The 288,358-nt window shown below is 40.9% G+C and overlaps 2 protein-coding genes across 6 annotated transcripts; both read left to right on the top strand.

Annotated features, from left to right (window-relative positions):
• Positions 1 to 146,516: 146,516 nt before the first annotated feature.
• On the top strand, positions 146,517 to 203,333 carry washc5.S (WASH complex subunit 5 S homeolog). Of its 4 annotated transcripts, none has more exons than XM_041568015.1 (29): positions 146,517 to 146,721; positions 148,499 to 148,735; positions 150,205 to 150,350; positions 152,259 to 152,343; positions 155,133 to 155,233; positions 158,092 to 158,284; positions 159,647 to 159,799; positions 162,637 to 162,750; positions 162,874 to 163,045; positions 164,235 to 164,362; positions 164,590 to 164,719; positions 165,305 to 165,417; positions 165,538 to 165,704; positions 174,946 to 175,021; positions 175,981 to 176,091; positions 177,443 to 177,583; positions 177,835 to 177,915; positions 178,557 to 178,658; positions 179,345 to 179,524; positions 180,770 to 180,894; positions 180,991 to 181,153; positions 186,247 to 186,349; positions 187,506 to 187,585; positions 188,714 to 188,817; positions 189,605 to 189,734; positions 189,874 to 189,970; positions 190,645 to 190,798; positions 191,325 to 191,412; positions 203,051 to 203,333. In XM_041568015.1, exons 2-29 carry the CDS (start codon positions 148,550 to 148,552, stop codon positions 203,060 to 203,062), a joined length of 3,435 nt encoding a protein of 1,144 aa, XP_041423949.1. In that variant the 5' UTR covers positions 146,517 to 146,721; positions 148,499 to 148,549; the 3' UTR covers positions 203,063 to 203,333. The 4 variants fall into 4 exon arrangements, with proteins under 4 accessions (XP_041423949.1, XP_018079446.1, XP_018079445.1 ...); XM_018223957.2 differs by lacking the exon at positions 203,051 to 203,333 and adding an exon at positions 192,988 to 193,360 and having other exon boundaries at positions 146,517 to 146,714; positions 148,495 to 148,735; XM_018223956.2 differs by lacking the exon at positions 203,051 to 203,333 and adding an exon at positions 192,988 to 193,360.
• Positions 203,334 to 206,506: 3,173 nt separating this feature from the next.
• Positions 206,507 to 263,390, top strand: cat2.S (calcium transporter 2 S homeolog). Of its 2 annotated transcripts, none has more exons than XM_018223953.2 (22): positions 206,507 to 206,665; positions 217,849 to 217,951; positions 219,195 to 219,349; positions 220,116 to 220,202; positions 220,387 to 220,540; positions 221,961 to 222,119; positions 223,433 to 223,542; positions 225,341 to 225,431; positions 229,358 to 229,386; positions 231,385 to 231,476; positions 231,572 to 231,686; positions 233,770 to 233,940; positions 234,119 to 234,189; positions 241,479 to 241,649; positions 245,404 to 245,522; positions 247,698 to 247,896; positions 250,111 to 250,312; positions 253,267 to 253,403; positions 255,279 to 255,421; positions 259,370 to 259,433; positions 260,185 to 260,279; positions 263,246 to 263,390. In XM_018223953.2, exons 2-22 carry the CDS (start codon positions 217,864 to 217,866, stop codon positions 263,248 to 263,250), a joined length of 2,457 nt encoding a protein of 818 aa, XP_018079442.1. In that variant the 5' UTR covers positions 206,507 to 206,665; positions 217,849 to 217,863; the 3' UTR covers positions 263,251 to 263,390. The 2 variants fall into 2 exon arrangements, with proteins under 2 accessions (XP_018079442.1, XP_018079443.1); XM_018223954.2 differs by lacking the exon at positions 206,507 to 206,665 and adding an exon at positions 218,554 to 218,730 and having other exon boundaries at positions 217,868 to 217,951.
• Positions 263,391 to 288,358: the final 24,968 nt, after the last annotated feature.

The following is a 288,358-nucleotide window of genomic DNA, read 5'->3' as shown; positions in this document are numbered from 1 at the left end:
TTATGGCCCTGCCATTAAAGCTGCAGTTCCTAAACCAAATTCTTGTTCCCATCTGACAGTACAGGATATCCTGATGGCAGCAAAGTTGGATGTTTCAAAATGATTCATTGACTTACTGAGTCACCTGTGTGATTAACCTTGAAATGAGTAATGATTTGGGGGGTGATGATTCACAAACAATGTATCATGTTCCTCTAGGACACGGGTTCTCAAACCTGTCCTCAGGCCTTACCAAAAGAGCAAGTTTTGTGGATAACCGCAGAGAGCAGGCCAATTAGCAGGTGGATGGGAAATGCTGACAGATTTACCTGTGCTGGTTGTTTGAGCACTGACTCTCTATGAAAAAGGCAAGATGACTGCATACACTTATTAAAGATAAAATCCATGTGGTCTTTTACAATGGAAAACTTTCAGGCTGGTATAAGGCAAATATTATTCAGGCTGGTATAATAGTTACATAGTTACATAGTTAAATTGGGTTGAAAAAAGACAAAGTCCATCAAGTTCAACCCCTCCAAATGAAAACTCAGCATCCATACACACACCCCTCCCTACTTTTAATTAAATTCTATATACCTATATCTATACTAACTATAGAGTTTAGTATCACAATAGCCTTTGATATTATGTCTGTCCAAAAAATCATCCAAGTCCCTCTTATAGTCATTAACTGAATCAGCATCACAACATCACCCGGCAGTGCATTCCCCAACCTCACTGTCCTGACTGTGATGAACCCCCTACGTTGCTTCAAATGAAAGTTCTTTTCTTCTAGTCTAAAGGGGAGGCCTCTGGTACGGTGATCCACTTTATGGGTAAAAAGGTCCCCTGCTATTTGTCTATAATGTCCTCTAATGTACTTGTAAAGTGTAATCATGTCCTCTCTTGAGTGTCTTTATTCCGGAGAAAACAACCCCAACCTTGTCAGTCTCCCCTCATAATTTAAGTCTTCCCTCCCTCTAACCAGTTTAGTTGCACTTAGTCTCTGCACTCTCTCCAGCTCATTTATATCCCTCTTAAGGACTGGAGTCCAAAACTGCCCCCATACTCCAGATGAGGCCTCACCAGGGACCTATAAAGAGACATAATTATGTTTTTACCCCTTGAGTTAATTCCTTTTTTTATGCAAGACAGAACTTTATTTAGTAGCCACAGAATGACACTGCCCAGAATTAGACAACGTGTTATCTACAAAGACCCCTAGATCCTTCTCATTTAAGGAAACTCCCAACACACTGCCATTTAGTGTATAACTTGCATTTATATTATTTTTGCCAAAGTGCATAACCTGCATTTATCAACATTGAACCTCATTTTCCAGTTTGCTGCCCAGTTTTCCAGTTTAGACAGATCACTCTGCAAAGTGGCAGCATCCTGCATGGAACCTATAGTTCTGCACAATTTAGTATCATCTGCAAAAATAGAAACAGTACTTTCAATGGCCACCTCCAGGTCATTAATAAACAAGTTGAAAAGCAAGGGACCTAGTACAGAGCCCTGCGGTACTCCACTAACAACACTGGTCCAATTACAAAGACCGATTCATTTGGTAGATCTTCAAATGTATGGCCAGCTTAACAGATGAAACAGACAAACATCTTAATATCCTCTGTAAATCATTAATACTTCCATTACTTATATGTTGTTTTCACTCCCCAGAACCCGGCCAAACACTTTCCGAAAAACATTTTCATCTAGGGGTTACACACAAGGCACGGGTGCAGTCGTTTCTGTGCAACCATGAAGAACAAGTCTAAATAAAATTTAAATGTTATTTTTTTTTAATACTCCACAGTATAAAAGACTCTCAGAAACTCTTGAGCCAGTGGTGTAACTAGATGTTACTGGGCCCCACAGCTAATTATTTTTAAAGGAGAAGGAAAGCTACTGAAGCAGTTTATAGCCACAATAATACAAGCTAAAATACTATATTTATTCTGCAGAATGCTTTACCATACCTGAGTAACAGCTCTAGAAGCTCTCTGTTTGTGTAGGATAGCAGTTGCCATATATAGCAGGTATAAATGAATAGGATACTAGTAGTGTCTGAGCTGTGGTTATCCAGGCTTTCAGCACACAAGCTCACAACTACATACCTGTCTCACACCACTTCCCCTGACTTAATAGAGTTTACACAAAATATCAGTTTCAGGTTCCCATTCATGAACGCAGCCAGTGCACCAGCATATCTAAACTATTGATTTAGCCACTAACTCATTGCAAACGGATGTCAATCAGCTCGTCTTTGCTGTTCTTGACGAATACTCAGAAATGAACGGGGAAACGGCCCTGGAACAAATCCACAACGATAGGCAGCTGAGTCACAAGAAATAATTTTTTTGCACCAACAATAAAACATCGCCATAGAGAATATTGAAAATAAAGTTTATTTCAGAAGAACAACAACAACAAAAAAAACACATTTTAAGTATATGGGTACAGTTAAGCTCTGTAGTATACAATGGGATTCTCAAGAACTTATCTGTTATCTACTGTGTATCCTGTGCTTGAATGGCTGCCCCCATGGCTACACAACAGCTTGTTTATATAAACTATAGTAGTACTTATCTGTTATCTACTGTGTATCCTGTGCTTGAATGGCTGCCCCCATGGCTACACAGCAGCTTGTCTATATAAACTATAGTATTACTTATCTGTTATCTACTGTGTATCCTGTGCTTGAATGGCTTCCCCCATGACTACACAGCAGCTTGTTTATATAAATTATAGTAGTGTTTCTGAAGCAAATACATCAGTTGTACTAGTACATGGCAACACTACATTGTATTGTCATTCATTTAAAACACTTTTTTGGTCTTACTGTTCCTTTAAAGCCCCCCACTGTGGTGCAAAGTCTGACCAGGCACCGTACTTTTTGGGAAACTCATAGTGAGCTATTAACCATTTACTTACCCTAAATATAACTTTCACTGGCCAAAAAAGACCCTACTCACCTGCCTGTCCCACTGCCCCACACCAGGGGACCAAACCCCTAGTTTAGGAACATGTGCTTTTATGCTTTGCCTCCTAAATCCTCCTGTATTAGGTGCAGTTGTAATCAGTAGTGATGGGCGAATTTATTTGCCAGGCACGAATTTGCAGGGAATATGGCTGCTTCGCTGCCGGCAAAAAAATTTGTGAATTTGTGGTGAAAATTCGCTAGCACCAATTTTGATGCCGGCGCCCTTTTGAAAGTTTCCAATTCGCAAAATTCATGGCGAAGCTAAACGGGACAATTCGCCCATCACTAGTAATCAGTGCTGGGCCAAGCCGATAGGGCGCCCTAGGCAACACTGGTCGGCTAACCCCACCCCCGTGTGCATGCGTGCGCACCATAACGTAGGTGCAAGGAGGGCCAGTTTGGGGTAGGGGAGGGAGGGAGGGACAGGGGAGGGAGGGAGGGACGGATGGACAGGGGAGGGACAAACAGGGGAAGGAGGGACAGGGGATGGACGGACAGGGGAGGGATGACGGAGGAATGGAGGGGCAGAGGAGCGAGTGACAGATGGGGTAGACGAGACCTGCAGATGGGAGCGAATTTGGGGTCGGCAGAAGAATCTTCAACAGGCAACTGCCCAGTGCCCTCACAGTGTTGCGCCTTAGGCAGGAACCTCTTCTGCCTCCCCCTAGTGCCGGCCCTGGTTGTAGGGCAGTGAGCAGCAGCCAACTAGTACTGACTAGCCAATCGGAACAGGCTGCTTGCTGGTGATAAACAACCCATTCCGATTGGTTGGTTGGTCCTTGTGGACCAGTGAGCAAAGAGCAGATATGTACAGCCTATAATGACTGGAGATATGATTCTAATAAATGTAATTTCCAGTAGAGAAATCCTCTATAGCAGGAATAGGCAACCTGTAGAGATTAAAGCAAAGCACCCAATAATCAGTCAAAGGTTCTTAGTGGATACTAATACACCATCAGTCCAGTCCTGCACCAGGGAGAGATGACTTCATAAGCCTTTTTGTTGCATAAGAAGTAATAAAGCCTTGGGTAGTACTGGTTATACCTTAAGGCATGTATAGCATTTTCTTCTATACACACAGTCTGGCAGGCTTCAGTTCCGCAGCCAAAGAGAGTCCTTCATAAAACAAAGAGTTACACAACGTGTTTGCAATCTGCACTTTGTGTCATGAGACACTTAACCAGATTTTCTCTTCGGGAAGGAACGCAGCCAGCTGACTTCTTCTGCTCAATGACGGCCTTTCTGTTTGCTCTGAATATCAATGGTCCTTTTAAGCGCAGTGTCTGGCTCCGATAGCGATATTTGCAAGTCAGAGTGATCGTAGGCAATTTTGGGACACCTATTCGATATCAACCCAAAAGTGGATAGTTATGTGCATGCCCTGTGTGTTTCAATGACACATTACAGATATCTTGTGTGGTCATTTCATGTTTTTGTAAAATCTACATTTTCTCTTTAAAGGAGAAGGAAAGGCTAAAATGATGTATGTTTTATCAGAAAGGTCTATAAAAATACACCAGTAAACACTGTCAAAATAAACACAGCATTTCTTTCCTTCTATTGTGTACTCATGGGCTTCTGTATCAGACTTCCTGTTTTCAGCTTAAACCTCCAGGGCTAGGGCTTGAGCATGCTCAGTTTGATCCTCTCTCCCCTCCTCCCCCCTCCCTGCTGTAACCTGAGCCCAGAGTTATGAGAGACTCAGGCAGGAAGTGATGTCACACTAAGCTAATATGACAGTGGGCCTAGGGGCACCAATATGTATATCCAGCCCTGGTGGCAGGTGGGGAGAGCAGGAAGAAGAGTAAATGGAGTTGAGCAGTCGGCTGAACCCTCCCCGACCCGCGGGTATCGGGCATACCCGTGCATCACTGTAGAACTAAATAGCCGGCTTTTTCATTAAAGTTTCAGATTTTCACTCTATTTCACATGCAGACTCGCGAGAAGAAAGAAGAAGCCGGAAGAGGAGCGCTCCGTGGTGCTCGCTGGAAGAATTCCAGGCCGGTGCAGTTTTCTCCTGATAGGAGCATCAGCCCGGGGTGTCAGGTAAGTCAAAAAAATTTTGGAAAAAAACTGACGCCGGCGTCAAAAAGGAGACGCCGGCACCGTTTCGCGAATTTTTTGCCGTTTCCAGTGAAGTGAAGCGGCGCAAATTCGCCCATCACTAGTTTGCAGTTATTTGCACAGCAACACAATGCCAACACGATGCATCGTGTTGCTGTGCAAATAACTGCAAACTATTAAAGGCGGTTTTAAAGAATTTCGAAGTGCTGTCAATGGATATTTACTCACCCTCTACTCCATAACTGTTCCTATTCTTTTGCTCCGAGTTCCAGTTTCCAGGCCTGAAATGAGTTCTGACGAGTAAAGTGTGTGATCCAATATGATCAGAGCAGCTGTGCTGGATAACACCATTGGGACCTGCATCCCAGAAGCTCATGGTGCGGATCATCCACATCTGATATTCAGGAGCGACAGATGCTCCGGCTGCAATTAGACCCATGTCCACGGGATGAAGGAGTCGTACAGTACATCAATTATCTGTGCATCACCAAGGTAACACAAATCTGAAGTTCTGAAGTGTCTCTTTTTGACGTAACAAATGCAGAAGGTTCCCAGCCTGTAAACAAACCCTCGGCTACAGTCAGAACATGTCTGTGTTAAGCTAAACTTAACGGGGTTGTTCACCTTTGAGTTAACATTTAGTGTGATGTAGAGAGCGATATTCTGAGACAATTTGCAATTGGTTTTTATTTTTTATTATTTGTGGTTTTTGAGTTATTTCGTTTTTTATTCAGCAGCTCTCCAGTTTGCAGTTCAGCAGTCTGGTTGCTAGGGTCCAAATTACCATAGCAACCATGCACTGATTTGAATAAGAGACTGGAATATGAATAGGAGAGGCCTGAATAGAAAGATGAGTAATATAAAGTAGCAATAGCAATACATTTGTAGCCTTGCAGAGCGTTTGTTTTTTTTTTAGACGGATTCGGTGACCCCCATTTGAAAGCTGGAAAGAGTCAGAAGAGGCAAATAATTAAAAAAATATATAAACAATAAATAATGAAGACCAAATGAAAAGTTGCTTAGAATCAGACATCTGCTTAAAGGGTAACTCTGGCTTCCAAACCAAAATTTGATAAAGAGGCCACATAACACAGAAACCCCTAATATCCCATCACAGTTACCTGTTTTCTATGCTGAAATCCAGCTGTTTAACAGTTCTTCTCTTTCTGCATCACTTGAAATCCTGGCAGGGAAGGAGGGACTAAACACTGATGTTACAAATTGTAACAACTTCTCCACAGCTTACAGACAGCAGGAACTACATAACCCACAATGCATTGCACTGGGATGTTCCTTTCCTTATTGAAATCACATGTGCAGGGAATTGTGGGGTTTGGAGGATGCAGGCTGAGGACAGATGCTGTTGATACAAAGTAACAGTAGTCAGTCAGCTCAGCAAAGTAGTCAGACAGATCAGCAGGAGAGCAGGGGGCTAGGCTTAGGGAACTGTTCCACATCATTAAAAATCATTAAAAGTCTGCATATTTTTTAATTGATGTATATCAATTATATGATGTATATGTATAAGTTGCTTGAAATTGTGTTTACTTTTCAAAAAGCTTAAGTTGTGTTTTTGTGGAGTTCCCTTTTAAGAGCAAATAAAAGGAAACAGCACCTGAAATTCATGTATCTACTGAGAAACAAAACTTGAATGTCACCTCAGTACCAATAAAGAACCAAAACCAGTTTTAGGAACTTACCTAGTCCTCCTCTTCTTCTGGTGCCTGTTTTCATCATCCTTCCTACGGTCTTCTTCTCATAGGTGTGACCGCATACTTTATTTCTCACCGGGTTTATCATGTCCATCTAAAGAAGAGTGAAGAATCTCAGAGTTTCACAGTCACGAGTTTGTCCCAATTTCCCTGGGAAATGGGTCGCTACAAGAGAAGTGGGATCTGTTATCCAGAATGCTCGGGACCTGGGGTTGTCCGGATAATGGATCTTTCTGTAATTTGGATCTTCTTACCTTAGGGCTATTACACACGGCCGTTTCTTTTCTGCGCTTTCTTCCATTCAGCCGCAGGGGAGCGCATTAGGGGGCTGTACTCACACAGACGCATGTATGCGAAGAACGCAGGTGAAATGCAACATGCTGCGTCCCAACTTGCGTTTGCCGCTTACATGCGTCTGTACAGCCCCCTAATGCGCTCCCCTGAGGCAGAAAGGAAGAAAGCGCAACTCAAGGGAGCGCAGAAAGAAACGGCCGTGTGTAATAGCTAGGGATGCACTGAATCCACTTTTTTGGATTCGGACGAACCCTTTGCAAAAGATTCGGCCGGATACCGAACTCAATCTGAACCCTAATTTGCATATGCAAATTAGAAGTGGGAAAGGGAAAACATTTTTTACTTCCTTGTTTTGTGACAAAAAGTCACGTGATTTCCCTCCCCACCCCTAATTTACATATGCAAATTAGGATTCGGATTTGGTTCGGCCAGGCAGAAGGATTTGGCCGAATCCGAATCCTGCTGAAAAAGGCCGAATCCTGGCCGAATCCCGAACCGAATCCTGGATTCGGGGCATCCCTAGTAATAGCCCTTAAATCGACTAGAAGATCAAGTAAACATGAAATAAACCCAATAGGCTGATTTTGCTTCCAATAAGGATTAATTATATCTTAGTTTGGATCAAGTACAAGCTACTGTTTTATTATTACAGAGAAAAAATAAATCTTTTTTAAAATAATGTGGATTATTTGAATAAATCAGAGTCTATGGGGTATATTTATCAAAAAAAAATCTATTGTATTTTAAAAGGCATATTTATCAAAGGGTAAATTTTCACTTTCACCCATTGATAAAAACTCTTTTATGAATCCCATAAAAATGAATGGAGAGCGGCAGAATTTCACTTTAACAGACTGCAGCCATCTCTAACTTCACTCTTTGATAAATATACCCCTATGGGAGAAGGCCTTTCCATAATGTAAAGCTTTCTGGATAACAGGGTTTCCGGATAACGGATCCCATACCTGTTCTGGGAAACTCTGGTTGCAGGAGGACAAGGTTGAGAATTATATATCATTTGTACAGATTCAAAGGCTGTTCTGTTTCTCTTGTGATCCTGATTGAATCAAGCTGTAAATTTTCTCAGGAATAAACCGGATCCCTGCGATTTATGTATCTTTACATTGCAACTGTTGCATAAGTATTATATTAAAGGAGGATGCTACTGCATCAGCCAATAAAACAGAATACAGACATGTCATACACTGAATCATTATTGGATTCCACTGAATACCAAATACTTAAAGGGATACTGTCATGGTAAAACATGTTTTTTTTCAAAACACATCAGTTAATAGTGCTGCTCAAGCAGAATTCTGCACTGAAATCTGTTTTTCAAAAGAGAAAATTGATTTTTTTTCAATTTAATTTTGAAATCTGACATGGGGCTTGACATATTGTCAGTTTCCCAGCTGCCCCCAGTCATGTGACTTCTGCTCTGATAAACGTCAGTAACACTTTACTGCTGTACCGCAAGTTGGAGTGATATCAGCCCCAGCAGCCTAACAACAGTACAATGGGAAGGTAACTAGATAGCAGCTCCCTAAAACAAGATAGAGTCATGCAGCCGGTCAGGTACCCGCTGGTTACCCGCAAAAAAGCGGGTAACCTGCGGGCTGCTGGTAGAAGTTTCGGTATAGACGCCGATCGGCGGTTCTACGTGTTCAATTGGCCTCCATTGTTTTTTTAAGTATTTGTCTTCTTCTTTTTACTCTTTCCAACTTTCAAATGGGGGTCACTGACCCAGTCTAAAAAAACAAATGCTCTGTAAGTCTACAAACTTATTGTTACTGCTTTTTATTACTCGTCTTTCTATTCAGGTCTCTCTCTCCCATTCACATTCCAGTCTCTTGCATGCATGGTGGCTAGAGTAAGTTTCACCCTAGCAAACAAAATGCTGAAATTGCAGACAGGAGAGCTAAAAAATAACTAAAAACCACAAATAATAAAAAAATGTCAGAATATCACTCTCTACTTTATACTAAAAGTTAATTTAAAGAGTCTAGTGGCCAACCACTTGGAGCATTGGCAATACCAATTAGTAGAATTTATAAGAATTTATCCTGATTTGGGGGCCTAGAGATTTTAATGGGTCCAGTGGATAACAGATAGTTTTAGGGGCCGATTCACTAACTTCGAGTGAAGGATTCGAAGTAAAAAACTTAGAATTTTTTTTTGGGCTACTTCGACCATCGAATGGGCTACTTCGACCTTCGACTACGACTTCGAATCGAAGGATTCGAACTAAAAATCGTTCGACTATTTGACCATTCGATAGTCGAAGTACTGTCTCTTTAAAAAAAACTTCGACCCCCTAGTTCGCCATCTAAAAGCTACTGAAGTCAATGTTAGCCTATCGGGAAGGTCCCCATAGGCTTGGCTAACTTTTTTTGATCGAAGGATATTCCTTCGATCGTTGGATTAAAATCCTTCGAATCGTTCGATTTGAAGGATTTTATCGTTCGATCGAAGGAATTATCCTTCGATCGTTCGATCGCACTATCTGCGCTAAATCCTTCGACTTCGATATTCGAAGTCGAAGGATTTTAATTCCTAGTCGAATATCGAGGGTTAATTAACCCTTGATATTCGACCCTAAGTGAATCGGCCCCTTAGTGTCAATATATTTTGGAGAAATGCCTCATTCCTAATGTTAATGGGACCCTAAAATGATTTCACATTATGGCAGTTTGAAGATGTTTGCAACTGTCATTGCTACTCTAGTCATGTAGGAAATCTGACAAACAGAAGAATAGTGATGAGCTTTATAAATCAAGGACATATGGAACGTCAGATCTTGTTATGCAGAGGGACGGGTTCAGCCTCTGAGCAGCACAGAAAATAGCTGTAAAGACAACATTCTATTCCCAAAATAATCAGCAGCATGAAACAAGGATCAGTAAGGTTCTGCTGGTTGGGCAGCACTGCGATGTCTCCATCAACATTCTCAAAGGCTGCGTCTCCCTCATCTTTTTCTCCCACTGTGAAACAGAGAAAAAGCATCGGGTCAACAACGCAACCACGAAACAATGAAAGAAAATGGCACCCGAAGACAAATATGACTTGATTTTGGAAAATAAGGTTTGGAATGATTCATATATCAAGCCTGTCCATTCATATAACTCAAGTCTTGATATCACTCCTGTCTAACTACAGAATTCAAGTCATGAGTTCAATAATATAAATATAAAAATAAAAAATAGTATAAATATACTCGGACTATAATATCTATATATCGAAACTTCGAAAAAATTCACGAAACTCATTGAAATCAATGGGCGTTTTATCGTGCAACAATTTTTCTAGCTCCAAATGCACTAAAGTCAACAAGCATTTTTTTCTTATAGCAACTTTTTTTGTCCTAATGCATTAAAGTCACTAAGGGTCATTTATCAACACTGGGCAAATTTGCCCATGTGCAGTAACCCATGGCAACCAATCAGATTGCTGCGTTAATTGTTCTATTTGCAGCTGGCTTCAAAAAGCTAATCACTGATTGGTTGCTATAGGTAACTGCCCATGGGCAAATCTGCCCAGTGTTGATAAATGAGCCCCAATGAGCGTTTTTTCTTATGGAGATTTTTTTTGTCCTAATGCATTAAAGTCAATGCGCGTTTTTTCTTATGGTGACTTTTTTGTCCTAATGCATTTAAGTCAATGAGCGTTTTTTCTTAAAACAATTTATTTTCTCCAAATGCATTAAAGTCAATGGGCATTTTATCCCTGCAAATTATCCAGCAGCCAATTTTTTTTGGCGAAATTTGGAATTCACTTCTCGAATCCATGGCTGGAAAATAAATTTGTCCGTCACTAATTAAAAGGACGTCTGTGTAATGATCGCTGCAGAAGGACTTTGTTCTTTATAGGGATTTTATATCTATTAATATCATTCCTGTCTATCCAATCAACACAAGTCATGACAACTAGTCGTTTAATTCATTAAATGATCACATCCATGAGGGTGTATGGGGGTCATCAGCTGTGAAAAGAACAAAATTGATTTTCAGGGCTGAATGACCTAATAATGTGCAGTTCGGACATTTTTTCGTGTCTATAATCAACTACAGGCATGGGACCTGTTATCCGGAATGCTCGGGACCTGGGGTCTTCTGGATAAAGGATCTTTATGTAATTTAGATCTTCATGCTTTAAGTCTGCTAGAAAATCAAGTAAACATTAAATAAATCCCATATTTTGGTTTTGCTTCCAATAAGGATTAATTATACCTTAGTTGGGATCAAGTACAAGCTACTGTTTTATTATGACAGAGTAAAAGAAAATCATTTTTAAAAATGTGGATTAAAATGGAGTCTATGGGAGACGTCCTTTCCGTAATTCAGAGCTTTCTGGGCAACAGGTTTCCGGATAATTGATCCCATACCTGTATAGTATGGCCAGAGTTACTCATAAAACTGTATTAGAAACCCAGATTCTTCCATGTTATTGGACACATTTTCTTCATATTTGGGGGAGTATGTTGCTAAAACTATGGTTTCATACACAACGGTCTATTGAGGTCTTGGTGGGACTGGGAGCCACACAAGCCACCACTTGGGAATCCCTGTATTTTAGGAAACCTATTGCTGTGTGGCCTCAGGATTCAGGCAAGCTGTGTTTTCCTTTACTTCCCCATTAATACTAAGTTCCTCAGGATGCAACGATGCTGTGAAGCAATACAACGCCTATGTGAAAGGAGTTTATTTTGATTCAGCAGTACAAGGCTTCAGTGAAGCAGAGCTGCCATAAAGACATATTCTACAAGCAGAATCCATTCTTCGTAGTTAGAAAGAGGGGCCTCAGGGAGAAATGCAAGGAGAATGCTCCATCATCTCAAGTCATAAATATAAATGGCATCAGGAGTAATCCTCAACAGTCCAAAGGCCCCAGCTACTGACTTTGATTCTTAGACTGGCTTCTTAGATGATTTTGGTTTAATAACCTTATACAGGAATATAATACAAATACTCCTAGGGAAAACACACATCAAGAGGTTTATTTATCAAAGTCCGATATTTTCAAGTAAAAAAAGTCCAACCAAACTAGAGTCCACGATTTGACCTTATTTATCATTGGAAAAAATCATTTTTTTGCGAAAAAGCTCAAACTTATTGTGAAATCGCTTCAAACCCCACTGATTTTTCAGGATTTTTGCCCCAAAACTCAGTGCAGACCTTTATGATATCTGAAAATTTGAAATGGGACCTTTGCCATTGACTTCTACAGGACCCAAACAGCTTGGAGATTGAGTATCTTCTTATTCGGACTTTTTAAAAATTCAGATTTTTTTAGTTTTTGGCATTTGGACTTTAATAAATAACTCCCCTAGTGTTGTGATAACTCTGCTGTACCAAGCATTAGGACAAAATCAGGACTCTGGGATGGACATCAACATAGAATTCTTCCCAAAAAGGAAAAAACTATTTAGGGTAATCTCCTAATGACCCATTTTCTTATCACCTTTCAAAATTCTTCTCTTTGGGAGTTAAACATGTTGGTTAGCTGTCACGTGACACCACAACAGTTTCTCAAAAACACACCTTCTGCTTTCAACCTGATCCACTTGGCCACTATTGTTGCCAAAACCCCAGTAATAACCCCACAGATCTACCTGTGTCTGCAAAGGAATCTCCTACAAGTCAGAGGTCCTCCCAATTCTGGGAATATCCCTTTCCACCCTAAAGTGTTAGCACAGTGGGTAATACTGCTGCCCTGAATGCTGGGCTCCAATTCTGATTGTGACTTGGGCACTATTTGCAAGGAGTTTGTAGGTTCTACTTGTGTCTGTGAGGGTTTCCTTTGAGTTCTCCAGTTTGCTCTCACACTCCAAAAACATACAGATAGTTTAGTTGGCTCCCAGACATTTCCCCTAGCCTCACCAATTAGAGTCCTGCGCTGGTCCATTTTTTAGAATCCGTACCCGACCCATACCCGCAACCTGCAATCTGCAACCCGGACCCGCAACCCGCATTCTTACTCTCTACCCGACCCCTAAGTACCTTATCCGCAACCCAGAGCTGCGACCTGCTGAACATCAAGAATCAGGAAGTGCTGTCATTGTAAACCAGAAGTGACATCATCAGAAGTAGGCAAGATCAGAAAAAAGGAGCAGAAATCACTATTGAGAAGACCCGCGGCCCGACCCGCAGAACCGCCGACCGGCGTCTATACCCGCATCAGGAACTTCTACCCGCAATGCGCAGGGTACCACAGGACTCTATCACCAATATCTGCAGGACTCTATCACCAATATCCGAGTGTTATAATTGTATAGGCAAATACCATGTCACAAATAATCTGACCATTATGCCTGGCATCCAGTGATGTGTATGGATAATAGCTGGTCCTTTCTGACAGGTTCTAAAAGAGGCTGAGAAAGCAGAATGGCATGGCCACATCCTAAAAAGGAATTTTTCAGTATAAAAAGAAAACCTGGGTAAATAGATAGGCTGTGCAAAATAAAAAAATGTTTCCAATATAGTTATTATTAGCCAAAAATGTAATGTATAAAGGCTGGAGTGACTGGGTGTCTAACATAATAGCCAGAACACTCAGCTCTCTTGCTTTCCAATGATTGGTTACCAGGCAGTAACCAATCAGTGAGTTGTGGGGGGGCACATGGGTCGAAACTATTGCTTTTGAATCTGAGCTGAATGCTGAGTATTAATTGCAAACTCACTGAACAGTTATGTCCCATGTGGCCCCCCTTATAGTCACTGACTAACTCAGAGTTAGAGAGCTGAAAAGCAGGAAGTAGTGTTCTGGCTATTATGTTACACATCCAGTCACTCCAGCCTTTATACATTACATTTTTGGCTAACTAACTATATAAGAAACATTTTTTATTTTGCACAGCCTATCTATTTACCCAGTTTTTATTTTTACACTGAACTGTTCCTTTAAGGCAGGCGTCTTTTACTTTTACTCAATCTATAGATACAGAAATGATAGATTACATGCAAAATATCATGGGAAAAAATTGCCCTTGGAAAAGCAGAACGCTTTGCTGTTGATAAACCAGGACTGTTCCAGTTTTGCCAGGGCAGCAGAATTCCACTCATTGTTCCTATCGCTGCACCCGGACTCTGTGAAACATGACGAGGTTAAGTGAAGTATTTGTGAAATAGAAGGGCCGAGATTAAGCGAGCTATATTTGTATGGGAACTGACGGCAGAGATTGTGCTTGTGACCTAGGCTCTTGCACTCTGGTGTCACTTCCTCAAGATCATCCTGTTTATCTCCTAACCCTGAGTACAGGCAGTTGCACATTCTCCAAATGCCAGCGGAAAATGCAGCCAGGTTCCCATAGGGTACGGGGCTGTCAGATCACTTTACTGCCTTTCTTGTTCTATGACATTTCTCTGAATTCTTGTAAAGTCGAATTACAGTTACAACCAGTCTCCAGTCTTATTTTCAATTTTTAGGACCACATCCTTTAAAGGAGAACTAAAGCCTAACTAAAGAAGTAGGTAGAAATGTTGTACATTATGTTTTGGGCTTCTGTAACAGCCCAAGGCAACCACAGCCTTTTAGCAGTAAAGATCTGTGTCTCCAAAGATGCCCCAGTAGCTCCCCATCTTCTTTTCTGCTGATTCACTGCACATGCTCTGTGCTGCTGTCACTTACTGAGCTTAGGGAGCCACTCACAATATACAGTACACATAGAATAGAAATGTCACAATATAAGGCTGATTAGTAATTAATACACATAATTACTACATGGCAGCACAGAAACCAGTGCAATTAGCATCAGAATTTAATAATCAGCAAACCTGTAGCATCAGCTAATATTACAGGGGAAGCTCATTTTCTGCTGGATAATTAGTGACGAGCCCTAAGCTTAGCTTCTCAACAGCCAATCAGAGCCCACTGAGCATGTGAGTGTCACAGACACTTTCCAAGATGGTGACCCCCTGTGACAAGTTTGAAGTCCTGGATCATTGCTGCTATTGACACGTTGAAACTTTAGTCTGGTGCAATAATTTCAGTATATAAAATATGGCATTTTTAGCCACATTCACTTTTAGGGTTTAGTTCTCCTTTAAACTTAGGGCAACACATCTGCTTCACATAGATATACTGCAATGAAGCATCAATGGAGCCCAAGTTGGCACCCGGCAGCCACTGGGCCTTCTGTCTCCATTACTGCAGCCGTGTTCCAGAAAAACACGGAGAGAAAAAAATTGGAATATCCGATAAATTGCAAAATGTGCAGTGTCAGGGAGATTTCTCATGCATTCGTGAAGGAAGTAGCCCATTTCCTTTCGTTTTGCTAGAATCTTGGCACTTACAGAAACTTCCTATTCTCTAGCAAGCGATTGTGATATTTTACATTATGGATTTCTGCTGAATACAAAGCAGAGCTATTGTGATATTCAGGATGATTCCACCTACGGAGCAGCTCCAACCACACCTAGCAGCAGGGAGATCATTTAATGATATACATATATATATATATATATATATATATATATATATATATATATATATATATATATATATATATATAGATATATATATATATATATAGATATATATATATATATATATTTATCCTGCTTTGGTGAGGGCAAATATATGTGTAGATTAACCCAGAAACCAGTGTGATTTTTAAAAGAAAAAAGAGGGGGTTCCCATCAGCTTCTATAGTGGATAGTGGGAGGAAATCCAAGTTCCTCAAGTCTGGAGGTTTGGGCAGCTGTGCCAATGAAAAAACACCCATTGCAAATTCCTTGGCATTAGATATTTTTGATTTATTAATAGACAAATTCAGCCTGCTCCTTGTGATGTAATATTACCATCAGTGCTTTCCCTCAGATATCTCAGAAAGTCAGGGTTTGCAATGAACCAGAAACATCTAATGGGACGTGCCAATGGAAGAGTCTTAAAGGACATCATCTTACAAGAAATGTTTAACTCCAACAGAAAGTCTGAACACAACGCTCCTGTAGCAGCTTAACACCTGTGCTTGGGTTACCAAATAAGTGTTCATTTGCTTAGCCTGATCCAATTGTCTGGCCTCTGGGCTTGAACAAACAAAATTAGGACCATACGAAGACCCATCATGCGAAGACCACATCCATGGCCCAGTATGGGCCAACCTTCATATTTAATATCGACTAGTGATGGGCGAATTTCTCCCGAAACAGCAAAAAATTCACGAAAAAATCTTAAAAATTTAAAGTTTCCCGAAAAATCTTGAAAATTGGAAAGTTTTTCACAAGCAAATCGCAAAAATCGGAAATTTTGACGCTGGTGTTAAAGTCAACGGGCGTCCGAATAGTGTCGACGCATGGCGATTTTGACGCAAGCGACTTTTCGTACGCGCATCCATAATTTTTTTGTCGCTGGAGAAATGAATAAAATTTATTCTCTGGCAGCGAAACGCAGAAATTCGACACTAATCTGATATGGGGCTAGACATATAGTCAGTTTCCCAGCTGCCCCCAGTCATGTGACTTGTGCTCTGATGAACTTCAGTCACTCTTTACTGCTGTACTGCAAGTTGGAGTGATATCAAACCCCTCCTCTCCCCCCCAGCAGCCAAACAACAGAACAATCGGAAGGTAACCAGATAGCAGCTCCCTAACACAAGATAACAGCTGCCTGGTAGATCTAGGAACAATACTCAATAGTAAAATCCAGGTCCCACTGAGACACATTCAGTTACATTGAGTAGGAGAAACAACAACCTGCCAGAAAGCAGTTCCATCCTAAAGTGCTGGCTCTTTCTGAAATCACATGACCAGGGAAAATGACCTGAGATGCACCTACACACCAATATTACAACTAAATACACTTGTTGGTTCAGGAATGAAATTTTATATTGTAGAGTGAATTATTTACAGTGTAATTTAGAAATAAAAAATACATCATAAAAATCATGACAGAATCCCTTTAACACAAGACAAAAACACTAAGACAGTGTATACAGGGCTAGTAGCAGAGTACACTATGCGATTATATGAGACAGGGCTGTGGCTACACAAAACAAAGGGCACATACCCGCCTGTAAGTTCACACACTGGAACAATAATAGCTGCCTGGACGAACATTTCTGTTGGTTACAGGTAACTGGCCGTGTAGTTCAGAGGGCTATAGCTGAATGATAATATTTGTATGTGTTTGAGTGATTCAACTGGCGGGATATTTGCCCAGCTATAGATGACTGAATGCGAATATACACTACTCATCTGTATTGTCATTGGAAGCCCATGTGAATGGAACATGAAATGCGTAAGGCCACCTCTTTTGTACATTCCAAATTTAGACACAGTTTGGAGAAGTGCCTGCTCTCCTGAGCCCCCCTTGATCTCATTGAGTTTTTGCTTCAGGACTACCATTATTATGATTTCAGAGAAGAGCAAACGTTTGCTTTTTAAAAGTTTGATGTTACTCTACTGAGGATATGCATTGCCCAGGGCAGCTTTAAAAGATCACCCAGGGTCTAAGGTTAGTAGGGATGCACCGAATCCAGGATTCAGCCTTTTTCAGCAGGATTTGGATTCGGACGAATCCTTCTGCCCGGCTGAACCAAATCTGAATTTGCATCTGTAAATTAGGGACTTTTTGTCACAAAACAAGGAAGTAAATTTTTTTTACCCATCCCACCTCGAATTTGCATATGCAAATTAGGAGTTGGATTTGGTTAGAAGAGTTCGGCCCGGACCCGCCCGTGACCCAAAGATTTTGTGCAGGTTTCGGGCCAGCCTGCACATCACTACTAGGGTTGTTAAATAACACTTTTACTGAGCCTAACCTTTATTAATATAACACTACTGACATTTAAAGAGGAAGTAAAGACTTAAATAGAATAAGGCTAGAAATGCTGTATTTTGTATACTAAATATAAACATGAACTTACTGCACCACAAGCCTAATAAAACAAATAATTTGTGCTTTCAAAGTTGGCCACAGGGGGTCACCATCTTGTAACTTTCTGATACATCTTTGCAAGACCAAGACTGTGCACATGCTCAGTGTGGTCTGGGCTTCAGTTTGGAGGCTAAGCATAGGGAGCGTCATAAATTAAATAAAATCCAAAACAAATGTCTACACAGTTGCCGACTGCCCGGAGGGAAACAAACAAAGCTGCTTGAGTTCTGCATGGCTGGGAAGTAAGGCGGGGGCTCCCCCTGCTGTTCATAAGTATGATTGTTTCCCTGCTCAGCAGTTAGGGACTGTCTGACAATTCCTATCCACAGCAGTAAATGAAGGGAGAATAGTCAGGTTTCTTATAAAAATTGTACACATTTTTCAATTAAAGTATGTTGAAGATAGGTTTCTTTTTCATTAAAGAAATTAAAAATGGGATTTTATTTTTTTGAAGCCCTTTAAGAATCAGGCTCTTCAGTGGTGAAAATTGAGGATAAACGATTAGAAAAAAAAAACTTTATAGAGGACAATCTGGTGGCAAATAATAAGGAAAAATGTCTTGTACTGATTTGATTTACTCTATGTGAAAGGACTATGAGTGAGTGTGCCACGATACGTGAATTATTGCTGGAGTCTCAAACTTACACATAGGGGCAAATTCACTAAGTGCCGAAGCACCTAACGCTAGCGTTAATTCGCTAGCATTGGGCATTTTCGTTACTTCGCAAATTCACTAACGAACGCTGGCGTACATTCGCTAGTGTTACTTCGCACCCTTACGCCTGGCGAATTTGCGCAATGGACGTAACTACGCAAATTCACTAACGCGCGCAGTGTTCTGAACGCTACCTTTTACGCCAGACTTCGTTCACCACCTCAGACCAGGCGAAGTGCAATAGAGTAGATAGGGATTTCTTCAAAAAAAGTTAAAGTTTTTTCTAAGTCCCAAAAAACGCTGGCGTGTTTTCTACATTATGGGTGATTGGCTGAAAAAGATCGAAAAAATGTTTGGGGCTCCCCTCCTTCCCCCCTACATTTCCTAGCTCATGGCACCTTAACTATACAGTGGGCACATGTGTAGGGCAAAATAAAATTTTTATTTGATGTTTTGAAGGTTTCCCAGACATTTGTAGTACTGCTACATATTCCTCCATTGAAATTTGAATTAGGCGCCGTATGCAAATTAACCATCGCTAACGTAACTTCGCTTCGCTTAGCGAATCAACGCTAGCGCAACTTCGCAACCTTACGCTACCCCTGAGCACAACTTCGGATTTTAGTGAATTTGCGGAGCGCTGGCGAAAGTGCGGCGAAGTTACGCCTGGCGCAACTACGAATCTTAGTGAATTTGCCACATAGTTTCCACATACACAAAAAGTCATATTTCAAGGTCATCTATTGCGATTACCATGTGATCGTTGGATGGTGTATTCAGAGCAATGCTTCTTATATGGAAGAAAATAGGACTTGACTTAAAGCATGAAGAGGAAGGAAGGCAGAAAGGAAGGAAGCTTATAATGGAACATTCTTATATAAAAGGAATAATACACTGGTCACTTGGCCTTTTGGCACACAGTAGGCATACCTCCCAACATTTTGGAAGTAAAAAGAGGGACAAAAAATTTTTTCCCGCACGTAGCGCAGCAATTTTTTTAACCGCACCCCTTTCTGTGGCCACACCCCCTAATTACCATGTATGTTTTACAAAATTTGGCGGGTTATGAAAGTTTGAAAATATTTCTCCTTATCTAAACTGTTTTTTTTGTGTCTCAAAATTGTTACAAAGTATCTAATTTGCACCTGTTAGCTGTTCTGTGTTCTCTGCTAAAAGCCAATTAAGTGAGAGACTTTGTTTCTTTTTCTGGCTGTTCAGTGCAGAGAAAAGAGGGACTTTCCAGTACAAATGAGGGACTGCGGGTTGAGCTGTCAAAAGAGGGACTGTCCCTCCGAAAAAGGGACAGTTGGGAGGTATGCAGTAGGTCTGTTTGTGCAAATTTTTAACTGATTTTATTTTGGGTGCAGAGACAAAAATAAAGAACTTTGTCCCATTTAGTGAACAGATGCCGCGTATCATTGACCCCCAGCCACAAACATGGTATGACCTTATTAACCGGTGGCATCTTGTGGTTAAATGTCATTTCTGCTGGGAGTCCATACTTGATCGGCTTGTATTCAAGCACGGGTTAGGTTTCCTTTACAGTTGACTACATCATGGAAGGGTTTCATTAAAGTAATCCTGTGAGATATTGTTCATACAGCAAACATGGTTGCATGATTTCAAGTTATACAATTATTATTTTAAATCCAATCTAGACGATATTCAGCATCCTAGTTATTGATGTCAGCGCCTTACAACTTGGCGCCCTGCACTGATTCTACCTTTAGTTTGCCTTTAAAGGGGTTCTTCATCTTTAATTTAAATTTTAGTATGATGTAGAGAGTGATTTCATTTTTTATTATCTGTGGTTTTTTTTTAGTTATTTAGCTTTTTATTCAGCAGCTCTCCAGTTTGCAATTTCAGCAATCTGGTTGCTATCGCCCAAATTCCCCTAGCAACCATGCATTGATTTGAATAAGAGACTGGCATATGAATAGGAGAGGCCTGAATTGAAAGATGAGGAATAAAAAGCAGCAATAGCAATAAAATTGTAGCCGTAGAGAGCATTTGTCTCTTAGATGGGGCTCCAATTTGAAAGCTGGAGGAAGTCAGAGGCAAATAATTCAAAAACTGCCAATTCAAAAGTAGCTTAGAACTGTCCATTCTATAACATACTAAAAGTTAATAAAAAAAATGAAACACCCCTTTAAAATAATCTGGTAATATTGTACAAACATGGCATCTATTATCCAGAATGCTTGGGACCCGAGATGATTCTGTTATTTGGATCTCCGTACTTTAAATCTGTTACAAAACATTTAAGCAGCTAATAGGAATGTTTTGCCACCAATATGGATTCATACAGCTTAGGTGTTATCAAGTACAAGGTATTGTTGTACCTTTTTAAAAAAAAATATCATTATTTTGTATATGTATATACAGGTATGGGACCTGTTACCCAGAATGTTCGGGACCTGGGGTGGTCCGGATAAGGGATATTTCTGTAATTTGGATCTTTATACCTTAAGTCTACTAGAAAATCATGTAAAAATTAAGGGACAAATTTACTTAAGGTCGAATATCGAGGGTTAATTAACCCTTGATATTCGACTGTCGAAGTTAAATCCTTCGACTTCGAATATCGAAGTCAAAGGATTTAGCGCTATTCGAACGATCGAATGAAAAATCATTGAAAAAATCAATGAAAATTCTTCGAAACGTTCGATTCGAAGGATTTTAATCCATCGATTGAACGATTTTTGTTCGACCAAAAAATACTTAGGAAGCCTATGGGGACGTTCCCCATAGGCTAACATTGACTTCGGTAGCTTTTAGGTGGCGAACTAGGGGGGTCAAAGTTTTTTCTTAAAGAGACAGTACTTCAACTATCGAATGGTCGAATAGTCGAACGATTTTTAGATAGTTTAGTTTAGATCCTTCGATTCGAAGTCGTAGTCGAAGTAGCCCATTCGATTGTTGAAGTAGCCAAAAAAACATTAGAATTTTGAAGATTTTTTTCTTCTATTCCTTCACTCAAGCTAAGTAAAAGGGCCCCCAAATAAACCCAATAGGCTGGTTTTGCTCTTAATCTGTATTTTAACTGTACTTTGTATTTGTTTGTACAGGTACGGGACCTGTTATACAGAATGCTCGGGACCTGGTTTTTTTTTGAATAACAGATCTTTCCATAATTCATAGCTTCAGTCTACTAAAAAATCATGTAAACATGAAATAAACCCAATAGGCTGGTTTTGCTTCCAATAAGGATTAATTATATCTTAGTTGGGATGAAGTACAAGTTAGTGTTTATTATTACAGAGAAAAAGAAAATCTGAATTATTTAAGTATAATGAAGTCTTTGGGAGACGGCCTTTCCGTAATTCGGAACTTTCTGGATAATGGGTTTCCGGATAACGGATCCCATGCCTATAAGTATGTCTTTTTTTATTTTTACAGCTCTATTTGAGAGTGAAGCGCTGTACAGCAGAACAGAAAATGAAGGATGAAGTCGCAGGCGTCAAAATATAATGGAGATACAATTATAGATCAGCGCCACATGCTATGCAAAAAACAAAACAATAACAGAACCTAGTGCAATACTGTTAATATTCAGTGCAGTCACCGAAGTGTTACAGCACTAATCTGTGTGTGTCTTGAACCATAGAAAGTCTATGCACAGATTTTTCTTGTGTGTTCTAAAGTGCTATAGTGATTTCTACAAAGTGCTATCTCCAAAATAAAACGATAATGAAGTCAAACAAGGTGCTTCAAAAGGTAAAATGAATTAAAATAAGGTGCAATGGTGTTTTCTTCAATCAGTAAAACTCAGCATGTGGCTTCTTCACTCTCTGGTGGGATTGGCCACTTATAAGATTCCTGATTTCAAAACAGCATATCAACAGGCTCGGACTGGAGCCTTGGGGGCCCATGGGGCTGCAAAATGAAGGGCCCTCTTGGCAGTCCCCGGGGGCCCCCTCCTGACCTCCAAACTCTCACCCTGGCGAATTTGCGAAAGATGCGCAGTGAAGGAGGAGCCGGTGTTTCTGGGGCAGGTGGTCTGGGCGGCCGGGCCCACCGAGTTTTTTTCCGGTGTCCCGTCGGGCCAGTCCGACCCTGCATAAGTCACACTTCTGATCATATATATCAAACAATCCAGCCTTATAGTGCAGATTATGGAGAGATGGATTCTGCAGGTTCATGGTTCAAGACACACACAGATTAGTGCTGTAACACTTTGGTGACTGCACTGAACATTAACAACATTGTACTAGGTTCTGTTATCTGGGTTTTTTTTTTCATAGTCTGTGGCGCTGATCTATAATTTTATCTTGATTTGGTGATCCAGTGGAGGAACTGTGAAAAAGATTGGCAAAGGAAAGAGGGTTTATTTTTCCTTTAAATCTTGCAAATGTTGTTTGTTTTTGCAATTTTAAATCTGTCAAAATATAATGGGACTGAATGAAAAGTCGCAGGTAAAAACGACATTCCATCCGACACGACTGATGTGAACGCAGAAAGCTGCGTCTTCATCCGACAGTCTTATCGTGACGTTTTCACCTGCGACTTTACGTTCTTGTCCCATTATATTTTGACGCCTGTGACTACATCCGACTGGTTGTCGGCGTTTTGTCGCCACAAGACGATCCGATGAAAATCTCCCGCGGAGTTCAGCTCTAAGACCTGGCGGCATCTGAGTAACGGAAGTAGGGCAACTCCCGAAGCCAAAGGCGGCTGCTATAGGCGAAAGCTTGAGACAAGACCGGGAATTTGGGGTTTGTTCTGGGTTTGGGATACCATATGTTACACATGTTATAAAATAGACTCAGCTCTGTATTTATAGAGCTATCAAAACACAATGCTCTCACTGTGTGAAACAAACAGGTTTATTAGTGGCAGGTAATGCAGTAGAAAAAGGTTTAGGAGGTGATTAACATGAGGACTAATTAAAAACAAAAATATTAAAAAAAAAAGAGTTCCTTGGAAAGAATTCAGCAAGAGTTGCTGATGAGCGTTATTGGCCATGGCTAATGCATTATAAAACATTAACAGTGCAAGGAAGCGGTAAACCACTTGTGCTTAGTGACCTGGCCACTATCATTAACGTAAGTGCACTTAATGACCTCGGCAATGGACCAAATGCACTTGTTTGTTTATGAGACCAACCACATTGCACTCCATATGTTAATGGTGGACTTTGTTTTTTCTTAATGTATCAGTGTTTGGCTCAAGGGCTCAGAGAATGGCAACCAAACTAACTGCAGAAATTTGATAAATTCACGTAAAAACCAAGCCCTGGCAAATAAGGTTTATTCTTATGGATGCACTGAATCCAGGATTCAGTTCGGGATTCAGCCAGGATTCGGCCTTTTTCAGCAGGATTCGGATGAATCCTTCTGCCAAACCGAATCCTAATTTGCATATGCAAATTAGGGGCAGGAAGGGAAATCTCGTGACTTTTTGTTTTCCCCTTCCCACCCCTAACTTACATATGCAAATTAGAATTCAGATTTGGTTCTTGGCTGAATCTTTCGCGAAGGATTCGGGGGGTTAGTGGATTCGATGCATCCCTAGCTATTCATCCTAGAAAGTATTTTTTAAGGAGATGTGGTTAATACGTAGAAATATATACAGGTATAGGACCTGTTATCTAGAATGCCTGGGACCTGAAGTTTTCTGGATATGGCTCTTTCCATAATTTGGATCTTCCTATTTAAAGGAGAGGGAAAGTAAGCTTTATCAGAAAGGTCTATATAAATACACCAGTAAACCCTCAAAGTAATGCTGCTCTGAGTCCCCTGTCAGAAGAAACATCACATTTCTTTCCTTCTATTGTGTACTCATGGGCTTCTGTATCAGACTTCCTGTTTTCAGCTTAAACCTCCAGGGCTAGGGCTTGAGCATGCTCAGTTTGCTCCTTTCTCCCCCTCCCCTCCCTGCTGTAATCTGAGCCCAGAGCTATGAGTGAGGCAGGAAGTGATGTCACACCAAGCTAATATTGCAGCTGCTAGAGAGCTTCTAGAGCTGTTTACTCAGGTATGATAAAGCATTCTGCAGTGCTTGCACTATAGTGGCTACTCTATTGGCAATAAACTGCTTCTGTAGCTTTCCTTCTCCTTTAAGTCTACTAGAAAATCAAGTAAACATTAAGGGGCAGATTTATCAAGGGTCGAAGTGAATTCAAGGGAATTTTTGAAGTAAAAAAATTCGAAATTCGAAGTAATTTTTTGGATACTTCGACCATCGAATAGGATACTACGACTTTGAATTTACTTCGACTTAGATTCGAAGTAAAATAGTTCGAATATTCGATAATCGAAGTACTGTCTCGTTGAAAAAACTTCGACTTCAATACTTCGTCAAATTAAACCTGCCGAAGTGCTATGTTAGCCTATGGAGACCTTCTACAGCATTTTTGGAAGTCAAAGTAAAATCGTTTGATCGCACGATAAAATCGATCGAATCGTTCGATTTTACTTCGACCGCAGGATACCCAAATTCGATGAAAAAAGTTCGAATTCAATATTCGAATTTGAAGTATTTAAATTTGATGGTCAAATTTCGAAGTATTTTTTACTTCGAAATTCGACCCTTGATAAAATTGGGGCAGATTTATCAAAGGTCGAGTGATAGAGTTTTTTTTATCTTGAATGAACTCAAACGACCTCGAAACTCGAACAGTATCTTATTTAAGTAAAAACTTGTACGTCTAAAACTTGAACTAATATTACCGACCAAATTCAAATGGAACTCGATTCGAGTCTTTTCTTGGAAAAAAAACTCGAATGTCAGGAAGGCTGTTAACATCTCCAAATGGCTCAACTGATTGACTTCTACATGAACTCGCCAGATTTTAGGTGGCGTACTATCAAATTCGAATTGTTCCGAGGGTGGATGTATGATTTTGGTATGAATTTGGATTTTTCCAAATTAGAATTTGTGAATTTTCACCAAAAATCCAAATTTGAATTCTAATTTATCGTTCGAACTTTAATAAATCTGCCCCTAAAAGACCCCCCAAGTTACACTGCCCTAAAGGGTAGGGACATTTCAAATGGTAGGACTGATACAGCAGACTTTATGGTGAATCTAATTTCTTCCCTACAAAAAAAAAAAAAAAGTGTTAGCGAGCGAACGAGTCAAACTGAAAGCAGCATTTCAAAACAAGGACAGGGATTTTTTTTTAGTTCATTTCCAGTGCGAGCCAGTGAGTAAGCCTCGCGTGACATCACTATTCAAACAAAAGGTATTTCTGTGCAATGGGCGAGTGCAGAGCTACAGTATTTCACAAGAGTTGTGCAACCAAATTCTTCCCTGATTATTGCAAGATCAAATAACTGTTGCCATGGTTACTGCTTGGTGTTTTCCATAATAATATTTATCTCTTTCATAAATCTGCGTGACACAAAGGAATACAAAGATTACAACTCTATAGTCAAACAGAAGTGTTGGACAATAAGGGCTTAGGGTGGCAGGAATATTTAGCAATGATCTCTGAAGCCCCGGGTAACGTTTCCTATAAGTAACATGCTATTTGCTGGAATTGTATATATATACTAACTCCAAAATGAAACTGCACAACACAGGACTTTATCCAAATACAGAAAAAGCGGTTTATTCAACGTTTCAGACCATTGACTCGGGCCGTCTGAGTCAATGGGCTGAAACGTTCAATAAAACCACTTTTTCTTTTTTCTTTAAATTTAATTTTGGAATTAGTATATTAAATTGTACAACCAGTACCCAGGCATTTGCTTCAATGTCATTCGCTGTGCACCAGATGAGAATGCATATATATATATATATATATATATATATATATATATATATATATATATATATATATATATATATATATATATATATATATATATATATATATATATATATAATACACAAAAAGCCATGAATATCTTGTAAATGACATCCTTAGAAACGGTGAGTACTGAGAAACGGAGAGTAGTGATGTCACATGACTCACTAAAACCTGTGTATTATAATAAATAAAGTACCCCCTTTTGTAAATTATAAGGATATTGGAAGTCACCTCAGAGTTCCATGACCTGTATAAAAACACTCGGCCTTTGGAATCATGCTTTTATTTGGTCGTGAAACTCCTCGGTAACCTAAATAATATCCTTATAATTTACAAAAGGGAGTACTTTATTCAATATCTATCTATCTATCTATCTATCTATATATAAAATACACAAAAGCTATGAATATCTTGTAAATGATATCCATATAAACAGTGAGTTCTGATGTCATCAGTTACAAACGGTGAGTTCTGATGTCATTTCTGTCACATGACTCACTGAAACTTGTGTATTATAATAAATAAAGTACCCCCAGTTGCAAAATATGAGGATATTAGAAGTTACCTCGGAGTTCCATGACTCAGCCTTCGGCCTCGTGTTTTTATATGGTCACGAAACTCCTCGGTAACTTATAATATCCTTATATTTTACAAGAGGGGGTACTTTATTCACTATATATTTTCCCAAATACAAGGTGCACACCGTTGACTAGGTCATTGCCCGGTTGCCAGCATATATAGAACATAAAGCAGAATGTGGCACTCACAAGGACTTGATGTAAAAACAAAAAATCTTTATTGGACTCAACGTTTTGATCCCCCACAGGGATCTTCTTCAGGAGAAATATATTTATGCACAGGCATGGATTTATGGAAAGACTCAGTTAAATGATTTAAAGGGGAATGTCTACCAAAAAACTGTTTTGCCTACTGATAGAAATTGTAATTCTAAGAAACTTTCTAAAAAAGGGTTTGGGGTGGGGCAATGATGCATAGGCTTGGTCCTTTCCTGGTGGCGGGCATTGGCACCTATTATATGGAGATCATTGTGGCCAGAAAACGTATTTACTTAGGGGGGGACACAAGTTAGGCACCCCCAAGAGATCACATTTGCTTTCCTGAAGCCCTTGGGCTGGTGCAACTATCGAGAACCATGAGTGATCGTCTTCCGGCTTCTTCTTTCTTCCCGCACGTGCACATGCGCAGTAGATTGAAAAGCTGGAAAAGTCCACTATTTGTGCTACTAACCTTGCGCCTACCCCGGGAAATATCAAGAAAGAAGAAGCAGAAAGAGTATTGCTCCATGGTTCTCACTGGGAGAATTCCGGGCCGGTGCAGTTTTCTCTTAATAGGTGCACCGGCTAAGTGCAATCACTTGGGGGGTGCCTAACTTTTGGCACTCCCAAGTAATGTATGCACTCCCAAGTAAAAATACCTTTCCTTCTCCTTTAAGCTTAAAGGAGAAGGAAAGGCTTTGTGCACTTGGGGGTGCCAAAAGTTAGGCACCCCAAGTGATTGTATTGACTTACCTGAAACTCCATGAAATACCAGGGAGCATCACGGAGCGCTTCTCTTCTGGCTTCTTCTTTCTTCAAATTTCCCAGGGCAAAACGCATGTGCAGTAGAACGAAATAGCGACTTTTTTGTCAAAGTTCGTTTTTCTCATTCTACTATGCATGTGCAGCCGCGCAAAGAAACAGGAAGACGGAAGTGGATGACTCCGTGGTGCTCACTGGTATAACCCCAGGCCGGTACAGTTTTCTGCTGATAGGAGTAACAGCCCTGGGTTTCAGGTAAGTCAATACAATCAATTGGGGGGGACTAACATTGCACCTCCAAGGCTGTGCCTTGGCTTTGGACTTTATGCTGAAACACGTAGGGGATTTTAAAAAGAAAAAGGCAAAAGCGTTAATACATTTGGGCAATCTTATGACATATATTGATGGTAAGTGTCAATGGTGGAGGGGTTAGTTCTCCTTTAAAGGGGTGGTTCATCTTTAAATTGACTTTAAATTAGCTTTCAAATGGGGGTCACTGACCTCATCGTAAAAACAAATGCACAGTAAGGCTACACATTTAGGTTATTGCTACTTTTAATTACTTATCTTTCTATCCAGGTCCTCTCCTAATTATATTGCAGTCTCTCATTCATATCATTGCATTGTTGCTACAGTCATTTGGACCCTAGCAACCAGAAATTGCAAACGGGAGAGCTGCTGAATAAAAAGCTAAATAAACTACAAATAATAAAAAATGAAAAACCAATTGTAAACTGTCTCAGTATATCACTCTCTACATCATAACTCAAAGGTGAACAACCCCTTTAAATTGGATTATTTCCAGATTGCACTGTAAACCTTGGTTATAGGAAACAAACAGCTTTTAAAAGGATATTGACACATTCCAGGCTCTTATTGGAACATGTCAGTATTGATTTTAAAACTGGCCTCATGATACCCCCCTCCCTTACTTGTGTTGGATTACTATGTTGGACTTGGGTGTGGGACAAAGACCCCATAGGTTAGAGATGCTGTATGCGCCTTCCAGCTGGGTCTTTGCCTTGACCCCCAAGCTCAAAAGCTATAGAAAGTAGATAAATACTGGGAAGACACGGAACACGACACTATCACTAAAGAACTGGAAATCTAAGAAAACAGACTATGATGGCTGATTACAAGTTAGATACAAACACGTTTAGGCACATGGTATCCAAAAATACTAAATGCCATGCATAGGCCTCCATTGTGGTCTGATCAGTGGGGCCTAATGATTGGATCAGTCCAAATTAGCACAGCGAGTGGGTGTCAAGATCAGTCAATGCTCCATTTGTTTATTGAGGTCTTTTGTATACACAGTGTCTCTTCCCTTGTCCCACCTCAGCATGAACCTATGATACATAGTAATAATAATATACAGGTATATGATCTATTATAAAGAATGCTTGGGACCTGGGGCTTTCTGGATAAAGGATCTTTCCATAATTTGGATCGTCATACCTTAAAGGAGAACTAAAGCCTAACTAAAGAAGTAGCTAGAAATGTTATACATTATGTTTTAGGCTTCTGTACCAGCCCAAGGAAACCACAGCCCTTTAGCAGTAAAGATCTGTGTCTCCAAAGATGCCCCAGTAGCTCCCCATCTTCTTTTCTGCTGATTCACTGCACATGCTCTGTGCTGCTGTCACTTACTGAGCTTAGGGACCCACTCACAATATACAGTACACATAGAATAGAAATGTAACAATATAAGGCTGATTAGTAATTAATACAGATAATTACTAACCAGTGCAATTAGCATCAGAATTGAATAATCAGCAAACCTGTAGCATCAGCTTGTATTACAGCCAGGGAAGCTCATTTTCTGCTGGATAATTAGTGACGAGCCCTAAGCTTAGCTTCTCAACAGCCAATCAGAGCCCACTGAGCATGTGAGTGTCACAGACACTTTCCAAGATGGTGACCCCCTGTGACAAGTTTGAAGTCCTGGATCATTGCTGCTATTGACAAGCTGAAACTTTAGCCTCGTGCAATAAGTTCACTATATCAAATATGGCTTTTTTAACCATATTCATTTTTAGGGTTTAGTTCTCTTTTAAGTCTACTAGAAAACCATGTAAACATTAAGGGGCAGATTTATTAAGGGTCGAAATGAAAATTTGAATTTTTTTTTGGGTTAAAACTCTCAAATTCAAGTTGTGAATTATCCAAACTCGATTTAAGTTTTATTTCGAATTCCGAGATTTATCCTACTCTGGCCCATTAAGAACTCAAATTCGACTATTTGCCACCTTAAAACTGCTGTATTGCTGTATATGTCAACGGGATAGGTCCAGGGATCAATTTGGTGATGTGTTTTTTTTCAATTCGATTCGAGTTTTTTTAATTCAATTCAAGTTTTTTTAAATCGATTCAAGCTTTTTAATTTGATTAGAGTATTTTTAATTTGGTTCAAGTTTTTTTTAATTCAATTCGAGTTTTTCTCATTCGAATCGATTTTATTAATACATTTTGTTGAATTTCGAGTTTATGGGAGTTTTAAAAAAACTTGCATGAATTCGAAAATTAGACCCTGGATAAATGTGCCTCTAAGTAAACCCAATAGGCTGGTTTTGCTTCCAATAAGGATTAATTATATCTTAGTTGGGATCAAGTACAAGCTACAGTTTTATTATTACACAGAAAAGGGAAATCATTTTTAAATATTTGGATTATTTTGATAAAATTGAGTCTATGGGAAACGGCCTTTCCGTAATTCAGAGCTTTCTGGATAATGGGTTTCCAGATAATGGATACTATTTTCTGATTGTGTCCAGCTAGGGATCCCTGGCAGAAAGAAAGATGGCAGCAAGGTTTTCTGATAGAAAGGGTTTATTTGCAATTTACCATTCCTTATTCACAGGGATTAACATCTTACTAAGTAGATTCTCATCCAACACATATATCTGTATCTTGTCCAATTGTATAGAAAACCCTTTATGATAATCATTTCCATCTAACATTGAGACATGTAGGCTGGGAAGTTGCTGACTATAAAATTAACTACAATATGTAGGTCAGAGACAGGCAATATATATATATATATATATATATATATATAATATGAGTTGCAATTCCACATGGAAACGAAAGGCAGAATAGAACCAGTTGATCCATCTCGTTTGCACAATAAATAATGATGTGCGTGTCCTTAATTGCATCCAGTCTTTCCCGTGTGCTTGAATTCCTTCACAACTGTCAGACCCAAGTGCAATATACGCCAGTGGGCACAAAATACTCATGCAATACACTTTGTGCTTGTGCAATAGTAAGGGAGGATTGTCCTACTTATTCAATTACAGGGTTTTAGGAATACTACGTGTGCCTTGGTGCCCCACTTTCTGAATGCCTGTCTTTGGGATTACTGGGAGTACTGCAAAGAGACACTGCAACTGTCTGTAGCCTTAATCATAGCCCCTTATACTTCTGGAACCCTAATCTGCTGTGTGTATTGTTACATTTACGGGTATTATGTGAGCAGGTCCGTGTCTCCATTTAACCGCAGGAATCAGAGAAAAAGATACATTTGAATTATTTGATTGAAATGGAGTCTATGGAAGATGGCCTTCCTGTACTTCTGAAATTTCTGGATAACGGGTTACCAGATAATGGATCTCAAACCAGGATTTAAAGGAGAAGGAAATTCTAAAATTAAGTAAACTTTATCAGAAAGGTCTATATAAATACACCAGTAAACCAGTAATGCTGCTCTGAGTCCTTTTCCTTCTATTGTGTACACATGGGCTTCTGTATCAGACTTCCTGTTTTCATCTTAAACTTCCAGGGCTAGGGCTTGAGCATGCTCAGTTTGCTCCTCTCTCCCCTGCTGTAATCTAAACCCAGAGCTATGAGTGAGCAGGTTGCCGAAGAGAAAGAAAATATAGCGGCAGATTTAAACTGGGGTTTAAAATGATGGTTGCCGAGTTGTCTGCACAGGGCAAGGAGTGGCGTATCATACAATGCAAACTGCTGAGTGCCACCGGCTCAGTCTGGGAAAGAAGCCAATAGAGGTTATATTAGCAGTGCATACAAAAAAGCTTGAAAGTCAATTTTCTTAGAATTTTCTTACATATATATATATATACCTGTATATATATTCCAATTTAAGAAAGCACTCACAGCTACAAACATTGTATACCAACGTGTAAAAGATTTATTATTCCATGTTCATTTCTACGCATTTCGATCCACAGGGGATCATCAGGATAGTGTTTGAAAGTCAGACACAACTATTTAAAACCCAAAACACATCAATCAGTGCCGTGCAATTGGTATTCATTTTGAGTACCTGCTCCATTGTATTTTCCAGTTATCTATTTGCCTGACAAACATCTCACTGGCTGGGTCACATCTCGCACAAGAGAAACGGCCAAACATTTCCTATCATCACAAAACTTTAAAGCTAAATTCATATACGTAAAAAAGGGGGGCATAACTCAGTTGTTAGCTGTACCCTCTAGTGATGGGCGAATTTATTCGCCAGGCACAAATTTGCGGCAAATTTGTGCGATTCGCTGCTAGCGAATAAATTCGCGAAACGCCAACGAAAATTCGTGGCAAAAAATTCACCGACGTCAAACCGAAAAACGGACGCCGGCGTCAAAAACGGGCACCGGCATAAAAAACGGGTGCCGGCGTAAAAAAAAACGGGCGCCGGCGTCAAAAACGAGCCGTTTCGCAAATTTTTCGGCATTTCGCAAAAATTCGCAAATTCGCCCATCACTAGTACCCTCATCATATCAACAACCAGTTGATAGAAAACAACTGGACTTGCTGAGTAATTATTGAAGACGTTTCACTACTCATCCGAGCAGCTTCTTCAGTTCAACTGACTGGTGTGGGAAGTTCTCGGCATATAAACTCTTCCACTAATCCAATCACAGTGGCACATTGTAACTCTTCAAAGAGGTGACATTAGTGGAAGAGTTTATATGACAAGAACTCCCCACACCAGTCAGTTAAACTGAAGAAGCTGCTCGGATGAGTAGTGAAACGTCTTCATTGATTACTCAGCAAGTCCAGTTGGTTTAGATTTACCTATACTAGATATGACAATGTTGACATGATGACCATTGGTGAAATGAAAGGAGAAAAATATCTATAAAAAAGAATAAAATAAATAAATAACTGAAAATTGGCATGTGCAAATGTATTCACCCCCTTTGCCACGAAGCCCCTAAAAATCCTGGTGCAACCAATTACCTTCAAAAGTCAAATAATTAGTGAAATGAAGTCCACCTGTGTACAATCTAAGTGTCACACGATCTGTCAGTATAAACACACCTTTTCTAAAATGGTACAAACCCGCCAAGAGACCGCCGCCCACCAAAACTCACAGACCGGGCAAGGAGGCCATTAATCAGAGAGGCAGCACAGAGACCAAAGGTAACCCTGAAGGAGTTGCAGAGTTCCACAGCAGAGACTGGAGCATCTGTTCATAGGACCAAAATAAGCCTTACATTAGGGATGAGCGAATTTGCAAAACGGCACCAGCATATCGTTTTTGACGCCGGCGTCCGTTTTTGAGGCCGTCGTCCGTTTTTTTTTATACCGCCGGCGTCCAGTTTTTTGGATGCCAGTGACATTTTTTTGACGCCAACTAATTTTCACGGCCGTTTCGCAAAGGAGATAGACTCTAGCGCTACCTCGCACTCTTACGCCAGGTGAAGTTTCACTATGGCGAAATTCACTAAAAAGCGCATTTTAGTCAACGTTATCTGTTCCGCCAGACTTGCCTTCACAGCTCAGGCCAGACGAGGTGCAACGGAATGTATAGGGCTTCTTCAATTTCTAATTCAAAAAAGTCCCAAAAAACGCTGGCGTCTTTTAGTTTTTTCAGGGTGATAGGCTGCAAAAGTCCGTAAGTCTGTTTTTTTGGGTACTCGGGCTCCCCCCTACATTTCCTTACATATGGCACATAAACTATACACTGGGCTCATGTGTAGGACATAATAACAACTCTTTATTTTATTAAGGTTTCCCAGGCTTGTGTAGTGTAATGTATCTTTCTGCCGTATGCAAATTAGCCAACGCTAGCGCAACTTCGCTTCGCTTGGCGCAGTAATGATAGCGCAACTTCGCCAGAGTTCGGTGCCCTGGACGTAGCTTTGGATTTTAGTGAATTAGCCCCTAAAGGCGAATTTACGGAGGTTAGTGAATTTGACCCTAAAATTTAACTTTTCGGCCACCAAGGAAAATGCTATGTCTGGCGCAAACCCAACACATCCCATCACCCCAAGAACACCATGGCCACAGTGAAACATGGAGGTGGCAGCATCAGGCTGTGGGGATGTTTTTCAGCAGCAGGGACTGGGAAACTGGTCAGAGTTGAGGGAAAGTTGGTGCTAAATACAGGGATATTCTTGAGCAAAACCTGTTTGTAAGAAACACGCCGGTTGTTCTACAGTCTATAAATCATTGGGGCATGTAAGAAATTCTGGAGAGAAAAAAAAGTGCACGCAGACAGTTGAGAACCGGAAGGTTGACATTCCTGGCTTCCCAGAGACAGACTCAGTATTTCGTGGAAGGAAAGTTGCATAATAGAATGATACAAACGCCCATAAAGACAATTATAGCATGGCAAAGCTCCAGATATTATAGACAGTTCGGCAAGATCCGGCACATGAAAATCCCTGTTCTGTAACCGCACGGCTTTGCACTGTGTTCCTTCCATGAAAACATTGATACGTCTACAGTATCCTCTCTGCAGTGCCGGCAGCTTCTAACCTCAAACAACTTTTATATATAATAGCTGAGAAACTCCGGGAGTCACCACAAACAATGCACTAACCTAAACCTGAAGGTTATTTAATAAAATACAAACAGTGCAGGTATGGGACCTGTTATCCAGAATGCTCGAGACCTGGGGCTTTCCAGATAACTGATCTTTCTGTAATTTGGATCTTCATACTGTTAGGGGCCGATTCACTAACTTCGAGTGAAGGATTCGAAGTAAAAAAACTTCGAATTTTGAAGTGCTTTTTGGGCTACTTCGATCATCGAATGGGCTACTTCGACCTTCGACTACGACTTCGAATCGAAGGATTCGAACTAAAAATCGTTCGACCATTCGATAGTCGAAGTACTGTCTCTTTAAGAAAAAACTTTAACCCCCTAGTTCGCCACCTAAAAGATACCGAACTCAATGTTAGCCTATGGGGAAGGTCCCCATAGGCTTTCCTAAGTTTTTTTGATCAAAGGATATTCCTTCGATCGTTGGATTAAAATCCTTCGAATCATTAGATTCGAAGGATTTTATCGTTCGATCAAAGGAATAATCCTCCAATCCTTTGATCGCACTATTTGCGCTAAAATCCTTCGACTTCGACATTCGAAGTCGAAGGATTTTAATTCCCAGTCGAATATCGAGGGTTAATTAACCCTCGATATTCGACCCTTTGTGAATCGGCCCCTAAGTCTACTAGAAAATCATATAAACATTAAATTAAACCCAATAGGCTGGTTTTGCTTCCAATAAGGATTAATTATATCTTAGTTGGGATCAAGTACAAGCTACTGTTTTATTATTACACAGAAAAAAGGAAATCAATTTTTAAAATTTGGATTATTTGGATAAAATTAAGTCTATAGGAGACAGCCATTCCTTAATTTCGGGATTTTCTGGATAACGGGTTTCCGGATAACGGATCCCACGCCTGTACAATAAATGTCTAAATATGGTAACACATGCGGAGACCAGACCATCATCCTATTTGGTTATTTGTGCATAGGGAGCCACAAAAAAAGTGTTTAGTATTCTGCCATTGCAACAGAACTACAGGTATAACCTCCGTTATCCCGAAACTTGTTATCTAGAAAGCTCTGAATCCTGAATAGGGATGTAGCGAACGTCGGAAAAAATGTTCGCGAACATGTTTGCGAACTTCCGGACAAAAATGCGAACGGTTCGCGAACGTCGCGAACCCCATAGATTTCAATGGGAAGGCGAATTTTAAAAGCTAGAAAAGACATTTCTGGCCAGAAAAATGATTTTAAAGTTGTTTAAAGGGTGCAACGACCTGGACAGTGGCATGCCAGAGGGGGATCAAGGGCAAAAATGTTTCTGAAAAATACATTGTTGACACAGCGCTGCGTTTTGTGCTGTAAAGGGCAGAAATCACACTACGTCACTCAGGTGATGTTTCTGGACACGGAATGTGAAAAAGCTCACACAGCTAGGTGGCACTTGGTTAAAGACTGGGCAAACAATGCCTGCAAAGGCAACGTATACAGTAGTGGATACGGAATATATTATTGCTGCTGTAAAAACATCACTCAGGTGATGTTTACGGACACGGAATTATTATTGTTATTTAGACAGAATGTGAAAAAGCTCACACAGCTAGGTGGCACTTGCATACCTCCCAACTGTCCCTCTTTTGACCACTCAACCCCCTGTCCCTCTTTTGTACTGGAAAGTCCCTCTTTTCTCTGCACTGAACAGCCAGAAAAAAAACAGTTTCTAACTTAATTGGCTTTTGGCAGAGAGCTCAGAACAGCTAACAGGTGCAAATAAGATACTTTGTAACAATTTTGACTCTGGTTGGTGCTGGTGGTGGTGAACTACTAGGAGGAGTAGCACACCAGTCCCTCTTTTCTCTGCACTGAACAGCCAGAAAAAAACCAGTTTCTAACTTAATTAGCTTTTGGCAGAGAGCTCAGAACAGCTAACAGGTGCAAATAAGATACTTTGTAACAATTTTGACTCTGGTTGGTGCTGGTAGTGGTGAACTACTAGGAGGAGTAGCACACCAGTCCCACTCCCCAACACAGCTAGACTAATAGCACTGGGCTCTTATAGTAGCAAAGTAAAAAAACAAAAAAGAAAATAAAAGCAGTCCTTACAAGGACTATTGGGTTACAGGCAGCAGTCAGCAGATGAGATCAGAAGCAGTGCCCACAGCAGCTACATACAGAGCACTGCAGTAGAAGGTAGATTACTAGCCAGCAAAGCTACCTAACCTAAAATGTCCCTCAAATCCCTGCAGACTTCTGTCCCTCCAATACAGAGCAGTATCAAGTAGATTACTAGCCAGCAAACTTACTATCAACTGTCCCTCAAATCAGTGAAATCACTAACAGCTCTCTCCCTACACTAGCTCTTCCAAGCACACACAGGCAGAATGAAAAAACGCTGCAGGGCTTCAGTTTATATATGGAAGGGGAGTGGTCCAGGGGGTGTGGGGGTGGTCCAGGAGGAAGAGCTTCCTGATTGGCTGCCATGTATCTGCTGGTCTGGGGTGAGAGGGCAAAAATAAGCGCCAGCTAAGGCGAACCCAAATTGGCGAACGTTGTGCGACGTTCGCGAACATTCGGCGGACGCGAACGGCCGATGTTCGTGCGAATTAGTTCGCGGGCGAACAGTCCGCGACATCCCTAATCGTGAAAGACTCAATTTTAAACTAATAATCACTAATAATTAACAGTTTTTAAAAATGATTTCCTTTCACCCTCTAATCAGTGTCAGACTAGCCTATTGGGATACCATTACTTCGAACCATTTGGCCTATTTCATGGTCATTCCCTATTCATTTATGGTTAAAAATATGCTTAATAATGGAAGAATAGGGTATAGTAAGTAGATATAAAAGACTAGGAGAATAAAGGGGTTGACCAAGAAGAGGAAGAATAATAGTGGTCCCAGAGGTTAAAGTTTTCTGGTGGGCCCCTGGCATCCCAGTCCGACACTGTCTGTAATAGTTAAACAGTAGATTGTACTTGATCCCAACTAAGATATGATTAATCCTTATTGGAAGCAAACAATCCTACTGGGTTTATGTAATGATTAAATGATTTTTCTAGTAGACTTAAAGTATGGAGATCCAAATTACACAAAGATCCCTTATCTGGAAAAACCCCAAGGGCTTGAGCATTCTGGATACCAGGTTCTATGCCTGTACAATAATCTAGTATACAGGCATTCCACTTCTTTACTATACTTCTACATGACTTTGGCAGGTTTTAGAATATTTAGAATATTAGCCATGGGGGCAGCCATTCAAGCACAGGATACACAGTAGATAACAGATAAGTACTACTATAGTTTATATAAACAAGCTGCTGTGTATATAAACTATAGTAGTACTTCTCTGTTATCTACTGTGTATCCTGTGCTTGAATGGCTGCCCCCATGGCTACACAGCAGCTTGTTTATATAAACTATAGTAGTACTTTTCTGTTATCTACTGTGTATCCTGTGCTTGAATGGCTGCCCCCATGGCTACACAGCCACTTGTTTATATAAACTATAGTAGTACTTATCTGTTATCTACTGTGTATCCTGTGCTTGAATGGTTGTCCCCATGGCTACACAACAGCTTATTTATATAAACTATAGTAGTACTTATCTGTTATCTACTGTGTATCCTGTGCTTGAATGGCTGCCCCCATGGCTACACAGCAGCTTGTTTATATAAACTATAGTAGTACTTATCTGTTATCTACTGTGTATCCTGTGCTTGAATGGCTGCCCCCATGGCTACACAGCAGCTTGTTTATATGAACTATAGTAGTACTTATCTGTTATCTACTGTGTATCCTGTGCTTGAATGGCTGCCCCCATGGCTACACAGCAGCTTGTTTATATAAACTATAGTAGTACTTATCTGTTATCTACTGTGTATCCTGTGCTTGAATGGCTGCCCCCATGGCTACACAGCAGCTTGTTTATATAAACTATAGTAGTACTTATCTGTTATCTACTGTGTATCCTGTGCTTGAATGGCTGCCTCCATGGCTACACAGCAGCTTGTTTATATAAACTATAGTAGTACTTATCTGTTATCTACTGTGTATCCTGTGCTTGAATGGCTGCCCCCATGGCTACACAGCAGCTTGTTTATATAAACTATAGTAGAGTTTCTGAAGCAAACATGCTAGTTTTACCAGTGCAGTGTGCTATTATATTCTATTTCCATTACTTTAAAACACTGTTCTTTTAAACGTTCTCTCTCCTTAAAAAATTCGCTGGGCTCCCAACTGCAATTCTCATTTTTCCCCTTCTTGAAGGCAGCCCTGCAGTTCTGGTTACACCCCACTCCCTGCTGCTCTATAGATAATGCACCAAGACATATTCATATTCTCACACAGATTTGGGTTAGATTGTTGTTTTGATCTCTTGGGTGTCCCAATTTCACTGCAAAACAAGTGTTATGGAGGTATAACAACAAATTCACTCAAATGTGGAGCGGCCCAGATATCAGCAATGCTATAGAGCCATTGACTCGCCCTTGGCTTTGTACATTATATAAATAGGGAAGTCTGACCTACAAAATGTGACCTTGTTCTACTTGGTGAAAGTTCCTCTAATTATGTTGCTGGTATCTGACTTGATCTCATATAAGACATGATTGTGATACAAGATTAAATGCAATTGCAGGGGACACTGGCTATTTTGTTTATTTGGAGCGGCATGTCTAGAAGGTACTGAGATCTGACTACGAGATTTATACTGAAGGTTAACATTCCCCATTCAAGTGCAGATCATTAGCAGGTCCCTAAATATTCCTGATCTGGTCCCCTTAGCAGCTGCTTGGCCAGTCCCTAGTGTTCTGTTATACAGGTATGGGATCCGTAGTCCAAAAACCTGTTGATCCAGAAAGCAATACATTATGGAAAGGCCATCTCCCATAGACTCCATTTTACCAAAATAATCCAAATATTTAAAATTAATTTCCTGTTCTCTGTAATAATAAAACAGTAGCTTGTACTTGATCCCAACCAGGCCCAGACTGGTTGGGAAATTCCAGAAGGGCTGCTATAAGGTGCCATAGAAAGTCAGTATTTAGTGGGCTGGTGAGGGCTGATTGGGCCTCTGTGTGGGCTGATTGGGCCTCTGTGTACCTGAAATGCCAGGGCCTATTTTCATTCTCAGTCCGGACCTGATCTCAACTAAGATATAATTAATCCTTCTTGGAAGCAAAACCAGCCTGTTGGGTTTATTTAATATTTGCATGGTTTTCTAGTAGTAGACTTATGGTATGGACTTGTTATCAAGAATGCCCTGGACCTGGGGTTTTCAGAATAAGGTATGTTTCCATAATTTGGATCTTCATACCTTAAGTCTACTAGAAAATCATGTAAACATTAAATAAATCCAATAGGCTGGTTCTGCCTCCAATAAGGATTAATTATATCTTAGTTGGCTAAGCTACTGTTTTATTATTACAGAGAAAAAGGAAATACTTTTTAAAAATTTGGATTATTTTATTATAATGGAGTCTACGGGAGACGGGCCATTCTGTAATTCTGAGCTTCTTGTATAACAGGTTTCTGGAAAAGGGATCCCATACCTGTACAAACAAAGATCCTGAAGTTCGTCTTAGGCCAGAATATCCTTCAATTTGCTCAGATCTGATAAGATCGTGTTCCGTCCCAGTCAATTCTTCTTAGGGCAGGGCGAAAAGTGCAAAATAAGGGGCAGATTTGTTAAGGGCTGAAGTGAAAATTCAAATTCAAATTTTTTTTTTTTTTTGGTCAAAACTCACAAGTTCAAATTGTGAATTATCCAAACGTGCTTTGAGTTTTAATTTCGAGATTTATAATATTCTATAGTCTATGGTAGATGGCCTTCCCATAATAGGGAGCTTTGTGGATAACAGGTTTCCAGATAATGGATCCCATACCTGTAATTCACTTTTTTTTAAAATAAGTATTGAGATCCATATCCAGAAATCTCCAGGTCCCAAGCATTCTAAATAACAGGTCCCATACCTGTACAACTATATTGCTTAACTGTTTTTGGAAAGCCATGCAAACACATGGAGAACATCCAGACTCAGCCCCGGACCCAAGACCAAGCACTAAGAGGCCGCAATAGAAGCCACCTTTGTGCCGTACTGATAATGAATGGTATAATGGATTTTCTGGATGCATTTTTACCTGCTATTGCATTTCCACCAGCCCCCGGAATCACAATCACAAAGTCCTAAAAGTTTCCCTTTTAAAATAACAATAAGCCCCTGCACATATCTGTGGGATAGATGATGGAGAAAAGTGGAAATTGAGGTTTGGCAGGAGTTGGAACGACATAGATTGTTAATAGGAAGGTACCTGTAGCAAGGTTACTATTGCATGTGCTCAATGAAAGATATCATCGCAAGTACAAGATCTCTTCTTAGAATTTTTTGTTCTCATTCCTTCCCAGGGTAGCGAGCAGACAGTGAAAAGTCCATGGGATAAAGGATCTGATAGAGGAAGGGAAGAATAAGGACAGGAAGCGGCCAATGGAAGGAAAGAATCCCAGAGAGGATACAGGTACACGCAGAGCAGGATCTTGGCAGGCGCACAAAGAAAGCCGGAGTCAATGGAAACATTAGACAGGAACAGCTCGTAAGTGACGGCTGAATGAACAGTGAAGGGCAAAAGTATTTTCCATTCAACAAAAAAAAAACACTGGCAGTGAAGTCAAAGGTACGGATCACTTGAGAAGAGGTAAGAACTAAATACATTCAGTGAATACAGGGATTGCATAGTCTCATAGACATTGAGGAAAAGACCCGTACCTGATCCATACGCACAACCCAGACCCGCAACTATTCCCCCACTGATCTGCTACCCAACCTGCAATAGTGCAACTTACCTTCCGACCCAGGGGACATGTGAAACCAGAAGTGACGTCACTTTGGACCAGAAATGATGTCACTCCTGCGCCGAATCTGTACGAAAATGTCAACAAACTGCTGGAACCACCGGGGAGAGTGAGAAGGCTCAAGCCCTCATCTTTGCCAGGTACCCAGCTGGGTTACCTTTGAACTGCCGCACAGACAGGGAATCGGGGACTTTTTGCCTGAAGCCCATCCACTTTGCAGGTATTGCGCAGCTCGTTGAATTAGGTTGAAAAAAGACACACGTCCATCAAGTTCAACCTCTTAACTCTATTTTAACCTGCCTAACTGCCAGTTGATCCAGAGGAAGGCAAAAAACCCATCTGAAGCCTCTCCAATTTGCCTCAGAGGGGGAAAATTCCTTCCTGACTCCAAAATGGCAATGGGACCAGTCCCTGGATCAACTTGTACTATGAGCTCTCTCCCATATCCCTGTATTCCCTCACTTGCTAAACACCATCCAACCCCTTCTTATACCTATCTAATGTATCAGCCTGTACCACTGATTCAGGGAGACAATTCCACATCTTCACAGCTCTCACTGTAACAAACCCCTTCCCAATATTTAGCTGGAACCTCTTTTCTTCTAATCGGAATGGGTGACCTTGTGTCAGCTGGAAAGACCTACTTGTAAATAAAGCATTAGAGAGATTATTATATGATCCCCTTATATATTTATACATAGTCATCATATCACCCCTTAAGCGCCTCGTCTCCAGCGTGAACATCCCCAATTTGGTCTGTCTTTCCTCATAGCTAGGGATGGGCGAATTTGGGGCGTTTCGATTCACTGAAAAATTCTAGAATTTACAGCGACATTCGCGAAATGGTGAAAAATTAGCGAACTGGCATCTTGTTTTTGACCCCGGTGTCCGTTTGACGCCGGAGTCTGTTTTTCGCTGGTGAAAATGCGCCGGCTTCCAAAAAACGGACGACAGTGTCCATTTTTCAGAGCGCGCATGGTGAATAAATTCGCCCATCACTACTCATAGCTAAGATTTTCCATAACTTTTACCAGCTTAGTTGCCCTTCTCTGTACCCTCTCTAATACAATAATGTCCTGTTTGAGTGATGGAGACCAAAACTGTACAGCATATTCTAGATGGGGCCTTACCAGTGCTCTATACAGTGGAAGAATGACCCCCTCCTCCCGTGATTCTCTGCCCCATTTAATACAACTCAAGACCTTATTTGCCCTTGATGCTGCTGACTGGCATTGCTTGCTACAGCCAAGTTTATTACCCAACCCCGTGCAGGACTCTACCTGGAGGAAACCTATGCAGGGCCCCATACAATTATACATCAGCAGAAAAGTGCAAGAACAAAGTGTAAAGAGAGTGTAAAGCCACCCTACCACGTCAATACCAAAATATTAAGCTATTGAGGCCACTGGCAGGTTACTCTAAGGCTTACATTGAAATTTATTTCATCATACAATTCCTTTTAAAAGATGAATGGCCTAACAATGCAATCATACCAGCTAATTATACAAGTAAAACAAGTAGTTCAATGCTGTCAATAAAAGGGAATAAGAGTTCAACCTTGTGGCAGTTAAATTATGGGAATAAAATAACCGAAAGATGATTTGCATTGTCATTGAAGAAAGATCTAGAGCTCATTGCATTCAATAAACATCATTTTGAAATATCATCGTCACCACTGCTCTGGTCGTTATCTATAAGCAGAGACAAGAGCTGCCTCCTGGAGATAACGCCAGGGCCATAAACAGAAAGTGTCCCAAAATAACTACCATGACATTAACTTTCCCCTGCCCCAGACAAAATACAGACACAAGACCTAAAAAAAGCTAACATTTATAGACTGACATTTAGGGGGTTATTGATTAAAGTCCGAATGCCAAAAGCACGAATAATTAGTGTTTTTTTTTACTATAAAATCCAAATTTTTAGCAATTTGTCAATAGGAGAAGTCCTAAAGATATCTTGATCTGTGCTGGGTTTCGTGCAATAATCCAAAGATTTTGTGGTTTTCGTGCAGAAAATCCGAAAAATTCGTACAAATTTTTTGTGTTTTTGTGAAATTTTCGGGAAAATGAATTGATAAATAAGGGGAAAAAAACTGTTCAGATTTGGTCGGAATAGTTTTCAGAAAATAATGAGATAAATTCAACCTTTGATAAATGGGCCACTCCATATACTGCTGGATGACATTATTAAAAATGTTTAAAAATTTTTCCCACCGCGGGGAACCCGCAGCCCTAGTCTTCTCTCCTCAAGTGCCGGTTCCTCTATGGCGCGCCCACTCACTTCCGGGTTCTGGCGTGTGATGTCATCACGCATGGTGCGAAATTCAAATGTATTTAAAGGGGCTTTTGTCTAGAATTCGTTGCCCATTGTTAGGTCTACTTGCTAGTATCCTGGGTGTTTTTTCTTGTGTTTGATTCCTGGTTTTGATCCCTGCCTGTCTGATTATTCTGAACTCTTCCAATCCTGACTCCTACCTGCCTGACGATTCTACCGTTATTGACCCTTGCCTGTCTGACTATTCTTGAACTGTCCCTGCACCGACCCTGGCCTGCCTGACTGCGCTTTTGTTTATTCCTAGAACTGTGCTTTCCGTCCAAAACCTTGATAACGAACGTGCCCCTTTGCCAGTCCAGAACTCTTGCTTGGCTCCTCTCTCTTTAAGATCTGGCGGCATCGATTAACGGAGGGCTCCTCCCGAAGTGAAAGGCAGCTGCTACAGGCGGAAGCAAAGCCGAGACCATGGAGCCTAGCACCTGTTCTGGATTAAGGGAGCCGATCAAGGCACCCAGCCACGTAGATGATTTGCACCAGGAAACAGCTGGAGAAGAATCTGCTTTCATTTCCTATTGAGGAGCACCATCCTAGAGGCTATATTTTATTGTTGTTAATATAGTGCCTCATTTCTCTGTATAAACAGGTCCTCTGGGACCCCAGAAACCAGATTCCAAAGTGAAGAGCTGAAAAGTCATAATTAAAGTAATTCAAAAATCACAAACCTAGTAGGAAGCTTATTGGCAAGTGTATGCTGCCAGCTGATGGGCCTACCTGACCGATATATATATATGCCTTAAAATTGGGCAGATATCCATCGGGCAAGTTTGATTTTGCTGTTGGATTCCAACTTCCTGCCTAGCGGCAATTATGGTTCAGTCCACTCCTTAGCCCAAAGACATCATCTCTGAGTGACTGGATCTTCACGTGTATGGCCAGCTTAAGCCTGTTTCATCTGTAGGTTAGACTGGCTTCTACAGAAAAAATGGGGCACCTGCAAAGTCAGTTTTGGCCCAAGCCAGTGTTCGCATACTCTTCCAGTTAAATTCCCCCCCCCCACAGCTTCCTTTAGATTACAGAAACACATACATCACATACAGTATATTTTACCCCTTTTCTTGATAGGATGACCTTCATGATTGCCCTTTAGGTGTATCTAGGACAAGGCTTTCAACTCAAATGTTACACTAACTGGCCTTCATGCTGGAACCCCTACAACTGTTGCAAGCCCCTAGGTGTGCCGGCAACCAGCATCCTAGGTCCTGCCACCACTAAAGATGGTTCTTCCAGATCTCATCCCATAATAGTACCAAAAATAAAACAGATCAAGACAGACTAAAACAGATTAAGATTGCAAACTCCATAAATAAGACGCCAGAATGCTAGGAACCTGGGTCTTTCCAGATAATGGATCTTTCCGTAATTTAGATCTTCATAAAAGAAAATTCGTTAGTATACATGAAAAAAAACACCAAGACAAATTAAACTTTAAAAATACAAAGTCTTTAAGAAGACTTTAAGATAATATTAAGAAGTAACTTACCAAAACTCCACTTCTGCTTCTCTTCAGAAAAGGTGACAAGGCGACCATCCATCGTGGGGTGCTCGATTTCTCCTCCCTGGCTATCTCCTACAAGGAAGGCAGGGAGGAGAAATCGAGTGCCCAGGACCGGATTTGTGGCGAGGCCCGGGGCTAGGGTGGAACATTTTTGAGGGCGGCATGCCGGCAAGCCACTCTATGGGGAGCACTGGGGACGCGCTGCTCCCCAGTGCTCTGGCGCTTGCACACTGGCGCTCTTGCATCGCCTGACCACAAGCAGAGTTTCTGTAACTTATTTCTTAATAAAGACTTTGCGATTTTAAAGTTTCATTTGGCTTGGTGTTTGTTTTTTGATGTATACTTTTAAAGTTTTTTTGATGTTACTGGTCTGTTAAGGAGCTGCTATCTGGTTACTTTTCATTGTTCTGCTGTTAGGCTGCTGGGGGGGAGGGTGTGATATCACTCCAACTTGCAGTACAGCAGTACTGAAGTTTATTAGAACACAGGTCACATGACTGGGGGCAGCTGGGAAACTGGCAATACGTCTAGCCCCATGTTAGATTTCTAAATGAAATTTCAAAAAATCTGTTTGGTCTTTTGAAAAAAAATTCAGTGCAGAATTCTGCTGGAGCAGCACTATTAACTGGTGCATTTTGGAAAAAAAAATAATTCCCAAGACAGTATCCCTTTAAAAATTCAGTTCTAATAAAATGTCACCCTTCCAAAGTTCAAGAGACAGGCATGACAGCAAATAAGGATTTATTTTATATTGTACTTCCCTTAGGGGGTATCCCTTGCCCAGTGGAGCTTACAATCTAATTCCCTTTCAAGAGATAAAAGAGTAGCAATTTAGAAGAAGAGATGCTTTGCTTGTGCATAACGAGCTGGGGCTTAGGAATATTCTCTTCTCTAATTGCGTGTATGCCTGAGAATAATGTGATTTGTACCTAGATAGCAGCTCGTCTCGGTGTGACCCTGCTCTACCAGATTAAATAACTCCGGCAATGACGCAGGAGGCAGATAAACTTCACACCACGTGGCATGACTCGCTTTAAGATAAAGGCAATAAAATTCTATTTGCAATGTGCCCTACAGTTATTCAGCATTACTCTGCAACCTTTAACCCACGAGGCGCTAACAGCCCAAAAATGGCCAATCTGAGGACTAAATAAAGCACAATCCTAAATAGATCAGTAACAAGTGTAACACACCCACGCATGTTTACTATTAGAAGCCTACAGGCAACCAGCTGTCTGTCTACAGGAATAATTTTGAGGATCAAACAAAAGCAACAGAACTAATAAAAGGGAATTGGCACAAAGTTATACTTTATTATTGCTTATTACTAATAAGCCAGGCTCTATCTGTATATGAGATAACAGAATAAGTGAAAGTAGTGCACGTAGGTATGAGAAATAGGGATGCACCAAACCCAGGAATCGGCCAGGATTCAGCCTTTTTCAGCAGGATTCGGATTCGGCCGAATCTTTCTGCCCAGCCGAACCGAATCCAAATTTGCATTGCATATTTGGTATTCAGCGGAATCTTTCACGAAGGATTCAGGGGTTCGGCTGAATCCAAAATAGTGGATTAGTGCATTAGGAGAAACATCTTATATAAAGCCTCACATAATAAATATGGCACAACATTAAGTATTCAATTATTTTATCCGGTTTGAGATGTGTCCTGTGGTGTTTTAAAATATGGTTAAAAATGTCATAGTTTAAATAGTGTAATGATTTCAAAGTTATTTGGAAATGTAATTACAATATGTCTGTCCCTTGGAAACAATGTAGCAGTTACACTGAGTCACATCCACCAGGGCAAACAGAGACAACATTCAGTAATAGTTACATTTACACATATCTTTAAAGGAGAACTAAACTCTAAAAATTATTGTGGCTAAAAATGCCATATTTTATATAGTGAACTTATTGCACGAGGCTAAAGTTTCAGCTTGTCAATAGCAGCAATGATCCAGGACTTCAAACTTGTCACAGGGGGTCACCATCTTGGAAAGTGTCTGTGACACTCACATGCTCAGTGGGCTCTGATTGGCTGTTGAGAAGCTAAGCTTAGGGCTCGTCACTAATTATCCAGCAGAAAATGAGCTTCCCTGGCTGTAATATAAGCTGATGCTACAGGTTTGCTGATTATTAAATTCTGATGCTAATTGCACTGGTTTCTGTGCTGCCATGTAGTAATTATCTGTATTAATTACTAATCAGCCTTATATTGTGACATTTCTATTCTATGTGTACTGTATATTGTGAGTGGGTCCCTAAGCTCAGTAAGTGACAGCAGCACAGAGCATGTGCAGTGAATCAGCAGAAAAGAAGATGGGGAGCTACTGGGGCATCTTTGGAGACACAGATCTTTACTGCTAAAGGGCTGTGGTTGCCTTGGGCTGGTACAGAAGCCCAAAACATAATGTACAACATTTCTAGCTATTTCTTGTGTTAAGCTTTAGTTTTCCTTTAATGCTGAAGAGGGCCTGTAAAGATGATGGGATAAAGATGGGCAAAATGCATTAGACTCAACTTGACACATTAGTTGTAGCCTTGTCCAGTGGAATCTTCTGCTAGTCTTTCCTATGATCTATAAGGCACCTGGCTGGGTAAGAAAAGGTGGCACACTATAGATGTTGGGTATAATATACTTCAGAGTCCGGCACAAGAGAGCAGACCTATGTTATTGGAGAAGAAGGTGCCTATAAAGCATAGGCATAAAGGCTGTGAGAAGCAGGAGGTGTGCAAGAGGAGGGTACCGCTGAATGAAAAGGGAAAAACTCAAATTAGGCCTCCTGGTCAGCGTTCTACCACTTATTGAGGTTAATCAGAGGTTGATAGTGTGTAATGTTCTGTTACAGGTCAGGCTCCGTGAGTAGCTTTGCTGCCTTGTAGCGCTACAGTTCTAAGTTTGATCCTAGACAGTGTTGGACTGGCCAGGTGGGACAACGGGAAAAAACCCGGCAGGCCCGACCCTTAATGGGCCCCTGCCGGTCCAGTCCCCTCTCCCGATCTGCAAAAAAAAAGGTTTTTTTTTAGGCATTGCGCAGCGCTGTCTGTGCATGCATGCGGCACCGATTCAAACAGGCGTGCTCGGTGCATCTTAGTAGGGGGGCAGGGGGTCGGAGGGGACCTTGGACAATAGTCCTGGTGGGCCCCGGGCCCCCCAGTCCGACCCTGATCCCAGCTACAGGCACCATCTACAACGTTTTTCCCAATTATGCAGGGTTTCCTCAGGGTATTCCATTTTTACTCAAAACATACAGGCAGGTCCATGGGCTCCTGATAAAACTGATCGTAGTGTCTGTGACTGTGAAAGGGACCTTATATTGTAAGCTCCACCGGGGCAGGGACTGATGAAAATGACGATTAATCTCTGCATAGCGACGTTGAATAAATATAGGATAATAACAATAGATTAGTGGTTAAGACTGAAAAGTTATGGTTAATAATTAATGGTTTTGCAAGGTGAGGTGACCTAAGCAGCACACGTAGTAGTGCAGGAATTCTGTGTACACTAGTGATATGCGGCCTGGTCTGATACCCACAGGCGCCTACAAATGCCGGCTTCTGACTTCCGTCTTTATAGCCGCGCGCCTGCTCGTCCTGCCGCTTTTATGACATCAGCGGCGGGGTGGGTCAGCACGGGTCTATAATAGGAACCCAGGAGTCAAATGCTGGCAGGCCTGGGCTGTGGGAGGGCGGGTCCGGGTTTTACCGACCCGCACATCACTAGTGTACAGTATAATGACCCCATGTGAGTGCCGGAAGTGAGTTTGTCGTATTTTGGGGCACACATTCGCTAATGTGCACGGCACAGATACTTCATGCACACTGGGGCACGAGGGTACTAGGAGGGCTTGTGCTAAAATTAGGGATGCACTCTATTTTGGATTCGGCCGAACCTCCGAATCCTTTGCAAAAGATTCGGCTGAATACCGAATCCTAATTTGCATAAGCAAATTAGGGGTGGGAAGGGGAAAACATTTTTTACTTACTTGTTTAGTGCCAAAAAGCCATGCTATTTCCCTCCCTCCACTAATTTGCATGTGCAAATAGATTCCTTTCAGCCAGGCAGAAGGATTTGGCCGAATCTGAATCCTGCTGAAAAAGGCCAAATCCCGAACCAAATTCTGGATTCGGTGCATCCCTAGCTAAAATATTCTATGAGGAGACCGTGGTATAATTAGACATAATGTAGACGACCCTATATAAACACACAAGCATTAAGCAGTGCACATAGCTCGCTTATTAGAATGTCTGTTACAGGTCCCTGGCACAATGCCCCAAACTAAGTGCGACTATTCCAGCAGATCTTTCGCAATGCAGCGATTCCCACGGAAATAAAGGCATTCTGAGCTAAATGGACCTTCAAAGCTTGGACTGATCCAAAAGATTTATTGGAGACAATGGACTGTGCCGGCTCATTAACTTCCCAGCAATCAGAGCCAGTACTGCATGACACCAATAGAAGCTCAAGCTGAAATACATAGATAGCGTGCCACGACTAACTCCGAACAATGCTTAGTCTGTGTCATTCACTAACACCCGCCTGCCCACTTAACCCAACTATTTCAATATCTGACATGTTTTAGGGACTATCTGGAAAGTGAGACGTTTGCTGGCAGAGCCACCAGCTTTAAGAAGGAATTTTATCTCTGGATGGGGTGTAAAGACATAGGTGCAGATTTACTAAATGGCGAAGTGCCCATTGCTAGCGAAAATTCTCCAGAAATCTGCAGGAACATCGTCAATTTACTAACAGGCGTAGAGGATAATTCTCTAGTGAAAGAGACCGTGGTTCAGTTTCACGCCCCATTTCCTCTTGAGGCAAATTTTGGCAACTTCGGAAAATGAATCGCTCCGATTTCCACCCCGCCTGCGATTTACATTCTAGCCAGTGGGAGGCAGTTTGGGGGATTAGTCGCCCCGAAGAAGAGATTTATCGATGAGTGACTAATCTCCCCAAGTCTCAGCATATGTCTCTGCCCTTAAGGTGGCCATAGATGCAAAGATCCGCTTGTTTGGCAACATCACCAAACGAGCGGATCTTTCCCCAATATGCCATTAACAGGCATGGCTATATCGTGGGTAATCTGATTGTTCGGCCATATGTGCCATGGGCTCCGGCGGGATCGGTCGGGTCAAAATCAAACCTGACCGATCGACCAAACGACCGATCTCCGCTGGACGAAAGATGTCGGCACACGCCACACACGATCCGAAAATCGTACGAATCGTACGATAGGATCTGTGTGTCTATGGCCACCTTTAGACCTGGTGAACTGATACATCTTCCTCACTCTTATGTCAGTGACATCATATCCTGTATGCCGGAAACTCATAAAACTTTTTTTTTCATTTTTTAAGAAGAAGGAATTGTATCTCTGGATGAGGTGTAAGACATAGGGCAGATTCACTAAAGGGAGAAGTTGGTGAAAAATTCGAGTGATATCATGTTCTGTATGCCGAAGAGTCATATAAGTACATAGAAGTGTTTTTTAATTTTTTTAAAGCGGGATCGCCTTCAAAAACTATTAAAGATTTCTGTGTCAACTTTTTTTTCCAACCATTTGAGGGTCGTGCCACATTTGTTTTAGGGTGGGCTCATGTCTAGGGCATTAGAGGATCTCTTTTGTCTTTGTTTTCCTTGGACATGTGTAATAATAAGTGGCCACTTCAATCATTTGCACCAGCATCTCTAATAAAAACATATATATGACCTATATGTACCTGCTCTATTGACCTAAGCGTAAGAGCACTTACAAGTTTCGCTTGGCAGAAATGAACGCCACAGAAATATTGTTATGATCTTTCAATGACAAATTAGCGCTATTGAATCGTCGCCCTCCTTTAGTGCATTTGCCCCATAGTAATCTTGTTCCTGCAGAACCTATAAGCCCTGTTGTACATTGAATTTGCACTGCATGTACTTTATGTAGGCATTGTCTCATGTTATCCCCATGGATCTATAGCTATAGAGGGGGAGACTAAGGCTGAACACAGAAAGAAATATTAGTCTCTATCCCTAATGCTGGGTGACAGCACTAAAGGCTTGCTGGCAGGGCCGCCATCAGGGGGTCTGGGCATGAAGGGGGGCCCGGCAGTGCTGCACTTTTGAAACAGCCCCTTACAAACCCGCCAAAGCTTTGCGGCCATTTTTGAAGTCCTGAACAGCCGAAATTATTTTAATATTGTATAGGCCCCTGCCACCAATGGTTTTTTTTTTAAAAAAAAAATTTTGGGTCCCTTATTTTTTTTAACTTGTAAGGAGGGCCCTGGCACCAATGTTTTTTTAAAAAAAACTATTCTTTGGGGCTCCAATTTTTACTTGTAAGGGGGGCCCTGGCACCCATGCTTTTTTAAAAAAACTTTTATGGGGGGTCCTGGCGCCAATGTTTTTTTTTTTAACTTATAAGGGGGCCCTGACCATCAATAGCTTTTTATAACTTGTGTGTGGGGGGGTTACTTTTTTAGCGCTGATGTCTGTGTGGTCTTTTAACTGTGATGTGGAGTGGGCGGGATCTGGGGTGGGGCTTGGGCAACAGGGTGGGCGGGGCCTCAAAAATTTTGTTGTATGGGGCCCGTGATTTCTAATGGCGCCCTGCTTGCTGGTGAACTGATGGGGTCCTGACTGACAGGTCATTTCAATATATGCTGCAAAACAGGCTAGATCCTTAGGGCAGAGACACACGCTCAGATTTGGGGAGATTTAGTAGCTCTGCGACTAATCTTCTCTTCTTTGGGGCGACTAATCTCCCTGAACTGCCTCCGGCCAGCTAGAATGTAAATCGTCCACGGACGGCACTCGAAGCACTTCGAGTCGCCTAAAGTTTTCTCATGAGGCGACTTCGGAAAACGAAGCGTTCAGATTGCCATCCCACGATTTACATTCTAGCCGGCGGGAGACAGTTCGGGGAGATGAGTCACCCCAAAGAAGAGGAGATTTATTGCTGTGCGACTTATCTCCCCGAATTTGAGCGCGTGTCTCTGCCCTTAAATGGTTGGTGCACCTTCAAGTTAACTTTTAGTATATTATAGAATGAATAATTCGAAGCAACTTTTCAATTCATCTTCCTTATTTATTTTTAATTGTTTTAGTTATTTGCCTTCTTCTTCTGACTCTTTCCAGCTTTCAAATGGGGGTCACTGACCCCATCTATTAACAAATTGCTCTTTAAGTCTACACATTTATTGTTATTTTTACTTTTTATTCCTCATCTTTCTATTCAGACCTCTCCTATTCCTATTCCAATCTCTTATTCAAATTAATGCATGGTTGCTAGGGTAATCTGGACCCTAGCAACCAGATGGCTGAAACTGCAAACTGGAGAGCAGCTGAATAAAAAGCTAAATAACTTAAAAACCACAAATAATAAAAAATAAAAATCAATTGAAAATTGTCTCAGAATATCACTCTACATCATACTAAAATCTAACTCAAAGGTGAACAATCCCTTTAAAATGGTTGGCTCAGTAATTTCTACTTTTTACTTGGCTGAGGCAAGCAGTAAGACAACTCCCACATATATATATAAATGTACAAGTATGCAGAGGAGGAATGTGCAGCACATACAGACTCTATTGGCACATACTTAACTGTTAATATAAGCTGAACCCATTAACATGCAGTAAATGACTTTAAACGGAGGGTGTTACATTCCTCCAGCACCTTGGTATATAAGTGCAAGTGTGTTAAAAGATTGGCACATTCAAGGGGAAGTAAGCTGCAAAATACACTTTTACCTACAGAACGAAATTGCAGTTCTAAGTCACTGTCCAATCTACAATCAGAACAATACATCTCACTCATTGTTTTTAATGTATTTGCCTGTTTCCCTGACCCCAGCAACCAGATGGCTGGAATTGCAAACTGGGGCACTGCTGAATAAAAAGCTAAATAACTCAAAAACCACAAATTATAAAAAATTGAAAGCCAATTGCAAATTGTCTCAGAATATCACTCTCTATGCAGACTAAAAGATCATTTAACGGTGAACAGCCCCTTTAAAAGAGAACTAAAACTTAACTAAAGAAGTAGCTATAAATGTTGTACATTATGTTTTGTGCTTCTGTACCAGCCCAAGGCAACCACAGCCCTTTAGCAGTAAAGATCTGTGTCTCCAAAGATGCCCCAGTAGCTCCCCATCTTCTTTTCTGCTGATTCACTGCACATGCTCTGTGCTGCTGTCACTTACTGAGCTTAGGGACCCACTCACAATATACAGTACATATAGAATAGAAATGTCACAATATAAGGCTGATTAGTAATTAATACACATAATTACTACATGGCAGCACAGAAACCAGTGCAATTAGCATCAGAATTTAATAATCAGCAAACCTGTAGCATCAGCTTATATTACAGGGGAAGCTCATTTTCTGCTGGATAATTAGTGACGAGCCCTAAGCTTAGCTTCTCAACAGCCAATCAGAGCCCACTGAGCATGTGAGTGTCACAGACACTTTCCAAGATGGTGACCCCCTGTGACAAGTTTGAAGTCCTGGATCATTGCTGCTATTGACAAGCTGAAACTTTAGCCTCGTGCAATAAGTTCACTATATAAAATATGGCATTTTTAGCCACATTCATTTTTAGAGTTTAGTTCTCCTTTAAAGATAAATGTAACTATTACTGAATGTTGTCTCTGTTTGCGCTGGTGGATGTGACTCAGTGTAACTGCTACATTGTTTCCAAGGGACAGACACATTGTAATTACATTTCCAAATAACTTTGAAACCATTACACATTTATAATGAATGTATATTGGGAAACTGCTTAGAATTGCATTTTCTTTCATGGGGCAACTTTTTTTGGGGGGGAGGGGTTTCTGCTGCCTTGAGACTTTGAATGCCTTGAAAATAAAGGGTCGTGCAAAGCGGGATGATTGAAGCCCCGTGGCTATGAGTGCAATCTGGTTGCCAGGGGCTACAGCCAAGCTTGCTGTTGGTGTTTGGGACTAATGGGGAACGGCAGGGAAGGGGTTTATGCAGTTGCACAAGAGTCTCTGTAAAGAATGAAATATGTCGAGAGAGAGTTTTCCTAGAGAAAAAAATGCAGCAGGACAGGCTGCCAAATGGTTCAATGTCAGGCAGTAGCGCAGGGCTCGCAGGCAATGAGTCATGGTGAGTCACACAGCAGATATTTTCGCTTTTTCTGTACTGCCAGTCGCTGCGTTAATATTCAACTGCAGAGTAAATTTAGAAAAGTAGGAAAACAACTGTTCCCATAGCAGCCTCCACACAATATTTATGCTATAGGCAGATATTGGGGCGAGTGATCCATTCCAAATGGTGAGAATAATGGGCAGAGCACAGTCATAACGCAGAATCTACGGGAAACATCCTGATGTGGGAAATCTATAGTGCGATCTGAATTGTGCAGAACTATAGGTCCCATGCAGGATGCTGCCACTTTGCACAGTCTAACTGGGCAGCAAACTGGAAAATGAAGTTCAATGTTGATAAATGCAGGTTATGCACTTTGGCATAAATAATATAAATGCAAGTTATACACTAAATGGCAGTGTGTTGGGAGTTTCCTTAAATGAGAAGGATCTAGGGGTTTTTATAGATAACAAGTTGTCTAATTCTGGGCAGTGTCATTCTGTGGCTACTAAAGCAAATAAAGTTCTGTCTTGTATAAATAAAGGGCATTAACTCAAGGGATGAAAACATAATTCTGTCTCTTTATAGGTCCCTGGTGAGGCCTCATCTGGAGTATGGGGGCAGTTTTGGACTCCAGTCCTTAAGAGGGATATAAATGAGCTGGAGAGAGTGCAGAGACTAAGTGCAACTAAACTGGTTAGAGGGAGGGAAGAGTTAAATTATGAGGGGAGACTGTCAAGGTTGGGGTTGTTTTCTCTGAAAAAAAGGCGCTTGTGAGGGGACATGATTAGACTTTACAAGTACATTAGAGGACATTATAGACAAATAGCAGGGGACCTTTTTACCCATAAAGTGGATCACCGTACCAGAGGCCCCCCCTTTAGACTAGAAGAAAAGAACTTTCATTTGAAGCAACGTAGGGGGTTCTTCACAGTCAGGACAGTGAGGTTGGGGAATGCACTGCCGGGTGATGTTGTGATGCTGATTCAGTTAATGACTATAAGAGGGACTTGGATGATTTCTTGGACAGACATAATATCAAAGGCTATTGTGATACTAAACTCTATAGTTAGTATAGATATGGGTATATAGAATTTATGTGAAAGTAGGGAGGGGTGTGTGTATGGGGCTGCGTTTTCACTTTGAGGGGTTGAACTTGATGGACTTTGTCTTTTTTCAACCCGATTTAACTATGTAACTATGTAAGGGAACCCAGCATAGAATGGCACCAAAACCCAATCGTTACGCACTACTACAGTTACCCAAAGGGGAAAACTCTGCATTACCTGAGCAGTTGATGGACTTTTTGGGTTCCTTCACTGAGGGAAAGGGGCTCATATATAAATACACCAGTAAACCCTCAAAGTAATGCTGCTCTGAGTCCTCATCACATTTCTTTCCTTCTATTGTGTACTCATGGGCTTCTGTATCCGACTTCCTGTTTTCATCTTAAACCTCCAGGGCTTGGGCTTGAGCATGCTCAGTTTGCTCCTCTCTCCCTCCCTCCTCCCCTCCCTGCTGTAATCTGAGCTCAGAGCTGTAAGTGAGCAGGGACAGACTCAGACAGGAAGTGATATCACGCCATGCTAATATGGCAGCTGCTATCCTAAAGAAACAGATAGAGCTTCTACAGCTGTTTACTCAGGTATGGTAAAGCATTTTGCAGAATAAATATCGTGTTATAGCTTGCACTATTGTGGCTAATCTATTGGCAATAAACTGCTTCGGTAGCTTTCCTTCTCCTTTAAGCACCAGCCCACACCCCCTGAACTAGTATTAGTCAGCACAGTTAATATGGTATAGCAATAATCATCAGTGTACAAAAAAAATGTTGAAAAATATAGGCTAAAAGACCAAATTCCACAGACTTTTTAGTAAATAAGTCCCCCAGTGTACAGTAACACCAGGCTGCCCCTCCTATCACCTTACTCCAATAAGAATTTCCCTATTGCAGGTGTCTCCTGGAGCCTTGCCAGTTTCTATTAAATGGATCACGAGGCTCTCCAGTTCACACTGGTTTTACAAATATGTTGCTCAATTGCATGTGCTGTATCTGGAACTTTAAAATAAAACTAAAGATAAAGAACACGCTGCCCCAAAAGAAAGGTATTTCAGAACGCTCATAAATAATGAATTTGTCACGTTTCACTTCGCGAAACGGGCGCCAAAATTTGCGAAACCTTTGATGCCGGCAAATTGTCGCTGATGAATTTTCGCTGCAATTTCACGAATTTATTCGCCGGCGCCAAAACACAAAAATTTGCTGGGAATTCGCGCCTGCCGAATAAATATGCCCGTCACTACTCATGAATATTTACTGGGAATATATCAGAATCTCTGCAGGGCTGACACTTGGTCACATATTAATAACATATAGGGCCCCTATGTAAAATGGAGTATACATTACTGTACAGTAGAGTAAGACCAGGGGCGTAACTATAGAGGAAGCAGACCCTGGGGCTGCAGGGGGGCCCAGGAGGTATAGGGGCCCCATGAGGCTCTAGTTCATATACAATTTCAATAAATATTGATAAAACAGGACAACCTCTGGATATGTTGGGGGCCCTAAAATTAATTTGCTGTGGGGCCCAGTAACATATAGTTATGCCACTGAGTAAGACTGTACTGTAACTTTCTATATATCATATGGGACACTATAGGTAACAAATATCATCATAAGAACATCTTATCTAAATGAAAATGTGGTCCTTCTTGCAGTTCCTCTAGTGTCCCTGCTTGGGACTGAGTCAATGTTGCTGCTCCCAGAAGTTACAGTAGTAGGAGAAGGTCTATCCCAAAGTTACAGAAGTAGAAGAAGGTTCAGCCCCAAGTTACAGTAGTAGGAGAGGGTTCAGCCGGTCCTAGGGTCGGCAGAACCCTCAATATAGATAAGAAGAGACCCATTAATAATAATAATGTAGTAGCAAAAATAATTATAAAAGTAAAAAAAAACTTTATTAGGACATGTATAGCCTGATGCGTTTTGTACCAAATGGACACTTACTCATAGGCTATGACTTACTCACAGGACTTACTCCTGTGCCTAACAAGTGTTTCTGAAATCTGGGCCTGCTTACTCACAGACTATGACTAAGTGCCCATTTGGCACGAAACGCATCAGGCTAGGCATGTTCTAATAAAGATTGTTTTTACTATTTAATTATTTTTGCTACTGCTTTATTATAAGTGGGTCTTCTAATCTATAATGTAAGTTTTGAATTCTGTTTACCCTTGGACTGTTTTTTTTTTTTTTTTTTGATGACACCATACTATTATTATTCTTTAAGTTTATATTCTTGTTTATTTGATTTTAGGAACAGAGCGACACACCACTATCTTCTTTATTCAATTTTGGCAGAACCCTCTCCTACTACTGCACGTTTGGGAAGCAGCAAGTATATCCTTACATTTATATATATATATATATATAACCCAACACAGGGACCCAATTCATCTTCTTTTTGTTTATGAAATGTGGTCCTTCTTGTGGATCCCAACCATCGGTGGGGGGAGAAGTGCAGTAATGGAACTAGGTGGGGGCGGGCCCTGGTGCGGGCCATGCATCCTGGCTATCCCCCCTCGTCCGTACGTGGTTTCTTTGCGGCTGCAGACGACTCCAGCCGGCTGCAGCACACGCAATCTACCAGGGGGCCCTGCATGGGTGCAGGGCCCTGGGCCAGTTGCACCCCCTGCTCCCCCGGTAGTTACGCCACTGGAGAAGTGTATATGATAATAAAGAAGCTCAACCAAGATGTGGCTAGATCCTAAATGGGGGTGCCAGGGGCTTATCTACAGAGGAAGCAGACCCTGTGGTCCCAGGAATGTAGGGGGCCCAGTAAGGCCCTAATTAATAAACAATTTCAAGATATCTTGGCAAGAATAGGTCAGCTTACTAATGTTTTGGGGCCCAAAACTGAATTTGCTATGGGGCCCAATAACAACTAGTTACACCACTGGGAGATGCTCTAGTTCAAGGATCCCAAACCTTTTGAACCCGTGATCAACATTCAGAAGTAAAAGGAGTTGGGGAGCAACACTAGCATGAAAAATATTCTTGTGCTGCCAAATAAGGGCTGTTATTGGCTATTTGGTAGATCCTATGTGGATTATCAACCTACATTGAGGCTCTGTTTGGCAGTAGATCTGTTTTTTTATGCAACCAAAACTTGCCTCCAAGCCTGGTATTCAAAAATAATCACCTGCTTTGAGGCCACTGAGAGCACATCCAAGGGGTTGGAGAGCAACATCTTGCTCACGAGCTACTAGTTGGGGATCACTGATCTAGTTGAATTAGCTAGAAGGAGTAGGCAGCTTGAGAGAGAGTGTACTGAAGGTCCTTAAAAGGCTGTACGGCGCCCTGTTCATGGCATAAAGCAGGAAAAGAGGGCAATATGTTGTATGGATATATATTTAAAACTCGGGCAGCCGAGTGCACTGAGTTCTGCTGTGTTAGCAGTTTCTATTACTAAAGATAAATAAGTAACCATCATTCAGTCACGTACACAAACAGCATTTAATGAAAGATAAATAAAGAATTGAGAAATACCTGGGCAGAGCCGAGAAGCTCAGCAGCAGGGAATTTATCACCTTGGCAGTTTCCTTTACTCTACCAGCCCTTACAATTCCCTTCCCTTTTTATCTCATGGACATCTGACCTCCTGTAGCTCAGATCTGGAATTGGATCAAGCCTGTGGTTAAACTTAAGGCTAAGAACCTTATATGGGAGGTAACTACATAATCAAACACAGCCATGTGAGTGGTCACATGGGATCTTGCACCTGGATTACAGCCCCCTGGTCCATGGAGCTAAATGGACATACACTAGAAGATCAGATCTCAATGTGGCCACCATCATGCTAGGACCAAATTGGGATCATCCCACTGTTTTGTCCACAGGCCAATAACTGGGTAATTATGGGGCCTCTGGAGACTCATCAGAATGCAGGCTTCATCCAAGGGGATTTTAAAATCTGTCCTACAGATATATAGTCAATTTTGAGACAAATATTGGTGAGGCAGGCCATTTAGAAGACCTCATATACAGGCAAATATGATAACTCCATCTGGAGGAGCTGAGTTGGCAGGTTTTATTGGCCTATGTATATAGGTCAGTTGACATATCTGAACTAGGGATGCACCGGGATTCGGCCAGGATTCGGCCTTTTTCAGCAGAATTCAGATTAGACGGAATCCTTCTACCCGGCCGAACAGAATCCTAATTTGCATATGCATATGCAAATTAGGGTTGGGGAGGGAAAACCGTGTGACTTTTTGTCATAATGCATGGAAGTAAAAAAAAATTCCCATTCCCACCCCTTATTTGCATATGCAAATTAGGATTCGGATTCGGCAAATCTTTTGCGAAGGATTCGGATGTTCGGCCGAATCCAAAATAGTGGATTCGGTGCATACCTAATCTGAACAGCGTGGCAAATAGTTTATATATTTTAAAATAAATTGTAAACTACAGAAAAGATGTCCTATATATTTTATACATACATTATGTTATATTCTGGTAGAACGTAGTTCCAAAATCTATAGGATTTCAAGAGACAGTCTTGCAATGTGAAACTGAAAAGGGCAGGGTTTGGGGTACATCATGAGTGCAGCTAAGCATTGTTTAATAATTGTAAACATAATTGTTTTTGAAAGGTATGGGATCTGTAATTCAGAATGCTCTGGACCTAGGGGGTTTCCGGATAAGGGGTCTTTCCGTAATTTGGATCTTCATTCCTTAAATCTACAAAAAATATATGTAAACATTAAATAAGCCCAATATGCGTGTTTTTCTTCCAATAAGGATAAATTATATCTTAGTTGGGATCAAGTAAAAGCTACTGTTTTATTATTACAGAGAAAAAGGAAATAATGTTTTAAATTTTTGATTATTTGGATAAAATGGAGCCTATGGGCGATGGCCTTTCCGCATTTCGGAGCTTTAGGGATAATGGATCCCATACCTGTAAATAGAAAAGTTGCTTATTATGCAAAAAAAAAAAGGTGTTCTCCTTTAAAGAAAACACCAATTCAAAATGTTATGGAAAAAATATACTATGTGATTATAAGCGGAATATTTTATGTCTGGAAATATTCAGTAAAACACACAGGAATCGCTTGTACTGTTCCTGCTGTGTGATTTCTACATATTTATATATTTTACCATGAGTAGGAGCTGCCGAGTGGGTGGAATGTTGAATATAAATAAAAACCCTGTATAATCAAGAGTTTCAAAATGTTGGTGATAATTATTGTACATTTTGCTCGCTATAAAATAATTACAATCAGAAACACGCAGATCAAATGTACCTTTTTTTTACTGCTGCCAATGACAAATGCCTCCCAACATTTTGGAAATAGAAAGAGGAACAAAAAGATTTTTTGACCACACCGGTTTTTTGGCCCCTTATTATCGTGTTTATATTACAACATTTGGCAGGTTATGAAAGTTTGAACACATTTCTGTGTTTTTAATGTGTATTACAGTTTTGCTAATGAAGGTGAATTGCCCTTTAAGCTGCAAGTCAGTTTTCCCAAGGGATCTGCTTATCTTAAATTGTTACAATTGTTTCTGTGCTTATCTTAAATTGTTACAAAAGTATTCACCTGCCACATATTCTGGGCTCTCTGCCAAAGGTCAATTAATTTTTAGAAACTTTGTATCTTTTTTTGGTTGTTCAGTGCAGGAGATCAAAGAGAAAGTCGGGACATTTCAGTAACAATCCGGGACTGCGGGTTGAGATGTCAAAATTGTGACTGTCCCGTGAAAAATGGGACAGTTGGGAGGTATGGACATTTGCCTCCTGTAAACATATCAGCTCCACCGCCTACAGGTAAACTACAGACTTCTGGCGGAACAGCTACATGATTTAACTCTTTTCATGCCAGTCACACTGGGATATTTTTCTTGCAATAGAGATTCCCATAGAATGCAGCTGAGACATAAAATGCATGGCTCGGGCAGTCCGGTAACATTTGCAGCAGGGAAGTGAGTAAATGGTGCATCTCCTCTTTATACCTATTATATAAATTAGTAGTGAGGGCTCTATAACAGTAATCACACCTTTACACTATTTAGGGTTCCCAGCTCAACTCTCCCAGAGCAACAGCAGCAAATCTTTTTAAAGGGGTTGTTCCCCTTTAAATTAACTTTTAGTATCATGTAGAGTGTGATATTCTGAGACAATTTGCAATTGGTTTTCATTTTTAGAATTTGTGGTTTTTGAATCATTTAGCTTTTTACTCAGCTGCTCTCCAGTTTGCAATTTCAGCCAACTGGTTGCTAGAGTCCACATTACCCTAGCAACCATGCACTGAATCAAACAAGAGAATATAATAAATAAGAAGAATATAAACAGGAGAGGGCCTGAGTAGAAAGATGAGCAATAAAAAGTAGCAATAACAATACATTTGCAGCTTTACAGAGAATGTCTTTTTTAGATGGGTCAGTGACCCCCATTTGAAATCTGGAAAGAAGAGTCAGAAGAAGACAACAATAGATCAATTGAAAAACTATAAAAAAAAATAATATTAAGACCAGTTCAAAAGTTGCTTAGAATTAGCCATTCTATAACATACTTGAAATTAAAGGAGAATTAGACTATAAATATAAAACAGCTCATATGTAAAACCCTGCTTCATGTAAATAAACCATTTTTATAATAATATACTTTTTAGTAGTATGTGCCATTGGGTAATCATAAATAGAAAATTGCCATTTTAAAAAATAAGGGCCGCCCCCTGGGATTGTAGGATTTACAGTGCACACAAACAAACCATACATGTTGGGTCACATGAGCCAATTAACAGACAGAGTTCTGTCTTTTGCTTCCACACTTCTTCCTGTTAAAGTTAGTGTTGTAGTGTAGCGTACTCGTCTGTTAAGTAACCTTAGAAGGCAGGAGCAGTGGCGTAACTACCAGGGGAGCAGGGGGTGCAACTGGGCCAGGGCCCGCACCCCAGCAGGGCCCCCCGGCAGAACGCTCGCGCTGCAGCCGTCTGGAGTCGGCTGTAGCCGCAAAGTAAATTTGCACGGACGAGGGTGGGGGGGCCCGGCTGCACGGCCCGCACCAGGGCCAGGCCCCACCTAGTTCCGTTACTGGGCAGGAGTCAAGAAACCAAGATAACCCAAAAAGTAGAAACGCTTCGGCAGGATCTGTAAACAGAAGCCCTCTTGGGCACTGTCAAAATGGAGAATTGGCTTTTTAAAGGGAATTTGGAGCCAAAATTCTAATTCCACGACAAAAGTGCAAAAGTGTACATCATGACACGAGCATCACGAATCGTCACCGGTGTCACTTCGAAGAATGTGACATCATCGCTGGATGCGCCTGCGCACTCTGAACCTGGAAGAGACGCACCAGGAGGTAAGGATACCAGGAGATCTTCTGGGTGTCTTACATGTAGTATTTCTGGTCAGGTGATCTCAGAGGCCGCACAGAGACCATCACAAAATTATATTTGAATAAATTATAATTTGATATAAACTATGTGTTGCTGAAATATTTATTTTGTGGTATAGTTTATAACCTATTCCTTTAATGCTTTATTTTTGTCTGGAGCGCTCCATGTCTAGGATGCCTTGTAGCCAGACTGTGAGCGATGGAACAGCTACCAGGTCCCTTGCCAGTGGCATTAAGTCTTAAATATTTGCTGCCAGGCAGTGGGAGGTGCCTGTTAACTTGTGCCCCGCCTTCACAGGGGTTGGACAATACTTTGGCTTCTGTGGCACAAGCAAGGGGCAAGCTGTCTGACTGATATTGCCCTCTGATGGTGGCTCTAGAGTGTAGAGCGTAATTATTGGCTTTCATAGCCAAATATAGTCATTGATAATGAAGGATGATTACTAGTGCTGAATCATCAAGGTTAATGCAATCGTCCATAATATAGTCTGGCTGCAGTTGGGCATATCTGACGCACCATTACCAGCCCAAGGGAGATTTGACTAAGTATTAAAAATAAGGTAATGCACTGAGGTGCTCCATTCCTGAGTCTGAATCACGCACAGCAACCTACTGAAATCCTATACATGTCCTGTCAACTTAAATCTCATTCAGTCATACAATATACACAATAGCACGCAGTCAGATTCACACGCAGAACCAGTCATGCTCCAACGTGCTCCTTCCTGACTCTCATTCACACCTGGATTTTCAGCTTCATTTACAAAACAAGCCACATGAATGGCTGCTTTCATTTCATATGGAGAGATGCGTTTCGCAAGTAAGGTCACGTGTCCACCTCAACAACCAATCAATCTTGTAGCTTTCCCCCATGGTGTTTTGAGGAAGGCGTCAGTCAACACTCTGCCTGGCAGTTAGTACAACTCAGTAATTCTTCTTCTTTTCGTGTTTGGTCATTCTTGGATATTTATCAATTGCTGTTGAACTGTCTATGGCGTTTAAACATCAAAGGAAATCAAAATGGGCTGATGTGCCCACTGGTTGGAATGGGCCAGGTTTGGGCATCCCAATTCTTTTTGTAAGAAGACACAAGAACACAATGAATATCTAAAAAATGTAAGCCTTGTGCAATAATACTCTTTTAATGTCAAGTCATGTACCAAACCCACAATATGGTCCAGGGAGCAGTTGGATTCCAGCACTTTTTAAGCACAGTTTTGATTTGTCTGACCTCTTAAAGGAGAACTAAACCCTAAAAATGAATGTGGCTAAAAATGCCATATTTTATATACTGAACTTATTGCACCAGACTAAAGTGTCAGCTTGTCAATAGCAGCAATGATCCAGGACTTCAAACTTGTCACAGGGGGTCACCATCTTGGAAAGTGTCTGTGACACTCACATGCTCAGTGGGCTCTGATTGGCTGTTGAGAAGCTAAGCTTAGGGCTCGTCACTAATTATCTAGCAGAAAATGAGCTTCCCTGGCTGTAATATAAGCTGATGCTACAGGTTTGCTGATTATTCAATTCTCATGCTAATTGCACTGGTTTCTGTGCTGCCATGTAGTAATTATGTGTATTAATTAGTAATCAGCCTTATATTGTGACATTTCTATTCTATGTGTACTGTATATTGTGAGTGGGTCCCTAAGCTCAGTAAGTGACAGCAGCACAGAGCATGTGCAGTGAATTAGCAGAAAAGAAGATGGGGAGCTACTGGGGCATCTTTGGAGACACAGATCGTTACTGCTAAAGCGCTTTGGTTGCCTTGGGCTGGTACAGAAGCACAGAAAATCATGTACAACAATTCTACCTACTTCTTTAGTTAAGCTTTAGCTCTCCTTTAACAACCAAATGTACCAATCACATTCTTTTGTGTGACATAAACAAGACAGACTGTGTCCTATTACACTACTCCAACAATTCAGATCATAAGACTTGGCAACAAAGCTATAATAATATGCCATTAACAAAGGGTTACCAGCATGAACTGGTTACTGGGGCAGGGGCACAGCTGGGAAATCTAGGGAATTTCAGATTAGTACTTGGAATGACTACTTTTTGGGATTTTTCTTTGATAGAGAGTCTACATATTTTACATAATGCGGCCCCAGGAGAACATTTGTTATACGAATAAACAGAGAACTGCTACAAACTGTCCTTGGAAAGTGGGGTGAAGTCAGTTCACTGGGCAGTCAAATTTCTACCTACAATATCCTGAAATAGCTTATTCTGTATTCTAGTCGGTGTCTAGACTTTGACCCATCAACCTATTGGGTTTATTTAATGTTTACATGATTTTCTAGTAGACTTAAGGTATGAAGATCCAAATTATGGAAAGATCTGTCATCCAGGAAAACCCCAGGTCCTGAGCATTCTGGATAACAGGTCCAATGCCTGTATTTCAAACTAATTCAAGCACTTAAGTGGTTTACTTTCGACCCATACTTTGCAAGGGGTTTGGGGTTCTTTCCCTTTCTTCCTTTAATGCCACCAAAGTGAAGTACTGGTAATCATGGCTCTACCAAGGAAACATTATCAGCACCCCCCAGTTTTAAACCTGTACCCTGATATGACTTTAAGACAATTTGACAAAGAAGTGAGGATCAAAGTGGAATTGATCGGTTTCCCATATAATGTATTGCAGTAGAATGTCCACTCTACAATGTCCACTCTACAGCAGCCTGGCAAGTTCCATAAATGCAACTGCCACATAAAACTGGCAGGTTTGGCTTTACCAAGCCAGATATATGGTTTGCCCCTTGCCAATATGCATGTGCCACAGAAATAAAGTAGGGTATTAGGAGAGCAATAGAGGCACAAGCTACTATACATACTATACATCACAGCAAGCATGAAATGCGTTGCATCAGCATTGCAGGGTGGATAATGTTTGTTGCACTAAGGTTCCTGGAAACGCAGATTAAATGTCTTTATTATTGTATTCTGACATGCATGACCTGCAGAAAGAATGGCACACACAATAATCCCGACTGCAATGTAAAAATAGTGGGTAATAGACTCTTAAGCACAGTTTCCTCTCCCAACTGATAATGGAGATTAGTGGAATTAGCCTGGATCAAGTGTCTTTTCCTTTTATGACTTTGAACTAAGAACACTGCAAAGTACAATACAGGTGAATCCTGGAACATGATAAAAGGATATACACTGCTTTTATAGGGTATTTATAAGCCAAGCTCCAAGCTCACCTCCTTGTAGAATAGTCTTTATTATCCTTCTCCTCATGTGCCCGAGACATGGGGATGGGCCGAACACACAGGGTTAGTGGAGGCACAATGTTTGGAAGTTGTATGAGGACTCACCTTGAAATAGTGAAGGTCAGAATACCTAATATTGTGTATTAAGATCAATAAGGTCGATATTTTGGCAAAAACACATTTTCTGCCCTATATACTAGTTCATAAATCATTAAAAGGGGAGACCTGATTAAAGGTTGGACCTTTATAGGGGCTTAAGTAAAAAAAAAACTTTTGTAGAGGATTGCACACACAGTGTGTCTACCTAGCTGAGAGGCAGTTATTTTCAATTTATTACTAAATGACACTGTTTACACTGCAAATAATTCACTCTACCATATACATTTTCATCACTAACCCAACAAGTGCATTTTGTAGTTGTAATATTGGTGTGTAGGTGCATCTCAGGTTATTTTGCCTGGTCATGTGCTTTCAGAAAGAGCCAGCACTTTAGGATGGAACTACTTTCTGGCAGGCTGACTGTGTGTCTCAGTGGGACCTGGATTTTACTATTGAGCGCTATTCTTAGATCTACCAGGCAGCTGTTATCTTGTGTTAGGGAGCTGCTATCTGGTTACCTTCCCATTGTTCTGCTGGGAGGGGGTTGATATCACTCCAACTTGCAGTACAGCAGTAAAGAGTGACTGAAGTTTATCAGAGCACAAGTCACATGACTGGGGGCACCTGGGAAACTGACAATATGTCTAGCCCCATGTCAGATTTCAAAATTAAATATAAAAAAATCTGTTTGCTCTTTTAAAAAATGGATTTCAGTGCAGAATTCTGCTGGAGCAGCACTATTAACTGATATATTAATAAGTTGGCCTATTCTACCAAAATTGCTCACTGGAACCCCTATACTCCTGGGCTCCCGTGCAACAACAGGGTCTGCTTCCTCTGTAGTTACGCCCCTGTTGAGAAACATTTTTAGCATGTAACCAACCTACAACCCAGGTTATTGCTTAAATCAATTAAAACCACAATATTATAATAAAAAAAATATTGCCTTAAGAAAGGCTGTATCTGTTAGACCCAACTTGCATGCGCCCTTAGATCAAGTGATCCAGTCTCTTGACTGGGAGTGGTACCTAAGGACTAGAGAGCAGTCTAATTGATATTATACTGCATGTATATTTTTAAAGATATATAATAATTAATATCACTGTGGCACAGCTTAGAGGCCAAAGAAATACAGTACAATGGGATTAATATAAACTAAGAAGGAGAATACAACCAGGCAAGTTAGAAGTTCTTATCTTCAGCACAACATTCTGAAGTTGAACCGTTGTGGTTTCGTCAATGTATAGCATCTCTGATTATCTAGTAGTGAACTTTGGAAAAGCCAGATTGCAGCGCTCCTGAAAAGCATGACCTGGCTTTATAAACACTTATGTAACCCCTAGACACGTATTAACAACGTGATGCTACTGAAGCAGATTGGGAATGCAAACAATATCTATAGAAAGCTCCCAGATTCTGTGGATAGACAGCAGACTCATGTAAAAAGACACAAAACCTAAAGAAATGAGCTGCTTTTCTTAAAGGAACAGTGACATAAAAAAATGTTTTAAAGGGCAAGTCAACCCCAAAATAAAAATCTGCTTGATAAAAGAAAACATACTTCTCAGCAACTGTCCAATATACATTCATTATAAATTGTCAGTGCTTTTAAAGTTATTTGTAAAACCAATTGCTATTGAAAGCAGTATTTGCTTAAAGGGCATGTAAAGGCAAAAAAATAAAATCTCATTTTTACTTTCTTTAATGAAAAAGAAACCTATCTCCAATATACTTTAATTAAAAAATGTGTACCGTTTTTATAAGAAACCTGACTGTATGCAGTGAAATTCTCCCTTCATTTACTGCTGTGGATAGGAATTGTCAGATGGTCCCTAACTGCTGAGCAGGGAAACAATCATACTTATGAACAGCAGGGGGAGCCCCCACCTTACTTCGCAGCCATGCAGAACTCAAGCAGCTTTGTTTATGACGATCCCTAAGCAGCCCAGACCACACTGAGCATGTGCACAGTCTTAGTCTTGCAAAGATGTATAACAAAGTTACAAGATGGTGACCCCCTGTAGCCAACTTTGAAAACATAAATTATTTGTTTGATTAGGCTTGTGGTGCAGTAAGTTCCTGTTTATATTTAGTATACAAAATACAGCATTTCTAGCCTTATCCTATTTTAGAGTTTACATGCCCTTTAACTCCCAGTTTTAAACAATGTTGCAACAGTTGGTTCCTCAGTAAAGACAGGTCTGTTAATCAGCTGCTTTGTCTTACAGTCTTACATCATGGAAGAGAATAGAAAGGGACAGACAACACAGCTTTCAATAGCAATACATATACAAATAACTTTAAAACCATAGAAAATGCAAAGTTGCTTAGAATAATGTTTTCTTTATTAGGCAAATTTTCATTTTGGGGTTGACTTACCCTTTAAAGTAATAACGATATGATGATGTGTTGCTCTGTACTGGTACAACGGGTGTATTTGCTTCAGAAACACTACTAAGCTGCTGTATAGCCTTGGGGGCAGCCATTCAAACACAGGATACACAGTAGATAACAGATAAGTACTACTATAGTTTAAATAAACAAGCTGCTGTGTAGCCATGGGGACAGCCATTCAAGCACAGGATACACAGTAGATAACAGATAAGTACTACTATAGTTTATATAAACAAGCTGCTGTGTAACCATGGGGACAGCCATTCAAGCACAGGATACACAGTAGATAACAGATAAGTACTACTATAGTTTATATAAACAAGCTGCTGTGTAGCCATGGGGGCGTTTTTTCTGCACAAATCCACCAAAGTACTATTCATCTGGACAAAGCACGGACCTCTCAGACATAAGCTTTACTTTCTGGAATCCCTGGAAGAAAATAGTTGCTGCCTCCCGAGGGGGAAAATAGAGAAAAAACAAGAAGATCCAAAAGCTGGTCCAGTAATGGACAGTCATTCCTTTGTTAGAGGACCAGATGTGTGACATCAATGACTACGCACATTCTCACCTTTCACAGACCACCTACCAGTATTTATCTGTGACTCTTTGTAGAACTACTCCAGAACCTTGGCCTGTAAATTACTAAGAAAAGAAAGAAGACATATGTATTCCATTTCCCAGGTTGTGTCATAATTATCACATTCAATTAGTCATCGGCAACAACATATGAAAGCAGTAAAAATAGCATATGTTCAAGCTGGGCCTCCTGGTGTGAGGAGCATCTTTATTGTTGTTATTTTTCCGTTATATAAGTTTGATACTTTTACTTGAACAGGCAATACTGGGTATACTGTAATTAGTAGTACTGATTATTATTACATTAATAATACTTCAGAAGTTACAATTATAGGTGTGTGCAGATTTTTTTATATAGAATAGAATCTGCCAACATCACCCGGCAAGGCATTCTCCAAACTAACTGTCTTCACTGTAAAGAACTCCTTACCATACTGAATGAGGTGACATTGTCCACAGAGAACATTAACAAAATCCCAGTAGAATAAATGCAGTCGGTGCAGAGCAAGAGGATAGGATCACATTTGGAGCAAGAGGATAGGATGATGTTTGAAGCAAGAGGATAGGATCATGTTTGGTGCAAGAGGATAGGATCACGTTTGGAGTAAGAGCATAGGATTGTGTTTGGAGCAAGAGGGTAGGATCCCGTTTGGAGCAAGAGGATAGGATCCCTTTTGGAGCAAGAGGATAGGATCATGTTTGGAGCAAGAGGATAGCATCAAGTTTGGAGCAAGAGGGTAGGATCCCGTTTGGAGCAAGAGGGTAGGATCCCGTTTGGAGCAAGAGGATAGGATCCCTTTTGGAGCAAGAAGATAGGATCATTTTTGGAGCAAGAGGATAGGATCAAGTTTGGAGCAAGAGGATAGGATTGTGTTTGGAGCAAGAGGATTGGATCACATTTGGAGCAAAAGGATAAGATCACGTTTAGGGTAAGAGGATAGGATCACGTTTGGAGCAAGAGTATAGGATCCCATTTGGAGAAAGAGGATTGGATCACGTTTGGAGCAAGAGGATAGGATCACGTTTAGGGTAAGACGATAGGATCGTGTTTAGAGCAAGAGGATAGGATCACGTTTGGCGCAAGAGTATAAGATCACGTTTGGAGTAAGAGCATAGGATTGTGTTTGGAGCAAGAGGATAGGATCCCGTTTGGAGCAAGAGGATTGGATCACGTTTGGAGCAAGAGGATAGGATCACGTCGGGAATCATTTATTTCCACTGGTTTCCGGACAAAGCTGCAAGTTACAAGTGAACAACAGCCAAAGAGCCAGTCAAAACTAAACAAACAAAACACAATAAAGACAAGAAGCAACCGCATGTGAGATCACTGCTAAAGAGCCACATTTTCCATTGATTTATTCAATGTGTGGCCAAAAAGGAAAATAAATGGGGACTCCTGGGGACAGTTTTCACTACTGTATATTGTTTCTAATAATGAATATAAATCTATAACCTGAGCATTACCATTAGTGTGCCATAGGAGCAGAAAGACAGAATGCTGGAGGTATTCCTACAAAAGAAGCAACTCATAGATTATTTAGTAAATAAAGCTGACTTTTGCATGTTCTGTATTATTTGTCATACATACTTAACAAGGAATCGCTGGGGCTCAAAAAAATAGATCTAGGTTCTAGGCATGTTGTCATAAGGAACATTGAGGATATATATATATACACCCTCCCTGCAATGTTCCCTTTCAAACCTGCCACCAACTCTGAAAGTGTCCTTGGCTTTCAGCTGGCCAAACTCTCCAAACAAACAGGTCTTTCTCATATTGTGTTTTTTGGTTCTAGGTGAGGAATGTTGGGGATATATAAACCCTTGTGACAATGTCCCCATTGAAACCCGGGCGCCCACCACGAACTTTTCAGCTGGCCAAACTCTCCACATGAACAGATCTTTCTCTGATATATCCGACTTGAGGTAAGTGATATCGGGCTGATCTGTTATGTCGGAGCAAGGACTGTTTGAACAAACCAATGCCGTCCTCACTCCAGCAGGATTTTTAAAAATGATCGATATCTGGCTGATTTTTGGCCCCATTCATGGGCCAATAAGCTGCTGACATTGTCTATGGCAGGGTTCCCCAACCTTTTTCACCCGTGAGCCACATTCAAATGTAAGAAGGGTTGGGGAGCAACATAAGCATGGAAATAGTTCCTGAGGATGGCAACCACGGTCTGTGATTGGCTATTTGGTAGCCCCTATGTGGACTGGCAGCCTACAGAAAGCTCTATTTGGCAAGAAACCTCGTTTTTATGCAACCAAAACTTGCCTCCAAGCCTGGAATTAAAAAATAATCACCTGCATAGAAGCCACTGGGAGCAACATCCAAGGGGTTGGGGAGCAACATGTTACTCACGAGCTACTGGCTGGGGATCACTGGTCTATGGGCTGCTTTTATAGGCCTGTGTGTGGCACCTCTAGACTCCTTCCCTCAAAGTGTCCCAGTTCAAGTGAAAAATAAAAACTAATTGTACTCATTGTGTGAACCGATTCAAGGTCATTAATCAATGTCTGCGCTTCACATGTCTCTGGTCCCGCTGCCAGCTTTCCACTAGAAATAAAAAAGTTTGGCAAATTGGCATCAACTCATAAATTCACTGCACAACGAACCACTTATTTAAAATGTCATTTTATTTTCTATCAAAAAGTGATTTCTTATCTTCATCTGTTATGCAAGTAGGGCACTTTGTTTGCTCTGCCTCAGCCAAGGTTTTTCTCTCTTTCACATCTGCAGCTAATTCAGCCAGACACTTCTCCTTGCTGCAGTGTACTACAGGTGTGGGATCTTTTATCCGGAAACCCATTATCCAGTAAGCTCCAAGTTATGGGAAGGCTATCTCCCATTGACTCAGTTTTAATTAAATAATTATAATATTTTAAAATGATTTCCTTTTTCTCTCTAGTAATACGACAATACCTTGTACTTGTTCCCAGCTAAGATATCATTAATTCTTATTGGAGGCAAAACCAGCCTATTGGGTTTAATATTTATTGATTTTTTAAAGAATGGAGATTCAAATTACAGAAAGACCCCTTATCCAGAAAACCCCACGTCTCGTGCATTCTGTATAACAGGTCCAATACCTGCAAATGTTAATGTGTTTCAGATCAAGTGCTATTAATTCACATGCACCAATGAAGACAGGGCTGATACTTAGAAGTCATAGGGGTATATAGTGACACAATCTCTGAATGCAATATTTCTTTATGTATGTGACTGATTAAATAATAATAATGATAATACAGGTATAGGACCTGTTATACAGAATGCTTCGGACCTGGGGTAACGGATCTTTCCATAATTTAGATCTTCATACCTTAAGTCTACTAGAAAGTCATGTAAACATTAAATAATCCCAATAGGCTGGTTTTGCCTCCAATAAGGACTAATTATATTTTAATTGGGATCAAGTACAAGCTACTGTTTTATTATTACAGAGAAAAAGGAAATCATTTAAAAAAAAAAAAAATTATAATAATTTTGATAAAATGGAGTCTATGGGAGACTGCCTTCCTGCAATTCAGAGTTTTCTGGATAACAGGTTTCCAGATAATGGATCCCATACCTGTAACAATAATGATGAATATAGAGGCAGGATACATTCTGTAGCCCCAAGCAACAAACAGCTGGGATCATGGAAAAGAGGAATAAATGGTTTCCCAAAAGCAAAAGGCGTGGATCAGAAAGCACTCCATTGCACCTTGTTTTTATTCGATTCTAGAGATAGTTATGAGCCGCTCTCATAATGACAAAAGCAAATTGTTTTGCCCAGCAAGAATCTGCTATGGACTTCTGGAACCAGGTTACATAAGAGGCTATTGCACAAGGTAAAGGCTTAGGAAAGTGTATTTTAGTCAAGAGTTGGATATTGCCATGAAGTCAGTGGTTGCCAGCGTGGAACAAGACAGCTGGTCTCATTATAGAAACATCATACACACAGTCTTCCCACACACATCACCCATGATACATACACAATATATATATGCAATAGGACGGCAAAAGAATAAGAGTTGCACTGCTTGTGAAAGGAGGATGAAATGTAATGAAAGGCAAACTAAATTCTCATAAAGGATCTGGCTAGAAATGATGTAACATATAGTACAGAGGTAAAAGATGTAGAACAAGGACTTTATCTATATATCAGGAGCCAAAATATGGCCTCCTTGTTTAGGGTGATCACTTTTATTAATGTATATTTTCTTCCTATAGCAGAAAATAGTAATTTAAATAAGACATTTTTGGGTCACAAACCTCACACCTGCATATGTACGACGGCGGCAACCGCCGGGCCTAGGGTCATCCAGAGCGAAATGAGTATTATTAGTACAGGTATGGGACCTATTATGCAGAATTCTTGGGACCTGGGGATTTCCTTAATTTGGATCTGCATACCTTAATGGAGAACTAAAGCCTAAAAATGAATATGGCTAAAAATGCCATATTTTATTTACTGAACTTATTGCACAAGGCTAAAGTGTCAGCTTGTCAATAGCAGCAATGATCCAGGACTTCAAACTTGTCACAGGGGGTCACCATCTTGGAAAGTGTCTGTGGGCTCTGAGCAGCTGAGCAGAAAATGAGCTTCCCTGGCTGTAATATAAGCTGATGCTACAGGTTTGCTGATTATTAAATTCTGATGCTAATTGCACTGGTTTATGTGCTGCCATGTAGTAATTATCTATATTAATTACTAATCAGCCTTATATTGTGACATTTCTATTCTATGTGTACTGTATATTGTGAGTGGGTCCCTAAGCTCAGTAAGTGACAGCAGCACAGAGCATGTGCAGTGAATCAGCAGAAAAGAAGATGGGGAGCTACTGGGGCATCTTTGGAGACACAGATCTTTACTGCTAAAGGACTGTGGTTGCCTTGGGCTGGTACAGAAGCACAAAACATAATGTACAACATTTCTAGCTACTTCTTTAGTTAAGCTTTACTTTTCGTTTGAGTCCTGCATCGGGTCGAGAAGGGAAAGGGCTCAGGTTTCGGGCAAAAAGTCCCTGATTCACTGGCTGTGTGGGCAATCTGTGGGTAACCCAGCTGGGTACCCGACAAAGGTGCAACCTCCCTTGTGGTTCTGGCAGTTATTTTTTTTTCTGTGAAGATTGTGACATCACTTCTGGTCCAATGTGATGTCGGTTCCGGTTTCGCGTGTCCTACGGACCAGAAGGTTAGTTGGCGTATTCCGGGTCGGGTAGCGGATCAGCAGGGGAAATTGTGATTTGCGGGTCACGGGTAGTGGGTATGGGTTGGGTACAGGTATCAGAAAATAGTCCCGCACAAGACTCTACCTTAAGTTTACTAGAAAATCATGTGATTAAATATTAAATAAACCCAATAGGCTGGTTTTCTTTTCAATAAGGGATCAAGTACAAACTACTGTTTTATTATTACAGAGAAAAGTTAATCATTATTAAAAATGTGGATTATTTGGATAAAATGGAGTCTATGGGAGATGGCCTTTCTGTTATTCGGAGCTTTCTGGATAACGGATCCCATATCTGTATTAGAATAAATTGAGACTCAGTGGGGTTACCTTGTTTTGACAACTGGTGGTACAGGTGTAGTTAGGCCAATTAAACATTCATTTTGGTCACCTTAAAGTAAACTTGAGAAGCCTAGAGGCACAGCATAATGATCTCAAAACTGTCACCTGATATGTTTGGGATGTTTGCCGTCTCTCTCCCTGGTGTCTGTGGCACGGCACATGCTCAGTGTCCTCTGGCCAGTGTTTGATCCGCACACACAGTCCAAGTCTGGATCAAGACTAAGGGGCAGATCAAAACTAACGACTGGTGGGAAACCTGGGTATTGTAGTTTAATAGCTTGTTGACTGTAGGCTGATCTTTTATGGGCTAGTACAAATAATGCAATTTTATAAAACTACTCTGGAGGTGGCTTTAAAAAAGTGTACAATAATAAGAAGAAGAATCAGTTTCTAGTGCACCCAAAGTTCATAATGATTCCCCCACAAATATGTTTGTCGTGATGAGGATCTTTTCAAAAATGTGTTTCCCGTAACTACAATTATGGAGGCAAACAGTCCCTTGTTCCACTGTGACAGCCAAGCCCCAGAGACAATCCAGATCCTGATGACAAGTGTATGAAATATTTATTTGTTAAGGAGAACAGGATTAGAAAGGCTTCAGTTATAGCACAAACATGGAAAGTATTATACACAAAATATCTAAAGTACAAGTGACAAATGTTTCCGTATTCCGAAACGGATTAAAACTGCTAAAAAGTGGCTGAACCCTAAAAGCCAGGCAGTGGTTTGGATAATAGGCTAGTAGCCAAACAGGACTGGGCCCGTAAAACACTCACACCAAATGTGCCTTCTGATGAACCAATCGCTAAATGTCTGAATCTGCAAAAACATGTTTCTTAAAAATGGCAGCCAGGACTCATCCTAGAAATGTTGACCAAAGAAAAGCTGGCCAGACAAACTGAATTCTGGATATCTGTACCAACGGTCGCCCGTATTTAGCACTAAATCACAGGTAAGTCATTGACATCATGACTGATAGTACAGGTCCACTTAGTCCTTGGCTTAGAGTCCTGCGCTGAACCAATTTCTAAGACCCGGACCCAACCCAAACCGCAACCCGCATATTTACGCACTTTTATCGGCTACCCGACCAAGACCCGCAACTGTCTTATCCGCAACCAAACCCGCCGACCACCATCAAACAGGAAGTGGTGGTGCTGCAGACCGGAAGTGACGTCATCAAAAGTGGGCGGGGCAGAACAAAAAGGAGTAAAATATAGACAATATTACATAAGATAAGAAATTTAGATGAGACCCGTGACCCGCATCTATACTTGCACCTGAAAATCCTCCCCTCATTCCACAGGGTGCTGCTTTTTTTGCACGTAACCCGCGAGTACCCAACCCACTGCAGGACTCTACCTTGCCTGGCTTGACAAATAAAATCACTGTCCAATCAGTGTTCTCCTTTTGGATAGTTAACTATAGCGTAATTGCATCCTAGATCCAAATTGTTATAGCAGAAAATTACTAAACTGTACAAATGAACTCATGCAGTGGCTTCCAAAAATCATTTTGAAACCCTTAGGGGGAAATCTTCTAGAGGCGAATTTTCGCCTCAGAAGGCTCCGCCATACTTTGCGCCACTTAGTCAGACGTTAATTCGCAGTGCATACGCTAATTCATCAAAATGAGAAGTTACGTCTTGCCAGACAAACGCTGTCGATGTTTGTCTATCGAAAAATCATCAGCACAAGCATTTCATAGCGAACTTTCACTAGAGTTAGTCAATTTGAATAGGGCGGGTACATATAGGTCATATATACGTCTTTATTAGAGCGTTGGTGCAAATGCTTGAAGTGGCCACTTATTATTACACATGTCCAAGGAAACAAAATAAAGACAAAAGAGATCCTCTAATGTCCTAGACATGAGCCCACCCTAAAACAAATGTGGCATGCCCCTCAAATGGTTAAAAAAAGTGTATTAAAAAATATATACTTAACAGTTACATCTTTTAAACACAATCCCGCTTTAAAATATGGAAAAAACGCCAGCATTTGTCTTATTTAAAAGACTTTTCAGTGTACAGGATATGATGTCACTGACATAAGATTGAGGAGGACGTAGCTTCATCTTATCAGTTTGCCAGGTCTAAGCTGGCGAAGGAAACTCTGGCGAAATGGGTAACGTAATGGAAAATTCGCACTTTAGTGAATTTGTGGAGCTTTATGCGTATTCACAAGCAAATTTTACTCTACTCCTGTTAGTAAATTGGTGATGCCCCTGCGTATTTTTTTTTTGCCGAATTTTCACTAGCGATGGCCTGTTCACCCTTTACTAAATTTTCCCCTATATGTTGCCTTTTCCATGGCCAGTAGGTAGGATGCTTTGCCAGTATTAAATCTATTGATATAGATAGATGTTTCTGATCCCCCACATGGTCTTGGTTGTTTTACCACCATTATAACACAAGCACTTTAGTAGAAGGCTTTTAACATATGAAAATGAAGACTAAGGGCAGAGACACGCGCTCAGATTCAGGGAGATTAAGTCGCCCCGAGATAAATCGGCTCTTTTTCGGGGCGACTAATCTCCCCAAACTGCTTCCCTCTGGCTATAATCGAAATCGTCGGCGGGATGGCACTCGGAGCGCTTAGTTTTCCAAAGTCACCCAAGTTTCCTTGCGTGGCAAATTCGGATGGCTTCACAAAACGAAGTGTACCCATTGCCATCCCACCGTGATTTAGATTCTAGCCAGCAGGAGGCAGTTAGGGGAGATTAGTTGCCCCGAAGAAGAGGAGATGTGTCGCTGGGCGCCTAATCTCCCCGAATCTGAGCGTGTGTCTCTGCCCTAAGGCTACATCTATAGCTACGAGGGCATAACTGAATCAGCTCCCGGCAATGATGCAATGACATGGGGAGTTTGTGTTATGATATTGCAGTTCTTTTTCTCCTTGATCTTTTGTTTTGGAAGTGTAGACATGAGGTTCTATTTGTGAATGGCTTGAGAGCAGTGTGCGTGACAGACCCTCCTGACAGGAGATTACTGTGTACACTTCTTTATCGGAGCTTAAACAACGTCAGGAAGTAACTCGTGGCTAGTTTAAACATTGTACAATCGGAAAAAAACACCAAACATTTCAGGAATTGATTCTGCTTTCTTTGTTTCCTCTCCTGGCTAATTGCCTGCTGAAGTGCCGCATTTTTCTGTTACTGCCATAAGGTTGGTTACAGCATGTTTGCCACTGACATAAGTGCATAAAACATCTACCCAAAGGATCTTAGTAGAGCATTAGTACAGCTCACAAAATGTTCTCAGTGCAGCACTTGAAGTCCCAGGCTAATGGAGAACCTTTAGGAACATGCAAAGTCTAAGATTAACTGGAGTCACCTTCCTATGACCAATCTACTGGAAATGACTATGCACAACTGAGCTCAGGCCTCCTTCACCTAAATTGTTAGATCAGTGACCTGAGCAAGACCTCTCCATTTGTCACGTCGCATACATGCAGCTAAAACCACAATGTACCATTTACTCTTTGCAATGTTTTTGCCAGTGTTGGACCTAGCGTTGTGCTCCATCTCCAGTGTAGAGCACTGAAGAGGTTTATGTATGCCCACAGGCCTTAAATGAAGAACAGTCCATTTAAAAATAAAAAAAAGTACTCCTGATAATAAGACTGTCTAAAGGTGTCTCTTCATCAGTCCTCTCCAATAAGTCTACCCATTATACTTACCCAATGGCAATATAAAGAGCTGAATGTATAATTAAACCTCTAGCTTCCCAGCTTGCCAAAGCCTTTATTATACTCAGCATGATGGTCCACAATTTTCTCACATCCCTCTTATTTTTTATAATCCTGAGAGGGCAGCAAATATATGGCAACAACCATGAAAGAGGTTGTTACCAGTAGCGTAATTACAGAGGAAGCAGGAAGCCCAGGAGGTAAAGGGGCCCCGTGAAGCCCTAATTAATGAGCATTTTAAATATATATTGGTAATACAAAACAACCTCTAGATATGTTGGTGCCCTATAATCAATTAGCTGTGGGGCCCAGTAACACCTATGGTAGTTACGCCACTGGCTGTTACTTTTCGTAGAGTATATGAAAAACACTCTAGGAAAGGTTCCTACATTTTACTCGTGGAGCTGCACGTAATCAACATAATTTACTATTTTACAGCTCAGAATGCACTGTGCCCTCATTGCCACTATCATATAAAACAATAAATGTCGGTGTATGTACATATTATAGTAATGAGCCAAGTTCCTCTTCCTCCATCAGAACCAAACAGAATAGAACTTAAAGTAACTGAACACAACAAGAAATGACCAAGTGCATTAATTCTTAAACCTATCATAGGTTTTATCATATAGACTAACTCTGTTTTTTAATTTTCACTGTGTCCTTTCCTACTATTATTTCTAGGGACTAATGGCTGACTAACTCTACTGTGGCATTGTCTGATGGCGTTTTTAAGAAGTATCATCAGTTGTAGCACTTTATACAGGCAGCTGGTGGTAGGCACCATGCATTTTCATAGATTGCCATCCTTAGGACTCTACCAGCCATACTGGTGGAGTCGCTATGCAATTGGTGACTAATATCTTTTTGGGAAAATGCAGGTCACAGAGATAGGCTCTGCCTAAATACAGTGGTTAATTGTAAGATCTATAAAGCTCTATGTACCTGTTAACTAGCAAATGATTCTGAAAAAATGCAGCTCACGTAGACAGGCTTTACTTTGCAGTGTATGATCCAGGTCGCCCTATGCAACTGGTCACTAGCAAGTGTTTCTGGGGAAATTCAGATCACAGAGATAGGGCCCACCACAATATAACAATGCAGTGTAGGAACTAGATAGCTCTATGCATTCATTGACTTGCAAATGTTCCTGGGCAAATACAGGTCACATTTATAGACCCCACAGCAGTATCACGTAATGTAAACTTTACCAGGCCTGGATTTGTGGAAAGGCCACCTAGGCCCGGGCCTAGGGCAGCAGGATTTTAGAGGGGTGGCATGCTGCCCAACCACACCATTCAAAAACACTTGGGATGCGCTGGAGATACAATCATTTTTAAATTTTCAATGCCCCAATCCCCATTGCTCCGGTCCAGATGATGAAAATTTGCATGAATAAAAGGGAGGGGACAGGGGTGATGAAAGGCAGTGGGCCTAGGGGCGCCCACTATGTAAATCCGGCCCTGAACTTTACTGTAATGAGTCATGTAAAATCTAGATTGGCTTGACCATAGTATTCCTGTATAGTGCAGGACACAGGCAGCCCTATGCAATGGGTCAATGCCAAGTGTTTCTCAAGAAATGAAGGTCATCTAGATAGGTTTGACCAGAGTATCACTGTGTAGTGTAGGACCTAAGCAGCCCTGTGCAATGGGTCAATGCCAAGTGTTCCTAAAGAAATGGTCACATAGATAGGTTTGACCAGAGTATCACTGTGTAGTGTAGGACTTAGGAAGCCCTATGCGATGGGTCCGTGCCAAGTGTTCCTAAAGAAATGAAGGTCACATAGATAGGCTTGACCAGAGTATCACTGTGTAAGGTAGGACCTAGGCAGTACTATGCAATGAGTCACTTTCAAGTATTCCTGAAGAAAATCAGGTCATAAAGATAGGCTTTAGGATCTAGTTAGTAGTGATGTGGGGGTTCACCCTGTGGGTTGACACCAGCCGGATGGGGTTGGGTTGAAATTTGGCCAAACATTGTGTGTTAGGGTTGGAAGCGGGTAAGACTGGGGAAGTATACTCCCCCACTGCTTCCAAAGATTCCCTGTCTTGTAACCAGAGGGGAGCACAGAAGCAGCATATAGGTATGGGTTGGGCTCAAGTTCTACAATGGCAACATTGTAGGTTATGGTTCAGTGCTGGTTAAGGTTTTGCGGGTTAGGGTCGGGAGCTGGTTGAGTTCTTCCTGACTCGCACATCACTACTGATTAGACCTTTACAACTGATGACTATCAAGTGTAGCTGGTGGGGTGGCAGGCTTTTTATCAATAATCATATTTTTTTTTTTTTACAATTGTTTTTTATTGAATTTTCCCAGGCACATATACAACCATGTTCATGCTCCATAAACTTTGTTACAATCAAATAACGGCATGCAATAAGCATCGACATACGTTTCACAAAGAACAGACACTGTAATAGACATGCATGAAAGATAAGAACTCCGTTATTCAGTAACATCACAACAACCAATGTCATTTGGAAACATGAACCCACATTCAGTACTGTATGTACAAGTATATGCACCCAATACATTCCCCCTAACTAGCGGCCAACCATACCTAAACCTAGAGGTGTAATACCTTAGTTTCCAATCAATCTCTTAGATTTATCAACATAAAAGAAGAGCTCCAAGCTCTGGGCTATCTCCACATGAATTACTCATCTACCTATTTTGAGGGAGGTGTGCATCCATCCAGTCGGTCCAAATAGCATCAAACTTAGCCGGACAGCCTCTCTTGAAGTACGTTAATTTATACATGGGAACATTGTTATTTACCATAACTATCCATTGCTCTTTTGTGGGCGCTACTGAAGCCTTCCAGTTAATAGCTACCAATTTTTTAGCATAAACAAATAATGCCGACAGCAGGCTTCTAGTTTTACGTATAGGGAATAATCATATTTTATAATAATTATTTTATAATAAATATTTACATGGCTCTGGTCTGGTACATATATAAAACATGCGCTTGCACACTCATGCTATGTTTATTTACACAACTCACTTGTGCTCTGATAAACTTCAATCACTCTTTACTGCTGTACAGCAAGTTGGAGTGATATCACCCCCTCCCTCCCCCCCCCCAGCAGCCTAACAACAAAACAATGGGAAGGTAACCAGATAGCAGCTCCCTAACACAAGATAACAGCTCCCTGGTAGATCTAAGAACAACACTCAATAGTAAAAACCCATGTCCCACTGAGACACATTCAGTTACATTGAGAAGGAAAAACAGCAGCCTGCCAGAAAGCATTTCTCTCCTAAAGTGCAGGCACAAGTCACATGACATGGGGCAGCTGGGAAATTGACAAGATGTCTAGCCCCATGTCAGATTTCAAAATTGAATATAAAAAAATCTGTTTGCTCTTTTGAGAAATGGATTTCACGGCAGATTTCTGCTGGAGTAGCACTATTAACTGATGCGTTTTGAAAAATACATGTTTTCCGATGACAAGATCCCTTTAACGTTAGCTTTGGCCAGAATTAATGGCACATATAAGCTGACCATAAGTAACCTTAAAAAATGAAATGAAAAACTAAATACAAAACCTGAATACACATTCAGTGCAAATAATGATATTTTTCTTTGTGAACAGATAAGCGGAACATATATCCACGTGGAATCTGGAAATGAGCGCATGCTGTTCGGTTACATAAGGGAGCTCAGGACAGAGTTTTGTTCCCAATCTTAATATTAACTGACTGTTCAGTCTGATTTTGAAGAGCTGTAGAAAATAAGGTTTGTGGCTGTAACAGGCAACAAATTAATATTGTGGTCTAGGTTTTAATTCCAGAGCTCCTCATCTACAAACTCTGCATATGAGATCAGGTTCTAAAATTATGCCCTAAATGCCAAGGAAAAAATGCACATTAACTACAAATATTTATATTGCTCTTGCCCAAGATGCACAATTATATCTCTAATGAAACACCAAAGCCGAAACAGAATTTAAAGTATAAACATGGAAAGTTAAATAAAGCAAAACGCTTTCCAGATGCTGCATGCCATTAACTTGGAGATTAAATATGAACCTTTATGCGGTTTATTCAACCCATTGAATCCATGAATAGACAGTAGAAACCTACATTTTACATTTCTGAGGGGCCCTGAAAAAATTGTGTCCCCCTCGCTGCTTCCCCCATATAATTAGTTACCCCTGAAATTGCCCCTAAGAGTTTGTTCACATATCGGTGCAGAGTTACCGCAGCAGAGCTCATGGGCACCACCTTCCGGATCTCCGGACTTCTTCTGGTCCTCTTCTTTCCCTTCGGCAATTTCTGGAACTATTGGTGCATGCGCAGTTGCTACTAACCGGAAGATTGCTCCAACTGCACATTGCTCCAACTGCACATGCGCCAATATAGAGCTCACTTACAGAAGAAGACTGGAGATCTGGAAGATGGAGCCCATGAGCTAGAGTCCTGCAGCGGGACGGGTACCCGCGGGTTACCCGCAAAAAAAGTGGGTACCCTGCGGAGTGAGGGGAGGATTTTCAGGTGCGGGTATACCCGGGTCTGAGGGTATACCCAGGTCTGCGGGTCGTGGGTCTGCGGGTTGGGTTGTGGGTCTCATCTAAATGTCTTATCTTATGTAATAATGTGTATATTTTAAAGTTTTACGAAACTTGTTTCTGTCCGTGCCCACGTTTGATGATGTCACTTCCGGTTTATAGCACCGTCACTTCCTGTTTGATGGTGGTCGGCGGGTTGCGGATAAGGCAGTTGCGGGTCCGGGTCGGGTAGAGGATCAAAGTGGCTAAATATGCAGGTTGCGGTTCTGGTCACAGGCTGCGGGTCTTAGAAATTGGTTCTGCACCAGACTCTACCATAAGCTCTGCTGCTCTCGCTCTGCACCAATACTTTAGCAAACTCTTAGGGGAAATTTCAGGGGGCAACTAACTATGCAGGGGGAAGCAGGGAGGGGGGACTACCTAGGGTAGTAGGTTAGGGGATTTTCTTGTTGGGGGTTTAGTTATCCTTTAAGCCCCCAACTGATCTACAGTCTTTCTTGTTACACCCTTGTTATTGTCAGTTATTGTCTTAATTCAAACATTTTGGTTATTACGGGGCATGATGAGCTGCTGTGCTATAGATGATTTCCCTTCCATACTCACTGTCTATATTTACCTGCAGATCACGGTACAATTAATGTCTCAGCACCATTAGTTGAATAATAACTCTTATGGCTGTTACGTGCTTATAGCTACAGAGCTGCTCTCCCACACATCTCCCCTCCAGTCCTATTATACATGATTATGACAGCAGGTACATACTGTTCCACGTCATATATTAAGGTGATTTTTTGAGCACCCAGCAATCTGTGCGGTTTCTATTTTTAATTCCTTTTTCTTCCTGCTGAACATCATACGCTTCCCATTTTATACTGAGAGAGACAACAGCTTAGGGTGCTCTTGCCTCTTGCACTTCATACGTTCCCTACACATATACGTGTCATATTCTATTGCCATTCTTCATTCAGTGCTGATCTTATTTTTGGGGGCAACAGGAACATATTTAAGGCATGTGAGCAAGTATTCCGAGTTGTGGGAAACGATTTGCTGCCTTTAAAGGAGAAGGAAAGCTACTGAAGCAGTTTATTGCCAATAGATTAGCCACAAAAGTGAAAGTTATAACACTGTATTTATTCTGCAGAATGCTTTACCATACCTGATAAACAGATCTAGAAGCTCTTTTTTTTAGGATAGCAGCTGCCATATTAGCTTGGCGTGACATCACTTCCTGCCTAAGTCTTTCCCTGTTCCCTCATAGCTCTGGGCTCAGATTACAGCAGGGAGGGGAGGAGGGAGAGAGGAGCAAACTGAGCATGCTCAAGCCCTAGCCCTGGAGGTTTAAGCTGAAAACAGGAAGTCTGATACAGAAGCCCATGAGTACACAATAGAAGGAAAGAAATGTGGTGTTTCCTTTGGCAGAGGACTCAGAGCAGCATTACTTTGAGGGTTTACTGGTGTATTTATATAGACCTTTCTGATAAAGCTTACTTAGTTTTAACCTTTCCTTCTCCTTTGAAGGAGAACTAAACCCTAAAAATGAATGTGGCTAAAAATGGCATATTTGATATAGTGAACTTATTGCACGAGGCTAAAGTTTCAGCTTGTCAATAGCAGCAATGATCCAGGACTTCAAACTTGTCACAGGGGGTCACCATCTTGGAAAGTGTCTGTGACACTCACATGCTCAGTGGGCTCTGATTGGCTGTTGAGAAGCTAAGCTTAGGGCTCGTCACTAATTATCCAGCAGAAAATGAGTTTCCCCTTTAATATAAGCTGATGCTACAGGTTTGCTGATTATTAAATTCTGATGCTAATTGCACTGGTTTCTGTGCTGCCATGTAGTAATTATGTGTATTAATTACTAATCAGCCTTATATTGTGACATTTCTATTCTATGTGTACTGTATATTGTGAGTGGCTCCCTAAGCTCAGTAAGTGACAGCAGCACAGAGCATGTGCAGTGAATCAGCAGAAAAGAAGATGGGGAGCTACTGGGGCATCTTTGGAGACACAGATCTTTACTGCTAAAGGGCTGTGGTTGCCTTGGGCTGGTACAGAAGCACAAAACATCATGTACAACATTTCTACCTACTTCTTTAGTTAGGCTTTAGTTTTCCTTTAAGGGTGATGGAAAGGCCAGAAATAGGTGTGCATAAGAACTAATATAGAATCAATGCAAGACTCTTAAGTAATGTACCTCTCAGAGCCAGAATGCCTTTGTGCTGCTGTGGAAATATACAAAAAAACACAATTCCCTAAAGCCAAAAACTAAGGGAGGAATGGAGGCCGCGTAGATACAGTTTTCAGCCGATCACTGTACCCAGTCCCTTGAAATATCTTCATTTTCTGGAGCTCTTGCGGGCAGACGAACAGAGGAAATTACCTGCTTAAGTAGGTCGAGATGATTAGAGAAGCGTGATTAGCGTTTCCTGAAGTGGGAGATGTAACAGTAGTGTCTGATCTTTAATTGTGTGTCACTCGGTAATGCAGGTATTTATTCATATGTAGGTGAGTGATCGCTGCACAATGTGCCTCATGTCACAACACAGAAGCTTCAGCAGCATCTTATGTTAATTAGTGGTGGAGAGAACAGACACATTTACAGCCATTAAATCAAGATCTTTTTAATAAGAAATGTATCTAGACGTGTGCATGGGAGTTGCCATACAGTTTACATATAGTAGATACAAATACAGAGTGTGTGTACAGTATATGGGGTACTTGACAGTCTGTATATAGTAGGTTTGTTGCTTGAATGCGAGTGCCAGTGGTATATACCCATCTGAGGCATTTGGAAGCAAGCCACAGCTGTATTTGAATGGTTGAGGCGCTGTTATTATATTAACTATAGTTATTATTACGTGTTTCACAAAGAACTGCTTCCGTATAAAGCAATTTTTTGGTGGTGATAAATGAGCTCCAACTCTATACGGACAGTGGGGTGCTTGAGTACCACCACTGGGGATTCACAAAATCCAGTATTCGGTTTGGGATTTTCAACAGGATTCGGATTCTGCCGAATCCTTCTGCCAGGCCGAACTGACTCTGAATTTGCATATGCAAATTAGGGGGGAAGGGAAATCACAAAACAAGGAAATAAAAAATGTTTTCTCCCCTGGATTCGTTTCGATATTCGACCGAATCTTTCGTGAAGGATTCGGGGGTTCGGCTGAATCCAAAATAGTGGTTTCAGTGCATTCCTAACCACAACTATAAAGCCATTAGATATTTGACTGCTTCCAGTGCTTGTCAGTGAGCTCCATCTGCACGCAACCATTTGGAATGCTTGACAGTGAACTCCATCTGTATATAGCAATGATCCTTATCGGTGTGCTCCATGTGTATAATGGTATGGGATTTGTTATCTGGAAACCCATTATCCAGGCATTAAGGAAAGGCCGGCTCCCATAGACTCCAATTCCAAAAAGTCCTTTCCTTTTTCTCTGTAATAATAAAACAGTAACTTGTACTTGATCCCAACTAAGATATAATTAATCCTTATTGGAAGCAGAACCAGCCTATTGGGTTTATTTAATGTTTACATGATTTTCTAGTAGCCTTAAAGCCCCCATACACCGGCCGATAAAAGCTGCCGACAGACCGAGTTGGCAGCTTATTGGCCTGTGTGTGGGGCCACCCGACGGGCTTCCCCGATCGATATCTGGCCGAAAGTTGACCAGATCGTGATGGGGCAGGGTTAAAAAATCCAGTCGGATCGCGGTCGCATCTGTTCGTTGATGCGATTCCACAATCCGACTGCCTTATGGCCTCCATTCTGATCCGATCGTGGGCAATAGGGCCAACGATCAGATAGATTCGCTCGTTAAGCGACAAACAAACGGATCTCCCTGTGTATGGCCACCTTTAAGGTATGAAGATTCAAATTATGGAAAGATCTGTTATCCAGAAAGTCCCAGGTTCAGGCAGTCTGGATAACAGGTCCTGACAACAAGATATATATATATATATACGTGTATATTACCATTATTGATGTCCGACAGTTAGATACATCTTTTATGGCCATACAAGGGGCTGCATAATGCAGCAATAGGGCTGACCCTGCACATATGTATAACATACAGGATATTCTGAGCACAAAATGATCTATCCTTCCATTATTATTATGATTGGTTTTAAACACTTTCAGTCTGATGGTGCATTATTAGGCGTGGTTTACTATTTATTGAGCAACCCTGAAAGTGCAAGAAACGGGTGCAAAGCACTTAATGCTCCTGCACTGATGCCAAGGGTAAATAATCCCACCAGGCTTTTGTTTTATTTTTTTAGTGATGCAAACTGCAGAAAATTCAAAGGTCCCTGCCATGTCGTAAGCGCTCAGAAACTCTGCTTTGGGAACAAGTAATAAAGACTTCAAATGAACAGCAGATAACTTGTGCATCAATAGAGGGCATGGAGAGCAAAAGTCACGGCTTAAGCCTTCCAAGAAAAAGTTCAATACATACATATTAAACATTGCAAAATATCCACGTAACAGCAGCCAGTGATAGCCTATAGATTAAAGGCCACAACTGTTTGTACTTCCAGTACACGTGCAACATCAGTTTTAGTTCTGTGAACTCCCATACACTGTACAACTACTATTTGCACACCAGCCTTCTCTATCGCTCCGGCCATAAAAACATTCTAAGGATAAGCCATTCATATTCCCTAACAAAAGATAAGGGCAGCAGACTTTTTGATCACAATATGAACTAAATGAACAGTCTGTTTAATTCAACGTGGAGCATGAAGTTCCCTATGGAAAACAAGTTATGAAGGGTTAATAATAAAAGCAGGTTTTCCCTTTTTATGTAGGCTGCATTCCAGTATCGTTATTTAGTGGTTAATGTAGACTAATATGAACTGTTTCAAACTGCAGAAGTCAGTTATATAAATATATCAACTAGGGATGCACCGAATCCAGAATTTGGCTCGTTATTCGGCCAGGATTCTGCCTTTTTCAGCAGGATTCACATTCGGCCAAATCATTCTGCCAGGCAGAACCGAATCCAAATCCTAATTTGCATATGCAAATTAGGGGGGAGGGAAATCAAATTTTTTCGCACTTTTTGTCACAAAACAAGGAAGTAAAAAATGTTTTCCTCTTCCCATCCCTAATTTGCATATGCAAATTAGGATTCGGGTTCTGGTTTGGTATTCGGTCTAATCTTTTGTGAAGGATTCGGCCGAATTCAAAATAGTGGATTCGTTGCAGCCCTAATATCAACTATGGGGCAGATTTATCAAGGGTCGAATTGAAAATTCTAAGTCAAAATTCACATTTTCGAATTCTACGGTCAACACTCTCAAAGTCGACTAGGGAGTTATTGAAATTCGATTTGAGATTTTTAAAAAATTCAAGATTTTCGAGATTTATCATACTCAGGCCCATTAAGAACTAAAATTCGACTATTCGCCACCTAAAACCTGCCGAATTGCTGTTAAAGTCAACGGGAGTGGTCCAGGGATCAATTTGGAGTTGTTTACAGCCTTCTTGACATTTGAGCTTTTTTCGGAGAAAAAACTTGACTCGAGTTTTTAAAATTCAAATCAAATTCAATTCGAGTTTTCGGGTCAATTTATTTTTATCCGAGTTTAAACATTTAGATTTTATTAATACATTTCAAATTCGAATGAATTCGGATTCATGGGATATATATTTATATTATATATATTAAATGTGCGATAATCTATGAGGGGTGGTACCCCCAAGTGCAGGTTGATAAATAATATACTATGAATAGGAGAGGGTCTGAATGTCAAGTTGAATAATAAAAAGTAGCAATAATGCATATAATATATAATAATGCTTGTTGTAGCTTTACAGAGCTTTTTCTTAGATGGGGGGGGGTCAGTGGCCCCCATTTGAAAGCTGGAAAGAGGCAGAAGAAGAAGGCAAATAATTTAAAAACTACAAAACTAAAAAATAAAGGGCAGTGGAAAAATTACTTCGAATGAGCCATTCTATAACTTACTAAAAGTTAGCTTAAAGGTGAACCACTCCTTTAAATAAACCCAATAGGCTGGTTTTGCTTCCAATAAGGATTAATTATATCTTAGTTGGGATCAATTACAAGCTACTGTTTTATTATTACACAGAAAAAGGAACTCATTTCTCACATTTTTGATTATTTGGATAAAATGGGGTCTATGGGAGATGGCCTTTCCGTAATTCTTTTTGGATAATGGGTTTCCGGATAACAGATCCCATACCCACACTGACTTTACTTTGTGAAAGGGGAGCCACGAAGCGTTAGAGAGGACATAACACCCCTTCTGCTTACAGATGAGTACATACCAATGATATAAAGTCGCAACTAGGGATGCACAGAATACACTATTTTGGATTCGGTGAACTCCCGAATCCTTCGCGAAACATTCGGCCGAATACCGAACCAAATCCTAATTTGCAAATGCCCACCACTAATTGGGCATATGCAAATTAGGATTCAGATTTGGTTTAGTCGTGCAGAAGTATTTGGCCAAATCCGAATCCTGCTGAAAAAGTCAGAATCCTGGCCGAATCCCGAATCTAGTTGCAACCAAATAAAAATATAAATCTAGAGTTGTTTTTAATTAAATAATATCACAGTTTAATCAGCTGTCGCTCAACTACAATGGAGACATGCCAAAAGGATGGTGGGACTTGCAGTACAACAAGAGCTGAAAAGCTTCAGCTTTCACACCCTGATATTGATATAAAACCCTGAACAATTTGCTTTCCAACAGCTGATCAGAAAATGCTGCCTGTTTGTTGCTATGGGTAATTAGACCAGTAGCAACCTTTGCACCTTTTATTTCCCTATCCCCTGAGTGTGAGCTCCTTGTTCGGCTGAATCAAGTCAAAACCAAAGTGGGCCGTGGACGAAGATTTAGACTTCATTTTGTACATTGTAATTATGTTGTAACCATAGGGAAGAAAAACAACTCTTTTTTAAAGGAATTGTTCATTATAAAAATAAAATCTGGGTAAATAGATAGACTGTGCAAAATAAAAAATGTATCTAATATAGTTAGTTAGCCAAAAATGTAATGTATAAAGGCTGGAGTGACTGGATGTGTAACATAATAGCCAGAACACTACTTCCTGCTTTTCAGCTCTCTTGCTTTCCACTGATTGGTTACCAGGCAGTAACCAATGAGAGACTTGAAGGCGTTACATGGGTCATAACTAGGGTTGCCACCTAGCCAGTATTTTACAGGCCTAGCCGATAAAACACCTGCCAAGGCCAGGGCCAGTATTACAAATTTACCGGTAATGTAGCCGGTAAATTTGTAATACTCCTAACAAAAGCCCTCGGCCCGCCCCCAACCCGCTCCAAATTTACCGTTTTTGTTGTGTTCTGGTCAATTGCAGGTTCAGGCCCCACCACTTTATGTCAGGCCCCTTTCTACATCATGATCCACCCCCTTTTACATCATGGCCCGTCCATTTTCTCCCGCCCCCACTACCAGCCGGTGAGCATTTTATCAAAAAGTCGCAACCCTAGTCATAACTGTTGCTTTTGAATCTGAGCTGAATGCTGAGGATCAATTGCAAACTCACTGAACAGTTATGTCCCACGTGGCCCCCCTTATAGTCACTGACTAACTCAGAGTTAGAGAGCTGAAAAACAGGAAGTAGTGTTCTGGCTATTATGTTACACATCCAGTCACTCCAGCCTTTATACATTACATTTTTGGCTTGGGAAAGGCCAGGGAAAGTTGTCGCATTGCCAAATCTGGGACGGACTCACAAAGGAAATGATTTGTCAGTTAAAATGAATTTGCCCTCGTGTATCAGTCAGAATGTCACCCTTGATTTCATGGGAAGCAGGCATGGCTTGCTCGGGAGTCTTGCCTCATCACCAGGAACACAAACTGAGTGTGCCAATATTTGTCATGTATAATGATTCTGCAACAAACAATAAAGTTGCGCCAATATTTCCATGGTATTTAATGATTCATTTACAGCAGGGCTGAACAACCCACAGTCCTAAATCGCCAGCTGTTTGTGGCAGTTGTGGTGACTGATCAGTGAATGCAGTCTGGATTTAGACTGTAAGCTCACCTGCTGCAGGAATCACCTCTTGTGAGGAACAGACTTGTCTCCACTACAGAAGCAGTTTTGTAGTTCCTTTATAGGAGAACTAAAGCCTAACTAAAGAAGTAGCTAGAAATGTTGTACATGATGTTTTGTGCTTCTGTACCAGCCCAAGGCAACCACAGCCCTTTAGCAGTAAAGATATGTGTCTCCAAAGATGCCCCAGTAGCTCCCCATCTTCTTTTCTGCACATGCTCTGTGCTGCTGTCACTTACTGATCTTAGGGACCTACTCACAATATACAGTACACATAGAATAGAAATGTCACAATATAAGGCTGATTAGTAATTAATACACATAATTACTACATGGCAGCACAGAAACCAGTGCAATTAGCATCAGAATTGAATAATCAGCAAACCTGTAGCATCAGCTTATATTACAGGGGAAGCTCATTTTCTGCTGGATAATTAGTGACGAGCCCTAAGCTTAGCTTCTCAACAGCCAATCAGAGCCCACTGAGCATGTGAGTGTCACAGACACTTTCCAAGATGGTGACCCCCTGTGACAAGTTTGAAGTCCTGGATCATTGCTGATATTGACAAGCTGAAACTTTAGCCTCGTGCAATAAGTACAGAATATAAAACATGGCATTTTCCGCCATATTTATTTTTAGGGTTTAGTTCTCCTTTAATCATATTGGATCATTTAAGTTTACACAGGAGCGCATAATTATTTACGAAGGGAAAACTCCTACGTGCTTGTGCAACTTGTACTCACACAGCTACACAACTCCTACACTAGAAACAAAGGTTCGAATGGAGAAAAAAACATATAAGGACTCAGAAGTCGGATGTTGAAGCTTTTTCAAACCTGTGAATGCTAATGAGTCACAGGCACAGAGCGAGCAAGATGAAATAAAAAATATGTAGTCTGGTTCAGAAGTGGTCACATGTGCAAGACAAAGCCCTGGAAGGGAGCAGTTCCGTAACACGTCATGTACTCAATTGTGTAAAGCCTGTAGGATGAACCAGGTAAACCTTTACCTTTAAATATTAGAAGTTAACAGCATTTGCTCAGCCCTGTCTAAAAATATACCCACTTGTGAAATCTTTCCTATAAATATATATATATATATATATATATATATATATATATATATATATATATACAGGTATGGCATCCGTTATCCAGAACCCCGTTATCCAGAAAGTTCTGAATTACAGAAAAGCCGTCTCCCATAGACTATATTATAATAAATGAATATAAATTATTTCCTTCAAGCACAGGATACACAGTAGATAACAGATAAGTACTACTATAGTTTATATAAACAAGCTGCTGTGTAGCCATGGGGGCAGCCATTCAAGCACAGGATACACAGTAGATAACAGATAAGTACTACTATAGTTTATATAAACAAGCTGCTGTGTAGCCATGGGGGCAGCCATTCAAGCACAGGATACACAGTAGATAACAGATAAGTACTACTATAGTTCATATCAAACATGGCTACACAGCAGCTTGTTTATATAAACTATAGTAGTACTTATATGTTATCTACTGTGTATCCTGTGCTTGAATGACTGCCCCCATGGCTACACAGCAGCTTGTTTATATAAACTATAGTAGTACTTATCTGTTATCTACTGTGTATCCTGTGCTTGAATGGCTGCCCCCATGGCTACACAGCACCTTGTTTATATAAACTATAGTAGTACTTATCTGTAATCTACTGTGTATCCTGTGCTTGAATGGCTGCCCCCATGGCTACACAGCAGCTTGTTTATATAAACTATAGTAGTACTTATCTGTTATCTACTGTGTATCCTGTGCTTGAATGGCTGCCCCCATGGCTACACAGCAGCTTGTTTATATAAACAATAGTAGTACTTATCTGTTATCTACTGTGTATCCTGTGCTTGAATGGCTGCGCCCATGGCTACACCGCAGCTTGTTTATATAAACTATAGTAGTACTTATCTGTTATCTACTGTGTATCCTGTGCTTGAATGGCTGTCCCTATGGCTACACAGCAGCTTGTTTATATAAACTATAGTAGTACTTATCTGTTATCTACTGTGTATCCTATGCTTGAATGGCTGCCCCCATGGCTACACAGCAGCTTGTTTATATAAACTATAGCCCCCCTCTGTAGTTCCGCCCCTGGCCCTGACATTTTTAGGCACAAGTACTGAATAAATAAGAGTCAGTAGGAGTAACAATGGCATCCATTTTTGTTTGGTAAATGATCGCTAGCATCCAGCTTGTAGGCTGAGGTCTGCCCATGCAATGACTTCCATGCTGTCTCTGAGTTTGCCCCTACACTCGGCACATAACAGTCACCCGGAATGCTGCTATAAATGCATTAGGTTCTGAGTCAGCCGTATTTCCACAAATAATGAGACTGCCTGCAGCTAAATACTGATGTTCAGCAAGAGGAACAGTGAGAGAGAGACTTGGCTACCATCCAGGCACAAGGGAGCAATGTACCATTTGTCCCATCAAAGGCACACACTTTTTGTTGAATAAAACGCTATGCAGCCTTATTAAATGGGTCTGTGATAACTTATCTGCATCGGAATCTCATCTTCTAGGCTTTAGCCACAGAGACAGCCAATAACGAATGTCTTCCTATTCTCAATGGTTAAATAAAAAAATACTATTTTCAGAGGACTATACAGTATAAAATTACTGTGTTGTTTTCTGTACTGAGTTTAATTTTAATAGTTTCATGTCCCTATCTATGCTTAGTTCTGTTAAGATGCCATTGGTCTAGTTCTAAAATTGGGAGACTGCCGCACCTTGTGGTAGTGGTCCAATTCGAGGTCTAAAGCAGTGGTCCCCAACCAGTGGCTCATGAGTAACATGTTGATCACTAACCCCTTGGATGTTGCTCCCAGTGGCCTCAAAGCAGGAGTTTATTTTTTCATTTCTGGCTTGGAGACAAGTTTTGGTTGCATAAAAACCAGAAGTACTGCCAAACAGAACCTCTTGTAGGCTGCCAGTCCACATAGGGGCTACCAATAGCCAATCACCGCCTATATTTGGCCCGTAGGAATTTTTTGCATGCTTGTGTTGCTCCCCAACTCTTTCTACATTTGAATGTGGCTCACAGGGGGACCACTGGTCCAAAGGTTCAATAGGCTGAGGTTTGGGGAAACTTCTATGATTGATACAGAAATACTTTCCTAGATCTGTAACTTTGCAATGAAGCCCTGAAAATTTTTTAGATGTACATAGGGAAAGGCTAAAACCAAAACAATTCATAGACCAATGGATCACTGCACTAGTCTAGCAGCAAGGGATGTCTCCATTACAGCTGTGATACTAACGTTTCCCCCTTTCCCAACATAGATATCAGCAGGGAACTCAGTCTTCTCCTTCTGCAGCAGTTCTTTGGTATACATGCCTTCTTTTATGCTCTAGCAGGGATCCCCAACCTTTTTTACCCGAGAGCCACATTCAAATTTAAAATAAGCTGGAGAGCAACACAAGCATGTAAAAAACTCCTGAAAGTTGCAGTTATGGGCTGTGATTGGCTATTGGTAGCCCCTATGTGGACTGGCAGCCTACAGGAGGCTCTGTTTCACAGTACACCTGGTTTTTATGCAACTAAAACTTGCCTCCAAACCCAAAAGTCAAAAATAAACACTTGCTTTGGGGCCACTGGGAGCAACATCCAAAGGGTTGGTGAGCAACATGTTGCTCGCGAGCTACTGGTTGGGGATCACTGCTTCTAGCTTGTTAAAACATAGAGAAAGACTCTCAGAGATACATTTTCTCTTGAAATTACAAAGTAAGTTAGGTTGAAAAAAGATATGTCCATCAAGTTCAACTTTTTAAGTCTATAAATAACCTGCCTAACTGCTAGTTGATCCAGAGGAAGGCAAAAACACTATTTGAAGCCTCTCCAATTTGCCTCAAATTCCTTGCTGTCTCCAATATGTCAATGGGACCAGTCCCTGGATCAACTTGTACTATGAGCTATCTCCCATATCCCTGTATTCCCTCACTTGCTAAACACCATCCAACCCCTTCTTATACCTATCTAATGTATCAGCCTGTACCACTGATTCAGGGAGACAATTCCACATCTTCACAGCTCTCACTGTAACAAACCCCTTCCCAATATTTAGCTGGAACCTCTTTTCTTCTAATCGGAATGGGTGACCTTGTGTCAGCTGGAAAGACCTACTGGTAAATAAAGTATTAGAGAGATTATTATATGATCCCCTTATATATTTATACATAGTACATCTCCAGCGTGAAGAACTCCAATTCGGCCAGTCATTCCTCATAGCTGAGGGGATAACCAGTCTATAGAATGGGGACAAAGAATAATAATAAGGAGCAGTGAGATAGTAGAGGACTTGGAATTGTAATAATCTTAAATACGTCACATAACTCCTGTGTTTAAAATAGATATATTTATAAAAGTACCCACTCAAAGTAAATGAATAGGAAAACAGAACAGCCCACACTTTGTGGACAAAAGTTCAATTTATTTGCAGGGTGGCAAAAACAAAGAACGATGATTCATGAATTTAACGAGAATTGAGAACATTTCTGACCTACGGCATCTCAGCCAGAGCTCAGGTACTCTTAAATGGGAAAAAAAATGACTTCTTTCGGAGCCTATAATTGCTTTTCTAACTGCGAGGGCACATGGTACTTTATTTGTGGAAATACGTGCCTGTACAGCTTGTACTTGCTAAGCTACACAACTCCTACTTTTGAAACAAAGGTTCACATGGAGAGAGAAATATAGGAACTGAAATGTCGGATGTTGTAGCTCTTTACACTTGTGAAACTCAAGTGTTTAAAATGAGTCAGACGCATTGGGCCCAGCCAAGATGAAATGGATCAGTGCAGCCAAACTGCAGTCATGCAGAAGGATTGTTTGTACAGATTTGGTTCCCGAATTAACATTGCATCACTTGTTAGGCAATGCTATCCTAGTTGCTTACAAAGCTAACTGAAATCCAGAGAATAACAAAGAGGAAAGGGGGCTCATTGGCCAGAGGAACCCAAGTCAGATCCATGTGATTTGCTAAAAGAGCAGGACATCCTTACGGGGAAATGTCACAAAACCGGTGGGTTGGTTAAATGACTAATTGCTGAGTTTATTCATCAATTCTCATGTTTGGAAAATCTATTCTTTGGAGTTACTGTATTGAGTGCAGAGGCGAGTATCCGTTTTCTGAATGGCCACAACTTTCTTTGTGGTGGTGCAAATATAGATGAGCATATTTGGCTCTATAAAGCAGAAGCTGTAAGGTAGAATGGGCAGAATTCTCCGACCTGGGACTTTCCGGATAATGGATCTTTCCATAATCTGGCTCTTCATGCCTTAAATCTACTAGAAAATCATGTAAACATTAAATAAACCCAATAGGCTGGTTTCGCTTCCAATAAGGATTAATTATATCTTAGTTGGGATCAAGCGCAAGCGGCTGTTTTATTATTACACAGAAAAAGGAAATCATTTTTACAACATTTAGATTATTTGGCAAAAATGGAGTCTATGGGAGATGGCCTTTCCCTAATTCAGAGCTTTCTGGAAAACAGGTTTCTGGATAACAGGTCCCATAGCCATATCTATACTGCTATGCTGCACAACAATATATATTTTCCTTTTAAAGAAACGTCATCCCATTTAACTGCATTAAATAGAGATCCAATAAGATTATTTGATGATCCTTGGAAACTGTCAGTCTAATGCGGCATTACGTGTCCAGATGGTCAGGATATATGATAGAAATTGAACGAGTTGAATGCACAAATCTACGGATGCATGGCCAGCTAAAAGGGAAAATATCCCCCCATGCAACTCCCCCTTACTTTGTTCCATTCTGAAGCAAAGGATTCTGGGCTTTCCACAAAACCACTGCACCAACTGATACCGAAAGCCGAAGAACTTCAAGTCCCAGAATCCATCACTTTTCAATAGAACAAGCTTGGGGGGAAGGGGCTTGCATTACATTATGAGCCTAAGGGGTAAATTCACTAAGATTCGTAGTTGCACCAGGCGTAACTTCGCCGCACTTCGCCAGGCGTAGTTTTGCCAGCGCTCCGCAAATTCACTAAAATCCGAAGTTGCACTCAGTGGTAGCGTAAGGTTGCGAAGTTGCGCTAGCGTTGATTTGCTAAGCGAAGCGAAGTTACGCTAGCGATGGTTAATTTGCATACGGCGCCAAATTCAAATTTCAATGGAGGAATATGTAGCAGCACTACAAATGCCTGGGAAACCTTCAAAACATCAAATAAAATTTTTATTTTGCCCTACACATGTGCCCACTGTATAGTTAAGTTGCCATGAGTTAGGAAATGTAGGGGGGAAGGAGGGGAGCCCCAAAAAAAATTCGATCTTTTTCAGCCTATCACCCACAATATAGAAAAAACGCCAGCTCAGAAAAAATCTGAACTTTTTTTGAAGCAATCCCTATCTACTCTATTGCGCTTCGCCTGGTCTGAGGTGGCGAAGGAAGTCTAGCGTAAAAGGTAGCGTTCAGTACAATGCGCGTGTTAGTGAATTTGCGTAGTTACGTCCGTTGCGCAAATTCGCCAGGTATAAGGGTGCGAAGTAACACTAGCGAAGTTACGCCAGCGTTCGTTAGTGAATTTGAGAAATAATAAAAATGCCCAACGATAGCGAATTGACGCTAGCGTTAGGCACTTCGGTGCTTAGTGAATTTGCCCCTAAGAGTCAGTCAGAGCCAATCTAAGATATTAGATTTTTTTTTAAAATAGAAATGACTGTATATTTATTTTAAGAGGTTCAGATCGTGTTCAAGTAACTTCTTTACATATGCCTAAATGAGATGTCAAAGAAGTGGGATATATATTTCCTTTTTGAGGTAGCAGGGTGCAGAAATACTAATTACTGTTGGTTTGGGGATACACTTGATCCAAAACCTAAAGCTGTTGCTCCCCATCATCTTAAGAAGCTGCCATATAACGCTAAAACTGCCTCTGCCACATTCCATTGGCTGCAATGCAAACTATCTAAAGCACCAGTATGTCTGTTGCAAATTTGCAGGCCTAAAACTATCAAATATGGTACTTCTAGATAGAGTCCTGCATTGGGTCAGGTACCAGTAGGATACCCGCAAGGTTGTTGGGTTTTGGCAGGAAAGTCCTGGGTACTCTGCCTGGGTACTCGGGCCAACTGAAGACTACGTTCCCCCACCTCCTGAGCAGCACTATTAACTGATGCATTTTGAAAAAAAATTAATTTCCCATGACAGCCAGCCTTTAAGGGATTCTGTTATGATGTAGTTTTTATTTTTAAATTACACTAATTACACTGCAAATAATTCACTTTACAATATAAAATTTCATTTCTGAACCAGCAAGTGTATTTTTTAGTTGTAATATTGATGTGTAGGTGCATCTCAGGTCATTTTGCCTGGTTATGTGCTTTCAGAAAGAGCCAGCACTTAAGGATGGAACTGCTTTCTGGCAGGTTGTTGTTTCTCCTACTCAATGTAACTGAATGTGTCTCAGTGGGACCTGGATTTTACTATTGAGTGCTGTTCTACCAGGCAGCTGTTATCTTGTGTTAGGGAGCTGCTATCTGGTTACTTTCCCATTGTTCTGTTGTTTGGCTGCTGGGGGGAAAGGGAGGGGCTGATATCACTCCAACTTGCAGTACAGCAGTAAAAAGTGACTGAAGTTTATCAGAGCACAAGTCACATGACTGGGGGCAGCTGGGAAACTGACAATATGTCTAGCCCCATGTCAGATTTCAAAATTAAGTATAAGAAAATCTGTTTGCTCTTTTGAAAAACGGATTTCAGTGCAGAATTCTGCTGGAGCAGCACTATTAACTGATGTGTTTTGACATAAACTTGTTTTCCCATGACAGTATCCCTTTAAGAAGGAATGTGCTATTAAATCATTACAGTAATGAGCCGTTCAGTTTCCCTAACTGGTGTGTACAATGGGCTGAAAAGGATATCGTGTCCATCAAGTTGAATCAACTTCCCCTTATCAGACAGCGGAAGAAAAGAAAGCCAACTTAATAAACAGATCAGAAGTCACAGGGCTGACACGCAGTTCTGAAGCAGCAGTGGCGCCAGCCGAGCAGAACTCGTGGACCGCCGACTGTATCGGGGAATCGATCGGCTGACTAATAGGAATGTACAACAGATATTATGTGAAGCATGGCTAATTTGCTTCAGTTATTGATTTGCAGTTTTAAACAAAACAATGATAGGAAACTAAACTGTTTATAGGCGCCTTCTTAAATACAAGCACGTCTCACAAACTTCATTGTGGATCCAGCCATAGTGTTTGTTTGCATATATTTGGTCAGTTTCAACTGTCCTTGGGATTTTGTTATATATATATATATATATATATATATATATATATATATATATATATATATATATATATATATATATATATATTGGTAGTTCTCATGTTGTGTGCCAGCTGATACTGTCACCATGTACTGCACAAAGGATGTCAATCTAGAATATGCGGTACAGCACTCACATTTTATTGAATTGGGGAGGGGACAGAGATGGGCAACTAAGCTGGTAAAAGGTATGTGAATTCTTAGCTATGAGGAAAGACTGGCCAAATTGGGGATGTTCACGCAGAGGCGGGCCTGTCCGGCTGGGCGTCCTAGTTCGCCCCCCATCTCTGTCTCACGCACATCAGTGGCGCTCGCGTGCGCATGCGCAGTAACAACTTTCGCGCACACGGAAGCAGCATTCTCTGGCTGCACTTCAGCATCTGCGGCTTTCTGGTTCCCGGTTCTGCCGCACATTCCCTCCATGGCTCTGAATACGTAACACAACGAGTGCAAGGAGCGCCACTGTCCTACGACTCCCTGGCGCTGCTATTTATGAGTCTGACAGTGGGACGTACCATCCACAAGGGGTGTGGCGGGGCAGAGTCTGAGGTTAGAGAACGCCCCAAAGAATATTTAAAAAAAAAAAAACATTGTTGGCAGGGGCCTATAGATTATTCAAATAATACATTGGTGGCCAGAGGATTAAAAAAAAAACACACCCACATTGGTGTTCAGAGGAATTGAACTTGTGGCTTCAGGACTTCAACTTCTCCTCCTTTCCTGACTTTGGGTCTTTTCGCTGATTCAGGACTTCAATTTTCAATTCGGGTGTTTTCTGTGCTTCGGGACTTCGGCTGTTTTCGTGACCTGCTCTTTTCGGGACTTCAGCTTCGGATATTTTCATGGCTTCGGGTCTTTTCGCCGCTTCGGGACTTCGGCTTTCAGGACTTTGGAAGGAGGCGGCACGGCTTCGGGCTTCGGCGCTGTCAAGGGGGGGCCGGCTCTTTCAAAAGTTCAGCACTGCCGGGTCCCCCTTCAGGTCCGGGCTCGGTACACTTGTACCCCCTGTGCCTCCCTGATGGCGGCCCTGGGTGATATAACTATGTATAAATATATAAGGGGATCATATAATAATCTCTCTAATGCTTTATTTACCAGTAGGTCTTTCCAGCTGACACAAGGTCACCCATTCCGATTAGAAGCAAAGAGTTTCTGGCTAAATATTGGGAAGGGGTTTGTTACAGTGAGAGCTGTGAAGATGTGGAATTGTCTCCCTGAATCAGTGGTACAGGCTGATACATTAGATAGGTATAAGAAGGGGTTGGATGGTGTTTAGCAAGTGAGGGAATACAGGGATATGGGAGATAGCTCATAGTACAAGTTGATCCAGGGACTGGTCCCATTGCCATTTTGGAGTCAGGAAGGATTTTTTTCCCCCCTCTGAAGCAAATTGGAGAGGTGACCCACAAACAATAGGTAAATATTGAAGGGTGTTCATGTAAGTTGTTGGTAAAGGTGTAGCTCCTACAGCTGCCAACCAGGAACTTGCAGAGTTTCTCTTATGGTAGAACTTTCTCTGAAGTACAGAGAAGTACACACAATCAGCACATAATGGATGGGGCTAATGCTTCCTGCCTTGCCCGAGGCTTCTATAAATGGCCAATACAAAAGATGGTGAAGGACTGACAATAAGGCCATTACTTTCTGCACAGTGATTTTTTTTTTTTGTCTCAGATTTATTAGCTTTACATGACTAACGATGGCAGGGAAGCAGGAAACATTTGCTTCCTCTTGTGCAGTGATCATCTGAAGAGATCTTTCATGTGTTATCGTCATGGCCCAGTGGCTGAACAGTTGCGTCACTTTTTTTTGTTTTTTATATAAATCTCTGGATTTGCATTTAAAAGGGGTTTTCAGAAGCACTATTTTTCTGATTACAATGAAAGCTTCCTTTCCCCCATTTTTATTTAAGACAATGACACTAACAGGAAAGACAGAATTTAGCCACAATGTCCTGTGTGTAGCAGCAATGTGTTTAACCCCCTCCCTTCAGTTCCTTAATAGAACATTTATAAAGCAAAAAAAAAAAAAATTAAGGTCTTTGTAAATTAGAACCACAAAAAATAAATACACTGTTCATCCACATTATCTCTATCTCTTATAAGGGGAGGATTTTCAAGTGCGGGTATAGATGAGGGTCTGCGGGTTGGGTTGTGGGTCTCATCTAAATGTAATATTGTCTATATTTTACTCCTTTTTTTTTTTTTTACAACACTTGTTTCTGTCCCCGCCCACTTTTGATGATGTCACTTCTGGTTTGCAGCAACATCACTTCCTGTTTGATGGTGGTCGGCGGGTTGCAGGTCGGGTTGCGGATAAGGCAGTTGCGTGTCCGGGTCCAGCGCCGGATTTCAATGTCGGGCGCCCCTAGGCGCCCACCTCACCTCCCCTTCCCAGCGTCTGGGCGGCATGCCGCCCCTATTTTTTTGCCGCCCTAGGCCCGGGCCTATGCGGCCTTGCCGCAAATCCGGGCCTGTCCGGGTCGCGGGTCTCATCTAAATTTCTTATCTTATGTAATATTGTCTATATTTTACTCCTTTTAAAGATTTACAAAACGTGTTCTGTCCCTGCCCACTTTTGATGATGTCACTTCTGGTTTGCAGCAACATCACATCCTGTGGTCGGTGGGTTGCTGGGCGGGTTGCGGATAAGGCAGTTGCAGGTCCGGGTCAGTTGCGGATCAAAGTGGGTAAATATGCGGGTTGCGGTTCGGATTGTGGGCTGCCATTTAGAAGTATGTGCCATTGAGTAATCATAAATAGAAAATTGCCATTTTAAAAAATAAGGGCCACCCCTGGGATCGTAGGATTCATTGTGCACACATACAAACCAGACATGTTAGGTCACATGAGCCAATCAGAGTTGTGTCTTTTGCTTCCACACTTCTTCCTGTTACAGAAAGAGCTGCAGTATTTCTGGTCAGGTGATCTCTTCCTGTTAGAGTAAGAGCTGCAGTATTTCTGGTCAGGTGATCTCTTCCTGTTACAGTTAGAGCTGCAGTATTTCTGGTCAGCTGATCTCTGAGGCAGCACACAGACCATCACAAAATGTTGGTTCAAGGTAAAAGATGTATTAGGACAATATTTATATATTCCAGTTGGGTAAGATTCTTTAATATGATATAAACTATCTGTTGCTTAAATATTCATTTTGGGGGTAAAGTTTTCCTTTATGGTGGCGATACACGTACAGATTCGGGTCCTTTGGACTGATTCTCAGATGCTTCTGAGGAAGTGGCGAGATGCCACGAAACGCCTCAAGTGTGGGGGAGGTCATGTCCACATATGTACTGTGCTGATGATTTTATAACTATTTTTTCAATAAAGAAGGCTTGATTTTTCTGAAACCACCGTGTGCTCCATATCCTAATTGCTGAATCTTTGGACTGATTCAGCAGCTTATCTGTCCATTAAGGGGTCCTCTGCCTCCCTGATTGATATCTAGCCAAAAATAGTCCATATCTTGATAGCTTGATTTTTCTGTTTAACGGAGAACCACATCGGTTCAGGTCCTCGCTCCGACTTTTTATATCCCCTTCATTGTAATGCCATCACATTAGCACGATATTGCCCACCCAAGGTGGGACTGTTGGGGGAAAGATTCTTACAGTGTATGGTCACCTTAAGCCAGTCTCGATCTGCCATGGTCTTGCCCATATGATACATTGTACCACAGGATTCAGCCAATTCCCATTCAAAGAAATAGAAGCCATAAAAGGCACTTCAAGGCACTTTTGAGCTAGCTGAAATGTAGCAGACTGAGAAAGTTGAAGGGGTTGCCCACCTTTGAGATACATTTTAGTATGATGTAGAGAGTGATATTCTGAGACAATTTGCAATTGGTTTTCATTTTTTATAATTTGTGTTTTTTGAGTTATTTAGCTTTTTATTCAACAGCTCTTCAATTTGCATCTTAAGCAATCTGGTAACTAGGGTCCATATTACCCTAGCAACCATGCATTGATTTGAATATGAGACTTGAATATGAATAGGAGAGGCCTGAATAGAAGGACAAGTAATAAAAAGTAACAATAACAATACATTTGTAGCCTTACAGAGCATTTGTTTTTTAGAAGGGAGTCAGCGATACCCATTTGAAAGCTGCAATTTGAGTCAGAAGAAAAAGGCAAATAACTATAGAATTGGCCATTCTATAACATAATAAAAGTTACCTTAAAGGAGAAATAAACCCTAAAAATTAATGTGGCTGAAAATTACATATTTTATATAGTGAACTTATTGCACAAGGCTAAAGTTTCAGCTTGTCAATAGCAGCAATGATCCAGGACTTCAAACTTGTCACAGGGGGTCACCATCTTGGAAAGTGTCTGTGACACTCACATGCTCAGTGGGCTCTGATTGGCTGTTGAGAAGCTAAGCTTAGGGCTCGTCACTAATTATCCAGCAGAAAATGAGCTTCCCTGGCTGTAATATAAGCTGATGCTACAGGTTTGCTGATTATTAAATTCTGATGCTAATTGCACTGGTTAGTAATTATCTGTATTAATTACTAATCAGCCTTATATTGTGACATTTCTATTCTATGTGTACTGTATATTGTGAGTGGGTCCCTAAGCTCAGTAAGTGACAGCAGCACAGAGCATGTGCAGTGAATCAGCAGAAAAGAAGATGGGGAGCTACTGGGGCATCTTTGGAGACACAGATCTTTACTGCTAAAGGGCTGTGGTTGCCTTGGGCTGGTACAGAAGCAAAAAACATCATGTACAACATTTCTACTTCTTCTTTAGTTAAGCGTTATTTCTCCTTTAAAGGTGAACCACCCCTTTAATTCCTTAACTGAATCATGAGCCTGTTATATCACCTCCCTTATGAGAATAGTAAAAATGAAAATATTAAATGAAACTGAGAACCCTACAATTGGTGCATCTCATAACGAGTGGTTATTCTAGGGGAATTTTCCAAATCAATGAATGAAACTGGTGATGCAACATAATGAAAGAGCAATAGGAGACTTCCTCTAAGGCTCAGAGCCACAGGGACACAAAAGGTAACCAGTGAGTATTACTACTCTGCTAAACATTTCCATGTATCGTCTCATCTCTTGGTATAGCACCACCCACAACCAACAGCACCCATGTGATGCCACTGTCTATTAGTCAAAGGAAATGAAATTTAAAAAAAAAAACCTCAAGACATTGGCCGTTATTAATAAATAAAGAAGCAAAAAAAACAGAAGCACTACAGCGAGCAAGAAAAAGTGTTATACAATGAGGGGATGCCAAAAGAAAACCCCCAGAGATCACAAATACTATACTTCCCCTAAATCTGTGAGCCGTTTCACAAAAAAAAACAAACCCATGGTCCATAGCACTAGTCAGCGACCCCAATTTCAAAGAAGGCAAATAAGTCAAGAGCTATACTGCCTTGTATACTTAAAGTTAATTTAAAGATAAACTACCCCTATAAGGTGGTCTTACATTGGCTTTTACTCATTGGTATCCAAACAATCATCTTAGAAACCAAATGAACGTATAGAGATGGTATAGTTGTCTGGGTTCATCCCCTCCATGTAACAATAACAACTCCCCTAGAACCTCCCAATTACAACTATAGAAGGGTAAGAAGGGGCATTTGTTATTCCTATTTTCAATCTAACAAATCCTTGAACCCATGTAGGAGTGTAAAAATATATTGACATATTAAAACATTAGCAATATAAGCACAAACATACTGATACAGTGAAACCACAGACGATGGATCATTTAGATAGTTGGTTTTGGTCTGTCTACATCTGTTTCTTGGATAAATAAAATAATCCTAGGCATGCAATAAAGCAACCCCCAAAGGATCACACATCTAGACTCCCGGCGCAATGATTTTATTAATGATAACTCCAGGCATTCTTGCTTCACCTAAATTCCATAGTATGGGTGTGTTGTGCTTAAGGAGTTGGCTTGGAGCACGTCTGGAACCTTCATGTTGGACTACAGCATAACTGGCCACAAAACTCAAATATATAATATCATGCAGCTACCTAACTGTAAGGGAGTCTAACATATATGCAAATACGGCAGAATGATACTATAGTTCACCTTGAACTAATTTGTATACAATATTCAAGTTTAACATGCGTGTGCTTCACTGTGTAGGCAAAGCTTGATGTAGCAGTGGGGATAATAGTCTCTGGGAAGGGAGTGTGACTGTGGGATAGCAGGTATAGTAGGGAGAGATGGTGTCTATAGTAACAGTGGATAATAGTCTCTGGGAAGGGAGTGTGACTGTGGGATAGCAGGTATAGTAGGGAAAGATGGTGCCTATAGTAACAGTGGGATAATAGTCTCTGGGAAGGGAGTGTGACTGTGGGATAGCAGGTATAGTAGGGAGAGATGGTGCCTATAGTAACAGTGGATAATAGTCTCTGGGAAGGGAGTGTGACTGTGGGATAGCAGGTATAGTAGGGAGAGATGGTGTCTATAGTAACAGTGGATAATAGTCTCTGGGAAGGGAGTGTGACTGTGGGATAGCAGGTATAGTAGGGAGAGATGGTGCCTATAGTAACAGTGGATAATAGTCTCTGGGAAGGGAGTGTGACTGTGGGATAGCAGGTATAGTAGGGAGAGATGGTGTCTATAGTAACAGTGGATAATAGTCTCTGGGAAGGGAGTGTGACTGTGGGATAGCAGGTATAGTAGGGAGAGATGGTGTCTATAGTAACAGTGGATAATAGTCTCTGGGAAGGGAGTGTGACTGTGGGATAGCAGGTATAGTAGGGAGAGATGGTGCCTATAGTAACAGTGGATAATAGTCTCTGGGAAGGGAGTGTGACTGTGGGATAGCAGGTATAGTAGGGAGAGATGGTGTCTATAGTAACAGTGGATAATAGTCTCTGGGAAGGGAGTATGACTGTGGGATAGCAGGTATAGTAGGGAGAGATGGTGTCTATAGTAACAGTGGATAATAGTCTCTGGGAAGGGAGTGTGACTGTGGGATAGCAGGTATAGTAGGGAGAGATGGTGCCTATAGTAAAAGTGGTATAATAGTAAAGTCAAATCAACTGGTATATTTTCCATTCTTGTATAATTCTGGTCTCCAAAACCCTTGTTTCCATCCAAAACAAAATAGTCATTCAATCCAGGTAAATGGGTAATGAAACCAAACAGCCCAGGTGTACTGCTGCAAGGTGCTTTTATTGAGAACACAACATATTTCGAGCTTAAAAGCTCTTTATCAAGTGCACTAGTGTAATAAGGTTGTTAGAGCCTTAACTGATTTATGGACATTCTAACTGTTTTAGGGCAGAGACACACGTGGAGATTTGGGGAGATTTAGTCGCCCGGCAACAAATCTCCTTTTCTTCAGGATGGCAGTCAGATCTCCGAGTGCTCCGAGTGCCATTCTGCTGGCAATTTAAATTCTAGCTGGTGGGAAGGCAGTTCGGGGAGATTAGTCGCCCGAAGAAAAGGTGATTTGTCGCCGAGCGACTTATCTCCTCGAATCTCCATGTGTGTCTCTGCCCTTAGAGATAGAAAGATTACTTAATATTTGTTTGCAGGGAAACACCAGCTGTACATGGCCTGGTACAAGGATCTACTATACAGGCATTCCAAAAACTGCATTACAATTGTATTCACCTGAATTCAATAACTGAAGGGGGGGCAAAATGCAAAGAAGGTTATAGTTGGGGGAGCATTATAAAATAGGGATTTTTAAATTATTATAAAACATGAATTTTTTGTCACAAAACAAGGAAGTAAAAAAAATTTTTTCCACTTTTTCCTTTCCTGACCCTAATTTGCATAAACAAATTAGGGTTTGGATTCAGTTCGTTATTGGGCCGAATGTTTTGTAAAGGATTTGGTGCATCCCTATTATAAAACGAAATGCCGCTAACCATGGGTCTGAAGAGTAGTTGCAGTTTGTTAATTAGGCAATCGCCTGCTAAGATGGCGCAAGAGCTGGCAGAGGCGAGGAAAACAAAACTTTGCATGGGTCAGCTGCACCTCATATACTGAGACATGGAAAGTCCCTTTGTTTGCACCGAGCTGGTATTTAGCCCTTTCATCAGCCAGAGGACGTCTCCACACACACAAGAGATCTGCGGGGGTCTCGTGGCTGCACCCTAACTTCAGACAGCAATTTCACGATTTGTGCGATTTTACAAAAAAACCTAAAGCGGCAAATTCTCTAAAGGATGAAGTGGTGGCGCTAGCGAAAATTTGCCAGAAATGCCATCCACAGGGACACCACCAATTTACTAACAGGCGCAGATTCGCTATTCTATTACGTTAAATCATATGCCAGAGTTTCCTTCGCAACCTTAGACCTGGCGAACTGGTAAGATGAAGTTACATCCTCCTCAATCTTATGTCAGTGTCCCGCCTGCCAAAAAGTCACAAAAGTTCAAGGATACACCGAATCCAGGATTCGGATCGGGATTCGGCCTTTTTCAGCAGGATTCAGCCGAAGTGAATCCAAATTTGCATATAAAAATTAAGGGCGGGAGGGAAATCACGTGACTTTTTGTCACAAAACAAAAAGGTTTTCCCCTTTCCACCACTAATTTGCATACGCAAATTAGGATTCGGATTTGGTTTGGTATTCGGCCGAATCTTTCGCAAAGGATTCAGGGGTTCGGCCGAATCTGAAATAGTGGATTCGGTGCATCCCTGTAAAAGTTCTAAAAAATGCAGGTGTTTTTTTCTTATTTTAAAGCGTTTTGTGTTTCAAAGTTGTAAATGTTAAATATATATTTTTCCTTTAATTTTTTTTAACCATTTGAGGATCATGCCACATTTGTTTTAGGGTGGGCTCATGTCTAGGACATTAGAGAATCTCTTTTGTCTTTATTTTGCTTCCTTGGACATGTGTAATAATAAGTGGCCACTTCAAGCATTTGCACCAACATCTCTAATAAAGACATATATATGACCTCTATGTACCTGCTCTATTCAAATTGACCTAAGTATAAGTGTACTAATGAAGTTTCACTAAGCAGAAACGAACTTAGTGAAATGCTCGCGCTGACGATATTACGCTAGTGAAACTTCGCCAGCCGAGAGCCAATTTGGCATTTTGATGAATCAGCGTATGGCCGACTTTTTTTTCCCACCAAATTACACTGACTGTTGGATGTAAATACATGAACAAATGACACCATCCAACTATATGATCCGGTTTTACAGTCTAGTTATAGGAGATAGCCAGGGAGGCGAAATCGAGCGCCACACGATGGATCGTCGCCCTGTCGCCGTTTCTGAAGAGGAGTGCAAGCGGAGAATCGGTAAGTAATTTCTTAATAAAGACTTTGCGAATTTAAAGCTAGAAGTGTCTTGGTGTTTTTTTTTCATTAAGTACAAACAAATTTTTTTGTTATGTTACTAGTCCTTTAAGGCAATTAGTCATGGCCCCCAGAGCTGAGGGTCTGGCGCTGGTGCACCTGGACCACCATTTCTATTGGGTGAGTGCATAGTGTAACTGTCCCGTTTTTCGCAAGACAGTCCTGATTTTCAACAATTTAAGATAAGCAAAGAAACAATTGTAACTATTTAAGATAAGCAGGTCTCTTGGGGAAACTGTGACTTGTATCTTAAAGGACAATTCACCTTCATTAGCAAAACTGTAATAACACAAAAAAAAACACAGAAATGTGTTCAAACTTTCATAACCTGCCAAATTTTGTAAAATGAACATGGTAATGAGGGGGTGTGGCCACAAAAAGGGGCGCGGTCAAAAAATGTTCACCGCTCTCCCTCTTTCTGTTTCCAAAATGTTGGGAGGTGTGTGAGTGTATCTATTGGTCATTTGTGTCACCCCTTCAGTTTGTGATTTCGATCAGATAAAATCTGACCCACAAAATCTGATAACATTTTTTATGTTTTACCCAAAATGAAAATATGTAAAGGAAAATGTTTAGCTCTAGTGATGGGCGAATTAATGTAGTTTCCCTTCGCCTAAAAATTCACGAATTTCCTGCGAAATTCGGGAAACGGCAGAAAATTCACGAAACTGCCCCGGCGTCTAGTTTTTGACGCCGGCGTCCATATTTTTTTTGACGCTGGCAAATTTTCGCGGCGGTTTCGCAAATTTTTTCCCTGGCAGAGAATAGCGGGAATTCGCCATGAATTCGTGCCTGGTGAATAAATTCGCCCCTCACTATTTAGCTCACAAGCAGAGACACAAAGTTGTCCAAAAACCTAAAAATGGATAATACTGTAACATTATATTTATTGGACAATGAAACCTTGCATTCTGGCACAGATCACTGTATCACCTACTATATCATACAGGTATGGGACCTGTTATCCAGAATGCTCGGGACCTGGGGTTTTCCAGATAATAGATCTTTCTGTAATTTGGATCTTCATACCTTAAGTCTACTAGAAAATCATGTAAACATTAAATAAACCCAATAGGCTGGTTTTGCCTCCAATAAGGATTTATTAAATCTTAGTTGGGATCAAGTACAAGCTACTGTTTTATTATTACAGAGAAAACGAAAGCATTTAAAAAAAAAATATTATTTGGATAAAATGGAGTCTATGGGAGACATCCTTTCCATAATTCAGAACTTTCTGGATAACGAGTTTCCAGATAATGGATCCCATACCTGTAATTTTTTTCAGACTGGGGCATAACCCAATGGACTGCAGGTATTGCCTAAATTGCATTGATTTTTAATATTAATAGATTTATCAAGTAAAAAATAGGGATGTAGCGAACGTCGGAAAAAAAGTTCGCGAACATATTCGCGAACTTGCGCAAAAATGCGAGCGGTTCGCGAACGGTTCGCGAACCCCATAGACTTCAATGGGAAGGCGAACTTTAACATCTAGAAAAGACATTTCTGGCCAGAAAAATGATTTTAAAGTTGTTTAAAGGGTGCAACGACCTGGACAGTGGCATGCCAGAGGGGGATCAAGGGCAAAAATGTATCTGAAAAATCTGCCTGTGTGTGCTTGGAAGAGATAGTGTAGGGGGAGAGCTGTTAGTGATTTCAGGGACAGATGATAGTAAGTTTGCTGGCTAGTAATCTGCTTGATACTGCTCTGTATTGGAGGGACAGAAGTCTGCAGGGATTTGAGGGACATTTTAGCTTAGGTAGCTTTGCTGGCTAGTAATCTACTGTTCTCTTTAAACAACTGCCATACGTTGACCTTGTAGGCATTGTTTGCCCAGTTTTTTTGGACGCAGCCACTGAAGCACAGTTGCCAGAAAAAATATGCCATATAAATGCTGAAAATAGTAATTTTTCGCCATACGTTGACCTTGTAGACATTGTTTGCCCAGTTTTTTTGGACGCAGCCACTGAAGCACAGTTGCCAGAAAAATTATGCCATATAAATGCTGAAAATATAAATTTTTTTGGTTGCAGCCACTGAAGCACAGAGGCCAGAAAAATTATGCCATATAAATGCAGAAAATATGCATTTTTTTGGTCGCAGCCACTGAAGCACAGTTGCCAGAAAAATTATGCCATATAAATGCTGAAAATATAAATTTTTTTGGTTGCAGCCACTGAAGCACAGAGGCCAGAAAAATTATGCCATATAAATGCAGAAAATATGCATTTTTTTGGTCGCAGCCACTGAAGCACAGTTGCCAGAAAAAATATGCCATATAAATGCTGAAAATAGTCATTTTTTGCCATATACGTTGAGTCAACGTATGGCAAAAAATTACTATTTTCAGCATTTATATGGCATATTTTTTCTGGCCTCTGTGCTTCAGTGGCTGCGGCCAAAAAAACTGGGCAAACAATGCCTACAAGGTCAACGTCGTTGACCTTGTAGGCATTGTTTGCCCAGTTTTTTTGGCCGCAGCCACTGAAGCACAGAGGCCAGAAAAAATATGCCATATAAATGCTGAAAATAGTAATTTTTTTGGTCGCAGCCACTGAAGCACAGTTGCCAGAAAAATTATGCCATATAAATGCTGAAAATATAAATTTTTTTGGTTGCAGCCACTGAAGCACAGAGGCCAGAAAAATTATGCCATATAAATGCTGAAAATATAAATTTTTTTGGTTGCAGCCACTGAAGCACAGAGGCCAGAAAAATTATGCCATATAAATGCAGAAAATATGCATTTTTTTGGTCGCAGCCACTGAAGCACAGTTGCCAGAAAAATTATGCCATATAAATGCAGAAAATATGCATTTTTTTGGACGCAGCCACTGAAGCACAGTTGCCAGAAAAAATATGCCATATAAATGCTGAAAATAGTCATTTTTTGCCATACGTTGACCTTGTAGACATTGTTTGCCCAGTTTTTTTGGTTGCAGCCACTGAAGCACAGAGGCCAGAAAAAATTAAACCAGTAGGGTTTGCACCCTAGTTTGTAACGGTGGCGGAGGGAGGAGGAGGACGCTAAAGGACAGCTGTGTGTGGAGTCATGAGGCTTGAAGAGAAGGACAGCTGCATAGAAGTCAGAACAAGTCTTCCGGCGTGCAGTAACCCTCCGAGATCCACCCCTCATTCATTTTAATAAAGGTCAGGTAATCGACACTTTTGTGACCTAGGCGAGTTCTCTTCTCAGTTACAATCCCTCCTGCTGCACTGAAGGTCCTTTCTGAGAGCACACTTGAGGCTGGGCAAGACAAGAGGTTCATGGCAAATTGTGACAGCTCTGGCCACAGATCAAGCCTGCGCACCCAGTAGTCCAGGGGTTCATCGCTCCTCAGAGTGTCGATATCTGCAGTTAATGCCAGGTAGTCCGCTACCTGCCGGTCGAGGCGTTCTTTGAGGGTGGATCCAGAAGGGTTGTGGCGCTGCCTTGGACAGAAAAACATTTGCATGTCTGACGTTACAGACTGGCCAAAGGGCTTTGTCCTTGCAGGTGTGCTCGTGGCAGGATTACTGGCACCTCTGCCCCTGGAATGTTGATGAGTTCCTGAAGTGACATCACCCTTAAAAGCATTGTACAACATGTTTTGCAGGCTGGTTTGTAAATGCCGCATCTTTTCGGACTTGTGGTATGTTGGTAACATTTCTGACACTTTATGCTTGTACCGAGGGTCTAGTAGCGTTGCGACCCAGTACAGGTCCTTCTCCTTAAGCCTCTTGATACGGGGGTCCTTCAACAGGCATGACAGCATGAAAGACCCCATTCTCACAAGGTTGGATGCAGAGCTATCCATCTCCGCTTCCTCATTATCAAGGACTGCATCATCCACGGTCTCCTCCCCCCAGCCACGTACAAGACCAGGGGTCCCCAAAAGGTCACCACTAGCCCCCTGGGAAGCCTGCTCCTGTTGGTCCTCCTCCTCCTCCTCCACAAAGCCACCTTCCTCCTCTGACTCCACTTCTGGCACCTCTCCCTGCGTTGCAGCAGGTGCCTGGGTTCGTTCTGGTGATTCCGACCAGAAATCGTGCGCTTCCAGCTCCTCGTCACGCTGGTCTACAGCCTCATCTGTCACTCGTCGCACGGCACGCTCCAGGAAGAAAGCGAAGGGTATTAGGTCGCTGATGGTGCCTTCGGTGCGACTGACCATATTTGTCACCTCTTCAAAAGGTCGCATGAGCCTGCAGGCATCGCGCATAAGCACCCAGTAACGGGGGAAAAAAATCCCCAGCTGTGCAGATCCAGTCCTACCACCCAGTTCAAAAAAGGTACTCGTTGACGGCCCTTTGTTGTTGCAGCAGACGTTCCAACATAAGGAGCGTTGAATTCCAGCGAGTCTGGCTGTCAGAAATCAAACGCCTGACTGGCATGTTGTAGCGCTGCTGAATGTCAGCAAGGCGTGCCATGGCTGTGTAGGAACGTCTGAAATGGGCCGACACCTTTCTGGACTGGGTGAGAACGTCCTGGAATCCTGGGTACTTGGAGACAAAACGTTGGACTATTAAATTTAACACATGTGCCATGCAGGGCACATGTGTTAAATTGCCTAGTCTCAACGCTGCCAACAGATTGCTTCCATTGTCACACACCACTTTTCCGATCTGCAGTTGGTGTGGGGTCAGCCACCGATCGGCCTGTGACTGCAGAGATGACAGGAGTACAGATCCGGTATGGTTTTTGCTTTCCAGGCACGTCATCCCCAAGACAGCGTGACAACGGCGTACCTGGCACGTCGAATAGCCTAGGGGGAGCTGGGGGTGCACAGGTGTGGAGGAGGAGAAGGAGGACCCAGCAGCAGAGTAAGAAGAAGAAGAAGACGAGGTAGAGAGCGATGGAGGAGTAGAGGTGGTGGCAGAACCGCGTGCAATCCGTGGCGGTGACACCAACTCCACTGTTGTTGTTGAGCTACCCATTCCCTGCTTCCCAGCCATTACCAAGTTCACCCAGTGGGCAGTGTAGGTGACATACCTGCCCTGACCATGCTTGGAGGACCATGCGTCAGTAGTCATATGGACCTTTGGCCCAACACTAAGTGACAGAGATGCGGTAACTTGGCTCTGCACATGGTGGTACAGGTGTGGTATTCCCTTTTTAGAAAAAAAATTGCGGCTGGGTACCTTCCACTGCGGTGTCCCAATTGCTACAAATTTGCGGAAGGCCTCAGAGTCCACCAGCTGGTATGGTAAAGCTGGCGGGCTAAGAGTGCAGACAAGCCAGCTGTCAGACGCCGGGCAAGGGGGTGACAGTCAGACATTGGCTTCTTACGCTCAAACATGGCCTTCACAGAAACTTGGCTGGTGGCAGATGACTGGGAATGGGAACAGGTGGTCAAGGTGGAAGGCGGAGTGGAGGGTGGTTCAGACGGGTCAAGGAGAGCAGAGGTAGAGCAGTAAGATGCTGGACCAGAAGGAGTGTGGCTTTTAGTTTGCCTGTTGCCTTTGAGGTGTTGCTCCCAAAGTGCTTTGTGCTTGCCGCTCATGTGCCTTCGCATAGAAGTTGTACCTATGTGGCTGTTGGGCTTACCAAGGCTCAGTTTCTGACTGCACTCATTGCAAATTACAATGCTTTTGTCAGAGGCACACACATTAAAAAAATCCCACACTGCTGACTTTTTGGAAGTGTGCGATCTGGCGGTAACAGTAGAAGTTGGCGGAGTTGGCGGTATTGGCGGCAATGGCGGGTGCGTTGGCCGGCTGAACACAGGTGCCGATACATGTTGTTGCCCTGCTGATCCCTGCGGGCTGTCCTCCCTGCTTCTTCTAAGTCTTATTCTCCTACTGCCTCTCTGACTCTCCGTCTCTCCATCTGAACTACCCTCCTCTTGCTCTCTTCTACTAGGCACCCACAAAACATCAATCTCCTCATCATCATTCTCCTCAGATGCATCAATTTCTTCTGACACATCACAGAAGGAAGCAGCAGCGGGGACCTCCTCCTCATCACTCATTATGTCCATCTCTATCGTGTTCTCTGCCAGAATTAAATCTGGTGTAAGGTCCTCATCTCCTTCATCTTCTTCTGGCAATAATGGTTGCGCATTACTCAGTTCAAGAAACTCATTGGAAAATAACTCCTCTGACCCCAGTGAAGAAGGGGCACCGGTGGTGGAGGAAGTGTTACGTGGGGTGGCCATAGCAGTGGAGGATGAGGAGGATGTTGTGGTAAAGTTAGAAACGGTAGAGGATGGGGTGTGCTGTGTAAGCCAGTCAACTACCTCTTCAGCATTTTGGGAGTTCAGGGTCATTGGCTTTTTAAAACTGGGAAATTTGCTAGGGCCACAGGATTGCATAGCAGCACGGCCCCTAGCACGGCCTCTGCGTGGCGGCCTGCCTTTGCCTGGCATTATTTTTAAAAAAACAACAACAACAACAAAAACTCAGTTGGTTTTTCTGGAAACGATAATACACACAGCTAGATGGCGGGTTGAAGAAAACACTGTGCAAATAATGCCTACAAAGTCAACGTATACACTACTACAGCGGTGGATACGGATTACGTAAAATATATGAATGCTGCTTGAAAAAAAGTAACTCAAGTGGTTTTTCTAGAGACGATAATATTATCAATATTTAGACAAAATGTGAACAAGCTCACACAGCTCGATGGCGGGTTGAAGAAAACAGTGTGCAAATAATGCCTACAAGGTCAACGTATACACTACTACAGCGGTGGATACGGATTACGTAAAATATATGAATGCTGCTTGAAAAAAAGTAACTCAAGTGGTTTTTCTAGAGACGATAATATTATCAATATTTAGACAAAATGTGAACAAGCTCACACAGCTCGATGGCGGGTTGAAGAAAACAGTGTGCAAATAATGCCTACAAGGTCAACGTATACACTACTACAGCGGTGGATACGGATTACGTAAAATATATGAATGCTGCTTGAAAAAAAGTAACTCAAGTGGTTTTTCTAGAGACGATAATATTATCAATATTTAGACAAAATGTGAACAAGCTCACACAGCTCGATGGCGGGTTGAAGAAAACAGTGTGCAAATAATGCCTACAAGGTCAACGTATACACTACTACAGCGGTGGATACGGATTACGTAAAATATATGAATGCTGCTTGAAAAAAAGTAACTCAAGTGGTTTTTCTAGAGACGATAATATTATCAATATTTAGACAAAATGTGAACAAGCTCACACAGCTCGATGGCGGGTTGAAGAAAACACTGTGCAAATAATGCCTACAAGGCCAACGTATACACTACTACAGCGGTGGATACGGATTACGTAAAATATATGAATGCTGCTTGAAAAAAGTGACTCCGGTGTTTTTTCTGGAGACGGTAATATTATGGATATTTAGACAGAATGGGAACAAGGTCACACAGCTCGATGGCGGGTTGAAGAAAACAGTGTGCAAATAATGCCTACAAGGCCAACGTATACACTACTACAGCGGTGGATACGGATTACGTAAAATATATGAATGCTGCTTGAAAAAGTGACTCCGGTGTTTTTTCTGGAGACGGTAATATTATGGATATTTAGACAGAATGGGAACAAGGTCACACAGCTCGATGGCGGGTTGAAGAAAACAGTGTGCAAATAATGCCTACAAGGCCAACGTATACACTACTACAGCGGTGGATACGGATTACGTAAAATATATGAATGCTGCTTGAAAAAAGTGACTCCGGTGTTTTTTCTGGAGACGGTAATATTATGGATATTTAGACAGAATGGGAACAAGGTCACACAGCTCGATGGCGGGTTGAAGAAAACAGTGTGCAAATAATGCCTACAAGGCCAACGTATACACTACTACAGCGGTGGATACGGATTACGTAAAATATATTATGGCTGCTTGAAAAAAGTGACTCCGGTGTTTTTTCTGGAGACGGTAATATTATGGATATTTAGACAGAATGTGAACAAGGTCACACAGCTCGATGGCGGGTTGAAGAAAACAGTGTGCAAATAATGCCTACAGGGCAAATAATGCCTAAAAGGTCAACTTATACACTACTACAGCGGTAGTAAAATAAAAAAAAGTAAAATAAAAAAAAAATGAATATTAAAAAAAAAAATTAAAGTTGGTGCTGCTGAACTACTAGGAGCAGCAGATTAGCACACCAGTCCCACTCCCCAACACTGCTAGACTAATAGCACTGGGCTCTTATAGTAGTAGTAGTAGTAGTAGTAGTAAAACAACAAAAAAATAAATAAAAGCAGTCCTTACAAGGACTACTGTTATTGCAGCAGTCAGCAGATGAGATCAGAAGCAGGACAGCTGCCCACTGCAGCTACATACAGAGCACTGCAGTAGAAGGTAGATTACTAGCCAGCAAAGCTACCTAAGCTTAAATGTCCCTCAAACCCCTGCAGACTTCTGTCCCTCCAATAACAGAGCAGTATCAAAACGATTACTAGCCAGCAAACTTTCAACTGTCCCTGAAATCACTAACAGGCAGCAGCTCTCTCCCTACACTATCTCTTCAGCACACACAGGCAGAGTGAAAAAACGCTGCAGGGCTTCGGTTTTTATAGGGAAGGGGAGTGGTCCAGGGGAGAGCTTCCTGATTGGCTGCCATGTACCTGCTGGTCTGGGGTGAGAGGGCAAAAAAAAGCGCCAACAATGGCGAACCCAAAATGGCGAACGTCGCGCGACGTTCGCGAACTTCCGGCGAGCGCGAACACCCGATGTTCGCGCGAACAAGTTCGCCGGCGAACAGTTCGCGACATCTCTAGTAAAAAACATAGAATTTAAAACTATTTTTGTGTACTTTGACTAGGGAATAGTCCAAATTCGATTTGAATTTGAAAACAATTCGAAATTCTAAATTTATCATGTACTGCCTCTTTAAAATTTCAACTTTGACCATTCGCCGTCTAAAACCTGCTAAATTGCTGTTTTAGCCTATGGGGGACCTCCTAGAACCTATTTGGAGTTTTTTTTTTTAAATGCTTTGAATCTAATTCAATCAAATACGATCTTACTTCGATTCAAACGATCGAATACAGCCTATTCACCTGCAGAAAAAAACTTACATAAAATAAATAAATACATTTCGGTTGGTCTTTTTTTATTCGAATTTCGAAGTTATGGGAGTTCAAAAATGACAGGGTTCATTCACAATGCAGATGGGAGACTACATGCAAGCAGCACAGTTCCAGTTGGTCGTCTTGGTTCTATACTGGACTGGAACGAGGACATGCTAACAATGCACAAAACACATAAGTTTTTTACTTGGTTTTAAAACTGTTCACAATTTCAAGAGCTTGAAAGCCACAAGACTTTAAGGAGAAGGAAAGATACCAAATCAGTTTATTGTCAATAGATTAGCCACAATAGTGCAAGTTATAACACTATATTTATTCTGCAGAATGCTTTAACATACCTGAGTAAACAGCTCTAGAAGCTCTCTGTTTGTTTAGGATAGCAGCTGCCATATTAGCTTGTTGTGACATCACTTCCTGTCTGAGTCTCTCCCTGCTTGCTCATAGCTCTGGGCTCAGATTACAGCAGGCAGGGGAGGAGGGAGGGAGAGAGGAGCAAACTGAGCATGCTCAAGCCCTAGCCCTGGAGGTTTAAGCTGAAAACAGGAAGTCTGATACAGAAGCCCATGAGTACACAATAGAAGGAAAGAAATGTGGTGTTTCTTTTGATAGAGGACTCAGATCAGTGTTACTTTGAGGGTTTACTGGTGTATTTATATAGACCTTTCTAATAAGCTTACTTAGTTTAAACCGTTCCTTCTCCTTTAAAGGGCATGTAAAGGCAAAAAAATAAAATCCAATTTTTTCTTTCTTTAATGAAAAAGAAACCTATCTCCAATATACTTTAATTAAAAAATGTATACCGTTTTTATAAGAAACCTGACTGTATGCAGTGAAATTTTCCCTTCGTTTACTGCTGTGGATAGGAATTGTCAGATGGTCCCTAACTGCTGAGCAGGGAAACAATCATACTTATGTACAGCAGGGGGAGCCCCCGCCTTACTTCCCAGCCATGCAGAACTCAAGCAGCTTTGTTTATGACCTAAGCAGCCCAGACCACACTGAGCATGTGCACAGTCTTAGTCTTGAAAATATGTATAACAAAGTTACAAGATGGTGACCCCCTGTAGCCAACTTTGAAAGCATAAATTATTTTTTTGATTAGGCTTGTGGTGCAGTAAAATCATGTTTATATTTAGTATACAAAAAACAGCATTTCTAGCCTTATTCTATTTTAGACTTTACATGCCCTTTAAGGAAAAACAAACATCTGTGATGCCTTTGAAACATATTCACTGTTTAAATATAAATCAAATGAGAAATGCTATGGAAATCTCCAATAATCGAAACAGTGAGATGTAAGCCTGGCAGCTGAGCTCGCAATCCAGTATTATTCGATACAATGGGCATTGCCGAGTCGGCCGCGGGTGGTTGCCATTCATTTGATAAAGGAGTGTCTGAATGCCAGAGGGCAAAGGATTTCCCAGAATTGTCTCCGTGCGATGGCATTGTAACCTGCATTCTCTCTTACGCAACGTGTTGATGTTCCGCCCGGGAGATGTTATTGATCTTGATCTGCTTGTTTCAAGGGCAACTGAAATTTTACAGGTTGTTTTTGCAACAAGACTGGCCCATCATACTGGAATATTTCTCAATGTTAATAAGAAGTTTCAACATTCGCTGTCACGTCACGTAACATATAATAGGCATGTCTCTCATGAAAATAATGTGATAATGTACCCCTTACTGTACAATATGAGTATAATAGCCCTGCCCTGAGGAGTACTGTGACTAAAAAGAGAAGCGTATAACTCTGACATATACACATGTAGATATATTGGTTGTTGGAGTTGAATAGAACTTGTACAATTCAATGAATACCTTAATGAACTTTCACCCAGCATTAGAAACAGGTCCTCTTGCAATATTTCCCTGAACTTTGAATCATCCTTTTATTATTTTATAAAGTTCCTGCTAATGACAGAAACCATGTCACATGACTGTGGCCGGATTACCCGCCTAGGGCCCGTCTAGCTCAAGGGGCCCGGTCGCCCGGCCCAGGATGGAGAAAAAAAATCACATGCCCCCTGCCTGCCGCATCTTCCAGGTTCCGGGCCCGGGCCTGAAGGGGGGCCTGGCAGTGCTGCATTTTTGAAAGAGCCGGGCCCCCCTTACGAGCGCCCGAGCCGTGCGGCCATTTCTCAGGATTCCGAATGTGGAAGTGCCGAAAAGCCGAACAGCCGAAGTCCCAAAGAGGCGAAAAGACCCGAAGTCACGAAAACAGCCGAAATCGAAGTCCTGAAGCCTTGAGTTCTACTGAACTGCACAGTCTCCTCCACTGCGTGTATGTACTGCTGTAAATCTCTGTCTTCCTGTCCGATATAATGAAAAGTCGCCTGCGCTAAAGCAAACACAGCGATCCGTTTTCCGAAGTCGTCCGAAGTTCTCCGTCAAATTTTCGCTCTGGCAAAGGGACGTAACTGCGCAAATTCACTAAGATGCAAATTTTACTGAACGTTACCTCTTGCGCCACACTTGCCTTCGCCACCTCAGACCAGGCGAAGTGCAATGGACTGGATAGGACTTCCTCAATTTTTTGTTGAAAATGTTTCTAAGTTCCAAAAAACACTGCAGTCTTTATACTTTTTTCAGGGCAATTTTAATTTTCTTGTGTAATGTAATGTATTTGCTGCAACATATACATCCATTCAACTTTCACTTCCCGCAAATTAGCCAACGCTAGCGCAACTTCGCTTTGCTTGTCGAATTAATGCTATCGCAACTTCTCCAACTTCAGCGCCCTGGACGCAAATTCGCATTTTAGGGAATTAGCGTTGTCCTGGCGAATTTACGCCTGGTGAAGTTTTGCAATGGCTGCGAACCCGTCGCTGGCGAATTTTCGCCGCTTGGGGAATTTGCCCCATTGTTGTAGCATCACATCAAGGTCCTGAATTATCATAATGATGAATAAGCCCGTTCTGAGTTACTTCCATCTCAGCACTGCCTATGAGTAATGATCAGAATCTGTTTGCCAATCCTGTATGACTAAAGGTTTTCCAAATAAAAATCAGATTACGAGAACTTTTGTTTACAGTAACAAGGTTGGTTATAGTGAGCTGGAGAATTCTGAGATGCTTGGCCACAATACTTTGCCTGGGGGACTGATTTCTATCTTAGATTCTCAACAAATGCTTTACAAAATAGTGTCTTTGTCTATTACAGGTATGGGATCTGTTATCCGGAAACCCAAAATACAGAAAGCTCAGAATTACAAAAAGGCCATCTCCCATAGAATCCATTATAATCAAATAATTCCAAGTTTTAAAAAACGGTTTCCTTTTTCGCTGTATTTAGAAAACAGATAACAAAATAAGATATAATTGATCCTTATTGGAAGCAAAACCAGCCTATTGGGTTTATTTAATGTTTACATGATTTTCTAGTAGACTTAAGGTATGAAGATCCAAATTACGGAATGATCCGTTAACCGGAAAACCCCAGGTCCTGATCATTCTGGATGACAGGTCCCATACCTGTATTACTTTTCATTATCACAGGGTGAAGCAGGCAGCATCCTTTTATTGTCATTGGTGCAGGGTTGATTTAAATGTGCCGTGCCTTGATGCAGACCTGACCTTGTGATGTCATCATTGAATTATGAATTTTGAGTAGCAGGGGGACTATTATAAGGTGCACAGCCTTAAAGCAGGATGCAGCTTGTGACATCACTTTAAAGGAAAGTTCAGTGTACAAATAAAAACTGGGTAAATAGATAGGCTGTGCAAAATAAAAAATGTATCTAATATAGTTAGCCAAAAATGTAATGTATAAAGGCTGGAGTGACTGGATGTGTAACATAATAGCCAGAACACTACTTCCTGCTTTTCAGCTCTCTAACTCTGAGTTAGTCAGTGACTATAAGGGGGGCCACATGGGACATAATTGTTCAGTGAGTTTGTAATTGATCCTCAGCATTCAGCTCAGATTCAAACGCAAAAGTTATGATCCATGTGACCCCTCCTCAATTCACTGATTGGTTACTGCCTGGTAACCAATCAGTGGAAAGCAAGAGAGCTGAAAAGCAGGAAGTAGTGTTCTGGCTATTATGTTACACATCCAGTCACTTCAGCCTTTATACATTACATTTTTGGCTAACTAACTATATTAGATACATTTTTTATTTTGCAAAGCCTGTCTATTTACCCAGTTTTTATTTTTACCCTGAACAATTCCTTTAATACCATTGTAGTTTGAGGTGGCAGGTGGTCTATTATAAGTGCAAAGCTTCACTGCAGGATGCAACTTGTGACGTCACTGTAAAATCTCTGTATTTTCACAAAGGGTCTGTTACAGAGTGCATAGCCTCGCTTCTGGACAGACCTTGTTGTATCACTTTAACATCATTGTATTGTGAGTAACAGGGGACTGTTAAAAGTGCATAGCCTTACTGCAGGATAGAATTGTGACATCAATTCAGTAAAGTAATGAAAAAAATGATGTAGTATTGCCCTGCACTGATAAAACTGGTGTGTTTGCCTTAGAACCTCTACTATAGTTTATATAAACAAGGTGTTGTGTTCCATGGGGGGTGAAATGACAAATTCTAAAGGTCAATAGTAATATTTATATTTCCTGTGCAGCAGTCATTGTATTTATGATACAGGTATAGGACCTATTATCCAGAATGCTCTGAATCTGGGATTTTCTGGAAAATGGATCTATTCATTTTTTGGATTTTCTAAATTCTATTAGAAAATCATGTAAACTTTACAAAAACCCAATAAGGCTGGTTTTGCTTCCAATAAGGATTAATTATACCTTAGTTGGGATCAAGTGCAACTACTGTTTTTTATTACATAGAAAAAGGAAAAAAATTGAAATTATTTGTATAAAATAGAGTCTATGGGAGCCATTCCATAATTAGGAGCTTTCTGCTTAATGGGTTTCCGGGTCCCATACCTGTACATATTTCTGATCTTAATGGAATGCAGCACAACTTTAAAGGAAAACTATACCCCCCAAACAATGTAGGTCTCTATCAAAAGATACTGAGTAAAACAGCTCATGTGTAAAACCCTGCTTCATGTAAATGAACCATTATCATAATAATATACTTTTTTAGTAGTATGTGCCATTGGGTAATCATAAATAGAAAACTGCCATTTTAAGAAACAAGGGCCGCCCCCTGAGATCGTACGATTCACTGTGCACACATACAAACCACATGTAAGGTCACATGAGCCAATTAACAGACAGAGTTCTGCCTTTTGCTTCCTCACTTCTTCCTGTTACAGTTAGTGTTGTAGTATTTCTGGTCAGGTGATCTCTGAGGCAGCACAGATAGAGTCACCAAATGGTGGTTCAAGGCAAGAGATGTAAAAGGGCAATATTTATGTAAATATATATTCCAGTTTGGTAAGATTCTTTAATATGTCATTCAATTTGATATAAACTATCTGTTGCTTAAAGGGATACTGTCATGGGAAAAAAAAAAATTTTCAGAATGAATCAGTTAATTGTGCTGCTCCAGTAGAATTCTGCACTGTAATCCTTTTCTCAAAAGAGCAAACAGATTTTTTTATATTCAATTTTTAAATCTGACATGGGGCTAGACATTTTGTCAATTTCCCAGCTGCCCCAAGTCATGTGACTTGTGCTCTGATAAACTTCAATCACTCTTTACTGCTGTACTGCAAGTTGGAGTGATATCATCCCCCTCCCTATTCCCCCCCAGCAGCCAAACAAAAGAACAATGGGAAGGTAACCAGATAACAGCTCCCTAACACAAGATAACAGCTGCCTGGTAGATCTAAGAACAGCACTCAATAGCAAAAACCCATGTCCCACTGAGACACATTCAGTTACATTGAGAAGGAAAAACAGCAGCCTGCCAGAAAGCATTTCTCTCCTAAAGTGAAGGCACAAGTCACATGACCAGGGGCAGCTGGGAAATTGACAACATGTCTAGCCCCATGTCAAATTTCAAAATTGAATATAAAAAAATCTGTTTGCTCTTTTGAGAAATGGATTTCAGTGCAGAATTCTGCTGGAACAGCACTATTAACTGATTCATTTTGAAAAAAAAATTTTTTACCCTGACAGTATCCCTTTAAGTATTCATTTTGGGGGTATAGTTTTCCTTTAATAACCTCTGAGTTATATCAGAATATTTTCTGCACAGTAACAAAACCAGCAAAATAAAATGCAGCCGATTCTGGTGCAGCAGGAGTTTCATGTTATGTTTCTGTGAATGAAAGGAGCACAGATATAGAAATAGTTGTCAGAGTTCCTTAAAATTCTGGTTATGCAATGGCAATGATTTTTTTTTTTTTTTCAATTGGGCAACCTTAATTCTCGTTTAGAATATTACTTCTCTAATTTTTGTTTTCTGTTTGTTTGTTTTCGGGTTTTCCTGACGCCTGCTAATAAGACACTTCTAGATTGACTCATAATTCAAGGTATCATTAATGGGCATAGATTTAAGGCTTCGGTGGATTGCGAGATCGCGGCGGCATTAATTGCCCTGCCTATAAATGCCTCTAATTTAAAATTAAATGTGAGTCAGCAGATCCTCATGGTCACAGCACAGGATACGAGGGAGGTGAAGTGAGGACGCCGGAGACGCTGAATGTGCAGCGGCAGCTGCTTGTGAATATTCAAGTGGATCACGGGGCTGTGATTTTATGCTCCACGTCTTGATTTTTAAAAAACATGAGGCAAAGTGCATGCATCCGCTTTTATCATTAGCAAACAGGAAAAAAATTCTAATTGAATCACACGGCTTAATGGAATCATTAGCAAAAGGGAAAGTTGTGCTCAACCTAAACATTATACAAATGATAAAGTAGAGGGTGCAATGCTGGTGTGAGCTCATAATATTTACAGGTATGGGATCCGCTATCCGGGACTGAAATACAGAAAGGCCATCTCCCATAGACTCCATTATAATTAAATAATCCACATTTTTAAAAACAATTAATTTTTTCTCTGTAATAAAACAGTAGCTTGTACTTGATCCCAACTAAGATATAATTAAGCAAAACCAGCCTATCGGGTTTAATTATTGATTAAATGATTTTCTAGTAGACTTAAAGGGACACTGTCATGGGAAAACATGTTTTTTTTCAAAATACATCAGTTAATAGTGCTGCTCCAGCAGAATTCTGCACTGAAATCTGTTTCTCAATAGAGCAGACTGATTTTTTTCATATTTAATTTTGAACTCTTATATGGGGCTAGACACATTGCCAGTTTCCCAGCTACCCCCATTCATGTGACTTGTGCTCTGATAGACTTCGGTCACTCTTTACTGCAAGTTGGAGTGATATCACCCCCTTCCCTTTCCCCCAGCAGCCTAACAACAGAATAATGGGAAGGTAAACAGATAGCAGCTCCCTAACACAAGATAACAGCTGCCTGGTAGATCTAAGAACAGCACTCAATAGTAAAATCCAGGTCCCACTGACGAGAAACAACAGCCTGCCAGAAAGCAGTTCCATCCTAAAGTGCTGGCTCTTTCTGAAATCACATGACCAGGCAAAATGAACTGAGATGCACCTACACACCAATATTACAACTAAATAAATACACTTGCTGGTTCAGGAATGAAATTTTATATTGAAGAGTGGATTATTTGCAGTGTAAACAGTGTCATTTAGAAATAAAAACTAAACCATAAAAATCATGACAAAATCCCTTTAACGTATAAAGATCCAAATTACATAAAGTTCCTTTATTCAGAAAACTCCAGGTCCCAAGCATTCTGGATAACAGGTCCCATACCTGTACAGACAATAAAAGAGATTCTCTGCGCTCATACATGTCAATATATTTAGGGCATTCTGTGCATAAAACTACAAGAAATGCCCTACCCTTTAATCAAAGTAAGGATTGGTAGGTCCATACATTGCAATACATCCAAGTTGGCCAAGTGCATTAGTCAGCCCTGGTCTGCCCAGTCCTACACTCACTTGACTAACTCATTCACTAAGAATTCAAGGAGTTTATTCCACTTTTAATATCTTCATATGGGTAAGTGCTGACTGTTAGACTTGCCACTACTTAGAGTGCCAACAAGGACTTCAACCCTCAACATTGAAAATATTAAGCCAACTGAGAATCAAATCCAATACTGGCTGGGTATGCCGAATGAGTGGATATTTGCCTGACTTGGTCGCCAATGCACTGGCCAAATTGCTATAATTTAATTGTTTAGCCAACAACAGGATCATGCTGCAGTCCATGTAGACCCCTCACGAAAGGATTGCATCAATCTCCAAGTTTTCATGCGGGAAAGGCTCTATACTCACCTGTAGATACCGAAACCGGGTACCTTAATATACAATTTCAGACTTCAGTTGGCTTTACATCATATTATATTAAAGGCTAGGTAAGCCTGTGAAGCACGCAGGTATATATATCTATATATTTTTTTCTTTAAAGGAGAAACACTGCAGGTTTCGGGTCAACCTGCATATCACTAATCTCACCTACTAGGATTACATGGCTGCAGGGCACAATAAAGTTATGTACAAGGGGGTACTTAAAGGATAAACAAACCCATACTAGAAAAAAACCCTACCACCATACACTGCGTAGACCAACCTCTCCCCCCCCCACAGCCGGAAATTTTTGTAAATTTCAGCGCATGCGTAGTTGCTCATGACTGGAAATTTACTCCAACTGTGCATGCGCAGAAATTAGGCTCAGATTCCGAAGAAGACCGAAAAAAGAAGATGGTGCCCGTGAACTTCCTAGGCCAGATCTGCACGGAGGGGTAAGTAAAAAATTAGGGGCAGTGGGGGGGGCAGTTAAGCTGTGGGGGGAGGAGGGAGGTTGGTCCACGCAGGGTATGGGGGTAGGGTTTTTTCTAGTACGGGTTTGTTTCTCCTTTAAGTACCCCCTTGTACATAACTTTATTGTGCCCTGCAGCCATGTAACACTAGTAGGTGAGATAAGTGATATGCAGGTTGACCCGAAACCTGCAGTGATTCACAGATTGACCATCGGTTGGGAGGGTTTGGGTTGGAATTTGGCCAAACATTGCAGGTTAGGGTATGGGTCAGACTGGGTAAATTCAATCCTCCACTTTTCCAGAGGTTTCTGTGTTTTGGAACACGAGTCATGTACAGAAGCAGGGCACAAAGTGAGATGACGTGGGTACGGGTCAGGTGTGGGTCCTAATATGGAAACTTTTGCTGGTTAGGGATGGATGTAAGTTTTTGCGGGTAAGTGTTGGTTTCCGGTTGATTTTTTCCTGACCTGCATATCACTAGGTCATAAACTAATAAGAATTACAGTCCTAAACAGCACACATGCACATTAAGGGTGACGATAATATTTCTGTATGTGTTGCCGATCTGACGATATCTCTGTGAGCTTCCCAGTTGAATTTGTTGGCCATAAGTTCGCACGATTGCTGTGACGGGCAGGTCATCAACTGGTTTGTTCTCTTTGCTGCTCTATTTTATCTGTATGGTTAGTGGCAGGTTGGGAAAGGGCACCGACCGATCGTTCGTCTGATATTGCAGGTAATCTGCATGTCTATGGCCACCTTTAGTGTTCCAGTGTTTTCTTATCCTTAGATAATGAATTGTATAGGATGGCTGTGGACCATAAAAACTCACTGCAGGGCAACATACAGCCTGTAGGCTTTCAGGTGGACCTTCTGTAGAAGTGGCCTCCAGTCAATTATTCAATGTTTTGGGCCCTAGATTTGCAATAACAACACGGGGGTTTGCAAACCTATCACACATGGTCTACACAATAAAAGAGTGGGATTTGGTCCCATACTTAGTTAAGAGGGGCCAATCAGCTGGCACATTTTGCCGAAGTTTGGCCATGTTATGAAACAAGATGTGGCAACTATCCGTGAAGAGGTTAGCCACCTGAGTGCCAAAAAACAAATACACTGCCTTTCCTACTATGCGGAAATTTAGAATAATTTCTTTTACATACTGTTAAAATTGTGTATTCAGCTGCTGTCGGGTTTTGCCCATATTATCTTACTGATGTGTGTCGCTACAGAAATAAAACAGAAATTGGGTTGCAGGTGCAGCACATACAGGTCAATTCAACTGCAGAGAGAGAGAAGAACAACCCAATCCAGACATACCTCCATTTAGAAATGCATAAGTCAGCCTTGCGCGTGCACTGCATTCTTTCTGCATGAGTCCTGCTTGATTGCGTGGCTAAAACGAACTTCCATGCACACACAAGCCGACTACAAATCTAAAAATCCCATAAAATTTTATATAAAATGTGTCAGTTAGCCCTGAATTTTTTTTAAAAGGGGAACATTCGCGAAAATGAAATTTCCAACATATCTCATAGGTGGGCTCCTTTTGCCTAGAAGATGTATTAGAGCTCACTCTATTACAATCACCAGACATCATGTCTCTCTACATGCAGGATTTGTGCAAAAGGCAGTTATTTTGTTTGTACTGGAATCAGTAATTTGAGTGAGTTCTAATTCCTCTGCTAGGAAAGGAAACCCCCCCTATAAGATATATTGGATCTAACTGTCAATGAATATCTGACACCCAACAGATGCTGAGAGAGGAATAGTGAAGATAAACTTGATTATTTCAGTAATGATGCAGAATTTTTAATTGATTGTATTTAGAAGGTTTCCTATTTTAGTATTATGAAGCTTATATTACATTTTAATTTTCACGCTATTTCCCCTTTAACTACAGATATTATAAATATGCAGTTCTATAGATGATACAGAGGAGAATAATTTATTCCCACTCACTCCTGCAGAGCAAGACAAGCACTCATGAATCAGACGGCAGGAGCTAATAGACCTCAATGAATATGTTTATTTACACACTCTGTAGCACTCAGTTTCACTATATATCCTTTTTGCTGGCCTTATATAGAAGAGAGGGGCTACTTCCCTTTCAGTGAATCTGGGGTTCCCTATTTTACAGCAAAGAGGTTATTTAGATTTAACAAAGGCCTGAGCGTTGCACAAATGTTTAAGGGAAGAGAAAAAGCATGCATGGGTCGGATTCCAATGGAAACTGCTGCTTCTGCTACTGAAAATCCACTACGTTACAGGAAAACGAAACAATTTGAGAGTTGCAAGAAAATTGGGATTATATGCAATATTCTAAATTCATTTCATGCGATGCTTTACAGCTGGAACTTGGGGTCCTACAAAGCTTCTTTGACTGTGACAGGGCCCATGTTTGTTATGTGTACAAAAGAAAAACTTCCCAACATTTGGACCTTTAGCTGTTTCTGCAGCTTCGAGAAGTTGTGCTTCAACAACTAAAGAACCAAACTGATTAAGCCTTTGCCATTTTACCCATAATCTTGCTACCTACCACCAGGGCCCAGGGAAGTCAATTGCTCTGAAGATGGCGCTGGTTGTCCCTTTCAGATGTTGCAGGTCTACATTGCCTTCTACAGCAGGTAGCAAATGAGCATGATCAGGAGGCCACTGTTTGCCAATTCCTGCTCAGTATAGTTTCCAGAGCATTTCTCCAAATGCTCCCTTTAATTTACAGCCAAACAAATATAGCCATCATTTTCTGTGGACCTCTTATTGGTGAAAGTCAATAACATTCACTGAAGACAACCCCAGCAAAAGAAGCCTTCCTAGGAACTTCAGTCTGCCAGTGGCTCTTTGAAAGATTCAGGGCTTTTGTAGTTCTGGCCCAGCTAAAGGTCTACAGGATAAGAATAGTTGGAATTAAAGAACCAGGTACCTATATATTATTTGGCCCGATATTGTGTCTTCTCATGACCTAGATACTCTAGGGCCTGCTTACCGATGTGCTACAACTAGAAACCATGGATTGTACTTTGAGTCCCTTCCTGCAGAACCAATCCAATACCCCTGTAACAAAGGTAAATCCAAACCAAGCATGATTAGCCACACCAGTGCAAGCTATAACACCATTTTTATTCTTTGAATGCTTTTCCATAAACAGCTCTAGACACTGTCTCTGTTTGTTTAGGATAACAGCTGCCATATTAGTTAGCTGTGATATCACTTCCTGCATGAGTCTCCCCCTGCTTGCTCATAGCTCTGAGCTCAGATTACAGCAGAGAGGGTAGGAGGGAAGGAGAGAGGAACAAACTGAGCATGCTCAAGCCCTAGCCCTGGAGGTTTAAGCTGAAAACAGGAAGTCTGATACAGAAGCCCATGAGTACACAATAGAAGGAAAGAAATGTTGCGTTTCTTTTGACAGAGGACCCAGAGCAGCATTACTTTGATGGTTTTCTGGTGTATTTATATAGACCTTTCTGATGAAGCTTACTTAGTTTTAGCCTTTCCTTCTCCTTTAAGGAACTAGCAAATTGTACAGTGTTGTATAAACAATAAAGTTGCTATATAACGATAACCAGAGACTGAATAAGAAAATACACAAGTTGCACAAAAAGGTCCACAAGAGAATATGTTAAGTAATAAAACTGACTGAAGATCATGGTCATGGAATAAAATGAATTTATGGAATTGACAGGGAAAATGTGGGCCAGATTTGCACACACAGCACATAAAGCTGGTATTGCACAAGCAGATAAGGATTTATGCAAGAAATATAACCCCCTTCATTTTCTGCTTAAAATCAGTTGTGTTGCAAGAACATCAGAGGCTTCAAAGTGAAACTAGCCCTGAATATGAAGAATTATGCCTGGATCCAGTATGCAAAGCAGAAGAGAAGGCCATAGCACCTGATGCTGTCGTGTACATGCACTACGATATTTATAGTATATGGTCTGCTGGCCCATGGGCTGAACCATTGGATCTTTCAAGGTCTATAAACAATAAATGTGATGCATTCTGCATCAGAGCTCATCCGACTTGTGTGTCCTCTCTTCCAGACGCTGCCCTCGCAAGATGTCGGCTACTGCCGGTATACTTCTTTAGAACAAAAATGTCCAGCATAACTGGGCGCTATTCCCGACATCCATAGAGGGCCAATTATTTTCTATAAAAGTGGCTTTATTAATACACACTAAGTGGTACAATTATTGTGCAGTGGGTGCGCTGGACTTGGCAAGTATCTAGGCAACAAACGCGTAAGTCCAGCGTACCCACTGCACTATAATTGTACTACTGACTGCGTATTAATAAATCTGCTATTAAAAAAAATAATTGGCCCTCCCAGTTATGTGGGACCTTTTTGTGCTAAGAAAATGATTATAAAAACAAGCCCATGAGCTTATTATTAAGTGTCAGAAGGAGGTGAAACGCGTAAGGCTTGAGATGATTGTTCAATAAAGTATTTTCCATTTTTTTAACTTTTGGTCTGACCTGGTTTGGTTTCCAGTGTGCCCTACACCCTTATTTTTTTATTGCTATATGGTTTATAAACACGCAAATTGCCCATGGAGCTCACTAAGAAGTTTTGCATGGAGCACTCCTAAGCAAGCGGATGCCAAAAGGAACATTCATAATCTTAGCCTTAGTTTAGATGTTCTTATTGGCGGAGTCAATAAAACATCCCTTTTAAATTTGATTTGACTTGAAGTTGATTTATGAAAGCACAAATCTTACAGTATATTACATATTCGAGAATATTCACCTTGAGAAACCAAGAACGTGGGGCTAAACTGGCACAAGGGACACATGACATACTGAGAAAAACGGAACATGGAGTACTCAAAATAATAAAAATTTAACATTTGCCGGTGCATTTTATTAGAAAAGCTCTTCTATGAAAAACTATTGACTGTGTAAACAGAAATCATTATAAGTTTAGTTCCAAGAAACAAGGCAGACAATGAAAAAGCGTGTATTTTGTTTAATTTGAAAAAGCAATCAAAGTTCAGTTACCAGTTAACTGTAACATTGGATTAAATTAAAATCCTCATGCACAAACAGGAGCAGTTTTGCACATATTTATTGTCAGCGTATGCCCCCAGCTGGTACTTGCTTGAATAAAAAAATAAACCTTACGTCTCTAACCCTGTGCTGGTATCTCTGGAAAGATATATATTATTAGAAATACTAGAAGCTGAACATTCCTTGGATCTGTATAGGCTTACCGCTTTTTTACGTTGGTTCCGGGTGCTCATGCCCCAGACCTTCAGCATAGGGTAGTAGTTCATTGGGAATTTATAATTGCAAGCTGGCATCAATCCGGAACACCAAGGAGTAGAATTCAGGAGCCCAAAGTTTAAATGGTACAAAATCTTTTATTTTACATTATGTATAAAAACAGAAAGCCTTACGCGTTTCGTGTCACCAAGGGACATTTAATCATAGGCAGCTGATGTGTGCCTGCAGTTATAAATTCCCAGTGTACAAACGGGAAGAGTATCATACTATAACCTGCTATACTCACAATACAATACAACTAGACTGGGTGTACAAGGCAGCAGCCGTGCGATTGGTGCACAATTTGTACCAGCACACAAACATTTAACCAACCCTAAACCCCTGGCACAAGGAGAGAAAGCGAACGCCCAGGATGAATCAAGCAATGGTCTGTACTGCACTGAGTAATTCTGTACAATAAGCCAGTTTTCCACTGTGTCTGATGCTTGGCTTAATGGGTTTTTTTTTTCTTCTTTTATAGAAAAATGCATAAAACTCTTTGTTTTTATACACAAACAAGATCTGCGGGGCTGTGGCAATGCTGGTTTTAATTTAAAGGGATACTGTCATCAGAAAACATGTTTTTTTCAAAACACATCAGTTAAAAGCAGAATTCTGCACTAAAATCCATTTCTCAAAAGAGCAAACAGATTATTTTATTTTCAATTTTGAAATCTGACATGGAGGCTAGACATTTTGTCCATTTCCCAGCTGCCCCTGGCCATGTGACTTGTGCCTGCACTTTAGGATGGAACTGCTTTCTGGCAGGCTGCTGTTTTTACTTCTCAATGTAACTGAATGTGTCTCAGTGGGACATGGGTTTTTACTATTGAGTGTTGTTCTTAGATCTACCAGGCAGCTGTTATCGTGTGTTAGGGAGCTGTTATCTGGTTAGCTTCCCATTGTTCTTTTGTTTGGCTGCTGGGGGGGAAAGGGAGGGGGTGATTTCACTCCAACTTGCAGTACAGCAGTAAAGAGTGATTGAAGTTTTTCAGAGCACAAGTCACATGACTTGGGGCAGCTGGGAAATTGACAATATGTCTAGCCCCATGTCAGATTTCAAAACTGAATATAAAAAAAATCTGTTTGCTCTTTTGAGAAATGGATTTCAGTGCAGAATTCTGCTGGAGCAGCACTATTAACTGATTCATTTTGAAAAAAAAAATTTTTCCCATGACAGTATCCCTTTAAGCTTATACTCTCTTCTGTATTCGTCCAGCGGAAATTATTAGGGATGTACCGAATCCACTATTTTGGATTTGGCCGAATCCTTGAAAGATTCGGGCAAATATGGAACGAATACGAATTTACATATGCAAATTAGGGACGGGAAAGGAAACAGTGGGGGAAAACAATTTTTACTTCCTTGTTCGGTGTCACCTGATTTCCCTTCCTGCCCCTAATTTGCATATGCAAATTAGGTTTGGATTCAGTTCGGCCAGGCACAAGGAATTGGACGAATCCTGCTGAAAAAAAGCAGAATCCAGGCTGAATCCAAAACCGAATCCTGGATTCAGTGCATCCCTAGAAATAATATCTTACATGTTTTAAGTTGAAGGTATTTTTCCAATCCTGCTTGTAGATTCTCCTTGGCACTGAATTGTCTCTGTTTCACCTCAAAGCCCTCTGTCATTCTTACTTTCCTTAACAATATGATTTTGGGGTTGAGGGTTGCATGAGGCAACTTGGAGAAGGAACCGAAATGGATGAGAGTAGACACTGACTGGGGAGCATATACATGAGTCCATTCTTATATTCGCCACCTGAAACCTGCCAAATTAATTTACAAGGCAGAGGTCCCATTTGAAGATGTTAATAGGCTTCCTGACATTCAAGTTTTTTTCCGGAGGAAAATTCAATTCGAGTTTCATTCGTATTCGATTCAAATTAGAATTTTGGGTTGTTCCCATACCACCGTTCACAATTTTTCATAAATAACCTTCCATTCGATTTGTGAGTACATTTGAATTTATTAGAGTAAAAAAAAATTCCCATCAAATCTAAATTCGACCTTTGATAAATCTGTCCCCTAGGGTGTTGACACGCCACTTTCCTTGCTCTGATCCCCTTCATGGTAAAATGTAAAGTCCAACTCTCCTCTCTTTCTCATTAACATGCCGTTTTTCTGGACCTCAAGCTTCATAGTATGAAACATATGTTATTAGGTTATTATTAGGGATGCACTGAATCCAGGATTTGGTTCAGGATTCGGCCTTCATCAGCAGGATTCAGCTGAATCCTTGTGCCTGGCTAAACCGAATCCGAATTCTGATTTGCATATGCAAATTAGGGCCAGGAAGGTAAATCCCATGACTTTATGTTAAGGGTACACCGAATCCACTATTTTGCATATGCAAATTAGGAGTGGGTAGGGGAAAACATTTTTTACTTCATTGTTTTGTGACAAAAAGTCACGATTTCCCTCGCCACCCCATATGCAAATCAGGATTCGGTTCGGCCGGGCAGAAAGATTCAGTCGAATCAGAATCCTTTTATAAAAGGCCGAATTCTGGCTGAATCCCGAACCGAATCCTACAACCCTACTTTTCATCACAAGACAAGGCAGTATAGCATTTTTTTCCACTTTTTCCTTTCCCACCCCTAATTTGCATATGGAAATCAGGATTTGGTATTCGGTTTGGTATTCAGCCGAATGTTTCTGATGAATATACACGTGTGTGCTGATACATAGCTTCATGTATGTAATATGCAGGGGACCATCCCTTCGCCCCTCGAGTTGATATGGATTCCTGGTTCTAATAAAAAGTGAAACAATAGGGACTGGTGCTTTTCAAGAATGAACCCAGATGTTTTGGTAGAGAGTTAAGCTGGCCATAGATTTTTAAAAGATCAGATCCTGATCGTGAGACTACGATCTTCTCAGAACGATCGTACAATCGTACGAATTGACCATCAACTAAAAAGACCAATTTGCCAGGAAAACAAAGGGGAGCTGCCTGCTTGGCCCTGCAAACATAGATACATTGCACTGGGACCGACAAAGATTTTTTGACCTGGCCGATCAATTTCCTGACAGATGTCGGCCGAAAAATCGTAAGATGTACGATCGTTCTAATCCCACTAACCGCACGATAATTTCGAAGGATTGGTCGGACTTCCCTTAAATCGGTCGTTCGGCAAGAAGAATCGTCGCGTCTATGGGGAGCTTTAGAGGAACAGAGAGTTCGGGGAGTTCTTTCCTTAGGGAAGATTGGTCGCCTTTAAAGCAGAGCAGATTGTGTGACTAATGTTAATTGTAACAAGTAGAAGGGCAAGTCTATGATGAAGAGCACACGACACGTGTTCCTCACATTATTCATGACAAAGTGATACAGTGATTAAATCATGAGCCGGAGTTGGGTGGAGAGAAGTCTGAATCGTGCGGTGGTACACGTTCTATTGGAAGCCTCTAGCAGCAAACAATCCCGATTCTTCCACTGCAAACATATATGTTATTTGTCTAAAAGGATATTTATATATATATATATAACTAATGGCAGCGCTGGATGCCCAGGTTGTGCAGATCAGCACAAATGTGACACTTCTCCCTGCAGCGTGTGCTTTCTGCTCTGTAGTGTGCCAGGAGTAGAATTTCCTCTGTTCCACAGGTCATGATCTCAGACAGACAGGCAGTTGTAACCGCCAGTCAGCACAATGGACAGATTACAGCCTGTGCTAGTCCTGCCCCTTCCACAAACTGCATGGATACGGCTCACAAACATGCCAACACTTTTGTGTTAAATCAACTGTATCACCGGGGCAATGCTTCTGTGCAAACACATGCAAATTATTATAGAGGTATGGGATCTGTTATCTGGAAACCCGTTATCCAGAAAGCTCAGAATTATATAAAGGCCATCTCCCTTAGAATTGTATCCAAATAATCAAAATTTTTAAAAATGATCTCCTTTTTCTCTGTAATAATAAAACAGTAGTTTGTACTTGATCCCAACTAAGATATAATTAATCCTTATTGGAAGTTAAACCAGCCTATTGGGTTTATTTAGAGGCACATTTATCAAAGGTCGAATTTCTAATTCATGTGAGTTTTTTAAAATTCCACTAATTACCGTATATACTCGAGTATAAGCCGAGTTTTTCAGCCCCCAAAATATGCTGAAAAACTCTACCTCAGCTTATACTCGGGTCAAGCGAAAAAACGGTCGCCGGCGTCTAAGAATAGTCGCCGGTGTCTAAGAATAGTCGCCGGCGCCTAAGAATAGTCGCCGGCATCCAAGAATAGTCGCTGCCGCCTAAGAATAGTCGCCAGCGTCCAAGAATAGTCGCCGGCGTCCAAGAATAGTCTCCAAGAATATTCGCCGGCGTCCAAGAATGGTCGCCGGCATCCAAAAACGAGACGCCGGCACCTCCGATAGGAGCAGAAACCCTCAATTTTTTGATTGAAACTTACCAGAAGCTGCTGCATTTCTCACCCTCGGCTTATACTCGAGTCAATATAAGCTTTTTGGAGTTTTTGGAGGTAAAATTAGGTACCTCGGCTTATACTCGGAACGGCTTATACTCGAGTATATACGGTAACCTTTATCGAAAAAATTTAATTAGTAAAACTCGGGTGAATCGGATCGACCTGAAAACTTGAATCAAATTCAATTTGAGTTTTAAAAACTTGTTTCGTGTTTTGTCTCCGAAAAAAACTCGAATGTCAGGAACTCCAAATTGATCCCAGGACGTCTCCCACTGATTAAAACGGCAATTCGGCAGGTTTTAGGTGGCGAATAGTCTAATTCGAGTTCTTAAAGGACCAGAGTATGCAAATCGCGAAAATAGAAATTGATAGTTTTGACCATAGAAATTGATAGTAGAAATTGATAGTTTTGACCATAAAAAAAATTTGAAATTTCATGCTAGCATTAAAGTAGACTTAAGGTATGAAGATCCAAATTACAGAAAGATTTGTTATCCGGAAAGCCCCAGGTCCCGAGCATTCTGGATAACAGATCCTATACCTGTACCGACACAAACAACTAATAACACTACACCTGTAAAGTGATTGAGCCAAAAAACATTTCAATGATGCTGCAAACCGACAACAGATCATATAAGGTACAGGTGTGAGACCTGTTATACAGAATGCTAGGGACCTGGGGTTTTCTGGATAACAGATCTTTCTATAATTGAAATCTTCACCTTAGGACTACTAGAAAATCATGTAAACATTAAATAAACCCAATAGGCTGGTTTTGCCTCCAATAAGGATTAATTATATCTTAGTTGGGATCAAGTATAATTAAAAAAATTGTATTATTTGGATAAAATGGAGTTTATGGGAGACGGTCATTCCGTAATTCAGAGATTTCTGGATAACGGATTCCCTACCTGTACAATAAGTCAAAGCTCCTTTCACTGTCACTTAGCCCGGTTGGAGCAGCACAAATGTCCAACATACAAACAAGTACAAAACCAGAATGTGTGAATTACTTGGCAAGAATAAAGTGGGGTGTTCCTGCTTTGGTAATACTAGTGCAAATACACACTCAACCTAAATATTTGCCCTGACCCAGTGTGTCACCTCTTGCTTGTTTATTCCAATGCTAAGCAAAGTATAAAACCACAATCCCTTGAGCAAATGTCTTTGAGTCACGGATTCTTCTCAGGGCAACAATTGCAACACGAGTTTGAAAGAGAATCAGCTTAATATGAGAGGTTCTGAGCTAAATCTGGAAGGCCGAGCTCTGATGTGCAATAATACAAATATACTCTCTTTATAAAGCCCGCTGCCCAATAGAGAGAAGCTATGAAGGTCTGAGTAAGGGACCTGCCAGCTCAGTTCTCCCCTTTTCAATTTGTTTTATGCTTGCATTTAACATGTGGGATCCATTATCCAGAATGCTTAGGAACTGGGGGTTTGCACCGTATCCAGTATCCGGCCTTTTTCACCAGGATTCGGCCAAATCCTTGTGCCTGGTCTAACCAAATCTGAATCCTAATTTGCATATGTAATTTAGGGGCGGGAGGGAAATTAAGTAACTTTTCGTCACAAAATAACCCCTTTTTCCTTTCCTGCCCTTAAAGGGGTGGTTCACCTTTAACTTAACTTTTAGTATGTTATAGAATGTCCAATTCTAAGCAACTTTTCAATTGGTTTTAATTTTTTCTTTTTTATAGTATCTGAATTATTTGCCTCTGACCCCATCTTAAAACAAATGCTCTGTAAGGCTATACATTTATTGTTGTTATTGCCAATTTTTATTACTCATCCTTCTAATCAGGCCTCTCCCATTCCAGCCTCTCAGTGTGTGGTTGCTATAGTAATTTAACCTTAGCAACCAGATTGCTGCAATAGCAAACTGGAGAGCTGCTGAATAAAAAGCTAAATAACTCAAAAACCACAAATAATAAAAAAAATTAAACCAATTGCAAATTGTCTCAGAATGTCGCTCTCTACATCATACTAACAGTGAATTTTAATGTGAACAACCCCTTTAATTTGCAGAAGCATAGGATTCGGATTCAGTTCGGTATTCAGCCAAATCTTTCACAAAGGACAGGACTCCATTCTAAATCAGGAAGAAGGAGAAAGTGGGCAGAGATCTAGTGCAACCTGCATCCAGCAAAATCACAGCACTGGAGTGATATCTAACCCAGTTATCTAACTGCAACTGCCAGCATCTAAAGGCCACCAGGGGAACGCCCAGTGTAAAATCTGGAGGGCCAGTGCCGGACTGGGAGGAAAAAGCAGCCTTGGGAGGAAAAAGCAGCCCTGGCAAAAGTACCAAAGCAGCCCGTGTATTCACGCGCATGATAAATATTTTCAACCCCAAGGTTAACAAGAACTGCTGTTTATTATTATATAGAGCAATGTTTCCTGGACCAAGCAGGGGTCAATTAGCATAGAATCCCCAGCATTATTATACAACGTATGTTGGAGTCCTGTGTGGAAGCAATTTCTAAAACCCAGACCCGACCCCGCAGCCCCAACCACAACCCGCATATTTACCCACTTCGATCCGCTACCTGACCCGGACCCGCAACCAGTGGCGTAACTACCGGGGGTGCAATTGGGCCAGGGTCCGCACCCCCTCAGGGCCCCCCGGCAGCTCGCGCCACTGTTCTAATGCGGCCGTTTCTGGCCGTACGGAGGGGGGCGGGGCCCGGCTGCACGTCCCGTGCCAGGGCCCGCCCCCCTCTCGTTACGGCTCTGCCCGCAACTGTCTTATCCGCAACCCGCCGACCACCATTAACAGGAAGTGGGGTTGCTGCAAACCGGCAGTAACGTCATCAAAAGTGGGAGGGGACAGAAACAAGTTTTGTAAAACCTTAAAAGGAGTAAAATATAGACAATATTACATAAGATAAGAAATCTAGATGAGACCCACATCTATACCCGCACCTGAAAATCCTCCCCTCATTCTGCCCTGCTTTTTTTGCGGGTAACACGTGGGTACCCGACCCGCTGCAGGACTCTAACTTATGTGCTGAAACTGCCTCTCACCCTAGTTCCTATCACGGCTATTCTTTTCATTGGATTAGTGGCCCTATACTTACAGTATATTCCCTCAGTCACTCATAAAAAGCAGCATTTTTTTCAACCACACAAACTAGAATGTTTTTAAAGTTTGGCCCTAGTTCCATGCCTGTGTGATTTTGAAGCCAGATCTGCAAAATGCAACTGCATCAACCCAGCACTTGGCAGGAACTCACCCCATACAGCATGGACCCCAAAAATAATACGTACAATCTGCTCTTTTTTGATTGGGCACTAAGGCTAAGTGGCAGGCAAAGTTGCACTGCTTTTGGATCTTAAGGTCCCCATAGACGCAACGAACTTTCGTTGGTTAACAACCGATTTTAGCGAAATCCGACCAATCCGTCAAATTATCGTGAAGTTATTGGGAATCGAACGATCGTACATCTTACGATTATTCATCCGACATCTGTCAGAAAATTGATTGGCCAGGTTAAAAAATCTTTATCGGTCCCAGTGCAATCTATCTGTGTTTGCAGGGCCAAGCAGGCAGCTCCCCTTTGTTTTCCTGGCAATATCGCCTGAAATGGTCTTTTTAGTTGATGGACAATTCGTACATTTAAACAATTGTTTCGAGATAATTGTGGTCTCACGATAAAAAAAAAGATCTTTTAAAAATCTTTACATCAATGGCCAGCTTAAAGGGCATGTAAAGTCTAAAATAGAATATGACTAGAAATGCTGTATTTTGTATACTAAATATAAATATGAACTTACTGCACCACAAGCCTAATCAAACAAATAATTTATGCTTTCAAAGTTGGCTACAGGGGGTCACCATCTTGTAACTTTGTTATACATCTTTGCAAGACTAAGACTGTGCACATGCTCAGTGTGGTCTGGGCTGCTTAGGGATTGTCATAAACAAAGCTGCTTGAGTTCTGCATGGCTGGGAAGTAAGGCGGGGGCTCCCCCTGCTGTTCATAAGTATGATTGTTTCCCTGCTCAGCAGTTAGGGACCGTCTGACAATTCCTATCCACAGCAGTAAATGAAGGGAGAATTTCACTGCATACAGTCAGGTTTCTTATAAAAACGGTACACATTTTTTAATTAAAGAATATTGGAGATAGGTTTCTTTTTCATTAAAGAAAGTAAAAATGGGATTTTATTTTTTTGCCTTTACATTTCCTTTAAGATTTTTAGGTAAGAGGCCAATTTACATTTTAAAGCAAACGGCCCACCAGCATTTGCCTGAACCCGCAGATGGCCAGTCCAGGCCTATGGAGGGCCAAAGCCAAGCCATTTCCAGTGTAGTACAGTAGATATATACATGTCCATTGTCATTGTATCTATATTGTTTAACTCCACTGGGGTCACAGGGCAAAATCCCTCTCTGCTCCACCCTAAAAGCAGCCTTGTCAGATGTTCAGGAAATTCAAGTTAATTAAGGACATGTGTGATTTGGAGAGGAGTGAGTTGACTAATAATAATGTGAGTCAGGCTTGTACAAAGGACACTGTTTACATTGGAAGTCCTCTGGCTCATAGAGAATGTTCTGTACTGTCACATGTCACATGATTGATCCAACAGTGCCCCAGTGCATGGTGGGTATTTCTGGTAGCTCTGGGCACAGGGATTCCATACAATTGCTCATTCCCAATAATATTTATTAGCTATATGGCTACAGTCACGTGATCCCTCTCTATACCACCTCCCTCCTTTCTAAACAGCCAGAAAGCAGAGCTTTAAAGGGCTGGTTCACCTTTTTAATATGTTACAGAATGACTTTTTTCTAAGCAGCTTTTCAATTGGTCTTCATTATTTTTTTAATAGCTGTTTAATTTCTTATTAAACTGTTTAATTTCTTATCCAGCTTTCAAAAGGGGGATATTCCAGAATAGAATGACCTATTCTAAGCAGCTTTTCAATTGGTCTTCATTATTCTAAATAGCTTTTTATTTGCCTTGTTCCGATGATTCTTTCCAGCTTTCAAATAGGGGTCATTCCACAATTGGCATATTCTAAGCAGCTTTTCAATTGGTCTTAATTATTTTTTTAAATAGCATTTAATTTGTCTTTTTCTTCTGATTCTTTCCAGCTATCAAATGGGGGTCATTCCAGAATAGAATGACCTATTCTAAGCAGCTTTTCAATTGGTCTTAATGCCTTTTTCTTACTCTTTCCAGCTTTCAAATGGGGATCACGGACGCCATCTAAAAAAACAAAAAAAACAAATGCTCTGTAAGGCTACAACTGTATTGTTATTGCTATTTTTTTTATATCCAGGCCCTCTCCTATTCATATTCAATTCTTATTCAAACCAATGCATGGTTTCTAGGACTCTAGCAACCAGATGGCTAAAACTGCAAACGGGAGAGCTGCTGAATAAAAAGCTAAATAACTCAAAAACCACAAATAATAAAAAATGAAAACCAATGGAAAATTGTCACAGAACATCACTCTCTACATCACACTAAAAGTTCACTCAAAGGTGAACCACCCCTTTAACAGTAAACGTATAAATGAGTTGGTTTGGGCAAATTGTGCACCTTTCATTATGATACCCTAAATGAGTAGTTTATTGACAGTCTCCATGATCTATATCTGTGTGGGGCTCAGCCAATATCTCATATAAACCCCATATGGGGGGATAAAGGACTGGATCTGTCTGACGTGACTCTCCTGGGCAGCTAAATTAGACTAAAAAAAGCCAAAAAACAAGTAAAAAGCACAACCATTTCAGCCATGGAAAATGGAAAAACATGTTTTTTCCAAAACGCATCAGTTAATAGTGCTGATTCTGCTTCAGCAGAATTCTGCACTGAAATCCATTTCTCAAAAGAGCAAACAGATTTTTTTATATTCAATTTTGAAATCTGACATGGGGCTAGACATATTGTCAGTTTCCCAGCTGCCCCAGTCATGTGACTTGTGCCTGCGCTTTAGGATGGAATTACTTTCTGGCAGGCTATTTCTCCTACTTAATGTAACTGAATGTGTCTCAGTGGGACTTGGCTTTTACTATTAAGTGCTGTTTTTAGATCTTCCAGAGAACTGTTATCTTGTGTTAGGGAGCTGCTATCTGGTTACCTTCCCATTGTTCTGTTGTTAGGCTGCTGTGGAGGGGGTGATATCACTCCATCTTGCAGTACAGCAGTAAAGAGTGATTGACGTTTATCAGAGCACACGTCACATGACTGGAGGCAGCTGGAAAATTGACAATATGTACTCTAGCCCCATGTCAGATTTCAAAATTGAATATAACAAAATCTGTTTGCTCTTTTGAAAAACGGATTTCAGTGCAGCATTCTGCTGGAGTAGCACTATTAGTTGATGCGTTTTTAAAAAAACATGTTTTCCCATGACAGTATCCCTTTAAAGGGGTTGTTTCCCTTTAGATTAACTTTTAGTATGATGTAGGGAGTGATATTCTAAGACCATTTGCAATTGGTTTTCATTTTTTTTATATTCTATAACATACCAAAAGTAAACTTAAAGGTGAACCACCCCTTTAACCCTTGTGTTTCCTACTTCACTTCGTCAGGCTTCTGATGAAGTGACGTATTGGTCACGAAACGCGTCAAGCTATTCTCCCTGCCCGCTTGCATATACTGTTTTAATCTGGATCAATAAAGACGAACTTTTATTTCATATTTGGTTCCACTTTGGAAGATTTTTCCTGGTCGCCACCCTTTCGTTTGTACCACCATGAGATGTAGTTTCTCTCTAACACCCTGTGATGTTACTGGAACAGATCTTTTAGGAGGGGGGGGACAAGCTCATCCACTAAAGGAAGATATTATTTATCTAAGTGAAAACCACAAAACTGTGCAGGTTACAGACACAAATCTATCTGTAACGAGTAGCTGCCTCGCTTATACCATCAGCAGTGCCGGCACATTCTTGTTAAACTTACAAATTTCTCTAAAGCTTTCCTCCTAAATGTTTGAGCTCCGACAAAATTATTCGCAGATTTACTATGACAGCATCAGAGCATTTATTTCATTCTATTCTACTGGATAACACAATGCTGCCACCTAGTGGAAATAACCAAAAACTGCCCGAGTGAATGTGGTAAACTTGTATCAATGGAGGACCCCCAGTCAGAGACTGCACTTAAAATCATTTGCTTTACTATTCTACCTCTTCTACTATTCATTGGTTGGTATGTGTTAGCACTGGTGCCAATTTGCACATGCTCACCTTATTTTCCTTAAAGGGGGAACTATTGTGAAAATGGAAATTTAATATCAGCTTCAGCACACTGACATAAGAAGTTTTCTAAATAAAATCAATTAAATATTCTGTACCGTTTTTGAAATAATCTTCACTATTCCTCTCTCAGCATCTGTTTCTCTTCATTCTCTCTTCATGCAGTAGTTGGGTGTCAGATATTCATTGACAGTTAGATCCAATATATCTTATAGGGGGCCTCCTTTTGCCTATAAGATGTATTAGAGCTCACTCTATTAAACTCACCAGACATCATGTCTCTCTACATGCAGAATTTGTGCAAAAGGCAGTTATTTTTTTAGATTTTGTTTGTACTGGAATCAGTACAGTACAGTGCTGCATGAAAGAGCTTGAAATTCCCACTTATCTGGAAAACCCCAGGTTCCAAGCTTTCTGGATAACAGATCCCATAGCAACAAACGTGAAGCTTTGATTGCAGCAGTCATTGTACTATAGCCCTTGCATACTATACATCATCTTGAAAAGTATTCAGACCCTTCTCTGGGTCTGAGAGAGGGCTATAGGGAGGGTGTATCCCTCCCGAAACGTTAATACTGTTGGTGATATAAAAATAAAAAACAGGAGTTATTTCCCCAACTGCAGCAAATTGTGTGTGTGAATCCGTGAACAAAAGTTGCTGTTGCTGTGGGACCTTGCCGGGTCAACGGAGGCCCAGCACCACCATTGCAGTAGGAGTGAATTACAGGAGTGCGGTTGATTTAACGCATTTATAGAGTCAGATCAGCAGGGTTAGAGAGCTGACCGATACTGCCCGCACTTAACTCCTCATACACTAAGGTAGACCAGCTTGAAATCTACAACTATATAACTATACAGGTATGGGATCCATAACCCGGAAACCCATTATCCAGAAAGCTCAGAATTAGTGAAAGGCTGTCTCCCATAGACCCAATTTTAGCCAAATAATAAATTTTTTTTTAAATAATTTCCTTTTTCTCTGTAATAATAAAACAGTAACTTGTACTTGATCCCAACTAAGATATAATTAATCCTTATTGGAAGCAAAACCAGCCTATTGGGTTTATTTAATGTTTACATGATTTTCCAGTAGACTTAAGGTATGAAGATCCAAATTATAGAAAGATCCGTTATATGGAAAGCACCAGGTTCCGAGCATTCTGGATAACAGTTCCCATATCAAGGGTCGAATTAAAAATTAAAATTTTGAATTTTTCTAGTTTTTATATGGCCAAAACTGACAAATTCGACTAGGGAGTGATTCAAATTCGAGTTTGAGAGTTTTTCAAAAAATTCAAATTCGATTTGCAAGATTTATCATACTCTGGCCCTCTAAGATCTCGAATTCAACCATTCGCCACCTAAAACCTGCCGAATTGCTGCTTAAGTCAATGAGAGACGTCCTCGGATCACTTTGGGGTTGTTTGCAGCCTTCCAGACATTGAATTTTTTTTTTGGATAAAAAAACTCGAATCGAGTTTTTAAAACTTGATTCGAATTCGATTCAAGTTTTCGGGTCGATCCTATTCACCCAAGTTTTGAAAATGTTTTTCGAGATTTGTATTTTGATTTCATGGGAGTTTCATGGGAGAAAGAAAGAGGCTGCTCTGATGTTCTTCTGCTTAGGAAAAAAAAAAACCTTTCTCAAATCTTCCCTAAGCAGAAGAACATCAGAGCAGCCTCTTTCTTTCTCCTGACAACTTCCTTGACTACTTGGTGGTCAGACTGGTGGGAAACTGACCAGCAGGTGGCGCTGTTGTAACAAAATTTATTCATATTAACAGCACATGTATCCCTTAATATCTTGGAATAAAACCAAAATAAATAATGAAAGTACTAAGCAAAAGTGCTTAGAATAGCAACCTCATCAACTTTAAAGGTTTACTTATCCTTTAAAGGAACCAGGAGTGTTTTTTGGAGCTGATAACATGCGGGGGCGCTGCTGCCTGAGGCGAGAGTCTTGTCTCATTGGTGCAGCGCCCCTGAGCAATCCATGCCCCAATTTTCGAGTGGCCCCAGGGGACAGGAGGCAGACTGCATACAAAGGAACAACTGCACAGTAGTGCCAATATATATATTATATCAGCAGAAATTCTGAGATGATTGAAATGCTTTAATACAACGTTTCCTCCAGGTCTGTTAATCAGCTGCTTCCTGCTACACTGTTTCAAGAGTCAGAACCACCGGTGCACAGATTGTAAACAGACAGATGTTGCTTTCATCACACAACTGCAGAACCACTGGCAATGTGCAATTAACAGGCAGCCATGATATAGATTTTAGCTGGGGTTGAGCAGGTTCCCAGTGAGGAGAGAACAGGAGGATCCCAGTAGCAGAGTTGAAGACTGATTGGAGGGGAGAGAGATGGGAGTCAGGAAGAGCAGTTGGGAGGAGATTGCAATAGTCTCAACGGGATAGGATAAGGCATACCTCCCAACTGTCCCTTTTTCGGAGGGACAGTCCCTCTTTTGACAGCTCAACCCGCAGTCCCTCGTTTGTACTGGAAAGTCCCTCTTTTCTCTGCACTGAACAGCCAGAAAAAGAAACAAAGTTTCTCACTTAATTGGCTTTTAGCAGAGAGCCCAGAACAGGTAACAGGTGCAAATAAGATACTTTGTAACAATTTTGAGACACAAAAAACAGTTTAGATAAGGAGAAATATTTTCAAACTTTCATAACCTGCCAAATTTTGTAAAAAAAAACCATGGTAATTAGGGGGTGTGGCCACAGAAAGGGGTGTGGTCAAAAAATTGCTGCGCTACGTGCGGGAAAAAAATTTTTGTCCCTCTTTTTACTTCCAAAATGTTGGGAGGTATGGATAAGGGCAGGGATTAGTTGGCTGTTGTTTGTGAAAGAAACAGGTGTGTTGGTGATATTGTGGAGGAAGAATGTCCCGCTTTAATGACATTACAAGAAACATTACACGTTATACACTGAGTTTTCTAATAGACAAAACAAACTTTATCGTTAATAAAAAAACAACAAACCATCCAGGGGGCAAGAAGTCCGAATATTGAGCCAAAACTGCTCATTTCTACCTGATATACAAGGTTATCAGTCTCCCCGAGCAACTGCAACACACGGCTGTGCCGCGGCCACTGGGGATTCTGGGAGCTGTAGTACAACAAGAACAGGAGAACCTCGGCTTAAACAACGCTCCCAACCCCAAATATGTACTGTGTAATAAGCACCCCTCGTTCCCATCTCAAATAGCGACTCAAACTTCATATTATTTAATGTACCAACCTCCCGCACTCACACAAGTACCGCCCACTACCCTCCTTCCTGTTTCCCCGCTCTCCGAACGCCCCGCCTACCCCTACATCAGTTACTATGGCAGGGGGCGTCCCTGGAACGTCATCAACATTGGCCGCCGAGGCACGTGACGGCTGTGCTTTGGCAGGTCATGTGACAGGCAGCTGAGGGTTCTGCGGGTGTGCCATGGCAGATCTCTTCGGTACTGGGTATTGGGCGCTGGATACCATGGCAACTGCTCGGCCCTGATGCACTGTGGGAAAGAGGAAGAGGACCCCAACGTTCCCTTTACAGCAGAGACCCCCCCCGGTAAGGCTGCTCCTGAGATCTGTCCATGCCTGTCACTGCTATTTCCTTCTTAGCTGTTTCCTTCTCACTTGTTTCCTACTTAGCTATTTCCTACTGAGCTGTTTCCCACTTGGCTGTTTCCTTCTTAGCTGTTTCCTACTCGGCTGTTTCCTTCTTGGCTGTTTCCTACTTGGCTGTTTCCTACTCGGCTGTTTCCTTCTTGGCTGTTTCCTACTTAGCTGTTTCCTACTTGGCTGTTTCCTACTTGGCTGTTTCCTACTTGGCTGTTTCCTACTTGGCTGTTTCCTCCTTGGCTGTTTCCCTCTTAGCTGTTTCCCTCTTAGCTGTTTCCCTCTTGGCTGTTTCCCTCTTGGCTGTTTCCTCCTTGGCTGTTTCCTCCTTGGCTGTTTCCTCCTTGGCTGTTTCCTACTTGGCTGTTTTCTGTTTCCTACTTGGCTGTTTCCTACTTGGCTGTTTCCTCCTTGGCTGTTTCCTCCTTGGCTGTTTCCTCCTTGGCTGTTTCCTCCTTGGCTGTTTTCTACTTGGCTGTTTCCTACTTGGCTGTTTCCTACTTGGCTGGTCCTACTTGGCTGTTTCCTACTTGGCTGTTTCCTACTTGGCTGTTTCCTACTTGGCTGTTTCCTACTTGGCTGTTTCCTACTTGGCTGTTTCCTACTTGGCTGTTTCCTACTTGGCTGTTTCCTACTTGGCTTCCTATACACATAGATGGGGCTGGAGTACAGACTCTGCAACAACTAAGGGACTAGAGCAGATGCCTCTCTGCACGGGGGGGGGGGGGTGGATAAAGGTGAAAAGGAATCTCAGCAAAATCTTTACTGCAAATCCCACATGAACGAGGAAGTTCCCTTTTAAGTCAACTGTAAATGAGTTAAAGATGGGCTTCTTGTAAGCTGCTTTTCAGTTGGTCGTTTTTTTATATCTTAGGAGGATTTTGAATGAATTGGCCTTCCTATTCCTCCAACTGTACATACTAAAAAAAAAATCATAGTTGTCCTCATTTTGTTATTGTTTGTTTTTATATTTGGCTTCTCTGCTATTCATCAGGGTAAGTAAAGCCCCAGCAACCAAATAGCTGTTACAATTGCAAACTTGACAGCTGCAGAAAGGAAAATGTAAATAATTCCAAAACCACAAAAACAAAATAAAACACTATGACCAAAATACCGTCTGTTTACTACGCATGTGCAAATCGTGAAACAGTGGGCATCCGAGGGCCACTCTTAAAGCTGCACTTAACAAGATTTTGAAGCCAGATTCACTTCTTGTCACTTTTGGTGCCACAGAAGAGCTGATCAAACTAATTACCAGTCCACTGAGAATCCCCTGTGAATGAGCCACTCAAAGGGTTGCTGCTTAAAGTCACAGTAACTCCAAAATTTGACATTTTTGTAAGTAATTTATTTATAATGTACTTAAAATGTTGTGTTTTCTTCAGAAAGGCTAATATAGTTTATATAAGGAAGCTGCTGAGTAACCACGGGGGCAGCCATTCCAAGCTCAAAAAAGGAGAAAAGGCACAGCTAGAAATTGTACATCAAATATTACTTTAAAACACTTTAATTTTTTGTTACTGTTCCCTTAAATATAGGTTATAAAGGAAGAGGAGGGGTAATGTCATCGAAAATAGCCCAACTTTCAAATTTGTGCTTTAGAATGGCAAAATATAAACATATGTATTAAAAAAAAAATAAAACAATAGGTAGACCTTAACTTCAACACAAGTCTATATATTGTAACAATTTTTACAGCCCCTTTAAAAAGACTTTTTATGTTCCAGCTTGTCGGATATATTTGCTTCTAACTTTTGGTGCTGCGGAGTGTGAGCAAAATGGTTGATTTCCTGGCAGAGAATAACCTCTGTGGCCAAGCCATTCTGCGCATTGTGTCCCGAGGAAACGCCATCATAGCAGAACTCTTACGGCTCTCGGAATTTGTCCCCAGTGTGTTCCGGCTTAAAGACAAAGCAGATCAGCAGAAATATGGAGAGATCATATTCGATTTTAGTTACTTCAAGGTAAAGAGCTTTCATTCATTCTTATGTTTTTTTGGTGGGAGAAATGATATAAAAGGAAGCAGGTTCTCAAATGATCCACCATCCTGCACAGGCTCTAGGTCTAAGTGAGCCTGGGCATCTTGCTGGAAAGGCTTTACAGCATCAGTATGACAAGGGTAATCATTAGAAGGGCTTTGATTTAGGGATGCAACGAATCCAGTATTCGGTTCGGGATTCAGCCTTTTTCAGCAGGATTCGGGCGAATCCTTCTGCCCGGCCGAACCGAATCCAAATTTGCATATGTAAATTAGGGGCAGGGAGACAAATCATGTGAATTTTTGTCACAAAACAAGGAAGTAAAAAATGTTTCCGCTAATTTGCATATGCAAATTAGGATTCAGTTCGGTATTCGGCCTAATCTTTTGAGAAGGATTCAGGGGCTCGGCCGAATCCAAAATAGTGGATTCGATGCATCCCTACTTTGATTAAAAGATTGTTAAAGGAAACATTGTTATACAGGTAAAGGATCTGTTACCCAGAAACCCATTATCCAGAAAGCTATGAATTACGGAAAAGGCCATCCCCCATAGACTTCATTTTATCCAAATAATCCAAATTTTAAAAAAGTATTTCCTTTTTCTCTGTACGGTAGAAACCCCATTTTACTTTAAAATACAATAGTTACTGGTTAATAACAAGGGTTAAACATTGCAGCATTAATGTTACATTATGTGGGGTATGTGCAAGATCTCTCTGTCAGTCACATTGCACAACCTAAATCAATAAGTGATCTGTGCAGACTAATTGGAATTGGCTATTTACAGGCAGAACCATATCGGGTTAGTATGTTAAACCTCTTTATTTCACTAACCGTAACAGACACAGAGGACAAACAGCAGTTTTTGGGAACATCAGGACAACATTTTTATGTAAAATCTGGGAAAACATTACTTAAAATCAGGGAAATGCACCCATTAAAATGCATTATAAATTGATGGGACCACAAAAACAAATGTAATATGTGGGGGAACTTAAAATCAGGGTACTTAAAATTAGGGATGCACCAAATCCACTTTTTGGGATTCGGCCGAATCCTTCATGAAAGATTTTGGCGAATACCAAACCGAATCCTAATTTGCATATGCAAATTAGAGGAGGGAAAGTAAAAGTTGGGATTTTTTTTAATGTCCTTGTTTTGTGACATAAAGTTACGTGATTTCCCTTTCATTTACATATGCAAATTCGGATTAGATTCGGCCGAATTCGAATCCTGTTGAAAAAGGCAGAATCCTGGATTCGGTGCATCCCTACTTAGAATCGAAGTTTCACTGTAGTTATAAAACAGTAGCTTGTACTTGATCCCAACTAAGATATAATTAATCCTTATTGGAAACAAATCCAGCCTTTTGGGTTTATTTCATGTTTACATGTGTTGTTAAAATGGTAAAAAAATAATAATAATTAAAAAAAAATAATGTTTATGTCTGCAGGGGCCTGAGCTCTGTGAGGGGAGACTGGAAGCCAAACCAGAGCTCCAGGATCTGGATGAAGAATTCCGTGAAAACAACATAGAAATACTCACAAGATTTTACTTGGCTTTTGAAAGTGTCCACAAGTATATTGTTGATTTGAACAGGTACCTCATTTTGAGATGAGCACCTTATGGGTTCCTTCTGTCTCCAAGCCTTGAGTTTAACATAAGAGCAGTGTTCCACCCAATGCACTCAGATCCCCATCCTCCCACCCACTTCCTGTCCCGCCTCTGCACTGCCCATGTCCCACCCCTGTCCCACCTGACTCCGCCCACTCCCACCTGACTTGCGTCCCCTTTTCCTCTCCACAGATAAGGAAGCGGCTGATCAGAATTGGAGGTTATATTAACTATAGAGGAAGCAGACCCCACAGTGCGGGCCCCCTGTTCCTGGGGCCCCCTACGACTGCAGGGTCTGCTTTCTCTATAGTTACGCCACTGCACATGCACACCAATACACTGGAAAAAGGGAAAACCAGTGTGTAGGGAACAGAGTAAAGAGAGCACATTCTTAGTATTAACAATAAGGAATCTCAAACACCTATTGGCAGACATTTTAAGGAATGCAATAACAGGACTTCCTCTTTTCTGAAGGTCAAAGGCATAGATAAAGTAATCTCTAACATAAGGGGTGGGAATATTTATTTATATTTAAAAATAGAAATCAAATGGATATTCTATTTAGGAACAAGGCAGCCACTTGGTTTAAATTTTGATGTTGATGTCTCTTGTTAAGTTTAATAGTCACTCTCTCTCTTTTTCTCTTTTTTTTCATTGTTTTTGTTATATTTATTTTGCATATCCATTTTGTATTTCCTATTTATTTTTGTCTTTAAAGGAGAACTAAACCCTAAAAATGAATATGGCTAAAAATGGCATATTTTATATAGTGAACTTATTGCACGAGGCTAAAGTCTCAGCTTGTCAATAGCAGCAATGATCCAGGACTTCAAACTTGTCACAGGGGGTCACCATCTTGGAAAGTGTCTGTGACACTCACATGCTCAGTGGGCTCTGATTGGCTGTTGAGAAGCTAAGCTTAGGGCTCGTCACTAATTATCCAGCAGAAAATGAGCTTCCCTGGCTGTAATATAAGCTGATGCTACAGGTTTGCTGATTATTAAATTCTGATGCTAATTGCACTGGTTTCTGTGCTGCCATGTAGTAATTATCTGTATTAATTACTAATCAGCCTTATATTGTGACATTTCTATTCTATGTGTACTGTATATTGTGAGTGGGTCCCTAAGCTCAGTAAGTGACAGCAGCACAGAGCATGTGCAGTGAATCAGCAGAAAAGAAGATGGGGAGCTACTGGGGCATCTTTGGAGACACAGATCTTCCCTGAAAGGACTGTTGTTGCCTTGGGCTGGTACAGAAGCACAATGTACAAGATTTCTAGCTACTTCTTTAGTTAGGCTTTAGTTGTCCTTTAAACCTTGGGGGTGTTCAAACATGCTCCATTGGACTGACTTTCTTATGATTGGTACATTAGTAGCTCCACCCACACATTTCCCATTGGCTGCTTTTCTTTTAAATACCATGTACTCAGTGTTCAGCATATGACTGTGTCCTTGGAGACACAAAACGCATCAGGCCCTTCCTTTTAATTATGGAAAATAAAATGTGATTTTTTTTTTTTTTTTTACTTTGACAATCCGGCTCCAACTTCTCTACTCGGTGCTACACTGGTTCTGGTTTATCCATGCACAAGGATGGATGCGCTCTACTGGAGCTGTCTGGGAACTAAGTTATGGGGGGCTGTACGTTTAACAGACATAGGACTTCTGTTAAGAGGAAAAAGGCATTTTATAAACATAAATACATGGGTTTATATCATTGTTGTTTAAACTGCCACAGTTTAGAACTAAATGTCCTATAATATTAAATAGGATTCAGTATCGTCATGTAACACTGAGCTGAATATCAGGTTTGCACTACCTCTCTGCCCTGTCTCTTTGTTGTTTGTGCCTTAACTAAGAATATTTCACATTCTGCTGCTGTTCATTTCAGGTATTTGGAGGATCTTAATGAAGGAATTTACATTCAGCAAACCTTGGAAACGGTGCTTCTGAATGAGGATGGGAAACAGCTGCTGGTGTGTAATGGCCGTGGGCTTTTAATTATTGTAGAACATTTGCTGATGCAAAGAAAAATGTGATTTTTGTTTTATACAATCCTTTTACCTTCATTACCAGGGAACCAACTTGCCAGTATTGTATCCATGAGGAGCACAAGCCTTGAGTGCATAGACATTTTGGGACTAGTACCAGATGTTCTCATTGTTCAAGACATGCATGAACACACATTATAGGTTCCAAAAGATAATATAAAGCTTGGAGGGGTCCGAATTGCCAGTCCAAACTGAGGCAGTATAAGGGACTTGCTCCAGTTTCCAAAGCATCATTATATTTCAAATACACCAAAATAATGTCCCAATTCTCATAAAAAGTAAAAATGCAAGTTTTATTCAATCAATAGTAAAAATGACAAACATACTGACCCCGTATGATCCGGATAAAGGAACATTTAAGTGAAATCAGAAATCCACGAGCATCGGAGAAGAGCAATATTACCAGACATATCTCGCAGTGTAATGGTGGGCATACCTCATACTTTTCAGCTTTTCAGAGTGAGATTAGGGGAGGAGACCTTATGAATTTATTGCCAAGGAGGGAGGTATTTTGGATTTTCCATCTACAAACAAGATTACCTTTAGGTTTAAATTATGAATTCAATGTTACATGTTATACTTAATTTTTAGCTAAGTTTAGTGATGCGATTGGTTTATGTATATTTACATCAATAACTCTTAAGGGTAAAACAATGAGTATGTCTTACATTGTACACTTTTTATAATTTGAATATTCTACAACAATGTGTAATTTTAGTGTTGGCAACTTAATTCCACTACTGTAATTATTAGTAATTTTTACCTAAATAGTATTCGTCAAATGGAAAAAGATTGGTGCCTCACAGGATAACATTTGCTGTTATATTTGCTTATACATGATACAGGGAACAAGATTGTTCCCTGTATATTGTAAACGAAAGAATTAACCTTAATATTGGTTTTATAAGTAAATGGGTGGGCAGGTTTTAAATTTTGGTATCGAGTAATTGCTGGCAGAAATTCCTATGATTAAGCACCGAAGGGTGTGAAACGCATGAGGTGGATCATACGTGGTCATTATGTTTGTAAATTTTTACTATTGATTGAATAAAACTTGTATATTTACTTTTTATGAGCATCGGGACATTTATAGGTAGCCACACACACACAGATATTATCATACAAAACAAAGTTTCATACGATATTTGGTGCATGTATAAAGGAAGATGAGCGAACCGATAACGGCAAAATACTCTATTGATTGACCAAGAATTTTGATTGCCTGCCTTCATTGGCCAGAGTTTACTGCTGAATCCTCAGATAAAGGTAGAACTATCTATCTGGTCGCAGGAAAGATTGGAATTGCTAAGTGGTGTCGCCACATGCATTCTCCAAATGGTTTGATTTCTCGCAGTGGAGATTTTGTTAATGTGGTGCCATTATTTAAAAAGAGTTCCTGTTCTCAGCCTTAAAACTATAGGCCTGTTAGTTTTAAATCAGTAGTAGGAAAGCTTTTGCACGGGGGTAATACTGGTTTATAGATCTTGCTAGTAATTGCCACTGAGGTGGCAGTGCATGTGATCTACTTAGACTTTGATACAGTACAGGTATGGAACCTATTATCCAAAATGCTCGGGACCAGGGGCTTTCTGGATAACAGAGCTTTCTGTTATTTGGATCTTCATACTTTTAAGTTTAATAGAAAATGAGTTAAACATTAAATAAACCCAATAGGCTGGTTTTGCTTCCAATAAGGATTAATTATATCTTAGTTGGGATCAAGTACAAGCTATTGTTTTATTATTACACAGAAAAAGGAAATCATTTAAAAAAAAAAATTGTATTACTTGGATAAATTGGAGGCTATGGGAGACGGCCTTTCCGTAAGTCAAAGCTTTCTGGATAATGGGTTTCCAGAGAACCGATCCCATACCTGTACCACACAGAAGGTAACTGATTAAATTAAGGAATATTGGCCTGGAACATAGAAGTTGTACTTGGATAGAGAACTGGCTGAAGGATAGATTACAAAGAGTGGTGGTTATTAGAAGACTTTCCAGTAGGACCAGTGGAGTACCACAGGGCTCTGTCCTTGGCCCTTTGCTTCTTAAAGGGCATGTAAAGGCAAAAAAAAAAAAATCCCATTTTTACTTTCTTTAAAAAAAGAAACCAACCTCCAATATACTTTAATTAAGAAATGTGTACCGTTTCTATAAGAAACCTGACTGTATGCAGTGAAATTCTCCCTTCATTTACTGCTGTGGATAGGAATTGTCAGACGGTCCCTAACTGCTCAGCAGGGAAACAATCATACTTATGAACAGCAGGGGGAGCCCCCACCTTACTTCCCAGCCATGCAGAACTCAAGCAGCTTTGTTTATGACGACCCCTAAGCAGCCCAGACCGCACTGAGCATGTGCACAGTCTTAGTCTTGCAAAGATGTATAACAAAGTTACAAGATGGTGACCCCCTGTAGCCAACTTTGAAAGCATAAATTATTTGTTTGATTAGGCTTGTGGTGCAGTAAGTTCATGTTTATATTAAGTATATAAAATACAGCATTTCTAGCCTTATTCTATTTTAGACTTTACATGCCCTTTAACTTGTGTTTTTTGGAGGGGCCACTCAGTGGTCTCTAAAGCACAAGCTTGCATAAAAAGGGCATAAACTGCCTTTTTTTTTTTTAGATCCAGGTTAGGCTTCCCACTTAACACATTATTGTCTGATCTCTACTTGATTTGTTTTAATGTTATTTTCTGTCCTGTTTCAACAGTGTGAGGCGCTGTATCTGTATGGCGTGATGCTGCTGGTAATAGACCAGAAGATCGAAGGGGAGGTGCGGGAGAGAATGCTGGTCTCATATTATAGATACAGGTAGGCATCACGGGGGAAATTCTAACATCACAGTAATGTTGCTTTGACATTTGTAAGAAAGACGCGGTAAGTCATTAGACCACCTACTGGCAAATATTTATAGTTATAAATTGTTATACTGTGTTTGCCATTTAAAGTGCCAACATATTGTGCAGCGCTGTAAAATAAATGTGGTTATACAAAGAAATCATATTAATTACATACATATAACATACAGTTACATACATAACCAGTACCTGTACAAAAGGTGAGGAAGGCCCTGCGCAAAAAAATGTTCAATTTAAAGGGGAAGGAAATGAGACACAAGGTGCGGGAGTGGGCAAGATCAAATATAAGCAGGTGAGAGATGTAGCATATGGTATTGCATTTGGTAGCTAAACAGAGTGAGGGTAGGCTTCTCTAAATAAATGCATTTTAAGAGATCTTTTGAAAGCAGAAGTTTGGGAGAAAGTCGGACAGACTGTGGGAGAGAATTCCAGAGGATGGGTGCAGCCCTTGCAAAGTCTTGAATGTGAGCATGTGAGGAGGTAATGAGAGAAGAGTTGAGTAGCAGGTCAGTAGAGGAGCGTAGTAAGCGGTTGGTGAGTATATAGAGATGAGTTCAAAGATGTAGGGAGGGGCAGAGTTATGAAGTGCTTTGAATGTCAGGGTCATTCATTTGAATTTGATTCTGAAAGATAGCAAAAGCCAGTGCAGGGATTGACAGAATGGCGAGGCAGAGGAGGAGCGGTTGCTGAGGTGTATGAGCCTCGCAGCAGTGTTCATTATAGACTGGATAGGTGACAGTCTCTGCCGGGGAAGGCCAATTAATAGAGAATTACAGTAGTCTAGACGTGATCTGAGGAGTGAAGGACAGGGTAGAATCTAGGATAACCCCAAAGCACAGATGGAGTGATAGTGGAATTGTTACTATGATAGATACTTATGGGTTATTATGGATGTAAATTGGGGGGGAAAAAAACCATTTCCGTTTTAGAGAGGTTTAATTAAAGGTAGCGTTGTGACATGCGAATAGATGTGGATATAACACCCTGATGCAGCTAGGGGTTTGTGAAATCTGCACAAAGTGGACATGCTTTAACTTTCTTACACTTGACTCAGGATTTCCATCACCTCATAAGTGTTTATTACATTAAAGGACCAGTAACACTAAAAATTATTAAGTTCAAAACGTAATCTATACTCCTCTAACAATGCATCTACCCTGCACAATGTTTCATATTTCAAGTGCTTTATGTACAATTACCATTAAAAAAGTTCTCTTCCTGTTCTCTAAAAAAGGCGATAGGACGACTACAGTTGTGCCAGACACCTACGTGCGCGCTCCACAGCAGCTCCCAACATCACCTCCTCAAACCAGAAGACAGTTGCTGCAGTTTTAGGGAGGATTTTCTCTCCTGTTGTGTTTTAACGCAGCAAGATTTATTGCTATATGTGCTGCGAGCAGGGAAGGCAGCACCCAGGTCAGGCATAAATCCACTGTCCGTCTGCTGCGCATTCTTTCACCTGCTCGCAGCACTTAACTTGCAGTACAGCAATATGGAAGTAACAATGCCAATATGCACCCTCCCCTCGGAACGTAATTTGCAGGAATGCAGGGGAGAGAAAATCCTTTCTAAAGCTTTAGTAACTGCCTTCCGGTTTGATGAGGTGATGTCCGGAGTTGCTGTGGAGCCCGCACGTAGGTGTCTGGCACAACTGAAGTCGCTCTTATCGTTTTTTTTAGAGAACAGGAAGAGAACTTTTTTAATGGTAATTGTTAGGGATGCACCGAATCCGGGATTCAGCCTTTTTCAGCAGGATTCAGCCGAATCCTTCTGCCTGGCTAAAAAAGTATTCCCCTTCCCACCCCTAATTTGCATATGCAAATTTGGATTTGGCTCGGTATTTGCCTGAATCTTTCGCAAAGCTTTCAGGGGTTCAGCTGAATCCAAAATAGTGGATTTGTTGCATCCCGAGTAATTGTACATAAAGCACTGGAAATAGAAAACATTGTGCAGGGTAGATTCATTGTTAGAGGGGCATAAAATACATTTTTAACTAAATAATTTTGTGTTAATGGTTCTTTAACCTTTACAGAGGATCCTGGTTGAGCATTATCTGTAGGAAGGTTGTGTTTTATAATCTACTAAATTAGCCAATAAAATCACCTACTCTGTATTTTCTAGCAAATATTTAGGGGCTGATTCACTATGGGTCGAATATCGAGGGTTAATTAACCCTCGATATTCGACTAGGAATTGAAATCCTTCGAATATCGAAGTCGAAGGATTTAGCGCAAAATCTGCGATCGTACGATCGAAGGATTATTCCTTCGATCGAACGATTAAATCCTTCGAATCGAACGATTCGAAGGATTTAAATCCAACGATCGAAGGAATATCCTTCGATCAAAAAAACTTAGGCAAGCCTATGGGGACCTTCCCCATAGGCTAACATTGACTTCGGTAGCTTTTATCTGCCGAACTAGGGGGTCGAAGTTTTTTTTTTAAAGAGACAGTACTTCGACTATCGAATGGTCGAATAGTCGAACGATTTTTACTTCGAATCCTTCGATTCGTAGTCGAAGGTCGAAGTAGCCCATTCGATGGTCGAAGTAGCCCAAAAAATACTTCGAAATTCGAAGTTTTTTTACTTCGAATCCTTCACTCGAATTTAGTGAATCGGCCCCTTAATGTCTCGCTGTATTTTTGCTGAAGAGAGGGAGAGCTTCATTTAATTTTGAGACTTATGTGCTAACACAGTGCAAAATTTCCCCAGTGTATATACAAACGTTTAGACCTTGTTCTCTTATATCTTCTTTGTGTGTATTGTTACTGCTTTGGAGTTAAAATGATTTTGTATCCTTGTGTCCTCAGTGCAGCAAGGTCCTCTGCTGATTCAAATATGGATGATATCTGCAAGCTGCTTAGAAGCACGGGCTACTCCAGCCAGCCAGGTGCTAAAAGACCCCCAAATTACCCAGAGAGCTACTTCAGCCGGGTGCCAATCAGTGACACTTTTATTAGCATGGTGATTGGCAGACTGAGATCCGATGATATCTATAACCAAGTGAGTAGCCTTTGATGTCCCTAATGTGACAGCTATTGATGGAGTATGTACATACTTTTTTTTCTTTTATATTCATATACATGTTAGTAACCCTAGGAAGCAGATTTATTAAGGGTCGAATTTTTATGGTCAAAATTGTCAAATTCGACTAGGGAATTATAAAAACTCGATTCGAGTGTTTTTTTAAAAAACTATTTTCGAGATGTATCATACTCTGGATCTTTAAGAATTCAAATTCAACTATTCGCCACCTAAAACCTGCCGAATTACTGTATCAGAGTTTAAGATATTTTTTTTTTATTAAATAAACCCCACAGTCTAATTTCGAGTATATTCGAATTTATGGGAGTTTAAAAAACTAACATGAATTTGAAATTCAAACCCTTAATAAATGTGCCGCTAGGTGTATTCTTGATAGCTCAGGACAAATATCGTACTTATATTTTAAACGACACAGAGAATGTTTAGCAAAGCATTGTATAGTAGAGTGTATTGAAATTGAAAATCAATTAAAGGGATTCTGTCATGATTTTTATGATGTTGTTTTTATTTCTAAATTTACACTGCAAATAATTCACTCTACAATATAAAATGTCATTACTGAACCAACAAGTGTATTTAGTTGTAATATTGGTGTGTAGGTGCATCTCAGGTCATTTTGCCTGGTTAGGATGGAACTGCTTTCTGGCAGGCTGTTGTTTCTCGTTCTCAATGTAACTGAAAGTGTCTCAGTGGGACCTGGATTTTACTTTTGAGTGATGTTCTTATATCTACCAGGCAGCTGTTATCTTGTGTTAGGGAGCTGCTATCTGGTTACCTTCCCACACCAGTCAGTTGAACTGAAGAAGCTGCTCGGATGAGTAGTGAAACGTCTTCATTGATTACTCAGCAAGTCCAGTTGTTTTTAGATTTATCTATACTAGATATTGTTCTGACGTTGGTGATATCACTCCAACTTGCAGTAAAGAGTGACTGAAGTTTATCAGAGCACAAGTCACATGACTGGGGGCAGCTGGGAAACTGACAATATGTCTAGCCCCATGTCAGATTTCAAAATTAAATGTAAAAAAATCTGTTTGCTCTTTCGAGAAATGGATTCAGTGCAGAATTCTGCTGGAGCAGCACTATTAACTAATGCATTTTGGGGGCAAAACCTTTTTTTCCCATGACAGTATCCCTTTAAGCAAACTGGGATTTGCTAAATTTAATTTTGCCTTTTTATTACAATGTGTCCTGTAGGCATTCGAGTTTGCAAAAGTTCAACTTGCAAATAAGAGACCAGGAGTAAAAAAACACTTTTCCACTATTAGTAGTACAAATGTTCTGTACAGTTATAGGGGGTCCTTTATTTTTTCTCTTTAGGTGTCGGCCTATCCATTGCCAGAGCACCGTAGTACAGCACTTGCCACACAGGCTGCCATCTTGTATGTCATCCTCTACTTCCACCCACCAACTTTGCAAACCCACCAAGCCAAAATGAGGGAAATAGTGGATAAGTATTTCCCCGATAACTGGGTGAGTATATCCGGCCCTGTTATGTAACTGATTATTTGGTGTGAAACAGAAAGGAGATCAGCGCCAACCGAAATGTTTGATGGAACAAAAATAATGGTCTGCAACTGTGTTGCATGGTTTGGACCCTAATTCCATAGAAAGCAAGCCTTAGGGCTACTGGGTATGATGACATTCCCTGTCAATTCCGTTCTTTGAACATTGTGGCAACAGTTTGGGAAAGGCTTGTCGTGAAATTTCAGGAAACCGCGACCACTTGAGGTTTAAGATGCACCGAATCCACTATTTTGGATTCGGCTGAACCCCCGAATCCTTTGTGAAAGATTCGGCAGAATACCGAATCCGAACCCTAGGGGGAAAGCATTTTTTAATTCCTCGTTTTCTGACAAAAAGTCACGTGATTTCCCTCTCCGCCCCTAATTTGCATATGCAAATTAGGGTTCTGATTTGGTTCAGCCTGGCAGAAGGATTTGGCCGAATCCTGCTGAAAAAGGCCGAATCCCGAACCGAATCCTGGATTCGGTGCATCCCTAGTTTAAGACAAAGTTTATTTGGCACAAGCTTTGTGGATTCTGAACTCACAAAGAGTCAGATATATTAGCTTCTCAAACCAGCTTAGGGCCCAGCTTAAAAACTGAGACCACAGTCCCGGTTACTCTGCCTTCTCCATCTTTGTGGTGTCCCAGGGATAGAAACAATTTAGGGAGCAGTTTTGGGACAACTCCACCTCCTCTTATTTCATTTTCCTCCTTTTTCATGAATTGGTGCATTGATTTCGGTTTTTATCCTATCAATTGGCAGTCTATTTAATTGAATCAATTGAAACTTACTATTCACGTAGGAGTATTTACCAATACAGCACTTTTTAGCACTTTTATATTTAATGAATTAATTCTCTCAATTTAGTAATTTTAATACAAGCAATTTATTTAATAACATAGTAACTATTTATTAATATTTTAGTCATCATTTGGGGTGGCACTTAATCAATTTGGCACAATATAATTGATTAATTTGGTAGGGTACAAATCTGTGTGAAGGGGTCTCGTCCGAATTCTATGGTCTATTGCAATATAGATCCTTTTGGATTTCTGAGTTTTTTTTTAAAAATCCAATTAACTTATTGCACTGCACTTTATAACTTATTACCAAGTGATATACTCAACCTAATGTACTAATTAGTGGTGTTTATCCAAGTGCTTATAACTTAATTGGGACTTAACAAGTGTGTAAAAAATACATTGTGACTGCTTTAGTTTAACTGATCAAGTGGGGGTTCTTTTCTATCCCTTCTGACATTGTGAAAGAGTCAGAACCCTGAACAAAGGAATCACTGAGTTTTTAGAGACTTGTAAAAAGGTAGTTACCATTGGGAGAACATAGAGATATCACTCCACAGCACAGAAAAACAAAGAACTGCTCTTAAGCTCCCCATAGACGCAACGATTCTTCTTGCCGAATGACCGATTTTAGGAAAGCCCGACCAATCCTTCGAAATTATCGTGCGGTTAGTGGGATTCGAACGATCGTACATCTTACGATTTTTCGGCCGACATCAGCCAGGTCAAAAAATCTTTGTCGGTCCCAGTGCAATCTCTCTATGTTTGCAGGGCCAAGCAGGCAGCTCCCCTTTGTTTTCCTGGCAAATTGGTCTTTTTAGTTGATGGTCAATTCGTACGATCGTTCTGAGAAGATCGTGGTCTCACGATCAGGATCTGATCTTTTAAAAATCTCAACATCTATGGCCAGCTTTACAGCCAAACAGGTGGATCTGCCCTCAAGGCCAGGGTACTAATAACCAAGACTAACTTGAGAACACAATCCATGCAAGTTAGGGGACTCCCAGGGTAATTTGAATACAGAGAATTTTATTCTCTATTAGATTCTCCCGTGACTTCATGATACTGTGACAGATTCCTGGTCATATAGCTGCAATTTCAGTTTGTTAGTAAACTCCACATCTGAAATGTCCGTGCGCCTCTGCAATCAGCTTGTATGATGAAGCAACTAGCAAACATCGCAATTAAGGAACATTTCATCCACCATTTCCTTCCCCATCTATGCTGGCATCAACTGTTACTTGTAATATATCAGCTGGTTCCGTGGTCTTCCCCACTGTCAAATTCACTGTAATATTCCTCCTTCTCCTACTAAAAGAGACCTTTTGCTCTGACTAAATAGTCCGATTATTATGTAGTCAGACCTAGAATTTTTGTTAGTAACCCGTTGTTAGAGATCAGTGGTGTGTATATTTTTAACTTGTGTTAAAGGAGAACTAAAGCTGAACTAAAGAAATAGCTACAAATGTTTTGCATTATGTTTTGTGCTTCTGTACCAGCCCAAGGCAACCACAGCCTTTAGCAGTAAAGATCTGTGTCTCCAAAGATGCCCCATTAGCTCCCCATCTTCTTTTCTGCTGATTCACTGCACATGCTCTGTGCTGCTGTCACTTACTGAGCTTAGGGACCCACTCACAATATACAGTACACATAGAATAGAAATGTCACAATATAAGGCTGATTAGTAATTAATACAGATAATTACCACATGGCAGCACAGAAACCAGTGCAATTAGCATCAGAATTTAATAATCAGCAAACCTGTAGCATCAGCTTATATTACAGCCCTAAGATTAGCTTCTCAACAGCCAATCAGAGCCCACTGAGATCATTGCTGCTATTGACAAGCTGAAACTTTAGCCTCGTGCAATTAGTTCACTATATAAAATATGCCATTTTTATCCACATTCATTTTTAGGGTTGAGTTCTCCTTTAATGATGTTATTTTGCCTTGGAATGTAGTATAGTAGTATAAATGCCATGCTCTGATTGCTTTCTTAGGTTATCAGCATCTATATGGGGATTACTGTGAATCTGATGGAAGTCTGGGAGCCCTACAAGGCTGCAAAGACTGCTCTGAATTACACACTGGACCTGCCCAATATCAAGGAGCAGGTATGAGTGACCGGCTTCGGATGAGTGTTTCTCATAACCTTTGTGACTAATATATAAGAAATCCAGACGTTCTCTCTGAGACTATTTAACAAATGTCAATTCTTCTGTTTCTGTCCCAAACAGTCGTCCAGGTATGCAAAAATTATTGAGAGCCTGCACCCCCAGGTTCAGCAGTTCCTGAAGGAGGGCTTTCTCCGAGAGGAGTTTGTGCTTGATAACATCCCAAAGCTGTTGAATTGTCTGCGCGACTGCAATGTCGCCATCCGGTGGCTAATGCTTCACACGGCTGATTCTGGTAAGGCCAAGAGCCAAATCATTAAAGGGATACTGTCATGGGAAAACTTGTTTTTTTTTTTTTTCAAACGCATCAGTTAATAGTGCTGCTCCAGCAGAATTCTGCACTGAAATCCATTTCCATATTTTTATATTTCATTTGGAAATCTGACATGGGGTTAGACATTAGGGATGCACCAAATCCAGGATTTGGTTCGGGATTCAGCCAGTATTCTGCCTTTTTCAGCAGGATTTGTCGGAATCCTAATTTGCAAATGTAAATTAGGGGCCGGTAAGGAAATCATGTGACTTTTCATCTCAAAGGAAGATTTTTTTTCCACTTTTTCCTTTCCTGACCCTAATTTGCATATGCAAATTAGGATTTGTTCGGTATTCGGCCAAACCTTTCACCAAGGATTCGGGGATTCCCAAATAGTGGATTCGGTGCATCCCTACTAGACATATTGTCAGTTTCTCAGCTGGCTCCAGTCATGTGACTTGTGCTCTGATAAAATTGTCACTCTTTACTGCTGTACTGCTGTTGGAGTGATATCACCCCCTCCCTTTCCCCCCAGCAGCCTAACAACAGAACAATGGGAAAGTAACCAGATAGCAGCTCCCTAACACAAGATAACAGCTGCCTGGTAGATCTAAGAACAGCACTCAATAGTAAAATCCAGGTCCCGCTGTGACACATTCCGTTACATTGAATAGGAGAAACAACAGCCTGCCAGAAAGCAGTTCCATCCTAAAGTGCTGGCTCTTTCTGAAAGCACATGACCAGGCCTGAGATGCACCTACACACCAATATTATAAATTTAAAAAAAATACACTTGCTGGTTTAGGAATTCAATTTTATATTGTAGAGTGAATTATTTGCAGTGAAACAGTGTAATTTATAAATAAAAACGACACTATAAATATTGTGACAGAATCCCTTTAACCTAATAAGTCAATTGCAATCAGGGCTTGTTGTCCTTGTGCAAACAGCAAAGACTAATGGCAAGAGCAGGAATCCCACTGGTATTGAACCAGTGACACTGGGCTCACCTCTGACAATGCCAAGGCCTATTTTGAATCCCCGTCTGGATCTGCTTGTGGGCTGGGTGCACAGTATAATGCACCACACCATCTAGCAAAGCCCTGCATAGTAAATTCATACAACGTGCTTTACGGTCCTGCACCTTATCCAGTTCTTCTCTTTCTCGTAGCTTATGATCCAAACAACAAACGGCTTCGCCAGGTGAAAGATCAGGTTCTTGCTGATTCCAAGTACAACCCGAAGATTCTGTTCCAGTTGCTGCTGGATACTGCACAGTTTGAGTTCTTGCTAAAGGAGGTACAACTCTAGGCAAAGAATTCACAGATTGTTCTGCAGGGTTGCAACCAGTCAGGGCCCATTCTAGGGGAGGGCAGAGTATTTAACTTGGATGCTTTGGGCCAAAAAATGTCCTTGGTAATACTGTGTGTCACTCACTATGTATGTGAGGACTACAGTAGCAAACAGCAGGTAGAACCTATGGACACACAATGGTGCACAGCCATATTTTTTTCATTTGCTTTCAGATGTTCAAACAGATGCTTTCAGAGAAGCAAAACAAATGGGAGAGCTATAAGAGAGAAGGATCAGAAAGAATGACGGAGCTTGCGGATGTTTTCTCTGGAGTCAAACCCCTTACCAGGGTAGAGAAAAATGGTACAAGAGCTGCATTTGTTTGTATGTGTATCAACTTTGGGCAACTGGATCTGTAGTCATCACAAAATCTATCTTTGCCCCGGGGGATCAGAGCACTAATTTACATCTGGGGATGCTGGGAGTATTTCATTATTTATTTTTTATCGTTTTTGAATTTATTTGCCCTCTTCTTGTGACTCTTTCGAGTTTTCAAATGGGGGGTCACTGACCCCATCTAAAAACAAATGCTCTGTAAAGCTACAAATGTATTGTTATTGCTACTTGCCATTCCCTATCTTTCTATTCAGGCCTCTCCTATTCATATTCCAGTCTCTTATTCAAATCAGTACATGGTTCCTAGGATAATTTGTCCCCTAGCAACCAGATTGCTGAAATTCCTAACTGGAGAGCTGCTGAATGAAAAGCTAAACAACTCAAAGACCACAAATAATAAAAAATGAAAACCAATTGCAAATTATCTCAGAATATCACTTTCTTCATCATACTAAAAGTTAATGCAAAGGTGAACAACCCCTTTAATACATGGAGGAGCATATATTACCCATGCTAGATCTAAAATATTTATTTGTTTCCCCACACTCTCAGAGCACTTGCAATCCTGGTTCAGAGAGATTGCCAAACAAATCCACTCCTTAAATTATGATGATTCCACCGCGGCTGGGAGAAAGACTGTTCAGCTCATCCAGGCACTTGAAGAAGTAGGTACCTCTTTAGCTCTGTACCACATTTTTTAAATAGCAAAACATTTTATACTGTAGCAAATTTGTCCGAAATGATGCATCCCTCATGGACTATTCCTCTTACTTCTTGACGTGAAGGTCCAAGAATTCCACCAGCTGGAGACGAACCTTCAAGTGTGCCAGTTTTTAGCTGATACCCGCAAGTTCCTCCATCAGATGATCCGCACCATTAACATTAAAGAGGAAGTTCTAATCACTATGGAGATTGTGGGTGATCTCTCATACGCCTGGCAGCTGATCGACAGGTAATGTTTTATTCCCTTGTTAGGATTCCCTTTTGGAATGGATTGCCCGACGTTTAGAGTATTAAATTAAGTACATAATAATCTATGGTTTAGTGTGTTGGGCTATAACGCACCTTCTTCATCTGTATATGGGATCAGCTCCTACTTTATAACTTTTTAGTGGATCCTCTGGATTTGTATATTACATTTTCCAGTGTGCATAGGTGGTTGACTTCGGACAGCCATTGTGCATGGGTGGGAGGCAGTGACTTTTTCCACCTTCTTGTTATTAGTTTTTTCCCTAGAAATAAACATTCCTCGACTAGAGTACTTCGATATCGTGTGTACAATTCTTTAAGCCCAACATGCAGCAGACACGCTTGATGGGTTCTTGGGACTTACCCTTCTAGGACCGAGCTTATCCAAGAGCTTAGTCCAATATGAATTCAGGGCAGTACAATCCCACAACAAATGAAGCAGTGTGGCATTTTCTGAATGACATCGAGGACATTCAGAAGAAGTTTGAAGGAATATCTGGTGTAGCTTAGCAGGGGTATAGTATGTTCTGGGGACAAAGTATAGTTGTATCATTCAATCCTTATAATTAGGGGAAGCCGAAAGTGGTGAATCTAGAAGCTCTTCCCAGTCATCATCGTCTAAAGGTCCCAGGTCAGCTTCCCATTTCCCCCTCAATCCGTAGTTGGCCAGCTTAAATATATTGCAATATATGGACAAACAATCCCTGTTTTGTTTAAAGGGTAAGGCATTTTTCAGTAGCAGTATGCACAAAATGTCTCGGTCTTAAATATATTGATAATGGGTTGAGTGCAGAGGACTCTTGTATTTGTCTGGATGAATAGTTTGTCATAAAGAGCAGCATATATATTCGTTAATAGGCCTTTAGAAGAACCTTGCATTACTACGTTACTAAGTATTGCAGCCATTGAATTGTGGGAAGGCGAAAAACTTGCTTAAGGTTATCAAAACTTGAGCCTTTTGCCTTGTTCCCATACATCACCAATATTATGAGTACAAAGAAAAACACATTTAGAAATATTATGATTACCACAATTTTCCCAGACCTGCTGTTTCCCCAGCATGCAGTGCTGCAATACCTGTAAACCAATAGTTACACCATAGTGGGGTTTGTGCAAAGTGACCAGTAAGGATCAGCTCCTACCTTAGCCATGTTATTCATCAACACTTAAAGGAAAACTATACCCCCAAACAATGTAGGTCTCTATAAAAAGATATTTCATAAAACAGCTCATATGTAAAATCCTGCTTCATGTAAATAATCCATTTTCATAATAATATTTTCTAGTAGTATGTGCCATTGGGTAATCATAAATAGAAAATTGCCATTTAAAAAAAATAAGTGCCGCCCCCTGGGATCGTAGGATTCACTGTACTCACAAACATACCAACAAACCATACATTTCCCTCACGTCCCTTGGCAGCACTTACTATAGAGAGAGAGCTCCTCCTTTGGGTAGGAATCACCGCCCAGCATAATAAAAAACTCCTCCCCTGTTCCCTATAAGAGACCCCTTCACCATATCCCCTTCAGTGTTTTTTTCCTACCGGTGAGGAAACATCGTTCAGCAGAAAACATCGTTAAAAAAAAACAAAAAAAAAACCTGTGGACGCCTGTCAGATGACTGTGCCTTCCTTAAACAGGACTCAGGATCGGACGCCTGTCAGATGACTGCGCCTCCGTTACAGCAAATAAACCGGACGCTATGCAGATGTATATGCCTCCAGGTAATGGAAATAATATGGGCTGTGAATAGGACGCCGCTCAAATGACCGGCCTCCTAGTGTGCGCGCGATAGCAAGTGCGCTGGGGGACGTAGCGGCGGAAGTGACGTCACGATTATGTCACTTCCGGGTTTTGGCGATAAACAACACGCCGCGAAATGGCGGATTGCCGCTCCTGGGTGTATGCTTCACCGTCCAGGTCCCCAAACGCTGCGCACACGCCAGACAAGTAAGCAATTACTTATTTATATGTATCAGGCAATGTATCCTTAGGTGGCAGCTACTAGCGTTTAATTGTGCTGCTTGTGTCTTGCAGCATGACTGACACTGCACCTGATAGAGGGGAACTTAAAGTGAAAATGAAAGATAAGACCAAAAATAAAGACCCCCAAATTGAATCACCTAAGGATAAAAAGGAGACTACTAAGAAGATACCCTTAGTTATTTGCCTGGGCTGTAACAATAAATTTTTACCAACTGTGTCTGGCTTGTAAGGATAAGATAAATAATTCAGCAGCCCCAGCTGCTAATTCAAATGAATTAGTATCATGGATGAAGGGTGCAATGCTGCAGGCTTTTGAATCATTTAACCAGGCTAAACAGGATAAGGATATTCCTATCGAAAACAGCCCTCTTTATGAAAATGTTTCTTCGGATGATTCGAATGAACCATGTCCTTCAAAACATAAATGGGATTCAGATTCAGAATATTCAGATTCAGAAGATTTCTTTCCCATAGAAGATATAGATCCCTTAATTTTGGCGGTTAAAGAGACCATGGGGTTAGAAGATACTTCGGAACCACCAAAGAAAACGAGCAAACTTTTTGCAAATATCAATAAACGGAAAAAATGTTTTCCATTGGATGAAGCTATTAAAGGGAAAATAAAAAATCAGTGGTCTAACCTAGATAGAAAATTTGTCTTACAGAAAAAATTTAACATACTATTTCCCTTTGATGAAGCGGATGCCAAAGATTGGGACAATGCTCCAAAACTGGATCCCCCAGTGGCACAGACGGTTAAAAGAACAACGCTTCCTCTGGAGGACAGTGGGGGTCTTAGAGACCCGATGGATAGAAAAGCTGATGGCGCATTAAGGAAAGCATTTCTAGCAGCAGCAGCAGGATTTAAGCCAGCAATAGCTGCAGCCTCAGTAGCTAGATCACTGAAGGTGTGGATTACTCAATTGGATAAAGCATTGAAGAAAGGAGTGCCAAGGGACAAGATCTTGTCCGACTTACCCATGTTATCTTCAGCAGCTGATTTTCTCACGGAAGCAGCTTTAGCTTCAGTTGATATTCTATCCAAATCCACAGCATTTGCAACATCGGCCAGGAGGGCTATATGGTTAAAACCATGGGCCGCAGACATAGCGTCAAAGAATCGCTTGCTTAATCTTCCGTTTGAAGGAGGAAAGTTGTTCGGATCAGAACTAGATTCATTAGTGGAAAAGAAATCAGACGACAAAGTGAGATGTCTGCCTCAAGATAGAAGATCCACTAAACGTCCTTTTCGTGGGTGTCGCACCTCATATAGGTTTCGACAAGATTGGAGAAATCAGAAACCAACAAAAGATAGACCCTATAGTCAATTCAGAGGACGATCTAGCAGAGGAAGAGGACGTGCAAATTTTCAGCAACGACTGTTTTCGGCATGACGCCAAACAAGTTGGAGGAAGATTGAAGAAGTTTATAGCAGAATGGAAGGAAATAACATCCGACAGATGGGTAACGGAAACTATAGAGAAAGGTTATTCCATCGAATTCATTTCTTTTCCTCCAACGAAATTTGTAAAGACATATCTTCCAAAACAAGAGAAAGAAAAAGAAGCTATGTGTGCGGCAATCCAAGATTTCAAAGATCAAGGAGTATTGATCCAAGTACCTCAAGGAGAAAGAAGATCGGGAGTATATTCCCCAATCTTTTTAGTACCAAAACCAGAAGGGAAGTTCAGAGCTGTGATAGATTTGAGATATCTAAACGGCTATATAAAAAAGAAGAAGTTCAAGATGGAAACCATGCGATCTACGATTCAAGCTCTTCGAGAAGGAGAGGAGATGGTGACACTGGATCTGCGAAATGCTTATTTACATATTCCGATAAGACCATGTCATCAGAAATTTCTGAGAATAGCGATAAAAAGTCCCACTTTTACAGAACATCTCCAGTTTACAGCACTTCCGTTCGGAATATCAAGTGCTCCAAGAGTGTTCACCAAAATATTGGTGATAGCTATAGCATATTTAAGAATACAAGGAGTCTCGATAATACCATACTTGGACGATTGCCTCATAAAAGCAAAATCTCGAGTCATCCTACAAGAACACCTAAATTTAACTGTTCAAACATTACAAAAGCTGGGGTGGATCATAAATTGGGAGAAATCCAATCTTCTTCCCACAACAAAAATAAAGTTTTTAGGAATGATTCTAGACACCGAAATGGGGAAGGTGTTGTTACCATGGCAGAAAGCCGAAAAAATCAGGGACAAAGTGAGAATATTGCAAGAAGGAAGACGATCTTCTCTAAGGCAAATTGCAGAAGTCCTAGGACTCTTTTCGGCAGCTATAGTGGCTGTTCCATGGGCTCAAGCTCACATGAAACAACTACAGAGGTTTCTAAATTCAATATGGGACCACAACAAGAATTCTTTAAACAGGAAGACACAGATACCGCAGAAAATAAAGAAATCACTAACCTGGTGGTTGCAGATAGAAAACCTAAACCAAGGAACTCAATTGTTCCCTACTCCTGCAAAGTTAATCACGACAGATGCAAGCAAAAGAGGCTGGGGTGCTCATTTTCAAGTATTGTCAAAACAAGGAAGATGGGAAGATGGCATGGCAGATCTGGCAGCAAATTCGCTAGAACTGGAAGCAGTATGGAGAGCCTTAAGAGCATTTGGCCCATCCTATATACTAACCGAAGGCCTATCTATGTCCCGAGTGGAGGGGAGGCAGATGCGCACGCAACTTCGGTTAGGATCTATGAGATGCGCGCGCAACTTCAGCCGAAAGACATAGATGCGGCCTTCGATTAGCAGATGTGCTGGAAGGTTAGGATCAGAACAGGTTAGGATCGGGGAGGCAGATGCGCTGGAAGGTTAGGATCTAGGGAGGCAGATGCGCTCACCGTCTCCTTCTGCCTCCCGCCGCCTCTTCTTTCCTGCTCACTCAGGCGGCGACCGCTGGAAGGTTAGGATCTAGGGAGGCAGATGCGCTCACCGTCACACTAGGGGAACCGGTTGCGTACCTGCACGAAAGTCTGTATAAGCGTCGGCCATCTTGCTACTCCTCTGCGACTTTGTCATCCGCCCACTGCCAAATCCGCCCACTAAAGTCTGTATAAGCGTCGGCCATCTTGCTACTCCTCTGCGAGTTTGTCATCCGCCCACTAAAGTCTGTATAAGCATCGGCCATCTTGCTACTCCTTTGCAAGTTTGTCTAATGGCGGCGCTAGCGTCACTCTAGGAGGGGAACCGGTTGCGTACCTGCACGAAAGTCTGTATAAGCGTCGGCCATCTTGCTACTCCTCTGCGACTTTGTCATCCGCCCACTGCCAAATCCGCCCACTAAAGTCTGTATAAGCGTCGGCCATCTTGCTACTCCTCTGCGAGTTTGTCATCCGCCCACTAAAGTCTGTATAAGCGTCGGCCATCTTGCTACTCCTTTGCAAGTTTGTCTAATGGCGGCGCTAGCGTCACTCTAGGAGGGGAACCGGTTGCGTACCTGCGTGGGTGGCCATTTTTAGCAAAACGGGCTATATTATCTCCAAAAAATATTGATGTTGACATGATAAACAACCAAGTGATTGCATTACTTCCTGGACAAAGCTGTGTCTTTCTGAGTACTGACTGTATTGATTCTGAAGACGAAAGTGAGAAACTTAACTTCCCATTAGAATATTTAAACACTATCAACAATGCTGGATTACCACAACACAATCTTATACTCAAAGTAGGAACAATAGTCATGCTGTTAAGAAACCTTAAGGGTAGGGGCACACGGCGCGATTTCGCCGCGATTCTGCGCTAAGCGAGTTGTCGCTGCGTTTTTTAAGCCGAAATAGCTTTGCTAACTTTGGCGCTGGCGTCAATGCAAATCGCGGCGAAATCGCTGCGCTAATTCACACGCGGCGATTCGTTTTCTATTGTCGTCCGAAGTTGCCTCGCTGAGCGTTTCCGGGCGACAGTAGAAAAAGAATCGCCGCGTGTGAATTAGCGCAGCGATTTCGCCGCGATTTGCATTGACGCCAGCGCCAAAGTTAGCAAAGCTATTTCGGCTTAAAAAACGCAGCGACAACTCGCCCAGCGCAGAATCGCGGCGAAATCGCGCCGTGTGCCCCTACCCTAACACTAAGCAAGGTTTATGTAACGGTACACGGTTGGTTGTGAAGAGCATGAGACAAAATGTTATCAAGGCAGAAGTGCTTACAGGATCCCATAGCGGTGATACTGTTTTGATTCCCAGAATTGACCTTACCAGTTCTGACCAGGAATTACCTTTTAAACTTAAACGACGACAATTCCCCATTAAGGCTGCATTTGCCATGACAATCAACAAATCACAAGGACAAACATTGGATAAAGTCGGCATTTACCTATCTGAGCCTGTGTTTGGTCATGGTCAACTTTATGTTGCATTTTCAAGAGTGCAGCGTTCATCTGATGTTAAAGTCAAGATTTTAAGTACAGCTCACCAGGGAGAACTCATTCAAGGACAGGAGAACATTTTCACAAAAAATGTTGTTTATAAAGAAATTTTTCAGTAACACTTTACTACCAATAAACTCAAAATTTAAGAATTCTAATAGCAGATAGGTAATAACAAGCAATAGGCACAGATTCACTCTACATCCCCACAAATTAGCGTCGCCAGTTGCTGCCTGGGGATGCCGAGTGAATCAGCACCCATCGCATTTTGCTGCCTCACTGTTGTTACCATTCTTTCATTAACGATTCTTTAGAGAATCGGGGGTTTACTGGTATATAAGAAACGAGAATGTCTTGATTCATACAGACAATGTAACAACAGCCTATTACATAAACCACCAGGGAGGTCTAAGAAGTCAAGACCTCATTCAGAGAACAAAAAGAATATTCGAATGGGCAGAGCAAAGTTTAAACAGTCTTGCAGCTCGGCACATTTCAGGCCAGTCAAATCTCAAAGCAGATTTCCTAAGCCGAACAGATATACACCCAAGAGAATGGAGTTTAAGTCCAGAGGTATTCTTACAAATCTGCAAAAAATGGGGTTTTCCAGAAATAGACCTCATGGCATCAAAGGAAAACAAAAAACTGCCGAGATTCTTCTCACTGACAAGTGGTCAGGGAGAGATAGCTGTGGATGCGTTGGCTCAACCGTGGAATTTCGACCGTGCCTACATTTTCCCACCATTTCCCTTGGTGGGCAAAGTGATCCAGAAGATACGGCTGACCTCGGCGGAAATAATCTTAATAGCTCCAGCATGGCCAAGGAGAAGTTGGTATTCGGAGCTGATTCAGATGTCAGTAAGCCCACCATGGCTTTTACCCAGAAGGGAAGATCTACTGACCCAAGGACCAATCTCATGTCCAGATCTAATTCCGCTACAACTAACCGCGTGGAGACTGAAGGGGATGCATTAAGTCAACAAGAAGTTTCCCCTGCAGTAATTAAAACTCTGCTATGCAGCAGGAAAAAAGTGACTAACCGCATTTATCAAAGAATTTGGACAACTTTCAGAAATTGGTGTGCAAGAAGGAATCTGCTCCCAGAGACGGCGCCCATTTCGAAAGTTTTGGATTTCTTACATGACGGATTCATGAAGAATCTAGCTCCCAACACGATTAAAGTACAGATAACCGCTTTGGGAGCGTTTAGAAATTCATCACTAGCGGAGCATCCACTAGTAAAAAGATTGGTTAAGGCAATGCAGAACCTTCGACTAAAGTGCAAACCACTAACACCAATGTGGGATTTAGATATAGTCCTTAAAGTCCTACAAAAAGCACCCTTTGAACCCTTGGAGGAGGCCTCTCTATTCCATCTTACAATCAAAACAGTGTTTCTAATAGCCATCTGTTCCGCCAGAAGAGTGGGAGAAATACAGGCCTTATCCTGTAAGAAACCCTATTTGCAAATTTTTCAAGACAGGATAATTCTTAAAACAGACCCTTCATTCAGACCAAAAGTTTCATCAGACTTCCATATAAATTTTGAAGTTGTTTTACCGGATTTTTACCCAGAGCCTAAAAATAAACATGAGGAGAACCTACACTCATTGGATGTAAAAAGATGTTTACTGAAATATCTGGAAGTAGTGCAACGATTCAGAATCTCAAATCACCTGTTTATAACACATTCAGGTGCTAGAAGAGGCAAAACCGCATCTAAGATGTCGATATCTCGATGGATAAAACAGGCAATTACTATTGCATATACATCACAACAAAAGCCGGTTCCTGCGGGGTTGCGTGCACATTCAACTCGAGCAGTGTCAGCCTCATGGGCGGAAAGTGCAGGAGTCTCTGTGGACCAAATTTGCAGAACAGCATCCTGGTCAAGCTTCAGGACTTTCTCAAACCATTATAGGCTCAACGTGGATACACCCAGGGAAGTGGCTTTTGCAAAAGCAGTATTAAATACTGTATCGACCTAAACCCTCCCGAAATATTGCTTCAAAACTCTCTATAGTAAGTGCTGCCAAGGGACGTGAGGGAAAGGATGAATTTAATACTTACCGTAAATTCCTTTTCCCTCAGTCCCGAAGGCAGCACGTTTTTTTCCCCCCCTTTATTAAAATATTTGGCATTCATTGTGTTATTGCTTATTTATCACTGAAGGGGATATGGTGAAGGGGTCTCTTATAGGGAACAGGGGAGGAGTTTTTTATTATGCTGGGCGGTGATTCCTACCCAAAGGAGGAGCTCTCTCTCTATAGTAAGTGCTGCCTTCGGGACTGAGGGAAAAGGAATTTACGGTAAGTATTAAATTCATCCTTTTAGGTCACATGAGCCAATTAACAGACAGAGTTGTGTCTTTTGCTTCCACACTTCTTCCTGTTACAGTTAGAGCTGCAGTATTTCTGGTCAGGTGATCTCTGAGGCAACACACAGAACATCACAAAATGGTGGTTCAAGGCAAGAGATGTAAAAGGGCAATATTTACTTAAATATATATTCCAGTTTGGTAAGATTCTTTAATATGCCACTTAATATGATATGAACTATCTGTTGCTTAAGTGTTCATTTTGGGGGTATAGTTTTCCTTTAAGATACCTGCCTACTTATGACGTATGAAAGCCATAAGGTAAAAATGAGCAGCCAAAAACAAACAGAGCTATTTGCCGCACTGTAGTCAGGTCTGGGACTATATGGTATGTGTTTTTATATATGGCTGCTGCGAAATGTCGTTGCTATTTCTGCATTTCCAACTTACTTTCAGAGCAACACTGGGGCTTTTAAATTAATTGATAAGAGCAGCAGATTAAAGATCCTTTTTTTAATTTTGTCTATAAAGCTTCACATCAATCATGCAAGAGAGTATCAGAGCCAACCCATCGATGGTTACCAAACTGAGAGCCACTTTCCTTAAGGTAAGTCATGCTGGGAATTAAAGAATCAGTAACATAAATGGTAAAAAAAAAAAATTTGTTAGTATGGAACGAAAAAATAACATGTTTATTAAGAAATAACCGAAAAGAAAAGGCGACACGTTGACGATCCATCGTGCGGCACTCGATTTCTCCTCCCTGGCCATCTCCTATAAGGAAGGCAGGGAGGAGAAATGGAGTGCCGCACGATGGATCGCCTTTTCTGAAGAGGAGTTTCGGTAAGTTATTTCTTAATAAAGACTTAGCAATTTAAAAGTTTAACATGTCTCTGTTTTTTTCGTTCTATACTAACGAATTTTTTTTTTTTTAAATTGATGTTACTGGTCCTTTAAGAAACCAATATTACTACTTCATCTGTATGGATAAATCTTACATTTAAACGACCAGTAATGTCAAAAAAATTTTTTTTAAAAAAGATTCGTTTGTATAGAACCACCACGACATAAGTAAGTCTTTATTAAAAAATAACGTACCGAAACTCCGCTTGCGCTCCTCTTCAGAAAAGTCGACAGGATGATGATCCATCGTGCGGCGCTCAATTTCTCCTCCCTGGAGAAATCGAGCGCCGCACGATGGATCGTCACCTTTTCTGAAGAGGAGCACAAGCGTAGAATCTTTTAAGTAATTTTTTAAAGTCTTGGTGTTTTTTTTTTGTTTTTTTTTTGCATTCTATACAAATGAATTAAAAAAAAAAAAACTGGTCCTTTAAGGTAGACTGTTATATTCCAAGGGCCATATGGTTCTCGTTTTATACCTCTCAAATTAAATTACAGATCACTACATGTTCTTTGCTTGCCTGTGACCATATCTATAATAGAAGATAGATAATGTTAGATATATTTTTGTGGGGGTTTTTTTACATATTTGCAATTAATTAGAAGATTGCTTTAGGTTTTCTTAATTTTATTTATGTTTAACCTCTTTTTATCTTTGTCCTGAAGCTGGCTTCTGCCCTTGATTTGCCCTTGCTACGCATCAATCAGGCAAACAGCCCTGACCTCCTCAGTGTATCACAGTACTATTCAGGAGAGCTGGTTTCCTATGTCAGGAAGGTAAGGAGTAAAATCAATGTGTCCAATGCCTTGACCCAAGCTGATTGGAATAGGGGGGGATCTACTGTATTCGCCATTTCTTTACCTTAGGACACAAAGCATCCAGAAACCAAGGCTCCCATAAACCTAGCTGTGGATGCTGGGAGCTGTAAAGAGCAGCACTGAGCGTCTAGCACAAAGAAAAAGTCTACCTCGGCTTATACTCGGGTCAGCGGGCAGTAGCTGAGATTGCAGTCACTTTTAATCATTCCTATACCAACAGTTCGCTTGGGGAGAGACTGCAATATCACACAGCGCCCTCTGTTGGTTATATGAAAGAATAACAGTGACTGCAATATCACACAGCGCCATCTGTTGGTTATATGAAAGAATAACAGTGACTGCAATATCACACAGTGCCCTCTGTTGGTTATATGAAAGAATAACAGTGACTGCAATATCACACAGCGCCATCTGTTGGTTATATGAAAGAATAACAGTGACTGCAATATCACACAGTGCCATCTGTTGGTTATATGAAAGAATAACAGTGACTGCAATATCACACAGCGCCCTCTGTTGGTTATATGAAAGAATAACAGTGACTGCAATATCACACAGCGCCCTCTGTTGGTTATATGAAAGAATAACAGTGACTGCAATATCACACAGCGCCATCTGTTGGTTATATGAAAGAATAACAGTGACTGCAATATCACACAGTGCCATCTGTTGGTTATATGAAAGAATAACAGTGCGCCCTCTGTTGGTTATATGAAAGATTAACAGTGACTGCAATATCACACAGCGCCCTCTGTTGGTTATATGAAAGATTAACAGTGACTGCAATATCACACAGCGCCCTCTGTTGGTTATACGAAAGATTAACAGTGATGGCAATATCAAACAGCACCCTCTGCACATGGTAGTGTGACAGTGGGACAATGCACACAGTAATCCGTTTGGCAATTCTCTGTCACCATCAACTTTGCAAAGAAGTCCGGTTGATCGCTGGGGGGGTCGCTTTGGCAGAATGTGTGCTGCTGGGAGACGGCTGTAGTTGTGTCTAGGCTTATACTCGAGTCAATAAGTTTTCCCAGTTTTCGTAGGTAAAATTAGGTACCTCGGCTTATACTCGGGTCGGCTTATACTCTAGTATATACGGTATGCATGGTCCTTTGTATCTAAAAGACTATTGTTTCGATTTACGCTACTGTAGCTTGGAAAGGGAGAATGAAGTAGATTGAAAGATTAGTCTCAGAGTCAGCAACACACCTACAAACTATTTTAAAAAGAGCGCATGTATCCGTCTGCTTTGTCTGCTTGAGAAATGACCTTTATTAACATTATCATCTAATTCTGTTCCATGAAGGTTCTGCAGATCATCCCAGAGAGCATGTTTACGTCCCTAGCCAAGATCATCAAGTTGCAGACGCATGACATTATCGAAGTACCAACCCGATTGGACAAGGACAAACTGAGAGATTACGCTCAGCTTGGAGCTAGATATGAGGTGAGCAGTGGCAGGGTATTGTGCAACTTATATACTGGTACCTATGAAAATCAAGTATCCAGACCTTGTTTAAATAAAACAATAATGCAGCAGTTCCCCATTTTCAGGACCTGCAGCAGTTTTCCTCTTATAAAGGCAGCAGTTATTTATGTGACTTCTCAATGCATACCTTATATTTGATACTGGAATGATTTGGTGATAAGTTAACATGTAAGACTGATGAAGGTCTATTATATGTTTCATTCCCGCAGGTTGCCAAGTTGACCAACGCCATTTCAATCTTTACTGAAGGAATTCTAATGATGAAGACTACACTTGTGGGCATAATCAAGGTAGGTTGGCCTCTGCTCTACTGTTACCAGCTTCTTGTCCCCATGGGCTCATGGGTTTTTTTTTTACCCATGAGCCACATTCAACTGTAAAAAGTGTTGGGGGGCACAAACATGAAAAAAGTTCCTGACTGTGCCAAAAAAAGGCTGTGATTGGCTGTTTGGTAGCCCCTATGTGGATTAGTAGTCTTAATGGATCTATATTTGGCAGTACATCTGGTTTTTATGTAACCAAAACGTGCCTCCAAGCCTGAAATCAGTGCAAATCACCTGCTTTGAGGCCACTTTGAGCAACATCCAAGGGGTTGGTGAGCAACATGTTACTCAAAAAGAAGACCCTGAAAAAAAACCTGATGCAGAGCATTTTAGGGTCCGTTTTTTTTTCTTTCATGGGCTTCTTTTTGACTAATGCACAGTGTGGGAAGGGGGGGGGGAATGGCAGGCAGTTAAGGGGGGCTTTTATTACTGGAGGAAGGTTTAGTTCTTATTTAAAGCTCACTTATTTGATACTGATTTGTACATTTTCTCGGTATTGACATTTTTCTGAAGTCCTCCTGTGCTTGAAGCCATTGCAGTCCATCTTCATTTGTGCATGTATGAAATACCTGAGAAATATCCATCTCTGTTAAACTTGCTCTTCATAGGTGGACCCAAAGCAGCTTTTGGAAGACGGTATCAGGAAGGAGCTGGTTAAAAGAGTTGCTGTAGCGCTACACAAAGGGCTTATCTTCAACTCCAGAGCAAAGGTTAGATCTGCAAAGTGATTTCATTCTGTATTTCATTTCAACACAATACACACAGAATAGATTAAGGGCAGAGACACATGTTGCGATTTGGGGAGATTAGTCTCCCCGGCGACAAATCTCCTCTTCTTCGGGACGACTAATCTCCCCGAACTGCCTCCCGCCTGCTAGAATGTAAATCACCGGCAGAATGGAACTCGGATCGCTTCGTTTTCCGAAGTAGCCCCAAAGTTGCCTCACGAGGAAACTTCGGTTGACTTCAGAAAACAAAGCTCTCAGAGTGCCATCCTGCCAGCGGCTTACATTCTAGACGGAGGAGAGGCAGTTCGGGGAGATTAGTCGCCCCGAGGGAAGAAGAGTTTTGTCGCCAGGCGACTAATCTCCCCGAATCGCAGGGTGTGTCTTTGCCCTAGAAGGTCAGCCAGATGCAGGTTAGTATGTCTCACTTTTAGTGACATTTCCCTGGAGACTGCCTCCCGAGCTTTGTTTGTATCTCATCTCCTGTAGGATTTACTAGGAAACAAACCATGGGGGAACTACACACTCATAATATACTGGTCTCATTAAAATGTGCTGGATTATAGCGTTACTTAAAGGGGTAATCTATAACTATAGCAAATAGGAGTTTTGTTGAAAACCTGTTTCACCTGTTCCTTTAATGAAGAAAAAAATATATATATTTATTGTAGCCCAGTGAACTGCTGCCAAAGCTAAAAGAAATGGCAGCTACCATGGATGGATTTCATCGCTCCTTCGAGTACATACAGGACTATGTCAGCATTTATGGCTTGAAGATTTGGCAAGAGGAAGTATCTCGTATTGTTAATTACAATGTTGAACAGGAATGCAACAACTTCCTGAGAACAAAGGTACCGTGGCAGCATTTCAGCAATGAAAGGAAGTGAAAGTGTCTGTGTTCCACTCGATAATAAAATTAGGGATGCACCAAATCCAGGATTTGGTTCGGGATTCGGCCAGGATTCAGCCTTTTTCAGCAGGATTAGGATTCAGCCTTTTTCAGCAGGATTAACATTTTGCCGATTCCTTCTGCCTGGCCTAACCGAATCCTAATTTGCATATGCAAATTAGAGGTGGGGTGGGAAAGCTTGTGACTTTTTGTCACAAAACAAGGAAGTAAAAATGTTTTAAATAAAATTGTATTTTATTTATTTATTTTTTTTATTTGCCCACTAGGGGTCACTTGAACAATGTGTTTAAAAGAACAGCTGTGTGCAACGAAATGGTAACCTATGATTAAGGGATTTGATCCCGAAACGTGTTCGGTTTTTCCAGCTACCTGCCTTTTTAAACTGTCCAGAAGTGCCATCTATGTTCAGTTTTATCATTAAAATATTTTTTCCCCTAATTTGCATATGTAAATTAGGATTCGGATTTGGTTTGCTATTCACCCAAATCTTTCGTGAATGATTCAGAGGTTCAGCCGTATCCAAAATAGTGGATTCAGTGCATCCCTAGATAAGATGGAAGCCTTAAAGGAATTGTTCAGTATAAAAATAAAAACTGGGTAAATAGACAGGCTGTGCAAAATAAAAAATGTATCTAATATTAGGCAAAAATGTAATGTATAATGGCTGGAGTGTCTGGATGTGTAACATAATAGCCAGAACACTACTTCCTGCTTTTCAGTTCTCTTGGTTTCCACTGATTGGTTACCAGGCAGTAACCAATCAGAGAATTGAGGAGGGCCACATGAGTCATAACTGTTGCTTTTGAATCTGAGCTGAATGCTGAGGATCAATTGCAAACTCACTGAACAGTTATGTCCCATGTGGCCCCCCTTATAGTCACTGACTAACTCCGAATCAGAGAGCTGAAAAGCAGGAAGTAGTGTTCTGGCTATTATGTTACACATCCAGTCACTCCAGCCTTTATACATTACATTTTTGGCTAACTAACTATATTAGATACATTTTTTATTTTGCACAGCCTATTTACCCAGTTTTTATTTTTACACGGAACAATTCCATTAAGAGGTAATTATTTAATTTCTTGCATTCTATCCATCAACTGTGAGAGACCCTTTACCTCTCATTGAATAATTGATATAAATATGACCCAATGATTTTGATCCCTTGCTGTTCTATATGCAACAGATTCAAGACTGGCAGAGCATGTATCAGTCAACGCACATCCCTATTCCTAAATTCCCTCCTGTGGATGAGTCCATGACGTTTATAGGACGCCTGTGTCGGGAAATCCTGAGAATCACCGACCCGAAGTAAGTAGCCAAATAAAAAGTTGTGTCAGTACAAAAAGACATATCGCCTTTATTAATTGTGAGTTTTTCCTCGTTGTTACTTAATGTTCTCGGCAGGGTAACGTGTTACATAGATCAGATGAACACATGGTACGACATGAGAACTCACCAGGAAGTCACTAACAACCACCTCTTCTCAGAGATCAATGATTCCCTGGGAACGTTTGGATTGAACGGCTTGGACAGGTTACTTTGCTTTATGATAGTGAAGGAACTGCAGGTATGTACCAGCACGGGGCCCATGGGCAGGGACACATTCTAGCTATAAAACTTTGCTTTCCAAGCAGCTTGAGATTTGAAATCGGTTTATAGGTACTAACAAGATCATATCAGTTCAGTATATTCCATTATCCGGAAACTCGTTATCCAGAAAGCCCCGAATTACAGAAAGACTGTCTCCCATCGTCTCTTATTTTATCCCAATCATCCAGATTTTTAACAATGATTTCCTTTTTCTCTGTAATAATAAAACTTTAGCTTATACTTAATCCAAACTAAGATATAGTTAATCCTTTTTTGGAAGCAAAACCGGCCTATTGGGTTTATTTCATGTTTACATGATTTTCTAGTAGACTTAAGGTATGAAGATCCAATTTAAGGAAAGATCAGTTAATCGGAAAACCCCAGGTCCCGATCGTTCTGGATAACGGATCCCATACCTGTATAATATTTCAGAATCCTGCTGGGGGCCTAGTGCAATCACATTTAAAACAGTCCTGTTAAGACCATTTTGGATTAATGAACTAAAGGCACATTTAGTAACTATAACGACCAATTAGATGTGTGTTTTCAAACAACAGACCAGTAAATCATAACTGTTAATATGGGTTGCTAGACAAGTAGCAAACTATAGACAGTTGTTTTTATTACCCTATGTGTCCAGATTCTAATACTGATTGGATATAGATAAGCTAATTGTCACTGAGTGTTTATTAAATGTTTTTAAACAGATTTTTCCCTTTTGTAAGCATTAAGGGCAGAGACACCCGGTCAGATTCGGAGAGATTAGTCGCCCGGCGTCAAATCTCCTCTTCTTCGGTGCGACTAATCTCCACAAACTGCCTCCCGCCGGCTAGAATGTCACTTCGGGCGACATTGGAAAACAAAGCGCTCCGAGTGCCATCCCGTCTGCGATTTTCATTCTAGCCGGTGGGAGTCAGTTCGGGGAGATTAGTCGCCCGAAGAAGAGGAGATTTGTCACCGGGCGACTAATCTCCCAGAATCTGAGCGTGTGTCTCTGCCCTAAACTGGTAGTTCACCTTTAAGTTAACTTTCAGTATGTTATAGAATGGCCAATTCTAAGCAACTTTACAATTGGTCAATTTGTTTTTTTAATTATTTGCCTTTTGCTTCTGAATCTTTCCAGCTATCTAAAAACCAATACTCTGTAAGGCTACACATGTATTGTTATTGCTATATTGTATTACTAATACTTCTCTTCAGGCCTCTCCTATTCATGTTCCAGTCTCTTATTCAAATCAATGCAGGGTTACATAGTTACATAGTTAAATCGGGTTGAAAAAAGACAAAGTCCATCAAGTTCAACCCCTCCAAATGAAAACCCAGCATCCATACACACACCCCTCCCTACTTTCACATAAATTCTATATACCCATACCTATACTAACTATAGAGTTTAGTATCACAATAGCCTTTGATATTATGTCTGTCCAAATAATCATCCAAGTCCCTCTTATAGTCATTAACTGAATCAGCATCACAACATCACCCGGCAGTGCATTCCACAACCTCACTGTCCTGACTGTGATGAACCCCCTACGTTGCTTCAAATGAAAGTTCTTTTCCTCTAGTCTAAAGGGGAGGCCTCTGGTACGGTGATCCACTTTATGGGTAAAAAGGTCCCCTGCTATTTGTCTATAATATCCTCTAATGGACTTGTAAAGTATAATCATGTCCCCTCACAAGCGCCTTTTTTCCCTCATAATTTAAGTCTTCCGTCCCTCTAACCAGTTTAGTTGCACTTAGTCTCTGCACTCTCTCCAGCTCATTTATATCCCTCTTAAGGACTGGAGTCCAAAACTGCCCCCATACTCCAGATGAGGCCTCACCAGGGACCTATAAAGAGGCATAATTATGTTTTTATCCCTTGAGTTAATGCCCTTTTTTATGCAAGACAGAACTTTATTTGCTTTAGTAGCCACAGAATGACACTGCCCAGAATTAGACAACTTGTTATCTACAAAGACCCCTAGATCCTTCTCATTTAAGGAAACTCCCAACACACTGCCATTTAGTGTATAACTTGCATTTATATTATTTTTGCCAAAGTGCATAACCTGCATTTATCAACATTGAACCTCATTTTCCAGTTTGCTGCCCAGTTTTCCAGTTTAGACAAATCATTGTGCAAAGTGGCAGCATCCTGCATGGAACCTATAGTTCTGCACAATTTAGTATCATCTGCAAAAATAGAAACAGTACTTTCAATGGCCACCTCCAGGTCATTAATAAACAAGTTGAAAAGCAAGGGACCTAGTACAGAGCCCTGCGGTACTCCACTAACAACACTGGTCCAATTAGAAAATGTTCCATTTACCACCACTCTTTGTAGTCTATCTTTTAGCCAGTTCTCTATCCAGGTACAAATACTATGTTCCAGGCCAACATTCCTTTGTTTAACCAGTAACCATTTGTGTGGCACTGTATCAAATGCTTTAGCAAAGTCTAAGTAAATCACATCCACTGCCATCCCAGAATCGAGGCCTCTACTTATATTCTCATAAAAAGAAATTAAGTTAGTCTGGCAAGATCTATACACATAAAACCATGCTGGCACAAACTCATAGTATTATGATTTGCTGTGAAGTCCAGTATCTTATCCTTTATTAACCCTTCAAAAAAGCTTTCCTACCACTGACGTCAGACTAACTGGCCTATAGTTTTGAGGCTGAGAACGGGATCCTTTTTTGAATAGAGGCACCACATTAGCAATTTGCCAGTCTCTCGGCACTATGCCAGATCTCAATGAATCCTGAAAAATTAAGTAAAGGGGTTTGGCAATCACAGAGCTAAGCTCGCTAATTACCCTGGGATGAATACCATCTGGCCCCGGACCTTTGTTAATCTTAACATGTTCTAGTCTCTTTTGAATTTCTTCATGTGTGAACCATTCATCATTAGTTGTTTTACTAGAATTGGGACTATTAAGAAGGAAACGTTCACTTACTGGTTCCTCATTTGTGTAGACAGATGAAAAATATGAGTTCAGAATCTGCGCTTTTATTTTGTTTTCATCAACCAGCTGACCCACCTCTGATAGTAAGGGTCCCACTCCTTCCTGCTTAATTTTTTTACTATTAACATATTTTAAAAATAATTTTGGATTTTTTTTTTACTGCTTGCTGCACTATCCTTTTCTATATCAATTGTAGCTTGCCTTATAGCTTCTTTGCATGATTTATTGGCCTCCGTGTACCTTATAAATGATTCGGCTGTACCAGCTAACTTGAAAGCCTTAAAAGCAGGTCTTTTCTTACCCACCTCAACACCAACGCTTCTATTGAACCAAAAAGGTTTTGCTTTGCAACGACGTTCCTTGCTTACAAGTGGAATATACTGACAAGTATATTTATTAAGCAGCATTTTAAAGACTTCCCATTTTTGTTCTGTGTTTAACCCTGTGAAAAGCATTTCCCACTTAATATGTTGCAGAGATGCCCTTATACTGTCAAAGTTTGCACGTCTGAAATTTAGTGTTTTAGTTACTCCCTTATAGAATTGCTTCTGCAACAGAATCTCAAAGGAGACCATTTTATGATCACTATTCCCTAAATGCCCCTCACCCAACACAAATGTTGTGTTTAGTATTGTTAGTTATTACAAGGTCCAAAAGAGAGTTATTCCTAGTAGGTTCTTGAATGAGCTGGAATAAAAAGTTGTCATTCAGCATATTTACAAACCTATTAGCTTTTTCTGTTTTAGCAACCCCATTACCCCAGTCAATGTCTGGATAATTGAAGTCACCCATAGCAACAACTTGACCCAGCTGTGAAGCCGCTTGTATCTGCAAGAGTAGCTGGGCTTCATACTCGACACTTATACGAGGTGGTTTATAGTATACACCAATGATAATTCTTTTTGTTACCTTTTGCCCAGTCAAAATCTCTACCCAGAGGGATTCTACACCATGACATGGTTGCTAAGGTAATTTAGACCCTGGAACCAGATTACAAAACAATGAAAACTGGAGAGCTGCTGAATAAAAAGCTAATTAACTCAAAAAACACAAATAAAACATGAAAAACAATTGCAAATTGTCTCAGAATATCACTCTCTTCATCCTACTAAATGTTAATTTAAAGGGAACAACCCCTTTAAGGCAGCTAAATTTTAATATGGGACAAGTGACCTCTAATGGGATATGTGAACCCTAAATGAGTTGAATGAAGGCTCATAGTCTGATTTAATGATACCTCCCATTATGGCATGTGGGGGACAGAGTTCACACCTCTAGCCCTCTTCATTTGAGCAGCTCATATAATTTTTCCCTCAACATGTTAAGCCCTATCTTAAAACAGGTATTAAAGGGCATGTAAAGGCAATTACTTTTTTTTTATGAAAAAGACATCTATCTCCAATATAATTTAATTAAAAAATGTGTACCGTTTTTATAAGAAACCTGACTGTATGCAGTGAAATTCTCCCTTTATTTACTGCTGTTAATAGGAATTGTCAGACGGTCCCTAACTGCTGAGCAGAGAAAAAATCATACTTATGAACAGCAGGGGGAGCCCCCACCTTACTTCCCAGCCATGCAGAACTCAAGCAGCTTTGTTTATGATGATCCCTAAGCAGCCCAGACCACACTGAGCATGTGCACAGTCTTAGTCTTGCAAAAATGTTTAACAAAGTTACAAGATGGTGACCCCCTGTGGCCAACTTTGAAAGCATAAATTATTTGTTTGATTAGGCTTGTGGTGCAGTAAGTTCATGTTTATATTTAATATACAAAATACAGCATTTCTAACCTTATTCTATTTTACACTTTACATGCCCATTAACAACTTGAGGCCCATAGGCTTGTTGCAGCCGTACAGCTTGTATATAGAGCGAGAGAGCAAGATCTGCTCGTTTGGCGAGGTCAAGTTCTCCCTGATATGCCCACCTTGAGGTTTGGCAATATAGGTCTCATCCAATCGTGGGCCGTAGGGCCCCTATGAATTGTATTTCGTAATAAGATTTATGACAGTTACACTACAGCATTGATTCCACTGGACAATAGTTAAGACTTGAGTGTAATGTGTGTTTCTTGCAGTAGCTGTCAATAAATAACATCGGTTTATTTTCTTTCAGAACTTCATTCGTTTGTATCAGAGGTTAATTCTGAAGGATAAAAGTGCTCAGGAGACATTACGGGCCTTGCAGAAGGTAGTGACTCCTGTTAAAGGGATTGTAGGTAAGCGGCTGTTTTTTACTAACATAATACTAGTTCCCACTAATTACCCTAACAAGACAGATTGTAACACTGATAATGGGAGCTCACAGCTCTAGCCCTGAATGATTGTGGCCTTCAACTATGGCTCGACTATTAGAGCCATTATCACTGTGTCCCAGTTGTGTATAGACTGCTGAACTGTGGGTAAATTACAGGAAAGTGGAACATGTTTATTAGTATTTGAGATTGTGATAAGTGCTCCTTAGGGCTCTTACTGACGATCGGTTGAAGCTGCGCTCCCCTGCGTTCCGTTTTTATGCATTCAGCCGCAGGGGAGCGAAGGAATAGACGCATTAAGTTTTTTTTCAATGGGACTGTACTCACACAGCTGAACACAGGTTGAGACGCAACATGCTGCATTTTTCCTGCGTTCGGCGCGTACACGCGCCTGTGTGAGTACAGCCCCATTGAAAAAAACTTAATGCGTCTATTCCTGCGCTCCCCTGCAGGTGAATGCAGAAAAACGGAACGAAGGGGTGCGCAGCTTCAACCGCTCGTCAGTAAGAGCCCTAAGAGAGCCAGTAGATTGGGGGGGGGAACTAAATGGTAATTGAGTCAGATTTTGGAATGTAGGTTTCAATTATTATCTCATATCACACTAGTGGCGAAATTTGTTGTGCATCAAGATTCTGGATATGTTTAGAGCAGGGGTCCCCAACCTTTTTTACCCGTGAGCCACATTTAGTTGTAAAAAGAGTTGGGGAGCAACACAAGCATGAAAAATGTTCATTGGGGACAAATAAGGGCTGTGATTGGCTATTTGTTAGTCCCTATGTGGACTGGCAGTCTCAAGGAGACTCTGATTGGCAGTACATCTGTTTTTTATGAAACCAAAACTTGCCTCCAAGCCTGGAATTCAAAAATAAGCTCCTGTTTTAAGGACCCTGAGAGCAACATCCAAGGGGTTGGTGAATAACATGTTGCTCACGAGCTACTGGTTGGGGATCACTGGTTTAGAGTGTTACGGCCAATACCATCAGGATTACATCTCTAATAGAAATGTCCTCATCAAATTCTGTTTCACATCCCTTATGCAGTTTCTCATTGCAGAAAATGTTTTCCTCAATGGCTGTATCGTATGTTAACCCTATACATGATACAACTTTATTTTATACAGCAAATTCTGCCAAAATATACTCTGCTGCCATCGCCAAAACCCAGAAAGTCTGGCCTGCTTATCTCGATGCTATAATGAAGGTGGGTAAAGGATCGTTAATATTATTTCCAAAGATTGCATATTTCTTGCATATTGTATATTGGCCCAGTCTCTCTCCATACTACACTGTTCATTCTATGGCAACAACAGCTAAATGCCCACAGGTCAGATTCCTGTTTTCTATAAATAATGGGGCCCAACAAAGTTTGTGTTGGTCATGGCCCTGGTACTGAGGGCTCTGCATGCGTTTATTGATGCATGATGGGGCATATATATATATATATATATACTCACAATATGGAATAAAACATTCCTGGGCCAGCACTTCCCTTGGTGACATAAGTGTCTTTTATTTATACACACATTTATTTAGTGCTCCAACGTTTCGGTCCCTCTTGGGACCTTTATCAAGGATGATATACAATGTGCAATTAAACTTTAAATATTAACAATATAAAAAGGGGCCAAAGTGACCTCCATAGTGTTAATAAAATGTGCCCAATAGTGTTTGTTGGGGTCACCTACTGATCACACGGTATATTGCACATATTTAACAACATTTTAGAGACTTTTACGAAATGCACCAATTGTATGCAAATGAGATGGAACACTATTGGCCAGATTTTATTGACACTATAAGGTCACTTTGGCACCTTTTTTGTATTGTTTACACTATTTAAAGTTTAATTGCACATTGTATATCATCCTTGATAAAGGTCCCAAGAGGGACCGAAACGTTGGAGCACTAAAAAAAATGTGTGTATAAGTAAAAGACACTTATTTCACCAAGGGAAGTGCTGGCCCAGGAATGTTTTATTCCATATTGTGAGTATATGAATGAATATTCGCAGTTGAGTGTGGATACAGAAGATGTATTACTATATATAGTAAGGCCAAGTGTTTTTATACAGGTCATGGAACTCCGAGGTAACTCATAATATCCACATATTTTTCAACTGGGGGTACTTTATTTATTATAATACACAAGTTTTAGTGAGTCATGTGACAGAAATGACATCAGAACTCACCGTTTATAACTGATGACATCAGAACTCACCGTTTATAAGGATATAATTTACAAGATATTCATAGCTTTTGTGTATTATATATATATATAATCAGATATGTGGATTTTCCTTCATCTAAACTCTATCCTTCTGCTTTTACAGGTTGGACAGATGCAAGTTTTAAGGCAAAAAATTGCCAATGAGTTAAACTACTCCTGTAAATTTGATTCTAAGCACTTGGCTGCATCGCTAGAGAACTTCAATGAGTAAGAGTTTGAACCTTCATCTATCTGTGATAAATACTTTACCCCCCTGTGGCTCAAGGGGCCATTTACCCCCAGCCAAACCCAAATCCCCTGAAATGATTCCTCCAATCAGAAGCACAAATTTGCTACCGGCCTGGTCTCTAATGGTGCCCCATGTTGTTTTCCAGTATTTTACACTTCCAATGCCTGCCTGCTTGCCTGGGGTATTTTTGTAGTGGGCAAAATGATCAAGGGTCGAATTCGAATTTTCTATTTTTTTCATGGTCAAAACTGTCAGATTTGACTAGGGAGTCCGATTCGAATTTTTAAAAACATTTTAATTCGACTTTCGAGATGATCAAACTCGAATTTGACTATTCGCCACCTAAATCTTGCCGAATTGCAGTTTAAGTCAATGGGAGAGGTCCAGGGATCAATTTGGAGTTGTTTGCAGCCTTCCTGGCATTTGAGGGTTTTTTTTAGAAATTTGATTAGAGTTTTCGGTTCGATTTTATTTATCGTAGTTTGAAAAATAAGATTTTTTTAAATAAATTTAGATTGGTCGAATTTAGAATTTATGGGAGTTTTTAAAAACTGGCATGAATTAGAAGTTTGACCTTTTGATAAATGTGCCTCTAAGTGAACACAGTGTTCATACTGACAACCCAAACTTCGTGTCTGTTTGTGTGGATGCTGGAAAGTCATGAGCTGATTGCGCACTCCATTTCTTTACGGCCATTTGCTGCTTCTATGCCTTTAGCCGCAGATAAACCTCAATGTTAACCTGTTGTTCCTGTGTGTGTTTCAGAGCCATATTGGCTGATATACAAGCCCACTACCAGGACCCCAGCCTTCCCTGCCCACGAGAAGACAATACTCTTTTATATGAGATCACCGCATACCTGGAAGCGGCCGGGACTCACAACCCCTTGAATAAAGTAAGATTCATTCAGTGCATTCAGTCTCACATATACACTTATTGTAATGTACAACCAAACCATAGATCTTTCAGGAATGCCACAGTACAACTGATGATCCAGCTCTGCTGACATTTTCTTTTCTTATTTTTCCCCTCAGATTTACATTACTACCAAGCAGCTCTCCTTCTTCCCCATCGTGAATTTCCTGTTTCTGATTGGCCAGTTGCCAAAGCTGCAGTATAACAAGAACCTAGGTACGGTCCTGATCTGTGTTTCTCTCTCCACTATCCACAAATGCACAGATTTTTATTAACAATTCAGTTCGTCTTTGAACTCTGCTCAGATTGGCTGAATAAATTCTGATGCAGTGGTGCAATCAGCCATAATGTACAACTGTGCTTATTAGGGATGCACCAAATCCACTATTTTGGATTCGGCCGAACCCCTAAATCCTTTGCGAAAGATTTGGCCGAATGCCGAACCGAATCCTAATTTGCATATGCAAATTAGGGGTGGGAGGGGGAAAACATTTTTTATTTCCTTGTTTTGTGACAAAAAGTCAAGTGATAACCCTCCCGGCCCCTTATTTGCATATACAAATTCGGATTCGTTTTGGCCGGGGCAGAAGAATTCGACTAAATCTGAATCCTGCTGAATCCTGAACGGAATCCTGGATTCGGTGCATCCCTAGCGCTAATGGATTGTACCATACGTGAGGGTCATAGCTGCACCCAGAGCTGACCAATATTATTGGACCCATGGATTTGTTGTTGTTTCTTTCTTCATCTCTCCTTGGCTTTGTTTTTAGCTTCTCTTCAAAGACAATATTAATAATGGTTCATCCAACCTTTCTGTTAAGTATCCTACAAACCATATTCATGATCAGTGACACTTTTTAATGATATATATTTACTGTTTGTGCAACTAGGAATGACATGCAGGAAGCCGGCAGATCCGATCGATTGGGTGCCATTGGTCCTGGGACTACTAACACTGCTCAAACAGTTCCATTCCCGTTACACCGAACAGTTTCTAGCCCTAATAGGACAATTTATTCGCTCGTCATTGGAGCAAAGCACAAGGTGAGACGGCAGACACAGTGCTATGTACAATTAAAGGAGATGGAAAGCTACGGAGGCAGTTTATTGCTGCAATAGTGCAAGCTACAATGCTATGTTTATTCTGCAGAATGCTTTACCATACCTGAGTAATCAGCTCTAGAAGCTCTCTGTTTAGCAGCTGCCATATTAGCTTGGTGTGACATAACTTCCTGTCTTAGTCTCTCCCTGCTCACTCATAGCTCTGGGCTCAGATTACAGCAGGGAGGGAACGAGGGAGAGGAGCAAACTGAGCATGCTCAAGCCCTAGCCCTGGAGGTTTAAGCTGAAAACAGGAAGTCTGATACAGAAGCCCATGAGTACACAATAGAAGGAAAGAAATGTGCTGTTTCTTTTGACAGAGGACTCAGAGCAGCATTACTTTGAGGGTTTACTGGTGTATTTATATAGACCTTTCTGATAAAGCTGACTTAGTTTTAACCTTTCCTTCTCCTTTAATATCCATATAATGAATGAATATAGAATCTGAACGTGTCCTTTGCTTTTTCAGCCAGAAGATCCCAGAAATGCCGGCAGATGTTGTGAGTGCACTTATGTTCCTGGAAGATTATGTCCATTTTGCTAAACTGCCAAGAAGGGTAAGATCGATGCCTTTTTTTTTGTATTTTTTCCAAAAATCGTTTCTATATAACGAAAAAAAAAACACCTATTTAAAACCGCAAAGTCTTTATTAAAAAATAACTTACCGAAAACTCTGCTTGCGCTCCTCTTCAGAAAAGGCGACTAAAAAAAGTAAATATGTCTTGGTGGGGTTTTTTTTCTTTTTATACAAATTAATTTTCTTTAAAAAAATAAAATTTGACGTTACTGGTTCTTTAACCCTTTCTGTTCTCTGGTTCTGACTCTTGAACCAATGTAGCAAAATTCACTACTCTTTCACATCATTGGCTTGAAAATATACAAAATTTACAAACAGTAAAATCTCCTGGTGCAGAATATCCAGATATAAAAGAGCCCCCGACTGGCTATACTCAAGGTTTAAATTAAAACTGCATTGAACAAATGTTGAGTCCAAGTCCACAATATAAATTCCTCTAAGTGTGTCGCACCACATGAAACGCATAGAGGAATTAATATTGTGGACTTGGACTCAACATTTTTCTTGTTTGCGCTTCCCCACAGAATATATTTCAAGCCAATGTGTTAGTCCTGTAGGGTGGACACGTTTGGTGAATATACCGCAACGATTGGACTTTTTTGCTTTTAGCTTCTGCAACATTGTTTCAAGTGTCGGAATAAGTGGTGCAGAGCATACAAAGGGACAGACTTGCATTTTAGTTGCAGTTACATTTGCAAATAACTTAAAACCCATTAAAGGAGAACTAAAGCTTAACTAAAGAAATAGCTAGAAATGTTGTACATGATGTTTTGTGCTTCTGTACCAGCCCAAGGCAACCACAGCCCTTTAGCAGTAAAGATCTGTGTCTCCAAAGATGCCCCAGTAGCTCCCCATCTTCTTTTCTGCTGATTCACTGCACATGCTCTGTGCTGCTGTCACTTACTGAGCTTAGGGAGCCACTCACAATATACAGTACACATAGAATAGAAATGTCACAATATAAGGCTGATTAGTAATTAATACAGATAATTACTACATGGCAGCACAGAAACCAGTGCAATTAGCATCAGAATTGAATAATCAGCAAACCTGTAGCATCAGCTTATATTACAGGGGAAGCTCATTTTCTGCTGGATAATTAGTGACGAGCCCTAAGCTTAGCTTCTCAACAGCCAATCAGAGCCCACTGAGCATGTGAGTGTCACAGACACTTTCCAAGATGGTGGCCCCCTGTGACAAGTTTGAAGTCCTGGATCATTGCTGCTATTGACAAGCTGAAACTTTAGCCTCGTGCAATAAGTTCACTATATAAAACATGGCATTTTTAGCCACGTTAATTTTTAGAGTTTAGTTCTCCTTTAAGAATGTTTAATTAACATACACTGCAGTTACATTTTCTTTCACTAGGCAACGTTTTTGGGTGGGTTCCCTTTTTAATGAATAACACTCAAGTCATTCAGTAATTTCTGTCTGTGTAGATTTCCCATCACTGTTGTAGCAGAACTGCAGATATTACTGTACTCACTAAATCATGTTGTGAAATCTTGGTCCCGGGCCACTTACAGATGAATGGGTTTTTTTTCTCTTCCTCCAGGTTGTTGAAGCACATGTGCCTAATTTTATTTTTGATGAATTCAGGACGACACAGTGACCCGCAGGGTTCTCCACAGTGATTGGCTATTTGGGAGTGACTTGGCTATTTGGGAGTCATGTTTACTAACACTGGTACAAGGGCTAGACAACAAGGCTGACGATCAAGCAAGCCCTGTACTTTACACTTATTAGCTAGAAATAGAATCCAGGGTTCCTTTTGCTCACTGTAGCCCACAAATTCACACACAGAGTTATGTGTCCATCATCTTTCTGTCTGACACAAATTGTTCCATGAAACATTTTGCCTCTATTTGCGGGAGGTGCAAAAACAGTGCCACCTGCTGGTCAGTTCCTCAGACTGTACAGAACGAGAGATAGAAGTTTAGAAGACGGAGAACTGTTTCCATGTTGCTTTCTTCTAAAGCCGGCCATACACGGGCTGATAAAAGCTGCCGGCAGACCGAGTCAGCAGCTTATTGGCCCTTGTGTGGGGCCCTACGATGGGATTCCCCCAAAAGTCTGGCAGATGTCGATCGGGCAGTGGTAAAAATCCAGTGGGATTGAGGACTGCATCTGTTCGTTGATGTGGTCCCGCGATCAGACAGCCCATATGCCATACATTATGAGGGCCCAACGATCGGATCAGCCAGATATCTCCCACCTCAAGTTGGGCATATCGGGGAAAGATCAGATCATTTGGGGAAAACACCAAACGAGCAGATCTCTATGTGTATGGCCACCTTAAAGGGCATGTAAAGGAAAAAAAAATAAAATCCAATTTTTACTTTCTTTAATGAAAAAGAAACCTATCTCCAATATACTTTAATTAAAAAATGTGTACCGTTTTTATTAGAAACCTGACTGTATTCAGTGAAATTCTCCCTTCATTTACTGCTGTGGATAGGAATTGTCAGACAATCCCTAACTGCTCTGCAGGGAAACAATCATACTTATGTACAGCAGGGGAAGCCCCCGCCTTACTTCCCAGCCATGCAGAACTCAAGCAACTTTGTTTATGATGATCCCTAAGCAGCCCAGACCACACTGAGCATGTGCACAGTCTTAGTCGTGCAAAGATGTATAACAAAGTTACAAGATGGTGACCCCCTGTAGCCAACTTTGAAAGCATAAATTATTTGTTTGATTAGGCTTGTGGTGCAGTAAGTTCATGTTTATATTTAGTATACAAAATACAGCATTTCTAGCCTTATTCTATTTTAGACTTTACATGCCCTTTAAAATTTCTCTCCAGAGAAGAGCAGCAGCACAACAATTTTGTGTTTTACTTTTAAACATCTCTCTTTCCTGTCTCTCTGACCAGCACGTGCGCTGTGGTTCCAAATTTTTTTATAGTGGCAGTAATTAAGCAGCTCAAAGGATAAGTAAACCTTTAAAATAAGTGAATGTAAAAATTGATAAGAAAATAAAAAGAAAATAATTAATGAATGTACATTGCAAAAGTGCTTAGAATAGCCCCCTCATCAATTTTACATTCACTTACTTATCCTTTAATAGTTTTGAAACAAGAATAAAATTAAAATGTGCAAAAAGTGTTTAGAAAAGCACCCTGAGCAATTTTTCTTTAATTTTTTTAAAGGTTTACTTATCCATTATTCTAATTAAATCATACCATTGACTAGTTATCCAGCTGTAATGCCTATGTACAGCAGTTTGAGGCTTAACACTCAATTTTATAGATCGGTGCTGTCCAGCTTTTCCCAGATATTTACATGACCCTACCCATTAGAAGCCTATATGACCCCCTTACTTACTAGTGGTTGGACATGGCTCATAAACTGTGCAGGATATAACCCATTTGTTGTGATGCTGAGGAGGATAATTGTGTCTGAGGCAACCACATTTAGTTTCATTGTCTCTAGAACAAATGAGTGGCCTTCTCTATTCTCACTATAGAGCACCTTTGTTTATGCATCAGTTGTTATGGAGAAAAAACGGTAGAATTTACTTCCACCAGCATGTTCCACCGCCTGCTGTTACTGGTTGTTACAATCTGCTAGTTTCTGTTCTGTACCTTAACAAATAAATAATGAACAAAAGGAGTCTTTTGCTGAAAAACAGGTTAAAAGTGTTTTTACCCACAATACAGTGGGATTTCTTCCCCAGAATGCTGATGTCATCGTGGCACCCAGTAGGTTCCATTAGCTGCAGCCTGTGGGTGCTTTACCTACGTAGAAACTTGTGCAAATTGCTTTCCAGGAGGATTGTACCCAACTAATTGTGCCCACCCACAGCAACTGCCATTATGCCACAACATGGGCACAGGATTGTTGCACACTATAACATTCTGGGCATCACACGAGAGGGACATGGGCATTAACTTACATTCTGGGCATCACACAAGAGGGACATGGGAATAAACTTTCATTCTGGGCATCACACAAGAGGGACATGGGCATTAACTTACATTCTGGGCATCACACAAGAGGGACATGGGCATAAACTTACATTCTGGGCATCACACGGGAGGGACATGGGCGTAAACTTATATTCTGGGCATCACACAAGAGGGACATGGGCATAAACTTACATTCTGGGCATCACACAAGAGGGACATGGGCATAAACTTACATTCTGGGCATCACACAAGAGGGAAATGGGCATTAACTTACATTCTGGCCATCACACTAGAGGGACATGGGCATTAACTTACATTTTGGGCATCACACAAGAGGGACATGGGTATTAACTTACATTCTGGGCATCACACAAGAGGGACATGGGCATTTACTTACATTCTGGGCATCACACGGGAGGGACATGGGCATAAACTTACATTCTGGGCATCACACAAGAGGGACATGGGCGTAAACTTACATTCTGGGCATCACACAAGAGGGACATGGGCGTTAACTTACATTCTGGGCATCACACGAGAGGGACATGGGCATTAACTTACATTCTGGGCATCACACGAGAGGGACATGGGCATTAACTTACATTCTGGGCATCACACAAGAGGGACATGGGCGTAAACTTCCATTCTGGGCATCACAGAAGAGGGACATGGGCGTAAACTTACATTCTGGGCATCACACGGGAGGGACATGGGCATTAACTTACATTCTGGGCATCACACTAGAGGGACATGGGCATAAACTTACATTCTGGGCATCACACGAGAGGGACATGGGCATTAACTTACATTCTGGGCGTCACACAAGAGGGACATGGACGTAACCTTACATTCTGGGCATGATACGAGAGGAACATGGGCATTAACTTAAATTCTGGGCATCACACCTGAGGGACATGGGCATTAACTTACATTCTGGGCATCACACGAGAGGGACATGGGCATTAACTTACATTCTGGGCATCACACGAGAGGGACATGGGCATTAACTTACATTCTGGGCATCACACAAGAGGGACATGGACGTAACCTTACATTCTGGGCATAATACGAGAGGGACATGGGCATTAACTTAAATTCTGGGCATCACACGAGAGGGACATGGGCATTAACTTACATTCTGGGCATCACACGAGAGGGACATGAGCATTAACTTACATTCTGGCATCACACGGGAGGGACATGGGCATGAACTTACATTCTGGGCATCACACAAGAGGGACATGGGCATAAACTTACATTCTGGGCATCACACAAGATGGACATGGGCATTAACTTACATTCTGGGCATCACACGAGAGGGACATGGGCAGTAACTTACATTCTGGGCATCACACGGGAGGGACATGGGCGTAAACTTATATTCTGGGCATCACACAAGAGGCACATGGGCATAAACTTACATTCTGGGCATCACACAAGAGGGACATGGGCGTAAACTTACATTCTTTGCATCACACGGGAGGGACATGGGCATTAACTTACATTCTTGGCATCACACGAGAGCGACATGGGCATTAACTTACATTCTGGGCATCACACAAGAGGGACATGGGTATTCACTTACATTCTGGGCATCACACAAGAGGGACATGGGCATAAACTGACATTCTGGGCATCATACGAGAGGAACATGGGCATTAACTTAAATTCTGGGCATCACACCAGAGGGACATGGGCATTAACTTACATTCTGGGCATCACACCAGAGGGACATGGGCATTAACTTACATTCTGGGCATCACACGAGAGGGACATGGGCATTAACTTACATTCTGGGCATCACACCAGAGGGACATGGGCATTAACTTACATTCTGGGCATCACACGAGAGGGACATGGGCATTAACTTACATTCTGGGCATCACACGAGAGGGACATGGGCATTAACTTACATTCTGGGCATCACACGAGAGGGACATGAGCATTAACTTACATTCTGGGCATCACACGGGAGGGACATGGGCATGAACTTATATTCTGGGCATCACACAAGAGGGACATGGGCATAAACTTACATTCTGGGCATCACACAAGATGGACATGGGCATTAACTTACATTCTGGGCATCACACGAGAGGGACATGGGCAGTAACTTACATTCTGGGCATCACACGGGAGGGACATGGGCGTAAACTTATATTCTGGGCATCACACAAGAGGCACATGGGCATAAACTTACATTCTGGGCATCACACAAGAGGGACATGGGCGTAAACTTACATTCTTTGCATCACACGGGAGGGACATGGGCATTAACTTACATTCTTGGCATCACACGAGAGCGACATGGGCATTAACTTACATTCTGGGCATCACACAAGAGGGACATGGGTATTCACTTACATTCTGGGCATCACACAAGAGGGACATGGGCATAAACTGACATTCTGGGCATCATACGAGAGGGACATGGGTATTAACTTACATTCTGGGCATCACACTAGAGGGACATGGGCATAAACTTACATTCTGGGCATCACACGAGAGGGACATGGGCATTAACTTACATTCTGGGCATCACACGGGAGGGACATGGGCATTAACTTACATTCTGGGCATCACACGAGAGGGACATGGGCATTAACTTACATTCTGGGCATCACACGAGAGGGACATGGGCATAAACTTACATTCTGGGCATGATACGAGAGGAACATGGGCATTAACTTAAATTCTGGGCATCACACCAGAGGGACATGGGCATTAACTTACATTCTGGGCATCACACCAGAGGGACATGGGCATTAACTTACATTCTGGGCATCACACAAGAGGGACATGGACATAACCTTACATTCTGGGCATCACACGAGAGGGACATGGGCATTAACTTACATTCTGGGCATCACACAAGAGGGACATGGGCATTAACTTACATTCTGGGCATCACACGAGAGGGACATGGGCATTAACTTACATTCTGGGCATCACACGAGAGGGACATGGGCATTAACTTACATTCTGGGCATCACACGAGAGGGACATGGGCATTAACTTACATTCTGGGCATCACACAAGAGGGACATGGACATTAACTTACATTCTGGGCATCACACGGTAGGGACATGGGCATGAACTTACATTCTGGGCATCACACGAGAGGGACATGGGCATAAACTTACATTCTTTGCATCACACGGGAGGGACATGGGCGTAAACTTATATTCTGGGCATCACACAAGAGGGACATGGGCATAAACGTACATTCTGGGCATCACACAAGAGGGACATGGGCATTAACTTACATTCTGGGCATCACACAAGAGGGACATGGGCAGTAACTTACATTCTGGGCATCACACGGGAGGGACATGGGCGTAAACTTATATTCTGGGCATCACACAAGAGGCACATGGGCATAAACTTACATTCTGGGCATCACACAAGAGGGACATGGGCGTAAACTTACATTCTGGGCATCACACGGGAGGGACATGGGCATTAACTTACATTCTTGGCATCACACGAGAGGGACATGGGCATTAACTTACATTCTGGGCATCACACAAGAGGGACATGGGCATTAACTTACATTCTGGGCATCACACAAGAGGGACATGGGCATTAACTTACATTCTGGGCATCATACGAGAGGGACATGGGTATTAACTTACATTCTGGGCATCACACTAGAGGGACATGGGCATAAACTTACATTCTGGGCATCACACGAGAGGGACATGGGCATTAACTTACATTCTGGGCATCACACGGGAGGGACATGGGCATTAACTTACATTCTGGGCATCACACGAGAGGGACATGGGCAGTAACTTACATTCTGGGCATCACACAAGAGAGACATGGGCGTAAACTTACATTCTGGGCATCACACAAGAGGGACATGGCGTAAACTTACATTCTGGGCATCACACAAGAGGGACATGGGCATTTACTTACATTCTGGGCATCACACGAGAGGGACATGGGCATTTACTTACATTCTGGGCATCACACGGGAGGGACATGGGCATTAACTTACATTCTGGGCATCACACTAGAGGGACATGGGCATAAACTTACATTCTGGGCATCACACGAGAGGGACATGGGCATTAACTTACATTCTGGGCATCACACGGGAGGGACATGGGCATTAACTTACATTCTGGGCATCACACGAGAGGGACATGGGCATTTACTTACATTCTGGGCATCACACGGGAGGGACATGGGCATTAACTTACATTCTGGGCATCACACGAGAGGGACATGGGCATTAACTTACATTCTGGGCATCACACGAGAGGGACATGGGCATTAACTTACATTCTGGGCATCACACAAGAGGGACATGGGCATTAACTTACATTCTGGGCATCACTCAAGAGGGACATGGGCATTAACTTACATTCTGGGCATCACACGAGAGGGACATGGGCATTAACTTACATTCTGGGCATCACACGAGAGGGACATGGGCAGTAACTTACATTCTGGGCATCACACAAGAGAGACATGGGCGTAAACTTACATTCTGGGCATCACACAAGAGGGACATGGGCGTAAACTTACATTCTGGGCATCACACAAGAGGGACATGGGCATTAACTTACATTCTGGGCATCACACGGGAGGGACATGGGCATTAACTTACATTCTGGGCATCATACAAGAGGGACATGGGCATTTACTTACATTCTGGGCATCACACGGGAGGGACGTGGGCATAAACTTACATTCTGGGCATCACATAAGAGGGACATGGGCGTTAACTTACATTCTGAGCATCACACGGGAGGGACATGGGCATTAACTTACATTCTTGGCATCACACGAGAGGGACATGGGCATTAACTTACATTCTGGGCATCACACAATAGGGACATGGGCATTAACTTACATTCTGGGCATCACACAATAGGGACATGGGCGTAAACTTACATTCTGGGCATCACAAGGGAGGGACGTGGGAATAAACTTACATTCTGGGCATCACAAGGGAGGGACGTGGGAATAAACTTACATTCTGGGCATCACAAGTACGGGGTAATGTATGCTTACATGCCCCACCATGGATTACATGTTTGCATTTATTAATTATGCTTATGGGTTTGTAGATTTCGGATTATTTGCCGCCTTGTTTTTCTGACTCTTTCCAACACTGACCCCATCTAAAAAAACATGCTTTGTAAGGCTACAGATTTATTTTTATTGCTGCTTTTTATTACTGATCTTTCTTTTCAGTCCCTCTCCTATTTATGTTCCAGTCTCTTATTCAAATCAGTGCATGATTGTTAGGGTAATTTGGACCCTAGCAATTAGAGTGCTGAAATTGCAAACTGGAGAGCTAAATAACTCAAAAACCACAAATAATAAAAATGAAAATCAGTTGCAAATTGTCTCAGAATATCACTCTCTACATTATACTAACAGTTAATTTAAAGGTGAACAAACCCTTAAAATACCACTGCTGGATTTTGCTGCAAGTGCCTGGGGATGGCTGAAAGCCTAAACCAGTTTTGGACTGGGGGGCCCGGGGCTGTTGCTTCTGTGTCCCCTCCCTCCAGCACCCCCCGCACCTGCCTTCTCTTTCTTGTAGGCTTGTGTAGGACCAGAGAGGGAGGTCGGTAGTCATGCCAGCGGCTTTGCGTCGGGAGCGGGGCGTGGCCCACGAGGGCTTGGACCCCCCTGGTTTTTTCCCTGTGTCCTCTCGGCCCAGTCTGACCCTTGACTAAACAAAATAATTAAATGGAAATTATTTTAAAGGTGACATTTTGTGTAATAAATAAGACTGTACCGGTGCATTATACTCATTTAGATATAGAAGAATTGTGCTTAAAAAAGTAGTGTTTCAGGCTGATTTATTGAATATTTCTGCAAAAACCCTAGTAATTCCTGCTCCCTGAATTCCCAGGCTGTGCAGGGGAGCCGGTGGCTCTCAGCTCTCTGCACTGTAGGACAGGAACCAATCAGCAGCTAGCAGGACCTGATAGGGAACTGAAGCCTGTCTGTGCTTGTGTGACTGCAGGGCTGTGATTGGCTGTCCCCCTCCTACTGTGCTACCGTTAAGACACACCCACCCTTCATTTGAAACACAGACAGGGACCAGAGAAAATCTATAGGGAGCTCCAATAAAGGGGCTATTTTTTAAAGATAATATTAATTTTTAGCACCATGTAAAAGCAATACCATATATTACTCATAATTGCCTACAAAATTTGTTGTTGTTTTTTTTTTTAATTTATCCTAGATGTCTCCTTTAAATGAACAAAAAGAGATTTTATGTGTGTCCCTTTAACAATATATATATATGTGTGTGTGTGTATGTATGTATATATATATATATATACATATATATACATATATATATATATATATATATATATATATATATATATATATATATATATATATATATATATATATATATATATATATATACATACACATATGGATAGAAAAGCGAATAAGGACCGCACATGCTCACCGCTCTCCCCTCAGATCAGGTGCACAGTCAGACAGTGTCCCCACTGTAAGTACGACAAAGACTCGAAAGGCAGACGGCACTTCTGAAAATGGGGTTTATTGAAGTTCCTGCTGGAAACCTAACGCGTTTCGGGAGTTATCCCTTAGTCATAGGTTAGCAGTTCACTTGCTACAGCTGGGTTTTTTATACACAAGGTGATAATGCCCTCTAGTGGGCTCTTAGTAAAATTACATCTTTATTTAAATCAATTAAAACTGAAACAAAGTGAAACAATTAAAATAAAACAGTTAAAAGGATTTCCTGGAAACAGTGTTCATTAATTAAAAACCAAACAAACTGTCGGTGCAGCTCTTATGGAGAGGGTGATTCAGATATATTACCCCTCTAGTGAGCGTCATTTACAACGAGGGGGCTGGAGAAAAGTTCTACTTAGATACAACCTATTGAACACGTCCATCCACGGTAAGCTTTCTTAATTCAATGGGGGTCCCTGTGTTCATCCCTTTAATACAAATAGCTAATGTCATGTCTGTAATTTAGACCGTTCGGGATCCTTGTATCCAGTTTGAGGATCCAAAAAGCCTCTCTGAGGTTTAGTCTATGGATAATATCACCACCTCGGATGGGAACCCGTACCTTTTCAATAACTTTCACCCTTAGGTCTTTTAGACCATTGGGTGAGCATGTTTTGAAATGCCTGCCAACCGGGGTGTTCCTCTCTATTGGTAATACTTCTGATGTGTTCCCTTGTCCTTTCCTTCAGCATGCGGGATGTACGGCCCACATACTGCTTGTTACAGTGACTACACTCGAGTAAGTATACAACATTCCTAGTGTTGCAATTATAGAAGCCAGTATTTTTGAAGACTTGCCCTGATACATTAGATTTAAACTCCGGCCCAGTAAAAATCACTTGGCATGTCTTGCAGGTATTCGCCCCACATTTGTATGTACCTTTTACTTTTAACCAATTGTTTGCCACATTGGGTGGAACCGATGAAACTAGACTCGGTGCCAACATCCTACCTAAAGTAGGAGCCTTTCTTGGGACACATTTAACCTCGGTTTGGGCCAAGATTTCCAACATTTTTACATCACCGTTTAGTATAGGTAAATATTTTTTGATGATCTTACAAATATGGCCATACTCCTCACTGTATTCAGTGACAAAAAACACTTTTTGTTTGTCAGGCCTAATTTGGTCTGCACGATCCTGGGTCAACCTTCTTATTTCTTTTTTCTCTTTCCCCAACACAGGTGCTTTTTTAGCTCTCTCATGTGCACTTCTTATGAGATGTTTAGGGTATCCTCTATCCTGTAGTCTGTGTCCTAAGTGTTGTGATTGAAGATCGAATGTGGCCTCCTGACTGCAGTTTCTCCGGAATCTAACAAACTGACTATAAGGAATACTGTTCAAAGTGTGTTTAGGATGACAACTGTTATATTTTAAAATTGTGTTGTCTGCCGTAGGTTTCCTAAAGATTTCAGTGTCTATAGAATTAGTACTTGTGTTCCCTATTAAAGTTAAATCTAAAAAAGTGATTGTCTCCTTGTGGTGTTCAAGTGATAGTTGAAGATTGTGTTGGTTTACGTTGAGATATTGATGAAACTCATCAATTAAACTTAAAGGACCGTCCCATATGAATAGCAGGTCATCGATGTACCTGCCATACCAAATTATGTGATCACGAAAGGGGTTAGCACATCCATAGACGTGGTTCTGCTCCCAGCGGCCCATGTATAGGTTCGCATATGAGGGGGGGAAGGATGCCCCCATGGCAGTGCCACGTCTCTGGAGGTAGTAACCCCCATCGAAGTGGAAAAAGTTGTGTGTTAATAAAAATTCAAGGACCAGTAAATTAAAGTGAATGAAATCTGGTGTGTAGGTATGTGATTCCATCAAAGTGTCTGAAATCGCTTGTATACCCATATTGTGTGGGATCATGGAGTATAAGGATTTTACATCCATGGAAATCCAATGGTAAGTGTCCAACCAAGTGAGGGTGGATAGTTTTTCAATGAGATGTCCCGTGTCCCTTATGTATGAGCCCAAAAGTGGGACTAAAGGTTTTAGGTTCAGATGAAGCCAGTCTGAAAGCCCCTCATTTGCCGAACCAATGCTAGCGACTATAGGCCTGCCCTCTGGTGTTTGGATGGATTTATGTATCTTTAGGAGATGGTGGAAGATTAGGATGGTTGGGGTACGCCTAACCAAATAGTCCCTATCACGTGTATCCACCACTCCCAAAGATATACCATAGGACACCAATTCTTCTATAGCCCTCATGAATTTTTCCTGTGGATTAAAGGAAAGGATAGAATAGGTTTCGGAATCATTCAACTGTCGCTTGGCCTCTGCTATATAATCAACAGTATTCATAACAACCACACTCCCTCCCTTATCTGCCTGCCGTATAGTAATATTAGTGGCTGACTTAAGGGACATGAGGGCTTTCCGTTCCTCAAGGGAGATGTTCCATTTGTTTCTATGTGAAACACTAATATTCAATCTCTTGAGGTCCTGTTCCACCAGGTCCTGGAACATATCCATTGAGGAGCATCTAGACTGTAGAGGATAAAAGCCAGAATTACTCTTTTTATTGTCCAGGGACGACTTCCCGATTAGGGGCTCCTCTGGGGAACTTTCCCTAGCGCTCTCATTTTCTAGCGTACTTAGATCAGAAAGGCAACAGAGCTCCCTAAACGTCTCAAAACAAGCACCCTGTTTAATTGTCCCTTTGTCCCTCAAATCAATTCTGTAATTTCTATGGGGGGGGGGACTGAATCAACTCCCTCGCCACCAGGCCCAAAATGTCTCCTAAGGGTTAGCTTGCGAACAAACTTATTCACATCTAATAGTGTATTAAACAAGCTAAAATGGTGTGTAGGGGCGAAGGATAGACTTTTACTGAGTACTGAGGTTTGTGCCGAGGACAGAGTGGTGGAGGATAAATTAACAACGTTCAGGAGGTTCTGTCCTTCTTCTTGGGGTTGGTTCTTAATTTGTAGGGTCTTTCTCTGGAACCGTTTCCCACCTCTTCTTGTCTTCTTCCTGACTTGTCGTTCTTTCTGTTCCAGTCTGTTCTCTTTTGTTTTTTCCGGTTGGTGTATTGGTCCTGGCTATGATAGTTTTTTGGCTTCCTGGTGTCTTCTTTTGGCTCCCCTTCCTCTAGATCTGCCACAGTGGGTGCACGCCTATTTTGGCGTAGAGATGTTAAATCGTCAGTACAGAAAGAGGTCTCCTCCCCCGAGTCACTAGAGAAGGAGACTGATTTAGTGCGATTAGGTCTTTTTTCTTGTGATTGATAATCAGTGCTATCAATTCAAAGGAGCATCTCGACAGGGTATCATTCCATTTATTCACAAACATCTCGTCATCTCTGGCGAACGTAGGGAACTTCCTAATCCTTAGGCCTCTCGGTATTCTGTTCAAGGCCACATATTTCTCCAGTGTTACAATATCCCAACAAAGTAACAGTTCCTGTGACATATATTTTTCTAAATTTTTAAAAATTTCCGGGATTATATCATCATCATCTTCATCCAAATTATCATTGTTAAAAGCTGTTTCAAGCTGGTTAAACCTTTCGAGTCTTTGTTATATATATACACACATACATATATATATATATATATATACATACATACATACACGAAAAATGCTGCTGCACACCAGGATTTATTGTGAAAAGTTAATCCTTTATTTGATCGACGTTTCGGTCCTCACCTTGGACCTTTATCAAGATACATCAGCAGACAAGTGAAAATAATTTATAGACTCACCCACCATACACCCACCACCAAACCACGCCCCTGTTGCAGGAGTGTGTGTTTAATCATTAACTGAACCTTCATTCAAATGACATGTGATTTCCAAAAAGTTTTTTGGTCTGTAAAAGAATACAAAACACACAATATTATATAAATAGTTTAAAGTGCAACCTATAAAACCATTAAAATGTTAAAAAACATATAAAGCATGTCCTATAAATGTTAAAAATAATCGCAGTGACAATATATATATATACATATACAGGCCCGGACTGGCAATCTGTGGGTTCTGGCAAATGCCAGAGGGGCTGCTATAAGGTCCCATGGAAAGTCAGTATTTAGTGGGCTGGTGGGGGCTGATTGGGCCTCTGTGTACCTGAAATGCCAGGGCCTATTTTAATTCTCAGGGCCTATTTTAATTCTCAGTCCGGACCTGTACATATACATATACATACATATATATATATACATACATATATATATATATATATATATATATATATATATATATATATATATATATATATATATATACACATACATATACATACATATATATATATATATATATATACATATACATACACATATATATACATATACATACATATATATATATATACACATACAGACAGACAGACAGACAGACAGACAGACAGATAGATAGATAGATAGATAGATAGATATATTCACATATATATATATATATATATATATATACACAGAGAGAGGGAGCAGATAATGCAAAGCAGGGGCACTCTTCTGTATAAATGAATATAATTGAGGCTCTGATGATGAATGCAGTTTGGTGTTTGGCCGCTCCTCATGGCAGCTTTGTGTCCAGTGTAAATGCAAGGAAACAACACTATATAATTAAGACTCTACAAACAATAGAACAGAGAAAAACAGCAGCAGCAGTAAAGCTACTATGGATACGGGCACCTTGGGAGCAGATCATATCCACACACTGACGACCTCAGATACAGAGTCACACGCATGTTACCAGTTATTTCTATGATATTTCTATCAGGGAGTAACATGGGTGCCATGATGAACTGCCCAGCACGACTCTGACCACCTGGCCCACAAGGAGAACCTACGGTGAGTGCAATTAGCCAATGATCTATTGTTATTTGTAATGGAAACCATTTGGAAATGGACTTGGATGATGGAGAGCGTTACTTGGAACAAGAGTGTGTTACTGTGAGACTGTGTAAGGCTACACATTTATTTTTATTGCTGCTTTTTATTACTCTTACTTCTATTCAGGCCTCTCCTATTCATATTTCAGTCTCTTATTTAAATCAATGCATGGTTGCTAGGGGAATTTGCACCATAGCAACCAGATGGCTGAAACTGCAAACTGGAGAGCTGCTGAATAAAAAGCTAAATAACTCAAAAACCACAAATAATAAAATATGAAAACCAACTGCAAATTGTCTCAGTATATCACTCTCTACATCACACTAAAACAGAATTTGATCACCTTTAAATTGAATTTTAGTATGGTGTATTTAGCAGTTTGCAGTTTCAGCCATATGGTTGCTAGGGTCCAAATTCCCCTAGCAACCATGCATTGATTTGAATAAGAGACTGGAATAAGAATAGGAGAGGCCTGAATACAAAGACGAGCAATAAAAAGTAGCAATAATAATACATTTGTAGACTTACAGAGCAAGTGGGGTCAGTGATTCCCATTTAAAAGCTGCAAAGAGTCACAACAAAGCAAATCATTCAAGAACTATAAAAAATAAAAAATGAAGGCCAATTGAAATGTTGCTGAGAATTAGCCATTCGATAACATACTTAAAATAAACTAAAATGTAAAACCAGCCCTTTAATTTTCATTGCTATTTATATTTTATTTAATGCCAATATGACTTTTGTAACAACGCCCCCTGCTGGTCAGTTAGAAAAGCCCCCTGGGCAATTTTAGATTTTTTTTATAGGTTTACTTACCCTTAACATACTGATTTTAGCCACAAGCCAAGAGAGTTTACTGCCTTGTAAAAGAGATACAAATGTATTTAAGTGCAGCTGCTCAGTGTTCCGGCCAAAAAGCCTCGTATTTTAATTGAGTTTCAGAAACGTTGTATCTTTTTTTGGCATCAGGAGATGAAGGAGAAAGTCAGGACATTTCAGTAAGAAACCCGGGACTGTGGGCTGAGCTGTCATAATCAGGACTGTCCCGCAGAAATAATTGGCATTATTGCAGCAATTGTATTTAAATAGATAGAGACACAGTGGCAGCTCTGGTGACTGTACAGCAGGTATGTAGCACTTATGGGCAGTGACGACTGGCCCACCTGTATACCAGGGGGCACATTTACTAAGCTCGAGTGAAGGATTCGAAGTAAAAATACTTCAAATTTCAAAGTATTTTTTTGGGTACTTCGACCGTCGAATAGGCTACTACGACCTTCGACTACGACTTTGATTCGAACGTTTCTAACTAAAAATCGTTCGACTATTCGACCATTCGATAGTCGAAGTACTGTCTCTTTAACATACTTCGGCAGTTTAAACCTACCGAGGTACAATGTTAACCTATGGGGACCTGCCCCATCAGTTTTCTAAGGTTTTTTTGATCGAAGAAAAATCCTTCTATTGATCGTAGGATTTGCGGTAAATCCTTTGAATTCGATATTCGAATTCATAGAATTTTACTTTGAGGGTCAAATTTGATGGTTTATTAACCCTCGATATTCGACCCTTAGTAAATGTGCCCCCAGGTGTCAGTGGTTCCTCACGCTGCTAAACACTTGGCCTATTTCATGGCCATTCCCTGTTTCTATGAGAACAAAGAGGCTAAATAGATGGAATAATAGATTATAGTATGTAAAGAAAAGAGACTAGGAGAATAGAGGTTGATTGAGCAGAGGAAGAGAAATAGTACTAAGTGTGGGGACCTGGTGAAAGGATTTTGGGTGGGCCCCTGGTGTCCCAGTCTGACACTGCTTATGGGAGGTACCATTGCACCCCAAACATAAACATTAGCTGCTATAGCACCCAAGCCATAAAAACGGACTACCACTCCCTCCATCTAGTACCAGATTCCCCTAGTTTGGCAGACATATCAGGGTGCAGATAATGCTCCCACCCACATGGGCAGTGCACCCCTATATTCTACAGGCTTTATACTACTGTACTACTATACTACTATACTATTATACACTATACTACTATGCACTATATACTACTATAAAACTATACACTATACTATACACTTACTACTATAATACTATACACTATGCTATACACTATACTACTACTGTATAATACTATACTATACTAGACACTATACTACTATAATACTATACACTATACTACTATGCACTATATACTACTATACTATACACTATACTACTATAATACTATACACTATACTATACACTATACTACTATAATACTATATACTATACTACTATGCCCTATATACTACTATACTATAATACTATACACTATACTATACACTATACTACTATAATACTATACACTATACTACTATGCACTATATACTACTATACTATACACTATACTATTATAATACTATACACTATACTACTATGCACCATATACTACTATACTATACACGATACTACTAAACACTATACTACTATACTATACACTATACTATACATTATACTATACACTATACTACTATACAATATACTACTATACTATTATACACTGTACTACTATACACTATACTACTATACTACTATTCACTATACTATACACTTTACTACTATAATACTATACACTATACACTATACACTATACTATACACTATACTATACACTATACTATACTACTATAGTTTACTCTACACTATATACTATACTATTATACTACTGTACTATACACAATTCTACTATACTTTACACCAGTGATCCCCACCAGTAGCTCGTGAGCAACATGTTGCTCTCCAACCCCTTGGATGTTGCTCCCAGTGGCCTCAAAGCAGGAGCTTATTTTTGAATTCCAGGCTTGGAGGCAAGTTTTGGTTGTATAAAAACCAGGTGCACTGCCAAACAGAGTCTCAATGTTGGTTGACAAATGGCCAATCACAGCCCTTATTTGGCACCCCAAGAACATTTTTCATGCTTGTGTTTCTCCCCAACTCCTTTTACTTCTGAATGTTGCTCACGGGTTCTAAAGGTTGGGGATCCCTGCTATACACTATATTATATACTATACTATACTATACACTATACTACTATACTATTATACTATACACAATTCTACTATACACTATACTATATACTATACTACTATGCTACTATACTAAAGTATACACTATACTACTATACTATTATACTATACACTATACTATATACTATATTATACACTATACTACTATACTATTATATTATACACTATACTACATGCTATACTGTTATACTACTATACTATACACTATACTTTATACTATACACTATACTACTATGCTACTATACTATACACTATACTATACATTATACTACTGACTCTGTCATTTAATTGCTCTTGAGCGTAACTGGAGGACAGGAGTGAATATGGTACAATCATAACCCCCTTCCCCCCCCCCCAAACCATGAGGGTGTCCATTCAAATACATTACTAATAATTTCTATGGTCATTTCCCCACAGAATTTTATATATTTATGAATGTTTATCCCTGTTTACGCTACTGAAAATTCAGCCCAGTACTCTATACTTTAAACTGGTTAACTTGACTTTTTTATGATGTACACACAGATATTCTGCATTTGGTTTTCATTTTTTAATATTTGTGGTTTTTCAGATATTTAGCTTTTTTTGATCAGCAGCTTTCCAGTTTGGAATTTCAGCAGCCTGGTTGCTAGGGCCTTGTTTACCATAGCAACCTGGCAGTGGTGTAAATTGGAGACTGGAATATGAATAGGAGAGGGCCTATATAAAAAGATAAAGAATAAATAGTAACAATAATAATACAATTGCAAGCTGTATTTTTAGCTGTTGGGGTCAGTGACCCCCCCAAGCTGCAAAGATGCAGGAAAGGAAGGCAAAAACTACAAGAAATAAATAATGCAGACCAATTGCTAAGTTGCTAGGAAGAGGTCATTCTATAACATAGTAAAAGTCAAAAACTCAATGGGGAACCATCCCTTTAAGTGACATTTACAAGAATTTACCGGAAGCCGTGTTTACTTGTAGCTCTCGCATCAGATAAAGTAAAAATCCCCCGAAACACCTGCCCCCCGGCACCCACTGTTTGTTACACCCCGGCAGTGTCAGCTTGTTAATGAGAATTACCTGCAATAAATATTAACCACTTCTACATCTGTCCCATTAATGTATCCTTTTATATAGACTGTGCTCCCAAAACTGTGCCGGATGGAACAGATACCGCCGCCATTACACCTGTTTTATATATTGGCCACAATTACATTGGAATTATGGGAATAAAAACTGCATTGTGTGTAAAAAAAACATGCCAACCTGTGTCCCAATTTGCACTTTGCACATTCTTCTTGCACATTCGTTTCTCCTGTAATTCCATAGTTACTCCAGTAAATACAGTAAATACTCACCATATTTATCTGCAAGCAATCAGGAGAACAATGGGCACAGTGTGAAGGCGGCTAATGGCTATACACTCACAGATCTGGCGATTTTGCCAAACGAGCGGATCTCTGCCCGATATGCCCACATTGAATTGGGCGATATCGGGATGATCCGATCGTGGGCCCTAGAGCCCAACAATCTGATCATAATGGGCAGTTGGATTGTGGAACTCCATCAATGAATACATGCAGTCGGCGATCCGACGGGATTTCAGAGGGCCCCACACACGGGCCAACTCGGTCTGTCAGCAGCTTTTATCAACCCGTGTATGGCCAGCTTTAGATTCATGTTTGACAAGGTTGCCTGTTGGAGGGCCCCATACACAGGCAGATAAGCTGCCAAATCGAAAACACCTGAAACAGAAGCTTAAATTTGTCCATGTATGGCCACCTTCACAAAGACATACAATGTTTCAGTCACGCTCCCTTCCCAGAGACTATTATCCACTGTTACTATAGGCACCATCTCTCCCTACTATACCTGCTATCCCACAGTCACACTCCCTTCCCAGAGACTATTATCCACTGTTACTATAGACCCCATCTCTCCCTACTATACCTGCTATCCCACAGTCACACTCCCTTCCCAGAGACTATTATCCACTGTTACTATAGGCACCATCTCTCCCTACTATACCTGCTATCCCACAGTCACACTCCCTTCCCAGAGACTATTATCAACTGTTACTATAGGCACCATCTCTCCCTACTATACCTGCTATCCCACAGTCACACTCCCTTCCCAGAGACTATTATCCACTGTTACTATAGACACCATCTCTCCCTACTATACCTGCTATCCCACAGTCACACTCCCTTCCCAGAGACTATTATCCACTGTTACTATAGACACCCTCTCTCCCTACTATACCTGCTATCCCACAGTCACACTCCCTTCCCAGAGACTATTATCCACTGTTACTATAGGCACCATCTCTCCCTACTATACCTGCTATCCCACAGTCACACTCCCTTCCCAGAGACTATTATCCACTGTTACTATAGGCATCATCTCTCCCTACTATACCTGCTATTCCACAGTCACACTCCCTTCCCAGAGACTATTATCAACTGTTACTATAGGCACCATCTCTCCCTACTATACCTGCTATCCCACAGTCACACTCCCTTCCCAGAGACTATTATCCACTGTTACTATAGACACCATCTCTCCCTACTATACCTGCTATCCCACAGTCACACTCCCTTCCCAGAGACTATTATCCACTGTTACTATAGACACCCTCTCTCCCTACTATACCTGCTATGCCACAGTCACACTCCCTTCCCAGAGACTATTATCCACTGTTACTATAGACACCATCTCTCCCTACTATACCTGCTATCCCACAGTCACACTCCCTTCCCAGAGACTATTATCCACTGTTACTATAGGCACCATCTCTCCCTACTATACCTGCTATCCCACAGTCACACTCCCTTCCCAGAGACTATTATCCCACTGTTACTATAGGCACCATCTCTCCCTACTATACCTGCTATCCCACAGCCACACTCCCTTCCCAGAGACTATTATCCACTGTTATTATAGACACCATCTCTCCCTACTATACCTGCTATCCCACAGTCACACTCCCTTCCCAGAGACTATTATCCACTGTTACTATAGACACCATCTCTCCCTACTATACCTGCTATTCTTTTTGCCACTTTGTGCTTTCTTACTATTCTACAAAGGAATTAGTTTAATTATATCAACATTTAACTTGCCTTTCACATCCTTTGCCCTGTGAGACCATTATCCAAAGCAGTGGGCAGGTATATTCCTTTCTCAGTAGTTATGTACAGACAAGGACTGTAGGGGGGAGTCTGGTCATTAGTGCAAATACATCTTGTCAGCTGTCCTGGGCCTCCATTCGCTCAATTACTCAGTTGCCCTTGGCTATTGAACTGCAGAGGTCTAGTCTCATAGCCCACAGGGGCCTATTTAATATACCCCAGATAATTCCCTTGCTGTGCTTTCAAATATTTATGTATTAATGTTATTGATTGGACACATTTTCTAAAATTGGATTGCAATGCAGGTTACAAGAATCCTTCCTCATATAAACATCATATATATTCAATAAACAAACTGCAAAGCTGCTTTCACTATTCATGGGAAGCCGTCTCATCCTTTGGTGGTTAGTAGCTTCAGAAAAATACGTTAAGGAATAAGTAAGAATGGTAAATTGTTTTCTGTGATGTTAGAAGACTGCATTATGCAAATGAACCTTACATTAATTACATTAGATTAATATATATATTATTTATGTTTCCTTGCTGAATTGTGCTTAGTACAGGGAATACCTATGCTGCCATAGTTTTATGGGATCTCTCTGTACAGACTATGAGCAAACTTAGGGACTGTTCCTGCTGAATTGTGCTTAGTACAGGGGAATACCTATGCTGCCATAGTTTTATGGGATCTCTCTGTACAGACTATGAGCAAACTTAGGGACTGTTCCTGCTGAATTGTGCTTAGTACAGAGAAATACCTATGCTGCCATAGTTTTATGGGATCTCTCTGTACATACTATGAGCAAACTTAGGGACTGTTCCTGCTGAATTGTGCTTAGTACAGGGGAATACCTATGCTGCCATAGTTTTATGGGATCTCTCTGTACAGACTATGAGCAAACTTAGGGGGCTGTTCCTGCTGAATTGTGCTTAGTACAGGGAATACCTATGCTGCCATAGTTTTATGGGATCTCTCTGTACAGACTATGAGCAAACTTAGGGGGCTGTTCCTGCTGAATTGTGCTTAGTACAGGGAATACCTATGTTGCCATAGTTTTATGGGATCTCTCTGTACAGACTATGAGCAAACCTGGGGACTGTTCCTGCTGAATTGTGCTTAGTATAGGGGAACATTTTCTACATCTTGGAACACTGATCATTTTGAATGCAGTTGCCAGGGCTGCTGTGTGTTTATTTTCTTGGAGAGAGTTGCAGTGTTGTTATATTATTATTAATATTTATATATATATATGATTATTCAGGATTTTTGCAATTTTTTTGCCCAGAATTCCTGCATCATTGCAGACGCACCAATTCTGGTAAAACCATCAAACTCTGTGCATATTTTTTGCTAGATGCTGTCCTTCTAAGCGCCAGCAGGTGGCAGCATTTTTCTTATGTCTCTGTGCTGGTGGGCAAGGCTGCTGGGCTTGTGCAGAGGGTTTAATGGAGACGCAGTGCAGTGTTTGCAGTTTCTTTATGACTCTTTTGTTGAATTCCTGTTTCTATATGTGCTGCAGAAACTTGCCGTAAATACCTACAAAACCCATTTGCTGAATGTTCTGCAGGTATCAGAAATGTCCTGGCACACTGGCTTCACTTTATGGAGAAATGAATGTTGATTTTCTATAGATTATCAATAAAATCTCAGTCGATTAAGGGGATTTTCTCAAGGGGCTCAGGGCATTTGTGTTCACCACCAGCGATTGAAGCCTACAGCCTAAGAGTTAATTTCTCATGGGAAAATGAGCGACGCTGTAGCATTTGTTCTTATCTGTGTCTGAGGCTTTTTAGCTGCACAATGCAACTCCCTGCAAAATTGCCCAAGCCGCTTTCTTACCACCATCCCAGGAATTTAAAGATACGATGAAACCAGTTATGAACAAATGGTACAGTCCATACAAAAACATGGCACACTGGATAGTCCAAGAAATGGAACCTGGCGCTGAACCTTTGAATTAACTTAGTATGATGCAGAGAATATTCGGAGACAATTTGCAATGCATTTTATGGATATTGAGTTATTTAGCTTTTTATTTAGCAGTTCTCCAGTTTGTAATTTCAGCAATTGGGTTGCTAGGGACCAAATTAGCCTAGCAACTGTTCACTGTGCACTGGAATATGAAAAAGATGATTACTAAAAAGTAGCAAGAACATTACATTTGTAGCTTTAGAGAGCAATGTTTTTTTAGATGGAGTCGGTGACTCTTACTTGAAAGCTGGAAAGAGTCAGAAGAAGGCAAATAATTAAAAAAGACCAATTGAAAAGTTGCTTAGAATTGGCCTTTCTATACCATACTAAAATTAATTTAAAGGTGAACAACCCCTTTAAAGTGATACTGACGCTAAGAATTTTCTTTTCAAAATATCAATCTGCATTAAAAGTTTTGTAATGCACCGAATCCACTATTTTGGATTCAGCCAACCCCAAAATCCTTCCGAATACCCAACCGAATCAGAATCCTAATTTGTATATGCAAATTAGGGGTGGGAATGGGAAAACTGTTTTTACTTCCTTTTTTTGAGACAAAAAGTCACATGATTTCCCTCCCCACCCTTAATTTGCATATGCAAATTAGGATTCGGTTCGGCCGGGCAGAAGGATTCGGCCGAATCCTGCTGAAAAAGGCCGAATCTTGGCCTGAACCAAATCTTGGATTCGGTGCATCCCTATGTAAAAGCATCTGGCAAACACTCTTATAACAAAATTAGAAATAGTATACAAAGACAACATCATGAGAGATATAAAAAAGGTATATTTTCTCTGGTCAGTATCTCTTTAAGGGATATATTGAGGAATTCCCCTAGGTCAACCAACAGCGAGTGGGAGTGACTGGGAGACCCTAGGAAGGTTGAATCCTGGTGATTTACAGTTGGGTGACCCCCCACAATGTCAGCACAACCCAGTCTCCCAACATACTAGGGTTCAGGCCTCGGATTTGTGGAAAGGCCACCAAGGCCTGGGCCTAGGGCAGCAGGAGTTTAGGGGGCGGCATGCTGTCCAACCACATCCACATTGGTTCAAAAACACCAGGGATGCGCTGAATTTTTTAATTTCCTGTGTGTCAATCCCAATTGCTCTGGTCCAGATGATGAAAATTTTCACGAATAAAGGGGAGCGGACAGGGGTGACCACTGTGTAATTCCAGCCCTGCTAGGATTCGGCCTTTTTCAGCAGGATTCGGCCGAATCCTTGTGCCTGGCAGAACCAAATCCTTATTTGCATATGTAAATGAGGGGCGGGTAGGGAAATCACATGACTTTTCATCACAAAAGATGAATTTGTTCCACTTTTTACTTTCCTGCCCCTAATTTGCATATGAAATTAGGATTAGAATTTGGTTTGGTATTCGGCCAAATCTTTCACCAAGGATTCGGGGATTCGGACGAATCCCAAATAGTGGATTTGGTGCATCTCTACAACATACCCCATCCATCTGCCTGTCATTTGCCCCATCTAGTGACATGATGAACAAGTAGCAAGTATATAACTAATGGCAGCATACAGGGCTGGTTGGGTCTGGGTTTGGACATAGGTGGGTTCTGGTCAGGTGAGGATTAAAGTTCTGCTGACGGGCCCATCACTCTCCCAGGGAGAGACCAGTGATCCCCAACCAGTGGCTCTGGATCAACATGTTTCTCACCAACCCCTTGAGTGTTGTTTCCAGTGGCCTCAAAGCAGGTGCTTATTTTTAAATGGGTTGTCCACTTTTAAATTAACTTTTATTATGATCTAGAGAGTGATATTCTGAGACAATTTGCCTAGCAACCATCCATTGATTTGAATTAGAGACTGGAATATGAATATGAGAGGACAGAATAGAAAGTGGAGTAAGAAAAAGCAGAAATAACAATAAATTTTTTAAAATGGGGTCAGTTTGAAAGAGGAAAGGCAAATAATGCAAAACTATGAAAAAAATAATGAAGACCAATTGAAAAGTTACTTAGAATTGTCCATTCTTTAACATACTAAAAGTTAAAGGAGAATTCAACCTGTAATAAAAGAAAAACCCTCCCCCCTACCCTGGGTAGACCCTCCTACCCCCCAGCCTACCTGCCCCCCCCTCCCCTGGGGCAAATGCCCCTAATTTTTTACTTACCCCTCCGTGCAGATTCTGGCCTTGCAGTTCACGGCAGCCATCTTCTTCTTCTCCAGTAATCTTCGTGTCTTGACGGCATTTTCGGCTCATGCGCAGTTGGAGTAAATTTCCAGTACCGAACCACTGCACATGCGCCGAAAGTCACGAAGATTTCCGAAAAATTTTCGGAAATTTCAGTGACTTTCAGCGCATATGCAGTGGTTTGGGACCGGAAATTTACTCTAACTGCGCATGCACCGAAACTTCCGAAAAAGACTGAAGAAAGAAGATGGCGCCCGTGAACTCCGAGGCCAGAATCTGCACGGAGGGGTGATTAAAAAGTTAGGAGCATTTTCCCGGGGGGGGGGCAGGGAGGCTGGGGGGAGGATGGTCTACCCAGGGTAGGGGGGAGGGTTTTTTTATTGCAGGTTGAATTCTCCTTTAACTTAAAGGTGAACCACCCCTTTAAACTTGGAGGCAAGTTTTGGTTGCATAAAAACCAGATGTACTGCCAAACAGAGTCTCCTGTAGGCTGCCAATCAACATAGGGGCCACCAATAGCCAATCAGAGACCTTATTTGGCACCCACGGGATCTGTTTTTATGCTTGTGTTGCTCCCCATCTCTTTTACATTTGAAAGTGACTCACAGGTAAAAATGGTTGGGGACCCCGACTGTAGACCCTGTGGTGCTTGAAGCATTTGAAACCATATTGTTATTCAGAGTCACACCGTAGAGGGGGCATGTTGGCTTGAGAATCCAGCATTGGATCTTTGCGAGGAAAGATGATTAAAAAAATACATTGAATTATTTAAAGCTACCGAGCCGAATCCCATGAGCTTCATAATAATCATCCGTGTACATCTTGTGTCTTACAGTAAGATCCGGCAGCCATGGAGGACAAGGGTTCCTGGTTGCAGAATCAATATGACAAGTATCTAGCCTCCATAACTAGGTCAAACTTTGACAAGGCTACGTCAGGTAAGTGGACCTGTCACAAACACAGTGACCTGGGGCTCCTGGCCTCTTCCTGGGCACAGCTGGCTGAAAATTACATTTGTGAGATACAGGAAAGTGTTGTGATGTTGTCCTTTTTTACTTGACCAGAGAAAGGTCAGATGACTCTACTCTTCTCACTAACTTCATGTTCTGAGCAGAACACAATAACAAGACTTTCCTTTTCTCACTAATTTAATTTTCTCATGACTGTGCCTGAAATAAACATCAGGAGGCGTTGTTGTTTCATATTCATGCCATTAGTAATGTAAAAACCGCTAATATTTTTAAAAATAGAAGAAAATGGTTAATGAGCAATTTTACATTCATTGGTTTTAAGGGTTTACGTTTCCTTTAAAGCTGGAGTGTCCAACTGGAGGCCCGTGGGCAAGGTGTGGTCTTCTAGTGGATTTTCATGGCCACCAGGATGCTCCATTGGCCTCTTTGGATGACATAGTGCCATTTTAGTAGAACATAGTACAATGAATAAGTGGCCCACTATATGGATACAGTTGGACAGGACTGTATTAAAGGCAAACTAAAGTACCTAACGAGTAATAATCCGTTATGTTTCTGTCTCTTCTTAGGCTTCGCTGTACAGTTTCCCATTTATATATTAGCACAGTTTGGTAGCAAGTGAGGCTAAAGCTGGTTAATTCCATTGACCTCAGAGCCGCAGAGAAAATTCCCCTGAACCAGAGAATAATCAAATATGTATCTGAGGCGCCCACAGTGCAGTAAAGGAAATCTTCATATCAGGACAGGTAGGCCCCTAAGCCCTATTCCCCATAACCCTACCCTTAGGCCCCTAACCCTACCCCTATCCCCAATAACCTTATTCCCCAGGTGAGAGAGAGATACTGTAACATAAACATACCTTCTGGGTGCCTTAGCACCCCTAAACTCCCATGGAATTAGTGGCTATGGTTTGGGTTTTCATCCCATACCCTATGCCTATGAAATAGTGTAGATTAAATGAATCGAGATTGAACTCAAGTAATGTAGATTTTAGGCACCAGCCAAACTGGGGGTATCATTATTGTAGGGCCAAGCACTGAACCCCCAATACTTCTTGTTCCTCTTATCTCCAGGTGTATAGATTTAGTTTCACCTAATATTTAAAACCCTTCTATATAATAATCATAGGCAGCTCCTCACTAGATGATACCATATAGAGATATATATATATATACATACAATTTTTGTAATGTACTTTAAATTATTTAAGGTCGCAGTTCCTCTGAAATCTACATTGGCCTGAGCATTAAGCAGGAGGAGGATGAGCAGAACAAAGTTCAACTTCCAGAGGAAGTGGCGTCTCCTGGGTCTCCGACATCCATCCTAAAATATTTTATTCATCTCACAAAGAATGTTAATGAACCGGTAAACATGGCACCATGATGGGTTTAGTACAGGTCATCTAGGCTGTTTACATTTAAGTTACTGTTGTAATTTAAATTGGTACTGCCAATTGGGGTGGTTTTAAAAAGGTTGTTCACCTTTAAATGAACTTTTAGCATGATTCAGAGTGATATTATGGGAAAATGTGCAATTAGTTTTAATTTTTTTTTATTATTTGTGGTTATTTAGCTTTTTATTCAGCAGCTCTCCAATTTGCAGTTTCAGCAATCTGGTTGCTAAGGTCCAAATTACCCTAGCAACCATGCATTGATTAGAATAAGAGACTGGAATATGAATAGGAGAGGCCTGAATAGAAAGAGGAGTAATAAAATGTAGCAATAACAATAATACATTTGTAGCCTTATTACACATTTGTTTTTAGATGGGGTCAGTGACCCCCCACACATTTGAAAGCTGGAAAGAAGAAGAAGACAAAATATTAAAAATACTATAATAAAAGAAAAAATGTAGACAAATGTAAAAGTTGTTTAGAATTGGCAATTCTATAAAAGTTAAATTACAGGTGAACCACCCCTTTAAAATGGGTTTGCAAAACTCTAGTAGGACATGGCCTAATGGGTCGGAGTAACGTGGTGTAGCCAGAAGAAATTTACTTTACTTTTATTGAGCTCTTTTGCAACAGTTGGGATTCAGATAAATATTATTATTACTGCAATAAAAACTTATATTTTATGAGGTTTTTTTTAATAGTAGAACATAAAGGAAATGTGCCTTTTTTGCATTCCAGATTGACCTATGTTTAATTGATGGAATGATTAGCAAAGGTGCAGATATCAATGAACCTGACAGATACGGGCAAATAGTATTGCACCAGGTATGTTACGTCTCCCTTTTCCGACAATTATTTAGTGCAAAATTTGCTTTTATGTCTAGTAACCCCTAGCAACCAATCAGAATTTTATTTGAAAGCAAAATAAGCTAGGGGTTTCTAGATGAGGAGCAAACATTGTGCCCCCTTGGTATTACCCAAATGTCGACTCCCTTTGTTCCTCATGCAGGTGGCCAAAAGCTGGCAGATTGATGTTGCCCGGTTTTTAATTGAGAGAAAGGCGGATGTGAATAAGGCCGATGATTTCGGGATCACGCCATTGCACGTGGCCGCTGCCGTGGATTACGCAGAGATGGTGACTTTCTTAATAGAAGAAGGAGGAGGTGAGTGCATATAATATAATATGAGCGATGAGATTGCAACGGAAGGGGCCCCAGAAAGCTTAGCTGAGGAGGAGCAAACAAAACCACCTAATATTAAAATATAGAAATACATTAAAGGATGAGTAAACCTTATAAATAAGTGAATGTAAAATTGATGAGAGGGCGATTCTAAGCACTTTTGTACTTTCATTATTTATTTTGTTTTTATTCCAAGATATTAAGGGATACATGTGCTGTTAATATGAATGAATTTTGTTACAACAGCGCCACCTGCTGGTCAGTTTCCCACCAGTCTGACCACCAAGTAGTCAAGGAAGTTGTCAGGAGAAAGAAAGAGGCTGTTGTGATGTTCTTTTGCTTAGGAAAAATATAGAAACCTTTCTCAAATCTTTCCTAAGCAGAAGAACATCAGAGCAGCCTCTTTCTTTCTCCTGACGACTTCCTTGACTACTTGGTGGTCAGACTGGTGGGAAACTGACCAGCAGGTGGCACTGTTGTAACAAAATTCATTCATATTAACAGCACATGTATCCCTTAATATCTTGGAATAAAAAGAAAATAAATAATGATTGTACATTTTTAAAATTTCATAGAATAGCAGCCTTGTCAATTTTGCATTCACTTATTTTAAAGGTTTACTTATCCTTATCAGTGATCCCCAACCAGTGGCTTCTGAGCAGCATGTTTCTCACCATACCCTTGGATGTTGATCTCAGTGACCTCAAAGCAGGTGGAGGAAAGTTTTGGTTGCATAAAAACCATGTGCATCGCCAAACAGAACCCCCTATAGACTGCCAGTCCACACATAGAGACTACCAAATAGGGATGCACAGAATCCACTATTTTGGATTCGGCCAAACTCCCAAATCCTTTGTAAAAGATTCAGCCGAATACCGAGCCGAATCTGAATCCTAATTTGCATATGCAAATTAGGGGTGGGAAGGGGAAACATTTTTTACTTCCTTGTTTTGTGACAAAAAGTCATGTGATTTCCCTCTCCGTGCCTAATATGCATATGCAAATTAGATTCAGATTTGGTTCGGCCGGGCTGAAGGATTTGGCCAAATCTTAATCCTGCTGAAAAAGGGCGAATCCGAAACCGAATCCTGGATTCGGGGCACCCCTACTACCAAATAGCCAATCACAGCTCATATTTGGCACCCCCAGGGGCTTTTTTTCATGCTTGTGTTGTTCCCCAACTCTTTCTACATTTGATTGTGACTCATGGGTAAAAAAGGTCAGAAACCCCTGATCTAATTCAGTGGTGCCCAGACTGTAGCACTGGTCTCCATTGGAGGTCAAAAGGTATTGGGTATGGAGGTCGTCCCTTGCCTCCTGAGGCAGCATTAGGCGGGCAGTATTTCTGCCCCACAGACATGATTTGGATGTTTCTAATCACTTTGTCTTTTACATTCTGCAGCCAATATCAATGCCGTCACAAAGGGGAAGCAAACCCCATTGCATTACGCAGGGAAACACGACGCTGTGAATTCGGTGAAGGTTCTTATTGACCACAATGCAGAGGCTTATAGTCGGGATCACAAGCAACGGACCCCACTGCAACTCGCTGCTGAGCTAGGTAATAGACAGCAGCCTGGCTGGAAAACATGAAGTTGCTCCTGGCCTATTATTGTAATGCTGCTGGACATGATTTTCAAGTTCTATAAAATGACCAGGCTAGAGGTCATTGTTCCCTACTGCCTTTCTCTTCTTCTCTCCTGCCATGCCAAATGATTAGTAATAATCTGGGGGTGTGGTTTATAAAGTTGTTTATAGAGTGGGCTTAGTCTGATATAATTGTGTATTCCCTGTATCTACCAATGCTGATGCACATTTACACCATCTGAGGTGACCATGGCCTGGTTATTTTCAAATGGGCTGTGTATGTCCCCTATTCAACATGAGCTTAAAGGGCAGAAACGGAACTAGAGGGGGGACGGGCCCTGGCGCAGGACGCGCAGCCGGGCCCCCCGCCCCCCTCCCCCCTCCGTACACCCGGAACTGGCCGGGAATATGCGGCGCGCGGACTGCCGGGGGGCCCTGAGGGGCACCCCCTGCTCCCCCGGTAGTTCCGCCCCTGTTAAAGGGCATGTAAAGTCTAAAATAAGGCTAGAAATGCTGTATTTTGTATAATAAATATAAACATGAACTTACTGCACCACAAGCCTAATCAAACAAAAGATTTATGCTTTCAAAGTTGCTACAGGGGGTCACCATCTTGTAACTTTGTTATACATCTTTGCAAGACTAAGACTGTGCACATGCTCAGTGTGGTCTGGGCTGCTTGGGGATCGTCATAAACAAAGCTGCTTGAGTTCTGTATGGCTGGGAAGTAAGGCGGGGGCTCCCCCTGCTGTTCATAAGTATGATTGTTTCCCTGCTCAGCAGTTCGGGACCGTCTGACAATTCCTATCCACAGCAGTAAATGAAGGGAGAATTTCACTGCATACAGTCAGCTTTCTTATAAAAACGGTACACATTATTTAATTAAAGTATATTGGAGATAGGTTTCTTTTTCATTAAAGAATGTAAAAATGGGATTTTATTTTTTTGCCTTTACATGCCCTTTAAAGGATAAATAAACCTTAAAAATAAGTGAATGTAAAATTGATGAGGGGGCTATTCTAAGCACTTTTGCAATGTACATTCATTATTTATTTTGTTTTTATTCCAAGATATTAAGGGATACATGTGCTGTTAATATGAATGAGTTTTGTTACAACAGCGCCACCTGCTGGTCAGTTTCCCACCAGTCTGACCACCAAGTAGTCAAGGAAGTTGTCAGGAGAAAGAAAGAGGCTGCTCTGATGTTCTTCTGCTTAGGAAAGATGTGAGAAAGGTTTCTAATTTTATTCCTAAGCAGTTTGTTTTTATGTGTTTCCGACCAATCAGATCGTAGTGAGGCTGCCCGTCTGCTGATAAACCTTAAAAGTGATGCGGGTGTCCAGGACAATACAGGACAGTCGTGCATGACCCTTCTGGTAATGAATATGCCCCCTGTGGTAAGTGTCACACGCTCATAGTAAAAATGTTATGGCTGTAGGGTAACTCCCCTATAGGAACCAATATGGTTTCACTCTTCCCATTGGTGTTGCAGTTACTGCAGACCCCTGAGACCCGGGGCGTAACTACAGAAAGGAAGTAGACCCTGCATCTGCAGGGGGGGCCTAGGAGGTATAGAGGTCCCAATTCATGTAAAATCTCTAGACATTTTGGGGGCATTTGCTGTGGGGCCCAGTAATATCTAATTACGCCACTGGCTGCTTCCCTGGCATATACCCATGTGTCCTGCTGTAAATCTATGGTTTTAAGTGGGTGGGTAACTACGGATCTGGGGAGGGATGCAACAAGTGCAAGGGATCTTTCAGCCATGAAATCATTGGTTTTTATATAGACAGTTATGGTTTGACCTCAGACACTTCCAGTTAGATATTAACAAGCTGCTGATTCTATACTTAAGCAAATGTACTGATTTCCTCTCCAATTGTCTTAAGTACTGCTGCATCCTCCTGCATCATTTATTAACGAGATTAATCCCAATTTGTTTGTGTGTCTTGCGTTCTGTCGATCTATGCACAGCATTTATCCGCCCACATTTCCAGGCTTCACCGTTAATATATGGTTAAAAGGAAAAACTTCCTCTTCTAATTTGCATCCTTGTTCCACTTAGTAATGTCCATAGACATGTATAAATACTGTATATGTTTAGCCTTGACTTCTAATATCCTTATCATTTACAGTAGGGGGTACATTATCCCTTATAATACATGAATGATACTCAGAGTTCCCTGTATAACTCAGCCTGCAGCCTTGTGCCTTTATATGGTCACAGAACAACCCCTCAGTGACTTCTAATATCCTTATCATTTACAGTAGGGGGTACATTATCCCTTATAATACATGAGTGATACTCAGAGTTCCCTGTATAACTCAGCCTGCAGCCTTGTGCCTTTATATGGTCACAGAACCCCCCAGTGACTTCTAATATCCTTATCATTTACAGTAGGGGGTACATTATCCCTTATAATACATGAGTGATACTCAGAGTTCCCTGTATAACTCAGCCTGCAGCCTTGTGCCTTTATATGGTCACAGAACCCCTCAGTGATTCTAATATCCTTATCATTTAGAATAGGGGGTACATTATCCCTTATAATACATGAGTGATACTCAGAGTTCCCTGTATAACTCAGCCTGCAGCCTTGTGCCTTTATATGGTCACAGAACAACCCCTCAGTGACTTCTAATATCCTTATCATTTACAGTAGGGGGTACATTATCCCTTATAATACATGAGTGATACTCAGAGTTCTCTGTATAACTCAGCCTGCAGCCTTGTGCCTTTATATGGTCACAGAACAACCCCTCAGTGACTTCTAATATCCTTATAATTTACAGTAGGGGGTACATTATCCCTTATAATATGAGTGATATTTTCGCCTTCTAAAACAGTAGGAGTACAGTCTATACATATTGTCAGAGAACCCTATGGTGAATTATTATAATTACCACCAGTAGCAGTAGGGCAGGCATTTGGGGGGTATAGGGGGTACAACTGTAGAAGGGATCATCATGTCTGTAAACTAATATTTGGTATAATTCAATGTCACTGGGTGGTTTCTTAATGAACCAGTCAAATTGAACATTTTAACTTAAAATGTTCAATTTGGCTGGTTCATTAAGAAACAAGTAGTTCCTGGTGGCAATATATATATATCTGTATAGTACCTGTAGTATTGTTACATATTTAATGTTAGACGTGATTTATTTGTACAATGTGTCTATTTGCTTTGGCTCTAGGCATTTCTTGCCCTGGATCAGTTCTTCATTAAAGACCGAGCCAACAGGAGGCAGCATTTCTATCTGAATTTGGTGCAACCACGAACTGCAGGTGATGATTCAGGAGGGGAACAACATTAGCAAAATGGGTGAATGAAGAAAAACAGAGAGAAAGATTGCGTGTGGGCTGTGAGAGACATGTGGATGGCACGGTACCAGGGATTAAGGAATGGACACGGCAAACATAGTAACAAATCTCTGGGTAGGCAAGATCTGGGAGATTTTTTTTAAGCCCCATCATGCAACGATACCCTAAGCACTCTGTTTTATACCCCAAACATGTATCATTGTTGCAAAGCTGATCACTGCAACATTGTCTCTGAAATAGGGATGCACCGAATCCAGGATTCGGTTCAGGATTCAGCCAGGATTCGGCCTTTTTCAGCATAATTTCAGCAAGATTAGAATTTGGCCAAATCCTTCAGTCCGGCTGAACCGAATCCGAATCCTAATTTGCGTATGCAAATTAGGGTCGGGATGGAAATCGTGTGACTTTTTGTCACAAAACAAGGAAGTAAAAAATGTTTTCCCCTTCCCACCCGTAATTTGTTTATGCAAATTAGGATTCTGGTTCTGTATTCATCTGAATCTTTTGCAAAGGATTTGGGGGTTCGGCCGAATCCAAAATAGTGGATTCGGTGCATCCCTAGTCTGAAACACCAACAATATCGCTGCCCTCAAACTCCCGTGAACCACCTCCCATTCAGCACACCAGTTCCCTAGTTATACTGCTGCCAAATAATACATTGTAAAGTAGTAACATAGTAAGTTTGGTTAAAAAAGTTCAACATTTTAAATCTAGATTTAACCTGCCTAACTGCCAGTTGATCCAGGAAGTCAAAAAAACCCATTTTAAGCCTCTCCAATTTGCCTCAGAGAGAAAAATTCCTTCCTGACTCCAAATGCAATGGGACCAGTCCCTGGATCAACTTGTACTATGAGCTATCTTCCATATCCCTGTATTCCCTCACTTGCTAAACACCATCCAACCCCTTCTTATGCTGGCCATAGATGTTGAGATTTTTAAAAGATCAGATCCTGATCGTGAGACCACGATCTTCTCAGAACGATCGTACGAATTGACCATCAACTAAAAAGACCAATTTACCAGGAAAACAAAGGGGAGCTGCCTGCTTGGCCCTGCAAACATAGAGAGATTGCACTGGGGCCGACAAAGATTTTTTGACCTGGTGATCAATTTCCCGACAGATGTCGGCCGAAAAATCGTAAGAGGTACGATCGTTCGAATACCACTAACCACACGATAATTTCGAAGGATTGGTCGGGCTTCCCTAAAATCGGTCGTTCGGCAAGAAGAATCGTCGCGTCTATAGGGAGCTTTATACCTATCTAATGTATCAGCCTGTACCACTGATTCAGGGAGACAATTCCACATCTTCACAGCTCTCACTGTAACAAACACCTTCCCAATATTTAGCTGGAACCTCTTTTCTTCTAATCGGAATGGGGTGACCTTGTGTCAGCTGGAAAGACCTACTGGTAAATAAAGCATTAGAGAGATTATTATATGATCCCCTTATATATTTATACATAGTCATCATATCACCCCTTAAGCGCCTCTTCTCCAGCATGAACATCCCCAATTTGGCCAGTCTTTCCTCATAGCTAACATTTTCAATACCTTTTTACCAGCTTCGTTGCCCTTCTCTGTACCCTCTCTAATACAATAATGTCCTGTTTGAGAGATGGAGATCAAAACAATACCTCCCAACTGTCCCTTTTTCGGAGGGACATTCCCTCTTTTGACAGCTCAACCCACAGTCCCTCATTTGTCCTGGAAAGTCCCTATTTTCTCTGCACTGAGCAGCCAGAAAAAGAAAAAAAGTTTCTAACTTAATTGGCTTTTAGCAGAGAGCCCAGAACAGCTAACAGGTGCAAATAAGATACTTTGTAACAATTTTGAGACAAAATATACAGTTTAGAGAAATATTTTCAAACTTTCAAATTTTGTAAAATGAACATAGGGGGTGTAGCCACACAAAGGGGCGTGGTCAAAAATTTTGCTGCGCTACGCGCAAACATTTCCTCCCCATCTTTTTACTTCCAAAATGTTGGCAGGTGTGCAAAACCAAATGGCATATTTTAGACGGGGCCTTACCAGTGGTCTGTACATTCATATAATAATATCATTATGAATGTTTACTGAATCATTTATTACAATTCTTATTTTTGGGTTCACATCCCCTTTCATTTTAAGGTGAAACGTGCCTTTAAAGAGTTAAAAGAGGATTCTCTATCCCTGGTTTATAGTACTTGGAACACTGGGGGCAGATGAGGGATCGCTTATTGTCTCCCTCCTGTACAAACATTAGTATGAGAGCTGGCGTTGCTTCCTGGCACTCACAGTCACTGCCCGGGCAGACAAATGGTTTGTTACATACATCGCTATGTGTCTGTTTACATTACAGATTTCAACTTCCCAGAAACTGTAGCAGTTGCCTCTGTTTCCAGCTTGGCTTCCTTGAAATTTATTTTTTTATCTCTAGGGAGTTACCTGGAAATGGTACAAAGCCTTCTCCTACTGGAGTCTGTCTATCCACGCACCTGCCCTTTTTAGATTTATTTATTTTACATTATGGGCTGAATGTACGTTTATGGCTGGTTTAAGCATTCATATACAGTATACAGCCCCTGTAGCATTGAATTAAAGGGATCCTGTCATGGGAAAACATGCTTTTTTCAAAACACATCAGTTAATAGTTCTACTCCAGCAGAATTCTGCACTGAAATCCATTTCTCAAAAGAGCAAACAGATGTTTTTGTATTCAATTTTGAAATCTGACATGGGGCTAGACATATTGTCAATTTCCCAGCTGCCCCTGGTCATGTGACTTCTGCCTGCACTTTAGGAGAGAAATGCTTTCTGGCAGGCTGCTGTTTTTCCTTCTCAATGTAACTGAATGTGTCTCAGTGGGACATGGGCTTTTACTATTGAGTGTTGTTCTTAGATCTACCAGGCAGCTGTTATCTTGTGTTAGGGAGCTGCTATCTGGTTACCTTCCCATTGTTCTTTTGTTTGGATGCTGGGGGGGGGAAGGGAGAGGGTGATATCACTCCAACTTGCAGTACAGCAGTAAAGAGTGATTGAAGTTTATCAGAGCACAAGTCACATGACTTGGGGCAGCTGGGAAATTGACAATATGTCTAGCCTCATGTCAGATTTCAAAATTGATATAAAAAAATAGGTTTGCTCTTTTGAGAAATAGATTTCAGTGCAGAATTCTGCTGGAGCAGCACTATTAACTGATTTATTATGAAAAAAAAAAAGTTTTTTCCCATGACAGTATCCCTTTAACTTTTAGTCTGATGTAGGGAGTGATATTCTGAGACAATTTTGCAAATGGTTTTCATTTTTTATTATTTGTGGTTTTTGAGTTATTTAGCTTTTTATTCAGCAGATCCCCAGTTGGCAATTTCAGCAATCTGGTTGCTAGGGTCCAAACTACCCTGGCAACCATGCATTGATTTGAATAAGAGACTGGAATATGAATAGGAGACTATTGGAATAAAAGTGATTTTAATTGGAGTGCTGCAATTCGCTTATATATGAATAGGAGAAGCCTGAACAGAAAGATGAGTAATAAAAAGAAGCAATAACAATAAATGTGTAGCCTTACAGTGCATTTGTTTTTTGGATGGGGCCAGTGACCCCCATTTAAAAAGCTGGAAAAAGGCAAATAATTCAAAAACTTAAACTAAACTAAACTCCTAAACCAGAATTGCAAGGGAGCTGTACGAGATGTTGTTTTGTTGATTTTTGGCCATGCTAAATGTTCTGGGAGCCTAAGGAGGGAATCTTCTCAAAGGTACAGGAGTTTATCAAGGGGTGGTATTTGAATTTGTATCAAGCCCACCTTCATCAAAATAGTTTGTGCTCCTTTCTATGCAAAGGGATTTGGTTTGATGTAATAAATATTCCTTATTAATTCTGATGGGTGCCTTTTCTCTTCAATCTAGATTTCGATGGATCACAAGCCAGGTCTCCAGTAAGTTCCATTGAAAGATTAATTTAAATGTTTATGCCAACGTTCTCTATAATTCCGTGTAGGCTGTGCTCTCTTATCTGCTGAACTCAAGTCTCAGTGGGTCAGCTGGTTCTGAGCAAGTATATTTTCTGACCCTGAAGCATTTTGAACTTTATTGTACAGGTAGGGGATCCCGAAACCTGTTGTCCAGAAAGCACTGAATTACAGAAAGGCTGTCTCCCATACACTCCATTATAATTAAATAATCCAAAATTTTAAAAAATTTTTCCTTTTTCTCTGTAATAATAAAACAGTAGCTTGTACTTGATCCAAACTAAGATATAATTAATCCTTATTGGAAGCAAAACCAGCCTATTGGGCTTATTTCATGTTTACATGATTTTCTAGTAGACTTAAGGTATGAAGATCCTAATTACAGAAAGATCCATTATCTGGAAAACCCCAAGTCCTGAGCATTCTGGGTAACAGGTCACTTACCTGTAGTCGTGGTCACAGTTTCTTAGATTTAGGGCTATCTAGAGCAATAAGGATTAAAGTAGAACTAAACCCTAACAATTAATGTGGCTAAAAATGGCATATTTTATATTGTGAACTTATTGCACGAGGCTAAAGTTTCAGCTTGTCAATAGCAGCAATGATCCAGGACTTCAAACTTGTCACAGGGGGTCACCATCTTGGAAAGTGTCTGTGACACTCGCATGCTCAGTGGGCTCTGATTGGCTGTTGAGAAGCTAAGCTTAGGGCTCATCACTAATTATCCAGCAGAAAATGAGCTTCCCCTGTAATACAGGTTTGCTGATTATTCAATTCTGATGCTAATTGCACTGGTTTCTGTGCTGCCATGTAGTAATTATGTGTATTAATTACTAATCAGCCTTATATTGTGACATTTCTATTCTATGTGTACTGTATATTGTGAGTGGGTCCCTAAGCTCAGTAAGTGACAGCAGCACAGAGCATGTGCAGTGAATCAGCAGAAAAGAAGATAGGGAGCTACTGGGGCATCTTTGGAGACACAGATCTTTACTGCTAAAGGGCTGTGGTTGCCTTGGGCTGGTACAGAAGCACAAAACTTAATGTACAACATTTCTAGCTACTTCTTTAAGTTAAGCTTTAGTTCTCCTTTAATTATTCTTACTGACTAACAATGTGTATCTCCATAACCTCTCCATTTGAAGCCTTTATGGGAACCAGGCCTGAATTTTCAGTACAACTTGGTTAGATGGAGCATGGCTTTACATCTGGGCTTCTTAGTTAATATAAAGTGCAGCTGTAAATGTGTATGTAACAGTATCAGAAAATCTTTATTGTATGCATCTGCTGATGTTGGATTGGTCATCAGTCCAAGACACCAAAACTGTTTAAATGGGCTGGAGCGTGAAGCTGTTGGCATTTCTGTCTATTTCAGCTAAAAGCATAATATGACAATTGGTAATTACATGTACAAATGCGATAATGCAGAGAAGGAGCTTCTGATATTTCAGTCCCTAATGGATATGGCCAAAGCATCTTTGTTTGGCCAAGTAATTGAGGCCTCCAGTTGCTGATTGCTCTACCTACCTTGGACTTGGGCCTAGCTTTACTCACATAAAAGATACATGTTTTGTATTGGCTGAGGTCAGTGATGGACTTGGCCTACTAGGGCCCACCAGAAAACCTGACTTTCATGGCCCACTTTTTACAAAATTATGTAGATGTTAGGATCTGGGCCCACCAGGAGTTCCTCAGGCTCATGGCCCACTTTTTACAAAATTATGTAGATGTTAGAATCTGGGCCCACCAGGAGTTCCTCAGGCTCTTCGGGTGCTGGAGATCAGTCAGAGCCTGGCTAGAAACTAGAATTTGTGTCCTTCCATGCCAAGGTCCTTTGAAGATGAAGCTTTAATGCAAGTCTTATGCCTATATTAAGTAATTCCGAAAGGATAGGCCCTACCCCAGCCTTGCTAATGATGATTGTGAAATCTTTTCCATGACTAACTCCTGTTTTTCCTGTTAAAGTTGGAAATGATTGTTCAGAACCGTCAGCTAGACATTATCATGCACCCTGTTATCCAGAAACTCATTGAAGTCAAATGGAAGTTATTTGGCAGGTACAGTTTGATATCACCGCCCTCTCAATGATAAAGATAATTTTTTTCGACACACCCAGATACAACGGGGTTCTAACATACCATTCCTTTTGCAGAAAGAGCGTAGCATTTATACTGACGTTAAACCTTGTTTTGATCCTGTCTTGGACGGCCCTGGGAATCGCGTCGTCGCTGCCAAGAACAGAGGAAGCCCCGTATAAGTTTCCAGAAGTAGGTGCAGCTTGTTGTAATGGAACTTCTGCAACAGGATCTCTTTTTGAGAGGGAGTCACTTCCACATAGCTGCACACCTTGGAAAGTCCCACAAAAAATCCTCTTTTATAATGGTTTACTATTGCTCAAGGGGATTTTGCTTCTAAAGCAGATGTCCTATTCAGATTCCAAATATAATATCCGTGAATGCGATATGTCTTTGTCTGAATGACCGAACCTGTCAATAAGTTTGCAGGTGGTAATTACCTTTTGAATCCATTCCCTAAACCATCATCTATTAATCCACTTCTACTGCCCTTCAATGTTATCTTGGCTCAGTGCATATTACTTGTTCTTTGGAGGAGTCCGATATATTGATGACATTTCTAAATACCCTAATCATATTTGTAAACTGCAATTAACTTGCTTTCCTCTTCAATCATGTTTCCATGCCACAGATTGGCTTTTTTTCCATAGAAAATACCCTCGCTCTTCATGGTGCGGCAGTTGCGTTGTACACTATGGATGACAGTTGCAATCCAGTTTGTTTCCCTGGACCAAATACAAGGCCACAATGTAGTATCACATACCAGTTTTTGGAATAATTCATAAAAACCATAGGCTGTAACTGAATGGAGAACATTCATACATTTTCTGCAAAGACTTTACAGTATCACCAGAAGACCAGAAGACAAATTGAGCTTTGGTCCTTCATCAGTAGGTTGGGGCCAGCTAAGAGCCTCCATACTGCTTATGGTGGGCTATCACTATCACCATCATTATTATTATTATTATTATTAACATGTATTTATATTATATTCTGCTACAGATGTGGCAAAACCCACCTGTTGCTTCACAACCCAGGAACCAGCCTCCCCTCTTCCCTCTGGAGTGGTCAGGGGGATATAGAAGGGACTATATAAGGTTCTTCCAAGATAAGAAGCTTGGGAGTGGTTCACCTTTAAGTTAACTTTTAGTATGTTATAGAATTGCCAATTCTTAGCAACTTTTCAATTGGTATTCATTCTTTTTTTCATCGTTTTTAACTTTCGCCTTCTTCTGACTCTTTTCAGCTTTCAAATTGGAGTTGCTGACCCCATCTAAAAAACAAATGCTTTGTAAGGCTACAAATGTATTGTTATTGTTACTTTTTATTACTCCCCTTTCCATTCAGGCCTCTCCTCTTCATATTCCAGTTTCTTATTCATATCAGTGCATGGTTGCTAGAGTAATTTGGATCCTAGCAACCAGATTGCTGAAATTGCAAACTGGAGAGCTGCTGAATAAAAAGCTAAATAACTCAAAAACCACATATAATAAAAAATGAAAACGGCAAATCATCTCAGAATATTCCTCTCTATATCATACTAAAAGTTAACTCAAAGGTGACCAACCCCTTTAAAGTATAAGAGTGGGAAGACCCCTGTGAAAGACTAATTACAGGAAGGTGCAAAATTAATCTTGCGTCACAAAACTGACGTAAAGGTTTTATCTAACCCTGTTTAAAATAAAAACATAGGAGACTTTATAGGGAAAATATATACCTTCGTTAAATACATGTTGAAAGGATAAGTAAACCTTTGAAATAAATTAATGTAAGGGGGCTATTACAAGAAATGTTGCAATGTACATTCATTATTTATTTTATTTTTATTCGAAGATATTATAGGATACATTTTTTTCACCAGTCTGACCAACAAGTAGTCAAGGAAGTTGTCAGGAGAAAGAAAGAGGCTGATGTTCTTCTGCTTAGGAAAAACATTAGAAACCTTTCTGAAATCTTTCCTAAGCAGAAGAACATCAAATCAGCCCCTACATTCTCCTGACAACTTCCTTGACTAGTTGGTGGTCAGCCTGGTCAGAAACTGACCAGCAGGAGGCGCTGTTGTAACAAAATGTATTCATATGAACAGTACATGTATACTTTAATATCTTAGAATAAAAACAAAATAAATAATGAATGTACATTGCAAAATTTCTTAGAATAGCACCCTCATCAATTTAACATTCACTTATATTAAAGTTTTACCTATCCTTTACGGCACAAGCCTTCTTTATAACATCATAGAGGTTTCTTTATCCCTCCTGCTTCTTTATTATAGGACTGTTGGAGAATTATCCTGATTGTGATCGCGCTGGGACTTACACTTTATCAGATTTTAGAAGAATTTAAGGAGATCTATCGAGCCAAGAAAAAAATGAAACGTTGGAAAGAATGGCGGAAGAAAGAGCTTGAAAAAGACCTGAAATACTGCCATCCAATGTGGCCCGAGGTATTTCTTTATTTTTGAAAAGAGAAATAGGCCAGATCGATGGAGATTTGGGGGTGTTAACTTGCTTGAAATCCTTTTTTGAAGCAAATAATATAAAGAATCTTACATTTCTGATCTATGATAAACTGATTATACGTATATCTGACAAGCTTTTTGCAAACTCTCGCTTTTCTTTTAGGAAAAGGAATACCTGCAGAAAGGAATAGAAGACCTAAATAAAGTACATTCGAGTTACTTCAGAGATTTCTGGTAAGACCGCCTTGCTGTGTGAATGCTAAATACAAAGCCCGGCACAGAAGGAGAGTGCAGCAGCATTTCCCCGGAGGGAACGCACAAACGGGGTCTTTATAGCACTCATGTGTCAGGCATAGACATTCTATCTTCTGAATCATATGCATGGAATATCCCCAGCAAAAGATCCTCACTGTATTTCTGTCTGAGTGATTTAGTGCTTGGAGGCACGGCCTCCTCTGCCATTAACTTTCCTTTATTCTATTTCACAATGGAGGCAAATGGCAAAAGAGACAAGCACTACACTACTTTCTATAGCATAATGTATCCCCTACCATGTGCAATGAGTATATTGCAAGTCACATAGTCATTCCATGGCATTTAAATATACACATGTATGGGTCCTGTTATACAGAATGCTCGGGAACTGGGGCTTTCAGGATAAGGGATATTTCCATGGTTTGGATCTCCATACATAGTCTACTAAAAAATCATTTCAACGTTAATTAAACCCAATAGAATTGTTCTGCCTCTATTAAGGATTATTTATATCTTAGTTGGCTTCAAGTACAAGCTACTGTTTTATTATGGCAGAGAAGAGGGAAATCATTTTGAAAATTTGAATTATTTCATTAAAATGGAGTCTATGGTTGATGGCCTTCACGTAATTCGGAGTTTTCTGGATAAGGGGTTTCTGGATAACAGATCTGTACAGGTCACTAATTTGTCACCTTCCTTAAGGACGGTAGATCACAAATTAGTAACTGAAAGGTTGGACTACATTAACTTTTCACCGATAATTTTTTTTGGACCTGCAGAGTGTAATGGTATTTTTTTCATATATTTACCAGATTCAGTATCTAGGAGAACTAAACCCCCTGCTATTAAAAATCCCTACCCCCTTACCTTACATAGCACCCCTTCTCTGCTCCCCCCCCCCAGCCTAGGTGTTACCTCCTGTAATTGCCCGTAATTCTTTACTTAACTCTCCTTGCAGAGTCAGCGTAGTGGAGCTCATCGGCGCCATCTTCGGTCCTCTTAGGGATCTGATGGGCGTATTGGCACATGCGCAGTTGGAGCAATCTTCTGGTTCTTTCCAACTGCGCATTTGCCATAAGGGATGGAAATTGCCAAAGGGAAGGAAGAAGATCCGAAGAAGAACAAAGAGCCAGAAGATGGCGCTCGCGAGCTCCGCTGCGCAGGGGGGTTTGTTTCCCCTTTAAGTGCGTTATTTTAATACAGAACATGGAAATGAATGAACCAATAAAAGCTAGTGTGTATGTTAAAGATGCGTGGCTTCTGCCCTGCCTTTTAATTATCAATAGTAAGGTTTATATAAAGTACCATATCAGTGCCTATTTAATAAGAGATAGACTGGGCAGTTAGAAAGTTGGAAAGACCAAGCACAGCCAGTGGCACGACTTTTCTCATTATTGGTTTGTACCAACATATTCAGAAGGAGCTGACAGTTTTCCATTAACCTCTTAGGTTTCCCTTCCTTTTCATACCCTATGACCACCTTTAATTGTCATTTGTTCTACATTCAGGGGGTAAAGAGCTCATTATATACTGTATCTGCCTGTAACATTGCTGTTCTCTTGTGACTATCAATTATCAGGGTTGGATTGGACCCCCAGGCCCCCCGCTGTGTGGCTGCAACGGGGGCAAGGAAGGAAGGCCGGGGGCAATAGCAGATCTGGGCCACTGTTTTTTCCCCCAGTGTCACTCCAGCCTAGTCTGACCCTGTCAATAATTCAGGCTTGGGCAACCTGCAGCTGTTGCTGAGCTACAACTTCCAGAATTCAGCTCAATTCTGAAGGATATCAGGGAGTTCTGGGAGTTGTGTTTCTAGAACATCTGGAAGGCTCCATGCTGCTCTATAATCTGATATGACTGTTCATGTCTTTTCTCTTCTTCTTTCTGGCCTTGGTGCTGATACCTGATTATAACCATTCTACTCAATGTCCCAAGACTCTGTTAGTTCCTTAATTTTTTGAATAAATGTTCATTTTCCTCTCGTCTCCTCGGTTGACTTTCTGAGCAAGTGCGGATCATGCTGACAGAGCTTATCAATGTCCCTATTAGTCTTCTCATTCGTTTTGCTTTATTCTGTCCCTTCTCATTTCATCACATTAACCTTCCGTGGCTTGGCTTGGTTTCTGCAGTGTTTCACCATTTTCTGGAATAATATTTGTCATTAATTGTATCATTTGTTGTACATATATTTCCTTTTATTTGTTATTGTGTTTGGGGGATTATTGGTTGCTAAATATTGTGTATCCAAGCAAACTCTGCCACCGCCCTTCACTTGGGCACAGTCTAAATAAATGAGAGGGATAAAATATAGTCAAGAGTTGCCATTTTTCAGGATTTGCTTCTCACTAGAAACAATAACTGCTACTTCTTTGGCTGGGGTCGGGATCGTTTTGATTGGTTGCTTGTAACTCACATAAACTCTTTGTGCCAATCGGTGACTCCGGAACAGGTCAATGTTGGAAGTTGCATGGTGTAACTTATTGTTATCATCTTATTATCTTGATCGATAGGTCAAGATAATAAACATAAAACAGGTAGAGCTTCCTCTGTTACTTAAAGGAGAATTAACCCCCCAATTAGAAAAGTCCCATCTACTACCCGAGATAGTCCCCCCTCACTGCTTCCTACCCACATAGTGCATTAATATAGAAAGTGTCCCTGGACAGCATACTCAATTATTTATGCAGAGTAGCACAGCGGAGCTCATGGGTGTCATCTTTGGGTGTCATCGTCTTCTTTCCCTTGTCAATTCACTGAACTTTTCGGCGCATGAGCAGTTGGTATGAATATCGAACTGCTCAAACTGCACATGCACCAAATAGGGCAATACCTTACAGAAGAAGACTATCTATGGGTAGTAGATGGGGCTTTTCTACTTAGGGGGTGTAGTTCTCCTTTAAACATGACATTAAAAGAGAACGTAGCTCATTTACCTATGCAAATATGAACTCAAATTGCCAGTTTTTCCCCCACAACGCAGTTGTATTTCTTTAAAGGGCATGTAAAGGCAAAAAATAAAATCCCATTTTTACATTCTTTAATGAAAAAGAAACCTATCTCCAATATACTTTAATTAAAAAATGTGTACCGTTTTTATAAGAAACCTGACTGTATGCAGTGAAATTCTCCCTTCATTTACTGCTGTGGATAGGAATTGTCAGATGGTCCCTAACTGCTGAGCAGGGAAACAATCATACTTATGAACAGCAGGGGGAGCCCCCGCCTTACTTCCCAGCCATGCAGAACTCAAGCAGCTTTGTTTGTTTCCCTGTAGAGCAGTCACGACTGTGTAGCGATTTGTATTGGATTTTATTTTTGCCTTTACACCCCCTTTACTGTTTCCAACTCCAGCTGCAGGGACAAAGATCATGGAGCCAGATTTAAACAGATAAACTGGGATTTTATTTGGAGGATTATTTTGCAACAACCACTTGTTAGATACCATGACGACACAGGACCCAGTGTAGTCTGTATATTCTGATTATAAATCAGTCTTGCTGTATCGGCTTCTGGCAGATATTATTTGACTTGTGCTGTTTGATAATTCAAAGCAGCCCAGACCACACTGAGCATGTGCACAGTCTTAGTCTTGCAAAGATGTATAACAAAGTTACAAGATGGTGACCCCCCTGTAGCCAACTTTGAAAGCATAAATCATTTGTTTGATTAGGCTTCTGGTGCAGTAAGTTCATGTTTATGTTTAGTATACAAAATACAGCATTTCTAGCATTATTCTGTTTTAGACTTTACTTCCCCTTTAACCAAAATGGATGGTAAAATGTTTAAATAAAAAACTGTCATTAATTCCAGGGCTTCCTTCCATCCATTGGGCCCATGACCTTGCATTTGCACACAATTTAATAATGCAGGCTGTGTAGTTGCTCAGTGCAGTTTGATTGGGGCTTTGTATTGGCACAAGTACCTCGCTTACATTTTACGTTCATTTTAGCACTTTGTAAATGAGCCCTACGTCTGGTTGTTAAATAAATTCACCTATTAATTGACTCATGGAAGAGAAGCCCAATACAAAGCTCTGTTCTGTTCTGTAAATAAAGATGGCAGCGCAGGGCGCCGGCACTCACTGCCGATCCTTTAGCCCATGGGAACACTGTTGTACAGAATAGTAGCCTAATCCACAACCCAGTTCTCAATTATAAACCATTTAAAAATAGAGGGAGAAGAAAGGCCACTGGGCCCATTAAACTCTTCTCATTCAATAATACATGTCCCTCAGGCCTCAATCTAATTAGGTTTTGATGAGCCATTATGCCTTTGCCTTTACTCGCTGGGCATTCGCTCGTTTCCAAGTAAAGATACGTTTCCTTTGTGTCTGTTTTGAATTTACTTCCTCTGGATGAATGATTCGTATTTGTGCCACTCTGACTCACTCTCTGGCTCTATTCCACATATTGCCTTTAGTCATTAGTGAATAGGGGATTTGCTTTAGAATGGGGGGCGTCTTGCTTAAATTCTGCTGCCCGGGCATCGTAATCCTCTGCCCTCATTACAGAACAAACTTGATTTTTCTCCCAACTTTCACCCCAGGGCACATATTACCCTACACTCTAGATAAATATAAACTCAACAAATTCATGGGATGGATTTAAATCAAGTTCAGGACTTTAAGGGGAACTGTCATAATAATAATTCACCCAAACTGTTTTAAAGGGGAACTATTGTAAAAAGGAAAATGTAATATAAGCGTCAGCACACTGAAATAAGAAACTTTCTCAATACAATCAATTAAAAATTCTGTACCTTTTCTGAAATAATCAAGTTTATCTTCACTATTCCTCTCTCAGCATCTGTTTCTCCTCATTCTGTCTTCATTCAGGAGTTGGGTGTCAGTTGAATGATCCTATATATCTAATAGGGGGGCTCCTTTTGCCTAGAAGATGTATTAGAGCTCACTCTATTAAACTCACCAGACGTCATGTCTCTCTACATGCAGGATTTGTGCAAAAGGCAGTTATTTTGTTACATTTTGTTTGTACTGGAATCAGTTATTTGAGTGAGCTCTAATATATCTGATAGGAAAGGAAACCCCCCTATAAGATATATTGGATCTAACTGTCAATGAATATCTGACACCCAACTGCTGCATGAAGAGAGAATGAAGATGCTGAGATAGGAATAATGAAGATAAACTTGATTATTTCAGAAAACAATGCCTAATGTTTAATTAATTGCATTCAGAAAGTTTCTTACTTCAGTATGAGGAAGCTTATATTTCATTTATAGTTCCCCTTTAAAACAATAGATTTTATGTTTTAATTTTAGAGCCCTTAAAGGGACACTTACTGAATACAAGTAGAATTGCTTTAATGAATGATATTAGTGGTGGAGAGCTTTAAAGGGGTGGTTCACCTTTAAGTTAACATTGTGTGTTATAGAATGGGCACTTCTAAGAAACTCTCCAATTGGTCTTTATTTATTTTTGATGTTTTTTTTATTTATTTGCCTTTTTCTTCTGACTCTTTTAAGCTTTGAAATGGGCAATCACTTGCCCCATCTAAAAACAAATGCTCTGTAAGGCTACAACTGTATTGTTATTACTACTTTTTATTAATCATCTTTCTATTCAGGCCTGTCCTATTCATTTTCCAGTCTCTTATTCAAATCAATGCATGGTTGCTAGGGTAATTTGGACCTTAGCAACTAGATTGCTGAAATTGCAAACTGGAGAGTTACTTAATAAAAAGCTAATAAGTCAAAAAACACATGTAATAAAAAATGAAAACCAATTATAAATTGTCTCATATCATCACTTTCTACATCATACTAAAAGTCAACTCAACGGTGAACAACCCCTTTGACATGCAATTACATACTGACTTATGTGGAACATTTTACCCGTAACTGAAATCTGCCCAAGGCTCTATCCTTTGTCTCAGTCTATATTGTCTTTAACTCATGATCCTGCTGCTTGGAGCGAGTTACATGATCTTGAGTTGAGGAGGCTGAACAATGATGAGGTGCCAAAGAGAAGCCAACAGAAATGATGGCCATTTCCTTTCTTTTAATACTGACTGGTCCCCAGGCAAGTCATTTTAAGATGGATCAAGTCTCTAGTAGAAGAAGGAATGTAGAATGTATTGATCTGTCTAAAGCAGTGATTCCCAACCAGTAGCTCGCAGAAACATGTTGCTCACCAACCCCTTGGATGTGGCTCTCAGTGGCCTCAAAGCAGGTGCTTATTTTTGAATTCCAGGCTTGAGGCAAATTTTAGTTGCATAAAAACCAGGTGTACTGCCAAACAGAGCCTCAATGTAGGTTGAATATCCAAATATAGGCTACTAAATGGCCAATCACAGCCCTTATTTGGTACCCCAGGAACATTTTACATGCTAGTAACTCCTTTTACTTCTGAATGTTGTTCACAGATTCTAAAGGTTGGGGATCCCTGGTCTAAAGAATATTTATTGGAGCTTGAAGGTCTAGCTTCATGCTTACAACTTGTAGATGGCATAATAAAAGATCCATAGGTTTTACAGGTTTAGAAACCTATAGCATCAGGGTAGGATTTGGCCAGTGGAACACCAGGAAAAAAATGGGGGGCCCTGGTCCTCTTGGACCACCACCCACACACCCAGACCCACACCCCTGTCTGTGGAGCCCCAGGACTAAGGAGGCAATGTGCACACTCACTCGCTGGGAGGGATCAAACATTGGGAGGTGACCATTCACATTACAACCCTGGTGGGACCCCAGTCTGATGCTGCATTCCATCCAATCAGAAATTTGTTAATTCTACCTGCTGATTGCTTGCTGTGAGTAATTAGACCTATTGCAAACTTTGCACCCTTTATTACATTACGCCCCCTGTGTGTAGTGGGATTCTGTATATGAGAGGCAATGCACTAAAGCAGGTTCATAAAGTTAAATTTGTTAAATTTGGGACATCTTGAAGTTTGGGAACTGGATATCGGAGTAATAAATATCTTCACAACCTGGTCCAGCAAATTACTTATCATTGTATCAAAACAATTCTTTTAGCAGCCATTCTCCATAGGAGAGGTATTCATAAATAATAGAGGGAGTACTTGTATTTTGAAAGTACCCCATGGGATTTTGGGACATATTTGGCCTTTCCAAGTCACAGCCCATCATGGGGAGATCTCATGATAATATCTTGAAAAGGTGCCAATCCCTAACACCCAGTATGTAGATTTTTGTCAAGATAATGACGTTCTTTGCTGCCCAAACTATATAATGCTATGGTCATCGTAATGATTGTTTTGTAATGTATCCTGTATCTTATTTGTCCCTAGGAATATATTTGATTGGATAGTGTATTTTCTGCTCCTGGCCGTGACCGTGACCCATATCGCTGACATCACAGTGCAAAACAACACCGCCATACACACACACCATGTGCGGATATTTTCTGTGACCATCATTTTCCTCTGGCTCCGCCTGATGAAACACGCCAGGGCTATCCGGTAAGATTAAATAAAGGCTCCGGCACTTACAAACATTATTTCTTCTATTTGTGCCAATAAAAACAGGATACTGCTTTTTTGGGGGTGCCTATTGGTTGAGCCTCATTAATCAATGAATGGCAGGGGATTTACATGTCATCCCTCACCCATGCAGCTACAGTTAAAGTGATACCCGCACTTTCCAATGAAAACAAACAGAAACATGTTGCTATTACTAGAAATGAATGGCCACAAAGTTCTTTTTCCAGCAAAGAGTCCCCAGCCACCCCCCAAGGCCATTGGTACTTATGGTCACATATAATTGGCTTTCTTCAGTAATAATCATTATGTGGACCTGAGTAGATAAATAAACAGCACTTCAACCTATGGAAGGATCATGGAACCTCCAGCCCAGACTGATAAAACCAATTCGCCCCAAACAGGCACCCCAGTCATGTTGAGGGTGGTAAGTACCACTGGATTGGGAGTCCCTTGAGGTTACTTTTGGAATAAGAAATTCTGTGGAAGATTAGCAAAGACAGGAAGATCAGTCTGCATTTGCAGTCGCTATTTCAAGAGGGGACAGAATTCTGGGGTAAGACTGTGCAGGGAGGGGGCCAGTGGGGACTTCACATCGCAAGGGGTTTAGTTCTCCTTTAAGTCTACTAGAAAATCATATAAACATTAAATAAAACCAATAGGATGGTTTTGCCTCCAATAAGGATTAATTATATCTTAGTTGGGATCAAGTAATAGGTGGGACCTGTTATCCAGAATGATTGGGACCTAGGGTTGTCCGGATAACAGATCTTTCCGTAATTTGGATCTTCATACCTTAAGTCTACTAGAAAATCATGTAAACATTAAAAAAAAACAAATGGCTGGTTTTGCCTCCAATAAAAATCAATTATATCAAGTACAAGCTACTGTTTATTATTGCAGAGAAAAAGCAAATAATGTTTTAAAATTTGGATTATCTGATTATAATGGAGTCTATGGGAGGCGGCCTTTCCGTAATTTGGAACTTTCTGGATAACAGTTTCTGGAAAATGGATCCCATACCTGTACTTGATTAAAATGGTGCCTATGATAGGTGGCCTTCTCATAATTCAGAACTTTCTGGATGATGGGTTTCCAGATTATGGATCCTATACTTGCAGAAATCAATGCTCTTTATCAGTGGATGGTCTCTAATTCTTGGGGTGTTACAGGCCATTTCATGCAGATAACCTGTTAGTGATGGTCTGTTATATATACTGTAGGAATTACAGGAGCCACTATTTGGATGGCTACCAAAAAACTGGGTCTGGGCTTTTAGTAGCCACCTCTTGAATTGCCAAAGTGACCAGTCAGCAGCTTCATAGCATTAGTAGTCAGTTTAAGGAGGCAAATGCAGTGCAATATGATGCAGGAACCAGGGCTGGACTGAGAGTCAAAATAGGCCCTGGCATTACAGGTACAAAGAGGCCCAATCAGCCTACACAGAGGCCCAAACAGCCCCCACCAGCCCACTAAATACTGACTTTCTATTGGACCTTATAGCAGCCCCTCTGGCATTTGCCAGAACCCACAGATTGCCATTCCGGGCCTGGCAGGAACCAACCAATAAAAACACAATACTTTAGAATGCTACGGACGGAGCACTGAACAATTCAATATTGTATCTTCTAACTACATATGAGGCCGCATCGATTGAGCAAATTGAATGCTTATATTTATTTAATGAAATGGGCCGTGTGCAGTGTATATCATTTGTAATCGGGAGAAATAAACAGACTGTTCCATGTCTATTTACAGATAATGTCCCATTGATTCCTATGAATATCCCATTGATTCCTCTGGAACTATAAGCTAAATACAGCAATGTATCACGTTCTGATGTGTCGCATTATACCAAGCTCATTTGTGCCCATTAATTGGGGGTTTTATTCAAGCAAGTGACAGATTTGTATGTAGGTCTTATGTATAATACAGTGAGAGTTATCACTCACAGAGGGGTAGAATGAGCTGAAAAGGTGATACTGCTCTGCTGTAGGTGGTTCCAGGCGCTGCTTTACTATTAGGTAGGAAAGTCTACATAATGCTGACTGGTTTGTATGTATGGGCCCCTATAGACCAAGTTGGCAGTTGTTGACCCATGTATGAGACCTTCCTGATGGCATTTCCCTATCCTGATGGGTCTCTTTAGACCCCCATTATGATCCAGTTGTTGAGCTAGGGACAAAATCATCCTGATCTGGTGCCAGTGTCGGACTGGGATGCCAGAAGCCCACCAGAAAACCTTAGACTATGGGGCCACTTTCCAAACTCTTATTCCTCCTCTCCTCACTCAACCTCATTATTGTCCTAGTCTTGTATATCTACTTACTATATTCTTCCATTGTTAAGAATTTTTTCCCATAAATAAATAGGGAATAATTTATGCTAAATGGTTAGAATCAAGAGAGCCCACTGACAACTGGGCCCACTGGGAGTTTTCCTGGTATCCCGGTGAGCCAGTCCGACACTGTCTGGTGCAGCATGTTGGTGGCCAATAGGGAAAAGACTTCCCCAAAATGAGCCAATCTTATAGTGTGTGCCCAACTTTAGTTTGCAGGGCAGCCATCTGGTATAAACCAGAAAAACTACAGGGAGTCACATGAAAAAGTGGGTTTCTTCAGGTGTCTCTGGCTACTTGCACTTCAAAAACATCAGCCACATCATGGGGCATCCAGGCAAATTGTGGTAACCCCCCCCCCCAGGGCCAGAACTAGGAGTAGGCAGAAGAGGCACGTGCCTAGGGTGCAAAGCTGGAGGGGCACCAGTCACATACTTCTTCTGCTTCCTTCTCCTAGTTACCTAGCATGTGTCGCCCACCTTTGGCAACACTTCTTATATCCTATGCAATGGTCAGCGCATGTGTAAGCGAATACGTGTGCTCGTTCACTCATGCACCCAAAAGGGAGACAACATAGCCGGCCAGGTTGCCTAGGGCGCCTTGGCACGGCACCGCCCACCAAAAAAATGAATTTAAACTTGCTCCCTTGAGCAATTTACAATAGTTTTCCAACTTTAGTGGTTACTGAGATATTAGCAGTTTAAGACTGCTAGTACCAGGTTTTCAGTTCAGGGCCTCTCTTAGGGTCAGAGTGACCTTTCCTCTTTTATTTTCCCTTCATATGCCTTACTTTGTAATAATTAAAGGACAAGCTGATGTCACATACTACTCTGCATCACAAAACAAATACAGGTACTGTATATAAATCAGAAATCTTCAACTGTATTTATTCTAGTGCCCGTTCAAACATAAACAGTCTATATATATAAATATATAAAGTAAAAAGGTCCAGCGATCACTAATACTTATATACAGTATGTTTGTACACACATAAACATGCTATGTACATGATATAGTTACATATATATTTGCCATCCATTTGGTGCCATATTAATCCCATGCTAAAGGCAAAGCAAAGCTAACCGGTGAATGTTAATATGCCCTTGGATTTCATGTTGCCAGTATAACATTTACTCAGAATAAATATTTCTCTACCAATTAACCAATATTTATGACAAGGGTACAGATTGGTTTCCCAGGCAATGATCAGTAGAGTTTAAGGTTGACCTTTTCTGTGACTGTAAAACAAAGCGACATGCCCAGTGCCACGGCTGTTCCTCTGTGCAGTAAATTCAGCTTCGTTGCCCAATATTCTGCCCATTCAATGGGTCATTGAATGGGAAAGGGTGGGCTCCATGAACGCTCATTTATTTCACGATTTCTCTTTCCTCCTTAAAGGCTCCTTGGTCCTTTCATTGTGATGCTGGAAAAGATTATGGTAGACGTCGTCAAATTCCTGTTTCTTTATGGAGAATTTTATATCCCTTATGCCTGTGCATTCTGGATCATATTCGGAGGTAGGATTTACATAATGATGTCTGATCACCGTTTCTGTGACTAGTGATAATTCTGCACCCAAAAATCCCGACTTTAATGCGCTTGTAATCTACAGCCCACTTATTTATACTGCCCTTAAAGGGGTTTTTCACTTTTAAATCACATTTTAGTATGGTGTTCTGAGACAACTTGCAATTGGTTTTCATTTTTTATTCTTGGTGAGTTATTCTATTTTGAGTTATTTAGCTTTTTATGCAGCAGCTCTCCAGTTTGCAATTTCTGCAATCTGGTTACTAGGATCCAAATTTCCCTAGCAACCATGCCTTGATTCGAATAAGTAACTAAAAGTCACGTGATTTTCCTCCCTGCCCCTGCATATGCAAATTAGGATTCGGATTTAGTTCGGCCGGGCCGAAGGTTCCGGCCGAATCCTGCTGAAAAATATTTTAGTCACTTATTCGAATCAAGGCATGGTTGCTAGGGAAATTTGGATCCTAGCAACCAGATTGCAGAAATTGCAAACTGGAGAGTAGGGATGCACCGAATCCAGGATTCGGTTCGGGATTCGGGCCAGGATTCGGAATTTTTCAGCAGGATTCGGCCGGAACCTTCTGGCCGGCCGAACTGAATCCGAATCCTAATCTGCATATGCAGGGGCAGGGAGGAAAATCACGTGACTTTTTGTCACAAAACAAAGAAAGCAAAAAATGTTTTCCCCTTCCATATGCAAATTAGGATTCGGTATTCGGCCAAATCTTTCTTGAAGGATTCGGTGCATCCCTACTGATAAAAACTACAAATAACTATTTATTTGAAGCTTTAAGGAGCATTTTTTTTTTGATGGGGGTCAGTGACCTCCATTTGAAAGCTGGAAAGTGTCAGGAGAAGCAGGGAAATAATTCAAAAACTATAAAAAAAACTATAAAAAAATAAAATACTGAGGGCCAATTGCAAAGTTGCTAAGAACCGGCCATTCTATAGCATACTTCAAAACATTTCAAAACTGCAGACTGGCCCACTGGAGGGGCCCAAATAGGGTTGCCACCTGTCTGGTTTTGGTCAAAACTGCCTGCCCGGTTTTCCAAATTAGGAAAAACAGTCAGGATCCCCTATGATTGGCACGTCATAGTCCCGCCCTGATGTCAAGACACTCCCCCCACAGCATCACGGCCCACCACCTACCCAGGATTCAACGGGACCAAAAGGTGGCAATCCTAGGCCCAAAGCTTCATTTGTGTACCTGACCCAATGGCCACTAAGATTTGAATACTTAAAGTATTTCAAGGCCCCAAAATGTTGTTTTACGGACCCCGTGATTTCTAATGGCGGCCCTGCTGGAGTTACAGAAGGGAAGCCCATAATTTAGCAGTAATGGGCAGAAAAAAGACTCTCTTTTAAAGGACAAACATTACACTACTCAGGGGTTTCCAATCTGCTGTCCTCCAGCTGAAATGTAAATCAAGAACTGCTGGTGGGCTCAAGGTTGAGCATTCTTAATATACTGAAAAGTAAAGATAAAATAAAATATACATTATTTAAAAATATATTTAATACCTGGTATGGGATCCCTTATGCCGAATGCTGAGGTTTTTCAGATAACTTTTGGTAATTTGGATCTTCATGACTTAAGTCTATTGGTTTTGAAATCTCTTAAATCTTTGGTTTTGTTTCCAATAAGGATTAATTATATCTCAGTTGGGATCAAGTACAAGCTACTGTTTTATTATTACACAGAAAAAGGAAATCGCTTTTGGCTTATTTGGATAAAACAGAGTATATGGGAGATGGCATTTCCATTATTCAGAGCTTTCTGGATAACAGGTTTCCTGGATAACAGATCCCATACCTGTATGGAAAAAAAAATGTAATCAATTTGAAAAATTAATTAAAAAAAAATAAAATATAAAATAAATCAAAATAAAATGAATTTAAAAACAATGAAATTAATTATATAAAATAAACTAGAAAAAATAAATCTAAATGATCTAAAAGCAACATTATAATATGTTCTTTGTACCATATCACCACTTTGTTCATCCCGAGGGACCCTCCTTCCTCTTTCTCTGCTATACCCAAAACCCGACAATGATGTACAAATCTTAGCTTCAAATGGGTTTCATTTTGGAGATTTAGAAAGCAATAGATGGAGCCAGTGTAAGCCAATGTCTAACTGTATATATGTACTTCATGTACAGGGAAAGTACCCAACATGGCGAGCATTGACCAGATGCTGTTTGCTATATTTCGGATCACGCTAGTGGACGACTACGGCTTTAATGACATGTATAATACGGACGCAGTCATGGCTTATATACTGTGTGGGACGTTCCTGGGCATTTCCTCCATCCTGTGCATTAACTTGCTCATAGCGCTGCTCGCCGACACGTTTCAGAGGTACCCGCACTTTTAATGACCATGGGGGCGATCAGGGATAATGAGAAGTCACACTTGACTGAAACGTTGTCCAGGGGTGGTGGGTTCAGTTGCAGGATTGTCTCATTGAAATGATGTAGGTTGTATACAGGTAATGCACCTGTTATCCAAAATGCTCGGGACCTAGGGATCTTTCTGTAATTTGGATCTTGATACCTTAAAGGGGTTGTTCACTTTTGCATTAACTTTTAGTATGATGTAGAGAGTGATATTCTGAGACAATTTGCAATTCGTTTTCATTTTTTATTATTTGTGGTTTTTGAGTTATTTAGCTTTTTATTCAGCAGCTCTCCAGTTTGCAATTTCAGCAATCAGATTGCTAGGGTCCAAATTCCTGCAGACTGGATTATGATTAGGAGAGGGTTTAATAATAAGATGAGTACTAAAAAGGGATCTATGGTGAAAATGAAATTTTAATACAAGCTTCATCTCACTGAAATAAGACACTTTCTAAATATAATCAATTAAATATTATGTCCTTATGTCACTCTCAGCAGCCTGTCACTCTCACTGCTCTCTTCATACTGAGGTCTGGGGCAGATTTTGATTGACAGGTAGGTAAAATACATCTTTTAGGAGTGGCTCCCTTTCAAGGCAGATGTTTTAAAGGAACAGTAACACCAAAAAAATTAAAGTGTTTTAATGTAATGAAAATATCATGTAGTGTTGCCCTGCACTGGTAAAGCTGATGTGTTTGCTTCAGAACACTATTATAGTTCATATAAACAAGCTGCTGTGTAGCCACGGGGGCAGCCATTCAAGCACAGGATACACAGTAGATAACAGATAAGTACTACTATAGTTTATATAAACAAGCTGCTGTGTAGCCATGGGGGCAGCCATTCAAGCACAGGATACACAGTAGATAACAGATAAGTACTACTATAGTTTATATAAACAAGCTGCTGTAGCCATGGGGGCAGTCATTCAAGCACAGGATACACAGTAGATAACAGATAAGTACTACTATAGTTTATATAAACAAGCTGCTGTGTAGCCATGGGGGCAGCCATTCAAGCACAGGATACACAGTAGATAACAGATAAGTACTACTATAGTTCATATAAACAAGCTGCTGTGTAGCCATGGGGGCAGCTATTCAAGCACAGGATACACAGTAGATAACAGATAAGTACTACTATAGTTCATATAAACAAGCTGCTGTGTAGCCATGGCGGAAATTGAAAAAAATGCTATATGGCACAGGTTAAATATTGGATAACAGATAACACCATTAGACAGACAGAGCTTATCTACTATCTGATGTAGTGTTTCTGAAGCAACCACACCAGTTTCACCAGTCCAACACTACATTATATTTGTATTACTTTAATTAAAACACTTTTTTTGATGTTACTGTTCCTTTAAAGTGAACTCATATAACCGACTCCAGCACAAACAGCAGCTAACAAAATAACTGACTCTGGCACACACCCCGCATTCAGCAAAACGAGATTTCCATCAGAGCCGGTTATTTTAAAAGAGTGAGCTATAATGTATCTTCTAGGCAAAGGGTGAAACCCCCAAGGATGTATTAGTTCTAACTGTCAATCAAAAACTGACTCCGCCTACTGCATGTAGAGAAAAGAAAGAGAGACATGTTGCTGAGTGTGAGCAGTAAAGATTAACTTAAAGAATATTTTAATAATTTCATAAACAGTATAGAATTTTTAATTGATTATATGAAAAAAAAAGTATCTTATTTCAGTGAGGTGAAGATGTAATTACATTTTTATTTTCGGATTAGATCCCCAGCCACTGGTGCTTCTTCTCTTCACAACACTCAAACTACGGAGATTTAGATTTAAAATTCCCCAAATCTCCAGTTTGTTGGTGGTTGAGGGCCGTTAGGGATGGGAGTAGATTTTTCATTGAGGAGCATTGTATTATTAGACTATGAAATCCATGTGAAGACCCATCTAGGAGCCGTGCAATGTGTTTCTCATTTGCCTCCACCCCCCAAAGTTAATAATGGTCTTTCCCACTCAAAGTACCTAGCAATGAGAGTTCATTAGATGCTATTGTATGTACCACATTTTGGGGGGGATATTGTACACAAAAAAAGCTGCCTGATGTGTTGAATGATTAGTTATTGTCCTGGACCCATTGTGGTGTCTCGGTAGGCAATTGTCCCACATCTAGAGAATAACGATTGTTCCATTTCTCGCCTCTTAGGGTGTATGACAACGCCACTGCCAATGCGGCCATGCAGCAGGCAAGCACGTTGCTGCAAATAGAGGAAGATCTCAGCAAAAAGCAGAGATCCAAGTACGATAGACATTTCCAGGACGACTGCAGCCCGCTCACACTCTTCTACGATGATGATCTCACGGTCAATCAAGGAGACGATCTGAAAAAAGTGACCATGCAGATTAAGGTACAGCACAGAACATAGATTTGCTGAGTCGTGAGATCAAAGTTTGAACACGGATGACGGATTGGTAACCCTAGTTGCATTGATGACTAATATATGCTACCTGGTTGCTATCTGTTACCATAATGACCAAGTTGACTCGACACCCTGATAAGTGGACACCCCACCCCCACTTGCTGTGCATCCCAGGATTCTTGCTCAGTAACACACTAGTCATTTATCAACACTGGGCAAATTTGTCCATGGGCAGTAACTCATGGCAACTAATCAAATTGTTGCATTCATTGTTTTACCTCTAGCTGGCTAGAAAAAAGGCCAATTACTGATTGGTTGCTACTGTATGTGCACAGTGCTGGTAAATCAGCCTCATTGATTTCTACCAGCAAGTAAACACTAACCCATCATCATCCCCATCAGCACACCTTGCAGTTTTGTTTAAAGGACAACTAAAAACCCCCAAAAAGAAAATCATCTACCTACTACCCGTCCCTAGGTAGTCCCCCTCCCCTGAAATTGCCTCAAAGAGTTTGCTCACTTATCGGTGCAGCGGAGCTCATGGACGCCACCTTCTGGATCTCCAGTCTTCTTCTGTAAGTGACTTCCATAGTTGAAGCAGTCATCCAGTTCATGGCAACTGCTAAAATTGCCGAAGAAAGAGGACCCGAAGAAGACCGGAGATCTAGAAGATGGAGCCCATGAGCTCTGCTTCGCTTCCCTGCACAATACTTGAGCAAACTCTTAGGAGCAATTTCAGGGGTAACTAACTATGTGGGGGAGGAAGCAGGGAGGGGGGACTACCTAGGTAGGGGATTTGGTTTGGTTCTCCTTTAAAGAACACAGGATGGGAGAGTTTTCTGGGAGTTGTTGTTCTTCAAAAGGGAAAATAGATACCATAACCACTTTAGAAGTTAACCCGGCACTAGATGTTCTTTATAGACGTAACAATAGTGTTGACGTAACAATGTGCAGCAAGTGAGTCACAGTAATACTAAGTGCAAGGAGAGAGATCTCAGTGCAGATATTGGTAAAATGAGTGCACCGGCCAGTCTGACATGGCTAATGACAAGCTCATTATCCTATGTATAAATGTCATGCAACATTTTTACTGTCTTCCTTCAGCGAAGGGACTGGCATTAAGAATATTCCCAGAGCTCTCTGCTTTGGAACCTCTGCTCTTACTTAGAATGTGCCCAGCCAGCGTGCCAACTGTTGGCCAGTATGGAAACAAAAATAAGCATCGGAACTGAACATAAGGGAGAATTAAAAACTAAACGCACTCAACTGCCAGGAGAATACATTAACCCAGGATAGGGAAACAGCTTCCCCTCCCAACTGTCAATAAGGACCACAATTAGTTGTCCCAAAGCTTCAGGGCACTGCCTACAATAACTGGTAACTAAACCCTGAGTCCCCTACATTAGTTGTATATGTTCTATAAAGGGGCATTTCTACTTGTACATTTGATGCAGCAGTGCACATGTGGCTTCAGTGTGAGTGTGAGTGTGAGTTATCAGGTTTGAGTGTGTCATCCAATGTAAACTGCTTCATGGAAGCTTCTTTATTAAAGCTTTTCTTCCCCCTATTTAATTTCTAATCTCACCAACTCTCACGCTCATTAAGCCTCTACTCCTGACTAAGTGTTGCAGGAAGGTAGGCGTGTGGGGGACGTGCGAGGGAAGTGTCTTGTCAGTGCATTTGTTTCACTAGCTCACTAACTGCCAGTTCTTCATGAATGAAAGTGAAACATCACATACCCTTTAGGGCTGCTTTAGCAGGATGGAAGGATTGGAGCTGGGGAAGTTCAGGAGTAACCATCCTGGTGTACGCGGCTGCATAGCTACTGTACTTACAATACGAACTTTCTAGGCTTTTGTCATATATACGGCTATGGGATCTGTTATCCAGAAACCCATTATCCAGAAAGCTCAAAATTGCCATCTTCTATAGACTCCATTTTATCCAAATTCTTAAAAAATATTTTCCTCTGTAATAATAAAACAGTACCTTGTACTTGATCCAAACTAAGATATAATTAATCCTTTTTGGAGGCAAAACCAGCCTATTGGGTTTATTTAATGTTTACATGATTTTCTAGTAGACTTAAAGTATGAAGATCCAAATTACAGAAAGATCCATTATCCAGTGTATCCAGTATCCAGAAAGGTCCCAAGTATTCTGGATATCAGGTCCCACACCTGTATATATATTTTCTGTAATAATCCAAGTTGCCTTCTCCAAAAACAGAGTTGCATTTTTCGATTTAGTCCCTTTTTTAGAGAATCCTGCTTTACTAAGTTGAACATGTTGCAAAGGCCCTTGTCTCTTTAGTATAACAGAGATGTAGGGAATTGCTAAAGTGCTATTGATCGCTTTACTTTTAATTGCTTCATTTAAAATTCAGAGCCACAAGTGAAATTCCTCTGTTATCGATTGTGAATCTATTACTGGTGCAGAACCAGCAGTAACATGAAATAGTGCTGAGTAAGAAGACGTTCCTGCAATTCACAGGCAAACTTCATATTTGGGGTCACTTTTCCACCTCGTTTATCAAAGGCAGGTCACCTGTACACATTTAAAGAGGAGCAGCTAGTTATGGGCGAATCTGTCCCGTTTCGATTCGCCAAAAAATTTGCAAAACTGAGAAACATTTTCGAAACTCATTGAAGTCAATGGGCGTCAATTTTGACACGAGCAACGATTTTTATACGCGCGACTCTTTTGACCAAATGCATTAATTATGAATTATTTTGACGTGCGTGGGTACATTATTTCTTATAATGCACAACACTTGATAATTTGTGCAACACGATTTACATCAGTGAGTCATTTGAAAGAAATGAAATCACTAAACAGCGATTATAACTGATGACATCACTAAGCTCTATTTATAAGGATATCATTTACTGGATATTTACAGTTATTTGCCCTGTCACAGCAACACTCTGCTTTACCTACAGGAAGAGTTAGATGAACTAATGAAAATGCTGAAAGAGAAAAAAGTTAAGCAGCTGCTGGCCGACGTGCCAAACAAGGCACCTGAAATCGGAAACGCAAAAACAACTCCAAAGAAGACTAACCGCAACACTGTGGCAAGGTATGGCAGACCACTGTGCTAAGCTTTAGCTGCTGAACTTATTGGACAATATTACTTTAGCTGTTTCCTGGCCCAAAAGTCATATTGTTGTCGTCCTCTAGATAATTAGAATTAGAATAATTCCCCATAAAGATGTAAAACAGATGCGTCCTGGGATATCTACTGAAGTGCATTTATATAAGGCCACAGTGGGATCTATTAAGTGTGTGAAGTCTGCAGGTAGGAGAACATTACCTGGGGGATTCGTTAGGAGAAAGTGGGTTACATCTAATTACACATGAACTAAAAGAGGAACAGATTCAAGAAGGGAAATATCTAGTCCCACTCGGTAAATGTGCATTGTCTGAATGGGTAAGAACATGTAGTGTAAACACCTAACTAGGGATCTATGAGACCAAATACAAATTTTGCAACATCGGCAGGTCTCTTGGGGTCCCATCAATGGTGAACCCCATCACAGTCACACCCCATGTGCTCCAGTATAAATGCCTCTGGTCAAGCCAGAACTTCACACCTCCTATTACCACCTAATTCTTAATCCCAGACGCTCTGTCCACTCATATCCCATAACCCCATAATCCCATAATTGTGGATTGCCCAATACTGTATATATTGCCCTTTTCTATAGGAAGTAATTAACTCAATCAATGGGCCCCTCTGGGGTGCCTGGGCAGTCATGTCCTCTGCACCCCTGTGGTTACAACTCTAAGAAACAAGCCGAATATGTTGAGTGTTGCAGAGACATGCTGAACATGCACTTCCCTCATTGGGTGCCTTTTTCATGGGCCTATTGGTCACCAGCTGAAGATGCATGATATGTGGCATCTTAAACAAACCAATCAAAAGAGATCTGCACTAAGGTCACAGGATTATTTATCACTGTATGTAAGACATCTTAAGCAGGTGCAACTTGACAAATCCCTTGGACAACCACTTTGCAACTGTCATTTTTAGAGATTAAGACAAAACAATTGGAGGTCAATAGAATGGCATCTGGACCACAGCATGACTAAACATAGTCCATTTTTTTTCACAGTGCCTGAGTCTCCTAGCATGGTAGGACATGTTTAGAGCTGGTGGGACCATAGGCAGGAACAAATATCCTTGACTTTTTCTCTGCTTTTGCTCACAAGAAGTTCTTCCATCTCCCTTAGGTCAGTTGGAGTATAGTTTAGGATGTTAAAGTTTTTATGCTTTACTATAGACTAATATAAAAAAGAAAAATTGGGCAGAATGAGTAGAACAATATAGGCCCAGGGTAGTTAAGGGTAATGATTATGATCTGATCGGTTTCATACAAGAAACATTTTGTCTGCTGGTGGGTTCATGGTGCATCGGTAGATGGATAGGAGCCATAGCTTCTCTTTACTTTCTGCTGTTCCATGTAGAGACCATTTTATGGTTTCCATCTATTTGCCTGTGGGCTGATTATTTGGATATTATATGGGATTGGTCCATGTATGTTCACCTTAATTAATCACCATGTCTGCAAGAGAAGATGACAGTTTGAGAACAATCTCAGTATTCAGTTGATGGCCAGTGTTTGTATATGAATGGTTATCATTGTAGAGTTGACGGCACACGGCACACACCTCTCCTAGTACCAGAGGATCTCCCTGGGAGCCCAGTAGGCCTTAGTGATAGAATTCCCATCAGCCCGCCCTTATTTCATCCATGGGCCATTAACCATTTGGCACTATATAGGGTTGCGACCAGGATGTCAGGTTTTCTGGCAAGCCCTAGAAGACCCAGTCCAACACTGGGTCTGTTTGTTAGCATAGAACTTGATATTATACCATTGAACATTGGACACATAAATCCCTGCTTTTTCCTAAATGAGCCTTTAATTCTTTCCATGTGTTGGTTACCTTGCAGGACTGAGGCTCAGCAACAGGAGATTCTTAAAATGTTACCACAGCTAATTGCAAGTCATCGGGAACAGCAAGAGACACTGCTGCAGATGGACCAGAAGTTACTGGCTCTTGGGAGTTGGATCTTGGAGTTTGACAGATCCCCAGGTATTAAGGTTTAGGATGTATAATGTTAACAAGTATCTGGTTTTGAGATGCTCACACTTAGTATCCTGCTCCATGTTTCAATCTTGTATGTGACAATAGCAACCATGTAAAACTGCCCATACATTAACTGCCAACTTGGCCTCTGCATGTTGAGATGTTACTGAGATGTTAGCTTATCAGCCCTGGTAGAGGGACAAACTGATGGCCCGCCCAACCACTTTTCAATGGACAGGTTTATAAACTCTCTCTGGTCCTCTGTCAAGGAGCTTGCATATGATAGGCCCCTGTTTTGATACAGTCTTTGGCCTGAGGGAGGCAATGAAAAGAATCAGTTGGATTTCACCCACTCCATGGGTGAACACCGTGGCCAAAGAGCTGCTTGTTGATGACCTTAAGTATAAACTGACTACTCAAGAAAAAAGATGGTGGATTGATTATGTTGTCCATTTCTGAATGCCTTAAGCTGCAGGTTCATCAGCTATTGCTCCATCAGCTTGAGGCAGGGCCAGAACTAGGGACAGGCAGGCACATATATAGGGAGCAAAGCTTGGGGGGCAGCAGGCACATACTGTTGTGTGGTCTACCTCTAGTCCTGCGAGTTTCCCCTTATTGAGCAGTTCCACTCCCGAAAGACCTGTATGCATGCCTTATTGCACACGCGTGTTCATTTGCGGGAGTGGGAGCAACACGCCTGGCCGGGCCTGACCCTCCGTTTGCTTGAGTTCCTTGTTTAGTCTGGTGATGAGAATTCAGATACGAAGCCACAACCCAGGGATTAAAATGAATCATATCCTTTTGAAAATAATGTGTTTAATTTGTCCTCAACTAACATGGTCGGACTGGGGGGCCCGAGCCCTCTTTAAGGCTACAAATATATTGTTATTGGTACTTTTTAGTACTCATCTTTCTATTTACGCCTCTCCTATTCATATTCCAGTCTCTCATGCAAATCTGTGCATGGTTCCTAGGGTAATTTGGACCCTACCAACCTCTTTTCTTAAAATTACAAACTGGAGAGCTGCTGAATAAAAAGCTAAATAACTCAAAAACCACAAATAACAAAAACTGAAGACCAATTGCAAATTATCTCAGAATATCACTCTCTATATAACACTAAGAGCTAATTTAAAGGTGGACAAGCTCCTCAATACTGTTGGTCGCTTAGTCACTGGACATGGAGCTATCTGATATAGCTTATTCTGTGGAGGAGCGAGGAACATTATGTTGGGATAGCATTCAGGTGGCTGGAGGGGCCTTTATTGCTTTATGGGATTAGTTTAAAAATAGTATTTGATTATGATAGTTGTGTCTCTTATAAAAATGCCACTTTTGGGAAAATGAAGTTGAAAAATGATAGTTAAGAGCAAAATGAGAACAAGATGAAAGTTTCCTAGACGTGTGCTCTGATCAAATGTCGCCTGCCTAAGCCTTGGGGGCATTAAAGGCTTGCGAGACAGGAATCAATCCATTCTGACACAACAGCATGAAATCAAAGATGATTTAAAAGAGATCAAACGCCACTGAGATCTAACAGAACAGGAGAATAATATTGAACATTACCCTCAGAGTCATATTAATGAGCCAATAAGGGTCAGATTTGAGCAACAGACCTCGGTACTTGTGAGAAACAGCAAGCGGGGATGCAGTAAACGGAGCCTACAAATGAATTCATCCTTTTAGATGTATATGTGTGTGTATAGACAATTGGAAAATGCCCCAGCACTCTAATAAGCGCACAAGCGAAGGTCTCGTTGCACGTTCCATTTGGGGACCCCGTCTCGTCTCCACTTGATTTACAGAAAAGGAAGATAAGAGCAGCCCACGAATCTTGTATACATACACTTTTGCAAGATTTGTGTGCCGCTCATTTCTTCCGTTTGTGTGTGTGTATATATATATATATATATAATATATACAGTATATATATGTGGGGTGCAGTGCAGTTTGGATTTAAGCTACTTATGGACTTTTAACAGAACAGTAAAATCAAAAAATGTAAATGTTTTAAAATAATAAAAATATAATGCAGTGCTTCCCAGCACTTGTAAACTGGCATGTTTGCTTCAGAAACTCTACTATAGCAAGCTGCTGTGTAGCCATGGGGGGCAACCATTCAAGCATAGGATACACAGTAGATAACAGATAAGTACTACTATAGTTTATATAAACAAGCTGCTATGTAGCCATAGGGGGGCAACCATTCAAGCACAGGATACACAGTAGATAACAGATAAGTACTACTATAGTTTATATAAACAAGCTGCTGTGTAGCCATGAGGGCAGCCATTCAAGCACAGGATACACAGTAGATAACAGATAAGTACTACTATAGTTTATATAAACAAGCTGATGTGTAGCCATGAGGGCAGCCATTCAAGCACAGGATACACAGTAGATAACAGATAAGTACTGCTATAGTTTATATAAACAAGCTGCTGTGTAGCCATGGGGGCAGCCATTCAAGCACAGGATATGCAGTAGATAACAGATAAGTACTACTATAGTTTTTATAAACAAGCTGCTGTGTAGCCATGGGGGCAGCCATTCAAGCACAGGATACACAGTAGATTACAGATAAGTACTACTATAGTTTATATAAACAAGCTGATGTGTAGCCATGAGGGCAGCCATTCAAGCACAGGATACACAGTAGATAACAGATAAGTACTACTATATTTTATATAAACAAGCTGCTGTGTAGCCATGGGGGCAGCCATTCAAGCACAGGATACACAGTAGATAACAGATAAGTACTACTATAGTTTATATAAACAAGCTGATGTGTAGCCATGGGGGCAGCCATTCAAGCACAGGATACACAGTAGATAACAGATAAGTAATACTATAGTTTATATAAACAAGCTGTTGTGTAGCCATGGGGGCAGCTATTCAAGCACAGGATACATAGTAGATAACAGATAAGTACTACTATCGTTTATATAAACAAGCTGTTGTGTAGCCATGGGGGCAGCTATTCAAGCACAGGATACATAGTAGATAACAGATAAGTACTACTATAGTTTATATAAACAAGCTGCTGTGTAGCCATGGGGGCAGCCATTCAAGCACAGGATACACAGTAGATAACAGATAAGTACTACTATAGTTTATATAAACAAGCTGATGTGTAGCCATGGGGGCAGCCATTCAAGCACAGGATACACAGTAGATAACAGATAAGTAATACTATAGTTTATATAAACAAGCTGATGTGTGGCCATGGGGGTAGCCATTCAAGCACAGGATACACAGTAGATAACAGATAAGTACTACTATAGTTTATATAAACAAGCTGCTCGGTAGCCCCCACCCAGCACAGCTGCCCCCCGGTGGAAATGCCCCTAACTTTTTACTTACCCCTCAGAGCAGATCATCTGCAGGCAGGCATCGGAGTTCCACGCAGCCATCTTCTGGGTCTTCGGTAATCTGAGTGGAAGACTGGCGAAGTGGCGCATGCGCAGTTGGAGCAATTTACCGGTTTGCGCATGCGCCAAAATTGACGGAAATTGCAGAAGCGCCGGAAGAAGACACAAAGACCCGTCCCTGAAGATGGCTGCATGGAACTCCGATGCCTGACTCTGTGCTGAGGGGTAAGTATAAAGAATGGGGCATTTCCCCCGGGGGGCAGCTAGGCTGGGGGAGGAGGGAGGGGGGTCTACGTGGGGTGGGGGGTAGAAGGTTTTTTTGAAAACAGTTGACTTCTCCTTTAAAACACTTTTTTGGTGTTATTGTTCCTTTAAGTGGACAATCAGAACCAGCTGTGCAGATAATAGCAATTATATTCACAAATATTTGTAAAACCAGTGAAAATGTGTAATGAAAGTTGCTTAGAATTACATTTTCTTTCATTTTTGAGTTACGTCCCATTTAAAAAGTGAAAGTATTTGTTCTAAACTCGTCAGCCTTCTAACATGTTATTAACTCATTTGTTTTGCTCTCGTGGATCAGTTTCAGTGCCCGAGGTGGACTTGGAGAAAATATCTGTACAATCCGTTGAGCAGGTCGAAGAAATGTGAGAACTTTTTTCTTTCCCAAATATAACCCCCCCCCCACCCACACTGTGGAAATGGGCAGCCCCCTATACTCACTGTTAGAAAACTATAACATTTGTGGGGCCCTGCAACACAGAAAACCATGAAATATTTATTTCCAGGATCACAGCACTGTACCCCATGATGGCTGCCTATCAGGTGACATGGACACAGGACTACTTCAGCTCCTTCTATTTCTCTTTATAAACCACACTTACCTGTAAGGGTAAGGTCACACGGGGAGATTCGGGGAGATTTAGTCGCCTGGAAACTAATCGAATCTTCTTCTGGGCGACAATGTCTTCCCGTCCGCTATAATGAAAAGTGAGGCAACTTCAGGCGACGTCAGAAAACGAATCACCACGTGTGCTTTAGCACAGGCGACTTTTCATTATAGTGGACGGGAAATGCAAATGCAGTTTGGGGAGATTGTCGCCCAGAAGAAGAGGCGATTAGTCGCCAGGCGACTAAATCTCCCTGAATCTCCCAGTGTGGCCTTACCCTTAAAGTACCAAATAAAATAACAACAGCTCTAGTGACCAATAGCAATGTTTGTTTTCAGATAAGTGACCAGTAAATGTTATCTGCTGGTTGCTATAGGTTACTAGACCAGCATCAGACTGTACCTTTTATTACACTATCTTCTATGTACATACTGTACTATAGGACTGGGGGAACCAGCCTGGTCTCTTATTTGTTCTCAGAATAAACATTTCTCCATCGATTGTTTAGGGATCAGTCTGCACTGAGCTTTCATGGACCTTTGTCTTCAGATTTCCGATCTCATGTGACAGTGGATATTGTGGGCCGGACCAGGCACCTCAAAGGTGAGTTGATTCGTCTGCATTGAACTACTATCAAGAGAAGCCTATACCTAGGGTTGTCACCTTTTGGCTCGGTTGAATCGTGGGCCGCGAAGGCTGCTGGCTTATAGATAGATAGATAGATAGATAGATAGATAGATAGATAGATAGATAGATAGATAGATAGATAGATGATAGATAGACAGACAGACAGACAGACAGATGATTGATAGATACTGTAGATAGATGATGATGATAGATAGATAGATAGATAGATAGATAGATAGATAGATAGATAGATAGATAGATAGATAGATAGATAGATAGATAGATAGATAGATACAGACAGAGACACAGACAGATAGAGAGACAGACAGATAGAGAGATAGACAAACAGATAGATAGACAGGTAGAGAGACAGACAGGTAGAGAGACAGACAGATAGCCAGACAGATAGAGAGATAGACAGACAGACAGATGGAGAGAGAGAGACAGACAGACAGATACCTAGAGAGACAGACAGATATAAAGAGAGATTGATAAATAGACAGACAGATAGCCAGACAGATAGAGAGACAGACAGATAGAGAGATAGACAGACAGACAGATGGAGAGAGAGACAGACAGACAGATGGAGAGAGAGACAGACAGACAGATAGAGAGACAGACAGATAGAGAGATAGATAAACAGATAGATAGACAGGTAGAGAGACAGACAGGTAGAGAGACAGACAGGTAGAGAGACAGACAGACAGACAGACAGAGAGATAGCTAGACAGATGGAGAGATAGACAGTCAGATGGAGAGAGAGACGGACAGACAGACAGACAGACAGACAGACAGATAGAGAGACAGACAAATAGAAAGACAGACAGATAGAGAGACAGAGAGATAGACAGACAGACAGATAGATAGATAGAGAGACAGACAGACAGATACCTAGAGAGACAGACAGATATAAAGAGAGATTGATAAATAGACAGACAGACAGAGAGATTGATAGAGATAAAGAGAGACAGAGGGACAAATTTACTAAATTGCGAAGTGGCTAACGCTGGCGAAAATTCGCCAGCGTGACATCATTTTGCCACTTCGCAAATTTACTAACAGTCACCCTGGCGGAGAAGGGAGGGGGAGAAACTACGCAAAATTTACTAAGATTGGTTTTTTTTCTGAACGTTACCTCCTTCGCCGGAGTTTATTTCGCCAGGTCAGAGTAGGCGTAGTGCAATAGAGTTGATAGGAGTTAGTAAAAAAAAAGTGTTTTAAAAAAAATTATTAAAAGTCCCAAAAAAACACTGGCGTTTTTTGGGTGATAGGCTGAAAATGAACAAAATGTTTTTTTAGGGTGCCCACCTTCCCCCCTACATTTGTTAACATAAGGCACCTTAAATATACTTTGGGCACATGTGTAGGGCATTAGAACACCTATATAAACTTTTATTAACTTTCCCTGAGCTTGTGTAGTGTTCTGTATGCGCTGCTGCATACATGTCCATTCAAAATTAAATTAAGCACCGTATGCAAATTAGACTTCACTTACTCTGATGAATTAACGCTAGCGCAACTTCGGTACCATTAGTCTCCCGGGCGCAAATTCGGATTTTAGTGAATTAGTGGCGGCCTGGCGAAGTGCGGCGAAGGCTGCGCTAGCGAATTTCCGGACTTTAGTGAATTTGCCCCAGAGAGAGAGAGACAGACAGACAGACAGAGAGACAGACAGACAGACAGATAGATAGATAGACAGATGATAGATAGATAGATAGATAGATAGATAGATAGATAGATAGATAGATAGATAGATAGATAGATAATAGATAGACAGACAGACAGACAGACAGACAGACAGACAGACAGACAGACAGACAGACAGACAGATAGATAGATAGATAGATAGATAGATAGATGATAGATAGATAGATAGATAGATAGATGATAGATAGATAGATAGATAATAGATAGATAGATAGACAGACAGACAGACAGACAGACAGACAGACAGACAGACAGACAGATAGATAGATAGACAGATGATAGATAGATAGATAGATAGACAGACAGACAGACAGACAGACAGACAGACAGATAGATAGATAGACAGATGATAGATAGATAGATAGATAGATAGACAGATAGATAGACAGATGATAGATAGATAGATAGATAGATAGATAGATAGATAGATAGATAGATAGACAGACAGATAGACAGACAGACAGACAGACAGACAGACAGACAGACAGACAGACAGACAGACAGACAGACAGATAGATAGATAGATAGATAGATAGATAGATAGATAGATAGACAGACAGATAGATGATAGATAGATAGATAGATAGATAGATAGATAGATAGATAGATAGATAGACAGACAGATAGATAGATAGATAGATAGACAGATGATAGATAGATAGATAGATAGATAGATAGATAGATAGATAGATAGATAGATAGACAGATGATAGATAGATAGATAGATAGATAGATAGATAGATAGATAGATAGATAGATAGATAGACAGACAGACAGACAGACAGACAGACAGACAGACAGACAGACAGACAGACAGACAGACAGACAGACAGATAGATAGATAGATAGATAGATAGATAGATAGACAGATAGATAGATGATAGATAGATAGATAGATAGATAGATAGATAGATAGATAGACAGACAGATAGATAGATAGATAGATAGACAGATGATAGATAGATAGATAGATAGATAGATAGACAGATGATAGATAGATAGATAGATAGATAGATAGATAGATAGATAGATAGATAGATAGATAGATAGACAGACAGACAGATAGATAGATAGATAGATAAATATAAAGAAAGAGATAGACAGACAGATAGATGCACTTCTGTTCATAAATGACCCCATTATGTAGAAATTCTCAATAATAATTCGAATATATATGAATAAATACAGGTTCAATCTGTGTCCAGAAAATTAACTCTGTTATTTCTTTCTTTCAGTATGATACACCCTCTGCCTGGTGCAAAGCAATGAATACAGATATAAAGGTGCCTGGAAGAGCAGTCACTGCAATAGGGATTGAAAGGTCCCACCTTGGCCTCTAAAGTTCTAAACAGTTACAATAAAATAGCATTTTGTTTTCTACAACTTTGTGTTTCTGTCTTTGTGCAGTTGTGTTCTCCTAATATATAGTGAATAAAGTACCCCCTTTTGTAAAATATAAGGATATTATAAGTTACCGAGGAGTTTCATGACCATATAAAAACACGAGGCCGAAGGCCGAGTGTTTTTATACAGGTCATGGAACTCTGAGGTAACTTCTAATATCCTCATATTTTACAACTGGGGGTACTTTATTTATTATAATACACAAGTTTCGGTGAGTCATGTGAAAGAAATGACATCAGAACTCACCGTTTATAACTGATGACATCAGAACTCACCGTTTATAAGGATATAATTTACAGGATATTCATGGCTTTTGTGTATTATATATATATATATATCTTTCATTACTTGGTTCTATTGTATATTTTATCACTGGGCTCTAGGAAGAAAGTGCGTCATTTTCTGAGAGATGGGCATTTTATCTCCATTCCCGGGTGTATATGGACTTGCTGGTATAAAGTTACTCAGCATTGTAACATGCGGCTATAGGTATGGAAATGTGATTATTCGTTGTTAGAGGCAACTATGCAGATAAAGGTGAAGTCTTTCTCTCAACAACATTTTCTTTTAAAGAAGAAGGAAAGGTTAAAACTAAGTAAGCTTTATCAGAAAGGTCTATATAAATACACCAGTAAATCCTCAAAGTAATGCTGCCCTGAGTCCTCTGTCAAAAAAAACACCACATTTCTTTCCTTCTATTGTGTACTCATGGGCTTCTGTATCCGACTTCCTGTTTTCAGCTTAAACCTCCAGGGCTAGGGCTTGAGCATGCTCAGTTTGCTACTCTCTCTCTCCCTTCTCTGCTGTAATCTGAGCCCAGAGCTATAAGTGAGCAGGGAGAGACTCAGGCAGGAAGTGATGTCACATCAAGCTAATATGGCAGCTGCTATCCTAAACAAACAGAACAGAAAAGAAAAACACTGAAGAACACTGGGGTTCTTTTTGAAAATAATGAGTTTTATGCTGCTCCTTTAACAAGAAAAAAATGTTTGATGGGGTAAAATAATCACACTTCAAGTATGGTATTGCCCTCTCCCCTCCCCCAGTCATCTTAATTAAGATTTTCTGACCACTCTTTGTCAGTTATCTGTTACCGGGATAAACTTGTAATCACCCCTATTTGCACGCACAGGACAGATCCAACAGGGAAGGGAGAATTGAAAGATTTAAGTCTTATAGGGAGTGTTGAAAGTGAGTCCAAAGATTCCAATTGATTCTCTGTGACAAATGGACCGGAGAGTATGTACAGTATATCAAATAAACTGAGATGGGGGTCCCCAATTAAAGTAGAATTCTCAATCTAATTCTCCCCGCCCTGGGCCCTCAGCACGGGGAGCAGACAAACCGAAAATATCAATGGAGCAGGCACTCAGAATAAAGGCAATATTCCACCAGGTTGTTCAAAAAAGAATAGAAAAAGGTTCTTTTGTGTCCTCAGCCTTACGCGTTTCGTGTTCACATACAAAGCCAAATGCCAGTATTTAAAGGAACAATTCAGTGTGAAAATAAAAACTGTGTAAATAGATAGGCTGTGCAAAATAAAAAATGTTTCTAATATAGTTAGTTAGCCAAAATGTATTAAGGCTGGAGTGACTGGATGTCTAATAAAACAGCCAGAATCCAGCTTCCTGCTTTTCAACTCTCTAACTCTGAGTTAGTCAGCGACTTGAAGGGGGGCCACATGGGACATTTCTGTTCAGTGAGTTTGTAATTGATCCTCAGCATTCAGCTCAGATTCAAAAGCAATAGATATGACCCATGTGGCCCCCCTCAAGTCTCTGATTGGTTACTGCCTGGTAAGCAGGGTAACCAGTCAGTGTAAACCAAGAGAGCTGAAAAGCAGGAAGGAGTGTCTGACTGACATGTTATACATCAAATCACTCCAGCCTTTATACATTACATTTTTGGCTAACTAACTATATTAGAAACATGTTTTATTTTGCACAGCCTGTCTATTTACCAAGTTTTTATTTTTACACTGAACAATTCCTTTAAATACATATGTATGAATGTTACAAATAATCAATGAGACTACAGAAATGTGTGAATGTATCTCCCTTCTCACAAAGCCCACCGTTCTGCAACATTCGTGTCCCTTTATCTGAGAATCAGTGAATTTCTAGGGAACAGTTAACACTTCTCGGATGAAATCTGCCAGGCAGGGTAAAGGAATATCGATCAGAGACACAAATCCTCAGGATCTGACTTTATGAACAATGTATTCTTTATTCAGGCTGGAGAGCTCACAATGCTTTGGTTATGTTTGTGCCGCGGGGAAGTTTCGCTGTGTTCCTGTACTCGCAGTCTGTGCCCAATGCTTTATTTGCTCTAGATGAGGCAGAAAAGGGAGAACTTTAGAAAGTCATAAGAAAATATTTGCCTGCAACTTTATATATAAACAATAGTTTTCAAATAATGTAGGGCTGTTTTCAGCACAAAAGCTGCCCATGCCAGGAGCTGCCAAACAAGTCAGCACTTCATTTGCCATAAATGGTCCAAAACTGAAACCTATGCTCCCCATTGGTCAATACCTGATGTGTTCTCATGTAGATATTAATGTACCACATGGGGCTGTGGATGTGATCCAATGGCTGACCCTGGCTCAGCACTGACCCACCCAAAAGAGATGGGCACAGGATACAAGGTGGTCCAGGTGTACCAGTCCCAGACCCTCAGCTTAGAGAATTAATCATGGGCTCATGATTAAGTGCTCTGGGGAGCATGAAACGCATAGGGCCAATGGAGATATTGTTCCTTTTTTAATAAATCTTCAATAAACCTTTAAAGGAGATATTAAGTGTAAAAAATAAGAACATACCAGTGCGTTATATTTATTTAGATATAGAAGAATTGTGCTCAAAAAAGTAGAATTTCAGGCTGATTTATGGAATATTTCTTTAAAACCCCTAATAATCCCTCCCTTCTCTTCCACTTCCTGTTCCGGCAGCTCTCAGCTCACTGCACTGTAGGACAGGAACCAATCAGCAGCTAGCAGAACCTGATAGGGAACTGAAGTATGTCTGTGTTTGTGTGACTGCAGGGCTGTGATTGGCTGTCCCCCTCCTACTGTGCTACCGTTATGACACACCCACCCTTCATTTGAAACACAGACGGGGAACAGAGAACATCTATAGGGAGCTTCAATAAAGGGGCTATTTTTAAAGATAATATTCATTTTTAGCACCATGTAAAAGCAATACCATATATTACTCATAATTGCCTACAAAATTTGTTTTTTTTTTTCATTTATCCTATATGTCTCCTTTAACTTTATTTTTGGTGGCCCTTGTAGAGTCTTTCTGAGTGCCCGACACCCCTTTTTTTCGTTATGTTGTCAGCACTGACCCCCCACGTGTATTCTGAGCACTGGAACAAAAGTGAAAAGATCGTTGAATAATTTGGCCCAAATGTCTGCAATGAAGCCTGTTATTATGGAGTAACTTGGCCCAAGATTTGTGATAGAGGTGTTGCACTGGGCTGAACCATTATGTTGGGCCAAGATTACCAGAACAATGTGTCTCACTTTTCTACAGGCACAACCCCATTCTTCTGTGTTCATGGGCGTCATCCAATATCATTTCCTATAAATCCAGCACAATCTCTCCGACATTACCAAGGCTCACACGCCCTTTGCTGATAGAACGATGCACGGCAAACACGGCTGGTCACTGTATTGCATCGAATAGTGCTTTAAAGGGGTGGTTTATGTTAACTTTTAGAATGTTTTAGAATAATAAGCAACTTTTCAACTGGTCTTTATTATTTATTCTTTATATATTTAATTATTGGCCTTCTTCTTCTGGCTCTTACCAGCTTTCAAATGGGGGTCACTGACCCCATCTAAAAACAAATGCTCTGTAAAGCTTCAAATTTATTGTCAGTGCTACTTTTGATTACTCATCTTTCTATTCAGGCCTCTCCTATTCATATTCCAGTCGCTTATTTAAATCAATGCATGGTTGCTGGGGGAATTTGGACCCTAACAACCAGATGGCTGAAATTGAAAACTGGAGAACTGCAGAATAAAAAGATCAAAAACTATAAATAATAAAAAATGAAAACCAATTGCAAATTGTCTCAGAAAATCACTCTCTCTACATCATACTAAAAGTTAACTCAAAGGCAAACAACCTTTTTAACAGAACACGTAGAAATGAGTAGTTGTGGGTTAAAAGCCCTGGGCAAATTTTGCACCTTTCAGTATGATATCCTAAATGAGCAGTTTATTGGAGGGAGTCTCAGAATATGACTCTCTACATCAGGGGTCCCCAAACTTTTTTACCCGTGAGCCACATTCAAATATAAAAAAAAAGTTTGGAAGAAACTAGGGTTGCCATCTGCCCGGTTTTGACCTGGACAGCACTGTTTCTTGAATGGCTGCCTGGGACAAAACTGCCTGCCTGGTTTTCCAAATGATTGACGCGGCAACCGCCAATTGCCAATCGCCGCGTCATAGCCTCGCCCCTGATTTAACAGTCCCCTGCACCATCCCCTGCCCGGTTTCCATTGGGCGAAAAGGTGTCAACCCTAGAAGCAACACAAGCACGAAAAAAGTCCTTGCAGATGCCAAATGCAGGCTGTGATTTGCTATTGGTAGCCCCTATGTGGACTGGCAGACTAGAGGAGACTCTGTTTGGCAGTACAACTGGTTTTTATACAACCAAAACTTGCCTCCAAGCCTGGAATTCAAAAATAATCACCTGCTTTGAGGCCACTGGGAGCAGCATCCAAGGGCATGTATCAGAGATTTGGTAGCCACCTTTCCATGGCCCATGATCCTGGTAGGGGGAGGAGCCATGATATGAGAGGGACGGGGCAGTGATGTTGCGGGCAGTGCGAGTGCCATCACAGGGGCGGGGCTTTGATGTGGCGATCAGTCACTGTCTGATCGCTATATAATTCAAGGGAGATCTTGCCTGGTTTTCCATATTTGGAAATATATGTTTTGGCTGTCTGGTAGTGATGTGCGGGCCTGCCCAATACCCGCGGGACCCGTGCCGGCTTCCAATTTCCGGGTTGAACTTTTATAGACGAGCGCCTGCGCGCCCCGCCCTCATTGCCCTGCAGTGTGGAATATACACAATTTAATTTTCTTCCTCAGGCCTCCTGTCTCCTTAATCTTCAATCTGTCCAGCTCCCCCCGGAATTTAATTCTTAACCCAACAACTGAATTTTTTTGGTTGTAATATTGGTGTGTAGGCCCCATTTCAGGTCATTTTGCCTGGTCATGTGCTTTCAGAAAGAGCCAGCACTTTAGGATGGAACTGCTTTCTGGCAGGCTGTTGTTTTTCCTACTCAATGTAACTGAATGTGTCTCAGTGTGACCTGTAATTTAATATTGAGTGCTGTTCTTAGATCTACCAGGCAGCTCTTGTGTTAGGGAGCTGTTATCTGGTTACCTTCCCATTGTTCTGTTGTTAGGCTGCTGGGGGGGGGGGAGTGGGATGATTTCACTCCAATTTACAGTACAGCAGTAAAGAGGGACTGAAGTTTATCAGAGCACAAGTCACATGACTGGGGGCAGCTGGAAAACTGACAATATGTCTAACCCCATGTCAGATTTCAAAATTAAATATAAAAAAATCTGTTTGCTGTTTTGAAAAACGGATTTCAGAAGCAGCACTATTAACTGATACAATTTGAAAAAAAAACAGGATACATGTACTGAAAGGATATGTAGGTAAATGTAGGTACAGTATTGTACAGTATTATGTAGGTATGCACCGAATCAACAGCATGTTTTGTGATAAAAAATCACATGATTTTAAGGATTTGGATTGAGTTCAGCCAGGCACGAGGATTCAACTCAAAAAGGCTGAATCCTGGCCGAATACCGAACCGAATCCTGGATTTGGTGCATCCCTAGTATTATGATCGTGGGTTTGCCCATGAGCCTCTGTACATAAGCAGCTGTTCCGTACTTCCGTATGCCACTGTCAGTTAAATCTATTATTAAATTAGCTTTAACACTACCAGTTTTTGCTGTATAAAACAATAAAAAAAGTATTATATCCAACCACAAAAACTTCATTGGGATGATTATTCATTTTTTAAATAAAAATAAAAAAAAAGCATGAAAAAGCTTTTCCTGTGCACTGCCGAGTCCTGCCAGGCCCCCTGTAACTTACTTCAAGCAGCTGTCATGTTGGATCAGATTAAACCAAGATTAAATTAAGAGCAGTGCACATCGCTGACTGTTAATTTATACGTGACCTGATTTTCCTTCTGAGAAAAATGCCAACTGGGTGAACATAAGCAAGAAGTCCTCCTACTAAAAGAGAAAAAACACAGTAGACAGCAATAAATTAGGGAGGGTGAGCCCTAAATCTGAAGTTCATGCCTCAAAGACTTGCTATTTGGAGCAGCGAGCAGGCACAATAACATTGTATAGCGCTGGAGGCTGCATGATAAATGCTAATACCCATTTAGCAAGTTGGAATAGTTTTTATCATTAGCTGTAGCTTGTTAGAATGATCAGAAAGTCTATTAGGAATCACAAAGGGACTGTAGATCAGTTAATGGGTTCAAAATCTGGAAAACTCTTGATATGACCATGTGCGCCCCAAAAGCTGGCACTAGACAGGTTCCCTGTTGCATAGGAGCCATATTTAATGCACAACTGGGGGGCCAAAGTGAGCTGATCCTGAAACACATGACCCACATATTTGATCATATGACAGAAGTGTGCAGAAGTGACTCTTAAAGGAGGAGGAAAGATGCTCTTTACTTTGGGGTGTTAAAAGTTAGACACCCCCAAGTGACTGTATATACTTACCTCACACCCCTGGGCCAGTGCTCCTATCAGCAGAAAACTGCACCGGCCCGGGGGTTCATCAAGCAAGCATCACAGAGTGATCAGCTTCCTTCTGCTTCTTTCTTCGCACGGCTGCTCATGTGCAGTAGCACAATAAGCCGAACTTTCACGAAAACTTATCTGTTTCATTCAACTGTGCATATATATAGTGTTTTCTGTTTCTGCTTTGGTGGCATTGCTTCACAGACTGATCAGTTCTTTAGGTGGCTACACATGTACTGTCATAGCTATGAAACTCTATTAAAGAATAGAGTATAAGAATATCACCAAGGTAGGAAGTAATATTGGTCAAAATCTTGAAAGGGGCAGTTCACCTTTAAGTTAACTTATAGCATGTTATAGAAAGGCTAATTCTAAGCAACTTTTCAATTGGCCAACATTTTTTTCTTTTTTATCGTTTTTTAATTATTTGCCATGTAACAGAGGGCTCAATCCAAAGCTTAATGTTGCTGCCAGAGTCGAACATGGGGTCCAAGGCCCATCAAAGCTGCTGCTCAAAGGGGCCCTTGCTGGCCGCTTCTTACCACGCACCCCCGCCAAACCAGTACTGCTTTCTCCACTCAATGTGCACCTATAAATCACTGATCAGGGGAGGAAAGGCAGCAGGGGGAGCAGCAGTACCTACAGGCAGGGCTGCTATTAGGGGGGCACAGGGGGTACAGCTGTACTGGGCCGGTGCTTTAAGGGGGCCTGGAAGTGCTGAACTTCCTGTATTAGCCAGCCCCCCCTTGCGTCGCCAAAACCCCACAAAGTTTGCAGAAAAGCAGCCAAACTTCCAAGAGCTGAAAGCTGCGAAAAGCCACCGGTTGGAGCCGAAACCAAGAGAAAGAACCGAAAGCTGTGGAAAGTGCCGAAAGCATCCGGTTGGACCCGAAAGCCACAGTTTGGAGCCGAAAGCTACAGAATGAGCCGAAAGCTGTGGAAAGAGCCGAAAGCCTCCGATTGGACCCGAAGAAGAGGAAAATGAAGAAGACCTTTAAAGGTAAATTACACTTACCAGGTTTTTTCCCTGTGCTCCGCCAGCCCAGTCCGACCCTGGTTGCTGCTCTATGGGGTTGGAATGTGATGAGTTTTATATCCCTATTATATGTAATTATTGGGATCAATCTTGTTGCAGCTCACCACTCCCTGATACAATTATACACTGTCCCTAATTGCCTTTTTCTGTTTCCAATGCCTCTCATTGGGGCTCATTTATAAACACTGGGCAACTTTGCACAGGGGCAATACCCTATAGCAACCAAACAATCAATCGTTTGCATTCATTGTTTAGCAGGTAGTTGGTTGGAAAAAAAATCCAATTACTGATTGGTTACTATGAGTTGCTGTCCATGGCCAGTTTGCCCAGTGTTTATAAATTACCCCTTATTATTGTCACTTTCGGTCTCCACATACACTGTTTATTGTCCGCGGCTTCTTGTTGTTCTTGTCTATTGACAGCATATTGTGATCATCATTTCTGTAGAGTGGAATCTGTCTTTATCAATTAACAGCTTGGGCTAGAATTCTGCAACGGGTCGGGTATCCTGCGGAATGAGGGGAGGATTTTCAGGTGAGGGTATAGATGCAGGTCTGTGGGTCACGGGTCTGAAGGTTGCGGGTTGGGTTGTGGGTCTCATCTAAATTTCTTATCTTATGTTATATTGTCTGTATTTTACTCCTTTTAAAAGTTTACAAAACTTGTTCCTGTCCCCGCCCACTTTTGATGATGTCACTTCGGGTTTGCAGCAACACCACTTCCTGTTTGATGGTGGTCGGTGGGTTGCGGGTCAGGCTGTGGATAAGGCAGTTGCGGGTCCGGGTCAAGTAGTAGTGAAAGTGGGTAAATATGTGGGTTGCGGATAGGGTCGCGGGCTGCGGGTTCGGGTTGGGTCCGGGTCTTAGAAATTGGTTCCGAGCAGGACTCTAGCTTGGACTGCCCTTTGCTGTTTTGGGCAACAGTATGGAGCCTTATGAAGGCTGAAGCTGCAAGCAGTCAGGAATACCTTCATATATTCAACGTCTGTGTAGATATTTGCAGAAGGACAATGGCAGGAAACATCTTGTTGTTTAAAACAGCAAATATGCAAAACGTTTGGGCACTTTCCTCTGCAAAAGGCAGAGAAAAGGAGTGACACTGCTTTGTCACTATATTAAAAAAGAAATAAACATTTTGGATCACGTCTGAAAACAATGTCTCCCACATTCAGAGCCGAGGACCTCGTGTGCCTTGTTGCCATTCAGGCGCGGTTGAATAAGGTCAGGCAATTAACTTCAATTAAAATAGGTAGATCAGCCAGTGCCATGTTTATGTAAATGGCAAAGCTAGACAGACAAGACAGTAGACCCAACACAACTTATCTTTGTTGTGTGAGATTCCATACACACAGCCAAATATTTACTGTCCAAAATAGAGCCAGGCGTTCAGCTTCCCCATCTGACTTCTTCATTTATGTCACATTTTATTAATGTATCTCTCCTAAAGCTCTAATTGTAGCAGCAGTAACGTCTAAATACGCTCCTCTTACTGTATACACAGATATAAATATTCTACAGTTATAAATAACTTTTGTTTATAGGTTGTCATTCGAGTGTTTCATTCCATGATGACACTTTCCAACAATGACTGCACAATCTCATTCGTTCGGAAAGCAGAATAAGCACATCAGCAAAACACACTGAACTAGTAGGGCGACCTTGATTTTGGGGTCATGATATTTTTAAATGCTGGGGGAAAAAAGGATTTTTGTGTTCTGTGTTCTTATTAAAACTGATAAGCTGCTTCTCACATCTTCTTATCTAGCCTTCAGCTATCAGTGGGGTCCCTAAGGCACCCAGTTTTCCAAGATTATTGACTTCAGAAGAATGGCATATGTATAGTATTGACCAACCAGTGGCTCACCAACCCCTTGGATGTTGCTCCCAGTAGAGATGTCGCGAACTGTTCGCCGGCGAACTTGTTCGCGCGAACATCGGGTGTTCGCGCTCGCCGGAAGTTCGCGAACGTCGCGCGACGTTCGCCATTTTGGGTTCGCCATTGTTGGCGCTTTTTTTTGCCCTCTCACCCCAGACCAGCAGGTACATGGCAGCCAATCAGGAAGCTCTCCCCTGGACCACTCCCCTTCCCTATAAAAACCGAAGCCCTGCAGCGTTTTTTCACTCTGCCTGTGTGTGCTGAAGAGATAGTGTAGGGAGAGAGCTGCTGCCTGTTAGTGATTTCAGGGACAGTTGAAAGTTTGCTGGCTAGTAATCGTTTTGATACTGCTCTGTTATTGGAGGGACAGAAGTCTGCAGGGGTTTGAGGGACATTTAAGCTTAGGTAGCTTTGCTGGCTAGTAATCTACCTTCTACTGCAGTGCTCTGTATGTAGCTGCAGTGGGCAGCTGTCCTGCTTCTGATCTCATCTGCTGACTGCTGCAATAACAGTAGTCCTTGTAAGGACTGCTTTTATTTATTTTTTTGTTGTTTTACTACTACTACTACTACTACTACTATAAGAGCCCAGTGCTATTAGTCTAGCAGTGTTGGGGAGTGGGACTGGTGTGCTAATCTGCTGCTCCTAGTAGTTCAGCAGCACCAACTTTAATTTTTTTTTTTTAATATTCATTTTTTTTTTATTTTACTTTTTTTATTTTACTACCGCTGTAGTAGTGTATAAGTTGACCTTTTAGGCATTATTTGCCCTGTAGGCATTATTTGCACACTTTTCTTCAACCCGCCATCGAGCTGTGTGACCTTGTTCACATTCTGTCTAAATATCCATAATATTACCGTCTCCAGAAAAACACCGGAGTCACTTTTTTCAAGCAGCCATAATATATTTTACGTAATCCGTATCCACCGCTGTAGTAGTGTATACGTTGGCCTTGTAGGCATTATTTGCACACTGTTTTCTTCAACCCGCCATCGAGCTGTGTGACCTTGTTCACATCCTAACAGCTCTCCCCCTACACTATCTCTTCCAAGCACACACAGGCAGATTTTTCAGATACATTTTTGCCCTTGATCCCCCTCTGGCATGCCACTGTCCAGGTCGTTGCACCCTTTAAACAACTTTAAAATCATTTTTCTGGCCAGAAATGTCTTTTCTAGATGTTAAAGTTCGCCTTCCCATTGAAGTCTATGGGGTTCGCGAACCGTTCGCGAACCGCTCGCGTTTTTGCGCAAGTTCGCGAATATGTTCGCGAACTTTTTTTCCGACGTTCGCTACATCCCTAGCTCCCAGTGGCCTCAGTAGGAGCTTATTTTTGAATTCCAGGCTTGGAGGCAAATTTTGGTTGCATAAAAACCATGTGTACTGCCAAACAGAGCCTCCTGGAAGCTGCCAGTCTACATAGGGACTAGCAAATGGTCAATGACAGCTCTTATTTTCCACCACCCAGGAACATTTTTTATGTTTACATTGCTCCCCAAATCATTTTGCATCTGAATGTGGTGCACAGGTAAAAAATAAGGTTGGGGAACCCCAGTATAGACTATTGTTTAATGTCAAAAGCTTTGGTGCTGTTAGCCTTCTGATGGGGAGCTGCTTCTTAACTTCCCCACACTGGAGAAAACTTCATGGTCAGGAGTTAGGAAGTTGTTTAAAGAATACTCCTGCCTTTGAGATGTTCTCTTCTCAGTCTTTATTTATTGTTTATTAAACATTAACACAGACATAACAATCCCCATCTGCACCCCAAAACTATCCCTCACAGTTAAAGGGATGCTGTCATGGGAAAATAAAAATTTCCAAAATGAATCAGTTAATAGTGCTGCTCCAGCAGAATTCGGCACTGAAATCCATTTCTCAAAAGAGCAAACAGATTTTTTTATATTCAATTTTAAAATCTGACATGGGGCTAGACATATTGTCAATTTCCAAGCTGCCACAAGTCATGTGACTTGTGCTATGATAAACTTCAATCACTCTTTACTGCTGTACTGCAAGTTGGAGTGATAGCACCCCCTCCCTTTTTCCCGCCAGCAGCCAAACAAAAAAACAATGGGAAGGTAACCAGATAGCAGCTCCCTAACACAAGAACAGCACTACGAACAGCACTCCATAGTAAAAACATATGTCCCACTGAGACACATTCAGTTACATTGAGAAGGACAAACAGCAGCCTGCCAGAAAGCATTTCTCTCCTAAAGTGCAGGCACAAGTCACATGACTGGGGGCAGCTGGGAAATTGACAAAATGTCTAGCCCCATGTCAGATTTCAAAATTGAATATAAAAAAATCTGTTTGCTCTTTTGAGAAATGGATTTCAGTGCAGAATTCTGCTGGAATAGCGCTATTAACTGATATATTATGGAAAAAAAAACATGTTTTCCGATGACAGGATCCCTTTAAGGATGGTATAATGGTACATATAATGTTTGTCCAATTCTTATGTTAGATATCTAGGCCTAAGAATAAGGATAGTAATTTGGATCACTAATATCTGATATGTCACATCTGGCCTCAATCCAGAAGTCCCATATTTTATTGACTTTCAGAGGAGAACTTCAACTGTAATGTAATCTTTGGAAAGGTTTTGTCAATTAGCAAGAGCTAAGATTGAATTGTAGGAGGAGGAGTCTGTACTCTCCAATGGTAGAGTATATTCTTTGTTGCTAATTACAACAGAATGTGGATCAGCACCCTGGAAAATTTCTTGGGGACTACCTATCCCTAATTTCAAGACCCAACATGAAAAAATGGCTTGTGATTCTGCATCCTCTCCAAAACAGAGAGACAATAGTTCATAATAGTTGGGCAGTACTAGAATAAATGGAGAACACCCTCTCCAACCAACATCTCAAGCACTGGTCACAGGGACTCCCCCCTTTCACAGCTGGTTTGATTGGGGTCATATATATGTGCCATTTAACTTTAAATGTTTTTAACACAAGGAAGGAATGATGATTAGATGTGACTTCATCCCAATCATTGTCCTGTATACAGACAGAACATTTATCTCAAGGAGAACAAAAACTCAGATTCCCTTTTTAGAAAAGAAATTGAGTTTTGGTCAACGTTTCTATGGAACATAGGTGAGTGCTTATCAGTTTGGTTGTAGAAGCCCAGATGTCATGAGTACTGAATGGATCCAAACAATAGGTTTTGAATTGAATTTCCTTTTGTTGGAACACTCGCTAATCCGAATTCTCTGGGTTTGTGATTCAAACCAAGTCAATAACTAACACAGGCTACCGTAGGCTTTATAGGATGTTTCTTACAGGGGGGGTTTAATGTTCAATCCAACTCACCATAAAAAATGGGGGAAACAAATCTTCCACACTTCTGTGTTTTCAAAATGCAAGCAAGTAAGGCAAACCGTCCTAAATACAAATGGTGCTGTATAGATGTTTGGGTCTGCAAACTGCTTTTTGTTTGCCCTAATATAAATGGCACACTGCTGGTTTATTGTAGAGGATTTGAAATACTACATAAAGGCTATGGAAGGAGATATGGAAGGCAAAAAGACCTGATGGATTAAAGATGGCCGTACACTATAAAATCCGCTTCTCTGGCGATCTTTCCCTCAATATGCCCCTAAGGGCTTAATCCGATCAATGGCACTTGGACCAAACAATCGGATTACACCAGTGGGAATATGAGCCACGGATATATGTTGGGTGGACCCATCGGAGGGGCCCCATACAGCAGCTTAAATCTGTGTATGGCCACCTTTAGAATAATGGAGATTTAGGCAAGACTGAAAGTTAAGTCAATATCACAGTGGCCTCAAACTTTAGGGCTGTACCCTTGGAGGGGCTTGGAACAGCAGTAGAGGAGTGCCCATTCTAAAGTCTAGTTAGAGGCAAATGTACGGAGAATGCCTATGTACTTTCCTATATGCACCTGAAAGGCCCTTTTGAAAGGTCAGTTGACTTGAGAATTTGTGGTATTCTTGGAAAATATTATCATAGCTGGGGGGGCCTGACCAGTGGCATAACTAACTATTTTAAAGGCCCCCAAAATGTTTGACGATTGACTTGTTTTACCAATATTTATTGAAACTGTATATGAAGTAGGGCCTCATTGGGCCCCTATACCTCCTGCTCCCCCCCCTGCAGCTGCAGGGTCTGCTTCCTCTATATTTACGACCCTGGCCCTGACCACAGCTCCCCAAGTCAGTTTAAATGGCAAAAGGCACAACCACAGAAGTAAGACTTTCATAGTAGTAAGACAGAAATTGGAAAATTGTAAGATCTAAAAACAGGCCCAGGCCAAGGCAGGTGGGCTTTCTAGATAACCCAGTCAGCCCCTGCGTGTGCGTGACGGTGGGAGGAGGAGCACACACAGAGGCACCCGGAGAGAAGTTCTGGTGGGGGAACAAGGCTCTGGACTAGAGGTAGGCAAAAGACGTTGGATCCCCAACTTGATTGCGCCCTAGGCAGGGGTGCTTCAGCAATGAGGTGAGTTGAGGCTGTCGCCTCAGGCGGCAGCGCCCCACTAGGTACCAGGGGCAGCAAAAATACTGCTCCTGGTACTTTAAAAGCGAATTTCCTGGGGAGGGGGGGCAGCAGCATCTGCTGCTGCCTCAGGCGCAGAGGGGCCAGGATCGCCCCTGGCCCTAGGTACGTGCCTCTTCTGCCTACCCCCAGTTTCAGGAAAGTCTATAAAGCCCTGCTTTACAGGGCCTTCTGTGTCTCTTCCCATGTGCTACTACTATGTATATTTTTTTTGTTTCAATGTTTGTCCTGTTTGTGCTGTTATAGGGTAAAAATGAACACAACGGTATATGCAGTTGTGTTATATAAATAAAGATATACATGTGTTCTTCTAAATCTTTATAACAAAGAAGCACATTAGGAAAATAAAAATGAAAACCAGGTATAGTGGTCCTTTAATTTGGGGTAACCAGTGAGATTATTTTTGGCCTAGAACAGGCTACAGAAATGCCATTTTCTGAAGTTGGTTCTACAAGGGACATATCATATGTCAAGTTTAAGAGGCACGTGAGGAGCAGAACTTAATTTATCGACAACGTTTGATAAAGGAGATTCAGTTGAATGAGCACCATTGAAGTCTACATGGGGAATGATTAAAAGAGCATGGGAACAGGGCACACAAGGATATAACTTTACATCCCAAAGACTTACCCACTTTAACAAACCTAAGCCCTGGAGTGATAGAATCTGTCATTTCTTTCAAGCGAGATTTAGTGCACCTCTGAAGATCTCTTTTAATCCCAATTAGAAACATTTTTCTCGGCTCATGAAAGATCTCCAATAGCACATACACAGAATCATTGTGCTGCAATAAACTGAACATATCTAAAGTGTGTGCTCTTCTTTTTTAATTGTTTTAATAAAAATACAAAATTAATATATGTATGTGTGGTAGTACAGGGAAATACCTATGATAGCCTAGGTTTATAATATGTCTCTGTACATGCTGTAAACAAATTTAGGGGGCTGTCTATACAGGTATGTGATCTGTTATCTGGAAACCTGTTATCCAGAAAGCTCCAAATTACAGAAATGCCATCTTCCATAGACTCCATTTTATCCAAATAATCCAAGTTTGTAAAAATGATTTCAGTTTTCCCTGTAATAATAAAACAGTAGCTTGTACTTGATCCCAACTAAGATATAATTCATTCTTATTTGAAGCAAACCCAGCCTATTGGGTTTATTTAATGTTTACATGATTTTCTTAATGTATGAAGATCCAAATAAGACAATCCATTTTCCGGAAAACCCCTCAAGCATTCTGGATAACAGGTCCCATACCTGTACTAAATTGTGCCTAGTATAGAGGAATACCCGTTCTGACATAGCAAACGTATGGGTCTTATCCTATTGAATTGTGCACAATACAGAAGAATAGGCTTACAGGAATACCATTTGATTTGAACAAAAGTGGCAGGTCCCATCCCCAACACTGCCATGCACTCCCCTGGACTGCTAAATCATTTCTCTTTCTAGCCTAGAAAAATGAGAAGTCATTTGTAGCTAGACAGCATGAGAAACAATGGCCGCTTAGGTGAGCCTGAAACTGCAACATATGTAACTTATACTTCCTGTAAAATAACATCACAGAAGCCTGTTGAATTAAATGTAAAGGAATAAAAAAATAAAATGAACATATTATACAGTATAAAAGGTCTTTTAAAAAGTGCTGTGCAGCATTCAAAGTTCAAAAAACAGGTGCATGTTTCTACCCTGGTCTACATTTTGCACCCATGACATAGGGTGCAAATACAGGTCCATATTCATGAGGGGAGGGGGAAGGTGTGTTCAAGAATTCAAGAAATAAATTCACGGTAAAAAATGTGAAGGAATTAGGAGAGCAAGAAACCACTAGGCAAATTCACAGATGTTGTTACAGCAGTACGTGTGTGTGTGTGTGTGTATATATATACTATATGTCTTCCATATATGGGGGAGCAGGGTCCAAGCAGGAGCCTGCTGGCCACTGAGGTAGGAAGGTTTCACCTACCCCATGAGCTGCACCTATATAATTAAAGGGGTAGTTCACCTTTAAAGGATCCTGTCATCGGAAAACATGATTTTTTCAAAACGCATCAGTTAATAGTGCTACTCCAGCAGAATTCTGCACTGAAATCCGTTTCTCAAAAGAGCAAACAGATTTTTGTTATATTCAATTTTGAAATCTGACATGGGGCTAGACATTTTGTCAATTTCCCAGCTGCCCCTGGTCATGTGACTTGTGCCTGCACTTTAGGAGAGAAATGCTTTCTGGCAGGCTGTTGTTTTTCCTACTCAATGTAACTGAATGTGTCTCAGTGAGATATGGGTTTTTACTATTGAGTGTCGTTTTTAGATCTGTTATCTTGTGTTAGGGAGCTGCTATCTGGTTACCTTCCTATTGTTCTGCTGTTAGGCTGCTGGGGCGGAAAAGAGAGGGGGTGATATCACTCCAACTTGCAGTACAGCAGTAAAGAGTGATTGAAGTTTATCAGAGCACAAGAAATGGATTTCAGCGCAGAATTCTGCTGGAGCAGCACTATTAACTGATTCATTTTGAAAAAAATATTTTTTCCCATGAGCCATGAAAGTATCCCTTTAAGTTAACTTTTAGTATGTCATAGATTGGCTAATTCTAAGCAATGGTCTTCATTGTTTATTTTGCCTTTTTCTTCTGGCTCATTCCAGCTTTGAAATTGGGGGGGGGGGGGGTCACTGGTGCCCATAAAAAACATATGCTCTATAAGGCTACACATGTATTGTAATTGATACTTTTTGGTAAAGGCTTTGTTTCTTCTTTAAGCTACTAAATATGCCCTTCGCTTTAAACAAAACAGCCGTTGTTATTCCATATACTGCAATATATTTAAAGGAGAAGGAAAGGTCTTTTAACTAGGGGTGCCAAAAGTTAGACACCACCAAGTGATCGCATGTACTTACCTGAAAACCAAGGTGCTCCAACCAGAAGAAAACCGGCCCGGGATTCTTTCAGCGAGCACCGCGGAGCAATCGTCTTCTGGTTTCTTTTTTTTTCTAGCGGCTGGGAATGCGCAGCCAAAAAAATTTGCCTATTTCATTCTACTGCACAAGCGTCTGCCCCAGGAATTTTGAAGATGGAAAAAGCCAAATGGCGATCACTCCGTGGTACCAGCTGGAAACTTCAGGTAAGTACATGCGATCACTTGGGGGTGCCTAACTTTTGGCTCCCCCAAGACCTTTCCTTCTCCTTTAAAGGGCATGTAAATTCTAAAATAGAATAAGGATAGAAATGCTGTATTTTGTATACTAAATATAAACATGAACTTACTGCACCACAAGCCTAATCAAACAAATAATTTATGCTTTCAAAGTTGGCTACAGGGGTTCACCATCTTGTAACTTTGTTATACATCTTTGCAAGTCTAAGACTCTGCACATGCTCAGTGTGGTCTGGGCTGCTTAAGGATCGTCATAAACAAAGCTGCTTGAGTTCTGCATGGCTGGGAAGTAAGGCGGGGGCTCCCCCTGCTGTTCATAAGTATGATTGTTTCCCTGCTCAGCAGTTAGGGACCGTCTGACAATTCCTATCCACAGCAGTAAATGAAGGGAGAATTTCACTGCATACAGTCAGGTTTATTATAAAAATGGTACACATTTTTTAATTAAAGTATATTGGAGATAGGTTTCTTTTTCATTAAAGAAAGTAAAAATGGGATTTTATTTGTTTTGCCTTTACATGCCCTTTAAGCAGGCCAACTACATCAAAGTGAGTGTAGGCCAGTCCTACACTCACTTTCATCTGATTCATAAAGAATTCTACTGCTTCATTATACATTAATTATACATTTGCACACTGCCTACACTACCATCAACATGGTGGGAAAGGAAGTTTTGATTCCATTTGATTCCAAGGGGCCCTTTTGTCATTATTGTTTCAAAGCACAGTAACACAATGCCTAAACCTTTGCACCTTTAGCAAAAGAATACACAATATGGGTCCAATGGAAGAAAATGCCCAAAATGTCACTTGAAATACAATTTCTGCACTCAGAGATTTGTGCAAAGGCCACCAAGGCCCAGGTCTAGGGTTGCAGGATTTTAGGGTGCGGCATGCTGCCCAACCACACCCACCAGAAACACTGGGGATACGCAGGAGATACAATAGTTTTTTAAATTTCTCATGAGATAATCCCCATTGCTCCAGTCCCGATGATGAAAATGTGCACGAATAAAGGGGAGGGGATGGGGGCGACGATCGTCAGTGGGTCTAGGGGTGCCTGCTATGTAAATCCGGCCCTGTCTGCACTACTGCATATTATTGTATACCCTGACATTATTACGCAACCCATGTAACCACAATCAGTGCAGCCCAGTTATTGTTTATATCTTCCAGGGTAGACACTGCCTTTATGCGGACTATTTGCCTCCAAGATGTTTGTTCCCAATGGGACCTCCCTATGTAAACATTAACACCTAAGTTAATTGACTCGAGTTGCATAAAAGCGACCAACCAAATGTTACATACGCCGCTTTGATGGCTTTTAGCTTATGTATTTATTTATGTATTGATTTTCTCTTTGAAGCATAATTATCCATTGGGATAATGGAGCCTTTGTCATACCAGATGGAGGATCCAAGCAGCGAAAACATGAGATGTTGGATGGTGTGACCTTGATTCCTACGTCTGTTAGAAAATTTCTAAGGTGATGCTAGATGGAATTATTAACATAAAACACACAAGAATATAGTCATACGCTCTCAGCCACTGCTTTGTATAGAGAAACGCTCCTGGGGCAAGCACAAGGTATTCACATGTCTATGGCAACTTATAGCAGCCCCTCTGGCATTTGTCAGAACCCACAAATTGCCAGTCCGGAGACATTCCACAAAAGTCTTTTAAAGGTATATTCATTATCTCTGGATAAACTTGAGCTACTGATTTTTTATAGTATTCAAGAAATTATCCATAGACATGTCTAAAATTCCCACTGGCCAACTGAAACCCAACAATACCCACCCCAGTCTTATATTGTGGACCATTATACAGTATATGGTAATGTGTTTCTGTTTAGTTTAATTAACAAAGGTCCAACATAACATTTCTATTGCCAGCAAAAACAAATATCATTGCAGGGGTGCACTGGGACACTTTAGGAATACACCCTGGATATTGAGGAGTGAAGAGAGCCATGGTGAATCCTTCATTCAGTGAAACTACGACAGGTAACCAGTCATGGCAACAGTAAAATGATAAATTGGTGTTTTGGCCATGAGAATACAAGGACGTCTTGGTTGTCATATATTTGTGCCCCATCCCTTCCCATTGGAGTGCAGCATTTTCAGACTCCTGAAAATATGAAAATATGCTTGCACCATTCACCCTTCACATGGGGACCTTCACAAGGGGACCTTCCATCCATTGCTTCATGTTCTTTAGTGGAGTCAAACATACAGTTAGTTATGATTAAAAATAACCTTTTTCTTTAGCTTTAAGAAGGGGTTGGATGGTGTTTAGCAAGTGAGGGAATACAGGGATATGGGAGATAGCTCATAGTACAAGTTGATCCAGGGACTGGTCCCATTGCATTTTGGGGTCAGGAAGGAATTTTTCCCCCTCTGAGGCAAATTGGAGAGGCTTCAGATGGGGTTTTCCGCCTTCCTCTGGTCCGGATCATCTGACAGTTAGACAGGTTAAAATAGAGTTAAAAGTTTGAACGTATAGCCTGACGGGATTAGCACATATTGTATAACCAACCTACCATGTGTCTGCTCTAATATTGTAATACTACAAACATTACTACTGTAACTGCTATCTTCCTACTGTATATGCATAATATATATGTGATGAAAATCTAATAAAACACCAATGTTATAAAAAAAAAAGGTTGAACGTGATGGACATGTGTCTGATGGACGTGTGTTGAACGTGATGGACGTGTGCACCGAATCCAGGATTCGGTATTCTGTCTTTTTCAGCAGGATTTGGATTCGGCCGAATCCTTCTGCCTGGCCGAACCGAATCCTAATTTGTATATGTAAGTTAGGGAAATCATATGAATTTTCATCACAAAAGAAGAATTTTTTCCACTTTTTCCATCCCTGCCCCTAATTTTGCAAATTCGTATTCGGTTCGGTATTCACCAAATCTTTCACCAATGATTCGAGGATTCGACTGAATCCCAAATAGTGGATTTGATGCATCCCTAGTCTTTTTTCAACCTAAATTACTATGTTACTATGTTTAGCGGAAGGTGCAATGGGAACATTCTATACAGCGGAATTTGATGATCAATGAACAGTGACGCTATAGTCTAAACAAGTGTATTTTGAACTGTTTTTATATTTCCAACATTGCTATTATTATACATTCCTTCCAGGAACATACAGGCAGGTTAGCTGACTTCTTATTAAACTGACCCATGAGCAGGGGCGTAACTATAGAGGAAGCAGACCCTGCGGTTGCAGGGGGGCCCAGGAGTGTAGGGGGCCCAGTGAGACCCTAATTAATTAGCAATTTTAATATATCTTGGTAAAATAGGCCAACCTAGAAATATTTTGGGGCCCTAAATTGAATTTGCTATGGGGCCAGTAACAACTAGTTACTCCACTGTCCATGAGATAAGGACCTCAGATCCTTTTTGGGCAGGGACTGATGTGGATGAATACTAAACGAATAAAAAGGGAAAAAGGATTTGCTCCATATTGACTCTGAATCTACCTGAAAACAATATTCTTTTTTAAACCAATTACTAATCATAGGATTGGGAGGACACAAATTCTATACATACAATTGTACGCAAAATGAAGGTTCAGTGTAATATATTAAGCTGAGTGGAAAATAAGAATAAACATATAGGGGAAGTTGAGGGAATATAGAAGGTTCTTGTACATTGTTCTCAAATTAGTAATACATTGCCCACTCCAGGCTATAAAGTCTGTATACATTTTAAGATAAGTTAGAAAAATAGCAATATACCAGTATAACATGTCACTTATCTGATGGTATCAGAGATATGCTTTTTATAGAAACCAAGCAAGTATTTGTCTAAACTGCTGATACTTGAAATAGCAGTTTGTTATTATAGATGTTTGAAAGTCATGCAGTGTTAGTTTATGTATATACTGTATGTATAAATATAATAAACAGAATACACACCATGAACAGCCTCCATACTTAAAGGACATATAAAATCTAAAATAAAATAAGTCTAGAAATGCTGTAAATATGAACATGAACTTACTGCACCACAAGCCTAATCAAACAAATAATTTATGCTTTCAAAGTTGGCTACAGGGGGTCACCATCTTGTAACTTTGTTATACATCTTTGCAAGACCTAGGGGCAGATTCACTAAGGGTCGAATTTCGAAGTTAAAAATACTTCGAAATTCGACCCTCGAATTTAAATCCTTCGACTTCGAATATCGAAGTCGAAGGATTTAGGGCTAATCCTGCGATCGATCGATCGAAGGATTTTTCGTTCGATCGAACGATTAAATCCTTCGAATCGAACGATTCGAACGATTTTAATTCAACGATTGAAGGAAAATTCTTCGATCAAAAAAAGGTTAGCAAACCTATGGGGACCTTCCCCATAGGCTAACATTGACTTCGGTAGGTTTTACCTGCCGAAGTAGGGGGTCGAAGTTTTTTTTAAAGGGCAAGTACTTCGACTATCGAATGGTCGAATAGTCGAACGATTTTTCGTTCGATTCGTTCGATTTCGTTCGAATTCGAACAAATTTAACCAATTCGATGGTCGAAGTACCAAAAAAATACTTCGAAATTCGAAGTATTTTTCATTCGAATCCTTCACTCGAGCTTAGTGAATCGGCCCCTAAGACTGTGCACATGCTCAGTGTGGTCTGGGCTGCTTAGGGATCGTCATAAACAAAGCTGCTTGAGTTCTGCATGGCTGGGAAGTAAGACGGGGGCTCCCCCTGCTGTTCATAAGTATGATTGTTTCCCTGCTCAGCAGTTAGGGACCGTCTGACAATTCCTATCCACAACAGTAAATGAAGGGAGAATTTCACTGCATACAGTCAGGTTTCTTATAAAAAACGGTACACATTTTTTAATTGAATTATATTGGAGATAGGTTTCTTTTTCATTAAAGAGAGTAAAAATGGGATTTTATTTTTTTGCCTTTACATGCCCTTTAATATATCCACTTTTGTCAACTTCACCCTATTGTACCTGCTATACCACATACACTGTCCCTTCCCAGCAGATATTATCCCGACTGCTACTATAGGTACCATTTCTCCCTACTATACCTGCTATCCCACAGTCACACCCCTTTCCAGTTACTATTATCCCACTGCTACTATAGACACCATCTCTCCCAACTATACCTGCTATCCCACAGTCACACTCCCTTCCCAGAGACTATTATCCACTGTTACTATAGACACCATCTCTCCCTACTATACCTGCTATCCCACAGTCACACTCCCTTCCCAGAGACTATTATCCCACTGTTACTATAGGCACCATCTCTCCTTACTATCCCACAGTCACACTCCCTTCCCAGAGACTATTATCCCACTGCTACTATAGACACCATCTCTCCCTACTATACCTGCTATCCCACAGTCACATTCCCTTCCCAGAGACTATTATCCCACTGTTACTATAGGCACCATCTCTCCCTACTATACCTGCTATCCCACAGTCACACTCCCTTCCCAGAGACTATTATCCACTGTTACTATAGGCACCATCTCTCCCTACTATACCTGCTATCCCACAGTCACACTCCCTTCCCAGAGACTATTATCCACTGTTACTATAGACACCATCTCTCCCTACTATACCTGCTATCCCACAGTCACACTCCCTTCCCAGAGACTATTATCCACTGTTACTATAGCCACCATCTCTCCCTACTATACCTGCTATCCCACAGTCACACTCCCTTCCCAGAGACTATTATCCACTGTTACTATAGACACCATCTCTCCCTACTATACCTGCTATCCCACAGCCACACTCCCTTCCCAGAGACAATTATCCTACTATTACTATAGGCACCATCTCTCCCTACTATACCTGCTATTCCACAGCCACAGTCAAAATGCAAATATGTGGTACATTACTCAGCTTTCTCACACTTAGCTATAACTGCTGTTTATTAGAGCCCTGCTATCTATGGGGTGTATATGGCCGTGTATGCTAACGGATAAGATAATTCCTGTAGGGAGTGACTTAAATTGTTCATGATATGTAATAATACTAAGAGTAAGGAAACAGAAGAAGGAAGCGATATTTTTGCATTGTTTTATGCCTAAAAAGTTATTTCCTGTTACGCTCCAGATAAAGCTTCCCTGTGACACAAATGCACTTTTTGCCAGGAAAAGGAAAAGTCAAAGGAAACAAAACAGAGTTCCATTCTTATAAAGGAAATTATATCAATTATATTACTATATTTGGTGTTATTTTAAATTTCTATAAACGGCCAGTAAAACATGTAAACTATGGTTAGCTGTCAGGATTATAGGGCTGGAATATCTGAGAAGCACAAGTACATGCATGTCATTCTTTTAATTGTATTTTAGTTCTAGTAGTTATCTCTTTTGACTCATTATTTCTATCCATCCAACATGATCTGTGACTTCACTCTGCTATGTTTATGACGGCAGCATTAGAGTTAATCTGCATTAAGGGGGAGACTTCCTTAAAATCTGAATTTGCAAAAACTTTTACAGAGCAGGAATTTTGCCAGTCCATTCTTGAATAATGAATAATCCCTTATCTGACCTGAATCATGTGCCAGTGCTGGGTAAGATCTTTCCGCAGTATGTTCTTGGCAGGGCACAACAGGTACAGTGGGTCCTCAAATGACCAAATTGCTTCTAAGGTGCATTACCCAGCATTCCCTGACAGCCTTCCAAGCATATAAATAAGATTTGATTCATTTCTCTTGGCTTGAGGAATCATCATCATTTATTTATAGCATCAGATATGACATCAAGGGGCAGATGTATTAAGGGTCGAATATCGAGCGTTAATTAACCCTCGATATTCGACTGGCGAAATAAAATCCTTCGACTTCGAATATTGAAGTCGAAGGATTTTGCGCAGTTCGATCGAAGGAATTAAATCCTTCGAATCAAACGATTCGAAAGATTTTAATCAAGCGATCGAAGGATTATCCTTCGATCAGAAAAAACTTGGAAAGCCTATGGGGACCTTCCCCATAGGCTAACATGGACTTCGGTAGCTTTTAGGTGGCGAACTAGGGGGTCGAAGTTTTTTCTTAAAGAGACAGTACTTCAACTATCGAATGGTCGAACGATTTTTAGTTCGAATCGTTCGATTTGAAGTCGAAGTCGTAGTCGATGGTCGAAGTAGCCCATTCGATGGTCGAAGTAGCCAAGAAAACACTTCAAAATTAGTTTTTTTCCTCTATTCCTCCACTCGAACTTAGTGAATGGGCCCCCAAGTGTGCTACTCATAAGAGCTTACAATTTAAAGGTATCATTTTTACCTATGGGCAGGCCATTAGGATACCAGCCAGGTGAATTCAGGAGGAACCACATTTCTGTACTGTAATTGTGGGACTAATATGTAAAATATCCCAAATACCAATCAGAAGTTGGACACAGACAGATAAAAGCATTGCCTTGGATGAAATCAGAAGACACTGTTAGTTCTTTATAGTAGGGATGCACCGAATCCACTATTTTGTATTCGGCCAAACCCTTGAATCCTTCACAAGAGATTCGCCTGAATACTGAACTGGATTTGAATCCTAATTTGCATATGC

The sequence above is a fragment of the Xenopus laevis genome, chromosome 6S (assembly GCF_017654675.1).
Source record: "Xenopus laevis strain J_2021 chromosome 6S, Xenopus_laevis_v10.1, whole genome shotgun sequence".
In the NCBI taxonomy this organism is placed as follows: domain Eukaryota; kingdom Metazoa; phylum Chordata; class Amphibia; order Anura; family Pipidae; genus Xenopus; species Xenopus laevis.
Note: the sequence above shows the minus strand (reverse complement) of the source record. Positions and strands in the feature narration are given on the sequence as shown.

Excerpts from the sequence above, each read along its gene's own strand:
- washc5.S (XM_018223957.2), top strand. The coding sequence starts at position 148,550 with ATGGTTGATTTCCTGGCAGAGAATAACCTCTGTGGCCAAGCCATTCTG. Across the intron at positions 164,363-164,589 it reads TTGAGTTCTTGCTAAAGGAG|ATGTTCAAACAGATGCTTTC; the intron begins GTACAACTCTAG and ends ATTTGCTTTCAG. Across the intron at positions 177,916-178,556 it reads CACTTGTGGGCATAATCAAG|GTGGACCCAAAGCAGCTTTT; the intron begins GTAGGTTGGCCT and ends TGCTCTTCATAG.
- cat2.S (XM_018223953.2), top strand. The coding sequence starts at position 217,864 with ATGGAGGACAAGGGTTCCTGGTTGCAGAATCAATATGACAAGTATCTA. Across the intron at positions 234,190-241,478 it reads AGTTACTTCAGAGATTTCTG|GAATATATTTGATTGGATAG; the intron begins GTAAGACCGCCT and ends ATTTGTCCCTAG. Across the intron at positions 245,523-247,697 it reads ATTCTGGATCATATTCGGAG|GGAAAGTACCCAACATGGCG; the intron begins GTAGGATTTACA and ends CTTCATGTACAG.